Raw genomic sequence first — 288,358 nt, 5'->3', positions numbered from 1 at the left:
CTAGCTATGGGAAATCCTGAGAATTGCCACACCACAAGAACTATTAGTGCTAATGAATTCAGCAAATGTGCAGGATAGCAGCTTGACACAAGAACAGTCAGCAGCGTTTTCATATACTAGCTACAGGCAACCTGGAAACTCAATTAAGAAAACAATTCCATTTATAATAGCACCAAATTGAATAAAACACTTTGGAGCAAATTTAACCCGGGAGGTATAAGAATCAGTCACTAAAAACTATAATATGTTAGTGAAATAAATTAGATGAGACCGACATTAGTGAAACTGGAACGTTAATAGCGTTAACATGACAGGGCTACCAAAAGCAATTGACTTGATGTAATAGCTGTGAAAATGCCCAACAACCTTTTTCTCTATGTGTGTGTGTGTGTGTGTGGAGTGTGGTATGCTTTTTCACATGTGCAGAAGCATGTGTGTCTGTGGGTGCATGAACAAGTGGAGACCAGAGGTGTCTTCCTCAACCACTCCCCTGCTTATGTACCCAGGCAAGGTCTCTCCCTTGTCCCCAGACCTTGATGATGAAGTTAGCCTGGCCAGCCAGCTTGCTCTGGAGACTCCCCTGTCTCTGCCTCCCCAGTGCTGGCCTTATAAACCGCCCATCACACCTGCCCAGTATTGATGTGGGTGCTGGGGGGTCCCAGCTCCACTCGTCATGCTTGCAAAGCAAGAGGTACCCCACCGAGCCATCACCCAGCCCCTCACAGCCTTTTTAACAAACATGGAAAAGCTGATTCTGAAACTCACATGAAATAAGAAGAGCTCCCATTAACCAAACATATTCAAAAAGAAAAACCCTCAGGGCTGGAGAAATGGCTCAGCGGTTAAGAGCACTGGCTGCTCTTCCAGAGGTCCTGAGTTCAATTCCCAGCAACCACATGGTGGCTCACAACCATCTGTAATGAGATCTGGTGCCCTCTTCTGGCCTGCAGGCATACATGAAAGCAGAACATTATATACATAATAAATAAATAAATCTTTTAAAAAACAAAAGAAAAGAAAAACCCTCGGGCTGGAGAGATGGCTCAGAGGTTAAGAGCACTGACTGCTCATCCAGAGGTCCTGAGTTCAATTCCCAGCACCCACATGGTGGATCACAACCATCTGTAATGAGATCTCGAACCCTCTTCTATATACATAATAAATAAATAATAATTCAAAAAAAAAAGAAAGAAAGAAAAACCCTCAAGCAGAATATGGTGGCTCAAACCTGTAATCCTAGCACTCAGAAGTTGGAGGTAGGAGGGTCAAAAACTCAAGTGATCTGCATCTATATAGTGAGTATGAGGCCAGACTGAGCTATGTGAGACCCTGTCGAAAGAAAAACAGGAGGAAAGGAGGAGTTGAGTTTGAGGACTCCTAGTTTTTAGTTTTAAATTTTACTCAAGTGATACTGATATAAAGATATAGAATAAAAGATGATCAAAATTCAAGGTCTAGAAATTAACCCAGACATCTTGGTGAGGTAACTTCCTTTTTTTTAAATCATGTTTTCAGGTTTATTTATTTTTATTTTATGTGTATGGGTTTTTTGCCTGCATGTATGTTTACGTCCCCCATACAGGAAGTGCCTGTGGAGGCCAGAAGAGGGCGTCAGATTCCCTAGGACTGGAGTTACAGACGGTTGCGACCTGCCATGTAAGTGTGTCCTCTGGAAGAGCAGTCAGTGCTCTTACCGGATGAGCCATCTCTCCAGCCCCTTGTGAGGTGATTTTCACAAGTGTACTAAAACTACTCAAAGAGGGAAAGAAGAGCGTCTTCAATGAAACTGGGACAATTCAATATCCGCACGCTAATGAATGAAGTTGGAGGCCTGTTTCATACAACACAAAAATTAATTCAAAATGTTCCAAGTTATAAAGAGCTAAAACGATGAAACTCTTAGGGCGAAGCACAGGGGTAAAATTCCATGGCCTCGGGTCTGTTCATCGATTCTGTGTGTGTGTGTGTGTGCACATGCCCATGCCCCGGCATGTTCGTTTGCAGGTGTGAAGATCAAGAAATAACTTGGTGGCATCTGCTGTCTCCTTTGACTAACTTAGTCCCAGCTTAGCAGCAAGTGCCTTGACTTTCCCTGCTTGGGCCATCTCGAGAGCCATGTCCATTGATGCTCAGATAACTAAAAGATAACTAAAGCACAAAGAACAACAAAAGGAGACAAATTAGACTGTCCAGATTAAGAACCTCTTCGTATCAAACTGTCTTTAGCCCCAGCACTAGGGAAGCAGAGGCAGGCGGGACTCGCTGGTGGAAGGAGAAAACTAATTCCCACAGGTTTGTGCCCTGACCTCCACACATGTGCCAGGGCGCATGTCCGCCTGCGCATACGCACAGACATGAATAACGAATAATGGAAGTTTAGAAACTGCAAATCCACGGTGAGACAACCGTGCACACCGTGCCCCGTGTATAGATGCCTACCATAAAACGAAACAGAACGGAGAGGGGCAGGGGCTGTGGAGCTGACATCGGTACAGAGAACTGGTAAACCCCTGACGGGACTGTAACACGGCACAGCCACCATGGCACAGCCACCATGGCACAGCATTTGGTGATTTCTCAGAGCGGAACACAGGGCCAAACAAAGAGTCTCTGGCACAGTTCATTTTCTTGTTACCTGTATCAGCTCCCACCTGAAGAGGTGGGGCCTTGGGTTGAGGATAAGATTTCATCACTCCAAGCGATATGATGGTTGAATTTCTGTGATGTCCAATATGAGAACCATTAGCCACAGGAGGCTGTTCAATATTACTAATTTTTTTAAAAACAAGGTCTCACTGTATAGCCCTGGCTGATCTGAAACTCACTATGTAGATCAGGCTGGCCCCTAACCTGGAATCCCCCTGCCTTAGCATCGGTTGTGCTGGGATCACAGCCGTGCACAGCTTGCCCTAACGAAAGAGACGTGTACTTTAAGTAAAGAGCAAAATAAGGCACGGTAAGCTCCCCAGGAGGCCTCACTTCCACAGCTCCATGGAGTTCATCAAGATGCAGAGGTCAGCAAGGCCAGGCATGATGGCACCTGCCTTTAATCCCAGAGAATCTGTGACTTTCATACTAGCCATACATATCAAGTTCCAGGCCAGTCAGGATTATATAACGAGACAAATATTTAAAAAAAAAAAAAAGTGCAAATTTGGTGGCTGGGCATGGTGGCATATCCCTTTAATCCCAGCACTTGGGAGGCAGAAATGGGCAGAACCCTGTAGTTTCATAGCCAGCCTGGTGTACATAGTGAGTTCTAGGACAGCCAGAGCTACAAGCTACTCAGAGAGACTGTGTCACAACAGACAGACAGACAGACAGACAGGCAGACAGGCAGGCAGGGTTGGGGGGCTTGTTTAGTTTTGTTTGTTTGTTTGAGATAGGGTTTCTCTATGTAGCCCTGGGTGTCCTGGTACTCGTCTATTAGATCTGCCTCCCAAGTACTGGGATTAAAGGCGTGAGCCACCCTTGCCTGGCTAAAAGGGTTTGTTTTGTTGTTGTTTGTTTGTTTGTTTGTTTGTTTTTAAGATTCAGGGGTCAAAGCTGGGGATGATGGCACACACCTTTAATCCCAGCACTCGAGAGGCAGACAGTTAAGGCCAGTTTGGTCTACAGAGCGAGTTCCTGGCAGCCAGGGTTCACGAATGACCATAGTATTTTCATTTAAGGGGATGAGAATGGGAAGCGTCTCTTCAGGAAGGAAACTGTTAAATCAACCCTAACCCTAACTTGTAACCTTGTAACTAAAGAGTTAATTCTTCTGGGCTGAGATGGTCAGACACCACCCTGAATGTGGGCTTCAGGGTAGGGACAAGCCACCAGACAGAACCAAGGAAATGCTTTCCAGCAAGAAAGAAGAGACACCCAGGAGATCCAAGACCAAGGAGATCCAAAACCAATGGGAGCAATCTTAAGAGCGTCCACTAGGGGGCAACAACAGCACCCACTTGTAAAGGTTACTTAAAATCAAAAGGAAAGATGCCAGGAGCCCGGGTCTCCTGTCACCAGGTTACCCACATCCTAAAAGGAAATGGGGTTAAGAGACACAGGTTGCTTTAAATTTTCAGATTTTCCACTTACTCATGTTGCTCGTGAGCACGGCCACACACAATACAATAGCGCCCCCTGTTGCACGAATCTTAAAATGGTCTTTTAATTAAAACCTGGAGCCAGATATTGGGATAAATGATGAAAGATCAGAGAGACAAAGGAACAAGCTACTAGAGAAATGTATCACCACTATCGAATCCTCAGGCCAAAATGGAGGTGAGATCTTGTCTCCATGAATCCTCAGACTAAAAGCCTTTGAGTCCTGAGCCGAAAGGCTCCTGCTGAAAAAGCTTTAGTTCCTGACTCCTCATGCCTTATACATCTTTCTCCACCCAGCCATATCACTGCCTTCCTAGTGATGGGATTAAAGGCGTGTGTGCTTCTCCAATACAGGTAGCAAAGGCATGAGATCTCAAGTGCTGGGATTAAAGACGTGTGACTCCAAATACTGGGATTAATGATGTGTGCCACCATGGCCTGACCTCTATGTTTTTTGTTGTTGTTGTTGTTGTTTTGTTTTGTTTTTGTTTTTGTTTTGGGGGGGTTACAAGACAGGGTTTCTCTGTATAGCTTTGGAGCCTATTCTGGAACTTGCTTTGTAGACCAGGCTGGCCTCAAACTCACAGAAATTCATCTGTCTCTGCCTCCCAAGTGCTGGGATTAAAGGCGTGTGCCATCACCGCCTGACTCTGGCCTCTATGTTTAATCTAGTGGCTGGCTCTGTGCCCTGATCCTCAGGCAAGCTTTATTTGATATACAATATATCAACATACACACACACACACACACACACACACACACATATACACACACATACAGAGTATAGCAGTGTTATTTGTGAGTGACAGATAAAGAAGGAACCCAAATGTCTCCAGGAGACGGTTAAACAAACCAAGGTAAGCCCATGCCGTGGAGGCTTACATAGCAACAAAATACAACTAAGCTACATCTCCCCAGCCCAGTATCATTTATTAACAATACTATTTTTACATTATTATTATTATTGTTTCCAAGCAATTAATAATAGGGGCCTCTGAGCATTTGGAGATAGAGGGTGTTGTTTGGTGGTGTGTGTGTGTGTATGGTGTACTAACAAATGAAATACTTTTCCTGTGGCCTTAGGCATTGCCTTACCTCAGATCTCACATATAAATCTGAATGACGATGACACTTGCTTCTAGGGTGTCCTGAAGTTTAATGACGTGGCACCGGGGTGGCCCACATCAACGTGGCATGAGAGGCCTGTGAATAAGACCCATTGTTTCTCGTTCTGTTTGACAGAAAGGCAGTGAGTTTGTGTGGTTTGCTCAGTTGCCCTCGTGGAGTATGTGGAAGGGTTAATGACAGGCTGTGGCACGCGCGACCTGTACAGTGGTTATTTTGTGTGGTTTTGTTTGTTTAGTCGGTTGATTTGAGTTCTTTGAGACCGAGTCTTGCTATGGAGCCCATTGGTCTCAAACCTGTCATCTTCCTGCCTCCACCATCAAGTGTGGGGATTCAGGTGTGTGCCACAGTGCCCAGACATGGGATGGGGTTTTTAATCCTGGCTGGGTATCAGAATCCCATGAGCATCTCAGCATCTTGGGAGGACGGGCTCCCTGGGAGTCTCCCGCCTCTGTTTGGAAAAAGCGCCACGCCTTGGCATGGAGTCCATGCTGAAATACCAGCCTTCCTCTCCTTTCCTCTTAGTCAGCCTCTTCCTGACTCATGGGGGAAGACTGTGCGCTCTTTCTAAGCCCTCTGGGCCCAAGACCAAGTGTCAGGCTGAGCTTGCTAGGGTTGCCTATGACCCAGTCCTGACAAGTCTATGTCACCAGCCTGACTGACAGGTGGAACAGGCTGAGGCAGCTACAGGAAGCCAGCCACAGCTGTCCTTAATGTCACCCTCCTAGCTGTCTGAAGCCCTAACCCAGGTCATGTGTTACAGCCAACGATGCTATGAGCCATGGTGTTTGTGCCACCTCGCCTCTGCCTGCTAAATAACCACACCTTGCAATGTGACACTGCCCTTGGCCCCTGTGAGTTCCCGAAGCCTCCCGAGGGTCATTAGAGCTCACTGGCAAGCTGGACGTCTTGGGAACCCATGGTGCAATAACCAGCTTGGGCAGAGGGGAAATAGTCTACAGAGACACGTGTGCCCACCTTGACTCTCAGGCTCTTAAACAAAGGACTCTGAAGTCTCAAAATTTCCCCAAGCATTTCTGGGGAATACCACGAAAGCCTTCATGCCTACCAGAGGAGGAACTTGCCTCCTAGGAAGAGACTTCCTACAGTTCTGTTAACCTGTAAGACCACCTTGTAGGACAGACCAGAACCAAGACAGAGCTGAAGGGTCAATGATGGGCAGGACCACACCTCAACCAACACAGCTTAGAGCTGCAAGCCTCTTGCTTTTTATTTAAACCTAAACCTAATGTCAGTGCACAAAACTTAGACTTGTGGGCGTGACTGCTGGACATCTTTGTTTGTTCTTCTTCCTAACATGGCCACAATAAATGAATGGCCATTCTCTGCTTTTTTTAATTTTGTTTTATTTGTCTTAGAGCTTTTGGAATTGGGGGGGGGGATATTTGTTTGTTTGTTTTTCTTTTGTGGATGGGTATTTTCTCTGCATGTATGTTTGTGTACCCCTTGCATGACTGGTACCAGAGGAAGCCAGAAGAGAGTGTCAGATCACCCGAAACTGGAGTTACAATCAGTTGTGAGGTGCTGTGTGGATGCTGGGAACCAAATTAAGTCCTCTAGAAGAGTAGCCAATGCTCCTAACTATTGAACTATCCCTCCAGGCCCCGAGGTGATGATGGTGGTAGTGGTGGTGGTGGTAGTGACTGGTTGGATTTTTGTTCCTATTTGTAGTTTGGCTTTGTTTGAGAAGATCTCACTATGCAACCCTGACTATCCTGGAGCTCACTATGTAGACCAGGTTGGCCTCAAACTCACAAACTCCGCCTGCAAGTGCTAGGATTAAAAGTGTGTGCCTAACCGGGCGGTGGTGGCGCATGCCTTTAATCCCAGCACTCGGGAGGCAGAGGCAAGCGGATCTCTGTGAGTTTGAGGTCAGCCTGGTCTCCAAAGCGAGTTCCAGGAAAGGCGCAAAGCTACACAGAGAAACCCTGTCTCGAAAAACCAAAATAAATAAATAAATAAATAAAAGTGTGTGCCTGTCTCTTTAATTAGTGCGATGGAGACAGGTGGCCAAGCCTAGCTTATTGGGGATGCTAGGGTTGGGACTTAGCCTAAGCACAGGGGAGGCAGCTCCTAACAGGAGAGTGAGGACTGATTCAAACCCCCGGCTCCCAAACTACCAGCTGGGACCTTGGGCTCTTTTCTGGGGAGTATAATACGCAGTACTGCTTGTTAAGGCTCCGTGATCCTCCTCTGTGAAGCAAAGAGCGAGACCTCTCTCCAAGCACCATCGTGGGTATAAATGAGGTACACTCATCCCTCACTGTTGGGGGGTTGTTTCCAAGATTCCTCCTCCATACTCAGATCTGTAGATACCCAAGAGGCCCTTGGTTTGTGGATAGCCAATGTGTACCCCCTGCTCTCTAGGCAAGCATTGTACCCTCAGCCCTCTTTTCACTTTTAAGACAAGGTCCCCACTGAATGGCCCTGGCTGCTCTTAACATGTCCTCCTGCCCCAGCCTCCCAACTAGCCAGGATTACAGGCCTTCACCACCAGGTACGGCTCAAACACGGTCTGTTTCTTTTGATCCTATTTCCTGGGCTGAAGAGATGGACCAGCAGTTACAGTCGCTTGCTGCCCTTGCAGAGGCTCACAGTTTGGTCTCCACAACCCACATCCAGCAGCTCACCACCACCTGTAACAACAGCCCCAGGGAGTCTGACTCCTTATCCCGGCCTCCGAGGGCACCTGCACACATGTGCACATGACACACACACACACACACACACACACACACACAGTGTGTTTCGTTCCTGCACTTTGGAGATCAACCTGTATGCTAGGCAAGCACTTAGCAACCACTGAGCAGCATGCCCAGCTCCCACCCATATTCTGTAAATGAATTCCAGACAACTCAGAATCTCTCCTCCAAGGTAAGGTATCTAAACACATTTGTTATGCCATATTCCCTAGGGAATGATAGTAGAAGAAAAGTTCATACACGTTCCATACAGACACAGTTTTACTCCAAATATTTTCAGTCGGCTGTTGGCTGGACCATGAGTGCAGAACCGCAGTTGGGGAGGGTGGGCCTCAGCAGGCATCGAGCATGGATCTGCAACCCTGAAGACAGAGTCGGGGGTGGGGGCTGTGTGTAAAGGTGGATGTCACCAGGAGCATCACACCACACCCACAGCCTAAGCCACATTCCCTGTACGTGCAGCTTCCCACCTGCCAGGCCTTGAGGGAGGCTGGGGACGGAGGAGGGAGGGACTCAAGGCCACGGCTTTGCTTTCATCTACCCAGCTCCTCGCTGCTGGAGAAGCCAGGCAGAACCACTCATCAAGAGTTATTTCAGGGCTTCACAAACAATTACCAACAATTATACAACTCTTGCCAGGTGCCTCGGGGCAGACAGATGGCACACACAAGGTCGGTGCCCTCTGGGAAGTTCATCCAAAAGCAGAGACAAGATAAAAAATAAATAAATAAAAAATTAAAAAAAAAAAAAACAGTAAAAATAAAAACAAGCAAAGGATTTCTTGAGGCACATGGCCAGGCTTGCTGTTGACTCTCCTGCTCCTAAGGATGGGGTGTCCCTTCTCAGGGCTCCTCCATGGGACAACTCAAGCCTCCTGTGGGAGCCAGTAAAATGTAGTCCTTGGTTCAGGGGCTCTTCTTCACAGCCATGCACACTTCATGCTGTGTGGCATCAAGCATGTGACCTCACTCACCTCTTTGAACTTCACTGTTTATATAATGGGGATGATATTGAGACTGACTCACAGGGCTGATGATTTAAGGAGCAGATTCGAGAAAAGTATTTGGCATAGGTGTGGTGAGGAGAAAAGACCTGGCCAACACCCATTGCTGCCCTGATGTGTATCTGGGTTACAACTGTGTCCGAAAGATATCTTCCACTGATGGCCACTTGAATGCTACAAATATTACAGGGTTCTTGTGCACCCCAGTATTCAGTAACCTGTTTTAACAACTCTTTCGATGGGGTACTGCTTTGTTTGGGGGGAGGGTAGCTGCTTGACTTGAGTTTCTTAAATATCATTTTACTCGGAGCCAGTGAGATGGTTCCTTGGATAAAGGAGCTTGCCTCCAAGTCTAGTGACCTGACTTCCATCCCTGGAATCCAAATGGTGGAAGCAGAGAACTGACTCCCAAAAGTTGTCACCTCACTTCCACAGGTGAGTAGTGAAATATGAACAGTAACACAGAAAAAAAAATTTAAATGTAAAAAAAAATCATAAACATTACTATAATTTTAATCATAATTTGTCATTTTAACCATTTAAAGTGTACAGTTTAGTAATATCAAGTATATTTACATTGTTTTGCAATTGTGTGTGTGTGTGTGTGTTATACGATTGTATTCATGTGCTCACATGTACATGTGTGCACACTGTCAGAAACTGGGGACAAATGGCTAACTGTGGTGCCTATTAGCACACCAAAGTGCACGCTGGCTGCCAGGCTCACTCAGTACCTGTGGCTCCTCTCTGCTCTTCTCACCCTCCAACCCTCCCCACACCCGCCCTCTACATTAAACCTCTCCAGCCTAGGAGCTTCCCTTCCCTTCCCCTAGCCTCTGATTTCTACATAACCCTGCCATTCCGGCCACACGCTCCCTTGGGACTCCTTTGGTCCTCCTCTGCTCTGGGCTCCTGGTCCCCTCTCTTGCCCCCTCTCTTCTCTTCCTTTCTAGTTCCACTCACCCCATCCTATGACCTGGTCTATTCTGCTGGCCATGTTTAATCTGCTACTTTCTCTCTCTGCTCTGGACTCTTCCAGATCCCTGTGGCTGAACTCTCCCTCAGATCTATGATAGAAATCTGTTCAGCCACACCTTGGAGCAGTCATGTCCTCATTTTCTTCACACACATGTAAGAAGGCCAAAGAATGATGTTGGGTGTCTTACTTTCAGCCTTACTCTTCAAGATAGTTATCTCTTAATGAACCTGGACATCATTTATTCAGCTAAACTGATTGACCAATGAGCTCCAGGGATCTGCCTGTCTCTGTCTTTTCATCCCCCAGCACTAGGATTATAGGTATGTGCCTAAATTTTATCCTACCTGGGTGCTGGGATCAAACCCAGGCCCTCAGGCTTGTAAGGTGGGCACTTTATTGTCGGGCCATCTCCCCAGCCTGTTTGTCATCTTTTTAAAAACATCATTGCTTTTGAATATTATTTTGCTATCATTTTTATACATTACATAATCTGACATCTGAAGTGCAATCCTAATTAGTCTTAACAATAAAAACCCAGAGTCAGATATAGAGGGTGAAAGCCAAAAGATCAGAGAAGCAGAGCAGCAGCCACTAGAGACCTTACCTCTACGACATCTCAGACTGAATGGGGTGGGGGTGAGGTGAAATCCTGTCTCCTCCCACTTTACAATCCTGCCTTCTCCCTAGTGCTGGGATCAAAGACATGAGCCTCCCAAGGGCTGGGATCAAAGGTTTGAGCCTCCCACATGCTGGGATCAAAGGTGTGAGCCACTACTTCCTGGCCTCTATGGTTAACTAGTGCCTAGCTCTGCCCTCCAATCTCCAGACAAGCTTTATTGGTCAGAACACAAACAAAATACCACACAGCAGCCATCTTAACCATTTAAAATGTACTGCTCAACCAGGTATGGTGGTGCACATATTTAATCCCAGCACTCAGGTGGCAGGGACAGGCAGATCTCTCTGAGTTCAAGGACAGCCTGGTCTACATAACCAGTTCCAGACCAGCCAGGCCTAAGACCCTATCTCATAAAATAAGAAGAAAAAAGTGCAGTTCCATACTGTGAAGTATATTCACAGTGTGAAGATAGATGGCTAGAAAACTTTCATTTTGCACAAATGAAATTGAGCACCATTTCCTCGTTTCTCCTTTCCCAGCTCCCTGAGGCAGGATAGCAAGGGGAGCAGGTTAAGGAGACATAGAAGGGAAAGATGCCCCTTAGTAGAGGCTCTGGTCTGTGTTCCTGCTGGCAGAGAGCCAAGAAGCTTCTCATGAACGATAAAGTCAAAATGGCCTGCAGAGATAGCAGCTGGCCACCTAAAGACATCACAAACACGGATGGGAAAGCAACCCATGCTGACTCGGGGCCAGGGTGTTGGAGGCCTTGAGTTTAACTGTCTTAACCCCCTCTCACTCCTAAGCAGTGTGCTTACTTCATAAACCATTGTACTATTTCATTTACCAAAGGAAATCCTTCAAGAAAAACAAGTAGACCAGGCTGCGTGTTTTCTTTTCTTTCTTTTCTTTTTTTCTTCTTTTTGCTTAACTTTTTACATGTTACTTAAGTTTTAAATGTTAATCTCTAAACCGTGTTATAAGTTAACAACCTTTGAGCGATGCTACCTAGAAATCCACAGAATCATACATGTAGCCATTGCAGAGTCACTTCATGTGGTATTTTCTCCTGAGAAAACCAACAGCCTGGGTTTGATTCCCCAGGACACACGAGGTGGAAGGAGAGATCTGACTCCTCTAAGTTGCCCCCTGTTCTTTACACACACACACACACACACACACACACACACACACACACACACATGGTGTGTGCGCACCGTGGCACACATACACATGCACACAAAATAAAATGTTTTAAATGTTAAAAACTAAGCATTAGATGCCTATGCTCCACTTTGAGGCACGCCCTGTGCCTTATCTTTACTTAATAAACTCACTAACTTGGCCTTACTCTGGTTTGTTCTGGATTCTTCTTTTCTTTGAAGACAGAATTTCTTTGTGTAGCCCTGGGTGTCCTGTAGACCAGGCTGGCCTCATACTCAGAGATTTTGCCTGCCTCTGTCTCCTGAGTGCTGCGACTAGAGGCTTGCGCCATCACGCTGGGCTTGTCCTGGATTCTTTTCGGCAGTGTAGTCAGGGATCCAAGTTTACTTGCGTGAAGGTCCCTAAGAGGGAAGCAGCTCCTCAGGCTGTTGGTAGCAGTGCCGGGCTGCATCTTCCTATCACCACGGACAACCCCAGCCCTTGGGAACCACCACACTAGTCTCTGTTTCTAAGAAGAGACTATTTTAACCCACAGTACAAATCCAAAGATCAGGGTCCACAGCGGCTGTAACTGCCCAAACTACAGGGGCAGGAAATCAAGGCTGTCAAAATCCCAGCATGGGTGGAGGAGGGACTCAGGAAGCTCCACCCCCAGATGAGTTGCTATTGGCTGCTGCTGGGGAGGCGAGCATCAGTCTTCTTCAGGGAAGCCGCTCCCGCAGACTGTTCTACATCCACGCGCGTACAGGGAGCACTGAGTGGATGCAGTGGCTTAAAAAAATAAGAGCGTATGAGGTTGGGAAGGAAAAGGGTGCTTGGGGAGAGGCAAGAGAGGAGATAATGGGGGTGGACTTGATCAAAAACCATTACATGTATCTATGAAATTCTTAAGCAATAAAAAAAATTATCATAAAAGAAACCAGGACCCACAATATGGGGATGGAGAGATGGCTCAACGGTTAAGAGCATGGACTGCTCTTCCAGAGGACCTGGGTTCAATTGCCAGCACCCACATGGCAGCTTACAACTGTCTGTAACTCCAGTTCTAGGGAATCTGGCATCTTCATACAGATATCATGCAGCCCAAACCCCGAGGCACATAAATAAAAAGATAAATAAAAATAATAAATCTTTTTTAAAAAACAGGATCTAAAACATAAATTATGGAACTCAAAACAAAATAAAAATGTAAAGCTCTGTGTTGGGCTGGAGAGATGGCTCAGCAGTTCAGAGTACACACTGCTCTTGTAGAGGACCTGAGTTCAATTCCCAGCTCCCACACCAAGCAGCTCACAACCACTGTAACTCCAGCTCCAGAGGGTCTGATGCCTCTGGCCTCCTTGGGCACTTATACCTATTGGCATGCACACACAAAATTAAAATTCTGTGCTCAGAATGTACAGAAAATGTCAGGTAACATCAGAGACTTAAGCCACACTCTGGGCCCTTCTAAATACAGTCACAGAGTCACAGAAGCCTAAAGCCACAGAAGACAAGCGACTTCCCCAAGGTCACACAGCGACAGCTAGGGCTTAGATCTAAGCCAATAATGTTCTGTGACTCCTAGGAATGCAGCGCGGTTGGTAATATCCTCCAGGGTTTGGTCCTCATTATCACACATACCAGTTGTGGTAATGGAGCCACTAAACCTCAGGAGGATCAGAAATTCAAGATCATCCCCAGCTGCAGCGTGAGCTTGTGTCCAGCCTGGGCTACGCGACACCCTACTGGAAAAGAAGAAAAATCCTCTGACTTCTTTTTCTTCCTACATTGGCTAATACGAAGCTGCTGATGGCATCCTCATGCTCCAGGTCCCCAGGGTACTCCGAGCCTCATGTCCAGGTCCTCTTTCTGATTTCAATATGAGAAAATGAGAACCCTTTCTTTTTTAATTAATTGGTTTTAGTGTTTCCAGAAAATTAAACTGTTAGCTCACAGACGCAGTCTCAGCAGAAGGGATCAGCCATACTGCAGTCCTCTGTAACAACTCTGCTTAGGTCCTAGTGTGTCACAGACCCAAGGCAGGGGTGGACACCAGGATTACTTTCCAGGGTTATAACTTTCGATCCTATTTCATACTTTCATTAAACTGCTGAACTCAGAGACCCCCTCCCCTCGAAAGTCTTTAAAAGTAGGGCCATGGAGATGATTCAGTGGTTAAAGCCCACAAGTATGAAGGCTGTAGTTTGGTTCCCCAGAATCAACATAAATGCTGGACACCACACCAACCCACAATCCCAGCCTAAGCAAATACAGACAAGGGCTCCTGGAGCAAGCTGACTAGGAAGACCAGCCCCATCTTCCAGCTCTGGGTTTGATTGAGAGGATCTGCCTTGCCAGGCGGTGGTGGCGTACGCCTTTAATCCCAGCACTCGGGAGGCAGAGCCAGGTGGATCTCTGTGAATTCAAGGCCAACTTGGTCTACAGAGCGAGATCCAGGACAGGCACCAAAACTACACAGAGAAACACTGTCTCGAAAAGACAGAAAGATAGAGAGACTGCCTTAATGTGTAAGGTGGAAGAGCTAGGCAGGATGATTCCCAACACCAACCTCAGGCCTCTATATACAAACCCGTGCAGGGCACCCACTCATGTGTCTACACACATGCAAACTTGTATACACACACCCATACCATATGCATATGAAAGAAAAAGAAACAGAATAAAGTCTATAAAAGTAATGAGGGCCGGGCAGTGGTGGTGCACACCTTTAATCCCAGCACTTGGGATTAAAAAACAAAAAAACAAAACAAAACAAAACAAAACAAAAACAGAGTTTGGGGCTAGAGAGATGGCTCAGAGGTTAAGAGCACCAACTACTCTTCAAGAGGCTCACAACCATCTGTAATAAGATCTGGCAACCTCTTCTGTGTACATAACAAATAAATAAATCTTTTTTTAAAAAAAAAAGTAATGAGGTTTTCTTTGTTCTCAAAGTTGCTGGATCTCCAACCCAGCTTCTCTGAAGGCGAATGGCCTGCCTTACTAAAGGATGTTTCACTTGTAACTAATCTCAGCCCTTCTCTCTATGGAAGCGGGGTGGGGGAGGGATCTTTATTATTTAAAATAAGAACCGTATTTTAGGTCTGGAGAAATGGCTCAGCAGTTAAAGAGCACATGCTGCTCTTGCAGAGGAGACAAATTGGGTTCCAGCACCCACAGGGCAGCTCACAACTGCCTGTAACTCCAGCACTAGGGAAACTGAGGCCCTCTTCAGAGACACCTGCAGAGAGAGAGACAGAGAGAGAACTTAAAAGAAATACTTAAAAAAAAAAAAAAAAAAAAAAAACACTATCAGAGCTTTATTAGGAGGAGGGAGGGGACAGAAGAGAGAGACCAGGCATGTGCAGAGAGAGAGCGCGTGCGAAGCACATTTTTAAATGCAAGCAAAAATGACTTATAGTCATGGTTAAAGAGCCAGGCTTGGTGGCAAACACCTGTCATCCCAGGACTTGGGAACTAGAAGAGGATTCCAGGCTAAACTGCATGATTCATAATACTCTGCCTTTAAAAAAAAAAAAAAAAAAAAAAAAAAAAAAAAAAAAAAAAGCCTAACTAGATTAGTTAAAATTCGTCTAAACTAATTAGGCTAATCTAATCTAATCTTTTTTTTTTTTCTTTTGATTTTTTGAGATAGAGTTTCTGTGTGTAGCCTTGGCTGTCCTGGAACTCACTCTGTAGACCAGGCTGGCCTCAAGCTCAGAGATCCACCTGCCTCTGCCTCCCGAGTGTTGGAATTAAAGGTGTGTGTCTAATCTTAACTAGATTTGAGAAGCAAGCATACTCCTTTAGAAAGAGCTACATTTTTCTGTGTTAATGCTTGAGGGAGTCTTTGTTGGCAGTTGAGGAAAGAGACATGGGATCAAATAAATGGCTAGGTCATGTTTCTGATGGCTCTTTAAGTGGGCTTAACTCACCAAGCTTAACTCACCTAAAAACTCAACACCCACCAGAACTACCCAAAGCCATGGCTTCCAAGAATTCTCTATCTCACATCCAAGAAGAATAAAGAAACACGGACAAGGAATAGAGTCAACACAGATTTATTGAGAAAAAGAGAGGGCTGGAGAAACCACTCAGTGGTTATAAGCACTGGTTGCTCTTCCAGAGGACCCTGGTTCTGTTCCCAGCATCCCACTGTGGCTCACAATTGCCTGTAATGCCAGGGCCTCCCACACCCTCTTCTGGCTTCTTTGATCAGGATACACAGACATACATGTGGGGAAAAAAAAAAAAAAAAAACACCCATACACACAAAATAAAAATAAATAAATCTTTAAAAATATTTTATTAAAGCCGGGCGGTGGTGGCACACGCCTTTAATCCCAGCACTCCGGAGGCAGAGCCAGGTGAGTTCAAGGCCAGCCTGGACTACCAAGTGAGTTCCAGGAAAGGCGCAAAGCTACACAGAGAAACCCCGTCTCCAAAAACAAAAACAAAAACAAAAAAAATATTTTATTATATTTATTTTATGTGTATTAGTGTTTTGTCTACATGTACACTCTGTACCCCATGTGTGTGCCTGGTGCCCAAGGAGGTCTGAAGAGGGGGTGAGGGTAGATTAAATCCCCTGGAACTGGAATTATGCCTGTGAGCCACCAGGTGGGTGCTGGAAACTGAACCCAGGTCCTCTGCAAGAGCAACAAGTGCTCTTAACCACTAAGCCATCCTTCCAATACACAATACAAATCTCTCTCTCTCTCTCTCTCTCTCTCTCTCTCTCTCTCTCTCTCTCTCTCTCTCTCTCTGTTTAAAAAGAGTGAAAAAGAACCTCCGAGGGCGGGAGCTCCTCCAAGAGGGAAATACCAACAACATCTGTCCTGCTGGGTGGGCTGGGTGGGCTTCTATGAGTTCTATGACGGGAACCAGATGGAAAGTGAGGTGACCTCTGTTGATATTGGTCATTTTTGAGTAAATCATGGGTTGAGTCAGTAAAGAGTCCCTACATCTAGGCATGTTCTCTCAGCCCAACCAGACAGTCATTTGTGTATTCAGTGGAGGGATCCTGTGAGCTACGTGACTGCTCAAGATCCACTAATTGTGCCCCACCTTACTGCCTAAGGGAAGCTGGCTTTTGTCTCCTGATGGTATCTTATCATCCTTGTTCACTTCATGGCTTCCTGAGAGTTCATTGTTCTTTTTGTTTTGTTTTGTTTTTTGGTTTTTTCCAGACAGGGTTTCTCTGTGTATCCTGGCTGTCCTGAAACTCACTCTGTAGCCCAGGCTGTCCTCAAACTCACAGAGACCTGCCTGGCTCTGCCTACCGAGTGCTTGGATTAAAGGTGTGTGCCACCACCGCGCAGCCTTATTGATCATTCTTGATTTGCAGTTAAATAATGAGTACCTGTGACCCTACTCATCTGGCCAGGAGCAGAGTCTTTGGCATACCACAGCTCCTGGAGGTTCCCCCACATTGTTATCATGAAGCTCAAAGGTAATTGCTATCCCGAAGTGTTTTCAAAAGTTGTATTGAATGTGAACCCTAGAAAGTAATGCAGTGCTCAGTTTTGTATGTCTTTGGAATTTGTAAAAATGGTTATTTCATAACTTGTTTTCTAGGGGCTGGAGAGGTATGTCAGCAGTTAAGAGCACTTGCTGCTCTCTTGGAGGAGAGTTGGGTTCCTAGCACCAACGTGGTAACTCACAACTGTCTTTAACTCCAGTTCCAGGACATCCAAGGCCCTCGTCTGCCAGTGTCAACACATGCACACGAGGGGTGTAGCTTGAGTTTTTCTGCCTTGCCCACAGTCAGAGCAAATCTTTATCACCCGCCAGTCCCACAGCCGCTCAGACCCAACCAAGTAAACACAGAGACTTATATTGCTTACAAACTGTATGGCTGTGGCAGGCTTCTTGCTAACTCTTCTTATAGCTTAAATTAATCCATTTCTATAAATCTATACCTTGCCACGTGGCTGGTGGCTTACCAGTGTCTTCACATGCTGCTGGTCATGGCGGCAGCTGGCAGTGTCTCTCTGCCTCAGCCTTCTGCTTCCCAGAATTCTTCTCTCTCCTTGTCCCACCTACTTCCTGCCTGGCAACCTACTTCCTGCCTGGTCACTGGCCATCAGTGTTTTATTTATTGACCAATCAGAGCAACAGATTTGACATATAGGCCATCCCACAGCACTTCCCCTTTTCTTTTTTTTAAAAAGGAAGGTTTTAACTTTTACACATCTCCAAAGCCAGCTTGGTATATTTGGGAATTTGGGCGTAGCTTCTCTTACTACTTCCTGCTGGAGGGGGGCGCTGTATCTTATGGGAACACAAAGAAAATTTTAGGATCATGGAGTAGTCCGTGAGACTGTTTCGTCTGAGCCAGTTGCCTTGAAACGATTCTGGATGTTGGATCATCTGGGCCATGGTGTCATCGGAGACCTTTCAGGTGGTCTTGGCTGGTCAAACCTGATGTATCTTAATCTGGAACAAATCCATAGCCTCTGGCTTTCTGTAGAAACAAAAGCAGAACCTCTTTTCCAAAGCAACATATCCTTATAGCCAAATTTTGAAGTCAAGGTACCTTTAAAATATACATTTTGGCATAACTTAACAGCTTTTGCAATCAAATATTTTTCTTCAGTTACAAATATCAAAGAGAACATAATCCAGATTCTCTGTGTGGTAGCCATCTTTATGTGGCTTATGTTTTATATTACCTTGAGCCTATTGCTTTAAACTGCAGCCTTCTTAGCACTGTGGCTGCTGGCTCCGCCCACTTCAGCTTCCCAACATGGCGGTGGTACGTTTTCCGCCAGCTCTGGGAGCCATCGTGGGTCTGTGCTTTTATCCAAGCAGCGTGTAGCCCAGAAACCTCTTTTTGTTTTGTACTAGCAAAGGCTAAATCCACCACGCAGCTTAATGTGCCACTTGCAGAGGCCTCATTCCCGCCATACTGCAGATCGAGTGCACACGCTAGGAACCTGCCAGTAGCTCGAACTGGCAGCTGCCACTCATTTGAGAGAGACAATTAGGAAGCTGTTTTTAGCTCCATTTTAGAATCTTTTCTCAGGTTTTAGGTGGAAACTCTTGCCCACACGTTGGGCGCCATTTGTAGCTGGAGGGCTTCTCTCCAGGTTCCCCAAGCCCCGCAGTCCCACAATCCACTTATAAAATAATCACTCAGACGCTTATATCACTTATAAACTGTATGGCCGTGGCAGGCTTCTTGCTAACTCTTCTTATAGCTTAAATTAATCCATTTCTATAAATCTATACCTTGCCACGTGGCTGGTGGCTTACCAGTGTCTTCACATGCTGCTGGTCATGGCGGCAGCTGGCAGTGTCTCTCTGCCTCAGCCTTCTGCTTCCCAGAATTCTTCTCTCTCCTTGTCCCACCTACTTCCTGCCTGGCAACCTACTTCCTGCCTGGTCACTGGCCATCAGTGTTTTATTTATTGACCAATCAGAGCAACAGATTTGACATATAGGCCATCCCACAGCAGAGGGGCACACGTAAGATCACTGTGTGTGTGTGTGTGTGTGTGTGTGTGTACAAGTGTGCACATAATTTTTTTAAAAATTATCTATCGTCTTTCATGTATTTTTATTATTAGGCTTGTTTTGGTTTTGGTTCGCAGGTTCTGTTGTTAGTGTTTTTACTTTGTTTCAGCTGTTTTTTGTTAACTGTAGCCCAGGCTGGCTTCAGGTTTATAAGAACCTCCCAGCTCTATGCTGCTTGTTTTTGGAGACAGTGTTTCACTACATAGCCGGAGGCAGCCTCAAACTCAGCGTTCTCACCTCAGTTTCCTGATCAAAAGCATGTGCCACACCCCACAATATTCGGGCTTTTGTTACTTGTTTGCATTTTGTTTCTAACTTAAGAAGCTGATGCCAGGGATAGGGGCACACACCTTTAATCCCAGCACTTGGGAGGCAGAGGTAGCAGATGTCGGTGAGTTTGAGGCCCGCCTGGTCTACATGGTGAGTTCCAGGACAGCCAGAGCTACAGAGACCCTGTCACACAAAAAAGACGGAAAAAAAAAAAAAGCTGAAAAATTGCACCATGTTGTGACATAAAGCCGTATTTTGGTATTATCACAGCCATGTAATATCCCACCATCTGGACAGATCTCAATAAGCTCCTCCACTCTTCTGTTGATGGATCTTAGGTTGTTTCTGTCTTCTGTTATTACCAAGGGGAGGGTCCGAAAATTTCTTCAACGATAAATTTTCTTGTATGGACAACCAACAGTAGAATTACTGTCTTGTAGAATACAGAGATGTTCATATTTACTGGAGAGTGCCAATCAATTCAAAGTGATTGATTGTTCCAATGAACACCTACCTGCAATGTATAAAGAACCCTAATATCAATGTCTCACATATGACACTGTCAAACTTTAAAATTGTGTTTTAGATTATTTTTGCTCTCATGTATATAAGTGTCCAGTCTGCATGCATGCATGCATGCATGTGTGTATGTAGGTATGTACATCACACATGTATCTGGTGCCCAAGGCCAAAGGAGAGCATGAAGATCCCTTGGAACTGTAATTACAGATGCTTTGACCTGCCACGTGGGTGCTGGGAACCAAACCCAGGTCCTCTGCAAGAGCAGCAGATGTGCTTAACTGCTGAGCCATCTCTCCAGCCCCAGGCTATGAAACTTTGTAACGTCACCAGTGGAATGAGAGTTGGATTAATAGAGGATTGGTGAAGCAACAATGGCTCACTCACATCAACTTTTGAAAACTACCTCTTCACACTGTCACCGGCAGCTTGAAACACAGGCTCAGTAAGGAGGAGCTCCCATCAAGGCCAGCACAGAAGAGACACCAGAAGTAGAGGACAGCAAAGATATCGAGTTTGTCCAGTGAAGAAGAGAAAAGCGAGATGCACTGTGGGTGTGACTTCAGGAGAGGATTGTGCCTAAATGCCACAGCAGTAGCTGTGTGTGTGGTTGAGGATTGGGGGAATCTGAAGCTACTTAACAACAGAGGCTTAGATACTAACGAAAACATGTGATGGCATAGTTATTTTTCCTTTATTCAGAACTGTTTTTAGAAAGCCGGACGTTGGTGGAGCACGCCTTTGATCCCAGCACTCAGGAGGCAGAGGTAGGTGGGTCTTTGTGAGTTCCAGGCCAGCCTGGGCTACAGAGCGAGATCCAGGAAAGGCACAAAGCTACACAGAGAAACCCTGTCTCAAAACCAAAAAAAAAAAAAAAATTGTTTTAGAGTCGAGCATGTTGGCGCACGCCTTTAGTCCCAACACTGGAGAGGCAGAGGCAGGTAGATCTCTGTGAGTTCCAGGCTACCCTGGTCTACAAAGAGAGTCCCAGGATAGCCAGAGTTGTTACAAATTGAAACCCTGTCTTGAAAAGCAAAACAAACAAACAAAAAAAAGAGAGAGAGGATGAACTGTTTTATTATTGTTGTTGTTGTTGTTGTTGTTTATGTGTGTGCACGCGCATATGATTGCAAGTGCAAATAGAGGTCAGGTTCTCATGAGGCTGGAGGTTAAGGTGGTTGTGAGCCACCTGACCTGGTGCTGGAAACCAAAGTTGGGTCCTCTGGAAGAGCACTGAGCATTTTTAACCTCTAAGCCATCTCCAGACCCAAGTTTTTTTTTCTGCTTTTTTCAGTTTTAGATTTATTTAATTTATGTGTATGTTTTACCTGCATGTATGACTGTGAACTACATCTGTACCTGGTGTCTATGGAGGACGGAAGAGTGAATCAAGACCCCTGGAACTGGAGTCACTTAGGTTTGTAACCTGCCATGTGAATGCTGGAAATTGAACTCCAGTTCTCTGCAGGAATAGCAAGTGCTCTAACTGCTGAGCCATCTCTCCAACCTCAAGTTATTTTTCTTATCCACAGAATTCTGTCCTTGAACAGGAGAATGTATTGGTGTACTGTGCAAGTCTGCAGCTGGACAAGGGAATGATGGCAGAGATAAGGCAGACAAAGCAATACTTTCTTTTTTTTTCATTGGTTAATTTTTTTTTAAACAGGATGTCTAAAAGTCCAGGCTGAATTTGAAGTTCTGATCCTCCTGCCTCTACCTCCCGAATTCAGGGGTTACAGGTTTGTATGTTCACATCTTTCTTTTTTTAATTTTTTTCTATCATCAGCTTGATACAGTACAAATTCTTAGCCTAATAGTGAAATGTTTCACTGAAGCTTGCCCAGTGATTAAGTAAAACCAAAACTTATTATAAGCCACAGTCATCCTAGGGTCCCCCCTGCTAGGTAGCCTCCCTGGGTCTGTGGGTTGCAGTCTGCTTGTTCTTTGCTTTATATCTAGTATCCACTTATGAGTGAATACATACCATGTTTGTCCTTCTGAGTCTGGGTTACCTCACTCAGGATGATATTTTCTAGTTCCATCCATTTGCCTGCAAATTTCATGCTGTCATTGTTTTTCTCTGCTCAGTAGTACTCCATTGTGTATATGTACCACATTTTCTTAATCCATTCTTCAGTTGACAGGCATCTAGGTTGTTTCCAGGTTCTGGCTATTACGAATAATGCTGCTATGAACATAGTTGAGCATGTATCTTTGTGGTATGATTGAGCATTCCTTGGGTATATGCCCAAGAGTGGTATGGCTGAGTCTTGAGGTAGATCAATTCCCAACTTTCTGAGAAACTGCCATACTGATTTCCACAGTGGTTTTACAAGTTTGCATTCCCACCAACAGTGGAGGAGTGTTCCCTTTGCTCCGCATCCTCTCCAACATAGACTGTCATTAGTGTTTTTGATCATAGCCATTTGACAGGTGTAAGGTGGTATCTCAGAGTCATTTTGATTTTCATTTCTCTGATGACTAAGGATGTTGAGCATTTTCTGAAATGTCTTTCAGCCGTTTGAAATTCTTCTTTTGAGAATTCTCTGTTTAGCTCTTTAGCCCATTTTTTAATTGAATTGTTCAGTATTTTGATGTCTAGTTTCTTGAGTTCTTTATATACTTTGGAGATCAGTCCTCTGTCCAATGTGGGGTTGGTGAAGATCTTTTTCCATTCTGTAGGCTGTCTTTTTGTCTTGTTGACTGTGTCTTTTGCCCTGCAAAAGCTTCTCAGTTTCGAGAGGTCCCATTTATTAATTGTTGTGCTCAGTGTCTGTGCTACTGGTGTTATATTTAGGAAGTGGTCTCCTGTGCCAATGCGTTCAAGAGTACTTCCTACTTTCTCTTCTATCAAGTTCAGTGTAACTGGATTTATGTTGAGGTCTTTGATCCACTTGGAATTGAGTTTTGTGCATGGTGACAGATATGAATCTGTTTGTAATCTTTTACATGTTGACATCCAGTTATGCCAGCACCATTTGTTGAAGATACTTTCTTTTTATTGTATAGTTTTGGCTTCTTTGTCAAAAATCAGGTGTTCATATGTGTGTGTATTAATGTCAGGGTCTTCAGTTCAATTCCATTGGTCCGTATGTTGGTTTTTATGCCAGTACCAGGCTGTTTTTATTACTATAGCTCTACAGTAGAGCTTGAGGTCAGGGATGGTGATGCTTCCAGAGGTTGCTTTATTATACAGGATTCTTTTCGCTATCCTGGGTTTTTTTGTTTGTCCATATGAAGTTGAGTATTGTTCTAAGTCTGTGAAGAATTGTGTTGGGATTTTGATGGTGATTGCATTGAATCTGTAGATTGCTTTTGGTAAGATTTCATTTTTACTATGTTATCTGCCTATCCATGAGCATTGGAGATCTTTCCATTTTCTGATATCTTCTTCAATTTCTTTCTTTAGAGACTTGAAGTTCTTATCATACAGGTCCTTCACTTGTTTAGTTAGTGTTACCCAAGGTATTTTATATTATTTGTGGCTATTGTAAAGGGTGATGTTTCTCTGACTTCTTTCTCAGCCCTTTTATCATTTGTGTATAGGAGGGCTACTGACTTTTTTGAGTTGATCTTGTATCCTGCCCTTTACTTGAAGGAGTTTATCAGCTGTAGGAGTTCCCCGATAGAATTTTTGGGGTCACTTATGTATACTATCATATCATCTGCAAATAGTGAAAGTTTGACTTCTTCCTTTCCAATTTGTATCCCTTTGATCTCCTTTTGTTGTCTTATTGCTCTAGATAGAACTTGAAGTACTATATTGAATAAATATGGGAAGAATGGACAGCCTTGTCTTGTTCCCAATTTTAATGGAATCACTTTGAGTTTCTCTCTGTTTAATTTAATGTTGGCTGTCAGCTTGCTGTAAATTGCCTTTATTATGTTTAGGTATGTTCCTTGTATTTCTTATCTCTCTAAGACCTTTATCAGGAAAGGGTGTTGGATTTTGTCAAAGGCTTTTTCAGCATCTAATGATTTGATCATGTGGTTTTTTTCTTTCAGTTTGTTTATATGGTATATTACATTGACAGATTTTGTATGTTGAACCATGCTTGCATCCCTGGGATGAAACCTACTCGGTCATGGTGGATAATTTCTTTGATGTGTTCTTGGATTCAGTTTGCCAATATTTTGTTGAATATTTTTGTATCAATGTTCATGAGGGAGATTGGTCTGTAATTCTCTTTCTTTGTTGCATCTTTGTGTGGTTTGGGTATCAGGGTAACTGTAGCCCCATAAAAAGAGTTTAGTAATGTTCCTTCTGTTTCTATTGTGTGGAACAATTTGAAGAGTATTGGAATTAGCTCCTCTTTGAAATTCTGGTAGAATTCTTCACTGAAACCATCTGGGCCTGGACTTTTTTTGGTTGGGAGACTTTTAGTGACTGTTTCTATTTCTTTAGGGATTATTGGTCTATTTAAATAGTTTATCTGAGCCAGGCGGTGGTGGCGCATGCCTTTAATCCCAGCACTCGGGAGGCAGAAGCAGGCGAATCTTTGTGAGTTCAAGGCCAGCCTGGTCTCCAAAGCGAGTTCCAGGAAAAAGCACAAAGCTACACAGAGAAACCCTGTCTCGAAAAAATAAAAATAAAATAAAACAAAATAGTTTATCTGGTCTTGATTTAACTTTGGTATGTGGTTTCTATCCAGAAAATTGTCCATTTCTTTCAGATTTTCCAATTTTGTGGAATACAAGTTTTTGAAATACGACCTCATTGTCTGTTGTACTGTCTTCCTTTTCATTTCTGATTTTGTTAATTTGGGTGCTCTCTCTTTGCTTTTTGGTTAATTTGGCTAGGGGTTTGTCTATCTTGTTGATTTTTTTCAAAGAACAAACTCTTTGTTTCATTGATTCTTTGTATTGCTCTCTTGGTTTCTATTTCATTGATTTCAGCCCTCAATTTGATTATTTCCTGGCATTTATTCCTCCTGAGTGAGTTTGTTTCTTTTTGTTCTAGAGCTTTCAGTTGTGCTGTTAAGTCATCGGTATAAGATTTCTCCCACTTCTTTATGTGTGCATTTAGTGCTATGAAGTTCCCTCTTAGCACTGCTTTCATTGTGTCCCATAAGTTTGAGTGTAGATGAAATTCTAAATGGTCTTATTAAATAAGAAACATGGAGCCAAGCAGAGTTAAAAGCCTAAAAGATCAGAGCACTAGCGAAGCCTTTAGCTTACCAGTCGCTGCCGTCCTTCCCCTGAGAGAGAGAGAGACCTTCTCCTGTGTAACCCGTCTTTTTATTGCCTTTCTGTTCTACCTTCTCATTGGCTTTAAACTCAACCTCATGATTTCCTCGTCACTGCCTGTCTATACAGACCTCCAGGTCTCTATGGTTCGTACTGAGATTAAAGGTTCAGGTCACCGCTTGGCTGTGTCCTTGAACACACAGAGACTCTGCCTGCCAAGTGATTGAATTAAGGGTGTGTTCCACCACCTAGGGACTTCTGCTAAATAGCTTGCTTTTAGCTCTGACCCCCAGGCAACTTTATTTATTAACATACAAATAAAATCACATTTCAGCACAAATAAAATATCACCATATTTGGGTATATGCTGTACTTTTATTTTTGTTGAATTCTAGGAAATCTTTGATTTCTTTCTTTCTTTCTTCCTTGACCCATTGGTGCTTCAGGTGGGCATTATTCAGTTTCCATGAGATTTCTGGTGATCTGGTTTGGTGGCTGGGCATTCTCAGGTCTCGTTTTTGCTCGCTCATCAACTCCTCAGCTGAGCTTGTTTCCTCAGACTGCAAGCTGTAGGCTTCTAAAACCTCTCCCGAACGGATCTCAGCTGAGCAGGTTGATCAGTAGGGCAATCTCACCAGCACCTCCAAGTTGTTGGGTTTCGCAAGATCAGCAGCTGGGCCCTGGATTGGCCTTGGGAAGAATATTCAGGTCCATTCTCATTCACACCTTTCTTATAAACAGGTTGGACTTAGAAGATGGTTCACCAGCCATTTTTTAAAATCTCATTTTAATCCATTTAATCATTAAATCATTTAATCATTAAAATCACACCTTTAATCCAGCACTTGGGAGGCAGATCTCTGTGAGTTCAAGGCCAGCCTGATCTACAGTGTGAGTTCCAGAACAGCCAGAGCTACACAGAAAAATCCTGTCTAGAAAAAAACAAGGGGCTGGAGAGATGGCTCAGAGGTTAAGAGCAGTGGCTGTTCTTCCAGAGGTCCTGAGTTCAATTCCCAGCACCCACATGGTGGCTCACAACCATCTGTAATGAGATCTGGCTCCCTCTTCTGGCCTGCAGGCACACATGCAGGCAGAACCCTGTATACATAATAAATGAATAAATCTTTAAAAAAAGAAAGAAAGAAAGAAAGGAAGGAAGGAAGAAAGAGAGAGAGAGAGAGAGAGAGAGAGAGAGAGAGAGAGAGAGAGAGAGAGAGAGAAAGAAAGAAAGAAAATAGATGAAGATCTGCTTCTAATCCGGATCTTGAGGTTGGAAGACCCACCTTTAATCTGTGCCACACCTTCTGCTCGAAGCCTATATATATAAGGATGTGGAAGAAGGAAGCTTTTGCTCTTTGCCTGCTTGCTCTTTCCTTGCTAGCAAGTCCATTCCTTTGAAGACATTAAAGCCTACTTCAGTATTCCTGCATCTACTGAAGACTGGTTGAGACATTGAGCTTTGTGGACTGAGCAACTTCTGGATTCTTGGACTTACTTGGATTAGCTGGACCATAACCTGTAAGTCATTCTATAAATACTCTTTGCATATTTTATAATATATATATATATATACATATATAAAGAGAGAGTGATTCATTTTGTAAGTTCTGCTGCTCTAGAGAACCCTAACTAATACAATGAATGCCCTTGAACTGCTGATCTTCTTGGATTCCACATCCCCAGTGGGATTTACATGTATTTGATACCATGCCCAATTTCTTAGGTGCTGGATGGGAATCAAACCCAGGACTTTTGCATACTACCCAAGCAGTCCACCAATGGATTACACAGGAAGCCCCAAACTGAGTAGTCTTTCTAGAAATCTAAAAATGAACATCATCTTATCTGATATGAATCATCATAAAATATAAACACTTAGAAAACCCAAATCTAAGGCCAATGAGATGGCTCAGCATGTACAGGAACCTGTTGCTACCCCTGGCAATCTGGGTTTGATACCCAGGACCTACATGGTGGAAAGTGAGAACCAGGTCCTATTCATTGTCCTCTGACCTTCACATTAGCATGCAAACACCTCCCAACACACACACACACACACACACACACACACACACACACACACACACACTCAGTAAATAAACAAGTAAATGCAAAAAATATTTTAAAAAGAAAACAAAATTTTGGTGTCATAAATTCAGTTAGTCATCACAGATGTGATGGCATAGGTGTGATGGCACAGGCGTGATGGCACAGGTTGATAGCACAGGTGTGATTGGCACGGGTGTGATGGCACAGGTGTGATGGCACAAGTGTGATGCCGCAGGAGTGATGGTACAGATTGATAGCACAGGTGTGATGGCACAGGTGTGGTGGCACAGGTGTGATGGCACAGATGTGATGGCACAGATTGATAGCACAGGTGTGATGGCACAGATTGATAGCACAGGTGTGATGGCACAGGTGTGATGGTACAGATTGATAGCACAGGTGTGATGGCACAGATTGATAGCACAGATGTGATGGCACAGGTGTGGTGGCACAGGTGTGGTGGCACAGGTGTGATGGTACAGATTGATAGCACAGGTGTGATGGCACAGGTGTGGTGGCACAGGTGTGATGGCACAGATGTGATGGCACAGATTGATAGCACAGGTGTGATGGCACAGATTGATAGCACAGGTGTGATGGCACAGGTGTGATGGTACAGATTGATAGCACAGGTGTGATGGCACAGGTGTGATGGCACAGGTGTGATGGCACAGGTGTGATGGCACAGGTGTGATGGCACAGATTGATAGCACAGATGTGATGGCACAGGTGTGGTGGCACAGGTGTGATGGTACAGATGTGATGGCACAGGTGTGATGGCACAGGTGTGATGGTACAGATTGATAGCACAGGTGTGATGGCACAGGTGTGATGGCACAGGTGTGATGGCACAGGTGTGATGGTACAGATTGATAGCACAGGTGTGATGGCACAGGTGTGATGGCACAGGTGTGATGGCACAGATTGATAGCACAGATGTGATGGCACAGGTGTGGTGGCACAGGTGTGATGGTACAGATGTGATGGCACAGGTGTGATGGCACAGGTGTGATGGCACAGGTGTGATGGCACAGATTGATAGCACAGATGTGATGGCACAGGTGTGGTGGCACAGGTGTGATGGTACAGATGTGATGGCACAGGTGTGATGGCACAGGTGTGATGGCACAGATTGATAGCACAGATGTGATGGCACAGGTGTGGTGGCACAGGTGTGATGGTACAGATGTGATGGCACAGGTGTGATGGCACAGGTGTGGTGGCACAGATTGATAGCACAGATGTGATGGCACAGGTGTGGTGGCACAGGTGTGATAGCACAGGTGTGATGGCACAGGTGTGAGGGCACAGGTGTGAGGGCACAGGTCAGTAAGCCTAGCACTCAGGAGGCTGAAGCAGGAGCATAAAAGTTTGAGGCCTGTGTGAGTTATATGATGTGATCCTGTTTCATCAATTAATGAACAAAAAACCAAATCTGAAAGACAAACTAAAAAGTGTTAGGCTATATCACACTGGCATTAGGCCAGGGAAGAATATTTATTTATTATCTCAATATTTTTTCAAGATCATTGGGATACATTGTACTTTTCTATTCGATGTTTTGATTAGTTTGACATCTGTATACCCTCTGAAATCATAGTCACACCAATCTAACAAACCTTATTTTAGGGGGTTGGGGGCTTGAGACAGGGTTTCTCTGTTTAGTCCTAGAACTTGCTCTGTAGACCAGGCTGGCCTCGAACTCAGAGATCCACCTGCCTCCGTCTTGTTGACCGTGTCTTTTGCCCTACAAAAGCTTCTCAGTTCCTTGAGGTCCCATTTATTAATTGTTCAAACATTAATTTTTTTGTTCCTAATCCCAGCACTTGGGAGTCAGAGGCAGGTCTGAGCGGCTGTGGGACTGGCGGGTGATAGAGATTTATCCTGACTGTGGGCAAGGCAGGAAAATTCTAGCTACAGGACCCTGTCTCAAAAACAAAGTCTGAAAAAATTGTAACAAAACATGTTTTCTGTGTTGCTGGGAAGAGACCCAAAGGCCTTACATGTAAGCAATCTATGTGGTTCTCACTATGTGACATTTTAGAAAAGGCCAGACGATGAAACCAGTAAAAAGATCAGTAGCTGCAAGAGTTTGAGGGTGGTGGGAAGGACAGACGACAGAGGTAGAGTATGGGGGACTTTGGGGCTGTGAAGGTGGTCTATGTCAGCCATATACTTGTCAAGTCACAGAGTGGGGGCTGGTGATGAGGCTCAGTGGAACAGAGTCAAGTTGGCATTCAGGAGGCCCTGGGTGTGATCCTCTATGCAAAACAAACAAAACCATAGACTGCACAACACAGAGGAACGGGGATGTAAATTACTGACGTTCGCTAATAATAGTACATTGATGGCAGTTCCTCAATTGTAACAAATACATCACACTAAAGCAAAATGGTAAAAACAAAACAAGAAATGTATATAAAAAGAGGAAATGTATGTGGCAGCTCTATGCTTCCCACTCAGTGCATCCGTAAACCCAGGAAGCTAAGTCTCCGAGGGAGAGTAGATCAGCTGCAGCATATCCTACTGACGGCAAGCTTCCCAGAGACACAGACTCCTCCTGGGGGGGGGGGGACTGGAGAGAGGGCTCAGTGGTCAAAAGCACTGGCTGCTCTTCCAAAGGACCCGGGTTCAATTCCCAGTGCCCACATGGCGGCTCACAACTGTCTGTAACTCCAAGATCTGACACCCCCACACAGACATACATGCAGGCAAAACACCAATGCACATAAAATAAAAATAAATAAATTAAAAAATTCCTCCTCTGATTAGATTCCAACACCCAAAGTCATGGCTCGTGGGTCAGCTGCTGGATTTGGTAAAGGAATTAACTCTAGAGTAGAGATGGCTTGAGATGTGCCATCTAGGCTGAGTGACTATGGGGATGACTTACTGTCTTTCTTAGTTTTTCTTTCAAGAGTTGTAATTCTTGCTACAACCATACACACTTACTCCCCTCTCCCTTACCAAAGAAGAAACCCAGGCTCTTCCTTTTGGCCCTTTTTTTTTTTTTTTTTTTTTTTTTGAGACAAAGTCTCACTATGTAGCTCTGGTTAGCCTAGAAGACACTATGTAGACTAGTAGGCTGGAAGTCACAGAGAACTGCCTGCCTCTGCCTCTCAAGTACATGGGTACCACCATACCCGACATTCACCCAGGTTTTTAAGAAAAAGCCACCCTGAAGTGGACCGTATAGCAAGAAAGTTTGAATTATCAAAGAAAGGTAAAGGAGGGAGAAGCTTACTACTTATGAAAAATAATCTACAACTGACTTATTTAAGCTGTGCTTCTGTCTCTGGGGTTATCCTTGATGGTTCCCTAACATCGTATTGCCACAGTCTTCCTACAGAGAAATCAAAATGTATCTAATTATTTGAAAGTCTATTCACATTGTATGTACAGTATCCAGATATTCTTTCAAGACTGGGGAATGTGGCAAAAATGGGGCAAATTCCATTTTCTTATCTGAGAGAAGGGGAAAGACCAATGAACAAAAAAACTGTGCTGGGCGGCAGTGGCACATGCCTTTAATCTCAGCACTGGGAGGCAAAGCCAGCCAGGTGGATCTCTGAGTTCGAGGCCACCCTGGTCTACAGAGAGAGATCCAGGACAGGAACCAAAACTACACAGAGAAACCCTGTCTTGAAAAAAACAAAAATAAATAAATAAATGAATGAATAAACAAACAAATCGCAACCCTGGCATTCAGGGGACTGAGGCAAGAAAATTGTGAGTACAAGGCAGTCTTGGCTACAGTGAGACCAGAATAAACAAGTAAAAAAAATTAATAATAATAATAATAATAATAATAATCCCAAAAGAACAATCAGGTATAGAACTTGTCAGCTACTGATAACTGCTAAGAAGAAAATAAGTTAATGACTGAGACTAAACTGATGATTGCGATAAACGGAGACCAACACTGGTAACTATCTTAATTAAATTAGATGGCCTTAGGAGGGGTTCTCTTACAAGATGATTGATTTAAACCAAATTCTGCCAGAATTCAGGACATAGGTATTTAGGAAGTTTCTGGAAACTCTGCCACCTCTTTGGATGTATGATTTTGTTCTCAGTTGCGCAACTTCTCCGAACCTAGCCTGCAAAATTCAGAGAAGCTGGGCATCAGACAATGTAAATTATAGTAATTGTTACGGTTTTAGAGTAATTTTATTATTTATGAATTTATAGATGCAATGCGTCCTCATGCCACACGAGAAAAAGAATGCCAACCCTTCCAGGGGACTTTTAGCCAAAGTTCCTGGCGCCTGTTATTAAAAACGGGATTAGGGCCGGGCGGTGGTGGCGCACGCCTTTAATCCCAGCACTTGGGAGGCAGAGCCAGGCGGATCTCTGTGAGTTCGAGGCCAGCCTGGGCTACCAAGTGAGTTCCAGGAAAGGCGCAAAGCTACACAGAGAAACCCTGTCTCGAAAAACCAAAAAAAAAAAAAAAAAAAAAAAAAACGGGATTAGGACCCTGCACCGGGGCTATCACTCCCTTCTTTGAAAACTCAAAAAGTACACCGCTGTGGGCTTTAGGCAAATACACTGGAGATAATTTTTGCTGTTGTTAATTTGCCACCTCTATTGAGGCACAAATGTGCCAGGCGTGGTCTTAAATATGGAAATATATTCATGGATTTAATCCACGGCTACCCAGCAAATCCTTTATTCTCTCTCTGACAGCGTCTTGGAAGACAGGACTTACATCAAAGCCCCAGGGCTAACTTCAGACCCAGACAACTGGGACCCCCCGAACTGCAAACGTCAGCGGTCAGCGCGGTGCCTCGCCCACGGTAAGAGCCGGACACCTCTCTTAGATGCTTTTGGTGATGATGATGGTCTACCGTTCCCCCCCCCCCCCCGCGAACCGCGTTTGATTAGTTCAGGGTAGGCAGGCTGTTGGGAGGGGAGTTGGCATGCGCTGGCGCAGCAGCCATCACAGTGACAAGACTCGAGATCGGTGGAATCAGCTGCTCACCCCTGGGTACGCCCCCTCAGCAGTTTGCGCCGCGGCTGCCTTGAGCGCCCCTTCCAGGCTGGCCCAGTTAGGACCGTCCACCTCCCCCTCCCGCTCCCGACGCGCATAGTTTCTCCCGTTCTCCGCGTCGCTTCTGGTTCCACGCTCCGAGTCACAAAGCGCGAGGTCACGTGGGCGGGCCGGTGCGCTTTGTGACGCAACGGCCCCGCCCCCGGCCCGCCTATCGGCGCACGCCCAAGCCCCGCCTCGCGTGCGCCGCCCGTGCTGTCTCTGCTTAAGAGACCCCGGAGTGGGGGCGCTCGCCCGAAGCCAGGCCGCGTCCGCCATAGTTCCTGGCGCGGAGGTGTCGCCGGCGCTGGGTGCGGGCCGGAGAGCGGCCTGGGGGGGGCAAGAACAAAAAAAAAAAAAAAAAGGAAAGAGGCAATCCAGCGAAGCCCTCGCCGCCGCCCGACCGTTTCCGGGCTTCCCGACGCGGTCGTGGGCTCAGAGGCGACAGGAGCGGGAGCAGCGCGAGGAGCAGCAAGAGGAAGAGTCGGGCAGCCTCGGCAGTGTCCCCGGGGCCCACGAAGCCGTCGGCCGGGGCCCGGGGTGGTGAGGAAGGGGCCTCGCGGCCTAGCTGGGCCCCGCACCGGCTTTGTGTCAGGAGGCGGCGCGGCGGCGGGGGGGAGGCGGAGCCGAACCGGGCGGCCGCTGGAAGGCCTCTCCTCCGCCGATCGCGCGATCTCGGCCTAGGCCGCGGGCCGCTCGTGGCCTCCGGGGAGCAGGCGCCAGGGTGTGTGTGCGGTGGGGGCCTGGGCCTGGGGACGCCGACGCCGGTCGTCCGGAAGCCGGGAGGAGGCGAGAGGCCGCTCGTGGACTCCGGGCCTAGGCCCTCTCCCCGCAACCTTCTCCCGGGGCCTGGGTCACCCCCATCCACGGAGAGAGACCTGCCGGGAGGTGCGGCCGCTATGGACCCCTGACCCCGCGGGGTCATTCGGACTCTAACGTGTGGACTGACCGCTACTGACTGCACCGCCTGCCCTGTCTCCTGCCGGCCCTTAGCATGAGCGAGGGGGACCCAGCCGGGTGACATTGTGCCGGTTGGCGGATCCTCGATTGCCCCTTTTCCCGTCCTGCTCCTCCCACATGAAGCGATTCTGAGTACGGGGGGGTTCCGGATTATTGTTCTCACGAACCCCCGCTTGTGGTTGGGGGGTATTTAATTTGAGGCCTTAGGGTCCTTCGTTGTCTTTTGAGTGTTTTGTGTGTGTACATATTTTGCTCTTAAGTTTATAAATATACATATATTGAGAGTGTCCACGTCTCCTCGCTGAACCTTAGGAATCCTTTGCCACAATGTCCTGTGTGCACTATAAATTTTCCTCTAAACTCAACTATGACACCGTCACCTTTGATGGGCTCCATATCTCCCTCTGCGACTTAAAGAAGCAGATTATGGGGAGAGAAAAGCTGAAAGCTGCCGATAGCGATCTGCAGATCACCAACGCGCAGACGAAAGAAGGTAAGAGGCACATGGGCCGCAGATACTGGGTCGAGGTGGGCATTGTAAGTTGCTTGTTAAACCTTACTTCCGTTCCTGTTCGTTGTAATACACAGCATTTCATTGATAGATAAGGATTGCAGCACCCGACCTTGGAGTTTAACTGGCCTGTTTGCCTTCGGAATGCTGGGGTCATCTGTAGCAGGCTAATCCAAAAACGTGTTTAATCTGGTTTTTCTCAAATGTGCTCCCCTCCCTTTATTTACTATATTGAATTTTACCAGTGGGGAGAGATTGAGAAGAGAAAGGGTTGTTATCCAAGTCTGTTGGGTTTTTGCCTTGTGACATTCTCTAACTTTTTTTTTTTTTTTCTTCGTCAGGAGACGAAGTTTTTTTTCTCATTTGTTAAAGCAGCAGTAGATGTAACTTGTTTGCTAACCTAACACTGACTTGAAGTTAACAGCACATTGCATGCCCCCTTTTATTTATTTATAAGGGGTTGCTTGTAGAAAGGGGGTATTTTTGAGAATTTAATCAGTGTTGGAATCGTTTTTTGGAATATTAAATGTTCGATGTGACCACTCTGTGATGTAATGTCACAATTATTGATACTTACTCAAAAGTTGAATTCTGTAGCCCAGACTAAGTTCCAACCCCAACAATCCCTCTGCCTGAGTGTCCCAAGTGTGGAGAATGCAGGTGTTAGACCACACCCAGAAGTAGGTAAACTCTTAGTTCATCACATTAACTCTTAGCAATTCTGGAAAGCTTCAAAGTGCAAGGCCCTGGGTTGGTGTGGGTGTGTATATTATACACACACACACACACACACACACACACGTGTATATATGTAATTAGGTTTCTAAAAAATAGTGGAGTGCTACCATGTATGAATACAAGTATGCCACTGGTTATAATCCTTGAGTTCTTCATTTTAAAAATAGTATTAGGACTTGTTTTTATTTCTTTTTGAGACAGGGTTTCTCTGTGTAACAGCCTTGGCTGTCCTGGAACTGACTCTGTTTACCAGGCTGGTCTCAGCTCAGATCTGCCTGCCTCTGCCTCCCTAGTGCTGAGATCAAAGGTGTGTACCACCTTGAACTTACCTCTGCCTCCTTAGTGCTGGAATTAAAGGGGTATGACACCACCCCTGCAAAAAAAATAATATTGGGACTTGAATGGTGGATGTATCTTCTGACTCTGAACTTGTTTTGGTTTCTTTTTCTCAGAATAGTAATGCAGATGGGTGGTTTTAGTAGATCAGACTTCTGACATTTACTGATAAGAAAATGGGGTTGTTTGTGACATGGTCTTACTATGTAGCCCTCATTGGCCTGGACTTCTGCACATAGATCAAGCTTTCCTCTGGCTCACAGGAATCAACTTGCCTCTGCCTCCTGAGTGCTGGGATTAAAGGTGTGCTCCACCAAGCTAAATTTGATATAAGGTGTGGCATGGGTTTTTTAGTTAAAGGTTTGGGGGATGGTCTCATCTTATTAGCCTGTAGTTGTTAGGTAGACCAAATCTCGTCATGTAGAATATCAGTTTTTCATTTTAATGCAGACATGCATTATTATAATGCTAAAAGAATATTGTCTACTTCCTTCCCTTTGGGTAATTGTATTTTTCTGTAATTTCTCTCTACTTTGGAAGAGGAAAGGTGTTCATGGCAATAAACAGCTAAGAAGTCCACCAAAGTAGCCAAAGTATTGAAGTCTGCTTTACAAAACATGGCTTTTTAAGAATTATTAGCCGGGCTGTGGTGACGCCTTTAATCCCAGCACTGGGGAGGCAGAGCCAGGCGGATCTCTGTGAGTTCGAGGCCAGCCTGGGCTACCAAGTGAGCTCCAGGAAAGGCGCAAAGCTACGCAGAGAAACCCTGTCTCGAAAACTAAAAAAAAAAAAAAAAAAAAAAAAAATTACTGGCTGCATTGCTATAAATGCATCTTTATGAATGAGAGGAAAGATGAAATTACGGATATTAGCCACTTACAATTATCATCTATATAGGTTTTATTTTTATTACAGTATAGTATGGTTGAATCACTTAAAACTAGGCTTTATCCATCTTGCTACCAACCATCAGTTAAAGGCAGCTTTTAGACTGGAGTAAGTTGTGATTTAAGAATTCTTGTCCACAAATTGACATTTTGTGACTTTGTATTATTTTTTTCTAGTTTAGGACATATAATCCACAACCTAAAATGCAGGGAAGTTATTTGCCCCACAGCATGTTTTCTTCTTATTCTGCCTTTAACTGGGGAAAGTTTGATGTTAGGTTCGTTAAGAAAGAGTTGTGGGAGCTTTCTTTGTTTTATGCACTTAGATTGGGGGGGAGGGTTGATAGTGGAACAGAAACTTACAGAGCTGGAGAGATGGTTCTGGCTGTCAAGAGTGCTTACTGCCCTTGCAGAGGAACCCACTTCTGTTGCCAGGGCCCACATGGGAATTCAAAACTCAAAACTCGGAACTTCAGTTCTGAGATCTGAAGCCCTCTGGCTCCAAAGGCACCAGGCACCAGGCATGCTGATAGGGTACAGACATGGGCCCAGCTTTACAAGGCAGTTGAGTGAGAATTCTACTTGGTTTAGAACCATCTAGTGAATTAAAGGTTGCAAAATAAATGCTTACTAAGAGTTTCTTAGCGAGTACCCGGATTTTAGACCTTCTCAAGAAGAAAGATTAAAGTGGATGATTTTTAGTAAGTTTAAATTACTGATCTTCACTGTTTCTGTAAAACATTCCTTAGTTCTGGAAATCTGTCAGGTATCAAGGACCATAAACCTTTGGTAAAACTAAAATGTTTGTGTCAAAGTTTTGTTTAGGACTTAAGCCTGCTTGTTTCTAGACTTATTTTACAATGAATTCCAAATGATCTTTGGAGAAAACTTTTGTTTTTATACTGATCCTCCCATTCACCTGGTAACCTTCATACTAAATGAACTCGATTGATTTGGAAGATGAATATGAGGGATTTTCTTATTTGTTTTTATCCTTATTCTGGCTGTCCATTCCTTACATTCATCTTTTTCAATCCATCCATGACTTTTCTGTTTTTGGATAAAATTCATACTGGTAAGCCTTTTTTTCTCAGAGAGCTGAGGCAAATGCTCTACCACTGAGCTAAATCTCCATCCCCTGAGCCTTTTGAATCTAAGGGAACTGCTTTTTAAGGAGTTAGTTTCAGACTTTCTTGGGCTTAGGAAACCATCATAAATGCAAATCCTTAATTGGACAGCTAGAACCCTGTATTTGAGGGTATTGGAGCACCTGGCTTTAGTACTATAATACAGCACTGTGTTGATCAAATTCAGTTGTCTTTGTTTATGTATGAGATTTTGTATGGAAGATTAGCCTTGAACTCAGTGGCAATCCCTTTGCCTCAGACTCCTTAGTGCTGGAAATGTAGGCTTGTCACCACCCCACCTTACTAATAAGTTGTTTTTTTAAAAGGTTTTGTGAATACACTTAAGGTTTGTTAAGATGTAAAGAAGCAGCTAAATGTTTGACACTTAAGTTTGGGTTCTAGAATTGTTAAACTTATTAAAAATCCCCCAATTTCTTGCTTCTGATTTTTCTTACTCATCTTTCTTGGAATTTGGGGACTGTCCAAGATAATGATAGCCTTACATACATGCCTACATTTAGGAAATTGCATCACTCTTGATTGGATGCCTGTGAGACATAGTCAACAACTGAAAACACTAAAGAACTCTTGGTTGGGCAGTTTACTGTAGAAAAGGAATATTAAATTTGTGTTAGGTACCTTAAGTGAAGCAAGTGAACCCTGGCCCAGCCGTGGTAACACAAGTCTTTAATCCCAGCACTGAGGAGGCAGAAGCAAGTAGATCTCTGAGTTCCAGGCCAGCCTGTTCTATGAGTTTCAGAATAGCTAGGACACATAGTTACACAGAGAAACCCCGTCTCAAAAAACAAAACAAAGAAAAAGAAAAATGAACCCTGGTCTTGTTTTGTGGGATTGAGGGAGATTTTTGCATCTCCTAAATTGTGTATGTGTGTGTTTAACTTGATAATTTTACTCCTTACTACACTTAAACTCTTATTACACTTAAGGCCCCCTTAATTTCATTCTTACAGAACTATTGTAATTATAGAGTAGAAAAATGGCACTCATTTCTCCTCTCAGTCTTCTTAAAAATTGACGTCTGTTTGCTAAAAAGCAAGAAACCTAGAATTCATGCCCGTTCTTCCTCCATTTTTGCAATACTGGGTCCGTGAGTGTCTAATGCTGGCTATCACCAGAGAGGCAGTCTTCTTACGACGAACTGTTTCTGTTCAGTTTGTCTCCCATGTAGATGCTAGAACAAGTCTTTTTATGACGTAAATTGTCATCGCTTCTCAGAAAATGCACCAGTGATTTCTTTTTTTTTTTTTTTTTTTGGTTTTTCGAGACAGGGATTCTCTGTGTAGCTTTGCGCCTTTCCTGGGACTCACTTGGTAGTCCAGGCTGGCCTTGAACTCACAGAGATCCGCCTGGCTCTGCCTCCCGAGTGCTGGGATTAAAGGCGTGTGCCGCCACCACCGCCCAGCAATGATTTCTCTTTTTTACCTGGAAACAAAGTATAAATCAGTATATGGTTTATACTTTCCTACCTTATTTAATGTAATTCTTTAATTTTCTTCAACATTTCAGTCATCTCTGTGTCATTTATTTTTCCTCACATTGTTCCCCCGCTGAGTAAATACTATTCATTTAGGTTTTGAGTGTGTGGCTGGCTGGCTTTTCATTTGTAAACACAAGTTCTTCAGAAGGGCTTTAAAACAACATTCTATCAAAAATAATACCCACTCTCCAGTCTTTATTTTAAAAACCAATATGATCTGGCAGTGGTGGTACACGCCTTTAATCCCAGCACTCAGGAGGCAGAGGCAGGCGGATCTCTGAGTTCAAGGCCAGCCTGGGCTACAGAGTGAGATCCAGGACAGGCTCCAAAGCTACACAGAGAAACCCTGTCTCGAAAAACAAGCCTGTCTTTTCTAGTAATATGCTACATGAGAAGCTCGTGCTTATGGACTAGGGAGGTATACTCTCGTTTCAAATAACCTATAGTTGGCATGTTAAGCCTTTCTTGGTTAAATGAGCTGGGAGACTGTTTCCCAAAGTGGAGGTCCTAGCGCCTAGGACCTGACTAGCTATATTGTATCAATTGAAGGAGCCCACTTAGGACTGGGATGTTTCTTCTAACAATACTAGGAACCTAAATACAAAGAACATGGATTTTGGAGTTCTTGTACTGTAAGCTTACCGTAAAACTCATGTTTGAAGTTTTCTTAATCCTGAGTATTTAGTCAAATCCCTAAATAGAAATTTGGCTCTTTGTTTACAGAATATACTGACGATAATGCACTAATTCCTAAAAATTCATCTGTAATTGTCAGAAGAATACCTATTGGAGGTGTTAAGTCCACAAGCAAGACATATGTTATGTGAGTATTTATAAAAGCTCATGCATTTATCAAAATAGGCTTTTTTTTTAAGTTTTCAAAACATTTTACTAGCATTAAAATTTTATCGTGCTAATCATAAAAGCTGTAGTAAGAGTTTTTTGGTTGCGTTTTTTTTTTCTAATTTTCCCTCTGGCAGCATCATGAATATTAAGTAATGCCAATATAAACTTTTTATCAATAAGAGGCTTTAGTTTGAAGGCCATAGAAACTAGAGTCAGGCTCATTTGACTTCATTTACTGCCTCATTTTGGATAAATTATTGCCTCTGCCTCAGGATTTCCCTGCAGCAGGGTTATGAGTGCAGCTGGCTCACTTCTCAGGACTTTTATCCACCTCTTCTGTGTCTGCAGTGAGTGCAGAGTAACAGTCAGAAGTGCTTAAGTCACATTTTCTGGACATGATTTAAGGTACAGAGTATTTATTGCATCATTTATATGAAAGTGAATGCTGTTTTCTATAAATGATTTGCGCATCCTTTTGGTATCCACAGTGGGTGGGAGTAAGGATCCTATATCTAGTCCCCCATAACTACCTAGTGATAACTGTCCCTCTAACTTAAAGAGGTATATTAGGAATTAAATAGTTCTTGGCCTAGAATGAATACCTGTTATTAAAATAAAATTATGACAATCCTCAAAAATAATTTAGAGCTTCTATTTATTAAAGAGACAAAACTTTATCATTAACAATTTTTCTTTATTATTTATGCAGTGTTGAGGATTAAACCTAATCCTTTGCTCATGTTAGGCAAGAACTCGATCACTGATCCACATTCATAGACCTCTTCCTTTTAGTATTTTAAGACAGGATCCTATTAAGTTGTTCAGGCTGGTGGTGGAACTGACCCTGTAGACCTAATGGCCTTGAACTTGATACCCTGCTGTCAGCCCCTGAGAAGCTGAAATTACAGGTCTTCATTGGGCATGGTCATCTGAGAAGTTTTATATTGATAGCAGAACTGTAATACATGAGTAGGGTAGAATTATTTTTATGTTTTAGCATGAAATTACACTTACTGTGTGCTTTTTAAAGACTTGTATCAAGCAGGATGTGGTAGCACATGCCTTTAATCCCAGCACTTCGGAGGCAGAAACAAGTGGATCTACATAGGCCAATCTGGTATATATATATAGCAAGTACCAGGACACCCGGGGCTATGTAGCTATATGATAAAGAGACTTTGTCTCAAAAAAACAGACACACAAACAAAAAATAAATAAAATAAATATCATATTTCATCTCTGGAATTTTTTTTTGATATTCAGAAACTCTTGAGAAAAGGATATTTGAAGTTCATGAACATCTTAAGTTGCTTCATATAAATTGCTTATTAATTTATATGTAGGATTTTTGTTTATAATATTTGCCTCATAAAATGCTTCTCAGTTTGAGCAAATGCTAGAAAGTTCAAGTTATTTCTGTCAGTAGTTCAAAATTACATAAGAACTTAAAAATTCATTTTAGGTGCTGTTTAGTGTTCTCTACAGTAAACTTTAGGCATTTAAAAGCCTGTTACTTAGGACCTCAGTTCTGGTCCTCCTAGTCTGTCTAAACTAAAGAGATTTTGGGTTTGCTTATATGTTGTTCTAGCAACAATTTGTCCAATTATATAAAAGCATAAAATGGATTTTATAAAATATTTTCAGATTATGTTGTATCTCCAGAGACCTTAAATTTTGTTTAATAATTAATTGGCTATTGTTTTAAAATGTTTGTTTGGTTTTTGAAAACACAGTCTTTCTATAACTGGAACTCACTTGTAGACCAGGCTAGCCTGGAACTCACAGAGATCTGCCTGCCTCTGCCTCCTTAATGGTGGAATTAAAGGTGTGTACCACCACTGCTTGGCTTTTAAATACTTTCAAAATTATAATCATCACCTTGTCTATCTGGATTTGAAAGCTAATTTTTGAGCACAGCAGATAGAGGTCTGTCATAATATTACCAACAGTGGTCTGTTTAAGAAATTGGATATATCTAGATTTAGCAAAAAAGGAAGGAATACTTAGTCCATTATAAGTAAATCACAACGTTTATAAATATAGTACCTTTCAGAATGCCTCAATAAGAAATTTTTTTAGAAACATGAATGTATTTTAAACCTTTGGCAGTGGCAAATAGTAATCAAAGTTCTTGCTCATTATATCAGAAATTGATTTGTATCAAAAGAAAATTGTATTCCTAAAGATATGAGATTAGAGATAAGTATTAAAATTTATTAGCAGTCACATGTGGTGATGCACACATATTAATCTGGCACATGGGGAGGAAGAGGCAACAGGATCTGGCCTTGATGGTATAGTGGCCTAGGCTAAATGAGACTAAAAATACACATATAGGTATATACATGAAATTCATAAAAAGCTAATGTTAGTTTCTGTTTCTGTTTTTTTTTTTTTTTAGAAGTCGAACTGAACCAGTGATGGGAACTACAAAAGCAGTATGTAAAAACACAATCACCCTTTTTCTACACAATTGTTTTTACCTTTATAATGTTTCAGTGAAGTAAATCATTTAGAATACCCAACTGACCATAGCGCACACTGTAAATAAATTGTATTTTGATGACAGTTCAGTTGAATATGGATATATGTGGCATAATTTGTAGTTACTTTGTAGAAATGGGTAATTGGTGCCCTTTACACTGTTTCATATTAAATATGATAGCATTCTCCCTGTATGACACTGGTGTACAGTAATGTATGATCCTTTTTAGATGGTGTAGGTTTAACTCTGAAGAACATGATAACATGTTCTACATCTGTCTGTCTATAGTTAGTATTTTGTATGTATGTACAGGCTGTTTTGTGCTTTTTGTTTCTTGCAATAAAAAAAATTGTTTGGAGTGTATATTTTGCCCTTTTCACGTTGTTTCACTTAGTTTATTAGAGTTTTTTCCTGCCTGATTGATGGCTTTCAAAAATGGATTAGCAACATGCAGAAATTATATTATTGTTTGATCCTTTCTCCAAGTTCAAACACATCCTAGAAAAGAGCTTTTGAGAGGCTTTTGATGCAGCTTTATTAGTCAGTCTTGCTTTATTTGGCACCTGTGAGCTCCTGTCCTTTGTGTACCCTTGTTCCATACAGTGCAGACAGAAATTGCATCTCCACCACCAAGAGTGCAGAAACATGCCAGTGATTTTAATGGTTTTATACAGTGCATACACAAGCTAGTCTATTCAAATTGGAATGTTTCCCTTTTTCATAAGATATTAAAGTGCTGCATTAGTTACAGATTATTGGAAGCTGTATCTTATCAAAAGCAACTCTGATTAACTAGGGTAACATCTTTTTACATTATAGTTAACCCATAGTGTGACACTATTTTGGCTTTGAGCTTTTAAGTAAAAGATCACTTCTAAATTGTGGGACAGGTGCTTCAGAACACAGGGCTATCTTAATTTGGTTCTGTAACTTGATGGTTCTCTAAACATTTGACTGCTCAGGCTGAATACTTGTACACGAAAACACAGTATTGAAATTTTCGTTTAGAAATCAGGGGTATTGCTTGCTGTTTCATTTTATTCTTTTTAAGTACTACTGATATTTGTGTATGAGGCATTTCACTAACCTTGGATCGTTGGATCTTAACCATGATAAGTAGAATATATCAACTTTGAACTTGTTCTCTAAAGTGTATGGCCTTTAGTTGCTGTCTAAATACAGTGATTCAAAGATAAAAAGTCAGTGTTTGGGGGTTTTCTCCCACATTTGGATATATGGGTGGGTTTTTTGAGTTTTTTTTTTTATTTGTTTTTTGGGTTTTTTTGTTTTTGGGTTTTTTGTTTTTTAAAGCATAATGCTGTAAAACTGTCCAAGTTTCTGTTTTGCTGGTGATTGGTTTAAAACTGATTTTTGTGTATCCAAATGCTAGCACAAATTAGAAAAACTGTCCCGGTGACTGTAGTAGTAAATGTAACACATTTGTATAAACTTTTTATATAGTATTTAAATTAATTCAGATGAAGTTTTATTTCTTGAAGACAATTATTTCCTTTTTGTTTATTAGCATGTGTATAAACACAAATCACATGTTCATAAATAAAGTTAACATTCTTTTAGCCTTGTGTGTTCCCTGGCATGTCTGTATTACATTTATAAGAAATTTATTGTAAGCTTATTCAGATCTCTTTCTTTTAATGTTTTAAACAGTTTTAATTTTTAGGTAGAATTAAGTGAGATAGAGACATAACATAATCTGTTGTCTCTATCTTTTATTTGCTTGGATGCTTTGTTGACATTTAGAATCACGGAAACGTGTTCATTGACTAATTAGTATTCATAACTTAGGAATAAGGATGGTTTGGCTATACACATTAACAAGCAAAATAGAGACCCTGGGCAAAATTTAAAAATTCTGATTATGAAAAGTCTGTCCCTGTACATTTTGGTTTTGTATTTTGAGACAGGATCTCATAGCTCAGGCTACCCTCTGCGTGGGAGGTTGCCTGTGAGTGCTTGAGTTTTGCCTCACCTCTGTGCTAAGATTGCAGACTTATGACATCATAAGCAATTTGGTTTTTTTTCTTTTTGAAGACATCAAGTCTTGCTGTGTAACAACTCTAGCTGGTCTGGTATTTGCTATGTAGCCCAGGCCAGCCTTGAACTCATGGCAGTCCTCTTGCTTCAGCTTCTCAAGTGCTGGTATAACAAGTGGGGACCACCACATACCAGTGTATTTTTGGTAATTTAAGCCAAGTCTGGTCAAAGATGACTGTTTATTCCCCAAAGCCTTTAGTCATCCTTTCATGTTGATCTGGTACCCCAAAGCTAGATGTTCTGCTAACTAAACATCGGGATTACATTGTAGGTTCTTTCAGTTTCATTCAAGTGTAATTGACCTAAAACGATGTCCAGTACCTGCTCCAGAAGCAAGGCCCTAATACAAAGGAGGGCTAATCTTAGTGATATCTATAGTACACATCATTTTTAAATTTGGCACATTTAACAGAACTTTACCGAGAAGTCACTTTTTTTTTTCTTTTTTGATGGTTTAGGAAATATAAATTCCTCAATTTTTCAGCCGTTCTTTGTGGACATTTTTTCTCATCTCTTAATGCCCTGCTATAATGTAAAATTGGGTGCCTTTCTTTCTAAATTTTTGGTATCTTTGACCTCTTAGGTAGTATAGAGATATATTTGGGAAAAACCATAATTAAAATGTAATTTTTGGGAAACCACTTTGAACTCAAGAAGTCCATGATAAAAAGAAGTAGAAAGCAAAAGAGTGATAGCATTAGTTACAGAGTGGATTTGATCCGGGTTAGCAACAATTTAGTCAGACCTTTGTCACCTATGTTACAGTAATTTCTGGTGATTTAAAATGTAGCCCTTTTAAAAATAAACCTGAGTGGGCTAGGCTTTCTTCTGGATAAGAATATTTATATATTTTTCCTAATTTCTTTTTTCTGCTTCTTGAGATTAGTCCTTAAGTAAAATTCTTAAGAGCTAAGCAGGAGAGCTCTTGCTTATGCATTAGTGGTTATGCTTTAGAAATGTGGGGTTAGCACGTGATGAACTCTGCCGTGCTTACGTGTGGAACAAAGCCATTTGTCTAAGTAAACATCTCAGTAACAGTACCCATCAGACTAAACTGAAGGTATTTGTAAGATTTATTTTTATGCAACAGATTCTTGCCACAGAGGTCATGCTGTGTCAACCCACTGTGTAGCCCAACTCTGAAACTTGTGGTCCTCCTGCCTCAGCATCATAGGCAGGTGCCACCATGGCTAGCTAAAATATATCTTCAATTTAGCAAATATAATTCTTGTATTTATCAAATTTTTTCTATAGTGGACATTGGTGACTTCATATTGAAGCCTGTTACATTTCAGTTTTGTGTTTTCAATACTTTTAGAAGGATATTTGAAGACATTTTCTTTGAGCTAGATATCCTGCTTGAAGTCTGTCCATTCCAAAGAATCCTGACCAGTATCATACAAGAATTATAACACTGAATAGGAATCTAAGGAGTTTTAGGGAAATCTTGTTGAGAAGCTGATTACTAAAAAACACCTTTGTGTACATACAGATAAACATCTTTTTAAAACTATATCATTTAATGGGATCAAGTGAAAAAAACTTTAAAAAGGTTAATATTGTATAATACATTCTTGAAGCCTTCTTATATCCTTGCCCTTTTGGTTAAGTTGACTTTTCTCCAAATGCTAAAGTCCATCACTGTGTAGGACAGCTCTTGGACTCTTTCCCAGGTTAACTTTTGTGTTTATTTTCCCCCCCTTTTTCTCTTTTTTAATTTTTTTTATTTTTGAGGGGGGATTTGGGGTGTCATGGCTTAGAAACTGCTTTGATAAGGAAACCTGTGGTTTCTTGACGAGAGGAGCTAGGAATTGCCTGGGAGCTGTTATGTTTACAGCAATTATCTGAGGCCTAAAGAGCTGCTTGTTTTTATAATGTTGTTTAATGGCATTGGGGGAACTAGGTTTATTTATTTATTTATTTATTATTTTTTTAGTTCTCTCTTGCAGTGTACATTGTTGTGAGCATTATCAATTTTAGAGACCATTGAGAGACATGGACTCACACTGTAGTATTGAGTCACCACTCCTCAGTAGAGGAATTTTCTACCCTCTGATTTTTCACTGCAGGAAGTCCTCCCATACATCGTAGCCTTTAGAACTGGGTATGAAATGAAACAAAAGATAAAATAGCTTGAACATATTTTCAGGCTTCAAAGAAAACATTCTTTAGAAAAGTAAGAAAATGCCCAATATTTAACATTAAGTGACTTTAGGGGCTAATAATCACTTTCAGATGTTTTCAGTGTGGAACTTGAATGTGTGTTTAATTTTTTGTGAACAGATTGATGACTCTTCTGCATCTATTTCTCTGGCCCAGCTTACAAAGGTATATATATATTCTTGACACTATAAGTCTAACATTTTAAAACTATGAAGCAGTACTGTTTGAAGGTGGGTGGGGGAGGATGGATTTGTGAATGCGTTGTACATACTATTACTGCCCTGGAGAGAGTAGGTGCTGTCTGAGAAGATAGGGGAGTAACTTGGTCAGCGCCCCCGCATAATGTTCGTCTTCAAGACTGAAGAAACACAGGAAGCTACACTTAACTGTTTTTCCCCCTCACACAATTTTAATTAGACACTGGAAACTAACACAATTCTGGAGGAATTTCCTAGTTTTGGCTGTGAATTATGTGGACTTCTTTAAAATAGCCAAAACAGAAGATTTCCTTTACATGGACAATTGTGGTTAATTCTTGAAATTTTGAATTGATCCCACCAAGGTCATTATTTTAAATGTGATACAGTTGTTTCCTTATGCTTTAGACTTGTAGTCTGTCTGAATTAGAAAAATCTTAAACAACCTAATTTGTTTGAACACAGACTACATGAATTGTGTAAGTGTATACTTAAAAAGCTGTTTGTAGGAATATGAGTGTGTATGTTTTTGGCAGAGGGACAAATTGTTACCTCCTGAAATCACTGTGTATACCATGTTGTTTGACAAGGTTGCTTGCATTTATTCTCAACAATGTGTATCTTCTATTTGGAAAAGCACTAGTGATGGATTTTTTTTTTTTAGACAATATTTTAGATTGCAGATTGTGTCTTTAGAACAGAGCAGGTAGGCTTGAGGGCTCAGAAGGGCGCTGCTCAGCTTCCCAAAAGTCTTCTCCCTGCTCTCAGAAATGTAAAGTCTAATTTAACAGCTAACATAAGTGAAAATGAAAAGGCATATTTGATAGTGCTGTCCCTATTTTGTCCTTGGCTTCGTTGTGGGCTGTCTCCTTTTCCTAGGGTGTATCCTTCAAAGATGTCCTGTTAACGAATTGCTACTTAAGCTCTAGTCCTGAGAAAACAAAACACTAAAATTAATGATCCTAAGCAAAGTGGATGAACCATCCTATTATATCATTTTCTAATGCAAAGTGGTTTAGCATAGAGTTCACATCTTTGGCAGGTTATAGTATATACTGTTTATCTTATGTACTGTAAGAACCCGATTTGAGTTCTGGTCTATTTCTACCATTGTTACTTGGCTGGGAGGAATTGGAAAATTTTGGAGGTTTGGGGATTTTTTTTTTTTAATATATTTGTAAAATAATGTTTGGGTTCAAACAAATTAGTTGTTAAACATCTGTAATCAGTTTTCTGTAAATGTTACTGTTGTTTCAAGCTCTGTTAATGTTAAGCATTCTTTGTATATAAAATTACAATAAAGTGTTAAAACTGGTTGCTTGTTTTGTGGATGAATGTAAAGATAAAACTCTGAGTGATTGATGTGAGTGGTAGGTGCTTGAAGATCCAGGTTATTAGAAAGTCACTCCCTTAGACCCTGTTTATATCTAGACTGTTAGATTTGTTAAGTTCATAAAATTTATGTGGACTTTAAATTTTAAAAGCATACCTTTGAACTAATTAGAAACTGACACCACTAGCCAAAGAGCTTTGTGACTTGTAGTGTGTAGTAATGCTGTCTTTTACCCACCCCTGCCTTCCAAGTTCTAAATGTAAACTACAATCTCAATGCTGGGACACTTGAAATGTTTTAAAGATTTGACAACATCAAGTGTTTCTCTTTTAATTTTATCTCACCTGGCTTTGAGTTCCTCAAACAGTCCTGTGTAGATCCTAATGTAAGGTACAGACAAGGTCTAAGGTCTGAGTGCTCCCAGAAAGACTTCCTCAGCCTCCCAAGCTCCCCCTAGACATAGAGTACTGTAAGAGTTCCCAGTGCTTCTCCAGGTAGCCATGGAAAGCACAGCTCATTTGGATGTTGCTCTGTGTAGGACGAGTGTGTTGTCTTTGCTGTGTGGTCTTAATGTGTTTCTAATGTGTGTGTCAAATAATTACCTGTTAAACAGACTGCCAATCTGGCTGAAGCCAATGCTTCTGAGGAAGATAAAATTAAAGCAATGATGTCGCAATCTGGCCATGAATACGACCCAATCAAGTAAGTTCATAAATACTGTTATGCTAATAGGAATTTTGGGGTGTGTTTGCCCCTGCAATTAGAAGCATTGTTCTTCTTAAATTTCTGTGTACATATTAATTCTTTTTCTTTTTCAGTTACATGAAGAAACCTCTAGGTCCACCACCTCCATCTTATACCTGTTTTCGTTGTGGTAAACCTGGTCATTATATTAAGAATTGCCCAACAAATGGGGTAAGTTCATGTAGAAACTGGTAGATCTAGTTTTTCTTAGAATTATTTCTTAACCGTATTTGCCATGGTAAAAATCTCCATGTAAATGGCAGATGAACACAGCTTCTGGAGTCTAGGTTGCCAGGTCCCAGGTCTTGGCTGTCTTGTTGGGTAGAGCATGTTGCTTGTCTCTAAGTCTTGTTTTCTCTGAAGTAGTGGTGATTAGTTCACATAGCAAATTCTGAGAACTAAATTGAGTTCCTGTTTGTGAAGCATCACAAGTCAGTGATGAACACTGTATGAAGTGTGTAGGCATTTACTAAAGAAGACTGTTTTGTCTTTCTTTCCTCCCTTCCTCCAAATAGGATAAGAACTTTGAATCTGGCCCTAGAATCAAAAAGAGCACTGGAATTCCTAGAAGTTTTATGATGGAAGTGAAAGATCCTAACATGAAAGGTGCAATGCTTACGAACACTGGAAAATACGCAATACCAACTATAGATGCGTAAGTATGCAGGTTAGGTGTGGCCTGTGGGGACCAGGCAGTCCCAGGGTATAGTGTTTCAGTCTTGGGCTTGTAATTTGGCTACTTGGATTCCTTGGGAAGTTTCCATTCCAGAATTGTTCATTTCCACGTGTGACATTTCTGTGTTAATTCTGAGAGGCTGCAGTCTGCTCCATTTATGCAAATTTTAAATGAATTTGGGGATTTTTGTCATTAGTGAGTGCCACTTCCCTTGTAGTCTTCTAATTTTTTCTTTCTGTCATTCCTTTCTTCCTCATTCACATATATGCTCCCACATTATCTTACATATGCTATTTCCGTTCCCTAAGTGAGTAAAACAGATGTGATCATTTTGAGAAGCAAATGTTTAAGAATGAAAGTGCAGCGAGATGCCAAGGCAAACTTAAATGCTGGGCATAAGTGAAATACTGAGGATTCTTGGCTAACTTCAGATAGATGACATCATCTTCAGACTAAAGTAGGACTCGTTTTACCAACCATTATTATTAGTTCAGTTAAGCCCAGCCAGCTCTGTAAAATGTCTCAGTGTGTTTTGGTTTTTTTTGTTGTTGTTGGTGGTGGTGGGTTTTATTTTTGTTTGTTTTTTGGTTTGTTTGTTTGTTTGAGGCAAGACTTTGTAGTTCAAGCTCGTCTCATACTTGTGCTCACACTTCAAGCTTCCTCCTGTTGGTATTACAGATGTACACCTCCGTATGTGGCCGTGTGTGTGTGTGTGTGTGTGTGTGTGTGTGTGTGTGTGTGTGTGTGTGTGTGTGAGAGAGAGAGAGAGAGAGAGAGAGAGAGAGAGAGAGAGAGAGAGAGAGAGAGAGAGAGGAGAGAGAGAGATTGCGCACATGTGGAGGTCAGTACAACTTTGGAGTTGCTTCTCTCCTTGCAACTTACCGTGGAAGCCTGGCAAGCAGTACACCTGCTGACCCATTTTGTAGGCCCTTATAAGCTAGAACAAACACTGTCTAGTGGTCTGATTCAGCTTAGTCTAGATCTGATCTTATTGTGTACTTAGCTATCTTCTTTTGCTATGTCCTATAGTATAAACACACATAGGTATGTTGTAAGTAAGTGTTCCTCTAGACTGTGATTCCAGATTCTCTGCCCCGAACCTCTAGTTTTTATTTAGAAGCTATGGTAAGATCCTGATTCTATATGTTTAAGCTAGCCTTCCAAAAGATTTTGAAGTTGAGATCCTAGAACACCCTTTGATTAACACCAGTTTAGATGCCAGGTGTCTATGTTCTCAGGGACAGATGAGTTTCCCCAGCTTCCTACACGCATGTTGAAATAGTGTAGTGAGCAGGTGGGATTGGTACTGAAAGGATGTCCATTCAGGGATGTGCACATTAGTGGACAGATGGTTTGCTGCAGAGAACTGATGCTCCCTCCACTCCAGCCCTGCGCACATGCCCTGCTTCACCCCTCTGCTTTCATCAGCCACCATCCTGAGTTTGTGATCATCTTATGCAGTCTGTTGTTACGCTGTAGCTAATCCAGAGACATTTCATAAATGCTATGCAACAATTTTCAATTGGAATTGATTTTTTTGCAGTCAATTTAAGAGCAGACTGCTTCATCTGTATTATGTAAAAGTTGTTGAAAAAGTTAACATCACCTGTGAGCCCTAACTAATAATTCATTGCTTTTGAGTCCTGGGGGAGAAAAGCTCATTTATGTCAGATGCACAGCCCATAATGGGGAGAGATGGGAGCCCTAATATTTAAATAAAACATTCACCCTCTCCACTAACACCACTGATAAGCAACTCAGACTCTTCTTCTGTTTCTTTTTCTATCCTGTTCTCTTCCCCTCCCCCTTTTTTGTTTTTTCCCTTTTTTCTTTTCTCTTGGGCAGTGGGAGACTCCTCTTTCACAAATTGGGAACAATGGGGCATAAGCAAATTGATACTTATTTGTGGAATCGTGGTGATGTCTATGGAGCAGCTGCAACACAAATAACACACCTAAGGTACCCTCCTCCATCCAGCTGAGACTATTTCATTTCAGCATTGAGATGAGCACATCCTGTTCCTAAATGAAACAAAGGTTTTCTCTTAAGAATTCCTGTGGTTTACAACTTTGTCTGAGTATAGAGAAGTGGGGACTTGTGAAACAGTGAGGCAAGTCTGAGAATAACTTTGTATGTTTTTAGATGTAGTTAACTCCTACCATTCCTGAAAAATTCTTTTCTACAAAAAGCTACAAAAAATTTACAGTATGTTCTTTCATATTTGTGTAGTGCATTCTGATCATTAAGTCATGTTTAATCAGGTAGATTAATCTTTTCAAGTAGTTACAGGAGATCATTGGTTACCTAGTCTGGTTGATGGCCTGGTTATAGATAGCACAGTTCCCATCCTGTGGCATTCAGTTGATGTCTGCATGGATGTGACAGAATCCTGGAATGTGGGAGGGGATTTTTTTGTTACTTTTTTTTTTTTTAAAGAAACATCTGGTTAAAGGGAAATTGTGACTTAGGGGTATCTCTCAAGTTCAAATTCTGTTTTTGTCTGACACTTACATAGGACATTCTGGTATCTTAACATGTTTTACCTCTCTGGCCTTTAGTTCCAAGAGTTAAGGATTCTAAGATCCTTTTAGTTGCTTTTAAACTGTTTTTTTACTTTTATTTACTTATTTGGAGTTCTGATTTGTGTCTGTTGAGGATAGGCATAACTGCCCCTGTATGTTGGAAGATATGTTTGTCTAAACTCAGTGTCATTGTCCTGAAGTTTACATGTTCTGTTATAATACAGTATGCTGAGCATAGAGCATGACTACTCTGCCTTCTGACAAACCTAAAATGCAGAAACTGTCTTTTACAGAGAGGCCTATGCCATCGGGAAGAAAGAGAAACCACCCTTCTTACCAGAGGAACCCTCATCATCTTCAGAAGAAGACGATCCTATCCCAGATGAGCTCTTGTGCCTCATCTGCAAGGATATTATGACTGATGCTGTTGTCATTCCCTGCTGTGGAAACAGTTACTGTGATGAATGTAAGAGTGGGACCCTTTAGAGATACTTATTTCAGAATATTTGTATTTGCTGGTAAATTACAGGGTGGAGTGGTTTGGGTGGATGGGTGGTTGTTTTTAATAACAGTCGTTTGGGCCTTTGTTCGTTTACTTAGTTTTTTAACTTAAGCTGGCATTGAATCTAATATCCCCCCTGACCTTTATTCTTAGTTTAAATAAGAGTCTTGGGTTTTCCTTGTGTGTGTGATTGCTTTGCCGTCATGTGTGTTTGTGCCTGGTGACCAGAGAGGCTAGAAGAGGGTGTTAGATACCCTGGAACTCAAGTTCCAGACACAACCCCAGTCCTGTGTAAGAGTAGTAAGTGCTCTTAACCACTGAACCACTTTCCAGCCCCATTTAGTTTTGTTTTACTTTGTTTTGTTTTTTAATGCTAATTTTTGTTAAGCCATTTCAAAGACACTAAAAGCATGTAAAATGTTTGGTGTTCTTTTCTAGACTTAGCTCTGTTTTATTGCTAGCTACATAAGGATTGAGTATTTAATAATGCATTTTCTGTCTGTTTAAACATTTGTTTGAGGTCCAGGCATGGTGGCACATGCTTTTAATTCAAACACTTGGGAGGTAGAGGCAGGTGGATAACTTGTGAGTTCAAGGCCAGCCTGGATTACACAGTAAGATCTTGTCTCAATGAAACATATTTGGGACTGGAAAGGTGGCTGTTAAGAGCACTGCCTGCTGTTCCAGTGGACCCTGGCTTCAGTTCCCAGCACCCATGTGGCAGCTCACAGTCATCTGTAACTCAAGTTCCAGAGGATCAGACTCCTTCTGGCTTCCACTAAGTTGCTTTTCTTCTTCTTTTTTTGTTTTTTTGTTCTTTTGTTTTTTTGTATTTTAGACAAGAGTCTCATGATTTAGCCCTGTGAGGTATAGGCTGTCTTTAATTCATTATGTGAACACCAAGTTCCTACCACAGCACCTCATGCTTAACATCTTATCATACATAGGTATTAGGACAGCACTCCTGGAATCAGATGAACATACATGTCCAACATGTCATCAGAATGATGTTTCTCCTGATGCTTTAATTGCCAACAAGTTTTTACGACAGGCTGTTAATAACTTCAAAAATGAAACTGGCTATACAAAAAGACTACGAAAACAGTTACCTCCACCGCCACCCCCAATACCACCACCAAGACCACTAATTCAGCGGAACCTGCAGCCTCTGATGAGATCTCCAATATCAAGACAGCAGGATCCTCTGATGATTCCAGTGACTTCTTCTTCAGCTCACTCAACTCCCTCTATATCTTCATTAACTTCAAATCCGTCTTCCTTGGCCCCTTCTGTACCTGGAAATCCATCCTCTGCCCCAGCTCCAGTACCTGATATAACTGCAACAGTGTCTATATCAGTCCATTCAGAAAAGTCAGATGGCCCTTTTCGGTAAGTCTCTATCTTTTTATTATTGAGGACAGATAAGGGCAGTGGTGCAGTTTTTCCTTGCTATAGTTAACCATTTTTGAGATAGGTTTTACTATGTAGACCCACGGCTGGCCTTTAATTCACAGAGATTTGCCTCTGGTGCCTCCTGGTTGCTAGGATTAAGGGTGGGTTTGTTTGTTTTTTTTTTTTTCTAATTTTTAATTAGACTGACCTACCCATTTTATGTGTATGAGTGTTTTGCCTGTGTGTATATCTATTTCTACGGTGGCAAAAGAGGGTGTCTGATCTCCTAGAATGTAAAGATAATTGTGAATATGTTGTATGGGTGCTGGGAATCCAACCTGAGTCTCTAGAACAGCTGGTGCTCTTAACCACTGAGCCATCTTTCCATCCCCTAAAGTAGCAACTTCTTTTTTGGACCCCTGAGCATAGTGAAATAACTAACTTGCAGCCTGATAGTGATGATGCACACTTTCAGTCCCAGCACTCAGGAGGCAGCAGCAGTTAGATTCCTGAGTGAGGCCAGCTTAGTCTACAAAGTGAGTTCCAGGACAGCCAGGGCTCCACAGAAAAACTGTCTTGAATGACCAAAAACAAGAAAAAAAAGAGTAAGTTGTGATGACATGTAACCTTCTGAAGGCAACCTAGGACTCTGTGGTCTACCAACACATGCAACATGGATGTCAAGTCCTGTTTCATAACATACTGAAGGAAAATCTTAAGGGTGAAATCTTTACATATATAGGGTATCCCACTGTTCTGGGTTAGCCTTCATTTAATCAATAAAGGAAATAAGCTGGGTGGTGGTAATGCACGCCTTTAATCCCAGCACTGGTAGGCAGAGCCAGGCAGATCTCTGTAAGTTCAAGGCCACCCTGGTCTACACAGCAGGATCCAGGACAGGCACCAAAACTACACAGAGAACCCTGTCTCAAAAAACATAAAAAAAAAAAAATAAGGTAATATGGAGAATTCTCATAGAAAATTGTCCTCTCATAAAGTGCCCTCTTTGACTTTCTTTTTTTTTTTTTTTTTTTTTTGGTTTTTCGGGACAGGGTTTCTCTGTAGCTTTGGAGCCTGTACTGGACTAGCTCTGTAGACCAGGTTGGCCTCGAACTCACAGATCCACCTGCCTCTGCCTCCCGAGTGCTGGGATTAAAGGCGTGCACTACCACCACCCGGCTTGACTTTCTTATTTTGAAGTCTTAAATTTTTGCACTGATTTTCTATCATATATATCATTTCTTTAGGCAATTCCTTTTTTTTTTTTTTTTTTTTTTTTTAAGTGTATGTGTATCTGTGGGCATGCAGGCGTGTGGCTGCCCCAGCCATATGTAGAGATGGAAAACAGCTGTAAGGACTTGGTTCTCTAGTGCCAGCTTATAGGCTCTGAGGATCTAATTCCAGTTAGGCCTGCATGCAAGTACCTATACTACTAAAGCATCTCACTGGCCCAGACTTTTACATTATATATAAAGAGCACTTTACAACCTGTCCTTTAACTTTTTCAGAAATTGTCATTAACTCATTTTAATTCAGCAGGGAGATGAGCAGTATTAGTGATTGTTGTCATTTTATTCATTATCATCCACCCTGGTGACGCTTGGTTATGTTCTGTTGTTTTCTAGGGATTCGGATAATAAATTATTACCAGCTGCTGCCCTCGCATCAGAACATTCTAAGGGAGCCTCCTCAATTGCAATTACTGCTCTTATGGAGGAAAAGGTAGATATTGCTGGCTTTAGAATTTTTTACAGGGTTTTTTTTTTGTTGTTGTTGTTTTTTGATTTTTGCTTTGACTTGTAAAACTTAAATACTATTCCTGTTCTTTGATTATTCCTAAAGGGTTACCAAGTGCCTGTCCTTGGAACTCCATCTTTGTTGGGACAGTCATTATTACATGGACAGTTGATTCCCACAACTGGTAAGTAACATTATTTTGATTTGGACCCTTATCCCTTTAGGAAATAATTAACAGTGAATCTCAACATTCATTCTTTTTTGTTTATAAGGTCCAGTAAGAATAAATGCTGCTCGTCCAGGTGGTGGTCGACCAGGTTGGGAACAGTAAGTACATATCAAAATAACCTTCAGATCCTTGCCTTTGAACTAAAAAGTAGAGACTACAAATTAGACAGGAGATTATATGTCCAATTATTATCTGAATGAATAAATGTATTTGACACTTAAACCTGAAAACTTGAGACATTGACATTCATATGAGAGAGAGAGAGAGAGAGAGAGAGAGAGAGAGAGAGAGAGAGAGAGAGAGAGAGAGAGAGAGAGACTGGAAATTGGACCCAGGGCTTCAGCATGCTAGGGAAGTATTCTGCTATGGAACTTTGCCCACAGCCCATCACATTTGACTCCCCAAACTTTACTCATAGTCTCTTTTTTAAGATTTATTTTTTTATTATGTATACAGTGTTCTGTCTACATGCCAGAAGAGGGCACCAGCTCACATTACAGATGGTTGTGAGCCACCATGTGGTTGCTGGGAATTAAACTCAGGACCTCTGGAAGAGCAGCCAGGGCTCTTAACCTCCAAGCCATCTCTCCAGCCCCTATTCATAGTCTCTTGACTGACTGACCTTCCCCTAGTAACATATTGACTCCTTATATGTACTATATGTAGTGAAAAATGTATGATACACAATTTAGCAAGGGCAAACTGCACATGGAGATCATTAGCACTGCCCAACACTTTAAGTAAATGCTTACAGTGGAATCTCAGAGGCGCCGTGTGCACAGTAATTATCCAGTTTTGATCTATTATTGAGTCTTTGACTTCTCTTGGCTGGATTGTGCTGTGTACAGTCTCTATAAGTTTAGTAAATTTTAACTTCATAAGGTTACATGTTTTGTGGTTTAAAAAAAACAGTAAAATAGACTTTTAGCAACATTTAATGCATTCATAACACCCTTTTTTTTTTTAAGATTTATTTATTATATTTACAGTGTTCTGTCTGCATGTGTGCCTGCATGCCAAAAGAGGGCGCCAGATCTCATTACAGATGGTTGTGAGCCACCATGTGGTTGCTGGGAATTGAATTCAGGACCTGGAAGAACATTGTAGCTAGAGTTTTCCTGCCTTGCCCACAGTCAGGACAAATCTCTGTCACCCACCAGTCCCACAGCCACTCAGACCCATCCAAGTAAACACAGAGACTTATATTGCTTACAAACTGTATGGCCGTGGCAGGCTTTTTTTTTTTTTTTTTTTTTTTTTTTTTTTTTGTAAAGATTTATTTATTTATTATGTATACAGTGTTCTGCCTGCATGTGTCCCTACAGGCCAGAAGAGGGCACCAGATCTCATTATAGATGGTTGTAAGCCTCCATGTGGTTGCTGGGAATTGAACTCAGGACCTCTGGAAGACCAGTCAGTGCTCTTAACCACTGAGCCATCACTCCAGCCCCGTGGCAGGCTTCTTGCTAACTGTTCTTAATAGCTTAAATTAATCCATTTCCATAAATCTATACCTTACCACATGGCTCGTGGCTTACTGTCATCTTCACATGCTGCTTGTCATGGCAGCGGCTGGCAGTGACTCCTTCCACCTTCCTGTTCTCTCAATTCTCTTATCTGTTAGTCCTGCCTATACTTCCTGCCTAGCCACTGGCCAATCAGTGTTTTATTTATTGACCAATCAGAGCAATTTGACGTACAGACCATCCCACAGTAGAACAGCCAGTGCTCTTAACCTCTGAGCCATCTCTCCAGCCCTATAACACCCTTTTCTTAATTCTTTCGGTATTTTCAGGCTACCTGGTTTGTCTACAGATTTTTTTAATTGTCATAAGTCTCAAAAAAAAAAATTCACATTAAGTGTGCTCATGAAGTTAAAACCCATTTCAAAGTTCACCTTGTAATTCTTTTGCAAAATAGTAAAATACACACTGACAAATCCTTTTCTTCCTTAGAACATAGGGGTCTCGTCAGGACCTCACATTAGTAAGTTGATCCCATATTCAAGTTTTCTAGATTTTGATTTTTCTAAAAGGTTCAACTCTCTCCTGTTTATTTATATGATCAAAATTGAATGTAGTAAGTAAACATCGTAAGACTAATGTCTACCACACAAAGTTCCTATTTTGTTTCCTGACATGTTAATAGTTGTTGAAATCTACAAGATGTGATTTTCTGCCCTGACACGCAAAGAATATCGATGTCTGGAGGGTGCTTTATGGCATTAAAAATTAGTAGATTTGAGCTGGAGAGATGGCTCAGTGATTAAGAGTACTTGATCTTCCAGTGGACCTGGATTCAATTCCCAGCCATCTGTAACTCAGCCACAGGGGATCTAATGTCCTCTTCTCAAACTTCTAAAGCCACTAGGTGCAGAATATGCATGTAGGAAAAATACTCATACACATAAAATTAAATGTTTTTTTATGAGTTTATTTAATATTCTAATTTATGCAAATATTTCTATGGGACTTATATCCTAAAATCTTTGATCTTTTCATTTGATGGATAAGCCATATATATATGTATGTATGTATATATGTATATGTATATAGTAATATACATATATAGTAATATACATATACATATATATAATATTTGTTTTTGTTTTTTGAGACAGGGTTTCTCTGTGTAGCTTTGGAGCCTGTCCTGGAACTCACTCTGTAGACCAGGCTGGCCTCGAACTCACAGAAACTCACCTGCCTCTGCCTCCCGAGTGCTGAGATTAAAGGGGTGCACCACCACCTGACTAACCCATATTTCTCTTAGAGAAAATAGACTGATGAGAGATTAGCAGAATATATCAGTGTGTCTCTAGAACATGAAATCTAGAGACAGACACACCTGAATTGGCATCCGTTTACTGGGTACAGAACTGTGAGATGTAGGTTTCTCCTCAGCCTCCATTTTTTCGTTTGTAGCACTCAAAGTATTCTACTCAAGCATGTAAATTACCTACATAGAGCCTTGCAAATTAAAGGGCCCCTTTCTAAACAGTAAGTTTGTAGAGTGATGATGAAAATACAGAATATTATTTGTTTAGATCACTTCTGGAACAACTTTAAGAGTTCACATTAGGAAAACATTTTCAAAACAGTTAAAATAGATAATTTCAAGTATGTGTGCTGATAGGTTGTATATTATACCTAAGGAGAAATATTCAATTCTGTTTTTCTCTTTCTACACCTTGCACAGTTCCAACAAGCTTGGGTACCTGGTTTCTCCACCACAGCAAATTAGAAGAGGGGAAAGAAGTTGTTACAGGTAAGCATGCTAACAGTCTTGGAAAATAACCCCATGGCACACTGTGTAAAGAAGTAAAACGCAGAAGTGCTGAGGAGAAGGAGACATCATTTGTTCTCCTTCTTACTCTTAGTAAGTCTTCAGCAGTTGTCCTTAAGTAATCAGGGAACTAGGGGTTAGAGTTTAGTGCTGACTGCTTGCCTGACCTATGTAAGGCCCTAGGCCCAGTCCCCAGCAGATGCAAAATAAAATCTCATTTGAAGAAAACGTTTACAAAAACTGTTTATTGCTAAGTGTAGTGCACACCTATAATCCTAGCATTTGGGGGGCTGAGGCAGGCAGATCGCGAGTTGGAAGCCAGCCTGGATGACAGTACAAGACCTGTCTGGGGAGGAAGGAGGAAATATAGGACAGCATAATATAGAGAAGATGAATTAGCATGATGACTTAAGTCTCCATCTGTGGTATGTATGTGAGCATACATGCTTGCAGAAGCCCATGGAGGGTGTCAGGTACCCTGCTCTATTATTTCCTGCCTTCGTCTTTTGAGAAAAGGTAGCTCACTGAGATTGGAGCTAGACTGGTAGGGAGCAAGCCCCAGCAGTCCTCCTGTCTGCCTCTGCCAACACTGGGCTTAAACATAGGCATGCATGACCACACATGGCTTTTTAGGTGGGTGCTGGGTGTTCGGGCTCAGCTCCTTGCACTTGTCCAAACGCTCGTGCCCACTCACTGAGCCATCTCTGTGGCCTTCAGGCTCTGTCCTTTGTGTTTCTTCCAGTGATTACTTGGTCTGTTATCAGTACATGGAGAATACCACTTAGGAAAGTTACCCAGCTCAGCTCCCAGATGGGAAAAAGAATTGTGCTTCTTTCTGTCCCAGGCTTTCCTCACCTTCTCTTTTCCAAAGGAAAAGGCCAGGAGATTCGTTGAAGGTTCTTACCTCTACATTGTTAAGAAGCCATAGGTTTTACTATGGTGGTTATTATTTAAATCAGGGTCCAAAGACTTTCAGATCTGTTAAGACTGTTACTAATCTTCTAGTGCTCTGTTCAGAATTGCTAATCTTAGGATAGTTAGCTATGTTTTGACTAGGTTGCATTAAAAGAAGGTGATATGTATTAACTCATGGTTCTGAGCACACTTAGTCTAAACTCCTCCTGCTGCTGTTACATACCATTTCCTCATTGTGTCAAAAAGCAGTAGTTTAACAAAAGCACACTCAGATTCTTTGAGACAATTCAGAAACTTTAGCACTGTTACCTCTGTTTATAAATAAGAAAAAATGTTGACATTTTCAGTTTTGATTACAATTACTGGAATTAGTATGATTCTATTTTGTTTGGTCTTCACCCACTTCCTCCAAAAGGAAGTTACGGTGGTTTTTAATGTAAACTTTAGATCTAGAAAGGCATTTGGGGGAATACTAGGTCACAGCCACGTTAGCTTGTCACTTCCTTCAAAATATGTTTTGTGTCAGCTGCTAAGTGGCCTTAAAAATTAGAATCTTGGGGCTGGAGAGGTAGTTTAGTGGCTAAAACACTTGGCACTATTACAGAACGAACACTCAGGATTTTGAAAAACACTTGAGAGCTTTTTGTTCTGGGCAAGTTCTTGCTATGTTACCTAAGCTGGTCTCAGATTCAAGTGATTGTCTAGCCTCCCTAGTAGTTGGGACTGTAGACCCATATCACCATACCTGGCCTGTAGATTTAATGTATACAAATACATCTTAATTGCATTTGTGCTAGAGTAGTTGATTATATTTTTTGTACTCTAGAAAATAAGAACAGAAAAAGACAACCTCATTTGTCTCAGATGAATTTAATTTAAAGGTATAATACCTTGGAATTTATTTCTCCAGAAGTATAAACCGCGGGCGACACCACAGCGAAAGATCCCAGAGGACTCAAGGCCCGTCACTCCCAGCAACTCCAGTCTTTGTGCCTGTTCCTCCACCTCCTTTGTATCCGCCGCCTCCCCATACGCTTCCTCTTCCTCCAGGTGTCCCTCCCCCACAGTTCTCTCCTCAGTTTCCTCCTGGCCAGCCCCCACCTGCAGGATATAGTGTCCCTCCTCCAGGGTTTCCACCAGCTCCTGCCAATATATCAACACCTTGGGTATCATCAGGAGTGCAGACTGCTCATTCAAACACCATCCCTACAACGCAAGCACCACCTTTGTCCAGGGAAGAGTTCTATAGAGAGCAGCGGCGGCTGAAGGAAGAGTGAGTCTTTTCATTTGAAGTTACCATACACTTCATTTTCTGATACAACATTAAATAGGTATTTGGGAAACATTTTCAAGTGTTTCCAGTTAGTAAAGAAAATTCACCTAAAATTTAAACCAAAGCCATACAAGCAACTTCCTCAGGGATACCTAGTTATTTATAGTTTTAAAGTAGAAAACTAATGGCAATTTCATTCATTTCATTCATGATCTAATTACATTTGTCTTGTTAGTTTTCTTAAATGGTTTTTGTTAACTTTCACTCTTTAACTTTATTTTACTAGGGAAAAGAAAAAGTCCAAGCTAGATGAGTTTACAAATGATTTTGCTAAGGAATTGATGGAATACAAAAAGATTCAAAAGGAGCGTAGGCGCTCATTTTCCAGGTTAGTGTTTTGCAAGCCTTCACAACAGAATTACAAATGGGACTTTGAATATCCAGGGATTACCTATGGATATGAATAACACTGCACTTAGGAGATTTTTCTGATTCGGTCTAGTTTTACAGAATGGAGATGTAGCTTATTCCCCAATATGTCCATTAAAATAATGTCTCAGTGTAAATTCTATTGTGTAGAACTAGCATTTATGGGGACTAAATTGTCCTTGTCCCTTGAAGTTTATTTATAATATGAAATAAAGGGGAAATGTTTACGGAAGGAAAGACATAGGGAACTAGCCAGAGAGCATTCTGAGGACCTTTGCCATAAGGCTACAGCTCCTTGCTGGAACATTAACCTGTGTGATTAAAAAGCAGTGGTAGAGTACACGTCGTTGTATTGATAGAAAAAAACTGAATTATAGAAGTTCCCTGGAAGTTTGTTTTTTAGACTTACATTTAAAATGTGGTTCCTTTTAAAGCTAGACTATTGGCTAGTGTAAGATAAAAATAGACTCCTAACTTAAATAATCAGACAGGAATTTTAAATTTAATTGGCATTTGTTTAATGTTAAGAAGCTCATAAAACTCGCGGTACATTAATGCACTCCACTCTGATTGTCAAGACTTGCCTTTTGTTTTGTAACAAGTGATTTATGTACTTTATTCCATTCCAATAGAGGTTATTGTACCTCTTTAATCAAACTTTAATCTTTAATGAAACTTGATGCAAAGAAAGATAAAACCGCGAGAAAAGAATGCTAGAATCTGTCTGTTTTTACTTTATATATATTTCTCAACCATCAACTGTGTTTTTGTTTTTAGGTCTAAATCTCCCTATAGTGGTTCATCATATTCAAGAAGTTCATACACTTACTCAAAGTCAAGATCTGGCTCAACACGGTCACGCTCTTATTCTCGATCCTTCAGCCGCTCACACTCTCGCTCCTATTCACGATCACCCCCATATCCCAGGAGAGGCAGAGGCAAAAGCCGTAATTACCGTTCACGGTCCAGATCTCATGGATATCACCGATCTAGGTCAAGGTCACCTCCATATAGACGTTATCATTCACGGTCAAGGTCTCCTCAAGCATTTAGGGGACAGTCTCCCACTAAACGTAATGTACCTCAAGGAGAAACAGAGCGTGAGTATTTTAATAGATACAGAGAAGTTCCACCCCCTTATGACATCAAAGCCTATTACGGGCGGAGTGTCGACTTTAGAGACCCGTTTGAGAAGGAGCGCTACCGGGAGTGGGAAAGGAAGTACCGAGAGTGGTACGAGAAGTACTACAAAGGGTATGCTGTGGGGGCGCAGCCTAGACCCTCAGCCCCCAGAGACGACTTCTCTCCAGAGAGACTCTTACCTCTTAATATCAGAAATTCCCCCTTCACAAGAGGGCGCAGAGAAGACTATGCTGCTGGACAAAGTCATAGAAATAGAAATCTAGGTGGCAACTATCCAGAAAAGCTTTCAACAAGAGATAGTCACAATCAGAAAGATAATACAAAATCAAAAGAGAAGGAGAGTGAGAACATTCCGGGAGACAACAAAGGAAACAAGCATAAGAAACACAGAAAACGAAGAAAGGGGGAGGAGAGTGAGAGCTTCCTGAGCTCTGAGCTGTTAGAGACGTCCAGGAAATCCAGGGAGTCATCAGGTGTTGATGACACTAAGACAGAAGCACTGTTTGTCCTCCCAAGTAGAGATGATGCTACACCTGTTAGGGATGAACCGATGGATGCAGAATCTATCACTTTCAAATCAGTATCTGAGAAAGACAAGAGAGAAAAAGATAAGCCAAAAGTAAAAAGTGACAAGACCAAACGGAAAAGTGATGGGTCTGCTACAGCCAAGAAAGAAAATATTATAAAACCTTCTAAAGGACCCCAGGAAAAGGTAGATGGGGAGCGCGAAAAATCTCCTCGGTCTGAACCTCCACTTAAAAAAGCCAAAGAGGAGGCTGCCAAGACCGACTCTGTAAAACCTTCCTCACTGTCTCAGAAGGATGACAAGGTGGCTGGGACTCCCAGAAAAGCCCACTCTAAATCTGCAAAAGAACACCAGGAGACAAAGGCAACCAAGGAGGAGAAGGGGAAGAAGGACTGTTCCAAAGACAGCAAGTCAGAAAAGCCAGCCAGCAAGGATGAAAAGGCCAAGAAGCCGGAGAAGAATAAACTACTTGATAGCAAGGGAGAAAAAAGGAAGAGAAAAACTGAAGAAAAGAATGTAGATAAAGATTTTGAGTCTTCGTCCATGAAAATCTCCAAAGTAGAAGGAGCTGAAATAGTGAAACCATCACCAAAGCGCAAAATGGAAGGTGATGGTGAAAAGCTAGACAGGACCCCAGAAAAGGACAAGATTGTATCATCAACTGCCCCAGCCAAAAAAATCAAACTCAACAGAGAAACTGGGAAAAAAATTGGAAATGCAGAAAATCCATCTACTACAAAAGAACCCTCTGAAAAAATGGAGTCAACATCTAGCAAAATTAAACAGGAGAAAGTGAAGGGAAAGGCCAAGCGGAAAGTAGCTGGGACTGAAGGCTCCAGCTCCACGCTTGTGGATTACACCAGGTATGGGGGCGGGGGCAGGCGTCTGGGGAAATGTCCTTTGCTCTTACATAGGCTTAGGTTCTTGAGTCAGGATCGTAGGAACTCTGCAGACGAGCCTAGTTGCAGCATTGTGAAGGTGTGGGGAGAGGTGAACCACATTGGTTTTTATAGTTTGATCATGTGTATGTTTCTTAGAGCATAATTTCCTTTTTTAAGGTTAAAAAGATATCCTATTTTAAGCTAGCTTTTTAAAAATTTACTTATCAAAATTTTATCATTAGTAAATTTTTCATTAATTAAAATATATTTATTCATTTCAGTACAAGCTCAACTGGAGGCAGTCCTGTGCGGAAATCTGAAGAAAAGACAGATACAAAGAGAACAGTCATTAAAACTATGGAGGAATATAATAATGATAATACAGCTCCTGCTGAAGATGTTATAATTATGATCCAGGTTCCTCAGTCCAAATGGGATAAAGATGACTTCGAATCTGAAGAAGAAGATGTTAAATCCACACAACCTATACAGAGTGTAGGGAAACCATCCAGTATTATAAAAAATGTTACTACTAGGCCTTCAGCTCCAGTCAAGTACACCGAGAAAGAAAGTGAGCAGTCGGAGAAGATTCAGAAGCTCACCAAGGAGGTGAGCCATGAGATGCTGCAGCACGAGGTCAGAAGCTCCAAAGGTTCTGCGTCCAGTGAGAAGGGGAGAACCAAAGACAGGGACCACTCAGGGCTAGAGAAGGAACTCCTTGACAAGAGGAAGAGCAGCACCCAGCCAGAGAAGGAGAGCACCACGGACCGTCTGAGTGAACAGGGAATTTCTAAGAATCTGTCTCAATCTTCCAAAGAGACCAGGACTTCAGATAAGTATGAATCTGTTCGTGGTTCCTCAACTAAAGACTTTACTCCTGGTAGAGACAAGAAAATGGACTATGACAGCAGAGAGTATTCCAGTTCCAAGCGAAGAGATGAGAGAAGTGAGTTAGCAAGAAGAAAAGACTCTCCTCCTCGGAGTAAAGATTCTTCATCTGGACAGAAAAGTAAGCCAAGGGAGGAGAGAGATTTGCCTAAAAAGGGGACAGAGTCCAAAAAAAGCAATTCTAGCCCCCCAAGAGACAAAAAGCCTCATGATCATAAAGTCCCCTATGATACCAAACGCTCATGTGAAGAGACAAAATCTCTAGATAAAAACTCTGGGAAGGAACGGGAGAAGCATGCTGCTGAGGCTCGAAATGGGAAGGAGTCCAGTGGTGGCAAGTTGCCGTACGTACCTAACCTACCAGATCCTCCAGTTGAGAAAGAGCTGCTTGCTGGACAGATTGACAAGGGCACCATCAAGCCCAAACCCCAGCTGAGTCATTCCTCTCGGCTTTCCTCTGATCTAACTAGAGAGACTGACGAGGCTGCTTTTGAACCAGACTATAATGAGAGCGACAGTGAGAGTAATGTGTCTGTGAAGGAAGAGGAAGCTGTCGCCAGTGTCTCCAAGGACTTGAAAGAGAAAACAACAGAGAAAGCAAAGGAGAGCTTGAGTGTAGCCACAGCCAGCCAGCCAGGTGCAGACAGGAGCCAGAGTCAGAGCAGCCCCAGTGTTAGTCCAAGTAGAAGTCACAGCCCTTCCGGTAGCCAGACCCGAAGCCACAGCAGCAGTGCCAGCTCAGCAGGAAGCCAGGACAGCAAGAAGAAGAAGAAGAAGAAAGAGAAGAAGAAGCACAAGAAGCATAAAAAGCACAAGAAGCATAAGAAGCACGCGGGTGTGGACGGGGAGGCCGAGAAGAGCCAGAAACACAAACACAAGAAGAAGAAAGCCAAGAAGAGCAAGGACAAGGAGAAGGAGAAAGATGACCAAAAAGCGAAATCTGTCACTGTGTGAAGGACGGATGTGTTCATTGACTTAATTACTAAGTCATCTGTATTAAACTCTGTTATAATGTAAAGAGATTCCAGCCTTGTAAATAATGAATGGAAGACCTGTGCTGCACTTAAAGTATTTGCTGCTTGATTATTTCATTTTTACATCAGAGCTTTATAACGAACTTTTGTACAGAATTGTGAGTTGTGACCATGGAACATGAGAGCTTTTGCTAAGGCCTATTATTTTTAACCACCATTAATTAGTTGGGGTGGAGTTTACTGTACTGTGAAATTTTCACATTTGAATTTTTTTAATTGCCTGGCAAATGCTGGTATCAGTTCAAAAATATCAGCAGAATGATTTGCTGAACTCATTACAGCCCCGTTATGTCACTTTTTGATTACAATAAAAGTTTTCAGTCAACTTTTCACATGCTGAAGATGTACATTATTTAAAGACAGTAGTATCTCATTTCCTCTCTTTCCAACATCCTTCCAGCCTGTAAGTCCAACTGAATAGACAGAATTCTAAACATTGAAAATGTACTTCAGAGGGGCAGGGAGAAGATCTTCGTTTCCAGTCATTCTGTTAGAAGTAGGGTTTCTAGAAAGGGGGTGGGGTGCTTAAATCTTAGAGATGAGGAATTGGGCCTCTTTTCTAGCCATTGGTTTTTCTTGTAATTCTGCTAGGTTGATACTAACTTCCTTGAAGAAACAAATCATTTAAGCCGAGTGGTTGTGCCTGTCCTCTGCCCCACTCACAAAAGTAAGTGGTAGTGAGCCTGGCAGGGGTCTCTCCTTCACTGCTCTTCAGTAACCCAGTAATGACTTCATAATTCGTGGTTAAGAAACTGCTGGTCTGCTGTCCTAAGGAGCCAAGGACTTTGGTAGTAGAAGCAAAAGGAAGGTTTGTTTACTTGTACAGCAAGGTGCTTCCAGCTTGTGTTCCTTGATACGTTAGCCTGGAGTATGCCGTGTATATTGTACTCCTTATAATTGCTGGTCCTCAGCTTTGAGTCAACACACTCGAATGTGATGTAGAAGGCAACATGTACCAATTCAAATTCTAAGTGATACTCCTTTTTTTCTGTGTGTGTGTGTGTCCATGTGTCCGTCCATGGAGGCAGAAGAGGGCATTGGAGCCCTCCAACCAACCTGATGGGGATGCTGGCAGCAAATTCTGATCCTGCGCAAGAGCAGCAGGCACTTTCTACCACTGCACCATCTTCCAGCACCTGAGACTGGTTTAAAGAGAAGTAACACAAGTGCTGAGGGTGTGAACATCATCCAGGCCCAAGTTCATTTTGGAGATGCTCTCTTTGAGCCCAAATAGTTTTGCTGTGATGGCTCTGCCCTGCCATGATGCCAGTCGCACAGCTGTCTGTTCCTGCTTATGCTTGCTGTCAGGAGCAGGGTGTCCTGACCACTCCGGCCCACATGCAGCATACTGCCACTTCTGCTCTGAGACAATCCAATAGATTATAACTCTTAATTCCTACTGATCAGATCTATAGCTCTAGACCCCATTTCCCACATCCACTGAAGATTTGGTACACAGAACTATCCAGTCTTGCTCACATTGGGCTCATTCTTTAAGCTTAGCTGACCTTCTCTTTAGTTGCAGCTCACTCCTGTGACAGTTTCTTGGCTACTGATCACCTGAAGGAGGTGTTCCTCTGCAATAAAGAGCAGTGTCCCAGTGTCAACTGTTGGTGTTTGAACTCCTTAGTCTTTTCTGTTATTTTCTTGTGGCCTATACCTTTTCATATGCCAGCATCCACAGAACCTGTGCCTGCCCTCATGGCCATATAACCCCGAAACTGCTGGTACGCTCAATGTTTAACAGAATTAAAAGCCTTAAATGAACTTAGACAGAAACACTCAAAGGTGGAGACATGGCTAACATGGGTTAGATGTTTCCATAGCCTGAGGACTTGAGTTTGAATCCCTAGAACCCAAGTAAAGCCAGATGTCCCATGTGCATCTGTAATTCCAGTGCTCCTGCAATGAGATGGAAGGTAGAGGTCATGTCCGGAAGCTTGTGTCACTATGCAGCGGACAACAGACACTGACTCAAGGTGAAAGGGAGGGTCCAACCCCAGGGTTGGCCTTTGATCTCCACATCAGTGATGGAGTTTTTATTTTGTCTGTGAATGTAGAGGTGTAGAGATTGGAGGACAACTCGAAATATCAGCCAATAAAAAGGTTTTGATTTTTTTTTTTTAATTACTATTTTCTAGGCACTGCCAGATAGATACTTTAACTTAACCATTAAAAATACCTCTGGCTGTTCACAGTACATGTGATTCTACCCCCCCCCCCCCCCCCGCAACCTTTTTTATTCATGCTAGTACCTGACTGGTCCCAACTTGCACTTTGCTATGAGGAGGAATCAGACAACAGGAAAACTCCATTTTGTTTTGCTGGTCCCCAAAAATGACCATGTTACATCTTACATCATATAAACTTGCCTTTCCTTTTTTTTAAATATTGTTTGTGTGGCTTTATGCATGTGAGTGCAGTGCCCATAGAGGCCAGAAGAGGGTGTCAGATCCCTCTGGAGCTGGACTTAGGTGGTTTTGTGATCTGCCCCAAGTGGGTGCTGAGAACCAAATTCAGGACTCTATTGAGCCATCTCTCCTGCCCTTTGGGAATTTTTGTCTTTTCCAGTCTTACCATGTAACCTTGAACTCTCATTTTGTGGGTCTGTTTTGTTGGTGTTTGGTTTTGGTTTGTTTGTTTCATACTAAGGATTGAACCTAGGTAAGCAAATGTTCTGCCAGTGATCTATAGCTCCCGCCATCAGACTGCCCTTGAACTTGTAGTAATCCTTCTGCCTCTGTCTTTTGAGTACTGGGGTTAAAGGCACGTGCCTGTACCTGGTCCCAGTTTCCCAGCTGTCTTTGTGTGTGTGTGTGTGTGTGTGTGTGTGTAAGAACTCAAAATCCTAGCTTTATGAAATATATTGGACAATGTTGTTCAATGTAGTCACTATATTGTGTGACGGCACACCAGAACTACTTGCTCCTGCCAAACTATAACTTGATAGCCGCCACCATCATTGCCATAGCCACCTCAGCCTCTGCTGAACACCATCACACTACACTTTATCTGCAAAATCAACTTTTTATGTTATTTCTTGTTTTTTGGTTTGAGCCAAGGTCTTATACTCTAACCCGGGAAGGCCTGGCTGGCCTCAAACTCCTGCATGAGCTTCCCAAGTGCTGGAACTGCAGGTGTGAGCTGACAGATGGGATCAACCTTTATATCCACATATGCATGGGGCTGTGGGCAGAACCCACATGATAAAAAACCAGCTCAAGCAAGTTGTCCTCTCACCCCCACATGTCACCCTCTGCTCATGCGTGTTCACTCACGTGCACACAGAGAAGCTGTAGTCAAAATTGTAAAGAATGTTTAAGGACACCCATAAATTACAAATGCCAGGTTCTCATTCTTTTTAGGACTGAAAAGTAGTCTACTGTGTATAGTCCATCTTTATTTGATGATCAGTTGATGGACACTTAGACTTTTGTGGGGGGTAGGGGGGTGCCTTTTCGTTTTTTTGCTGTTGGTGAATAGTGTTGAAGAGGGAGTAGAGGGTATTTTTTTATTTTTATAAATTGATTTCATTTTCTTTGGATATATATACCAAATGGGTTTTGTTGGATCACAGGGGCAAGTTTGGTAAGAATAAGGTCTCATTATGTAGCCCAGGCTGGCTCTCATTCACTACTTCTGAAGAGCCTTCCACTTCTGCCTCCTGAGTGCTCATGTTCCTGGTGTGTGTCACTACATCTGGCTAATTTTGTGATGGAGTTGCCACACTGCCTGGCCTGGACCTGCACTCCTTGATTCAAGGTATCTTCCCACCTCCAACCCCCTGCCTCTGAGTAGTGAGTAATTCTAGGTGCAAAGCACTGGCCATTTCTAGTCTTTTGAGAAACCTCCATATTGTTTTCCATAATTGGCTGTGCAAACTTATTTCCTGCCAACAATGTATAAAGATTGTGTTGTTCACTGGTTCACATCCTTACCAGCAACTGACCCACTGGTTTTAAAATGTATAATGGTGCTTCTAGAGAGATGGCTTAAGTAAAATATGAGGCCCTGAGTTCAGATTCACAGAAAAAAAACTAGACGTAGGACCACATTTCTGCAACTGAAGCACTTGTATGGTGAGATGTGAGACAGAGACAAGAAGATCCCCAGCAGCTCCCAGGCTGGCTCTCCTGACTTGCAGAGAGAGGTGAACAGCAAGGGACCCTAGCATACTCAAGGTGGAAGTGGGGGTTCTGACAAGGTTGACATCTGAGCTCCATGTGTACATACCCACATTTACACATGAAAACGTCTACACCAAAAACATGGAGCTGCTGTGGAAATGATAACAACACGGAGCACTAAATACAGGAGAACTGAGATTAACAGGACTGCTAACGATTTCAAGTGAATTCCTGCAGTCATGCACAGTATAAGCAGTTTATCAAAGCTGTTGATTCTTTTTATTGAGACTCTGCCTCATGTATCCCAGGATTGCCTCTGGCTCAGTGTGGAGCCCAAGAATGACCTTGTACTTCCAATCCTCCTGGCTCAGCTTCCTAAGTCCTGCAGTTATGAACACACACCACCTGGACTGGTCTATATGGTGCTGGACATCAAACTTGAGGCTTCAGGCTAGGCAAGCAGTCTACCTTCCAAGCCACATTACCATTCTCCCAAACTGCCTCTTAGTTACCAGGCTTTGGGATCATTTTAGCAGCAAGTTAATGATTTTCTAAAAAGTAATTGTTAATTTCCCTTTTTGCAGGGAGTGTGGGGGTGATTTCAAGACAGGGTTTCTCTGTGTAGCCCTGGATGTCCTGGAATTCACTCTGTAGACCAGGCTGATCTCAAACTCACAGAGATCCTCCTGCCTCTGCCTCCTGAGTACTGGGATTAAAGGAGCGTTCCACCAGTGCCCAGCTCGTGGAACACTTTACCTTTTAAAAAACACTTTACCTTTTTAAAAAACAATGGAGCTACACAGATGCCACATGCTTGTCATCCCAGAATGCTATGGCAGTTGTAGGAGGAGTGCCACAAGTTCAAGGACAGCCAGGGCTACAAGAGGGAGACCCTGGGTTTTCCATAAAACATTAATGGAAGGTAAACAATCTCATTAAAAACAACATGAATCTTGCTTTTCCTTTGAAATGTGGCTTTTTCATAGTTTGCTTGAATTTTAGCTTTTCCCTTAAAATGTGATTTTTGTTTTAGTAATTTTCTTGAAGTTGCCATAGCCAAGGATGAATCTTTTTCAATTTAAGATTTTATTTTAAAGTTTTTAGTGACTTTTTTTAAATTCTAATATGAGACTAGGCATACAGTTAGGATTCAGAATAAAATACTCTTCTATAAACCTTAGTAAAATTTGTTAATTGTCTACATGTGTTATCTAAGGTTTAATAACATATAAAGCTAGTAGATTGTTTTTCATTTCTGAAAACAAATGTAAGAAAAGTTACCAGGGAAGGGGTGATGCAGTAGAGAACCAGGAAGGAGGCTGGGATGGGGAGGAGAGGGGAAGGGCACCTCGCGCTGGCAGCTCCTCAGGCAGCCCTCCACCCTTGGGAAGCATTGTGTACTGTGCACCCATAGCCTGGAGCAACAGAGGAAGGCATGGAGCAAGTGGGGGATGTTCTTTTCTGGCTTACTGAGACAGGGTCTTGCTTTGCAGTCTCACCAGGCCTTGAACCCACTCCAGGCAGGCTTCCTGCCTCAGCTTTGTGCAGCCTGGCAGGGCAGTTGTCTATCAACACCCCTGGCTGGAACAATCTCTTTAAAATCACTTTTAAGGGCTGGGGAGATTGTTCAGTGGTTAACGTGTTTGCCACACACTTGTAAAAGAACCCATGTAAATGCCAGGTAGATGAGGTGGCTAGCCTGTCATTCCAGGCCCAGAAGGCAGATTCCCCAGAGCAAACTGACTATCAAGATGAGGCATATCTTCAAGCTCTAGGTTTGCCTGAGAGACCCAGTCAAAAATCCCTGGCATTTCCTTAGGCCTCCATAGGCCATACACATATGTTGCAAACATAACCCCCACATATAAGCTCACACACAGCCAAAAAAAAAATGCATACTATATAGCACATGTGAGAATGAAAAAAAAAAGTTGTAAAATCACATTTAATATGATGAAAATTTCACAAGGAAAGCAGGAGGCATGGGCTATAGTGGTTGTGGCTCCAGGGAAGATTCAATTTGGGAAGGAAGCTGGGTCACAGGTTTCATCCCACGGCTAGACCCAGGCGGTATAGCTTTCCCAGCACTGTGGTACGGGCACATCAGAACTGACGGACAGGTTGTAGGAACTGGTAGAAAGCTGGACATTGGGCTAAATGTGAAACCACCAATGGTAACGCTCTATTGTGTTAGGCATCAGCATAAGCAAGTGTATAAAAAGCAGAGGTTTTTCTTTCAATGCACTTTGAAAAAAAATTTACATCTTCAAATTTCAAATATTTTTTATCCCGATTTTCATGACATGACCCTTGATGTTGGTCAGTGTTCCCATTTCCAGGATCATCTCATTTTTACTAATTCAAGTATCTTTTCAAACCTGCTAGTCAACTGGATACCTACCTAGGCTCTTCATATCTATCTAGATGTGATTTTTTTTTTTTTTTTAAACATAAGGGACTTCATTTCCCTCTGTCTTTTTCTGTCTCAGGTATCCCAGGCTGGCCTCAAACAGGTTAGGTAGTCCAGGATAACCACAAACTCCTGGTCTTCCTACCTGCAGCACCTTGATTATACAGTCCAGGGGGTGGGATCCAGGGCTTCCTGCATGCCAGGCAAGCAAACTGCATTATCCTGCCCCCCACCCCAACCCTAATAATATTTTGGATGCTTGTAGTGCAAGATGCAGTTTCTGTTGGTTTGCTCCTTTTTTTTTTCCTATTTTTTTTCTCCTTCCGGTCTTCGAATTATAGGAGCATCTCAAGTCTCACAAATGTTCTAGCAATTCTCCCTTCCTTCCCAGAGCACATATGATCTTTTCGTGTGTACACACCCACCCACCGCTGTGGCCCGAAGCCCTTCATCTTTTACACTGAAGTTGGTCGTTAAGGCACTTTCCTCAACAGAAAGACGTGTCTCCTGAGATGAAGTATGCCATTAGAGGGCAGAAGCAGCCGCGGACGGTGCTTCCAAACAGAACCGTTTCCTCGGTCTACAGCTTGTTAAAATTACAGTCTAAGCTATACAGAAGTACAAAAAGCCATTTGATTTGTAAATGTCACTGACAGCAAAACAAAAATGCCAGTAAAAGCTGCATTATCGCCGGGCGGTGGTGGCGCATGCCTTTAACCCCAGCACTTGGGAGGCAGAGAGGGCAGATCGCTGTGAGTTCAAGGTTGGCCTGGTTACATGGAGAAACTCTGTCTTGAAAAAACAAAGTTGCACTATCTTCATAATTCGAATTTGCAAAGGCCCAAACCAACACATTGGAGCACCTCTCCCCAATCCCATTCAAGTAAAATTTTACCACTAGCTTAAATCAGAATGGGCTTGTACAGTGTTTATGTGTAAAATGTATAAAGTTGAGAGCCAGTGAGATGGCTTAGCATCATCCAGCTTGCCTCAAAAGCCTAAAGACCTGAATTCAACCCCTGGAACTCACATAAAGGTAGGGGACAGAATAGACTCCACAGAATTGTCACCTGACCTTCCCATGTGACCTGGCATTCATGCAGTCCCGCCCCTCCCCCCACATACATTATAAACACTACAATAATCAAGACAATATAAAACACCTCAAGCCCGGTGGTCGGGAGGCAGAGCCAGCCAGATCTCTGTGAGTTCGAGGCCAGCCTGGTCTACAGAGTGAGATCCAGGACAGGCACCAAAACTACACAGAGAAACACTGTCTCGAAAAACCAAAAAAATAAAAATAAATAAATAAATTTAAAAAAAATTTAAAAAAACACCTCAAAACTGCATCATTTGCTATAATAAGGTTCCTCATAAAATTTTGTTTTTCCTGGAATTAATAAAATCTCTCATTTAGAAAATGGTTTGCAATAGATCCCAGAAATATGGCTTCCTCTCACCTTGGCCCCCTGAACCTTCTCATCAAAAATTTTTTTTTAGGTATTTTTGTTTTGCTTTTTTTTTTTTAATTGAAAATAGATTCCCCCCCGCCCCAAGACAGGGTTTCTCTGTGTAGCTTTGCACCTTTCCTGGGACTCACTTGGTATAGCCCAGGCTGGCCTCGAACTCACAGAGATCCGCCTGCCTCTGCCTCCCGAGTGCTGGGATTAAAGGCGTGCGCCACCACCGCCCGGCTGAACTAATCCATTTCTATACAGGAATGTTTGTGGCACTTCCTTTTATTCTAAGTTCATTTGTTTTTTACATTTTATTTGTGTGTGGTGTGTGCGTGCGTGAGTGCGTGCGTGCGTGCGTGGTGTGTACTGGCACATGTATGGGTCTAGGGTGGAGAGGGAAACCTTTGGCAGCTTCCATCACGTGGGTCTCAGGGATCGAACTCCCATCATTAGGCTTGGCGGCAAGCACTTTTTCCTGCCAGCCCGACTTTTTGTTTCTGAGTTGTATAAAGCATCTGATGTCTTGATCTCCAAGGGGAATTTCATCATCCTCATGATGCTAGAGCTGAGCCAGTGGAATGTCATCATTAATTTTCATGATGGTGCTCTTTCTGCAGAGGATGGAGAGCAGGGCCTTTGAGATGTGTGAACATCCTCTGTCCTTCTGTGTTAGTTCACTCTATTAATGTCTTCAATTCTTCATGACATTTACCTTCTAAGCACTAGGTCATTGGTTTTGCCACCCCCACCCCACTTTTTTTTTTTTTTTTTTTTTTTTAAGACAAGTTCTTACTGTGTAGTTCTGGCTGTCCTGGAACTCACCTTGTAAACTAGGCTGGCCTCGAACTCACACAGCTCTGCCTGCCTCTGCCTCCTGAGTGCTGGGTTAAGGCGTGGCCACCACACCCCACTGCTCTTGCTTTGTTTTTAGACTTGGAGTCTTTCTTTTGAATTTTGCTGTCTTGGCAGGTTTTTTTGTTTGTTTGGGGCTTGCTATGAGGAACACATTCCTGACTTCTGTCCTTAGTCTGTCCTTCGCACCTACCTTTGGGTGCGCTCATAGCTGCTCCCACTCCAGGTGAAGTCATCTTCTAAGTGGGTTTGTAAAGTGCAAGACGTGCCTTGCGGGTTTGCACGTGAGCCTTTTCTATCTGGAAAGCCACGTCTTTTGACTCTAAAAAAACAAACAAACAAACAAACAAACAAACAAAAAAAAACCCATGATTTGTGGATAATATTTTCCATTTGTTTTTGCATTTTTTTCTTGGACTAATTACTTAGATTTTTAATTTTCTGGACTGAACTTTTAATATTCTCATTCTTTTCTCATAATTTCATCTTTTTAAAAAATCTGGTGTGTGTGTGTGTGTGTGTGTGTGTGTGACAATGCATGTGTGGTCAAAGGACTATTTGCAGGAGTCAGTTCTCTCGTTCCACCCATGTAGGTCCCAGGGATCTAACTCAGGCATCAGGTTTGGTGGCAGGTATTGGTGAAATTATTAAGGCCACTCCACTTAGTTAAAAGGAAGATTTATTTAGTGAGTAACTTACAAAAAGGGAAAGGTAGGTCACAGGGTCTGGGGAAGGTGTATCGCAATCCAGCAATGTTCTCTGGAGCTCTGCTTGGTCCATCTCCACCGTTCAAGGTCCCCACGCAGAGAGAGCGCTGGCCCATCCAGATCTCGGGTCTCCAGGTGCCTCCCCTGGCCCCGCCTCGTAGGTGTGACAGTTGCCAGAGTCTCAATGGGGGTTGGAACTTCCAGATCCAAGCTGGAATGGCTACCCACTATAGGCAGGTGCTTTTACTTACTGAGCCCCCTCACCTGTTAGGAAGTTTCCTCAACGTTTTCCAACTTTTATTTCTGCCAACAGAGCATAATTTCGTAGGATCCTACTGCTTAGTTTTCTGCCCTGTTCTTTTTCATGGCTGTGATAGGACGTGTGGAGATATGGTATCTTTGTGTTGTTTTGTTTTGTTTTTCCGAGACAGGGTTTCTCTTTGTAGCTTTGTACCTTTCCTGGAACTCGCTTTGTAGACCAGGCTGGCCTGGAACTCACAGAGATCCACCTGCCTCTGCCTCCTGAGTGCTGGGATCAAAGGTGTGCGCCATCCCCGCCCAGCGATATGGTATGTTTTTAACAGGTTTTCTTAGCGCTCTTAGCATTAGAAGTATGTGAGTGTGGGTTGGTCAAGTGGGTTCTGTTGTAGGGCTGCCCAATGGATCATGTCATTGGGGGTTTTCCGGGCATTTTTCTTGCTCACAGCAGAGTCTGCTCCATCAGTTACAGAGCTACATACTGGGAATTTGGGGAGCCAAATGGGCTTTACTTGTGGACTTGGACTTCACTACAGGACCCCTGCTCTGCTGTGCAGAGTCCCCAAGTCCACAGTCCTTCTGTTCAGTGAGGCCCCAAAGGGGACCTCGTACTGAGATCGTTGGAGAAGTTTACAAAATACTGAAGACTGGGTGGGTGCTGCCTCCAGAGTTTTCAGTTTCATAATACGTCTGAGATATCTTCTACACATTGGGATTTTACAACCTTCCCCAACAGAGTCCATTGTGCAGCCAAGATCAAAGCCACAGCTCTGGTTGAACCTCCCCAGAGTTTGCCTCGGAGCTGGTGCCAGGCCAGCTCCTCTGTGTTCTGATCTTCTTTCTCACTTGCTGAGTTACCCCCTGCCAGTTAGTGGTCAGTGTCTGGACTGGATGTTCCCGGGTTCTGGGAAAGAGGGGCACACAGATTGCAAAGTCACCTGAAGGCCTTATTCCGCAGCAAAGCAATGGTATAGATGAGCTATGCTGTCAAGAGAACAACAGACCAGATCAATGATGGAGTATTCAAGGGCCCTAGGTTACTGCCTGGAATTTCTGTTATGGGGTTTTAGGAGAAGGAGGGCCTGGCTGCTAAGGGATGTAATCTGGGTGGTCCTCTATTTTGATTGACAAGTTTGGGTTATGTAAGCCTTTTCTCACTGTGCTGTCCCTTCCCATGATGCACATGATTTTGATCATATACATGCTAATTTTGCATAGCTATAAGATGGTCAAGGAATTCTCCCTTAGAGTTCCCTCAGAGGACACAGTTCTGCATTATTGGCACACAACCAAATCCAGTCTAGGCTCCATTGGTCCCTACCTTCCAGGCCTAGATGAGCTCTAGAATGAATGTGAATAGGAAGCAAACTGGAGAGACCGAAGGGCAGTTTAGAGGTCAGCTTGCAGCGGCTGGCCTCCAGGGCAGTAGGCAGCAGATGGAGGACCAGGGCGGGACAGGGGAGTTCTGGACCGCAGAGTCTGGTCCAGCACTCTTCCAGGTTATCAGTCATCTTTTCTCGTTTGGCTACCACTCTGTCAGCCAATTCCAAACTGGTCTCTGACTTCAAATCTTTATTTCTTCCTCATGTTTGTTGTCTTTTTTAAAAAACATATTTACCTTACATGTTTTACATATGTGTGCACCAAGTTCAAGGTGCCTGAAGCACCAGAAGAGGGCGTCAGATACCCTGGAACTGGAGCCACTGTGTGGGAACTGAGATTTGAACCCAGTCCTCTGCAAGAACAGCCAATGCTCTTTCTTAATGGCGGAGCCAGGTCTCCAGCCCCTTTGTCTCCTTTTAAAGACTTTTCCTCAGCAGTTCAGACATTTCAGGCTCAGCTCCATCAGTGTAGTAGTTTGAAAGAAAATGGTCCCCATTGGGAATGGCACTATTAGGAGGTGTGGCCTTGTTGGAAGAAGTGTGTTACTGTGGGTGAGGGGCAGGCTTTGGAATCTTCTATGCTCAAGCTATGCCCAGTGACACAGTTGCTTCTGCTGCCTGTGGATCAAGATGTAGAACTCTCAGCTCCGTCTCTAGCACCATGTCTGCCTGCACACCGCCATGTCTCTCTGTTATGATAATGGACTAAACCTCTGAAACTGTAAGCCAGCCCCACTTAAATGTTTTCTTTATAGAATTGCTGTGGTCATGGTGTCTCTTCACAGCAACAGGAACCCTAACTAAGACAATCAGTGTTGTTTGGGAGTTTTTGCTCTTCTGGGGGGGAGGGCAGGGTCCGCCACCTAGCTTCCACATAAATCATACACAGAGGCTTATTCTTAATTATCAATGCCCGGCCTTAGCTTGGTTAGTTTCTTGCCAGCTTTCCTTAACTTATTCCAACTACCTTTTGCTTCTGGGCTTTTCCCATCTTCTAAATTCTATAAATCTTACTCTTTCTCCATGGCTCACCGTGTAGCTAGGTGGCTGGCCCCTGGAGTCCTCCTCCTTCTCTGGCTCCTAGACCTTCATTCCCCCCACCAGATTTCTCCTTCTATATATTCTCTCTGCCTGCCAGCCCCACCTATCCTTTCTCCTGCTCTGCTATTGGCTAGTTCTTTATTAGACCATCAGGTGTTTTACACAGGCACAGTAACACAGCTTCACAGAGCTAAACAAAAGTAACACACCTTAAAATACTCTGCTACAAATCAGTCTGATGTGCTCATCTATCTCCCGACCATGGGTCTCTCTGCCAGCTCAGCTCACTTCTCTGGGCATTGCAAATCTCCCCCCATTAACACCAGCTTACAAGCCACCTCTTCACATGACCTCTCTACTTAGCTTCTTCCCAGCTTCCCTTCACCATTCAGATTCTGGCTGTCAATCACCTCTACTCATCTCACTCCCATCAGCACCTTGTTCTTCATCTTCTGGCTTCTTCAGCTGGCACCAGGCACCTAAAACACAGCCCTCCTAGTGGATGAAGTGGTATCTCCTAGTTTTGATTTGTGTCTTCCTAACGAATGAAGACCAAAACCATATTTCCCGTGCTTATTGCTTATTTGAAGGAAATGTTCTGTCATTTTTTGTTTGGTTTCTTGAGGGGGAGGCATTGTTTATTTGATTGGTATTTTTGGTTTTGTTTCTGAGACAGGATTTCTTCTTATACTCTATGTTGGTCTGAATTTGCCACGGAGCCTAGATTAGCCTTGATGTTATAGATGTTGTGGAATATTCCTTTACATTGTGTGAAGATATGCCACTGTGATTGGTTTAATAAAAATTTAAATGGCCAATAGGTAGGCATGATTTTGGGGACAGAGAGAATGCTGGGAAGAAGAAGGCAGAGTTGCCAGCCAGGCACAGAGGACACAGAGCAAGCAGCATGGGCATTACAAAATAAAGGTAACCGAGCAACATAAAAGAATGTAGATCAGAAGATATGAGTTAATTTAAGTTATAAGAGCTAGTTAGAAACAAGCCTAAGCTATCGGCCAAGCTTTCATAATTAAGTAAGAAGTCTCTGTGTTGTGATTTGGGAGCTGGCTGGTGGGACAGGGAAAGACTTCTACATGTGGCAATCCTCCTGCCTCAGCCATCATGCTCAGTTTTATTTGTTTGTTTTATTTTTCGGTGAAGTTTCACTGGGTTGTTTCAATTGGGTTTGAACTCTTGACCCAAAATCTCCTGCTTCAGCCTCTGAGTACCTGGAATCACAGGCACTTGGCATTGCGCTAAGCTTCTTCCCAGTTTTATTGGACTTTATGCTATTTGACCTGTATCCGCATAGTAAGGATGAAAGTCTCCTTTCACTTACTTGGTTTACAAAGATTTTCTCCATTCTCTGGCTCGCCTTCCCATGTGTCATCTTTCAACACATAAAAGTTTTTAATTTGGATAAACATATCTGTCCAATATGTTTATTGTCTCTCTGATCACTTATGCTTTGGGTGTCATACATTACACTCCATTGACTGAGCCAAGATCATGAAGTTCTACTCTACATTTTCTGACAAAAACTCCCAACACTTAGCTTGCCCATCCAAGTCCATAATGCATTTTGGATTAATTTTTTTACAGCTATGAAATGGGGGTCAAATTTAAAAGTTTAGTTTTAGATTTATTTATTATATCTGTATGGGTATTTCGCCTACATGTATGTGTAGGTGTCAGCAGAGGTCAGAAGAGGGTGTCTGATCCCCTGGGACTGGAGTTGCATAGAGTTGTGAGTTGTCATGTGGGTGATGGGAACTGAACTCAGGTCCTCTGGAAGAGAAGCAAGTGCTCTTAACTGCTGAGCCATCTCTCCAGCCCTGTTCAAATTTTTTTTGCTTGGGGGATGTTTCATGTCCCTGAACCACCTACTGAAGAATTAATATTTGCCCTGATGAAGCTTGGCACCTTATCCAAAATTGCCTAATAATTGAAGTAAAGATGTATGTCTGGATTCTCAATTTTATTCCATTGTTTCACATGGATAGACATAAATAATATGTATATATGCTCACATATATTTACCTATATACCAGTACCTCTGTATCTTTATGGGGTGTTTTGAAATTAGGAAGTTTGAATTCTCCAACCTTGTTCTTAAATTTTTAAAAGATTCATCTATTTTTAAAAATGTTTTATGTGTATGGGTGTTTTTTGCCTGCATGTATGCATATCACATGTATGCAGTGCCTGAGGAGGCCAGAAGAGGGTGACATGTCCTCTGGAATAGGAGTTACAGATGGTTGTGAGCCATTGTGTAGGAGCAAGGATCTAAATCTAGGTCCTCTGCAAGAGTAGCCAGTGTTCCTAGCACTAAGCCATCTCTCCAGCCAGTGTTCTAAAGAATGTTAAAGACTGTTTTCATTATTCTCAGTCCCTTCCATTTCCATTAAAATTATAGGCTCATCTTGTCTACTTCTAAAAAACTAATGGCTGAGATTTTCTTTTGATGCTGTTATAAATTGAGTGGCTTTTAAAGTTTCATTTTACTTAGTTTTAAAAAATTACATGTGTGTGTGTGTGTCTGTGTGTGTCTGTGTCTGTGTGTCTGTGTCTGTGTGTCTGTGTGTGTCCGTGTCTGTGTCTGTGTGTGCACGTGCATGTGTGCACCCATACCATGGTGAATCAAAGAACAATTTTCAGAAGTCAGTTCTCGCTTTCTACCTTGTGGGTCCCAGGGATCCAGCTCAGATAGTCACCCTTGGCGATAGATCCCTTTTCTGACTGGCCATCTCTCTGTCAACATCGCTGAACAGTGCAGGATTTTTACTTATAAAAATGCTTCTTGGGCTGGAGAAATGGCTCAGAGGTTAAGAGCAGTGACTGCTCTTCCAGAGGTCCTGAGTTCAATTCCCAGCACCCACATGGTGGCTCACAACCACCTGTAATGAGATCTGGTGCCCTCTTCTGGGCTGCAGGGACACATGCAGGCAGAATACTGTACACATAATAAATAAATCTTTAAAAAAAAAAATGCTTCTTTAAGGTTAAAGGGTTGTCTCAGCAGTTTTGGGGACCTGGGTTCAACTCCCAGCACACACATGGTGGCTCACACCCCTCCACGACTCCCATCATAAGGGATATGACAGCCTTTTCTGGCCCTGAAGGCACCAAGTGTGCACATGGCACACAGATATACATGCAGACAAAATGCTCATACACATAAAAATAACATCTTAGAAAAATAATGCTTCTTTCTACTCCTCACAAGGATTTGTATTATGGGAGGATGTTGGGTTCAATCAAATGCTTTTCCTGCAGCTTTTGACATGGTCATGAGGGTTTTATCCTTATTTTAAGAGAGTATTGTATTCATTTGCTTTCTTATGTTAAGCTAACTCTACATTTCTGGACTAAACCCCACTTGTGTATAATTCTTTTCTGTGTATTACTGAAATCAGTTTGCTGCTATTTTCCCATTTATAGAGATACTGGTTTCTGGTTTTCTGTACTGCTATCTGGTTTTGGTATCAGGCTCATGCTATTCTCATAAAATGCGCTTCAAACCGCCCGGCGGTGGTGGCCCACGCCTTTAATCCCAGCACTTGGGAGGCAGAGCCAGGTGGATCTCTGTGAGTTCGAGGCCAGCCTGGACTACCAAGTGAGTCCCAGGAAAGGTGCAAAGCTACACAGAGAAACCCTGTCTCGAAAAACCAAACCAAAATAAATAAATAAATAAATAAATAAATAAATAAATAAATAAATAAAAATGTGCTTCAAAGTATTTGATGATTCTTTTTGAGTTAATGTTTATGCATAATGCAATGTCCTGATCAGAGTTCTCCTTCGGCATAAGTAAATGAGTTGTGTTTAAAGGTCCTTACTGTATCCACTGGGGTACTTCTTCTGTTGTCGGCCATCGGGTCTCTCTGTGAACTATCTGGTCCCCTTATTTTTCATGTCTTTGCATTTGCACTGTGACATATTGATGCTTTTACCCTCCAAAGTTAGTTTTATTGAAAGTTTTATCCTTATTTTCCACATCCTTCACTTTCTATGACTTTTAGAATTGATGTCTCAATATTTTGACTGCAGTCATCTGTGTGACACAAGATTTCTCATATTAGTCATTTTTAGATTGCCTGTCACAGGGGTTTTATGAACATTCACACTGGAGGATGGAGATATGGCTCAGTGGTTAAGAGAGCTTGCAGTTCTTCCAGAGGACCTGAGTTCAGTTCCCACCACCCATGTCTGCCAACTCACAACCACCTGTAACTCCAGTTCCAGGACTCTCTCTTCTGGCCTCTGAGGGAACTGCACACACACACACACACACACACACACACACACACACACACACACACACACACACGGGAACATATACACAAATAAAAGTATATCTTGAAAAAACATTCACACTAACATACAAGCATAGACAAAATTGACCTTCAGAACTTCCTCATTCCAAGTGAAACTCCCCCGCCTCCCCAAGAACTGTTTCTCCCTCCTCTAAGCTCCTGGAAATCACCATTTAGTTACCTCATGTAAGTAGGAGCTTTTACAATGTTTGTCTCCTTGTAAGAAAGCAGGCTGAGCCAGCAGGTTTTTGCACCGACATCTGACTCTGGAGTCTTTGTTGGTAAACAGAACGATAGAGACTTAGTTAAAGACCACATTTGGTGGTGGCAGCAGAGCTGGTGCCGGCAGGACCGGGAATCCCACCAGGCCTTGGCCAGGTGCTGACTTTGTGGCAGCGGGGTCAGACAGTAGTTAAAATATTAGTAGATTCAGGTGTAGCCACCAAGATAACTGAAAAACAGTAGACTTTTTTTTGTTTTGGTTTGGTTTTTCTCTGTGTAGTTTTGGTGCCTCTCCTGGATCTCACTCTGTAGACCAGGCTGGCCTCGAACTCACAGAGATCCACCTGTGTCTGGCTCCCGAGTGCTGGGATTAAAGGTGTGTGCTACCACTGCCCAGCCTAACAGTAGACTTCTTAACAGATACCTTCTATCATGTGAGGACCCCTCCCTGTTGTTCTTCCAGAGGATGAGAGTTCAGTTTCCAGCACCCACGCGATGGCTTGTAACTGTAGTAGTTTCTCATCAGACCCAGGCTGCAAATAATGACACTGAGACTTATTATTAATTATGAAAGTTCAGCCTTAGCTTAGGCTTGTCCCACTAGCTCTTATAACTTAAATAACTCATTTATTTTAATCTACGTTCTGTGGTGCAGCTTGTTACCTCATCTTCCCGTATTGCCCTCATCTCTCCTTCCTCCACATCTGACTGGTGACTCCACCTTCTTCCCAGAGTTCTCTCTGCCTGGAAGTCCTGCCTATACCTCTTGCCTAGTTACTGCCCATTGAGTTTTTTGTCTCACCAATCCCAGCAATACATGTTCACACAGTGTACAAATAACACACAACATAACACACAACAATCCGTAACTCCAGTCCCAGGGGATGTCTCCTTTGGCTTCTTTGAGCACCAATACATGTCTGTAGTCACATCCATGGGTGAAAACATATGCACACTTAAAAAAAATAAGTCTTAAACAAAGAAATACTGTTGGTTCTTGTCAGATCATCTCTGTACTGTATACTAAGCTATCCACAATGTTTTTCTTTTCTGCATATTGTCTGAATTACACTGTTTGATTGCCAAGCCAACCCTCTTCGCTGGCACAAATCCCACATGGCTATTTTGTGTAGCCTGTCTGTCCATGTGTTGCTAGATTCAATTTGCTAAAATTTTATTAATTTTTTTTCCCCACTGAGTTCAACAGGGATTTTGATCTGTGTTTTGTCTCTGCTGGGTTTCTACCAGTGATGGTGCCCTCCTACAGGGACCCAGGGAATTCTTCCTCTAGCTCTCTGGGAGAGCCCATTTAGGAGTAGAAATAGTTCTTCCTTAGGAATTTCCTGGAATTCCTTAGTGAAGTCGTCTAGCTCTTGGGTTTTCTTGGCTGAAAAGATTTGAGCCAAAGTTTAAACTTCTTTAATACATGTAAATTGTGCAGGCTGTCCATTCTTTTGCTTACATCTATTTGCTTCTGTATCGTGGGTGTAGATATGAGTGTGTACACCATGACACACATGTGGAGATCAGAGGTAACTTGTGGAAGTCACTTCTCTCATTCTGTCCTATAAACCCCCAGAATTGAACTCAGAGCCTTAGGCTTGGCCACAAGCACCCTTACCTGCTAAGCTATCTTACTGGTCCCCGGCTTACCTGTCCTTAAGGGAGAGTTACTGTTTGTTTCTTTAGGAGCTTGTCTATTTCATCTAAATTATCAAATTTATTAGCATAAAATCAGCCATAATACTGTGTTCTCGCCAGGCAGTGGTGGCTCACGCCTTTAATCCCAGCACTTGGGAGGCAGAGCCAGGTGGATCTCTGTGAGTTTGAGGCCAGCCTGGGCTACCAAATGAGTTCCAGGAAAGGCACAAAGCTACAAAGAAACCCTGTCTCAAAAAACAAAACAAACAAACAAACAAAAATACTGTGTTCTCCGATTATCAATTCTACTACCATTATCTGGGGTAATGCCATCTGTCATTCCTAATATTGGTCAGTTCCCCCCCCACACACACACACACAACCTGGTTAAAGGCTTACAATATTTAATGATTGGAATATACAAGCTTGTGTCTACATTAATATTCTATACTAGTATTCAGCTTTCTATCTATTGATCTCCAAAGGAAATTCTCTCCCTCTAGTTTTCCGTACTCTTCATCCCACCCAGCGCATACCCTGGCCCTACACAACTCCTAAGACACTGCCTGTTCTGACAATGTCACACAAGGACATTTACACAACATGGATTTTTGGTGACTTAATATAGTTTTTGTCAAGGTTCATCTGCACTGACACACAGATGATTAGTTAATTGTTTTCTACACCTGTATGTATATTCCACATCCTGTTGATCCAATCATTAGATGACTGACTTTTGAGGTATTCATGCCTTTTCCTCTTGGGATAACACCACATATGAGCATTCCTACATGAATTTGGCATGAACATGTTTCCATTTCACCTAGGTAAACACTTGTGTTCAGGATTACCTGGGTCAGTTACACCTGTGTGTTTAACTTTCTCTAATTCCTACAACCGAAACTTGGTATTATCTGGGTTTTGCTTATTTCTTGTTATATTTTGAGATGGGGTCTTCTAGCCCTGACTGGCCTAGAACTCACTATGTAGTCTAGGCTAGCCTCGAATCACAGAGATCTGCCTGTCTCGACTCCCAAGTGCTGGGATCAAAGGCGTGCGCCACCAGGCAGCTTTGCCTTTTTGATTGTGACCACCCTGTGAAGACAACCTCTGTCTCCCCATGAGGCCCCACTCCCACCCCTTGGAGACAAGGTCTAATAGCTGTGGATACCTTGGGATTCTCTCATGTAGCCCAGGTTGGCCTTGCCCCAAGTTCACAGTCTTCCTGCTTTCCTTTCCCAAATGCTGGGGTGACAGGGCTGCACCCCCGTACCCAGCTGTTTTGGGTGCTGTTTGCTATCTTTTTCCTTTTGTTTCTTACGCTTGCTGTTTGTTTAGCCTTTCAAGCCTGTGTGTCTATGGTTTTCATCTGAGATCTGGAAGACTTTCAGGCACAGCTCATTACCACATTTTCTCCATTTCCCTCCTCCTTGAAGTCTCCAGTGACACCTGTGCTGGGCCGCTGAGTTTTCTCCTCGCTCAGAACGGCTTTTTTCACTTCTCTCTTCCTTTTTCTCCGCACATCTTCTGCCCGGTGATTTCCTTTGCTCTCTTTCGATTCTTTCTGCCCTTACTTCGACTTCTTTGTTGCTGTGCATTTTTTTTTTCATTTTTCTTTATTAAGAAATTTTCTACTCACTCCACATGCTATCCACAGACCTTCCTCTTCCCTCCTCCCACCCCCCAGCTCTCTTTCCCAAGCCACCCCACATCCCCACATCCCCCAAATCGAGGTCTCCCATGGGGAGTCAGTAAAGCCCAGCACACTGAGCCTAGGCAGGTCCAAGCCCCTTCCCACTGCACCAAGGCTGTGCAAGGTGTCACACCACAGGCACCGGATTCTAGAAGCCTGCGCATAGACCAGGGACAGATCCCGATCTCCCTGCCCTGCCCAAGTCCCCCCCACCACCACCACCACCCCACCCCACCCCGCCCGCCCGTGCATTTCTTTCTTTCTTTTTTCTTTTTCTTATTTTGTTGTTTGTTTTTTTGAGACAGGGTCTCATTTTGGGATCCGGGCTGGCCCAGAATTTACTATGTAACCCAGGCCAGCAGCCTGGAAAGTGCAGCAATTCCTCTGCCTGAACTGTCAGCATACCAAGATTACATTTTCTGCTTCCTTGCCTGCATTGGAGATTATATCGTAGGCATTTTCAATTTTGTTTTGATGAAACCATGGGTTCTGTGTTTTGTTATTGTGAAGCAAAAATCTCATGTAGGCCAAGGTGACCTTGAATTCACTAGGTTTAGAGGATAGCCTTAAACTTCTGATCCCCCTGCCTCCAATCCCAAACTGAGATTGTATGCATCACCACTACCACCAGCTTAGGCGGCGCTGAAGATGGAACCCAGGGCTTTGCACATCCTAGGTGAACAACGTACCAGGGGCCGAGCCCCAGCCCCAGCCCCAGCCCCAGCCCGTTTGTTTATTTTGTTTCGGGTTGTTATTTTTTTTTTTAACTTTTTTTTTTTTTTTTTTTGGTTTTTCGATACAGGGTTTCTCTGTGTAGCTTTGCGCCTTTCCTGGAACTCACTTGGTAGACCAGGCTGGCCTCGAACTCACAGAGATCCGCCTGCCTCTGCCTCCCGAGTGCTGGGATTAAAGGCGTGCGCCGCCGCCCGGCTTTTAACTTCTTCTTTTAGATTGACATATTTACTTTATGTGTATGGGTAAGCTGCCTGCACGTATGTATGTGCACTATGTGTGTGCCTAGTGCCCTTGGAGTTCAGATGAGGGCATCAGATACCCTGGAACTAGAGTTCTAGAGTAATGGGTGGTTGTGAGCCACCATGTGGGTGCTAGGAATCAATCCCAAGGCCTCTGCAAGAGCAACCAGAGCTTTTTTTTTTTTTTAATTGAAAATAGATTTTTTTTCTACAGTATATTCTGATCATGGTTCCACTCCCCCAGATCTTCCCCACCTCCCACCCACCCAGATCCATATCCTTTGTTGCTCTCTCTCATTAGAAAACAGACATCAAAAAAGTTAATAAAGTAAGTTAAAATAAAAACAAACAAATAAGCCAAGCAGTGGTGGTGCACGCCTGTAATCCCAGCACTTGGGAGGCAGAGGCAGGTGGATCTCTATGAGTTTGAGGACAGCCTGGTCTACAGAGTGAGTTCCAGGACAGGCACCAAAACTACACAGAGAAACCCTGTCTCAAAAACCAAAACCAAAACAAACAAGCAAGAATAGGACAAAACAAACAAATGTGGAAAAGGAGCCACAGAAAAAGCACAAGAAACACATACAGAGGCAGAGACACACACATTCACACACACAGAAAACTCCTATAATAAAATTGGAAACCATAACATATGAGCAAAAGACCTGTAAGGTTAAAAAGAAAACAAGTCCAGACAAAGCATTACTAAACAAACACAAAACAAACCACTGAGTTTGTTTTGTGTTCGATTATCTACTGCTGAGTGTGGAGCCTACCCTTAAGCGTGGTTTGCCTACCCAGTGCTGAGACTCTGTTGGAGAAAACTAGTATTTCCTTTGTAAGCAGTTATCAATTGGAGGTAGCTTCTTGGTTAGGGATGGGGCTTGTGTCCAGCCTCTCAGTTCTGGGATTCCACCTGGTTTAGCCCTGGGTAGGCCCTGTGCAGGCCGCCACAGTCTCTGTGAGTTCATGTGTGTCCGTCCTGTTGTGTCTAAACGGCCGTGTTTCCTTGGTGTTTTCCATCCTCACTGGCTCTTACAAGTTTTCTGCCTCTTCTGAAGAGTTCCCTGAGTCTGGAAGGGAGAGATTTGATGGAGACATCCTATTTAGGACTAGGTGTCCTAAAGTCCTTCTACACACTCCCTCTTTACACTCCCTTGTTGAATTGTGGGTCTCTGTGTTTGTTCCCATCTCCTGCAGAAGGATGCTTCTCTGATAATAGCTGAGCAAGCTGCTGATCTCTGAGCGTATAGCAGAATGTCATTAGTCGTCATTTAATTGCTACATGCCTTTAGCAGAACAGTAGTATCTGGTTTTCTCATGGCGTGCTTAGTCTCAGGTTCTTGGCCTCCTGAGCAGTGCCAGGCATGGGTTCCATATCATGGCATGGGCCTTCAATCCAATCAGACGGTGGGTAGTTACTTCTGCAACCTTTGTGCTACTATTAGTGTATCTTGAAGGCAGGTCGCCACTGTAGATCACGGAAAGGTTTATAGCCGAGCTGGTGTTTACCTGTTTCCTCTGGTAGTGTGCAGAGTACTTTCTAGTGCCACAAACATTATTCAGTAGGGGTAAAGTTTCTAGGTAGGGACCAGCTTGACTTCTCCATGGTCAGTGAGTTATGTTGCTACTATCTTCAGCCATAGGGCCTCACCACCAGTTTGTGGAGAGAAACCAATAGCCTCGGCAGTACCCTAGGTTGTTTGGGGGTTCCCGTGGGGCCCCTTTGGCCAACAACATGGTTAGATGTAACCCATTCCTGCCGCTAGAGGTTTATTTGATGGCAAGAGATGTCTGGTTGGGGCTTTGTCTCCCTCGTTATTTGGTGACTCCACTTAGATTTCTTTCATATATGTATATATTTTAAGAATCTTCTACTGTATTAGGTTGCCACATGACCCCTCAAATAGCCCTTAATTTTAGCTATCTCTCCCCATATTCCCTCTCTTCCTCCCCTTCCCTTCCCCCCTCCCATTTGATCCTCCCATTCTAGTCCTCCCACAACCATGCATAACTATTTCCCCTTCCTAAGAAGCATCTCTTCCCCTTACTCCCTTATTCTACACATAACCTCTGTGATTATATGGACTGTAGCTTGCTTTTCAAAGACTTCTTCCCAGCTAACATCCACATATAAACAAATACAGACCACCTTTGTAGTTTTGGATCTGGGTTACCTCACTCAGGATGATTTTTGTTTTCTAGCCTCACCCATTCATTTACTTGAGAATTTCAAGATCTTAGATTGTGTAAATGTACCACATTCTCTTTATCCATTTATACATTGATGGACATTTAGGCTGTTTCCAATTTCTATTATGAATAGAGCCACAATGAACATGATTGAGCAAGTGTCTCTGCAGAAGGATGTGGAGGCCTTTGTGTATGTGCTCAAGAGTGGTACAGCTGGATATTCAGCTAGAGCCATTCCCAGCCTTCCGAGGAACCACCATAATAATTTACACAGTGACTATACAAGTTTGTACTCCCACCAGCAAAAGTTAAGGATTTCCTCTACCCCGCACCCTCGCCAGCATGGGCTGTCATTTGTTTTGTTGATCTTGGCCATTCTGACTGGTATATTATGAAATCTCAAAGTTTTGGTTTCGATTTCACTGATGACTAAGGATGTTGAACATTTCTTTAAGTGTTTCTCGGCCATTTGTGTTTCGTCTTTTAAGAATTCTCTGTTTAGATCTGTACCCCATTTTTTAAATTGGGTTGTTTTCTTGATATCCAGGGATTTTTTTTTAGTTCTTTACATATTTTTAGTTCTTTATATATTTTAGATATTAACCATTTATTGGGTGTGTAATGGGTAAAGATTTCCCCATTCTGTAGGCTGCCACGTTGCATGAATGATAGTGTCTTTGCCATACAGAAGCTTTTCAGTTTCAAGAGGTCCCATTTCTTAGTTATTGTTCTTAGTGCCTGTACTAAGTGTTCTTCTGTACAGAGAGTCTTTTTCTGTGCCAATGAGTTTAAGGTTATTCCCCAACTTTCTCTTTAGATTCAGTGTATCTGGTCTTGTATTGAGTCCTTGATCCATTTAGAGTTAAGTTTTGTGCGGGGGGATAAGTATGGATCTATTTGCATTCTTCTACGTGCAGCCATCCGGTTTGACCAGCACCATTTGTTAAAGATCTGTCTTTTTTCCCCCAGTGTTATTTCTGGCTTCTTTATCTAAAAATCATGTGTTCATAGGTGTGCAGACTTATGTCTGGGTCTTCAATTCAATTCCATTGATCAACATGTCTGTTTTTATGCTAATGTTTTTATTACTATAGCTCTATAGTACCATTTGAGACTGGGGATGGCAGCCAGTACTCTTAATCACTAAGCTGCCTTTTAGCCCCTTTGGGCTTCTTCAGATGAAGTAAAATGGCTTGGAAACACTACAGTTCTTTCAAGTTTTGTTTCCAAGCCTTTTAGTTCCCTGGACCAGTTATTTAGTCCAGGACTGCTTTGGTCCCACAGCTGAGGGAACAGCTTCTGAGGAGTCTCCCTGATTCCACGCATGTGTTTTCTTCTCAGGTAATGGCTAAGGATGCTCCTGCGGCTGTGCTGCCCTCTGACCCCCGGAGGTGGGGCTTTCTGTTGTCTAGGGCAGTGTTCAGTCAAGGACGGAGGGTCTGCTGCAGATGTTTGGATGCCAGCCTGTGCCTCTCCCTCAGCACTCTCTACAAAGCCCATCTGCATTCATCAGCTTCCCTGGAACCACAGTCAGGTCACCGGCTTCTGTTTTCAGAGCTGCTGCTCCGTGTGTTTTCTCTAACATTTGTTGTTGTTTCGCCTCCTTTGAGCACAAGGGCACATTTTGTTGCAGTCATTCCGGGGGTTTTTTGTTTGTTTGTTTGTTTTTATGTTTTTAAATAATAAAAACCACACCATTTAAAAAAAGAGTCAATGCAGTTGTTTTATTATGTGAAATTTATGTGTCTATTCTTTTTTTTTTAATTCCTTTATTTATTTAATATGTATACAGTGTTCTGCCTGCATATTTGCTTGCACACCAGAAGAGGGCATCAGATCTCATTATAGACGACTGTAAGCCACCTTGTGGTTGCTGGGAATTGAACTCGGGACCTCCGGAAGAACAGTCAGTGCTCTTTAACCTCTAAGCCATCTCTCCAGCCCTTATGTGTCTATTCTTACTCTTCTGTATACTAGCGTTCTGCAATTTTTAAAATGTTTTATACCTTTGGATGATAAACTCATTTGCAACAGGCACTTAACCCAAAAGCAATTCTCAGATGCCTGGATTTAATGAATATGTCTCCAGATTATTCCTTATTAAAATATTTTTACATTTATTTGTTTATTTATTATTTGTTGTTTTGTTTTTCGAGACAGGGTTTCTCTGTGTAGTTTTGGTGCCTGTCCTGGATCTCCCTTTGTAGACCATGCTGGCCTCAAACTCACAGAGATCTGCCTGGCTCTGCCTCCTGAGTGCTGGAACTAAAGGTGTGCGCCAAAACCGCTCGGCTACATTTATTTATTTATTTTATTGTATGTGTATGAGTGTTTTGTCTGCATGGATGTCTGTGCAGCAGGTGTATACCTGATGCCTGTGGATTTCAGAAGAGGGCATTGGATCCCCTGGAACTAGAGTTACCCATGTTTTGTGAGCCATCACGTGGTGTGAGAACCGAACCTTGGTCATCTGGAAGAGCAGCCAGTGCTGCTAACCACTGAACTATCTCTCCAGCCCCGATTCCTTATTTTTGTTATCCCTGGGTCATAAAAGTAGTATATGTTCAAGCATCAAAGCTACTTAAGAACATGTCTTGACTATTAATTATCATGGAAATCCCGTGTCGTGTGTCCCGTTCCCTCCCACACCCCCCTATGGTTGGGGAAGCGGAGAATCCCACAGCCTGCTGCTTGTAAGCTGAAGATGCAGGTAAACCAGCTGCAGAGCTCAGCTGGAGTCTGAAGGTCTGAGAACCTGGTATATACTGGGAACCCTACTCTGCAGGCCTGAGATGAGATTAATTGTCTAAGTCCAGGCAGGGTACTAATTAGTATCTTTTGTCAACTTGACGCAAGCTAGGGTCATCAGGGAAGAGGGGGCCTCAACTGAGAAGATCCAGCCATTGGATTGGCCCAGAGGCAAGTCTGTGGGACATTTTATTGATTAATCATTGATGTAGGAGGGTCCAGCTCAACGTAGGTGGTGCCACCCCTGGGCAGGAAGCAGGCTAAGCAAGCCATGACATGTAGCTTTAAAAAAAAAAAAAAGTCTGTGTAAATGAACTCAATGGTCTTTTTGTAGGCAGCATTCCTCCATGGTCTCTGCTCCAGTTCTTGCCTCCTGGTTCCTGCCTTGAGTTCCTGCCCTGACTTCCTTCTATGATGGATTGTGATCAGGATGTAGAAGCCAAATAAATCCTTTTCTCCCCAAGTTGCTTTTGACCAGGGCCTTTATCACACCAATAGAAAGCAAATTAAGACAGATAGGCAGCCAACATAAGGGAGAAATTCCTCTTCTGCTATTTCTCCCCTGTTTGAGCCTTCACAGGATTGGATGGAGTCCATCCACATCAAGAAGGGCAAAATACACAGCTGAGTGGCTCAAAGTGTTAAGTTCTGTCGGCTGTGATAGTACATGTCCCAGCACTCAGGAGGCCAAGGCAGAAAGATCAAGAGTTCAAAGCCAGTCTGTGCTACATAGCAAGAGTCAATCTCAGGGGAAAAATATTAATCTCACCCATAAATATTCTTACAATTATACCTTGAAATTATGTCTACTCTGGAAACCCCATGTCTAGGCAGGCTCACACACAAAAAGTCATGTACCAAGTACCTTTCTTCTGAGGATACAGTACTGTACAAGGTTGCTGTGCTGGGGGTCAGTTAGTAAGGTACCTACCATAGGAGCATGAGGACCTGAGTTCAGATTCCTTAGCCAGGGGAAAAGCCAGTTAGGAGAGCACAAACCATGATTCCAGGGCTCAGGAGGCAGAGATAGGCAGATCTCTAAGGCATACTGTCGAGCTAGCCTTGTCATCTGTGAGTGGCGGCAGGTTCAACCTGAGACCCGGTCTCAAAAATAAGCTGGAGAGCAATTGAGAAAGACACCCAATGTAACGGCTCATCTCAGTATGCCCCTGCTGGCAAACAGGCACACGCACACAGACATGTACACACATACACAGGAAAAGGAATTAAGGGTCTCCAGTTGCTGTGCAAGTTGACCTGCACAAGACTTGATCTTCTTGTCCTGCTAATAACTACAATCCCTGTCCCCTAAGACAGCCACGTTCCCACCAAGAGCTAAGTCTCAAGATGGACACTGCTAATGGTCATGCTGAGCACCCTGGTTTTCTGCCCTTTCTTCCTCCTATCTTGAAGGCTCATTTAAAAGAATGTCAACTCTAGCCGGGCTGTGGTGGCACGCGCCTTTAATCCCAGCATCCGGGAGGTAGAGGCAGGCGGATCTCTGTGACTTCGAGGCCAGCCTGGGCTACAGAGTGAGTTCCAGGACAGGCACAAAGCTACACAGAGAAACCCTGTCTCAAAAACAAAACAAAACAAAACAAGAATGTCAACTCTATTTACCCAGAATTTCTCTAGGATGTCTTGGTCCTCCATGTTGAAGAGGACAGCCATACAAACTCTGGCAGAAAACTATATAGGTCTACACCCAGCCCCAACTCCTACCCAAAACAGCCTTTCTGGTCTGTGGGAAACAACCTATCTTGTCCTTATCGAGCCCAGCAAGGACAGGCAGTTAGCATTTCTCCACAGACCCCTCCCTCCTCTGCTCTCATTATCTAGGACAGTGTAGGCAAACACTTCTCCTCCGAAGCAAGCTCCTTCCTGGGGGGGGAACGGGGACGAGGGACGGGGGACGGGACACATTTGATGTTATTGCCCATCTAGTCTTCCACACAACCTCCTGAAATGCCCAGTGACGGTAGGTCACACTGCCCTCCCCCCAAGGAAAGTAGCCCACCACCTGTTTGCTTATTTGTTTCAACCCGGATGAGAGGTTAATGTTAACACCATGGAGGAGGGGGAAAATCTCCAACTGATGTGTAAATCGAAGCAGAGAAAAAAGAAATCAAGGAGATAACGGGGGGGGGGGGGGGTCAGTAGCAGAGGAAGTTTCCTCTGTTGAGTGGCTTGGGGGTGGGGATGGGATGGGGGTGTGTGTGCAGAAGTCGAGTTCAGGCTGGGCCAATAGAAAATTTTCACACTGCGTTTGTGTGGCTCTGGCATTGGGATCTGCCACATCTGTCTGAGTTTCCGGTGCCTCTAACAGACAAGATGCCTGTCAAGGATAGAGCTCCACACAGTAGCCTCTGTCCCAACTCCACCCGTGTGTGTGTGTGTGTGTGTGTGTGTGTGTGTGTGTGTGTGTGTGTGTAACCTGAGAAGGAGCCTGTATGAGGAAAAAGAGGATCTGAGTGTGTGAATAAAGGAGCACAAAGGGAGGAAACTGTGCGGCAGATTTTTAAACACAATTTGTGTCTTGATTCGGGAGTGGGAATGAGGAGAGAGCGACAGACAGACAGAACACGAAGGTTTCCACCCACAGAGGTCCCAGAACCAAGTATAAAAGGAGACATTGTAATCAGAGAGCCAGCCGGCCCCACCTGACTCAGACTGCGGCTGAGGGGTGGGAAGAGGGACTAGAAGGTTCCACTGCAGCCAGCTCCTTCTTCTACAGGTCCCCCCCAACCCTCCCCGCCGCTTCCACCTCCACAGTTGGTGACGAGGTTAGGAAGCTGTGGGTGGGTGGGGGGGCAGTCATCGGGCTCCCCAGAACGAGGCAGGATGGTGTGAGCTCAAGCTCCCTGCATTTGCTGGGGCAGCGGTGGTAACACTTGGTTCTTCAAGGCTGGAATTCAAATGAGGCTGGCACTGCTCCAAGTCTCAGGGCTTAGGAGAGAGAGGCGCATTAACAATTCATCAAGATCAGCCTTGCGTGGGCTCAGCCTCCCCTATCTGCGTCCCTCCCTCTGTCACTGATTTTGGGGGGGGGCGCTCTTCTAGAAGCACTTCGTCTGTCAGTCTGTGAGCAGAGGTGGGGGTGGGGGGGTCTGAAGTTAGGCAGATTTTTCTCATCACATGATGGGGGACCTGTATCATGTGATGGCTCCGGTGATGTTGGAGGCGGCATGTGACTCCCAGGGCTACGTGGGCTCAAAAACAATTTAAATACAAAAACACACGCAGGTTCCCCTCCTTTCCTTTGCCTTTTGGTCTGGCTCTCCCTACCTTTGCGTTGGTGCCTGACCGAATGGAAACCCCTTCTTCGTTTTGCAGCCTGTGAGCTCCGGGTACCTGGAGACCAGGCAGGCCCCTGTGCTGCCCCCAGCCCAGGAGCCGTGCCCCCCCATCATTCTGCAGTCCTCTGACTCTCAGCCTGGTAAGTTGCTGAACACTTTAACAATTATCCGGGAAGCTGTCCTCAACTGTCTCATTAGCATGCACAGGACACCCTCCCAAGGCAGGGTGGAAGGGAGCTGGGGGAGGGGGGGAGCACCCGCGCGCGGCTCTGGGGAGCTAAGCTCTGGGCCCTGCCCTGCTAAGCTAGGTCCTGCTGGGGTGGACCAAGCAACTGCGTGTCCCCTGCGGCCCCCGTCTGTCTCCTGCTACTCTTTTCTTCTGCTTCCTCTAAGCCTCCCCACCTCTTACCTTGTTCTTTTCTGCCCCCTTTTCGCGTCCCCCCCCCGCCCCCCGCGCCGCACCTCTTATCTTATCTTTACAAATCTTTTTGTTTTTGTTTTTGTTTTGGATACCTAGATTGTATGTCGTTTCTGTCCAGGGCTGAAAAGGCCAGGTCCTAAGGACTTGGAGACTGGAAATGTACTAAGGTCCCTTGTCATTTTTCCCCCTTCACTCAGATGATGTTGCCATTGGGATTGTTTGAAGGTTGTCTGTTAACCCCCCAGATGCCAGCCAAGCCAAGGCTCATCAGGTGACAGGAAGCAGGGTGACAGCCATCAGGAGGCAAATCTCTGGGACTCCAAACATTTGACTTTGAGGGAGACATCGAGGCTGCAAGCAGAGCCCAAATCCAGTGCCCAGGGGCATTCTCGGGTGCCACACACAGGAGAGCTTGCTCTGAATTTGAGGCCACACCTTTGCAGATGGAGGCAGAATTAGCTGAGAAACTAGCCTTGGGGAAAGCTGATGTGAATCCCATGGGAATCCCATGGTGGCAGCCTCTGTCGGCACAGAGCAAGTGGGTGGCTGCAGGCCTGCAGGTATCTGTTCAGCAAGAAACAACTGAGCACAGTCCACCCAGCAGCTCAGGAAGAGAATGTCACCTTTAACCCCTTGGGGAAACTGAGGCACAGAATGACATTAGCTTACTTCCTTAAAGTCACACAGCTGGTAAATGACTATGTGGGATCTGAGCACCAGCAGTTTCTCCCTAGGGACTACGGAGTTAACCATCATGGTAACCGGCCTCAAAAAGAAAAAAAAAAAAAAGCTAGCCAACGGTTACCATGCAACAGGTACCGTGCAGGTTTGGGGCCACGTTTGTGCACAAAACAAAAACACCCTGTTCTTACACAGATCACGCAAGTCACTGCACAAGGCCATCTATTGTTTCAAACCAGGGTATTTGCTAAGAAAGAAAAGAGCAAGGTACCAGGAAAACATAGAAGGCAGATTTCAGGCCGAAAAGCAGGGATAAAGGGAATGTGGTCAACGGAGGCTTCTGTGATGATGTGATCTGAGAAAGGAGTCAGAGCCAACAAGGTGAAGGGTCAAAAAGATCTCTGCAACCAGAGAGAGAGGCAGGGACAAAGGCCTGGCTAGGTGACCAGGAGCAGGCCCTTGAGGAGCAGTGAGAAGCCTGTGGGCTGAGCAGGGTGCGTGGATGTGACTGTGCCAGTTGGGGTGTTCTGGACTGTAAGGGGCTCTGTAGACCTTGCTTGGGGTCTTAGGTTTCATCCCAGGATTGATGAGCAACCATGGAAGCCTAAAGTAGGGAACTGGATTTGCAGCATGAAGAAAATCCCCAGGAAGTGAACCAGTGTGTGTGTTGGGTTGCAAACCACCTCCAAGGTAGTGACTTAAAACAGGGATGGTTTGAAGCTCTTTGTTCTGGGAGTCAGCCATTGTGGCTGGGAGGACGTGAGTGGCACTGTGCTTGGCAGCATTGGCTTGTCCAGGTAGGTGGCCAGGAGGCTGGCTGAGAGTAGAGGTCATGACCAGGGACTGCTGATGGGCATCGAAACTGATCAGGCCTTCTAACAGTGCACTTTGGTTAATGCAGAGACGGGTAACTGGTGGTCAGGTGATGGGAGCAGTAGCTGCTGAGTGCTTAGCCTGAAACAGGACATCTCTATCACTCCCCCCAAGGCCCAGGGGGTAGAAAGATTGTAAGAGCCGGAGGATGGAGGAGTGTTGTGATATGCTATCTTCTGCATATGGCGTGGCCATTGCAATTGTAAATACACAGCAGCTGTGATTGGATAAGCCCTGCGCATGCACATACATACACACAAAGGACCGGAAGTAGGAGGGGACTGTGTTGGGGGAAAAAGAAGGGATCAGAAGAAATGGGAGAGGGATAAGGAGTAAATAAGAACACAGTACATTGTATATGTGTATGAAATTGTCAAAAATAAAACAGAAACACAGTAAACAAATGGCCTGGGCTGTGTAGCTCCATCTCCAGCCTTTGTCGTGGGATGGCTGGGTCGGTCCCAGCAGCAGCCAGGAGGGGAGCCTCAGCCTGCAGCCATTCTCCAACCTCTCTTGCATTCCTGCTGCTTCAGCCCCATTGGCCTAAGCCAACTGCACGGTCAGGGCCAGGGTGGAGCTGTGAAGAGCTGGGGTGGGTGACATGTTCCTATAACCCCAGCACTGGGGGCTGGTGGGGGGGACACAGACAGGTAGATTTCTTAGTCTTATTGGCCAGTGAGGCTAGCTGAATGGATGAGCTTCGGGCTCAGGGAGAGCTTGTCCAAAAACCAAAGGTGGATGGAGTGTTGGGCGCCATTTGTTGCTGGAGAGTTTCTCTCCAGCTCCCGCCAAAGTGGAGAGTGACCAAGATGAGATACCCAACATGACCTACGTGCTCAACACCTGTAAGCACACACACACACACACACACACACACACACACACACACACACACGATGAAGTGGATAGTGCCTCTATAATATTGGGAGGAACTGAAGCCAAGAGGTAATAGGAAGCCAGTTTTGTGCCCAGTGATAAACCTATCTTGATCATACACCATTTTATGCTTCGGACAAACAAGGGTCTGAATGTGTGATTGGGAAAGATATTAAAGGTCTAGGATGAAATGGGTGTGGTGCAGCAAGGTCTCCCCACATTATTGAGAATGTCCAAGAAGATTCTTGAGATGTTGCCCTAAAATGAAATTTAATCCAGATGGAATTCGGTATGCTTCTATTTTTATACAATGACAGCGCATAGGAAGATCCAGGGGCAAAATGGACATGGCTCTGGGGGTTGTAGGGATGGGAAGGAGGTGGTTTAGTGTAGTAGTCATGCAGCTGGGCAGTGTGTAGCTGAGATACAGGTCATTTTGAAGAGGGGGATGGGAGTATCAAGGCAGGGAGTGGGGGTTGGAGAGCAGAGCAGAATGCTTATTTGTGAGTGGTATGTAACATGAATAAAAAATTTCTTAATAAAAAAAGAAAAAATCCAAGAACATTAAAAAAAAAAAAAAAAAAAAAAAAGCAGAGAGATGTGTTTAAAATCATGCACTGTCTCCAGTAACTTTGAACTGCTTGGGACCAGGTACCTGGAGATGGTGGTAGAGGGTAGTAGCCAGGTTGAATAATCAGAGAGAGAGAGAGAGAGAGAGAGAGAGGGGGAGAGAGAGAGAGAGAGAGAGAGAGAGAAAGGGGGAGGGACTGAGAAGGAGAGGAATGGAAGGTGAGCCACGGATTCTACCAAAGCAGAGTAAGACCGCGAGCAGTGGTGGAGAATGAGGGAACTCTCCAAGCAGTAGAAATCAGAGTGAGTGAAAGAGGTGCGTCCCAGGCTGGCCTGAGATGTGAGAGGCCCCTGCCTCAGCCTTCTGCGTGCTAGCATTACAGGCGTACTTCACATCACCCAACCCCAGGTGACCAAGTTCTGCCAGATAGCCTGCTGGGAGCATTAGTGTCCTCTGCATCACCTGCACACTTGGTAGGAAGGCTGGCTTCCAGGTCCCCACCCCCCACTCCCAGGCCTTCTGCACACTTGGTAGGAAGGCTGGCTTCCAGGTCCCCATCCCCCCAAGGCCTTCTGCATCCTCACCCACTGTTTAACAAGAACCTTGGGTGATTCATAAACACATTGAAGTTTGAGAAATGTGGGTCTGGGTTGTTGCTGGGAAAAACTGATGCTATTCTGAGCGAGATAAGAGAGGGAATCCCAAGCCCCACACTCCTTATTTTATTCTCCTTTCAGAGCAGGTCCTGATTTAGCCTTACTTGTGCCGGGTTTTTTATTTTATATATTATTACTCAAAATTGAAAACACATACATATAGAAAACATAGCAAAACCTACATAACCATTATTACCATCAATAATTCTCAGCTCATAGGCAATCCTCTTTACCCCGTATCATTCCTCCCAACCAGGACTATCTTAGATTAAATCTTTGGTATGACATAATTTTACATATAGAATTTTTGGTTGGGTTTTTTGGGGGGGGATTGTCTTGTTGTTTTCTCTTTTGTTTGTTTGTTTTATGAGACAGGGTTTCTCTGTGTAGTCCTGGCTGTCCTGGAACTTACTCTGTAGACCAGGCTGGCCTCAAACTCACAGAGATCTGCCTGCCTCTGTGTTGGGATTAAAAGCATGTGCCACCACTGCCTGGCATTGTTGTTTTGTTTTGAGACTAGGTCTCTCAATGTAGTCCTGCCTGTCCTAGAACTCACTGTATAAACAAGACTGGCCCCAGACTCACATTGATCCACCTGCCTCTGCCTCCAGAGTGCTGGGATTAAAGTTATGGGCTACCACACCTAGCCCTACATGTTCTTAACTACCTCTCTTTTAATTTAAAGAAAAAAAAAAAAAACCTCTTTAATTTTTTTTTCAGTGCTAGAATTGAGCCTAGGCCTTTCACAAGCTAGGCATTCACTCTGCTGTGGAACTGCACTTCCAGCTCCAAGGACTGCCCTGCCTGCTTTAAACATATTATGTCATCACTACATCCCCCCAAATCAAGAGTAAGTCCTTATCCTGAGCTATCCAGTTAGTTAGTGCATATTGGCAATTGTCATCTGCCATTTAATCTTTTATCAGTTTGAACATTTAAATAAGCCCACTTGTAGCAATTGATTGGTATATCACTTACCACCTTCTTTAATTGATTGATTCCTTCTCCCCCCCCCTTAGGATTTGTGATAATAAAATCACTTGGCCCAGTTTGGGCTTAGCCATTCACAATGTTATTTAATACAGTCCTCTGTCCTTTGTATTTTCTGTAAACTAGTAATGAGATACAAAGGGAAATGCTTTTGAGAAGATGTTTTAGGGCCTGGAGAGATGGCTCAGTGGTTAAGAACACAGGCTACTCTTCCAGAGAACCCAGCTCTGATCCCCAGCACCCATATGGTGGCTCACTTGCTAATGACTTCAGTTTCAGGAGATCCAGTGCCCTCTTCTGGATTCCTTGAATATTGCACACATTGGTGAAGATACGTACATGCAGGTGAACACTCCAACACATAAAATAAAAAATAGATAAACCTTTTTCTTAGAAAGAAGAATGAGAAGATGCTTAAATGAGGCATACCAGAGCACATACAAAGTGCATACACGCAGCCTGAAGCATCAGAAGGCTGTTACAGCCACTTGGTACCCAAGGAGCTTGCCCACAGTGTCTCCTCATCCTCCCTAGCAGCTATTTGGTCTTGACTTTATAGTTTTATCGCCCACATGTATTCCTAAGGAATGTCTTCTTTAACTCCTTTTGGCCTTTGTGAGTGTAGCTCTGATGCAGGTGTTCTTCTATCTCTTTACTTACTATTTTGTGAGGTTTGTCCATATTGATGAGAGTAGCTGTAGAATCCGTTCATTTCCACCAGTGACAGACTACAGCTGATCATCTGCTCTTAACTGGCATTTGGAATGTTTCCCTGGTTTTCTGCTCTCATGAATAATGCTACTATACACCATCTCCTGCGTGTTTGGTGCTGTGCCCGTGTAAAATGTCTCCAGGCTATGTGCACACAGGGAGAAGTCCAGGACCGTAGACCATGCATCAGTTCAACTCTGCAAGAGAGAACCAAACTGCTCTCTGCTAGTAACTGCCGTTCCTTTACAGTTCATACATCTTTTAATCTCTTTTTTTTCCCCTTGATTCCTTGCACCAGCTAAGGCCTCTAATAAAATGTAACAGAAACAAAAACAATTACCCTTGTCTCCTGACCTCAGAGGAATAGAGCACAGCATTATGCAGTTAGGTAACATGGTTGCCCAAGGGTTTCTTTGTTGGAGTTTTGTTTCTTGTCAGATTAAGAAAGTTCCTCTGTTGCTCTGAGTTTTCTTTTTGTCATTTTTTTTATTTTTTATTTTTTTTTAGTTTCATCAAGGGGTTTTTCTTTGTCTTTTGAGATTCTAACCTGGTTTCTCTGCTTTGCTCTTTTAGGGTAGTGAGTGATGTCTAACTCTCAGACTCTAGGCAGAAGTTCCCAAAGTGGTCTCAGCTTTACCATGACCATGTAGCATCATTTTGTGCAACCAGATTTACCTTGGCTATATTATATTTCTAGGTTTGAGTTGGTCTATGAGTATATATTAATTTACTCTGTGTTCAGGAGAGGAATATTCCTGTAATTTCTCTCCTAACAATCTTACCAGATTTGGATAAGAAGCCTGTGCCACACAGAGAAAATGAATTTGGGAAATTTCTGTGTTGTATTATGGTTTCTTGAAGGAGTTTGGATTAGGTTAGGAGACTTCTTCCCTGAATATTAAATAGACTTTCCTAGTCAAGGGGGCTAGAGAGATGGCTCACTGCTTAAGAGAAATGGCTGCTCTTGCAGAGGAGCAGACTTTGGTTCCCAGCACCCACATGGTATCTCACAACCACTTGCAACTCCAGTTCTTGGTGACCCGACACCCTTTCTGCCCTCTGTAGGATGCTGTTTGCACGTGGCTCTCATGCATGCACGTAAGTTTAAATAAATAAATCCTAAAGAAATTGCTGGTGAAGATATGAGAATTTAGAGTTTGCTTCATGAGAAAGTTACAAATATGGATTCATTGTTTTTAGTAGATGTGAAACTCAAGATTTCTCCATTTTGATAAATTGTTTTGTTTTGTTTTGTTTTTCTGGGCATTTGCTCATCATTTTGTGATTCTCAATTTTATTTTCACAAAGTTGTCATAATATTTTACTATTTTTCTGTATCTATAGGCCTTGGTGTCCTTTTTATATGCTCTGCATTTTTCTTCCACTTTTTTTTTTTTTTTAAACAAAGCATTTACCCATTCTGTCCTCAAGTTGCTCAAAGAACCAAATTTTAAAAAAATTAAATTGGGGCTGGAGAGATGGCTCAGAGGATAAGAGCACTGATTGCTCTTCCAGAGGTCCTGAGTTCAATTCCCAGCAACCACATGGTGGTTCACAACCATCTGTAATGAGATATGGTGCCCTCTTCTGGCGTGCAGGCATACATGCTGTATATATAATAAATAAATCTTTAAAAAAATTAAATTACAAAGAATTGTGTTTTGTAGGCCGGGCGTTGGTGGCGCACGCCTTTAATCCCAGCACTTGGGAGGCAGAGGCAGGCGGATCTTTGTGAGTTCGAGGCCAGCCTGGGCTACCAAGTGAGCTCCAGGAAAGGCGCAAAGCTACACAGAGAAACCCTGTCTCGAAAAACCAAAAAAAAAAAAAAAAGAAAGAAAGAATTGTGTTTTGTTATACTTTTTTTTTTTTTTAAACAAAATTTGTTTTTGTTTAAAGAACCTATTTTTGTACCGGCATGATGGCTCCATTGGTGAAGGTACATGCTGCCAAGGCTGACAACCTGAGTTTCATCCCTGAGACCTCAAGGTAGAAGGAGAAAACAGGCTCCTGCCAGCTTTCCTCAGCCTTCCGTGTGTGTCCATGACATGCACACACTCGCTCCCAAACTCACAGATCAAACACACATGATAACAGCCAACAAAAACGTGAAAAATAAAAATAAGAGGACCTGCTCCTGATTTTGTCCATCCTCTTTATTTTATGTTTGCTTTCTAATTTAGTAATTTCTTCGTGTTAATATTTCCTTCTAGTTTCTTTGAAGTTTTCTTTTCTTTCTTTTTTTTTTTTTTTTTTGTTTATTTTTGTTTTTGGGATGGGGTCTTACTGTAGAGACTAGGATACTCTTGAACTCACCGAGATCTGCCTGTCTCTGCCTCCCAAGTGTTGGGATTAAAGATATACACCACCATGCCTGGCTTCTGTGAGTCTAATTTACTATTTTCTTTGAAAACTTCTAGATGTGAGTGCTTGGATCTTTGAGTCTTCCAGCTTCACTTCTTTCTGGTGTAGGAACGACTTTAGCTGGTCCCCATACTTTGCTATGTAATGTTTTTATTATCATTAATTTAAGAATATCTTATCATTGCCACCCGGAAAATTATCTGCAATGTCTTCCTCCTAAAACATGAAGGGGATAGTTCTTCTCTTCTCATTTTTTACTGTTGACTCTTGTCAGAGAACACACCCTATGGTTTCTTTCTTGTTGAGATATTCTTTTTGACCCAGGACATTGATAATTTTGGGTAAATTTTCCATGTGCACTTTAAAAACAATGTATTTTGGAAATTGGGGCATTCAACTTTTTTTTTTTTAAATCGCTTATATTTTGTTATTTTGTGTGTTTTGCCTGCTTGTATGTGTGTACTAAATGGGTGTAATGCCCAAGAAGGCCAGAAGAGGGCATTAGATGCCCTGGAACTGACAAGATGGCTGGTTGCTGGGAATCCTACCGGGGTCGTCTGGAAGAGCAGCTGTCTCCCCAGTCCTGTGATTCAAAATTTTAAGTATGTGAATTGTATTGTGTAAGTCTAAAAGAATTTTTTGTGTGCTTGTTTTCTCTGGATGGAGAGAAATCTGATAACATCTTTCTACATAATTGCAAAAATAATATATGATTATAGAAAGATTCTTTATATCTTATGTTGTTTCTATGATTGTAGACAGTTGTATCTTTTAGTCCTTATGATATCTTAATCCAATGGGTTTTTTTTTCTAATTTTTACTTTAACGTGTTTTGCCTACATGTATGTCTATTCACCAATGTGTACATTAATGTTTTTTAAGTTAATTTAAGAGTTGTTTTTTTTCCCTCTACTACATGGGTCTTGGGAATAGAACTCAGATCATCAAGCTTGGTGACAGTAGTCTTTACCTGTTGAGCCACCTCATCATCCCGACTCACGGCTTCTTAAACCTTCTGTATGCCGTGGGCTCCTTTAGCAGTCTCATTAAATCTTTGAAGCCAGGTTGGATACCCACTTGTAATTCCAGGACTCAGGATACTGAGACAGGAGGATTGAGAGTTCCAGGTCAGCCTGGGCTACACAGTAAGATCCTATGATCATCAAGAACAGAAATAATAATAATAATGATGATAATAATAATAATAATAATAAAGTACATAAGAAGATAGTGGTACTTTATGGATTTCATCATTTGCAGATTTGGGGATCTGGGGCAAAGGGCTGAAGCAAATCCCTCACTGATAACAAGGAACAGTTTCATGAGTATGATAGATGTCTGCAGTGATTCCTATGAGCCAGTGTCCTGTAACAAAGGGTCATCTAGTTCCCATGCAGGCTGTGTGGCCCTGGAGTCTCTCTTCCCCTTGTTGTGCCGTTACTTCTCGGTTCTTCAGAGATGACGAGGCCATCTCCAACTCTCTCCTGCTGTCAGTTCAGAAGATGCCCTGTAGGCATTTGATTTTGTCTGTGTTTGTGCTGTATTAGGCTTCGGCCTGGGCTCATCTGCTAGAAATAATTTCCAAAAGCATTTGATGGGCACTTTGTAAGTGCCAGCCACCAATCTCAGTGTTTTCCCTAGTTGGCTATCCGGTTCTAACCAAGGGTGTTCAATTTGTGTCAAGGTGGAATGGGTGCACATGGGTATGAAGGCCAAAAGTCAATGCTGGTGTCCTCATTCTCCACCTTGTTTTTTAAGATATGGTCTCTCATTGGACCCAGATCTTACTGATCACCTAGACTTCTGGGTCAGCAAGCCTTTGGGGTCCTCCTGTCTCCACTTTCTAGTACTGGGGTTACTACCGTGATCCTGACTTTTTATGTGGGCATTGGGGACCCTAACTTAGGATCCTAACTTATGCTTGCTCAACAAGTACTTTACACTCTGAGAAATCCCCCCTAATCCAGAGTTTTTTGACACTGAGACATGGCATTGTCATCTACGAATGTGTTGAACCTCATTTTTAGCTGTCCCAGAACACATACAGTGGTATGGGCCACAGGCTAAATATCCCTCAATAGTCCTTGATAGCAATTTTTGTTTGTTTGTTTGGTTGGTTGGTTGTTGCTATTTTCTGTGTTACTCATGGTAGATCACAATAGGATTTTCCCATTCCCAGTCCTAGTTATTTGTTGAATACATGACTTCAACCCCCACAATACTGCGACACACAGTCAGAATTCCCATCTGATTGGGGCAGCAGCTGAAGCGTCAAGTGGTTAAATGACCTGCCCTGTGAGCGAGGCAGACTACTATGGATGTTGGATACAATGTTCAATGGATAAAAGATGCAAATATACTCAGCAGTTGCCAGAGAAGATCCACAGTGGTAAGGGAGGAAGACGATGGAGCTGCTCTAGAGGTATATAATCATGTGTGTGATCCTCATTGACTTTAGTTAATATTCTAATTCTTTGAGAATCTCCTATGATGTATTTTGATCAGCCTCACCCCTGACTCCTTCTCTAACTCCTCCCAGATCCACCCCCTCATCTTGATACCCTCCCAATTTTGTGTCCTCTTTTGTTCTTTGTAATAGTCCACTGGATTTACCTGGTGCTGCCCAACTCAGCAGTGTGGGTCTATTCCTGGAGCATGGTTGCCCTAACCAGGGGCCACACTCTTAAAGAAAACTTACTTTTCTTCCCGCAGAAGCGTCGACTGTCCATAGCTCCTCCATTAGGGGTGGGGGCTCCTGAGCCCCTCCCTTCTGTGCTGGAAGCTGACTGGCTTGCTCTTCAGCAGGTCATGTGCCAACAGCCATAGCTTCTGTGTGTGAGCTCTTGAGCGCGGTGGTTCTGCCATGAAGATGCAATTTCACCGCAGCCCTCCCCAACCTATGGCTCTTAATACAGCCCCCGCCCCCTTCTGCGATGGTCTCTGAGCCTTGATTTACTTTATATTTCATGATGACTTGTGATATACTGAAGGTTGCTGAGTGGCACCAAAGGATGACCTCTAAATAAACACATTTGTCCCGGTTCAAAATGTAGATTGCTGAAGTGGGTTTTTAAACAAGTTTGGAGACTGCTATGCTAAATCACTACTTTCTCTTCAGAGAGAATATAATTGATGGATTGATAGGTTTGTTTTTGTTTCTCAGCACTGAAGACAGAACCAAGAGCCCATGCATGCTAGGCAAGAACTCTGCCACTGAACAACAGCCCCATCACTAAAGCCTTTTTTTTTTTTTTAATGATTTATCTGTTTTCATATTATGGGTAGCAGTGTTTTGCCTGCATGTATGTGTGTGTACCACATGGATGCAATACCACTGGAGTCCTGACAAGGGTGTCAGGTCCCCTGGAACTGGAGTTTCAGACGGTCATGAGCCATCATGTGGGTACTGGGAATTGAACCAGGTCCTCTGAAAGAGCACCAAGTGGACCTAACTGCGGAGCCATCTCCCCAGCCCCACCCCCAAAGGCATCTTAATTATCATCAGAGCTAAAGAAGCAGTCTTGTTGCTGTGATAAGGCTGTATCTGTTATGTCTTTCTAAGCATGTTCTATGTCTTAGAGTTAGGGAACTTAGAGGCGCCCCTATTGTTGTGGGGGGTCTCACTCTCAGTAAGTAAATCGGAGAGGGTAAAGCAGAATGTATTCTTCTTGTCTCATGAAGTTAACTAGTAACTATCATAGAATTAATTCTGTCTCCCTACTGCCTGAGAATCACATTAGAAGGTAAGGAATTGCCTATTCATTGAGGCATAAGTCAATAAGCAGAGCCGAGTAATGAGAGACCGGGGAGCAGTGGGGTAGATTCAGTTCTGCTGGGTTGGGATTCTTAATAACTCAGCTGTCACTCCAGACATTTTCACACTTTTGTGTGGGGAATGGAAGGAAATGAAATCTAGGCTGATAATTGCAGCCAAGGTAACAACCACAAATGTGAGCAGGAGAAAAGACCTTGACAGAGATAGCTCTCAAATTGGATGATAAAAGGTATGTTGCAGTCCATAGAATGATAAGGAGAGAAACAGTTAAGGAAATGTTCCATATGTAGGGGACAAGGTAGGCACAGAGGTGGAAGGTCAGTTTTTTTGGGCAGAGGAGGTCATGTGCCTCCACATCTGTATGAATCAAGAGAAAACATGGATGACAGGAAAGGAGGGAGGGAGGTCTGGGAGGAGGAATGAAGGAGACATGAAAGAAAACAGGAAAGAGGCCAGCTCACCCAGCTTGAAGACTTCAAGAGGGGGTCGACCAGATGGCTCGGCACATGATTGTGTCTACCACCAAGAGTAAGAGTTTGTCTGAGGGTCCACCCGCATGGTGGAAGGAAAGAACAACTCTAGGAACTTGATCTCTGACCTCTGCACATGTCCTCTCTGCCTCCAGATGTGTGCCACCATGCCAACTTCTTAACTGGGTTCTGGGGGTTGAACTGAGTTCTTCTTGCTCATGTAACAAGGTCTTTACTAACTGAGCTGTCGCCTCAGTCCCAGCCTTTATCATTTACATCCATGTTCCTAAAGTGAAACCAACGCATCAATAAAACAGTCCTGTAGTTTTGGGGTTTCTGTGGCAAAAGCAGTGAGGGGAAAAAATGTCACCCACTTAAGCATTTCATAAGTTTGAAATGGCCAAGAAAATAAAAACTGACTACATACTGCTGTTAACAGTGGTTCAAAGGTACTGGGCTCAAGATGGTCAGTCTTTAACAGGATATAGCTGGAATTCAGTTGGTAGGACATAGTCTTTCTTAGCTCTATCATTTGCATATCATTGTTTACTAGTGTAAAATTTGCCTTTTGTTACTACTATGTTGTGTTGTGGCTCTGATTAACAAAAATAGATTAATGACTAAAATGTGGTTCACTGAAGTGTAAAAGCAATGATAAAAATAGTTCCAACCATTGCCGCAGAAGCTTAATGAGAGAACAGGGCTTCCAGATCATCTGTGATGTGACGATTTCACCAGAGCGGCTGGCAGGGAAAGTGTGAATGAGAAATGCGGCTGCGGAGATCTGGAAATTGGATTTCACTGAACAAGAGATTGTCTGCCCCGGATCTTCCATTAGCAGCTTTGTCAGGTAGCTGTGTGACTCAGGCAGAGGTCTCACATCATTTCCAAAGTGGAATTACCGGTGTGACTAACCAGTGTTCTTCAGCCACATGCAAAATAAGCTGGGGCTGGAGCTGAGTGGGCCAGAGCTTCCCTGGTGTGATCAAAGCTTTGGGGTTTGTTCCTGTACTTAAGAGAAAAGTATTAGGTTTCTAGTTTAGTAATCACTCAAAATGCAGAGTGAGCTCGAGGCAAGTCTGGTAGCATAGTGAGATTCTATCTCAAAATAAAAAATACAAACAATAGTTGAGCATACAGCTCAGTAGAGCACTTTCCCAGCCTGGGGAGACTCAAGATTCAATCCTCAGTGCTAGGGGAAGAGGGAAAAAACTTGGATAATTCTGAGGTGTAGCAATCACTAGAAGTAAAACCCAGAGGCTGTTGGCTGTTTTTCATGTAATCTATTGTTTTGTGAGACATGACACAGATTAGGAATGTATTCTAGGACTGAGGGATGGCATAGTGGTCAAGAGCATTGGCTCTTCCTCCAGAGGAGTTGGGTTTGATTCCCAGCATCCGTATGGTGGCTCACAACTCCCTGTAATTCCAGTTCCAGGGGGATCTAACACCTTCATAACACCTTCATCTGGCCTCTGCGGGTACTACATGCACATGGTGCACCACATGGACATGCATTCTCTCTCTCTCTCTCTCTCTCTCTCTCTCTCTCTCTCTCTCTCTCACACACACACACACACACACACACACACACACACACACACTAAAAACAAAAAAGAAGCGTATTGAGATTGTGCTGAAGGAGGACAGACTGTCTCCAAAGCCGTCTAAGAAGGTTTGGTCTACATATTGCTACAGTGCTACTAAGTAACACAACCCACTTAAGGAACAAGGATGTGCTTACTGGTGTCTGTAGAGTGACAGGGGGGTCCTTTGCATCTCAGACAGGCTCGCTCAGGAGTCAGAGCTCAGATATACGGGGACCAACTACGTACTTTACAGTACCGAATGCACAAGGGGAAATGGAGTTCCTCTATTCAAAAAGTATGAAGACTTTCAAGATGATGGCCAGAGAGCATTAAGCCAAGCACAGGGACCTTCCTTAACACAAGGCTCTCTGCAGCCCCCAAGGTCACATGGTCATGGAGTCTGCCCACAGCTGTGGGTCATGCCTGTACCTCACCTGGCTTTGGCTGAGTTCTCTTTGGGGGCAGAGTTGGTTTGGATAGCTATGGCAGTTCAGCTCCAACCCATGGGTTAGCCTTGTACAGTTTAGGCCAAAACATGTTCATACAGTAAAGACACAGCGGCACCGACATGCAAGCACTTTTCAAATCTCTGTCTGGGGCTTGGGGAGATGCCTTGCGGGGTTGGGGGAGGTGTGGGCAAGACCACTTACTCTGAAAGTATGAGGACATGAGTTTGAATCACAGCACCCATGTTAGAAAAGCTCGGCATGGCTGCATGTGTCTGCAACCCCTGCACTGGGAGGCAGAGACAGGGGCTCCCCAGAGCTTGCTGACAAGCCAGTGTGGCCTAATAGGCAATCTGGCTCAGCAAGATTCCATTTCAAGGCAACAACACAGAGAACTATAGAAGAAGACATCCAGCATCCTGTTTTGGTCTCTGCATGCAGACACATGGACATGCACACTCATGGGCATGAACCATAAATGTACAACATACATGATCTCTGGATGGCTGAATTTGCTACCATCTCATTGGGCCTCAGCAAGCCACGTGGCCAGCATCTCAGAGAGTGGAAGGGTGCTACAACAAAGGACATGAATGTAAGGATGCCCTTGACCTCACGTGACTCCTCAAAAACAGACATGTCTGAGCGCTAAGCTGCCTAGTGCGTCACTCGCTGGGGATGGTTCCCATTTACAGTCTGCAGTCTGATTTTAAGCAGGCATTGAGGATGACGGTTAGCATCGCTCTCCTTCCCGTAGCGTGTGCCTCTTCTGTGTGTTCTGTGAAGCACTGAGTGGTGTGACTCATGCTTTTTCACACTAATGCACATTAGCTCTCCAGTGGGGACAATGCTCATGAGAATAATTGAAAGAGAAAGAGGTGTTACAATTTCTGTATAGCATTAACAATGGCAGAAAAATCACAGGCCCGGTCCTCGTCATTGTTGGAGACGGGAGGAAACGTTATCTCTGATTTCAAGCGTTGTGTCGACATGCTGTGGTCAGCGGCTTGGGAAGACAAACCAGCATAAGAGGACATTCAGTGCTGAGAATAAGACACCAGGAAATTGAACGCAATGCAGGAGGCTTTGGCTGTGGCTGTGGACACTTCCTTAACACTCAGCTTCTTTGTCCTTCAGAAAAGAAAAGACACGTTATTCGACATATTAGGGGATGTATTTAATAACTATACAAAGTGCCCGGAAATGTGAAGAAGTTCTTTCTAGGGATGAAGCCAAAGTACACTAGAAACTTATTTGCAACTAGATACCTGCCTAGCTAAAAACTGTAACCCTTCAGGCTGTGTCCTTAGCTGCTAATGAAAAGTGGTCTTTCGTGGGACCCCACCACTATTTCTAGGTCAATATTGAACCAACTGCCAGGGCCACCAAACATTTGCTACATCATTTAAAAGCAGAGTTGAGCTGGGCGGTGGTGGCGCACGCCTTTAATCCCAGCACTCGGGAGGCAGAGCCAGGCGGATCTCTGGGAGTTCGAGGCCAGCCTGGGCTACCAAGTGAGTTCCAGGAAAGGCACAAAGCTACACAGAGAAACCGTGTCTCGAAAAACCAAAAAAAAAAAAAAAAAAAAAAAAAAAAAAAAAAAAGCAAAGAGTTGTTAATACGTTCTAATTTAATAGGAAAAAATAAATGGGATCTTTCGTTAACCGAGACATAGACACAGAGGAAAAGACAAAGATAGGCATAAACAGATGTACACACGCGCACACACACATACACACACACTTTTGTGTATGTGTTCACATGCATGTAGGTGCACTTGTCGGGGCGGGGGGGGGGGGGAGTGTGCATGCGCATGTGTGGGCATGTGTGCAGAAGCCAGAGATTAGCATCAGGTGTCTTCTTTCTTCAGTTACCAACTTATACATCGAGATAAGATCTCTTAATCCCAAAGCTCACTGATTTGGCTGGTCTAGCTAGCCAGCTGGCTCTGGGAGAGCGCTGCCTCTGCCTGCAGGTGCTGGGACTATGGGGAGGCTACCGTACCCACCTGGCATTGCGTGGGTGCTGTGGATCCAAACTCCAGTCCCCATATTTGCACAACGGGCACTTTACCCACCGGGCCACCTTCCCAGGCCTAAATATCAGTTTTAGAAAGATGTTAAAATGTGTTTTATTTTTAGTTTGTGTGTGTATGCCTTAAGAGTGTGTGTGTATGTGTGTGTGTGTGTGCGTGTGCGCGTGCCACATGTATACAACTCCTGTGGAACCCAGAAGAGGGCATCAGATTCCCGGGAATGAGAGTGACAGGTATTGGTAAGCTGTCTGAAGTGGGCTAGGAACGAAACCTGGGCCCTCTGAAAGAGCAGTGATCACTCTCAGCCCCTGAGCTATCCCCACAGCCCTGTAGATATTTTTAATATTTGTTTTTATTGTTTTTAAGTATATGTAGGTGTGTATCTGCCTGTGGGTATGTGCACATGGGTGCAGGTGCCCTCAGAGGCTGGAGATTAGAGATGTTGGATCTTGGAGCTGGAGTTACAGTTATGGGTGGTGGAAATCGAACATTCTGGAAAAGCAGTAAGTCCACCTGACCACTGAGCTGTCGCTCCAGCCCCCAGCTTTTAGACATTTTTTTCATGTTCTTAAATTATCTTTTTTTTGAGATTATAATATGATCATATCATTTCCCCTTCCCTTTCCTCCCTCTAAACCCTCCCACATACCCTTCCTGGCTCTTTTGAATTCATAGCCTCTTTTTCCATAATGGTTATTACATATATATGTAATAACATATTATTATGTATGTATATTCCTAAATATACAAATACAATCTGTTCTGTGTCATAACACTTGTGTTTGTTTAGCTTTTAGATTTTAACCACTACCTTCATCTAACTCAGTTTGATTTAGTTTCGTTTCATTTATGATGCCATAAACCTATGCAGTTGGCCCAGCTACACATTCCTCTTCCATAACTTCAACCATCTAGATTGAAAATATTTGAAAAAGAATTTTCTTGACCCTGAATATGTACACATTTGTTCTTATCATTTTCTAGACAATGCAGTGTAGCAACTATTTTTTACAACACGGCTATTACCTTAGATGGTATGAGTAATGTAGAGGTGATTTAAGGTGGATAGGAGGGGAGCTGGAGAGACCGTGCAGTGGTTAGGTGCGTTTGCTGCTCTTCCAGAGGACCCGAGTTCAGTCCTGAACCCCCACAGAGTGACTCACAACCTTCTTTAACTCCAGTTCCAGGGGATCTGGTGCCCTCTGCTGGGGTCTCTACAAGCATCAGGCGCGCACATAGTGCACATATACACATACAGGCGCTCACACATACTAACTCCAACATAAAAGTCTGATGAAATTCTCAGATATGCATGCACACACACATGCACATCACACGAGGCATAGATTTTACCAGCCTTTGTGGAGGCTGTGCTTCACATGTCCATCACTTCCCTTTCTCTGGATTTTATGGTCTTAGAAGTTGGAGTAGTAATCCAAATGAGGATCCTGTTCCTTCCTTCAGGAGCAGGAGACAACCCATGGGATTATAAAGGACAGAGGTGAATGTGTTCCAAGTAGCCTGTGTTCCAGAGGAAGGGCTCTGCATCCTTCTTGTAGTTCAGTGTCACCCAGAGCAGTGATGGCCTTTTGCAGCCTCACTGCTACTCCTGCCTTAGAGAGAAGCATGAAGCTGAGATCGGGGGCAGACATTGCTCCAATCACAGTCTCCATTGCTTTTAAAAAAAAAAAAAAGAGGGCTGGAGGGCTGGGTAGAGGGCTCATTTGGAAAAGAGGGCCTGAGTTTGCCTCTCTAGCACCCATATAAAAGGCTAGACACAGCGACATGAGCCTGTAATCCTGGCTCTGGGGAGGTAGGAGCAGGAAGACCCTTGGAGCTTGTTAGCCAGCTAGTCTTGTTGGATTAGTAAGCTCTAGTTTCAGTGAGAGACCCTGACTCAATAATAATAATAATAATAATAATAATAATAATAATAAATAACAATAACAATGTGGAGGGCTAGTGAGATGGCTCTTTAATGGGACACTCACTGTAAGCCTGAAGATATAAAGTAGATCCCTAGACCCTCATGGGGGAAGGAGAGAAAGGTGAGAAGTTACTCCCGCAGGTGTCCTCTGACTTCCCTACATGACACACACACACACACACACACACACACACACACACACACACACACTCAGGGGGCAAAAAGACAGAGTCTGCTTCTCAATCCTGGCCAATCTTCAAGTTCAGAGCCTTTCCCCAAGTAAATTATATATTCCTTTGTTCAAAAATTAGCCTTGGGATGCTTAATTCTCCTGGCTTTAGCAGGCAGAAGGACAGTGTCTGGCCCAGCTGGGACACAGGCGGCCCTGTAATTGATTAGCTTAATGGAGGCCTGAGGAGAAAGATCTCACTCTCATATTGGTGTACATCTCCCCTTGGCTTTCCCAGAGGCCTCCTTGGGAAGAAGAGCCAGGACTGTTGAGCACCATGTTTCCCACGGTGCTTTTGTGGGAATCTCTGACCTGTTCACAGTTCTCTGTCCTGTTTGGGGCTAATGATGGACTTGTATGTAAGATGCATATGAATATAAGTATGTTTCATCTGTTATTTTGGTGAAATGTGAGGGGATTGTGAGGCGCAGACATCAAAATGCAGAAGGTGAGAGATTGGGACTGGCATAGAGTCTAACAGGCAGCGGACATGGCTGCGCATACTTGACACCGAGCCTCAGGCCACCGACAAATACGCTCACAGACACACGTATTCTAGCCAGTGCTCAAATTATTAAGACCGTGGCTCTAAAACCACAGCCTCTTCTAGACCTTTGATATCATTCCCAGACTCCATGGCTGTATTTATAAATCTGGTGCATCGTGTCTGAAGCTAACAATGGACTTTTTATTTGTTCTCGTGTGTAGCTGAGTTAGCTTGTAAATTGGACACAGTGAGTTCTCCTAAATATTAATACCATTTACAAATTTGGTTAATAGATATCTCCCTGGCATTGGCATTTTAGCTACAATTACAAATTGAAGACTCTGAAGCGTTTTTCAGATAGCTGACAAAGCCAACTTATAATTCAACAGATAACAGCCAAACGCTTAAACACGAACAGCCAAACGCTTAAACACGATCTACAAACAAGGCGTCTATAATTACTAACCAGGAAGCTTCAAAACATTCCGTTTCACGCTATAGTTTTGGTTGTGAGCCTAGCCTTTCACGGCTGAGCCATCTCTCCAGCCCTCAGTTTCACTCTAAATCAATCAAATTCTTCCAAATACTTTTAATTAAATCACAAATTTGTATGTCTTTGTTTTCTTGAAACAAGGTCTTGCCATGGAGCCCAAGTTGGCCTCAACTCGGTAGGCATCCCAGGCTGGCTTCAAGCTCGAGATTCCCCCATCATAGCCTTCCTTGATGACAAGTGTGTGTCACCATGCTGGACCACAGATCTGTCAATCACTCTTACTCTAACCCCTGCTCCATACCCTTCTCTGGAGCTAGTTAGCTAACAGCTGTAAGAGGGAGACCGCTCCCCTTGTGTCCACTGCTCTTGCATGTGAAGGTCAGAGGGCAACTTTCCAAAGCTGTTTCCCTCCTTCCACCGTGTGGGTTCTGGGAATCAAACTCAGGTCCTCAGATTTGGTGGTAGGGTGCCTTGACCCACTAAGACATCTCACTGGCCCAAAAGTGCTATTTTTAATTGTGATAAAATATATGTCACATGAAATGCTTAACCTTGCCGGGCAGTGGTGGCGCATGCCTTTAATCCCAGCACTCGGGAGGCAGAGGCAGGTGGATCTCTGTGAGTTCGAGGCCAGCCTGGTTCACAGAGTGAGTTCCAGAAAAGGCACCAAAGCTACACAGAGAAACCCTGTCTCAAAAAACCAAAAAAAAAAAAAAAAAAAAAAAAAGTTTAACCTTAACTATTAAGTGTCTCCAATACATTTCATCACTGATCTCTTGCCCACTTCTCACTTACCATCTAATTGTGGATGTTAGAAGCCATCTTAACTGGGGTTTCTATTGCTGTGATAACCCATGATAGGTCACATTCCTCTTCCAAAATGACTCTAGCCTGTGTCAAATCGACATAAAACTAGCCAACACGGAAACAATTTGGAAATGATGTAGTGCTTTGTTGTGTTTTGTTTTTCTCCCTCCGGCCTTAGTCGCCTACATCAGGACCCATAGCATTTGCTCTCCCTCGTCTCAAGTAGAATTGACCATGGACTTCTACAGGCCAGTTTCTTCACTTTCACGTTGGGTTGCTCCTTCTCCTTCTTCTTGCTCAAGTACCTTGCTCCTAATAGCATCCCTTTCTCTTCTTTTCATAAGCTGTTCTCTCCACAGGATGATTTCCATCAGCATCTAGAAGTTCTGTCTTTAAAAATATGCACGCCTTTAGTCCCAGCATTCAGGAGGCAGAGGCAGGCAGATTCCTGGTGTTCAAGGCCAGTCTGGTCTACTACAAACTGAGTTCCAGGGCAGCCAGGACTACACAGAGAAACCTTGTCTCAAACAAACAAACAAAAGCAAAAAAAGGAAAAAAAAAAAGAAAAAGAAAAAGAAAAAGAAAAGAAACCCTATCCAGGTGTGGTGTGCAGGCCTGTCCCACCTCTTGAAAGGAGGAGGCAAGAGAGCTAGGAGTTCAAGTCCATCCTCCTCAATATAACAAGTATAAAGCCATTCAGTCTCAACAAACAAACAAACAAACAAAAAGCACAACAAACAAATAACAATAACTCAAAGCAAAGCATCCTCTGGATCTTCTCCTGCTACTAGCCATGACAGTTTCCTCCAGAAAGCTGTCTACACTTACTCTCCCCACCCCGTTACCTCCGATTCTCCCATTCTTTAGCCCACTCTAACACTTACTGTTGAGACCCTCCTGCTGCCCTGCCTCCAGCCACACTCCTCTCCGTGAGGCCGAGGGTACACTGTGCCGGCATACAAGGGCATCTGCAGACCTCACTCAGGCTGACTAGAATTCTGAATTCTCTGTCTAAATGGTTCCAGGTCTCTCAGGGCCCGTGGAACGATGTTCCCATACGCATGGCTGTGGTATATGTATTTTCGTGCCTAAAAGATGTCTGTCTGCTGAGCTGGTAGTTGGAGAAGTGTAGGTGGATGGATTTTGAATGAAATAAGAGAAAATAAGGAAGAAACAGTCAGGGGCCAGCTTTTGCTATGTCAATCCGTACTCGCGAGGACCTTGTGGAACTGAGAAAGTGCACATTTGAAGCTTGTCTTTTAATATCTATGATAAATATTCATTTGTCAGAGTAGGACAACAGCTATGTGGGAGGGCTACCCAGAAAACACTAGGGAGCTGCCTGTCTCTGCCCCGACGGGCTCCAGGTTACAGGTGCGCACCACCACACCTATCTTTTACATGGGAAAGGGAATCTGGAAATCTGGACTCCGGTCCTCATGTCTGCAGCGAGCACTTCACCCACTGAAGCGTCTTCCCAGCTCTGCCCCTCCCCCTCCACACAGCAGCTTGGTAACACTGACACTTAGACATATGGAAACCTACAACTGTACGTGTGTCCTGGGGCCCACAACTGTCACCCACACTGATCACATTTACACAATCCTGTGAAATCCTTCTAGCAAAGGTGGCCAAGTGCCTTCCATGTGTTTGTCTATAGCTAAGTCTTAGGTGCCACTCAGGGGCTTTTGACCCGGTTAGTCACAGTCTTCTCAGGCCCCTCTGCTCTGGATTTGCCTCCTATTTCTTCCTAGTCCTCTGTTCCACTCCTCTCACACTTACCATAAATATCAGAACATCCTGGGGCCCGCACTCAGACCTCAATTTCTTAGCACTTAAATCCTTTGTTTGGATGTGTAAAAGGTTTCTGTCTGTTCATATCAGCCATAGACTCGGGACACGTCTAGGTCCCTGTTCATCATCTCCCCCTGCCTGTCTAATAGGCATCCCAGATTTTCCAGGTCCAACCTAGAATTCTTGACATCCCCTCAACAAACCTTTCCTTTCTCTATGCATTTATTCCCATTGTATCGGGGACTATGGGGGTCCAGCCCCTCGATAGTCCCCTCCCAGGGTCCAGGAAGAATCTACAACCAGCTGATAATTAATCTTTGATGAAAAGAAATGAATCTATGTACACAAAACTCCTTAGTCCATATACTTTATTATTCTGTGTCAGTTACAAGCTTCTATTCTGCTCTCATAATTAGCTCATTTCTTACCTGATTTCTCTCTACACTTATCTGCGGTTCCCTCTAGGTTCTATCTTAATTCCTTCATCTAGTTCTGCCCCTTCTAGGTTCTCATCCATCTTGTTCTTTCTCATATCATCTCCTCTCCCATCTCCTTCTCTCTCTCCGTATCTTGTTCTTTCTCATCTTGTTCTTCACCATCTGGCTCTTTCCCATCTTCCATCTCATCCCTCTAGTACTCTTTTTTAGCCCTTCAGTCTAGTTCTTCCCCATCTCAGTTTGTTCCTCTTAAGTTCTTACCCATCTAGTTCTTCCATTCTCTTTTCTCTTCTCTGTCCTCCATGTGCCCTGGAAGTCCTGGTGTATATGTACTTACAGGCAGTATTCCCTTAGCAGTGCAAAGCCAGGCTTCCAGGGTCAAATGGAGGGGTGATAAGAATCACTTAGGGAGGCAATAATCATTAATTATCATTTGCAACCCCAAAGGGAAGTGACCAATGGGGAAATAAATGAACTAAAGGTTCAATTCAGGTAATATCTAAGAAGAGGGCTCCTATGTGCTCAACTATAGTCTTAAACGTGATTGGTAGAAAATGTTAAGAATCTATAAGTTGCTAGGTCAATGGGAGAAAATAAAACTGTCTTCTTTTTTCCTGTGGCTCCTATCTGTCCAAGCTATCTGCCGTTTTTCTGCAGGATGGGGGAAAGTGTGCTCGGTTGCTAGGCAACCTGTGTACAGGAGATCTGGAATTAGAGTTAAGGTTTGGGAAAGGAGGAAGTAAAGCTTAATTGGCACATCCGCCAGGCCTTCTCAAACAGGTAGCCTGGATGCTTAAGTCTGTTCTTAGAGAATACAGAGGTATCTCTGATAAAGTACTTTCCTCCATCTGGGGAAGGACCTGGCCGGATGCTGCCAATGATGATAATTACAGGGAGGCTTGAACTGGGGTTCTGGCCGAGCATAGCTGTTAGCACAGAAAGTTATCTAAATATTCCTAGAAGTGGTTAGGTAAGGAGTTAGAGGTCTATAAAGTTAGTAAGGCTGTAAGAAAGGAGGGTCCGAGCTAAATTGTGTAAAGCTATTACTTTAGGTCCACCTGACCTAGATGATGTCTCCTTGTGGAATTTGCCTTAAACCAGGAGACCTGCATGTGGACTGTTATTACTGCTAGTCCTTGAAAGTGGATAAGGGAGATATCTGATTCCAGAGAAAGCCTTTCCTGAGGCTGTTCTCCAAATACCTGGAATGTGTATGTCCAGAGAGTGATCAGTCCACACTGCTAGCCCTTCTTAGAGAAAAGTCAATTGGGAAAACTATGAAGGCACACATGATTTTCATAACAGAAGACAGCTGATATATAACAAGCCAAGTAACACCAAAAGCTCCTTGGAATTCGGCTTCCTCTGGAGGAATTCCCTGATCCCACCAGGTAGTGGCTTTGCCATAACCAGCTGAGTTCTTATGATATTCCTGCGGCCCGCAGCACCGTTGTCCTTCCTCACTCAGGAAATTCCATTACCGTCTGCCCGAGTATTCAGCTCAGGTGGCTGCAAGTTCTGGACTCCCCACACTGCCTTACCTGCTGCTGTGCATGTTTGTGTCACTGTGACTCAACGGTGACTCAAAAGAGCAACATGTAGGGGGCAAGTTTAGTTTGCCTCATGGTTGTAGGGGGTTCTGGCCAAGGCTTTTACCCCCCTGTGCTGCGGAGAACATCATGGTAACAGGAGTATGTTGCACAGTAATGTTTACCTCGCAGTGGACCAGAAGCAGAGAGAGAGATGGAGAGAGGAAGAAGGGAGGGAGAAGCTACCCTCTAGGACTGCACCAACCCCCATCACCTACTTCTTCCAGATAGCTTCTACGTTCTAAATGTTCCAGAAATTTCTAAAGCAGTAAAACACAACTTACAGTCGCAATACTAGAGAGGCTATATATAGCAGGAGGTTGGGAGTTTGTAGCCTTGGCTACGCAGAAGTCGTTGTCTCAAAAAACCAAGCCTGTCTCCTAGGCATTCCCCGATCTCTATTTATACTGCCGCCATCTTCTTCTGAGTTAATGTTGATTTCATGTGCCCTGTTTGCGTCTCCTTCTGTCTGCCTCTGCTCACTCACCTCCTCGGTGTTCATCTCACAGCAGCCCCACAGTCATTTAAAATCGTAAGTCAAACCATGTGAGCAGCCTACTTAAAAAATCTTCCGTTGACTTCACATTGAAAATGAAATCCAGACTCCTCAGGGTGGCGACAAGTCGTGGAAAGACTTGACCCCAGACGGGGTCACTAACTTGCTGCATTCCTCCGTGGGGGTTCCAACCGCAGTGGCTCCCTGGCTAGTCTTTATTGTCCGTGCTGGGGACTGAATTGAGTGCTTTGTGCATGCAGACCAATGTTCTACCACTGGACTACACTCAGTCCTAGCTGATTTTTGAAGGCACAACGCTTGTTCTGGCCTTAAAGTCCTCGCCATCTCTTCTTTCCCGTGTCTGGATTTCGTTGTGGTTTTGTTCCTTTAGGCATTTTAGAAGTAGGTTCCAGTAGCATCTCTTTGAAGAAGTCCTCAATCTAAACTTACCCCCCCAAACACACACATACACACATACACACACATACACACCCTTGTGTCTTATCACCATAACCAGGTTAATTTTCTTTACAGTACTAACTTCCTTATGAATTTTTTTGAAATTGTTTGTGTTTGTATGTGTGTGTGTGTGTGTGTGTGTGTGTGTGTGTGTGTGTGTGTGCATGGAGGCTGCAGGTTGATACTAGGTGTCTTCCTCTGTTGCTCTCTCTATTTTTTTTTTTTTTTTCTAGACAGGCTCTCTCACTAATTCTGGAGTTCACCAATTCAGCTAGACTGGCTAACCAGCAAACACTAGGGATCTGCCTGTCTCTGCCCTGACCAGTGCCAGGTGCAGGTGCACACAACACCTGTCTTTTACATGGGTTCTGGAAATCTGGACTCCGGTGCTCATGCTTGTATATCGAGCACTTCACCGACTGAATCGTCTTCCTAGCTCTGCCCCTCCCCCTCCACACAGCTGCTTCTTTTAAGAAAAAAAAATGTTTTTTTTTTTCACTATATTAAGACCTGAGCTGGATGGTTTTGGCGCACGCCTTTAATCCTAGCACTTGGGAGGCAGAGGCAGGTGAATCTTTGTGATTTCGAGGCTAGTCTAGTCTACAAAACGAGTTCCAGGACAGCTAAAACTGTTACTCAGAAAAACCCTGTCTCAATTAAAAAAAAAAAATGGGGGTTTTAGTTGAACACATGTTTAGCACACAGAGATCCTGTATTCCATCCCAGAATAGCAAAAATAAAAGGTCAGCCGGGCAGTGGTGGTGTACGCCTTTAATCCCAGCACTCGGGAGGCAGAGCCAGGTGGATCTTTGTGAGTTTGAGGCCAGCCTGGGCTACAGAGTGAGATACAGGAAAGGCACAAAGCTACACAGAGAAACCCTGTCTCGAAAAAAAAAAAAAAATGTAATAAAAGGTCATTCTGGTTGTGCATCTGTGTACTGTTTGGATTCTGTGTTACTCTATCACCCACGGCCAAGAGACTTTAAGCCTCATTAAAGCATAGACTTCATCTCTCCTATGGCCTATGACCTCCCCAGCCATGAGCTTTTGATCATTTTTACAGGACCAGTCATGAATTCCTTCCCACGGAGCAGACCTCCAAGCCAGTCAGAAAGTGGTCGGTTACCCCCGTTCCCTTCAAGTCACTATTCCATCACTGCAAACACATCTCCTGGAAGTATGTTGGTATTACTGTATACAGCATCCAGTGCTGGGCAAGGGCATGAATGTCTTTTCTCCCCCTGGTAGAATTCAGAGCACTCTCCACCACTATGAAAGCTAGCCAGCCGGGAGCAAGTTTCCTGGTTAGTTTCAGACTGAGTTCTTTATGTCCTACAACCAAAGTATATGATGGGGAATAAGGTAGAGAGAGGTATCCTCCTCCGGCTTTCCCATGTGTGCTTAGAGGCACACACATCCCACATGCATGCAATGCACACTAAATAAATAAGTAAACAAACAAACAAACAAACATTTCTTTTAAAAAGAGCAAAGAAAAGGGGGACAGTGTTCCAGAAAGGGAGAATGTAATTACTGTGGAAAGTTCCCAAGTAGAGAGGCAGAGAGAATCCGCAATAACAAGAATGTATAGTCTGCAGCTGTGTACCACAGTCCACAAATCTCACCAATCACACTGAACAAAGGCAGGGATTCACTTGGAATAGATTCTGAATTATTTCAACTATACAGAATTCAAGCACTTGCTGTTGAGAGGAACAAGGGTCTGCAAGGGGCCCCAGAGGAGAGTCTAGGAGGCTGCTCAGATGGTGCCTCTATTCAGGTGCTACTAATAATCAGTTTGTGAAAACTCACCAGACTGAAACAGATTGCATGTGTGTTTTCTGTATGCGTGTTACATGCCAAGAGGGTCCTTAATTCAGAATCTGCTGTCTTACTCCTAGGTGGGATGTGCTCTAAAAATCTGTTAGCTTGCTTTGCCCTTTGCATCCCCAACATCTTATAATAATGCCTGACACATTGTAGATATTTAGTGTGTGTGTGTGTGTGTGTGTGTGTGTGTGTGTGTGTGTGTGTGCGTGTGCATTACATGCCTGTGTGAATGAACAGGTAAATGATTAAATGAATTAGTCTCTGGGGAAATGACTCAGTGGTTAAGCACACTTGCTGCCCTTCCAGAAGATCTGAGTTTGGCTCCCAGCATCCACTTCAGGTGGCTCACAAGCCCCCATAGCTCCAGCTCTAGGAAATCCAATCCCTCTTTTAGCCTCCAGGGCCACACATAGCAAGCATATGCACTCAGACACTTAAAATAAATCTTGTTTTAAGATTTTAAAACAAATGAATTTCTGGACTCTCCCTTCCTCCCTCGTTCCCTCCTTCTCTCCCCATGCACTGCAGGGAATGAATGGAACCCAGGAGCTTGCTCATGTCGGGTAAGCACTCTGAGCTACATGCCGGCCCTTCTGTAGCTCAGGCTGACCTCAAACTGGTGATCCTCCTGCCTGAACCTCCAAAGCGCTGGGATGACAGGTGTGTGCCACCATGACTGGCTGAGTCTCTGTAATCTTCAATGCTGTGTGTCATATTTGGTCTCTTTTGAGATGGTCCTCTTGGAAAAACTGAAGCACTGGCTATTTTTAGCATTATTCCCCTGTTTTCAAGATTCCTTTGTCTTTTTGCTTATATAAGAATAATAAATTCAAACTCCGCCAGCAGACATTTCAGATGGTTTTAGGATTTAGCATCAGGAAAGCAAGTAAAATGAGGATAGAAACTGTCTGCCAAATTTGGCAGCCTACAGGATCTTGATGGTGTTACTGGAAGCCACATTACTGGGGCGGAGGCAGCAGATGCCAGACTGCAGAGGTTTGAAAGGAAAGGAGCTGTGAAGATCTGCAATCGGCATGCTGGCCCAGAGTGCAGCCTGGCAGAGCAGCCTTGCACAGCCAGAAGGAGCTGCTGGCTTCTGTCCCCTGCCACAATAAAATAAAGAGAATACTGACAAATAGTTTAAATAGTTCCACTTCAAATTTCAGTTTTGTTTTGTTTTTTTAGTGTTTTTATTTCTTAGGGCAGGGTCTGGGATAGCCAAAGCTGGCCTTGAACTCACTATGCAGTCAAGAATGACCTTGAACTTCTGATCCTCCTGCCTCCTCCCAAGTGCTGGGATTACTAGCATGAGCTAGTTTATTCGGGGCTAGGGATTGAACCCAGGACTTCATGTGTGGTAGGTAAACACTCTACCAACTAGCTACATCCCAGCCCTTTGTTTTCAGTGTTTGTGTGAGCCTTTATCACGTGAGACAAGAAAGACCAGAGTGTTCATGCTTAAAGGGAGTCAGCAGACAGGACTAGCTTCACTCAATCTTTTAGTCATTCATGGAAGTACCTGTTACACCAGCCCCTGAATCTGTGTGTTGTCTAGTTTTGCTGGTGGTCTTTTTGAGATAAGTCAGCACTTGTTGGCCTAGAACACGATCCTCCTGCCTCTTCAGTGCCACAGTTACAGCCGTGTCCCCGACGTGAGCACTGTGGTTTGTTTTAAATTTTAAAGGTGTGATGTGAGGGAGTGTTTTGCCTATGCACCATGTATGACTGCGCACCATGAAGAGGGGCTTGGAACCTACAGAGTTGGAGTAACAGGTGGCTGTGTGAGCCTACTTGTGGGTGCTGGGAATTGAACCGAGGCACCCTAGAAGAGTTATCAGCACTCTCAACTGCTGAGTCATCCCTCCAGCACCTTCCTTTTTTAAAGTGATACCCTTTCTTCAAGAAGGTAGCAGCTAAAAGATTTAAATTCTGACAGCTCGATTAGTGGATGTAGCTAAGTGGCATTTCTCTTAGATCTTAATGTAGAAAAGAGAACCAGGCCAGGTGTTGGTGGTGCACGCCTTTAATCCCAGCACTCGGGAGGCAGAGAGAGCCAGGCAGATCTCTGTGAGTTCGAGGCCAGCCTGGGCTACCAAGTGAGCTCCAGGAAAGGCGCAAAGCTACACAGAGGAACCCTGTCTTAAAAAAAAATCAACCAAAAAAAAAAAAAAAAAAAAGAAAAAAGAAAAGAAAAGAAAAGAGAACCAGGTACGGGTGACATCAGGCAATGTCCTAGCAGCCTGATGCCAGGCAGGACCCTAGAAATCACCTGGTTCTGCAGCTGCCAGCGGCCGTTGTTCACAAAAGGAGCAATTGCATACGGTGACTCATGAAACCGATGAACCAGATGAGCTGGGTTCTGCAGTGGAGTCTCGAATGAGCCCACATAAGCCATGAAAATGGCTGTACCGGAGACAGCGTACGATTTCATCATCTTCCTACAGCTTGGGTACAGACTTGTGTTTCTTCACTGCGCATGAGCGGATATCATTGGTTTGCATTTAGGGGCTTCGGTGGTTAGTGGATTTTGTTGTTGTTGTATTGTTTTGTTTGAGACAAGGTCTTATTAATAGATTTAAATGTCCTGGAACTCATTGCGTAGACCAAGCTGGTCTTAGAGATGCACCTGCCTCTGCCTCTACAGTGCTGGTGTTAAAGGTATGTGTCCTCACACTGAGCCATCTCTCCACTGAACTATAGATGCAGCCCGACCCGTGCCCTCAGGCTTCTGTGGCTCCATCACAGTGTTCAAGTACTTTATCAACAACAGGAAAAGAAATGAAGACAGGGCCTTGTATAAAATTGGTCTTTAAGCCAGGCGGTGGTGGCGCACGCCTTTAATCCCAGCACTCGGGAGGCAGAGCCAGGCGGATCTCTGGGAGTTCGAAGCCAGCCTGGGCTACCAAGTGAGTCCCAGGAAAGGCGCAAAGCTACACAGAGAAACCCTGTCTCGAAAAACCAAAAAAATAAATAAATAAAATAAAATAAAATTAGTCTTTAATATTAGTACTTAATTATCACTCACCTGGCAGCTAAGATCATAAACTGGGTAGTCTGATTCCAACAGCCACTCTCTTATCCACGGCACTCAGCTGCCTGCCCTGGGATCCTCAAAACCAGCTGTCATGTTCTGCAGTCCAGTGACCTTAAAGCTTCCATGCCTGGCAGCATCTCCTTCTTCCCCAACTGTGTTCTCTCTTTGTCTGTCTGTCTGTCTGTCTGTCTGTCTGTCTCTCTCTCTCTCCCCCTCCCTCCCTCCTCTGCCCTAAAACTATACATTTAAATACTCAGTAAGTGTAACTCTATAAGTGTAACTCTATTGTAGTCAAAATACTAAGTTTGAGTTGTTGTTTTTTTTCTTTTCTGGTGTTGAGGACTAACTTGGGTCTTGCATGCACTGGGAAAGCGCTCTTATTACTGAGCTAGAGTCCCAGACCAAACATGGCTTATTTTTAAAGTATTATCTGTCCCTTTGTTATAGTAGGCTTTCTTGAAGGAAAAGGATACAGGCCGTGGTTGCACCAGGAGTTATATGTGGTGCGTGTATTTCACAGGGAAACACACTTGGGCTGTGTTTGGGGCGGGGGATGGGTAATCGGTGGCAAATGGCTAATCTGCAATCCCTTCATTTCTCAGGTGTGGAAACTGAGGCCCAGAGAGGTAATGTGATTTGCCTAAAGTCATGCAACTCGTGGCAGAGCCCGGCCTAGAAGCCAGGTGTCCTGGATCTCAAGACACCCCCCTGCCCGAGGAATGGAACCGGTAATGTATCTCACAGTGGGGGGTGGGATCAGTCCTGGCAGCCCTGATGTGCTCTGAGAAAACAAAGGAAGCAGCCACCCCCAATCCTGACGTGTTGAATGGGGTACAAATCAAAGATTTGAAATTCCACCCCTGAGACCCAGAGACAGCAGCAGCTGACACCCACACCCCCGTGCAGACATCCATCCCTTCCTGAAGGTGGTTCTTCTCTGGTCATACACTCGTCCGTCTCCAAACAGCTTGGCAGTGACTCAATCTGGCCATTCTGCTATCACCAGTGCAATTCCAATGTCACAGAGGGCAGTGGCTGCTTGCAGTGGATGCATGAGGAGGTGGGGGTGGGGTGGGGGTAGGGGATGGGGGTGGGGGGAGGAATCAGGGAGACCCATTAGGAGGCTTCTCTGGAGATCCAGGAGGAAACTAGAGAAAAGGCTGGCTGGAGAGGAGGGGTCTGCTGGTAAGCATGATATGCCCTGGTTATTGGCTGCAAAAACTGGTCAGTAGGAATGCTGCAAGACAGACAGGAAGTAAAACCCACCAAAATGGGAAGGGAAGGGGACCCTGGTTTCATATATTTCCACTTGCTTCTATGAAGGAATTTCTTCAGCCAAGTATTGGCAAGGTCGTGTCTCACCTATAGTAAGCTATAGTAACCACCTAGGGTACTATAAGTGAGATAGAGTCTGAGTGTTAAATGTAAACCTGGAGGATACCAGCCGTTGATAATATGTATCCATGTCTCTTAAGAGGCAGAATTATCATTTTTTTTTCTATTCATTCAGTGGTTATTTGTTGAGAACCCACTATGTGCCAGGAATACATGGTCTATACAAACATCCTTGTCCCCCTTAAATTCAGTCAGAACACAGTAGCCAAATAAGCTAGTCTCTTGGACAACTTAATGGGAGAGAAAGCCTAGGAGAAAATGACCCAATTCAATACTATTGATTAAAAGGTAGAAGCTTCAAGAGACTGTATTTGTAGACTGAGTTTGACTAGGTCTGTTTGAGATTTTTTCAGGCTTGGTAAACACCACAGAGGACCTATCTGAGCTGATATCTGTGACTCTGGCTTTCCTGAGAGAGCAGACACCTGGGCACATAGGGAAAAGGCTGGCAGAACAGAATGTTACAAGGGGACATCTTAAACAGGGAGTAGTCACCACGGGATCAAGGCATTGTGTGACAGGTGTGTGGTTACTCCCGGAGGCAGTCTAGAAGCTTCCACCCTTGGTGTGATTGTCAGGCAGGGTGTGAGCAGCAGACAGTGGGCAGGAAGCGGTCACGGGGCTAGGTTCATGAATCACTTCCAACCTCTGTGAGAAGAACATTCTATCCTGTACGAGGTGTTGGATTCAGGTAGAGGAGAGATGGGGAGTGACCTTGGAACTAGGGCAGAAGGCAGGAAGGATTACAGGAGACCCAGTCAGAAGCCTGAGTCCTTACTCAAACCTGAATAGAAAGTCGGGACTGAGCATCCAAAGCTCTAAGCCTCTCTTGGGTAAGGACAGAATCCATCCCATTCACAAGCGTTTGGCCTGGGCTACAGAGGAGGCCGGATGAGGGAACACCCATCTCATGCGTCCAGGCAGGAGGGGGAAGCGGGGAGGGAGCACTTGTTGCTCCTTTCCTTTTGTCTGTCTGTACAAATCCCCGTGGTCCTTTCAGGGTTGCCATGACAACAATGGCTCCTGAGAGTCCTTTTCATTAATTAACCCAGGTACTCACTCCCAAACTCAAGAGGATGTTTTCTGGGCACTGAGGATCAGGGCGGGCAGGCTTGCAGCCCTAACCTGTGCCTGGGTCTGTCTGGCCGCTTTGGGCACCCTGCTGTGTCCCTTCATCCCCGGCTGTAGCTTCCCTGTCCGTGGAGTTCATCCTCCCATGACGCCGTCTTTCCCTTTCCCACACCCCTGCCTTCCAGCCTCCATCCTTCTGTTCCCTGTGGAGACTGACCTATCTCACTGGGCTTTGGGACTTGGCACATCTTCTTAGCCACAGTGCCGAACCAGCAATGCATGCGGCTTGAGTCTCTGCTAGCCACTTCCACCGGAGGCAGTACGGCTCAGTTAGACTCCAGATAGTACTGTCCTGGCTCTACTTGCTGCAGAGTCCAGGTCCCAGGAGTCTGTATCTAACGGCTCAGGTCCACCGCCAGATGCTCAGATCCCCGCAGATGCTTCAGTGTGGGGACAGAAGTCAGGTGTCTTACAATGTCCTCTTGTCAGATGTAATCTTGGGAGCTGATTCTCCCAGGAAAGGAAGCATTAATAACAAGGGAAGTGATTCTAGCTTTACACTGTGGAATAAAATGAAAACCCCTCTCATTCATTCATTCATTCTTTTTGCAATGCTAGGGATCAAACCCAGGGCCTTCAGCCTGCCAGATAAATGTTGTACCACTGAGTCACAACCCTGGCCCAGCACATGTAATTTTTAAGTGTTTAGTAGCTGTGTGTTTTCTAATGATAGAAACACATGAAACTGATAAGATTTTTATTGAATCCAGCACTTCTAAAATACCATCGCAACGTGTGCTCAATATAAAAATTATCCAGTGGTATGTTGTTCTCTGTTGCTCTTTAAGTCTTTGAAACCCAGGGTGATTTTTTTAACTCTTAAAAGCACAGTTAAGTTCCCACTAGTGACATATTACCTAGTGGGCTTTTGCTCTCTAGTCTTCTTTTCCTCTGTAGGGATCTTTGTAGCTCATCTTTGTCATAATTGTATGACCTTGAAGCAAAAGATTGTCTGTTTCAGCAATTTTAAAACTGCTTTTGTCCAAACCATGTCAACCTGCTGTATCTGGCACCAACTCAGTGTTGAGAGCATGGGGTGCAAAGGAGGTTATAGACACCAAAAAGGGACTCAAAGCTTGTTTGTTTGTTGTTTGTTTTTCTGGTTGTTTTCAAGAAAGGGTTTCTCTGTATAGCGCTAGCTGTCCTGGAACTCACTCTGTCAATCATGCTGGCCTCGAACTCACAGATATCTGCCTGCTTCTGCCTCCTATCAAAACTTGTTAATACCACCAATGTGTTCTTCAAATTTTTCTTGTTGATTCTGCAGAAAATTTGCATACTGTTGGCCATCACCACTGAAAATGTTATGCATATAGCTTCATGGGTTTTTAAAAGAGATTTATTTAATTACTAATGTGTGTGTATATATGTATGTATGTGTGTATGTATGTATGTATATGTGTGTATGTGTATATGTATGTATGTATGTGTGTGTGTATGTATGTATGTATCTGGGTGTTTTGAACTCATGTCTGTCTGTGTACCACATGTGTGCAGTGCCTGTGGAGGACAGAAGAGGCTGTGGGATTCCCTAGGCCTCTTACAGACCATTGTGAGCTGCCACATGAGTGCTGGGAATCTGGTTACTCAGGACGGGCACCAGTGCTCTTAACCACATAGCCATCTCTCCAGCCCTGGATTTGTGTTTGGAAGTGCAGAAAAGCATACTGACTGATTCGCATCATGAAAAGTTAGGTTTTAATATAAGTTCCAATCCCTTTCTAGATCCGGCAAAAGTCCGTTTTTCTTTCCCTTTGTGCTTCATGTGAGGCTTCTTCACATGCACTCTAATATTGACGGAAATCCAGAAACCACTGTCATGTTCTGTCTTTGATTATTAAGTACCTGGCAAAACATGTCTTTCTGTCTCAAGAAAATCTTGAACTGGAACTGACAGTCCCATGAGTCTTGGTGAAATCCGTGCACAATTCAAGCAACAAATGTTGGCATAGCCCCAACATCCCTATTCTCGCTGCCTTGTATTCCTTTCACAGGTTCCATACATTGGTGGTGAGTCATAGCATTGTACATACACACTGAACAGTTTTAGCAACTGTATCCATGACACTTTCTAGTCTGCTCCTGAAAGCTGCACAGATATTTTGAGTATACATCATACGGTGGGATGAAGCCATAAAGGGAAACATCAGTCTCCCTCCTGTTTGGAGATCCCGATGAGTCTGCATTTCTGGAGCACCATCTGGCACGGCAGGAACAAATTTCCCATAGCTAACTGAAAACTCTGCCACACCAAATGTAAAAGATTACAACAATCCACTCCACAATTGTGAATTGGCAATGCTTCTTGGTACATTTGGAAGACATTTAAGAGTGAATATACCCAACTTCAATAGGGCAGTGTCTTGGTTTCTTTTCTGTTGCTATGATTTCAAAACAAAACAAACTTGAAAAACAGCAATTCAAGGGAGAAAGGATTTCTTTCAGCTCACAGTTCATCATAGTGGGGAACTCACAGCTGTGGGAGCTTGAAGCAGCTGGTTACATTATGTCCTCAGTCAGAAGAGAGTGATGAAGGCCATTCCAATGGTCAACAATGAACACATGGTCTCCATTGCAGCAAAGGATCCCTAGCCTAGGGAATGGTCCCACCCACAGTTAAGATGAGTCTTCGCACATCTGTAGTCAAGGTGATCCCCACATGACCAGTGGTCCATCCCCCCATGATTCTAGATTCTGTCAGGTTGTGGAGAATTAACACTAACAGCCATTGGCGGTATCTTAAAGACATGATTCTGTTAAAATGTGCTGGTTTTCATGTCCTTAATGAATTTATCTCTGATACATTCTTTTATTCTATGGGAAACTATTTGTTGACCTTTTAAACATTGTTCACTTTGCTCTGCAGGGATGATCATAGTGCCTGGACTAATTTTTGCCCCTACAAGCAATGTCTAAACACCTTATACACACACACACACACACACCACTTGAAATTTTAAAAATTAAGTAAAACTAAAATTAGAGTTCCATATTCACAGCAGCCACACTTGGGTTTTTGAAGGTTGTAACATGTGGGGGCTGGGAATGGACCCCAGCAACTGAGGAGCAACATGTGGCTGCTCTGGGGACGGTGATGCTCTAGTCATCCAAGATAACAATACAGGGACCGGTCCTCTGCTCAGTGTCTTCCATGAAGGACTCTGACTATGTGCACAGGGAGGTAGGTGGGAGGAGATACCCTGTAATACCATTGACAGCAGCCACTGACTAGAGCAATTCACATATTGGTCACCTCATCGGGCTATGTAAAAGCAATCCAACCACAATAAAATCTGTGATATATCTATTCTAAGAAACCTTATACCAGATTTTAAAATAGACATATAGCCAGGTCTAAGACAAATTTCTAGAGGGAGAGGAGAAAAATCAAGTTGTACCATGTAACAATTTTTTAATATTGTATTTTTAAAATGGATGATAGATGGGCTCTGAAGAAATGGCTCAGTAGTTTAGAGCCCTGGCTGCTCTTCCAAGTTCCTGGGTTCCATTCCCAACACCCACATGTTGGCTTATAACCTTTAGTAACTCCAGTTAAAGGGACTCTGATGCCCTCTGTCTCAAAGAATAAAGTGGTACCCAATTGAGGAAAGAAGATGTCTGATGTTAATATCCTGGTTCTGTTTTATTTTTTTTTTTTATTTGTTCATTTGTTTGTTTTTGTCTATTTGACACAGCTAGAGCTATCTGGGAAGAGGGAACCTCAATTGAGAACACGAGAAAACATCTCTATCAGACTGGCCTGTAGGCAACTCAGTGGGACAGTTTCTTGATTAATGGTTGATGGGAGAAGGCCCCTGGATAGGTCGTCCTGAGTGGTGTGAGGAAGCAGCCTGAGCAAGCTGTGAGGGCCAAGCCAGTAAGAAGGTTCTTCCATAGTCTCTGCTTCAGTTCCTGCCTTCAGGTTCCTGCTGGAGTTTGGTGTTCCTCCAATAATGTACTGCTATAGGGACATGTAAGCCGAACACGCCTTGTCCTTTTCAAGTTGCTTTTGGTCATGATCTTTAGCACAGCAATAAAAAGCCAAGTAGGGGACTCAACTTCTGGCCTCTACACTCGACACATGTAAGGTGTGTAAATGCACCCACACTTCATGCACACACACACACACACACACACACACACAGAGGAGTGGCTACCTCTGAACTTCCGTGGAGGGAGAAAGACAACCCAGATTGACTTGGGTTTGATAAGGAGTTGAGCTTTCAGGTATTACTCACATAATTAAAATTAACTTAGAAGAAAAAACTTAAGAAAGGGGAAGTCGTGACAGAAATGGAAAGATGAACAAAGAACCCAATTAAATAGAACTAATTGCAGCACACATTAGGAGGCGGCTAAATAAGTTATCACATGGCACAATATTTAATATGAATGTCAAAAGTAAGTCTTCAAAGAGAAGATATACAAATTACAGGGTGGCCTCTCTGGAAGCTGAAAATGGGAAATGCCAGGCAGTGATCAAAACTAATCTACAAAGCTTTGTGCCACCAGTGCCTGGCTACCAGCCAGGGAACACATCCTAAGCTGCTGTTGTTTCAGAAACTCCGACCACAGGAGCGTTGGCATCCATTCCTTCGGCTCAACGTTTCCCAGCCTGCACGGTGGTTGTTCCTAGCCCTTCTTTCAGGTCCAGCCCCACTGTTCCTTTTTTCCTTCAGCTTTCTCTCTTTTTATTGCTTAAATGTATGTGTTGATAAATGGTAATTGGGTAACAGAACCCAAACAGCACAGCCTTCCTCTGGAGTGGGACAGAGGCAGGGAAATGGTGGATAAAGCCTATAGGACATGCATGGATGCATTTAATTCTTAGCTCAAACTCAAAATTACCCTAACCCCTCCTGGCATTGACTAAATAAGTTAGTCAAGAAGAATACTTGGATGAGAAGAGGCCAGGGAATCATCATGAACTCTGTTGAAAAGCACCCTGAACTCAGAGCTTCTCAGCAGGGTTTACTGAGTTGAAATGGCGGTTTTTTTTTTTTGTTTGTTTTTTTTTTTTAAATCAGGATTGCGGTCGCTCTGAACTCAAGATGTGTGTCTGAGAGTAAGGCACAAATGGACAGATTATAAAAAATAGAACACTGAAAGCACAAGACAGTGTGATTCATGCTGGAAATGACAGGCAGAGGCCGTCGACCTCAGGCAGGACAAAACTCGAGGCCACCCAGCGGAAGAGCACAGACAAAGCCGAGCAGCCTGGATCCTTTCCTGCCTAGCTCTGTCATACTTCCAGGCCTGCCTAATGCACAGTGAACCAGAGGTGCTCAGAGACGAGACAAAGGATGTCTAAAATAACCAGAATACCGAGTAAAAGGGACAGGACATCAGCGTTAGCTGAGGAGGGGGAGAGGACACACACACAAAGCATTCTAGACTGCGTATTACTTCATTTTAGAGAATCCCATCCCCCCAGCGTAGTAACACTCACAGATGTCTATTAGCGAAAAAGCATAGCATTGAGAGAGCTAAAGAAAAAGAAATCAGATATTGGGTAGGTGAATTGGCACAGTGGGTCAAAGAGCTTGCTGCCAAGCCTGACGGCCTGAGTTCAGTTCCGGGAGCCGTGTGGTGGAAGGAAAGAACCACTCCCATAAGTTGTTCCCTGCCCTCCACACGTGTGTCATGGTATGTGAGCCCACATACATACACACAGGAACACACAAAAACAAATGGATGAAATATCTTAGTCATAGATATTGTCCAAGAAAGTCCAATTCTGTTTTTAAACATCTCTACCATAATCGCTACCTGTTTCTGCTGCAGGAGCAATCCTGGGACTGCTCCACCTCTTTCCATGGCAGGCACTGAGCTTTCTACAGCCTGAGAAACATTTTCCTTGCTCTAGAGTATGTGAAGACACCTGGTCCATACTGGAGACCAGACTGCTGACAAAGCGATATCCACAGCAAGGGACTTAAAAGGAGACAGCTCAGCAGGTAAAGCACTTGCTGAGTAAGCCTGAGAACCAGAGTTTGGATGCCAGGAATCCACATAGAAGCCAGAAAGATGTGGTGGCCCACCTGTAATCCCAGCAGAAACACAGAAACCCTGGAGCAGGCTGGCTCTGGGTTCATGAGAGACTCTGCCTCAATATATAACATGGAGAGCAACTGAGAAAGATACCATGGATCAGCCTTGAATCTCCACGTGCATGTGCACACACATGACGATGCACCCACCCACATACACCTTAACACACATACATACCACACACACAAAAAGCCAAAATATACAGTGAATGATGCTTATTGACACACTTCCTAATTCGGAGTATTTCCTGCCTTCCTACATTCCTAGACCATGCTAGGTCCCCTTGATGATGCTGTGTTTAGCCAGTATCGTTTCTAAGTGACCACAGAGCAATGAGATATCTTTGGCTTCTCTGTGCTCTGGTACCTTGGTAAGAAAGTTGAATGGCGGGCTGGCTAGATGGCTGAGTGGGTAAAGGCAGCTGCTTCCAAGCCTGAAGACCTGAGTTCTATCCCTGAGACCTCCATGGCCTGAAGGACTAACACCTGTAAGCTGTCCTCTGACCAGCACACACTTGACACAGCGTGTGTTCATAGTAAAAACAAACAAACAAAAAAAAAAAAAAAAAAAAGAAAGAAAGAAAGAAAAAAACCCCACAAAATCAATAAAAATGTAATAATTTAAAAAAAAGAAAGAAAGTTGAATGGCTAGTTTCCGGAAGCCATTTCAGAAGCCAACTCATTGGAAGTACTTCCCCCAATAAAGCATGTAGGGCTGTTGGATTTTAGGTGGCAAGCTGGGAATGCAGCTCGGTGATGGAGCACTTACCTAGCACATGCAAGGCTTTGGGTTCCACCAAATGATTAGTAATGGTAGTATTTATAAAAATAGACCAATAGTAGTCCTAGTTGTAGTATAAAAGTAAAAGTTAAGGGCATCGCATTTTCAAGCCCCCCTCGTGTCTACAGCGAGCAATTTCTTTGCTTCTCAATAAATCACTTCCTTACTCTTCAAAGAAAATGTTTCAGTGGTTAAGAGCACTGACTGCTCTTACAGAGGACCCAGATTCAATTCTCAGCACGCACATGGTGGCTCAAAAGTCTGTAACTCCAGTTCCAGGGAACTCAGTCAGAACTCCCTCTTCTGGCCATCATAGGCACTGCATGCATGTGGTACACAGATATGTGTGCAGGCAAAACACACATACACACATTAAAAAAAAAAAGATCAAATACAGGTCAAAACTTGTGTTTATTCTTGTAATTATTTGTGTTTTTTCCCAAAAGATATCAATTTAGTTGTGCAAGTTTTGCAAAATATCATCTTCCCATTTGCTCTGTAATAGTACTTACATTTCATATTCCTAGTGATATGTTTTTGAACTGTCTCTCTTTTTTTCTGATCATTCAAATCAAGATTTATCTTTTTTTCAGATATTTATCTATCTAAATATATTTATTATGTATACAGTGTTCTGCCTGCATGTATACCTGTGCTCCAGAAGAGGGCACCAGATCTCATTAGAGATGGTTGTGAGCCACCATGTGGTTGCTGGGAATTGAACTCAGAACCTCAGTTCTCTTAACCTGGAGCCATCTCTACAGTTCCCTTCTTCTTTCATTTTATTACTTCTTTCTTCCTTGAATCGTGCTTAGAAAGAGAATGAATACATTTCTTTTGGGGATCTTGTTAAGATTTTCTTTGCAGACTGTTAATATCCTTCATTATTATAAAAATTCCACAGGACTATTAAAGATGTTGTTCTCTGTTATATATTATAGCACTTGACACTAAACTACAAAGATGACCTTTAAAAATATCGCCAGGCGGTGGTGGTGCACACCTTTAGTCCCAGCACTCGGGAGGCAGAGCCAGGCAGATCTTTGTGAGTTCGAAGCCAGCCTGGTCTACAGAGTGAGATCCAGGAAAGGCACCATAACTTCACAGAGAAACCCTGTCTCAAAAAAAAAAAAAAAAAAAAAAAAAAAAAAAACAAACCAAAACAACAACAAAAAAATCCACATTCATTCAGAATGGCTCAACCCACAATGGTAATGTATCTCAGTCCATGGAGAGCTAGCTTAGCATACAGGAAGCCCTGGGTCCCATCCTCAGTACCACATAAACTGGGTGTGGTAGTGCACATCTGTCATCTCAACGCTGGAGGGGTGGAGGCAGGGGGATCAAGAGTTCAAAGGTCACCCTTGGCTACATAGCAATTTTGAAGACAGCCTGGATATACACCACCTGCTACAAAGTAACTAAGTAAGCCAGGCAAACCCTTAGGCCTCCGAATGTTTCTTTTTAACTTCCTTGGTCCTTAGAGTCTGCTGGACATAGCCCTTGCTGTGGTGCTTCCGCTTCGCTGGAGTTCCACCCTCTTTGTCCTGACTCAGTGTCACTGTGTGTCTTGGTTGCCTTCATTAGTCTTGGATCCAAATTCATCTGATGTTTACATTGGGAACCTAGCTCTATATTACCTTTTTTATCCGCTGTATCCTTGTTCAGACTTTCAATCCCAGTCTTATAAAAACAAACAAACAAACAAACAAACAAAAAACTTTATATATTCTTTTGTTTTCAACCCAAAGCTAAGTTTTGCTTTAAAAATTTTATTATATTTTGTATTTATTTTAGGTATGGAGTGGGAAGTAAATGTGCCGAGAACAACTTGTGGGAATTGGTCCTTTCCTTGTGCTGTGTGGGTCCAGTCTGAGGGGTTGAACTCAAATTGTCAGGCTTGGCATTGAGTGCCTCCATCTGGTCAGCCCAAGAGCTTTTATTGTTTCTTCGATTGTTGCTTTTGAAATAATTACTCTTCCAACTACTCTTTTGTTTTGTTTTCAAATGGGTATGTCTATCTTCCATGTGTGTGCCTGGCACCAAATGGAGACCAAAAGGGTGTGCCATGTTCTTTGGAACTGGAGTTACAGATGATTGTCACCCATTATGTGGACCTCTGGGAATCAAACCCAGGTCCTCTACAAGAACAGAATGCTCTCAATCACTTAACCTTCTCTCTAGTCCCCAACCCTGGGTTTTATTGTTATTGCTGGTTTTAGAGATTTTATTTTGTTATTATGTTTATATGTATGTGTCTGTGTGTGCATGTGTGTGCGGGTGCTATCCGAGGTGAGAACAAATCTCTTAAGGCTGGAACTACAGGCAGCTGTGAGCCCCTGCTGTGGCTGCTGGAAACTGAACCCAGATCCTCTGCAACAGTGAAGAAGTGCTGTTTATGCCTGTCCCATTTCTCTAGCACTACCAGCCCAGGTTTTTACTTTTTTGAGCAATCTGGATTTTTTCTCTTTATCAAATCTGAACTTGATTCTTTTGGGGTTTTGAATTCCAAGTTCATTGATGAAAATTTCAAGTATGTCTTGTCATAATTTGGTCATCTTGTAATTTCTGACATGTCCTTATCAGGGACTAAAAGGGTCCAGCCCCTCGATAGTCCCCTCCCAGGGTCTGGGAAGAATCTACAACCAACTGATAATTAAATTTTGATGAAAAGAAATAAATCTATGTACATGAAACTCCTTAGTTCATACACTTTATTATTCTGTGATAGTTCTCTCTCTACACAGCTTCTATTCTGCTCTCATGTCTAGCTCCTTTCTTGCCTGATTTCTCTATATTTGTCTACTGTTCCCTCTTGGTTCTATCTTAATTCCTTCATCTAGTTCTGTCCCTTCTAGGTTCTCATCTATCTAGTTCTTTCCCCTATCTGCTCCTCTCCTGTCTCCTTCTCTCTCATCTGGCTCTTCCTCATCTTCCATCTGGTTCCTCTAGTCCTCTCTTTTAGCCCTTCAACCTAGTTCTTCCCCATCTCAGTTCGTTCCTCTCAAGTTCTTACACATCTAGTTCTTCCATTCTCTTTTCTCTTCTCCCACCTGTGCCCTGGAAGTCCAGGTATGTAAAGGGAAGGTCCGAGCTAATTTGTGTAAAGCTATTACTTAACATCCACCTCTCCTAGGCGATGTCTCCTTGTGGAATTTACCCTAAGTCAGGAGACTTGCAGGTGGGCTGTTATCATTGTTAGTCCTCGGAAGTTGGGCGGCCACCTGGGTGGTGTTTCCTGTAGCCCTTGAAAGTGGCTAAGGGAGATAATCTGATTCCAGAGAAAGCCTTTCCTGAGGCTGTTCTTCAAATACCTGGAATGTGTATGTCCAGAGAGTGATCTGTCTACACTGTTAGTCCTTCTTAGGGGAAAGTCAATTGGAAAAACTACGAAGGCACACATGATTTTCATAACAGAATACAGCTGATATATAACAAGCCAAGTAACACCAAAAACTCCTTGGGATTTGGCTTCCTCTGGAGGAATTTCCTGATCCCTCCAGGTAGTGACTTTGCCATAACCAGCTGAGTTTTTATGATATATTCCTGCGGCCTGCAGCATGTCCTATGCTTTTTATAATTTGATACAAGCGCTGTTTGCTTTGCTATGTTATATATTTATGTATGTATGTTGTTTTAATCTTTGTTTTAAATGACTTTTATCCTTTTAGAAAATTTAAATCTGTCCAGGCAGTGGTGGCGCATGCCTGTAATCCCAGCACTTGGGAGGCAGAGGCAGGTGGATTTCTGTGAGTTTGAGGCCAGCCTGATCTACAGAATGAGTTCCATGACAGCCAAGGCTATACAGAGAAACCCTGTCTTGAAAAACCAATAATAATAATAATAATTGAATGAAAATTTTAAATCTGTTTCCAGAATTGTCAATTTCTGGAATTATCTATCGACCTACGAAAGCAGAAGGGAAATGGCTGTGCTTGCCGGAACACTGTTATTTTGTTCATTTTTACATCGGGGACAGGCGGTGCAGGCAGCAAAGAGGAAGAGGTGAAGAGGCCCCTGGCCTCTGCTTCTGCAGCTTCGTTAAACCCCTTCTCTGGTAGGCTTGGCCCTGGGTGTTCCCTTCCCAGCCTTACTTGGGGGACTTGCTAGGTGTGGGGTGAGGAAGTAGTCAGCGGGGAGTCTCTGCCCGCCACACAGGCCACATTCCCCCAAAGCTGGTTGGTTGCTTTTCTGTGGGTTCCTCTTCTGTCTGGTCTTGTGTGAAAGGCCATGGTAATAGCAAGCACCCTCTCAACTAAACAGTGTCATTCCTCGGTGCTAGTCTTCCCACCCTCCGGCTCCTCTCCTCACCTGCTTCTCTCCAAATTGCGGGAGGCTGTTGATACTTCCAGGGTTGTCATCCTTTACCTTCTGTGTTAGTTACATTCCTATTGCTGTGACGTCATACCTGAGACACCCGCCTGAAGGGAGGAGGCATTATTTGAGGTCACGCTATGACAGCAAACAGTCCCTTACGGAAGCAAAGGCATGGTGGCTAGAATAGCTTATAGATGAGGAGGCTGGTTCCGTTCAGTCAGCAGTGAGGAAGCAGAGAAGCTAAAGCCTGCACAGGACTAGAACCCATGAGGCTAGGCCCCACCTCCTCAAGTCTCCATCACCTCCCCAGTTGCATGAACATCTGGGGACCAAATTTCTCTTTAATTGAGAAATTTGTGTGTAGAAAAATCTGTCTCAAGATAATAATGACAGAAGTACCTAATGACTCCTGTGCAGGAATCAGTGTTGGGGTTTGGTTTATAAGAACAAGGTCAAACCATCTAAGTAGCCAAGAACAGAGAACTGCTGGAGAAAGTTCTAAGAACGTCCACGCAGTAGAATCTATGTGGCCACTAGTGGTGCGAGTGTGGGTTAAGAAGCCTTCCCCTTATTTGCATAAAACCGAACATAGGGCTGCTGCATTCACACAAACATGTTCACATAGCAAAGTTTTGCAAAAGTACAGACTATGCTGGAGCAAATCATCACCAGCATCGTGCCCACGGACAAAAGAAATTTACATGGGCCACTTAGAGGATAGTGTGGGATCATGGATGGTCCCAGAATGGTCAGAACCTTTTGACCAGAAACAAGTAGAACAGTTTGTTTCACTTACTCCAGGGGAGAAAGTGAGAAGAGAGAGGAGAGGGTGAGAAGGTAGGTCAGAGATGTCTTCCAGCTTGGTGGGTAGCTGTAAGAACTCGCAGAGCTCAGAAAAGCCACTGTAGGCAGAGTGACAGTCTATGACAATGAAGGATGCATACTAAAATCAGCATGGGAAAGAGATGCCCAGGGTGTAGGCAACTGCACTTCATTCCCCAGTGTGGATGATGGCTGACTCCGGACACTTAAATTAATGTGGCCAGGGCTGCCAAGCCAAGCCTCAGCATCCCTGGTTTCTATCTGGGATCAGTTATCCAGTCTTTAGTTCCTGGGTCAGTGATGAACCATATATATATATATATATATATATATCCCAGGGCCCCCATCATCAACCACACAACACGAGCTGCTAGACATAGCCCCCCCGCCCAGCTGATTAAGACTCTTATCAGGCAAGACATCCCAAGGGCTAAGAGGTTACCTCCCAGGAACAGACCAAGGAGAAAGTCCTTCCTTTGCACTGTTGATGGGTTTGGCCATCTCAGGCCTGCTGAATTACCTCTTTCTTGAAGGAAGTAGAAATGGAAGCAGGGAGCTGTCGGAAGATGGGCGTGGTGCCCAGCCAACAACTCTCCCAGAAGACTAGGCTGTGAGAATTTCTGAAAAGGATTATTCACCAAGGTCTGATGGCGATTTGTGAGCAGGAAGAGTCTTGTATCAGGAAAAAGAGTGTTTGACTGGGAAAGGATGGTAAACAAAAGTACCAACAAAGCCAAGGGAAGCAGGCACATGCCAGGTGGACTTGTGCATGAACTTAGATTGTAATAGTTATTAGTGGACAAGACTTGGAGATGGGGAGGGCATTCTGATGGGAATGAGAAGCCAACATAATATGTGTGTGTGTGTGTGTGTGTGTGTGTGTGTGTGTGTGTGCGCGTGCTTATGTGTGGTGGTGTGCTCACGTGTATGTGTATATGTCGTGTTTTGTGTGGATTTGTGTTCATCTGTTTAAGTGCCATGTGTGCATGCACATAAACACCAAAAGTCAACCTGCAGTATTCCTGCTCAGCTGCTGCCACCTTGTTTTCTGAGACAGTGTCTCTTCTCTCACTGGGACCTGGGGCTTGTTGATTAGGTAAGATGGCTGATCAGTGTGCTCCAGGAATCTACCTGTCTCCGCCTCTCCAGTGCTGGGATTACAAGCATACAACACCATGTTGGCTTTTAATACACACACTAAACCATCTCCCCACCCCCCACCCCCAGCATACATTTTAAAACATTATTTTGTTCAATTCAGGTTGGGTGGAAAGCTATGAGCGTGGTTGTAGATAAATAGGAAACTTCGTGAGTGTTCCTGAGAAGCACTGAGTTAAAAGAGCAGTGTGGAAGGAAGGGCACCCCTGGACTCTAGCATCTGCTCACTGACTTATCTTGATCTTTTAATTCACTTTTACTAACCAAAGCCAGTCCAAAACTTAATGGCTTGAACCTTCACGAGTCCTAATTGCTTGTGAGTCTGTGGGTCAGCAAGGTGCTTCCCCTGGGCTGGGCTGGACTTCTTCGTGTATCTGTGGTCAGCTGCAGGTTGGAGACAGAAAGTCTGCCGATATAGGCTGGGCTCTGCCAGTGCCCAGGCCTCAGCTGGAACTGGACTTCACTCTAACAGGCATTTCTACCTGAGAAGCTGGCCTGGCCTTGGATATGTGGCAGTGGTCAGGTTCCTAAGGAGCAGATGAAAGCATGTATGGTCTCTTGCAGTCCAGACTTAGAACCTGCCTACCAACTCTCGACTGCATTCCCAGTCCACGTAGACAGCGAGGCTCGTAAGAGAGAAAATAGATTTCCTTATCAGTGAGAGTGGCTGCTGTCACTTTGCAGAATGACAGCAATGTGGCAGGTAAGGAGGGATGGAGAACTCTGGTCATCCTTCCACTGTTGGTGTGTGAATGAAAATGGCCCATTTAGGCTCATTGGGACTGGCACTATTGGGAGCTGTGGCCTTATTGGTATAGGAGTGGTGTTATTGGAGAAAGAGTGTCACTGGGGGTGGGCTTTGAGGTCTCAGAAGCTCAAGACAGGCCTAGTGTGTTTCGTCTCTTCCTGCTGCCTGCAGATATAGGTGTAAAACTCTCAGATACCTCTCCAGCACCGTGTCTACCTGCCTGCCATCACACTTCCCACCATGCTGACAATGGACTAAACATCTGAACTGTAATCCAGCTCCAGTTAAATGTTTTCCTTTGCAAGAGTTACCATGGTCATGGTGTCTCTTCACAGCAATAGAAACCCTAACTAAGACATCCACCACAGGTGGGTAAGCTCTTGGGACCTCTGAAGTCCTCAATGGCTTCGTCTATAGGACAGAGACAGTATTTCCCATCTCAGAATCGTGACAATTCAATGGCTGGCACGTGGGAAGGTCCTGCTTCTTGCATAATGGTTGTTATTCTATGTGCTCCTTCTACTTGTTCATATATTTCTTCTTTTGCTTTTAAGTCAACTTTTTATTCTTAAAACCAGACTCATTATCAATACCATCGTCGCTCTGAACTGTCTTGAGTACCGCACTCTCCTTACATGTATCAACCCTCACACTTAACAAGTTCTGGACTGTAAAGGAGGACTTCTTTGTGTGCCTGTCTTTCTGTTTTCATCCACAGGCTCAACAACAACCTTGTGTATTTCAGAGGCTGCACTTAGGGGAGGAAATTGTACTTGCTCCATGCAATTAATGAGGCCTCTGTGACTCATCTTCCTCCCTGGGTGCTGTGACTCCAAACTGGGTGCCATGGTCCGAAGGGAACCTCACGAGGCCTCTACTGCCGTCACTAATTCTGTGTCCTCCCCTTGGAGCTCTCCCTCATCTGTCTCCATGGCCACAGTGAGATGCTCTGAGGTGCAGTGGACTCTGGCTCCTGCTTCACATCCCCTGAGGAGAGGTCATCCTTGGTTCTTCCTTCAGGTCAGTGGTGGCTCTCGGTAGAGGCAGCCCTAGAGACCTGACAGCACTAAATGCCTCGGTAAGCAGCATTCCCTTGCCGTGGGTGCGTTTCAGTCCTGCTTAGTGGAGAAAACTGCAGTTTGCTTTCACACCGTCTACAACTTGCTAGCTTCCCTTTTTAGCAGTCTCCGAAGTTTCTCTATGAAGAGAGCATCAGCCAGACTTAATGATCCTGCAGGCTTTCATTATTTCTACGTTCATGTTTTCTCTCACGGCCCCTGATACGAGCATCACATTTTTTTTTCATGGTACTTACTATGTGTTTCCTGCAGAACCATGCTTAACCAATATAAAGGGGGAGCGATTTAAAGGAAAAACAGCCTTACATAAATAATCACACAGGTGAACCCACAGGACAAAATAAAGAGGGGACACGTCAAAGATCAGCTATGCAAGCTCATCTAAGAAGAGAATCTTATAGCTACTAGCTAAAAAGTAAGCCTTCTTTCACTGGAAAAAAATATTCAGAGAAGGAGATCTGGCTTGTCGAATGCTTGAGCAGCATGCACCTAGGTCCAGCCCCCAGTACCACATAAGCCAGGTGAGGTGCACGCATCTGTAATCCCAGCACAGGAAGTAGACAGTAGGATCAGAAGTCCAAGTTTGGCTATGTAATGAGTTCAAGGCCTGCCCTAAGACCCTGTTTCAGAAACAATAGGCAGCTGGGCTTGGTGCCTCCTGCCTGTAACTCAGCACTTCTTGAGTTTAGTGGCTTCTGTCTGTAAGTAAATCAGCACTTGGGAGGCTCAGGACCATAAGTTTGAGGCTAGCCTGGACTACGCAGAGAGAGCTTGTCTTTAAATAAATAATAAATTAGTACTAATCTTCCTCCCGTTAGATTCCCAAGCAGTTTGATGAGTCAGCCACTGTCTGCCGCCGGAAGCATCATCTGTGTGCGCGCGCAATGTCTATGTCTCCCCAGGCTTGGACCCCTAGCTTCTCACTGAAGTGCCGCTAGGTCTGGACACTCTGTTATCCTCCGTGGGGAAGGACTGGCTACCGGTGACTCATCGGCATGCCTCGGCAGATCGTGTTATTACCACAGCGGCAGCAAAGGAGGTGGAGGAGTGCTGGCTGTAGGTGTGGGGTGATCGTAGCCGCCCCAGCCTTAGGAGCAGCTCGGGGGAGAGAGCCGAAGCCAGAGTGTCAACCACACTGAGCACCTAAGGGAGGCCCAGCGCTGGGCTTCACACCACCCTCATCCCTGAGTGCATTTAGTTCTTCTCGCCATGACCCTGAAGCAGCCGATGTTTTTGAGTGTCCACATGAGGACGTTGAGCCTTAAGGAGGGAACAATAAGAAAGCCACGGCACCGCACAGGTGGGAGTCTGCAACACTTAGGGTTCGCCTTGACTTCCAGGCTCATGGTCTCCTGGGCAGCCCCTCCCGTAGGGGTCCCCTGAGTGCAGTGCTTGGCACCTTTTGGAAGGCGATCGGAATGCTGCTTCAGCAGTCAGTGTGCAACGGAAGGGAATTCTGAGGCCACTTGAATATTTAAATGATGCCTCAGCCACGTACAAATCTGCTTCTCTTCCATCTGCATCCCCCAGAAATTCAATGAAACAGTAGAGAGTGATCCCATCTCTACTGCACTCCCCCCAGTATCCCCCCCTCCAGTCCCATCTGAAGCCTTGAGCTGGCACAAGGTTGAGCAGGGTTCTCTAATAAAGACACTGCGCATCACACATCAGCGGCTGTTGTTGCTATGGAGACAGCCACAATTTCTCCCAGACAGCTTGGGTCTGCAGGGAGGGTGGACCCTGGGGGAACAAGTGTGTTTCTCCAACCTGTCAGACCCTGTCACCTGCCCTGCTTCTCACCTCTCCCACTCCCACCAGCCCCCCACACTTCCTTCCACGGGCTGACAGGGGCGCTGGCACCCCCAGGCCATCATAATTAGCATCTGGCTGGGAGCCCAGAGTTCTGGCAGCACATTCCTCACTTTCCTTGCCAGCCAATCTCCGTTCCCCAGCATCCCTTCAACGGCACTGCAGCAGCTGTGCGCAGACAGCCCAGCACCAAGGTCACCACAGCACCAGCAATGACAAAGCGTGCCCTTCCTCTCTGGGTGGGCATGGCACCAGCCGATCCTTCACTGGTGCCTGCCTGAGCCATTTGGAGGCTCTGACCTTATGGTTATGGAAAAAGAAGCTAGCCTCAGGAAGATGGAGAAGGTGAAACTCTTGAGATTCATCTGGCTGAGATTCACCAATTAGGTTCAGCGTGTGTGTGTGTGTGTGTGTGTGTGTGTGTGTGTGTGTGAGAGAGAGAGAGAGAGAGAGAGAGAGAGAGAGAGAGAGAGAGACAGACAGACAGACAGACAGACAGACAGAGACACAGACAGAGACAGAGAAGACAAGTGCAAGATATCCCAGAAGGTCAAGGAAGTAATCAAAAAGTCTGTGTGCCAATATGCCTTGGAGTTTAAGGGACTAAAGATGGCGGCGGTAACAACAGCCAAAGAGAGCTAGTTGTTATGGTGACGACAGCGACGCTGATGGAAGCCGTGTTCCAGCACTGTACCGAGCACTTCATGAGCACTAGTTTGTGGAGTTCTGACACTGACTGCATGTGTGGAAAACTACGGGGAGCTACTGTGGTCACTCCCCAGAAGGAAATACAAGGCCAGGAAAAGCTGACTCCCGTTCCCAATCAGACGAGCCCAAGAAGTGGTATGCTCTGTAAGACAATTCCCCTAGATCCTTCCAAATCTAGTGTCATGTACAAATGGGTAGGCAAAATTTGCAGGAAGAAAAAAAATGTTAAGAGACATAAGAAGTGTGGTTTATGCCACCAGATTGGAGCCTGCCTGGAAGAAATAAAACAGCCATAGAAGAAACTCGAGGGATATTTGGTGAAATTAGAATATGAACTCTACAGTGAGATAGCATCAGGAAGTCACTGTTAAGGTTCCTTGAGTGTGATTCTGGTGTTGTGCTTATATAGGAGAACACTATTTTTAGGTGATACAGGTAAAAGTATCTAGGAAGATGTACAAAGTCTTTAGATGACTGGTACATATGACTGTGTATTACAGAGCAATACAGGCACACACATATTGTATAGCAAGTAGAGCAAAATATTGACAGTGGTTGAATTCAGGCAGGTTGAAATGATGGACCATGGGCCATATGTGTCCCGGGATAACTAGCCTGTGTCCCGGGTGATACTGTATTGCAATGTTAAAAGCTTGATATGGAGCCAGTGAGATGGCTCAGTGTTGCTCAAGTCAGGTGCCTTCGGTCTGATCCTGGAACCTATGTAAAGATGAAAGGAGAAAGCTAGCATTGTCCACAGCATTGTCTGCCAGTCTGTCTGTCTGCCTGCATGTCTGTCTGCTGCCTGCCTGCTTCTCTCTCTCTCTCTCTCTCTCTCTCTCTCTCTCTCTCTCTCTCTCTCTCTCTCTCTCACACACACACACACACACACACACACACATTAAAAGGCGGGATACCCCTGAATGGTTCATCACCAGGTTATCTATAACATATCATCACATAGGCTCTCACAGCACTTCCAGGTTCCTGCAGGTATGAAAAAGAGCAAAAAAGGAAGCTAGAAAAGATGGGTTTAGAAGCAGGCCAGAGCTCAAGGTCACACCGCTGCTATTTCAGCTCACACCTCAGTCATCTGGCTTCAAAGCTCTTCTCAGAGGGAGGCCTGCACTCACCCAGGGGTTCCTCTTCTGTCGGGAGAGGAGCTACAGGTTGTAGATAGTAAAGGGGAGATGGCGGTGGGAGAGTGAACAGCAAATTCATCCAAAGCTTCCAAAGCCCTGATACGTCTTTCCAACGTGAGGCTATTTCAGGTCTGACGTTTGTAAATGTCCACTTTTTATTTCCAACATATGATTGAAACTTAGTAGGGCTGAACATGGTGTCATTCAATGACAGAGCCCGTGTGCTTAATGCTCTGGGTGTAATTCCTTGGCACTGACGAATAAAATAAATGAATAAATAAATACAGTATTAAATGATTCCAATGAACCTTAGTCTGGACCTCCTTAGAAAGAGACTTGGAGAGTGACAGCCTGGGTTTGAGATGGAGGCGGGATATCCCTCCCTCACTACTGCAATAGAATTACACAGAAAAGCAGATCAATTCCTTAAAGTGTTGATTGCATTGGATGGTGAGACTTCATAAACCAATCCGTGCAGGCGTTACTTATTCTCTTAATAAGTAATTAACCCCACCCTGCACACACACTCACCATGGTCCTAATCTGCACAAGCATGTAAAAACAGTTTTCTTATGTAGAGTCACAGCAAACGTTATGTAAAGGAAGCTAACATAACCCAATTTCTTCAATCAATGCTACTGACTCCATGCAGTTTTCTGAGTCCCCAGGAGAAAATGGGAAACAAAGAAACAGAAAGTCTTAAGATGGACAGAGATGGCATACTGGAATGGGCAGAAATGTACAGAAAGATGTTTTTGCATGAAAAATAAAATCAAAGCCATGATTCTCAGTGTGTATTACTAAAATGCGAACGGGAGCTAGAGAGAGATCATTACTAAGAACAGTTGTTTTGATATGATTATTTGGAAAACAGGTAAAAATGAAAATACTGTTGCTGGGGGGAGCTAGCACAGGCCTGTCACCCCAGGGCTCACAAAGCTACTTCCATGGTTGCCTGAAGTTCCCAGGATTTCAGGTTGCTCTAGGTCCTAGAGTCTAGGACATGGGTGCATTTTAACTAAAAGATGTGTTCCTGGGGCTGGAAAGACGGGCAGGGGTAGCATGCTTACTTTGCACACATGAAGAAGACCCAAGTCAGCGTCCTCAGCACCCACATAAAAAGCCGGGCACAATGCTACCCACCAGTGCTGACAGGAAAAAGAGTGGAGCCAGGAGAGTCTCAGGGCTAGCTGGCCAGTCTGTCTAGCCTAATCTATGAGCCTCAGTGAAAGATCTGTCTCAAAAGATAAGCATGGAGGCCATCTCCACACTCACAGGCCTGGTTCCAGAGCCTCTCGGGGACCAAATTTGTGAGCTGTCTTTGCATGGTAAGGTGAGCCTTTACCCTCCCACCCACCCCTGTCATCATCTCCACACCTACAGGCCTAACTCAGACCCACCCACCCCCAGACTCAAACTGCCTTTATTCAAGAGCCCTCTTTGCTTGATAAATGTAGCTCTCACTTCTCATCCAAGAAACCTCGCTTGTCAGCAGACAGAGACCATCCCAGACAGAAAGCCACAAATGTTCAAGATACAGAGAGCCAGCCCCAGTGGATACATCTGCAACGCAATCCCTTCCTCTAAGGCTCAGGGAACATCTCAGAAAAGGAGGCAGAAACATGGGAAGAGTCAAGGACCGTGAAGTTTGCTGTGGGATCATGTCTCTTAGAAATGACCGGGAAGCTGTACCCACTCATGGTACCACAACAGTATGGCTGCCTAAACAAGACCTGAGCAAGGACAAAAACAGAAATGCTGAAGTGGATGGGGGGGAATCTCATGGGGCCCGCCCCTCGACGAAGAATTATAGGAGCTAATGACTGCGGAGAGAAGGAGAATTGGTTCTCAGGAATGAATCCCCTAATTAATTATCCAGTATCATGTGGTCAGCCCCCAAATCATATACATCCCAGTAATACTGAACAGACTCTTCAACAGCTTGTATTTATATACTTATGCATATGTAACAACAGTAAAGAAAAAGAGAACATGAGTTTGAGACGGAGTCAGAGGGGACAAAGGAGGGGTAGGAGGGAGGAAAGAGAAGGGGCATATGATGCAATTATGTTTTAATTAAAAATTGTAAATTACTTAGAAAAAAAACAAGGTGGACAGCAATCAAGAAAGCCATTGTCAACCTGTGCTTTATACATACACATTACAGAAAGGAAAGAGGAGGAGGAGGAGGAGGAGGAGGGCCGTTTCTGATTCTGAGCATTAGGTCTGGGAACTCACACCATCTGCTGTTTGTGCTCTGAGAGCCTCTGCTTCCCTGTCCACTGGACATTATGCTACTTCCTGTCACGGAACCCAGGACAGGTTCTTTCTCCTTTCTCTTTCTCCTCTCCTCATGAGCAGTTCTGTTCACCTGGCCTAATGGAACTGCATTAGGAGCAAAGCAAAGAGGAAAGGCTGGCAGCCTCCCAGACACTAGATGCTTCCGGGAAAGACATTTCATTTAGATAATGGCTCCCATCCCGGGCATGTGTCCACAGGATGTAAACACTCAACAGTGCTCTGCACTCACCCTCTCCATCCTTCCTCTCAATCAGTCCTTTCTTCTTCCCACTCCCCATCTCTGAAGCGCCTCTCTGCAGGCAATGACCTCCTTTTTGTACCAATGGAGACACACACACGTTTCCTGATGGTGTTCCTTACTCAGTCTTCACTGTCTCCACCAAGTCCCTTCACAGAATCCATGACACCCTTACAGCCTCTTCTTTCTTTCTCTCCTCCTTTCTCTTTCCCGTCCCTCACAAATCCCCAGTCTCTAGGCTCTGCCAGCCGTGCCTCTCTGCATTCACTGGGACCGCTTTAAATGTGACCACCGCACCACCCACTTCTTATTGTGAGGCTCTCACTTCCGAGATCCTCCATCGCTGCCCACCCCACTCCTGAATATCACCTGGTAGCCCACTGAATCTTGAAATTCTTTTTATTTCCATATTGAGAATTGAACCCAGGACCTTGCACATGCCAGGCAAGCACTCTGCCACTGAGCTACATCTCCAGACCTTTAAAGAAATTGTTTGTATTTTGTTTATTTGTTTGTTTGTTTATTGAGACAAGGTCTTACTGTATAATCTGGCTGGCCTAGAACTCACTCTGTAGACCTGGCCGGATTTGAACTCACAGAGATCTGCCTGTTGCTACCTTCTGATCTGAGTGCTGGGGTTAAAGGTGTGTGATACTATGCCCAGCCTTGGGGTTTGTTTGGTTTTTGTTTCGTTGTTTTTCAGGGGGTTTTGTTTTTTTTCTTTTCTTTCTTTCTTTCTTTCTTTCTTTCTTTCTTTCTTTCTTTCTTTCTTTCTTTCTTTCTTTCTTTCTTCCTCTCTCTCTCTCTCTCTCTCTCTCTCTCTCTCTCTCTCTCTCTTTCTCTTTCTTTTTTCTTTTCTCAGTTAGGGTTTCACTGAGTTGTCCAGGCTGGTCTTGAACTCTCTCTGTAGGTCAGGCAGGTCTTACACTTGTGATCCTTTTCCCTCTACCTCCTAAGTAGCTGGGTTGCTGGGCCTGAGCCCATGTGGATTCCTTAAATTCAACACAGCAGACTGCAGGACTTGTTACCCTTCACTAGATCTAGTCTCATTCCAGCTTGCTTTCTGAGAAGAAGAGCACCAGAAATCACAGCTGCCCACGCCTGAGCTTCGGAGCCTGACCCTCAACCCCTCCCTTCCCCCCACTCAACAGCACCCAGCAGTCACAGACTGCAGTGATCTGCCTGTAAACCACCTGGGAACCGGGAGGCCACTGCCTTGTTTTTTCTGCTTTTAGTTCTTGGGTGGCCTCAGCTCCTCTCTGCCGTACTGCCAATGTCAGGGGAGCTTGGGACTTTGCTGCTTAGCTGACCATGTTATTGCTAATACACAGACATGGTGGCAGGATAACATGGTGGCAGGATAGCAAGCAGGTACTGCACACACATTTGTTGGATTAATGAAAACCTTGTCTATCAGCTCCTGCTTTGGACTGCTGCTGCCTCTTCCACTGTCCCCTTCATACCCAGTTTGTGATTAGCTTTCTGTGGCAGGAACATCGAGTGATATTTTTTTTTTTTTGGACAGGGTCTCTCTCTATATAGCCTTGATTGTCCTGAAAATCGCTATGTAAACCAGGCTGACCTTGAACTCAAATAGATCCACCTGCCTCTGCCTCCTGAGTGCTGGGGATTAAAGGCGGACTCCACTATATCCAGGTTTTTTTGTTTATCCATTTTTTGACTCAGAGTCTCACTATGTAGCCTTGGTTGGCCTGGAACTCACCATGTAGACCGGGCTGGTTTTGAACTCATAGAGACTTGCCTACCTGCTGGGTATTGGGATTAAGGTGTATACCACCACACCCAGCATGTCTCCCCTAGTGGTTACACTCTGCTATCCATGCCCCTATAGAATCTCTCCCCCTTGAATGTGGGAGACAGTGAGACACTTCTCATAAATAGAACCTGCCAAAATGATGAGATTCCATGTGCCTGTTTGGTGATAAGAAGACTCTTATCTGGCTTCCACCCTGAGTGGGCCCTCTTACTGGCTCTCTGAGTCAACCCCTCTGTTTCTCTGTAGCCCATGGAGAGGCCCATGTGTCAAGGAACAGAGGAAGAACCTACAAGCGGCAGCCTGAAAGCAGGTCTGCCAAAGGTCATGGGCGAGGCTGGAGGAGGACCTTCCCTGACCTGAGCTAGATGAGACCATAGGCCTGACCAATACCCTGGCTGTAACCTTGGGAGAAAGTGGAATGATACATGTTTGAGGCCTTGAGCTACTGAATCCTGGGGTAATTTGTTATATTGCAGTGGTTCATTAATATTTTACCCAAAGCTCAATTTATCACTGTAAAATCTAAGCTTTCCAATACTCCATGGCAAACTGTGGTACACACACCTGATGGAATACAGGAAGATACTTAGGGGACACCATTGCTGTGAAGAGGTCTTCAGGACCCTGGAGTTTTGTTTTGCGTTTGGTGTTAGGGAGTGAGTGAATCCTGAACTTTACACACACTAAGCTCATACTGTGCCACTGTCTTTGTGTAGCTCTCTGGGTTTGATCCCTAGGGCCTGGGAAGATAAATGGATTTTTAACTTCTGGTTCTGGAACCTGCAATTTTCTTCTATTAATGAGACAGGGCATCTTCTATTGGTATACATATGGAGATATTTAATTTACCCCCCACCTTCCTTTTTTGAGACAGAATCTGACTAGTTCAGACTAGTCTGGAATTTCTTATAGACAAGAACGACCTTAAACTTATGATTCTCCTGTCTAGCCCCCACTAAGTGTGGAATTTTAGGCATGCACACTGTACATGTCCTTCCATTATCTAGTTGTTAAAATGGAAGCCGGGAGCTGGGAGAGAAGGAGCCTTGTCCCCAACCCTAAGGACTTCAGTTCTATCCTCAGGACCTACATGGTAGAAGGAGAGAACAGATTCCCACAAGTTGTCCTCTGACCTTTACACTCCTGCCATGGCATGTACACACACACACACACACACACACACTGGATGTTGTTTAGTGGTAGAGCATTTCCCTAGCGAGGCTTAGAACTTGGTTTTGTTTGCCAGTCAGCCCTTAAAACAGTTGAATTCATTTTTTTTTATATTTATTAATTTTATTGTATGTGTTGGGTATTTTGTTTGTATGTACATATAGGCAACATATGAATGCTTGGTGGTCAAAAGAGGGTGTTGGATCTCCTGGAACTGGAGTCACAGATGGTTGTGAACCTTGGGTGCTGGGAACTGATCCTGGGTCCTCTTCAAGAGTAGCATGTGCTATTATGCTCTGATCCATCTCTCCAGGCCCGTGGCTGAATTCATTGAACTGGGCAGTTACTGCCAGATAGCTGTTTGCATCCCAGCGTCCACTGGTAGGATTATTTTCCTTAAAATGAATTCCTAAAGACTAAGTAGGGCCAAAGGCGCCCAGCTTTTAAAATGATGAAATACATTGCCAATCCCTTTGTGTTTAACTGGACTGTGCTTTTACCCACTGACGTGTGAAAGCACCTCTGTCTATCTCTTGGGAGTTGGATGGTGGCATGTTCTGATGGGACACTCAACTATAGATGCTATGGAAAGGCACAGAATTGTAGTCTGGCAAAGCTGGGCAGAACACATGGAGTCGCCCAGATGTGCCTGGGTAATTAATTTCAATGAAAAGTGCTTCAGTCGGACCCTGGCGGGACAGAGGAGGCATGTTCTAATTTGGTCACGTAAGGAAGACTCTATGGAAGGAGTTTTTCCAAAGAGAGGACGAATTGACAGGAAGCCAAAAGGACCTGAGACTAAGAACACAAGGCTCTTGTAGCCTCACTGGGCTGTAGGAGCCAAGAGTGCGAGCAGTGGCTCCTGTAAGAGACTGAGGTGCAGAAGGCCGTGAAGGGAGCAGAGGCATCTTTTTTATTCTTCTTCTTCCTCCCCCCCCCCCCCCGAGACAGGGTTTCTCTGTGTAGACCTGGCCATCCTGGAACTCATTTTGTAGACCAGGCTGACCTCGAACTCACATAGATATGCTTGCCTCTGGCCCCCCAAGTGCTGGAATTAAAGGCATGTGTCACCACCACCTGGCAAGCAGAGGCATCTTTAAAGTAGGTAGTACTTACAGTGATGAGGGTGCAGAATATATGTCAAACCTGCTCCCCTCCCTCCTTCCCGCCAGTCCCCTCTGGGGCTCCTATTTGTCAAAACCAATAGGAAGCCATAGAGCCCTTTAAACAGGCCTCTCAGATCCCCAAGGCACAGGGTTTACAATATCCACTAAGAGTTTCATATATGTATCATTGAGTTTAATCCTTCCTGATAATCCTTACATGCCAGGGGAAACTGAGGCACAGCAATATTGATGAGTTTGATTGAAGTCATGCTGTGACTTTTGGAGGCTCCAAAGCTCTATGCTCTTGCTGTGGGGCACTGGATCTGAGGTTGCTGTATGATACTGTTCCTGGGGAGAGACAGGTAGGGAAGATTTAACAGACTGAATCATCAATACCACCAAAACGCTTGGTGACCAATGCGTTTTACTGACATTATTTACAGCAGTATAGGTGAGCAGTTACTTAAGGGAGCAGAAGTGACTCAAAGACAGCTGCATCACCAAAGCCCACCCCAGCGTGGATAACAGCTTACAAAAGCTGGAGACCTGAACTGCACTGCACAACCTGCAGGTAGCTCAGCAGTTGTTGAGCGTCTTAGTGCTCTATTGCTGTGAAGAGACACCATGACCAAGGCAACTCTTAGAAAAGAAAGCGTGGAATGGGTGCTGGCTTACAGTTTCAGAGGTTTAGTCCATTATCATGGCAGGCAGCATGGCAGCACACAGGCAGACATGGTGCTGGAGAAGCAGTTGGAAGTTCTACATCTGGATCTGCAGGCAGAAGGAAGAGAGAGCCACCAGGACTGGCTTTGGCTTTTGAAACCCCAGAACTCACTGCCAATGGTATATTTCCTCCGACAAGGCCACACCTCCTAATCCTTCTCAAGTAGTGCCACTCCCGGATGACTAAGCATTCAAATATATGAGCCTATGGGGGCCATTCTTGTTCAAACCACCACAGAGAGCATCCTTTTCAGATAGCTCAGTTACTCCTGACCCTCTTCCAGGAACATGGCTGTTCTTAGAGTGTCTCTCAGCAGCCCTTACAGCTTATGTAAGCTTGAGGAGGAAGGGCCTTAGCGAACCTGGTCTGTTTCAGGGACTTCCTGAAGCTATTTTGATTTGTATACTCTTAAGTCTTAAGAAGCTCCCCTGAAGGAAGGAGAGTTCCATATCCACTCTGTCTTAATGAACTTCCCCCTTGGATGGAAAGTTTTAATCTCAGAGGAGACTGCTGCACAGCAGAGCTCAAGGAGTCTATGTGTCTAGCTCAAACATTATAAATTAGTGGACTTTCCAAGCCCTACCTGCAGCTCTTATCCAGAGTGAAGCAGCAGCTCGGGGAACGTTCAGTGTTGAGAGAGTCACTTTCCACCTCTCCAACATACACCCTCTCCCTGAGAATTAAGATTCTGGGGGTTCCAGTTCATAGCCTGTCTCTGCCACCTCCTATATTAATTGCTTTTCTATGACTATGATAAAACACCATGACTGAGGCAACTTTTAGTAGGAAGGGTTTATTTGGACTTACAGTTCCAGAGGGAGAAGAGTCCATCATGATGGAGAAGTGCGGCAGCAGGCGGGTGGTGAGTGGCGGGCAGCAGGTAGCAGGCAGCAGGCAGCGGGCAGCCTGGCAGCGGGCGGGTGGTGGCGGGCAGCATGGCAGCAGGCGGGTGGTGGCGGGAGGCAGGCGGGTGGTGAGTGGCGGGCAGCCTGGCAGCAGGCGGGTGGTGAGTGGCGGGCAGCAGGTAGCAGGCAGTGGGCAGCGAGCAGCATGGCAGCAGGCGGGTGGTGGCGGGCAGCATGGCAGCAGGCAGGTGGTGGCGGGCGGCAGGCAACCGGGATGGTGGTATACACAGCATGCTGAGAGTTCACATCTTGAACCACAAGCACAAAACCGAATGACCAGGGACTGGTGCTAGTCTTTACACTCTCAAAGCCCATGCATGCCCAGTGACATCTTTCCTCCGGCAAGGCTACAGTCTTCACAAATTGCACCACCAGCTGGGGTTCCCCAGTGTTCAAATACCTGAGGGTATGGGGACACTCACGTCCAAACCACCACACCTCTGTGGGGGCAGGGAAGGCATGATGGAAGAACTCAGCTCACAGCCGCAGGACCTTGTAGCGGAAGCTGTTCAGGCGCGGGCTGACCAGGAAACAGGAAGTGAGACCGGAAGGGGCCGGAGAGGATATTGCCAAGGACTTGCTCCCAGAGAACTGCTTCCACCAGCCATGAGGAAACCCATTGTTTTATATGTTAACCTAGAAGGTGGTAATTTTAAAAAGACGAATAGCATTTCGGCACTCAGCCTGAAGGGGCTAGCCCTTGATCCATGATGGGCACCCTGGCAGTGCACGCATCTTTCTTCAGTGCTTACCGAGCCAGATGTGGAACAAACCCCACCCCTGCCGATTAGAAATAAATCTCCCTTGGTCCCTATGTGATCAAGCCTTTGTTTCTTCGGCTCCTCTGGCTTTTCTTCACTTCTCCCAAGGGGCCAACTTGTTCCTACCTGGGGATTTCCAGGAGGGTCCCCCTCTTTCTGTACTGAAAGCTGTGTGTCTCTGGTATCTTCTTCGTCTCTTTCCTGTTACACTTTCCATGCTCAATATAGCGCCTGTTACACAGTAGGTGCTCAATACATGCACACTGAATTTAACCCCATAACAATCTTTCAATGTAGCGAATCATGGGATGGGGGTCATAGTAGACAGTGAATCTGTGGTTTGAACACTGTCATGGTCCCTTAGATTTTGGTGCCACTATCAACTGTCTTATGGCCTTGGGGGGGGGGGGAGCACTCAGTCTCTGGGTGTCTGTTTCCTTACTGGTAACAGTGTCATAATAGTGACTGCTATGAGGCCTGAATGAGTTAACAAATCCACAGTAGGTAGAATCTGGCATACAGCAGACAGAATATAAATGTTTAGTCATCGTCAGAATTCAGTGGTCAGCCGTGAGAGTCTGAGGAGGTCTGAAGCTGGCGTGTAAAATGGCTTCTTCCTCCATCCTCAAACCCGTGTTGCCCCCGGGACGCTGCTCGGGCCAAGTAAACACTCAGCCCTTGATGTCGAGGGTGCTTGGAGGAGAGGCCACTAGAAGTTTCTAGAGAAAACCACGGCCTCACTGGCTAGGAGATGAGGCCACTGTGGCTCGGTGGGGGTTAAGTCCAACCAGAGTGTGTTTATTCTCCCCTCTGTCTGGAAAGGCCTCTCTGGTCTCCATGGCAACATGATTTCCTGTCCTGGTTTTCCCTTGGAGGAGATACCTGCTAAATACAGAGGCTGAATACAGGGTGGAGGCCAACATGGGGCTGCTTTCCTTCAGCCGCCTCCCCCATGTAAGCTGAGTGGCTAGCCTGGCCAGGGGCCATGTCACAAGAGCCTTTGTTTACGAGTGCAGACATTCAACTTCGGGTGACGTCATGGAATCCAGTCTGGAATCCTTGCTACGCCCCATTTTCTTTCTTCCTTTTGGAGGGCTTTGTTGCTGAGGCTGAGGACAGGCTCAGGCACAATCTCCAGTTTGCTAAGAATATTTTCAAATCCTCCTAGCTGGAGGCCATACCCTGGATCTGGAAGCTTCCCTAGCAGTCATCCATTCATTCGTCTGGTTATGGGTTCTTTAGTTCATTCAGCAAGCATTGGCCTCGTGGGTTAAATGCCAAAACTGTTTTAGAAACAGAGCTGAACAGACCTGGTCTTTTCTCTTAAGCAGCTGTAGCCTTAGTGAATGGAGGCAGGAGTAAAGGGCTAGATGCTGCAGTATGGCTGAGACCCCTGTACAGGCCCCGGCAGACGCGGTATGGGGCTGTAGTGAACAGCAACATCTCTTAGATCTACCTACATTCTGATTTGGCTCCTACACTCAGCAGCCTTAATCAGATTCTGCCCTGAGCCTCCATCTTCTCATCTGTAAAATGGGTGCAGCAAATGGAGTAACCATGTGGAAGCAGCACACAGCATGGTGATTAACAGTCTTCGTTTTGCCACGAGTAGGCTCAGCTCTTAGCTCTCCCTGGGCCAGCTCTGGGTCTTGTGGCAAGCTGCTTATCCTGTCTGCCAGAAGTTGCCTTCTAAACTTAGCATCCTGTCCTAGTGTGGAGTTTTCAGCCCTGCTCTATGCTCCCACTGCCTCAGGATCTCCTGCTAACCTCGAGGAGGCATCTCCTGGCTCTACCCCCAAAGTACTGGAGAAGGGTGGCAGGGAGCAGATCCTGGGCAAAAACTGGAGCATTTGTGTTATTAGCTTTTTCATTTGTATTTTAATGTGTGCATGCATGTGCATGTGGTATGTGTATGTGTTGGGGGGTGTACTCACACATGCATGTGTGTGTGTAGGCCAGAGGGCGACCTTGAGTGTCTCCTTTGTCTGGAGCTCACCAATTAGGCCTGACTGGAATCTGCCTGTCTCCACTTCTGCAGCCTGAGGTTATAGGTGTGGGCCACCACAACTGCTTTTTCTGGGAGTCAAACTCAGGTCCTCACGCTTGTGCAGCAGGCTCCTTATACCCAGTCCCCACAACGACCTTTTCCTGTCGTTATCTGGGTTTTTGTTGTTAGTGCTGCTGAGGAGGGGGTTATGTTGTGTTTTGTTTTGCTGGAGATCCAGCTTGAGTCCCATGCAGGCTAAGCCAGCTCTCTACCACTGAGATATACTCCAGCTCTAACTATTTAATGCCTTCACCTCCTCCCTGCTTGTTGTAAGATAAGAGGTCACATGTGCCTCAGTTTACCATCTAATCTCTACCTCCAGGAATGTGGGTGGAGCTAGAGATCAAGGAAGTGTGAATGATGGAATAACCAGAGGGTGAAGTCAGCCCCGTGTGCCGGCTCATGCCCGTTAGCTCAACATTTTGGGGGCTGAAGCAGGAGGATTGCTGAGAGTTTGAGGTCATGCTGGGCTACATACAGAGTCCCAGGCCAGTTTAGGCTACAGTGTGAGACCCTGTCACAAAAACAAAAACAAAAATGAGGAAGTCAAACTTTTTCTTTTACCATTTGACTATGATCTTTTTAGTATAATTTCAGTTAAGACTCACTAGCTTATTGCTCTGGCACAGCAATCTAAGAAGCCATGCCACTACAGACTATTCACCTTTTTGAACAGATCTTTTTCCTCCTCTGTCTGGTAGCACCTTCCTCATACATTAGTTTACATACATTCCAAATAACTGGTTGAAGGAGAAAGTGTGAGGGGCATGCATGCTACTGTTTCTTCAATACCCTTCCTATCTCCTCTCCATCACTGGAGGGCCACTTGAGGCATTGAATAATCCTCAGCTCCAGGGAAGCAGGAACACTGTGAAGCCTGACACTAACCCAGTGAACATTTCATTGTTTGTGTCAGAGACAGATTAGGAAATCCCGACCTCAGACAGTCAGAGTATGCTAGTCTTAAGACAAAAGGTTGGGTTAAGGCCCTTGTGATAGTGATTCGACTAGTCTCCTAAAAGATGAGCCTCTGGGCATGTCTGTCTGTGAAGGGGTTTCTTGATTAGGTAACTGAGATGGGAAGGCCTGTCCATTGTGGCAGTACCATCCCATTCATTCAGGTTCCAGACTTTCTCCAGAAGAGGAGAAAACAAGCTGAGTACCAGCATCCGTTTCCTTCAGCTTCCTGACTTGGAGTGCCACGCGACCGACTGCCTCAAGTTCCTGTCACCATGACTTCACCAAACATGACGTGCTCTGCCCTGGAATTGTGAGTTGCTTTTATCAACTTACATGAGTAACAAATACAGATGTGCAATGAAGAAACTAAGACCAACAAGGTCCAGAGGGAAGTCAGACAAGGACTTATGACAAACCTTGACGAGAGCTCCATGATGCATTGGCCTTGAGACTGGGTATGCAGCTCAGTGGTAGGACATTTTCCTAGCATTCCCAAGGCCTTGAGTTCAGTCGTCAGTAAGGAAAGAAGATGCATTATTCCCATATCCTTGGACACTGTTGAATGAAGAAGGGAAGCTACCAATCTCTTATGGCTGCTTTCTCTCTGTCAACCTCAGAAGGCAATCTATGGAGAGCTGAGCCACTGGAGCAAGTGAGGACTTGTTGTCAATGCTCTATCAGGGTTCCTTATAGCATCTAAGCCAGTTGGAAGTATGTTTTCTAGCCTTAGAAATGCCCAGCAACATCTTAAGTGGTATAAACACGTAACATGGGAGTAGGACCTGCATAGGGAGCTGGCATCCAAGCAAGCTTGAAGAGATGATTAATGTTATTCCTAAGTGACAGGGTGGGATCGAGGTCTTCAAAAAGCCCTCTGGTGGCCGTGAAGAAGTGGACAGTCTTTAGGATGAGAGGCAGGACAACACTGTGAGTGGATGCATGATACAGATGTGGTCAGGGCAGATGCTGAGAGGAGGCATCTGCATCAGGAAGACAAAATATACACATAGCCCTGACCAGCGAGGTGGTATGCATCTGAGGCAGAAGGATCACTTGAGCCAAGGAGTTCAAGACTAACTTGACCACCAAAGCAATTTCTCCCATTAAAAATATGTAAAATAGGAGCTGGAAGATGGATCCATGGGTGAAGTATTTGCTGCACATATGTAAGGACTTGAGTCTGGATCTCCAGAACTCACATAAAGCCAGACATGATAGCATACATCTATACCAAGTGCTTCTACAAGATGAGAGGTGGAGACGGGCGCATCCCCGGGAGCTCACTGGTCAGCTAGCCTGGCCTCCGCGGTAGCGAACAATGAGAGACCTATCTCAAAGACAGTAGAAGACGAGCCCCAACACCTGAGGTTGCCCTTGTGGTACACATACATAATTAATTAACTAATTAAAATAAGAGATGTATAGTGACACAGATGCTCCTTCTCACTCCAGATGTTCTTTGTGGGCCTAGAGAAAATCAGTATTATCTGTTCGTTCATTCACTCAGGGCTTTTCTGTTGAATCCTCTGCCGGTTGCTGGGTATACAGCAATGAACAAGACAGAAAAAACAGCTGCCTTTCCCAAGCTCGCAGATCAGTGAAGGAGCAGACAGCGAACAGGATGAACAAGTACACTTACCGTGGTGGCCGGATGTAGATGCAGCCATGAAGAAGAAGCTGTGAGGGGAGAATGAAGAGATGATCAAGTATAGGAAATGGTTTAGCCAGAAAGTTCCCCATCTGTGGCTTCAAAAAGAGACTTTTTTTCCTCAGACAAAAATCTTTTAAGAATGGTCACTTCCCACATCCTAACAAACACACAAACACTTTCTCTTTAAAATGAAGCATTTCCTCCTTTTAGAGTCCTAGGCTGACCTTGAACTCCCAATCTTCCTCCATCTACTTCCCCAGTGCTGGCATCCTGGGCATGTACCATCACGTTCCACTTTTTAAAAAATTACCATTATGATTAAAATAACCTTTCTACATAAAAGCCAAAACATTGGCCTTTTGGGAGGCAGAGGCAGCTCTGTGAGTTCCAGGCCAGTCTGGTCTCTAGAGTGAGTTCCAAGGCAGCCAGAGCTACACAGAGAAATCCTGTTTCAAAAATCCAACAAAACAAAAGCCAAAGCATTGGTCCAATCCAGATCTCTGTGAGTTCAAAGCCAGCCTGGTCTACGTAGTGAGTTCCAGAACATCCAGAACTACATAGTGAGACCCTGTCTTTAAAAAAAAGAAAATGCCACAGTGGCTGCAGCTCAGAACGTCCGAACTTCCACCTAGTCAACACACCAAAACCTTGGGGAGTTGTTGGCTGAGACAGGACGTCATGCAGCCTGGAACTCACCGTGTAGCCAAGGATGACCTTGAACTTCTGTCCTCTTTCCATCTCCTGAGTCTTGGGATCAGAAATGTGTGGGACACCACACCTGGTTTTATGCTGTGTTGGAGATCAAACCCAGGGCTTTATACATGCTAGGTAAGCATTCTACCAACTAAGCTATATCGCCAGTCTCCTTGCTGTTTTGACCATACAAAGCCCCAAACCGAATGAACGTCTTTGGAAGCTGTGTTTGAATAGCTAAGTGAAATCTTCGCGATGTGTTCCAAGAGAGAAAAGGTCTTAGGAGGGTGACATGAGCTAAACCTTCCTACAAGACCCAGCTAGTCTTGTTATCATTCTTCCTGATTAGCATCCATTCTGGGGCCTCTATTGCTCCCGTATTTTTAATTCCAAAGTTACAGTCTCCGAGGAAGGTCTGCCTGGAACTCGCCGGAGAACTGGCTGGTGTTTTAGTTTGGTTTCCTAGTGCTATGACAAAACTAACCAGAAACAACTTGAGGAGAAAAAGGTTTGTTTGGCTTCCATACTCTGCTTACAGTCCGTCATGAAGGGTAGTCAGGGCAGGAAGACGGAGGCAGAAAACCGTGGAAGAATGCTGCTTCCTGGCTTGCTCTGCATGGCTTGCTCTGCCTGTTATACACCCAGGACCACCTGGCCCGTGAGTGGCACTGCCCACAGTGGCCTGGACCCTCCCACATCCATCGTGAATTAAGAAAGTGCGCCGCAGATGCGCCTGGTGGCCAATCTGAGGTTCTCTCTTTCCGGATGACCCCAGCTCGTATCAAGTTGACAAAAAACTGACTAACGCCCCTGGGGTAGACCTAGAAAGAGGAAGACATGGGCCACTTCAAGCTGTTAGTCAGTCGGATTGAAGAAGGAGGGCTTTTGCCTCTTTCTCATGCAAAAGAATCCATGTAGCTATGGAAACCCCTGGTAGAGTCCCAAGAGTCAAAACGTAAAGAAGGCTGAAGAATGTGAAGCAGTGGAGGAGTCCATGCTGAGGCCCGGGTTCCAGTCCCAGCACCGCCTTCCCCGAAAGCAGCAAAGCAGACAGACAGGTCCCTTCCCTGGCCACCTTCTTTCTTTTTTAAACCATACAACAACTCGTTAAAAGTTTTTAAAATGCTAAATAAAATAATTTTTAATTACTTTAGGGTTGGCACCCATGTGCTCGTGTATACATATAATGGTATATATAATATATACATTATTTTCCTTTAAAAACTGAAGACATAACAGTTAAGCTAAAGTCCTTTTTTTTTTTTTTTTTGAGGCAGGGTCTCTCTGTGTAGCCCTGACTGTAAGAGAACTCATTATGTAGACCAGGCTGTCCTTGAACTTACAGAAATCCGCCTGCCTCTGCCTCCCAAGTACTGGGATTAAAGGTATATGCCACCATGCCCAGACGAAAGTCTCTTTTAATTGCCACCGTCATCTCTGGCCTTCTCTTCCTGGCCCCTGGTCAGTGAATTTAGCATTTATCCTTTAATGTATTCTTCTAAACATTTCCTTCTGCTTTAGGATCTATGCTGAATTGCAGTCTATGCATCTGATGCACTTAAAAAAAAACATAAATGTTATCTAACGATACTTAAATTGATACCCTTTATTTAAGATGCTGTTAGCTCTAGACAATTCACAGCTAACCAGGAGCTGGTCTGAGGAAGAACACAGAGAAAACTGATATGCACCATGGTTGTTGTAGGTGGCAGACGTTGCATTAAACTACTTGTCGGGCTGGAGAGATGGCTCAGAGGTTAAGAGCACTGACTGTTCTTCCAGAGGTCCTGAGTTCAATTCCCAGCAACCACATGGTTTCTCACAACCATCTGTAATGAGATCTGGCGCCCTCTTCTGGCCTGCTGGGACACATGCAGGCAGAACATTGTATGCATAATAAATAAACAAATCTTAAAAAAAAAAAACAAAAAAACTAAACTACTTGTCAAGAATCTTAGATTTGGTCTCAGACTTGAGCCAAATCTTTACTTACCCTATGGCAAACCCGTAATGTTGCCAACTGTAGCTTGCGTAAAATAATGATAATCTGAAAAGATAATCACAGAAGCAGTCACCGCCTAGCACCATCATTTCTTGGGATATTAATTCTAAGTTTGTTCCTGGTAGATACGCTCCTCCCTTCACCTCACTAGAAGAGGTTCTGTTGACAAGACAGGAAGTGGGAAGTGAGTGAACAGCCAAACATGGCGCCACCTGTCCTGAACCCAGCCGATGGGAGGCAGAGGCAGGAGGGTCGCTAGAAGTTCAAATCCAGCCTGTGCTACAAGCAAGTTCCAGGATAATCAGCGCTACACATGGAGACCCTGTCTCAAAATAGGAAGCAAAGAAGGGCGTGGGTGGGGACAGGAAGGCAGGGGAGGGAAGAGAAAGCTGGAATCTTCCTTTCCAGTTTCGTTTTCAAAACAGTTTGCGGTAGGCCATAGGTCCGGCCCTCTCCGAGTACATGGAAAGGCGAATGTCTCCGGTGGAGGGAAAGCCAGGGGAGAAGAGCTTCAAGGTTAGAAACGGGCAGATCCAGGGAGAACAAGTGACCCACCCCACCTTTTACACCTGTTGGGAAGCAGGCAGCTTCTCAGAGAAATGAGCTCATGTTGGGCGTTTGGACTGGGGCCTGAGGCTCACAGCTTAGCCTTGGCTTCTTGCCCAGGTGGGCATAACAGCAGCCAAGCCACTTATCTTCCAAACACCAACACATGGATCAGATAGTGATCTGAAATGTAGTGATCAAGCGTAAGACCTGAGAGCCCTCCCGGGCCTGCCCCTGTGACCATGGTCAAGGACATTTAGTTCATTCAGTTCCCTGATGGCTGACTAGACATATCCAACACACACACACACACACACACACACACACACACACACACACACACACGGAACCCAACCCCCCAGCCCACACTACCCCTGGCCCCTGACTGCACTGGCTCCTGTGCTGAGCCTTCACAGACATCTTGTTCAGTCTCATCCTCAGGGCAACTAACGTTTTTCCACTTTTGTAGATAAGGAAACTGGGGCTCTTGGATGTGAACTCAGCAATAAGAGCCCTGGGGTGGGGGTAGGTTCCACACCAGGGATTCTCACCCCTGAAGCTGCAATTCACAGAAGCCCTGTGTAACTGAATCCGTTGGATTGAGGAAATTGGAATACCAAACCGATGGCTTGCGCATGGGTTACGGGCGTGGGCAACTTTTCATTCTTTTTCTCCATTCCATTTTTTTTTTTTTTTTTGTAGTATGGCTGTGTTTTCCGTTATGTTTGTGGTATTCACGAAGGTTGCCAGAAGCTTCTGCAGCTGCAGCTATCCTTGTGGATATGCAAGTCTGCTTCTCTGGTGTCTCAAGCAAAAGCACTTGTTGAGAACTCCTCTTTTTAAAAATAAATAAATAAAACGAAAACAAAAACCAGAGTCTCCTATGTTGCCCAGCCTGGCCTGCAACAAACAGATCTGCCTACCTCTGCCTCTGCCTCTGCCTCTGGTGACTGGGCTGACGGCTGATCAGGTCTTGTCTCAAACCTCCACCCCTTGATTTTTTAATTCAGCAGCTTTGTCCAAGAGTGCCTTCCCCATCAGGGAGGTAGCTGACGGGTGAAGGAAGGAAAAACTGCACTCCTCACCTGAACCCAGGTCTAAGAGGCTTCCTTCAGGAGAATTTGTGACAATCTGCTTATTTAGTGTGAGGATGATGGGCCAGAAATGAAGCTTGATTCTGGGAGCAGCATTCAAAAAGTCCTCTACCACTCCAGATCAGGGCCTGAGCATCAGGGGTGGGGAGATGCAGTCTTCGTGACCTTTTCATCCTGAGGGTGACAGGTGGTATGTGTCTGATTTTAATGGTTGCTTGCCTAATGTCCATTTTTCTTATTCTTTGTCATTGTGTTTGGGGCACACTGAGCCAAGTTAAACCTTCTCTTGACCTTTGAGCATTGGGATGTGTGAGAAGGCTTTGTTTCAGGTATCCGGGCATAAAATGCACTGTTGTATTAAATGGGTCACACACTCAGAACTTGTTCTTGCTTTTACCCATCTCTTCTTTCTGCCCTAGCCATGGGCTTGATGGCTGGAGTTTAAGCAGTCATTCTGAGGCCATGAGAATCACAGACACCGAGGCCCTGATAACATGTAAAATGTTGAAACAATGGAGGGAAATGACTTATGTCTGGGCAACTTTATGTATCTTTTTTTTTAATTTTTTATTTTTAATATATATTTTATTTTACAATACCATTCAGTTCTACATATCAGCCATGGGTTCCCCTATTCTCCCCCCTCCCACGCCCTCCCCTTACCCCCAGCCCACCCTCCATTCCCACCTCCTCCAGGACAAGTCCTCCCCCGAGGACTGTGATCAACCTGGTAGACTCAGTCCAGGCAGGTCCAGTCTCTTCCTCTCAGACTGAGCCAAGTGTCCCTGAATAAGCTCCAGGTTTCAAACAGCCAACTCATGCAATGAGCACAGGACTTGGTCCCACTGCCTAGTTGCCTCCTAAACTGATCAAGCCAATCAACTGTCTCACCTATTCAGAGGGCCTGATCCAGCTGGGGGCCCCTCAACCTTTGGTTCATAGTTCATGTGTTTCCATTCATTTGGCTATTTTTTTTCAATAATTGAGTAAAACTGAAATTTATTATAAGCCACAGTCGTCCTAGGGACTTCCATGCTATATATATATAGCCTCTATGGTTCTATGGGTTGTGGTCTGATTGTTCTTTATTTTATATCTAGAATCCACCTATGAGTGAGTACATACTTTATGTATCTTTTTTAAAAAGTGTTTTAGAATTTATTATTCCATATGTGTGTTCACATATGATATTTGTGTGTGAATGTAAGTGTGCGCATGCCACTGTGTGTGTAAAAGTCAGAGGGCAACTTTTAGGAATCAGTCCTCTCCTTCCAACATCTTTCCGTGGATAGAACCCAGGTTATCGGGCTTGGGTGGCAGGTGCTTTATCCCTGGGAGCCATCTTGCCAGCCCCTACATTTTTCTTTCTTGCTTTGGATTTTTTATTGGCATTCTTGTTTCTTTCTTTGCATCATTGCGAAGGTTTGTGAGACAGAGAGATCCTCATTATTTGGGGTCTCATAAAGGGAAGTGTGGTCCATGGGCCCACAACAGCAGCCCCTGGGATGTAGACTAAGGTGCAGCTTTGGGTCGGTCCCCAGGTCCCAAACAGAACCCGCAAGCTCCTCAATGACCTCACGGTTGCATTGAAGTGCAAAGGGTGGGCGGTTCAGGGGGAAGCTCTACAGCCAACAGTTCTAACTGCTCAAGCATGAGGTGTAGCAGGAATCTTCACAGTTCTTATTAATAAAATCAAACCTGAGCCAGGTATTGGGGTGAACTGGAAGATCAGAGAGCCAGAACAAGCCACAGCTAACCTCACCTTGCCAGATTCTCAGCTGGTCTTGTTTCCTCAGACTGGAGGCCTCTGAGTCCTCATCCAGAATGGGTTTCAGCTCAACTGCTGCTAGAGCCTGAAAGCTTAACCAGCCAAATGCTTAACCGGGCCAAATGCTTCTAGTTTCTGGTCCTCACGCCTCATATACCTTTCTGCTTTCTACCATCACTCCCTGGGATTAAAGGCTTGCTTTCTGGGATTAAAGGCGTGAGTCACCATGCTTGGCTGTATCCTTGAACTGATGGATCTCTGCCTCTGGAATGCTAGGATTAAAGGTGTGAGTGCCAACATTTTCTAGCCTAAGTATCTAGTGGCTTGTCTGTTCTCTGACCCTAGATAAGTTTATTAGTGTACACAATATTTTGGGGAACACAACACCACCACAATGAGGCCCTGAGTTTGGACCCCAGTACTCATGTAAAAACTCTGGGGGTACCTGTAATTTCAGCACTGTTGTGTCTCTGGGGCTGGCTAGCCAGCCACAGTAACCGAATTGCCATCCTCAGGTCCCACTGAGAGACGCTGACTCAAAAAACAGGGTGGAGCATGATTGAGGACATTCATTGTTAATCTCTGGCCTGCACACATATGTGCACCTGTACACACACACACATACAGCTCATTATGTATCGTTTCTATAATAAACTTTTACTTTAAAACAAAATAAAATGATTTTAAAGCATGAAGCCCCGTGGTTTTAGTAGTTGCAAACTGTGACTGATGGCCACCTAACTGATACAAAAAGGTTGTCTGGACTCCACCAAATTGGATTAAGTGACATTTGTGAGACCATCAGCTTTGAAGTTTGAGTCTGAAAGGTGCCCAGGCTTAGGTTTGAACACTTGCTCTGCTCTGGTGGAGCTCTTTGGGGGAGGTCATGGAAACTTTGGGAGCAGGAGATATGTCTGGCAGAGATGTGTCACTTCTGGCCTGGGCTCTCTGCTTCCTGTCTGCCACCACAATGTGACCAGCTACAAGCCCCCTTGACTCTCCAGTCACCTCATTTTCCCCAACATCCTGGACTGATATCTCCTGAAATGTGAGACAAAATAAAACCTTTCTCCTTTGAGTTGCTTGTCTGTAACTAATATGATTGGGTTAGCTCACCATAGCCAGCTACAATGAAAGAGAAGGAACTCATGGGGCAGCCAGGAAGAACAGTGTGCAGGGAGTAAGTCCCTATACAGTGTTTACTATGTTCCAGGAGCTGTTAGAAGCACCGTGCCAGCTGCTTAGTTAATCTCCATGGCAACCGTATGACTCATTCCATAGATGAGTAAGCCGAGGCACAGAAAGGGCAAGTTACAGAGCTGATAAGTTACAGAGCAAAGACTATAGAAGCCATGTATAGAAGTCTGCAGAGTCTGTGCTGTCTTCCTTGAACTTCCCCAGTCTCTAGGGAGAGTTTAAGGGAACCCGAGAGCTGGCAGGGAGAGCATGGGCCAGATAAGAGAGCGTGTTTCTGTTTGCAAGTCAGTGAGGCTTGGGGAGTGAGCGTTAGACATCACCCGATTTTAAACCTCATCCCATCAACGTGTGTTCGTTGAGCACCCGATGGGAAGGTGCTGTGAACTGGGGACTACCCAAGCAGGAGCTTTCTTCTGCCTTCACAGCCAAGGGGGCAGGTGGGCAGGTGAAGAGTTCGTTCCTGACAAATGAGTCCTAGGAGGAAGCATGTAGAGTCAAGAAAATCCACAGATGAGGGACACTAATCTTGGGTGTTTCCAAGAAGAAGAAAGATGCAGGAAGAGACCAGAAGGGTGGCCGTTACACATCCCACTGTACCCAGTGTGCCACTGTGCAGGGGGTTGGCAGAGGGGTTGCTAACAAATACAGATGCTCAGAGGTGGGCTGGAAAGCCCTGTTTCTTACAACCAGTCCTGAGGGGTGGATTTTATGATCTTGCATTTCTCAGATAAGGAAACAGAAGAGGCTTAGGAACAAGTTGGAGGCCAGTGCGGCCCAGGAAGTTCAGAAGCTGAAGCAGGTTTGACATCCAGATCTGAGGCAAAGGCTATGTTGCTCCTTCCCCATGCCACCCCGCCCCTGGCTGCCAGGCACCCTGTGCTGTGTGCGCCTAGATTCTTAGCCCAGCAGCAATGCCAGTGTTGGGTGGCAGCTATAGCCCCGAGGATCTCTTTGCATTCGCCTCTTTCTCTTGATGTTGGAGCTCCAATTGGACTGGATCACCATAGTGAGGGTGCTTTGTGGCTGGGCTCGGTGAGTAGGTCCAGGATGAGTGGTTGCTCCCTTGTCTAGCTGGCTGGCTTAACCAATAAGAAGCCAGCAAATACCATATCTAAGGGTGCCAACCCCAGGTCCCTGGCCGTATTCCTCTGTATGTTGTCCACCAGCTGTTGTGCTAAACATCTCCATGTGGTTTCTTAACAAACCACTATCTGCTACCACCTTTGGGCTATCAGATCTCTCTGGTTGGTTCGTTTGTTTGATCTTTCACAGTACAATGCAAGGGGACCATGTGATGTGCTGCAGCCATCTCAGGTTGAATTAATGAGTGCATATGGTATAGAACCAGAGAAGTGGACTTGAGTCAGTCCTCGCTAGGCAGGAACATTCAGTTCTGGGAGGAAGGATGCCAAAAGGCAGCTAGTCCAGAGGAGGGTGTCCAGGGAGTGAAAGGCTCAAAGCCAAAACGAATGAGTAACATTGAAAGCATTTGGGGTTGTCTGGCCTGCCTTGGATGACTCAGGAGGAGATCGCTCCGGAACAGCTCTTGCCCCCTGCCCCCTCCCACCCCACCCCCACCCCCACCCCCACCCCTGCGCAATCCATTTCCTTACTTGCCGCTGAAGCTTCAGTGTGCCTCTCTCAACCCTGACCAGCTCTCCTAACTTTCCTCTTTCAAACCCAGGGCCCTGCTCTCTCCTCCCTCATTTGCCTCTTTCTTTCCTTGTTGAGACAAACAAGAAGCAGCAAACTGCCGCGCACTGAGGTATCGAAACAGATCCTCCTGTCCTTCGTCTGTCCATCTGTCTAAGCTTACACAAGATGGCACAGCTTCTGCCTGCATCATCACCATCCAACACCCGTCTACCCGCGCCTGCTCGGCTAGTCTTCTCCCTTCCTTCTATAAGAAGTTCCAATCTTCAGCTGATGTGAAGGTTTAGTCAGGGTACCTGACTTTAGTCATAGTCCCGATGACCAGAGATGGAGCCTAGGAATCCACGTGGTAGAAAGAGAGAAGCCATCTCTCACAAATGTCCTCTGACCTCTACACATGCACCATGGCATGTGCATGCCCACACACATGCATACACAATAAAAGAATAAGTGTAAACAATAGGTAAGAAGCTTCAATCTTTTCTGTCGTCTGGTAAACAACCCCACTCACACTCCTCTGCTTCATAGTTTCCTATGGTCCAGATAAGTTTATTAAGGTACACAGTATTTTGGGGAACACAATACTACCACATTTCCTCTCTTTTTGTCTAAAATTAAAGAAAGCTTATAACTAATATAAGAAAAACTATCCAATAAGTATATACAATATATACAGCCAAAAATTACATTAATGATGTCTAGTCCATTAATATTTGACAGATTCAGATAAAAATTCCATTGTATATATTAACAACATTATGTATATATTTGTTTGTTTGTTTTGAGACAGGTCTTATGTATAACTCAGGCTGGCCTGAAACTCGAAGTCCTCCTGCTTTAGGCCCCTGGGTGCAGAGACTAAGGTGCCATCATGCTTGGCTCCAATCAAGCAATTTTTTTTGCCTTCTTTCCTACATAGCTCTGTTAAATCCTTCAGATCATACCACAGTAACCCAACATCCCACTAAACAATGGCACAACGTTTGGTTGCCATTTCTGGCAATAGCTTTATTGAAGTGCGATCCACAGACCCTAAGAACTCACACATTTAAATGTATGCAGTGCAATGGGCACAGGGTTTTTCGTAGAGCCATGAGGACAATTTGAGAACATTGTCACCTCCATCACCCTGTCTCTATGGCTTTGCCTGTTCAGAACAATTCATGTAAGTGCAATCAAATAATAGCATGTGCTCTTTCCTGTTTGGCTTTCTTTCACTTAGCAAAATGTTCCCAAGTTTTATCCTCATGATGGCATGGGCCAGTTGTCCACTGGTTTTTATGACAAATAACCTTATTGAGCAGATATGCTGCACATTTGTCTCTGCATTGCTCAGGTGATGGACGTCTGAATTATCTGTACTCCTTTCTGACTGCTAGGAAGAAAAGTGCGATGCACATTTATGTGGATATTTTTGAGCTGGCACATGTTTTCCTTTCTCTTGGCACACATCTAGCGTTGGTAGGTCCAGTGAAAATTCTGTTTTGGCTTTTTGTAGACCTGCCATTCCCATTGGTAGGGCAGGAGGATTCTGATTTCCCCACCTTCTTGTCTCCACAGTCTTGCTGTTAACTGTCTCTTTTCATTACAGCCTTCCTGGTGATGTATAATGAAATTCTACTGTGGCTTTGGTCTGTATTTCTATGACTCATGCCTCCCATCTTTGCCCAAGATATTGAACATCTTTTGATGTTCGTTAGACTGTGGCACATCTTCCTTGCAGAAACACCATACAGCTCCTTTGCATATTTAAAACCCTGGAGCTGTGTGTCTTTTTGTTACTGTGTTGTATGAATTCCGAATTTATTTTCCACATGCTAGCCCCTTACTAAAAATGTGATTTGCAAATATTTTCTCCTATACTAAGGTGCTGTGTTTTCACTCTATTAGGATTCCCTTTGATACATCCACTGTCTACTTTGGATGATGTCCAATCTACCTTTTCATCGTTGTTGCTTGTGCTTTTTAGAGGCACAGCTAAGGAATTATGGCCGAGCCTGGGCTCATAAAGATGTATGAGCCCAAGATCGTAAAGATCTATGTTTTCTTCTAGGAGTTTTGTAGTTTTTAGTTTTCATCTCTGATCCAGCTTTAGTTAATGTTTATACATAATAGATGATAGGAACAACAACAAAATAAAACAAAAGGCACAGTTTGTCAGAGCGATCGCCTTCGTTCTTCGGTTTGTCGGAGGGATTGCCTTCATTCGTTTGCTTTTGGATCTTTAGTTGCTCCATTGCCACTTGTTTAAAAAATACTCCTTCCCCTTTGAATTGTTTTGACTTTCTTATTGCAACCAAATTGAGCACAACTGCAAGATTGATTTGGGGACCATTGCCTCCATTTCTTGGATCAATGTAACCATCCTTATAGCAGCCTCCAACTGTTCAGTTATTGTTCCCTCTTGGTAACCAGGAGTACAAGTTCTCCAACTTTGTTCCTGTGTGTTTGGGAGGGGAGAGAGGAGATCCAGAGGGGGTAGAAGAGGAGGGTGGGGGGGAAGAGAGCCTGGAGATGGAACTCTGAGTCTTGTCACACTAATCAAGTTTTCTACTGTGAAGCTACATCCTCTGTCCCAACTTTGTTAATAACAAGATTATTTTGTCAATTCTGGATCCATTGAATTTCTCTATCTGCTTAAGATGGGCTTGTTAATTTTCACAAAGAATCTAGCTGTGATTCCAATATAGATGGAACCAAATAAATAAATTTGGTAAGTAAATCCAAGTGCTGGGATTAAAGGCATGTGTCACCACCACCCAGCTGAGTTATATCATCTTAACAACATACATGCACATATATATATATATATATATATATATATATATATATATATATATATATTCTTGTATACTCACATGAACACACACACATGATCACACATGTATACATAAATTTTTTTAAGAGAAAGAAAAAAGGACAAGGATCCCATAATCTCCTTCGAGAACACACACCAGTGACCAGCCGACCTCCCATGAAGCCCCACTTCTTAAAGCTTCCGCATCTAGGACTAGAAAGATGGCTCAGCAGTTAAGAGTGCAATTCTCCTACAGTAGACAGCGCTCAGCTCCAAGCACCGGTGGCCAGTGGCTCATAACCACCTGTAATTCCAGCTCTAGGGGATCTGATGGCCTTTTCTGGCCTCCATAGGCATTTTTACTCATATGCACATACTCACACACAGCCACATACAGACACATATAATTAAAAATAAAGTTTAAAAATAAAATTTCCACAGCTTGGTGGTACCAGCCTGGGGAGTAATCTTTGAGGAAACACTAAAGGTATAACCTATAGGATTGACAGAAAATAAGGCGAAATGCAAGTAATGGCCATGGGAACAAAAAATAAAAAATAAATAAATAAATAAAAAGAAAAAAAGAAAAGAAAACATGAAGGGACAGCCTCCCTACCATCTTGAATTGGGGGATAACTTTAAAAGTAAGATCTTGCCAGGCGGTGGTGACGCAAGCCTATAATCCCAGCACTTGGGAAACAGTAGAAGTAGAAGCAGGTGGATCTCTGTGAGTTCGAGGCCAGCCTGGTCTACAGAATGAGTTCCAGGACAGCCAAGGATACACAGAGAAACCCTGTCTCAAAAACAAAACAAAACAAAAAAATCTTAAGACACACACTAACAACAAAAAAAAAAAAAATCAACGCATAAACTTAAAATAGCTACAGCATATTAAAGTACTTGAGACCAAGTTAAAAGGCAGACAACACAAAGGTTAAAAACACTAGCTGTATGTGTTTGCTTAGTAATGCCTAACATCTAGGGTTCAGTCCCCAGCACAATCATTTAAGAAGTTGAAAATGTTTATAAAGTTTATTAAAAATAAAGTTTCCAGTCCATACCATAGACAAAGAGGCAACTGCTTCAATATACAAAGAGCTCTCATAATTATAAAGAAGAAACGGGAGCTGCTCATAGAGAAATTTAGATTATTTATAAATTCACACACACACACACACACACACACACACACACACACACACATACTATAAGTGGAGTAAAGAGCTTGCTGTGAAGGCCTGAAGACCTGAGTTTGGATACCCAGCACCCATGTAAAGTCTGGTTGTGGCAAAGTGTAACCCTAGCATCAGGGCATAGAAACAGGTAGATCACAAGGGGCACTGCCCAACCAGGCTACTCCAAACAGCAAGCATCAGGTTTAGTGAGAGACCTTGCCTCAAAAACTAAGGTAGAGAAGCAACTGAGGAAGACATCCTGATATCAACCTGTACACACACACACACACACACACACACACACACACACACACACACACACACACACACACACATGAAGGAAGGAAGAAAAGGGAGAAGGAGAGACTGGCAACCAAGCCAAAGTAAGGAACGGATTGACAAGCACTCGCCCTGTGGGAAAGAAGACAGATGTGTTTCTAGTGACCGGCAAGGATCTGAGCTGGTACAATCCCCTCAAAACATTGATAACATTCACTATGTTTGACCAAATACTCTATTTTTATGAGTCTCTGTCAACAATGTTCCAAATATGTCAACAAATGTATAAGCAAAAGGAATTTTAGGATAATTGCAAATGAACAGAAAAGTTTGAAATATCCCAAAGAGCTCTTTCTCCCTAAATCAAAGGAAAATAAATCACTAACCATCTAGAAATATATCCAAATGCGCACGTGACTGCTTTGGGATAGAGTCACATCTTATTTCCTGAAAGCTGGGAAGTTCTAGTTAGTCTCACAACCACCAAAGTCAAGAAATCAACATGGAAACTATCCAGTCCTCACACCTCTTTTAGCCTCACGATTACATTCATACAGAGGAGCCAGTATACAGTCAAACATTGCTTCTTAGTGTTTCCTTTCTCCTCTCCTCCTCTTACTCCCTTGTACTGGGGGTAGAAACCAAGGGCTTTACTCATGTTAGGCAAATGGTCTATCACTGAGTTACACCCCCAACATTTAAAAAAAAAAATCCCCTACGTTGTCCATGCTGGCTTTGAATATTCTATCCTCCTCTGTAGCAATCTTCCAAGTAGTTAGGATTTCAGACCTGCTTCACCAGACCTGGCTTTGGTCTTCTTCAGTTAGCAACAGTTCCTTCATCTTCCCTTACTATTTAAAATCTTGGCACCCTAAAAACCACCAGCTCACTCTTGGAAAGGTTAATTTGTGTGAGTTCTTCATGACCAGATTCAAGTTGTATATCTTGAAAGGCACAGGAATAATGCTACATTTTTCTCTTTGTATCCTCCCAAGGATGCTAGATTCATGTATGCTGGCCCAGTGATGCTAACTTTGATCAGTTCATTGAGATGGTATCTTTTTCCCCCCTTTTAGTTTATAAGCAATTTGTGGGAGGTATTTTAAAATTATGTAAACACCCTGTTTCTCATCAGAGCCTTTTTGAAACAGCTTTATTGATTCACATATTTAAAGTGCATGATTTGATGAGTTTTGACATATGTCTACAGCTGTGAAATCGTCACCACAATCACGATAGCAAATCTATCTGTCATCTCCCAAAGTTTCCCCTTTTCCTTTCCTGTCATCCTTCCTTCTCATCCTTTCCCACACTCTTGGTATCTGCAGGCAACCACTGATGGCTTTTGTGTCACCACAGAGTGACTTACGTTTTCTGAAACTTTATACATTGAATCATCCGGTCTTTGTTGCCCCTTCCCCTCACTGTGGCCTGGATTCTGTCACCATGATGACCCTGAAATTCCTCCGTGTTGTGCATGTCAGCAGGCCACTTCTTTGCCGATGCACACCACCCTTTTTATGTAGAATTCACAGTTTCTATGCCTTGGTTGGGTTTAATTGATTTGTTTTCCCCCCCTTTCTTTGTAAAAGGCACAATTTTATTTCTCATAGATCTGGAGCTTAGGAAGTTCAAGACCAAGATGACTGAATGTTTGGCGAGGGTGGCTTCCTGCTTTCCCAGGTGCCATCTTGTTGCTATTTCCTGGAAGCAGGAAAACGGAGCATTCTCCGTCCTCATTCATCAGCTAAAAACAGAGCAATTCCAGGTTACTGCCTGCCAGTGCAGGGAACTCAAGGAAGCAGGAACTATGGCTATGTTTTTCCTCAAATGAAGGAAAAAATGCTAGTGCATCTTCAGATATTTCGTCTATTCCTTTGTCCTTTAATCTCCCGAAAACCATGCATGTGAAATTATTCCACAGTGCACTGGGGATCTGCTCGATTACATATTTAAAAAATTCTCATTACACACATGTGTTTATTTACTTACATATTATGAACGTGGCTGTGAGCTCCCCCTACCCCCACCATCTCGTGTGCCATAGCGCACATATAGAAGTCTGAAGACAGCTCAGCCAGATCAAACTCAGGACATCAGACTTAACCTGCTGAGGCATCTGGCCAGCCCATTAAATTATTTTTATCTATTTGTTTACTTATTTGGGGAGGGGGGACACACATGTCTCAGCATTCCTGTGGAGGTCAGAGCACCATTTGGGAGAGTCCAGCACATTTATCTGCAGAGCCATCTTGCTGATTCTCCATTACAGTTTTCCCTGGGCCAGTTAGTATATTCTTCCTTGATTATTCCACGCTCTCCGTGTGCCCACATCTTTTTTTTTTTCTTTCTGGCCCTTGAGTGGTTTTTACCCGCTATGTTTCGAGAAGTTTCCTGACACGCATGTGCTGCTTGGTTCTTAGCACGACCCTTGTCACATCTGTGGAGCATCTGTCAAGTTCTCTCTTACCTGATACTCTAGCCCAGGGGTTCTCAACATGTGGGTTGTGACCCCCTCTGGAGAGCAAATGACGCTTTCACAGGCATCCCCTGAGGCCGTCGGAAAACACAGATATTTACATTATGATTCATAAGAGCAGCAAGATTACCGTTATGAAGTAGCAATGAACGTAATGTTATGGTTGGGGGTCCCCGCAATGCGAGGAGCTGTATTAAAGGGGATGCAGCATTAGGAAGGTTGAGAGCCACCGCTCTAACCAGTGAGCACTAGTCGTGCTGGCTTCCACAGCCTCTGGACTCTGGACTCAGAGGCCATGCTGGTCGGGTACCCTTCTTGCACCTCCGGCACCGGGTGGCTGGTCCTCCGGTGCTACTCTAAGTGGCTGTAGAATTCGTGTCACTTGTCTTCCAGCTCTCACGGCTCACTTTCTCCACTGCTTGATGTCTCCTGTTTTTAAAACCATTATCTCCTAATTTTGTCTGTTTTTTTTTTTTTTTTAATTTGTTGTGGAGGTGGGGTGGGGATATCATTCTAGTTAGTCCACTTGTTTGGAATCATCAAACTTTGAATGAGTGAATAGGATTTTGTGAATCTATCTATCTATTTAAAGACATATAATTTCCCGTTATGTTCCTATAATTCTTTACTATCATAATGCATTTTAACATGTAAATTATCTTCAACTTGGTCAGGAGGCATAAGCATCACAAACGTAAAATACCTAACGCAGCATTTCTCTGCTGAAGTCTGCAGAGAGGGAGCAGAGGAGGGCAGCCTGGATGACCAGACAAGGGGCGTTATCAGAGAAAGGCGGGAGCCGTGCTATTGCTTTGGCTGTGACTGTCTGAGGGACCTAGTCCAGAGAGGAGGTTCCCATTTGGTCCTCACTGAAGCCACGAAGATGCCTGGTGGTTCTGGGGGCAAGCTATAGAGTTACTGAAAGAACGCTGGTGGCATTTGTGACATAAAGCAAAATGGCAGTTGAAGAGACCAAGGGGGGATCTAGAGGAGCCCTATTCCTGCCAGGAGTCCTGATGGTGACAGACGGCTGCCTAGCAGAGGATCATGTGACTTGACACACTTTAAGGAAATAGTAGGAAGGGAAGGTGACATTTGTTCTTCTTTATTCTACAAATACCTTCAGTTAAATGTTTGGGCCTCCCAAGCACGAAGCTAGGTACTGGCAGTACAGCGAACACCATGGACATGCTCTACTCTCTGGGGCCTGACATGTCAGCAGTGGCTCCATAAAATAAGTTGTCTCATGAAAACATGTGAGATTCCAACCCTGAATGCTCCAATTCTTTACAGAGGGCTGGGCTCCCACTTCAATAGCAGGGAACTAGAAGGATGCCAATTTACTATTCACACTTGACTCATATCTGTTATTCTGATGAGAATCAGAGAATCTCAGGGAAGGTTTGCAAAGGAGACAGCATCTGAACTCGGCTTTAAAGTGGAATTTGTAAGGTAGACACAATGAGGAGGAAAGGTCTCCCATTCACACGGAACAGCATGTTCAAGTCACAGAGCTACTGAAAGACACAATAAACTGGCTGTAGTTCAATGTCACTGGATCATGAAATAGGGAATCTGAGAAACGGGGCAGGGTAGGCTCTTGAAGGCCTTTTATGTTATGTGAGGGGTTTCAGATGGCGTTCTATAGAATGCAGCTATTCAAGAATTCTTAGCCTTCAAGCCATTCAAGAGCACCCAGCGGCAGCAGGAGCTCATCAGATTTACTTGCTAGGGACACCACTTTGGCAGCGATATGGATGTTGAGATGGAGGAGATAAGCAGAGGCTAGGCAGATTCATTAGCAAGCATTATGAAGAGCCTAATATGTACTAGGCATTCTGCTATGTGTGGAGATCCAAGGAACGAGGCAGACATGTGCCTCGTTCTCCCAAACTTCCCAGAGAGTCAGCAAACTCAAAGAACAAACAGATGGCAGCGAAGTTTCATTACAACTGTGATTAACACTATGGAAAGTCCGGAATAGCTTCAGAGTATATGATTGGGAGCACTGAAGTGAGAGAAGAAATGTGGAGAGAGAGAGAGGGAGAAGGCAAGGCTTCCTTGACCAAGGAGACAGGAATCTTTTTGAAAATGAAAGACTGAAGCAAAGTGAGCAAGGGAGGGGACGAAAGGTCACAACTACAGGAAGTGTTGGAGGACGATAAAGATACTAGATATGGAGCCAGAGCCCTCAACGCCTTTGCATTATTTTAAGATGGCTGGTAAGATGATGGTGGCGTTTTTATTTAAAGTTAGAGAGCATCCAGGCTGTTGCGTGGGAATTATCCCAACACACTGCCAAGAGAGCAAGCATGTGCACTGCCGGAGACAGAGAAATCATGACCCTTCACCCACTTGGGAACGCAAGTGGGCACAGATTATTTTAGTAACACTCTGTTGTTTCTCAGACAGTTCAATATGCATATATTCTGGGATGCAGCAATTCTATTCTAGAGGTATGCTAGTCAGCTTTCTTCTTACTGTAACAAATAACTGAGACAATCTACTTAGACTAAGAAAAGGGTTTTGTTGTTAGTATTATTCGTTTGCTTGTTCCCAGCTCACCATTTTGGAGGGTTCAGTCCATGATCAGTTGATCCCATTGCTTATTAGCTTGTGGTTCAGAGTATACTACTGCAGAAGTATAAGGCAGAGCAGAAATATCCTGTGTCTGAGAAGGCCCAGGAAAAAGGAACAGGGGCTCCCACTACCCTTGTCAAGGACACACCCACAAAGACTTGAGGGGCTCTCACTAGGTACCTAAATGTTGTTTGAATCTTGAACAGTCTTTTAATAAAAACCCAGAGCCAGATATCAGGGTGAAAGCTGAAAGATCAGAGAAGCAGAACAGCCAGCCACTAGTTCTTAACCTCTACGAAATCCTCACCCTAAAGAGAGTGAGTTCCTGTTTCCTTACGCCTTATAGACCTTTTTCTGCCCTGCTATATTACTTCCTGGGACTAAAGGGGCATGTGCTTCCCAAGCAAAGGCGTGAGATCTCAAGTGCAGGGATTAAAGGTGTGGGTCACCACTGCCTAGCTCTGTGTCTAATCTAATGGCTGGCTCTGTCCTCTGATCCTCAGGTAAGTTTATTAGGGTACATAATATATCACCACACCTAAAAACTCTACCACCTCCCAGTAGCGCCATGTTGGGGAAAAGCCTATACCACGTGGCCTTTCGAGGGCATTTAAAACTCCAACTATAGCTCTAGGTATTTACCTAAGAGAAATGAAAACATGCCCATTATTGGGCTAACTTTTCCTCGGGAGATGCACATAAATGTCTACTCATCCCAGATGGGGCATTTATGACAAACCAGAGTCATAATGCCACTGAAGGCCAACTTAATGAACCAAGGAGTTCACTGGGTTACTTACAGGAATATGGGTGAGGAGTTTCAGGAGCAGGGGTCACTCAAAGGCAGCTCACCCCAGCCTGGACAATCACTCAGGAGAGCTGCACCCAGAAGCTCCCAGAATGACCACACGAAACTCCTTTGGATAGTCTTTTCTCCCCGGCAATTGTGTATTGCTGACAGAACCTTGGAGAGGAATCTTGTGAACTTTATAGACTTCAGCTTTTTCTGCAAACTTGTGAGGAGTTTCCTTCCTCCCTCCAGGAGGGAATGCTTCAGTTCAGATCAAATTGCCCCACAAATGTCCACCGAATAACAATAATAGCTCCCCCCCCGCCCCCCCGCACTGAAAACAATAATTGATCAATAGGAGGATGGGCAAACAAGTTGTGATATATCTAGTCAATGGAATATTATTCACAAAAAGAAACAAATTTGATACATACAACAATATAAATGAATCTTAGATTTATTCAGCTAGAGAAGCCAGACAGAAAAGGGTGTATACTGTGGGACTCCATTTGTATGTGCTAGAATGAGTGTGCTGACTTCTGGGGATGTAAACCGTAGAGGTAGTTTTGGGTGCCCGCTGTATGGGAGAGGGCTGTGGGGTGGGACCGAGAAGAGGCCCAAGGGAATTTTCTTGAGTGATAGAACTCTTTTATATTGATTGTGGTTGTGGTTACATGGATATATTTGTCATGATGCATGAGGCTTTTCACTTTAAATGGGTGAATCATGTTTTGTGTAAAGCACAGCACCATAGAGAAAAAGAAGGGGGAAGGGGGGCTGCGAAAGGGACCCTGGAGTTTTCAGGGTGTGCTGGAGAGTGTCAGTGAGAAAAGAGAGGAAGAAAAAACTAAGAAGATATTTCCAAAGCAAAACATCCTGCAGTTGCATTGAAAGATGATTTTGATGGTGGTGATGGTGATGATGGTGGTGGTGGTGGGGTGGTGGTGGTGGTGTTAAAACTAATTTTTAGGTCTCTAGTTGGAAGAGCTCAGGGACTGGTCCTCTTTCGATTGGCCTGTTACGCGGCTCCATTACAACATGCTTACCCTGTTTCCCCCTCCCATCTTGATGATTTCATCACTCGAGTATCAGGGTTCCTCAGGGTGCACTCCTTGGCTCTTTTATGATATCAGAGAAACATTCATTAATGAAGTGTATAGTTGGGGTCTACATCTTCAGCTTCAATCAGCTGCACACAGAAAATATTTATGACAGCATTGCATCAGTGCTGGGTGCCCACAGACTTTTGTCATGATTTCCTTAGTAATACAATTTAGTAACCCTTTGAGGACATTTACTTTGTACTGGGTATTGCAACTACTTTGAAGGTGATTCAAAGTTCATAAGGAAGCACACGCCTTTAATCTCAACCCTCAGGAAGCAGAGGCAGAAGGATCTTGGTGAGTTGGAGGCCAATCTTGTCTGCATAGTGAATTCACATACATAAATCCTGTCTAAACACAAAAGCAAAACCGAACTATATGAGAGAATTTATTTTCTGTTTGCTCACGACTTGTCTTTTCTAGAGCAACGGGGTGTTCGGTGTAATTTCCGTTTTTGAGGTGTCACTGGAGAGACCCTGCTATGTCAGTAACTGTGTGGGACATAGTTCCTCCATGGAGTCTTCAGAGCACTTACACACCGAGTGACATTAGATTTCCTTTCCGTTCCTCTGCGTCTCCTTTACAGCATATGTATGTATGTATACATATATGTATGTATTTAAAATGATTATATTTGGTAGATTAATCATATATAGTAGATTATGTTATCTATGATCACCATCTTGGGATCGCAAGGGGTTGTATTTATAAAGTATTTATCATCAAAAAAGGATATAAGGTCTAATGCAGTTGAGATCTGCAATATAGTGGTTAGGGGAGGGCTTCAGAGCCAAACTGTATATATAAAATCTTAATCATTTAATACGTGATTTTGGGAAAATTAATCATGGCTGTTAGCAAAGGGGGCATAATACTGCTACCTCATTGGGCTGTATGAAGAAAAACAATTAGTGGCTAATTAGTATTTATAAAGTACTTAGGACAGTTTGGGATAGCACACACTAAGTGCTGAAGAAATTGTAATTAAATAATGTAAATAGACTCTTTCCAGGAAAGCTTATCCATGATCATGTGTCCAAGTTCTTTCTATTTATTACTGTAGAGACTTTTTAAATTTAAAAATATTGGTTGGGGATGTAGCTCAGTGGTATAGTGCTACTTAGGATACATTTTTGCTATGTTCAGCATCACCAAAAAATAATTTATGTGCATGAGTGTTTTGCCTGTGTACATGTTTGTGTACCATGTGTTTGCCTGGTACCTGAGGAGGCCAGAAGAGGACATTGGGTATCCTGGAACTGGAATTACAGTTATGAACCATTGTGTGGGTGCTGGGAGCTGAACTCGGGCCCTCTGTAAAGGCACCATGTGCTCTTAACTACTGAGCTGTTTCTGCAGCCCCCATTGTGGTTTTTTGATAAAGAGGAAAAATTAATCCTTACCTTCCAAAAACATAATTTGTGAATGATTAGACTAATCATTTAGACTTCTCAATAGGGAAGGAAGAGAGACTGGAGAAAAGTTGTGTTGAAGCAACCACAGGCACTGAACGGAAACAAGAGCAAATAAACGGGGGGGAAGTCCCCGTCTTAGTTCGCCTGCTATTACTGGGATGAGCACCGTCATGGCAAGAAACCTGGGGCGGACAGCGTTTATTTCAGGTTACAGTTTATAGTACATCACAGAGGGAAGTCAGAGCAGGAACTCAAGGCTGGAACCTGGAGGCAGGAACTGAAGGAGAGACCCTGGAGGAGTGCTGCTTACTGGCTTGCTCCTCATAGCTTGTAACCTTTCTTTTTCTTTCTTTCTTTCTTTCTTTCTTTCTTTCTTTCTTTCTTTCTTTCTTTCTTTCTTTCTTTCTTTCTTTCTTTCTTTCTTTCTTTCTTTCTCTCTCTGTCTCTGTCCTCTGTCTTTCTTTCCTTTCTTTTTCTTTCTTTCTTTCTTTCTTTCTTTCTTTCTTTCTTTCTTTCTTTCTTTCTTTCTTTCTCTCTCTCTCTCTCTCTCTCTCTCTCTCTCTCTCTCTCTCTCTCTCTCTCTCTCTCTGTCTCTCTCTGTCTCTCTGTCTTTCTTTCCTACCTTCTTTTCCTAAGAGAGGTTTTCTCTGTGTAATAGCCCTGACTGTCCTGGAACTTGCTTTGTAGAAAAGGCTGGCCTTGAACTCACAGAGATCCACCTGCCTCTGCCTCCCAAGTGCTGGGATTAAAAGCATATGCCACCACCCCTGGCTATAGCCTACTTTCTTATACAACCTGGGATAGCCTGCCCAGGGGTGATACTACCCTCAGTGAACCGAGCCCCTCCACATCAATCATTAATCACGAAAATGCCTATAGACTGGCCTATATGCAATTTGATGGGGGACATTTTCTCTGTTGGGGTTCCTCTTCCAAGAAGACTCCAGCTTGTGTCAATTTAACAAAGAAACTAACCAGGATAGGTCCTACTGAAATTTGAAGCCAGGGAATATGGTAGAACACCAGCATGCAGGAGACAGAGGCAGACAGATCTCTGTGAGTTTGAGGCCAATCTGGCCTACATAGAGAGTTCTATGCTAGCCAGGCTACATAGTAAGACCCCATCTCAAAAATAAAATGTAAAAATTACTGGCATTTATTTGATACTCATTTTATGTTTTGTAATTTTTTTTTCAAAAAATGTTTATAGACTTATAAAATTAAAAACACTAAAAGAAGTAAAATGTATAACAGTAGTTAACATTTTGGCTCACCTTTTAATTCCTTTCTGGGCATTCATTCATTCATTAGCTTATTTATTACAATACACATTTCTCCCAGAGCAGAATCTAACAGTCACATAGCTTGTTTCATGGGAGAGACTGGAGCAGGTCAAAGCCAGTTGAAGGATTTAGGATTTAAAAGAGTAAAAGGAAGTAATCTGCAGGATGAGTTTTCTGAGAAAAAAAAAAAGGGAACAGGTTTTAAGTAGAGGAGAAAGTTGCAGATTACAAGAAGCAATGTATGCACTGAACATACAAGACTATATGTACCTATGTGCATTATTATTGTGTCTTAATGCATTATATTGCTTCATCTACCTGTAGGTATGTGTCTTATTGTATTTACATTCAGATATGTCTACATTGTAATTTTTTTACAATTATTGTAAATAATTGTATCTTCATGTATTATATTGCTGTACCTTATTGTATTTATATATAGATTTATATACCTTACAGGTATTTATCTTATAGTATTCATAGTTGGGTGTTCACATGTTTTTCTGAGAACTAGTCTGGATCCTGCCTTTTCATTCTTTTATTGTAATCAAGTCTCCAGGCCTGTATTTCCCACTCCATATTTTCATGCACCGCAAGTGGCTGCTTTTAATGCCATCTCATATCGTTGGACTTTGTAGCCGGTTACAGTTTTCAACCTTCTCAGTGCCGTGAGTTATTATCTTGATGGTGAAGTACTTAAAAGTGAAACCCAAAATGATTATTTCTTGAGCAGAAATTAGTGAAAGTGGAATTGCTGAGTCAAGGGTGTGTAAAATTTTGAGGCACAGAATCGTATTGAAACCTCACAGCCGGCCTCAGGTATGCATTCTTCAGCCGAGGAGGAGAGGCACAGGCAGCGAGGTTAAATAATCTGGCTCAAGGTCAAAAGTAATTAGATGTGGGTGAATTTAAAAACGGCGCGGGCTCCTCGGCAGCGGCAAGGGTGGAATTTGCGGTTTGGTGGAATTTTTTTTTTTTTTTTTAAGGCGTTTCTGTGAGGGAGGGGCCGGGCAGAGGGGAAGGAAACTTGTGTCGCAGTAAAGAAGGGGGGGGGGGGGGGAGATCGGAGTCAAACCCGAGCCGGCCTCGGCAAGAAAGGCTGCGGTCGGCGCTCGCCAGACCCCGACGACGCTCGCGGGGAGCATCGGCGCTCCCCGACAGCTCCGGCGAGGTCCCGGCCGCGTCGGGCGGTTGCCAAGCGTCTGCCCTGTCCAGCAGGCCTAGTTGCTAGGGCCTCCATTTTGGGGCCCCGGGGCCAGCGCGCCCCCGGAAGGGGTTGCGCGTGGGGCATTTCACTTCCGGTCTGGGGCCTGCGGCGGCAGCGGTGGCGGCGGCGGCGGCGGCGGCAGCGGGTCGGTGTAGAAAATGGCGCTGGTGCAGCGGCTCGGGCCTGTCCCCGCGGCGCTGCGGAGGGCTTGAGGCTCGCGAGCCTCGTTCCCCGCGCCCCACGCGCTCGTGCACTTTACACACATGAGGTGAGCGAACCGGAGGGGAGTCTCGCTCGGGGCCGGGAGCCCGCCTACGGCGCTGCCGCAGGATTCCCTCGAGCTGCGGGGCGGCGGCGGCGGCGGCACGGGGCAGTCCCCGGGGGCGCGGGCCAGGGTGGGAGGCCGCGGGCGGCCCGGGAAGCTTCGGCCCCGCGCGGGCTGCGGCTCTGGGCTCGGAGGCCCGCAGCGCTGCAGCCCGCAGCCCCGCCCCTCCCCCACCGCGCGGGCGCTCTGCCGCAGAAGCTCCGTTTTCACGCGCATCCCCTCCCCCCCCCGTTTTTTTTTTTTTTTTTTTTTTTGTTTTTGTTTCCTATTTCAGAGAATTGGAAGCTAAAGCTACCAAAGACGTAGAGAGAAATCTTAGCAGGTAAGATGGGCGAGCCTTCAGTCTCCCGCCCCCTTTATAATCGTATGTTTCCACTCTGCTTCGCCCTTCCTGGGTTTACGGACACCCCCCCCCTCCCTCCCGGGTCCCCCTCAACCCGTGTCATTTGCTTTCGCAGGCAGGGAAACAGACATTCGGGAGAAACGGCCTCAGGGAATATTGCATTGGTGTGGGGGGGCATTGCAGGGAGACGCGTAATTACGAGTGTGTTCGTTCTTAAAAAGAAAAGCAAAAGGCAGTTCTTGTAAACTTAGTTAAAGCATTCTCACCCTTTTAGAATTTAATTAGGGGACTTGTGCATTAATTACTATTGTAAATGGTTGCAGGCATTGTGTGACTCATGATTGAGGCGGCCCTTATGGCGGGCTGTCAAACTGTTTTGGCTTCCCCGTTATTACTTTGTAGCTAAATTGTTGCCTTTATAAAAAGATACTATGTGTTCGCATTTTTTCCTCTCTGTCTCTGCACATTGTAGTCAGGCGGATTCTGTTGCATTGGAAACAGTTTTGTCCTTGAACTTCATCAAGCATAAACTGCGTTTTGTTTTTCTTTGAAACTACATTTTAGTCTGTGTTCAGTGTGTGCTCTTTTTATCAGCTGGGAAAGTAATTAAAAATTGTTCTCAGTAAGTGATTATCACTTCTGTTGGGCCTGAGTGCTTTTGCACTGGTAACTTACACATCAAATACTGCCTTAAAGAGAAGGGTTGCTTCTTGTCCCCCACCCCCAAGTGATGCCTTTCTGGAAAACGTTTAGTTTTATTGAGCTGTAATTGCTTCAACATCAGGGAATTGCACTATACTTAACCCTTTTTCAGATCCATTTTAAAACATGCTTTTCCTTTCCTATTCCTTTTTTTCTTTTGCATCATATTTGAACTCACAGAAACTTCAAGATTAATACAAGCTAAACAGCTTCATTTGTTTTAGGTCTTAATATGGTTTGCACTTGTTTATTGGAAGTTCTAGGCTTATGTTGGGGTTATTAACACACTTGTAATTGCACAAATACTTTTCACCATGTAGAATTGTTCCAAATTTCTGGCTCTTTGAATTTATGTTAATCTGTTGGGGTGACTGTTAAAGAATCTGTTCTCTTGGCACAGGAACAGTGTTGGCTTACCCAGTGAGAGGTTTTATGGAACTCTAAATAATTATGGAATCACTTAAAGGGACATTATAAGAGGCTAAATAACCGTCAACTGTATACTTAAACAAGTTATGTCGTCAGAAACCAGGAAAGAAATAATAAGATACAGAGCCAAACAAAATAGATTGAATTATTACGGTGTCATTATAGTGACAGTGTAGATTTGGGGTCTTTTTGTCCTTCCGTTTTTGTTTTGTAGGGCAGCCACAGAGGTCTTGTTTCTGTGAGGGGACCTAGAACTTAAGTACACATACAAACATGATTTTCATTTCTTATGACTAGGCAGAACTTGGAATCTCTTCTATTGGCCTTGTGAGTTTGAATTCCAACTCTGCCACTTAAAATAACCTTGACTCTTGGCAAGTCACTGGGCCTTTCTGTGTCTAATCTATGAAATGAGAGGCTTGGTCCATCCAGTTACTAAGGTGTGTTGGGCCCTTGGGTTACATAAAAAGGAATCAAATACTGTCAGTATCCATAGAGAGCATGTACAGTCTGGTAAGGAAACTATATAATATGTACATAAATAACGGTAATGCAAGGTAGTTGATGGTAGGGGTCAAAAGGGGATGGCATTCCACTTATGTGCTTGAGGCACTTCAGGTGATCATAAGATAATATGAAAAAGAAAAATACTGAGATTTTAAAACAGTGTCCAATGAAAAGGACCAGTTAAGGTGCTTTGAGTGGGGGGAGAGGTGGTTAGATTAGATGGGCACATGTTTCATTTTTCCCAAGTAAAAAGTATCAATCTTTACCCATTAGTACCCTGCTCAGGAAGTCATAGCAGGTAATATTCACTCTAGTAAACTGAGCATTTTCTAGAAACCAGCGAGGGGAAAAATGTTGGTAAATTTAACAACTGTTCATCGTATGCCTGCTGTACCCATCCAAAGACTTTGCATGCCTCTTTACCCTTGAGAGGCTGGGTGAATTAGGTAGGTGTTCCTAGCCTTGCTTTACTAAAAGATGTCTGAGGTATAAAGAGTTAAGTAACTGCAGGAGGTCTGACCACTAGTAACTGCAGGAATACTCAGCCTTCATGCTGTGTTTAAACTGTTTTACTGAAGGGAAGGTGCTTCACCTTGAAAAACTGGGAAATTTCTTCTAAAAAGTAGAACTCACAACTGCATGCTACATGTTTATCTTGGAGTTTCTCACCATGGACACTGCTTATATTTTGCACCAGCTAATTAATTATTTGAAGATTGTTCTTTGCAGTGTGTAGGATGTCCAGCATCTACCAGGAGTACTCCCTACTCAGTGTTTGTAATCATCAGAGTGTTTTCAGATTCTGACAAAGGTCCAGGGGATGGGGGAAAGCATTGTTGGAGATCTTGGTTTAGGGTTTTGAACATGAAAAGTCCTAAGTATATAAATGATGAATTCATATAAACATCTTTTTTTGTATAATGGAAGCCCAGCAAACCCCAGTATGTGTGTCTCCAGCTTCAAAGTTCTGTTCTCTGTGTGTGTCAGAGTTGTGTTGCCATTCTCCTCCTTTCCTGGGATAAGTGGCAAATTCTTACCAAGACAGTGCCAGGTGTCCAGTTGCAGTTAAGCAAAATGGCACAAGGGATAAATTCAGCTCATTAGGTTAGCTAGCTTCTAAAATACATTTTTGGCCTTTAGAATTGTCTCACTTTGTTAGTACCATGTACATTCAAAGGAGGGAGCTGTAATGTCTAGGTGAGGGTGACCATCGGAATGGAACTTAGGAACCAAATCCATTTTGGTTTGCAGAGAAGATATCAGAACAGTAGAAGTAAAGACTCAAAATCCAGGAAGGACACAGGAATTTGATCTATCAGAAATAGCAAGCAGTTAATCAAACTGTATTAAGGCATGTGATATGGAGGGCTTTGAATGTCAGGCTGAGAACTTATATAAATCTTTAGATGGTCTGTCTAAGGGGCCACTGCCTGCCTTTTGGTAGGGTACCAATATGATAGGAAACTCTTGTAGCCCAGGAATTGTGAGCAGGTGAGAACTATTATGGGCAATAGTTCTCTAGGTAAGAGTTGATGAAGATTTGCATGTAAATGGTGATGGAGAGAGGTGAAAGGGAGAGATACTGAGGAAGTGGAACCTGGAATTTCAAAGCAAGTGGAAATGGGAGCTCCATTTAGGTTCAATGAGAGATTGACCCAGCATCCAAGTGAAATAGAAATTTATGTGAGAGAAACAATGGTAAGTTACAATCACCAGTTTAGAAAGGAAACAGAAACCCTCCATTAACTAGTACAACTCAGTTGATGTAAAACATTAATTTTTTTTTTTTTTTTAAAAAAAACATGCATGGATGTTATCCCTGCATGGATGTCTGCACACATTGGTTCCCAGTACCCATGGAAGCCAGAAGAGGGAATCGGATCTCCTGGAAGTGGTGTTACAGATGGTTGTGAGCTGCTGTGTGGGTGCTGGGAATCAAACCTAGGTCTTCTAGAAAAGCAGCAGGTGCTCTTAATTGCTGAGCCATCCCTCCAGCCCCCAACTGTTGTAATTTTTTAAAGTATATTTGGAGGCTAAAGTTGCATAGTTAGTGAATATTCAGAGCTGGATCTTAAAGTGTCAGCTCGTGCCTTACTTTTCAAGTGAGAAAATTCTGATTGAGAGACAGTCTCCAAATAACAGAGCTGGGACTCCAACAGACCTTCTTACTCCAATTCTAGTGTTTTCACTGCACATTAGATAAAATATAATGTACATTTATGCTTTTTGGACAGAAAAAAGAAACAAAACAAGGATCTCAATATATATCTCATGCCCATTCTAGTGATTTCTTTAATATAGATGTGTTATATAAGTAGAAGTTAACATAATTTGTGATAGTGATCCCTGGTCCCAAACCAACCATTAAATGCCATTATACAACAAATATTAAAGGTTCTGTAAACCATATAGCACCTAACCTGGGACACTTTGCATTGAATCATAATTGTCTGGAACAGGTGCTATGTCCCAGAGACCCAAGACCCAAGACAGGAGTGAGCCAGGGTGTACCTCTCTCAAGGTTAAGTTATTTGTTGTTGCCACTCGTCTTCCATTATTTAGGTGAAAAATCATCCTGATTTTGTTAGGCTTTTCTGTTGCTTGCTCTGATGTGGCTTGCAGGCTAGGCTTTCTAGCTTAATTTGGAGATTATGTGGTAAATTAGCTGCTAAGATAAATGAATACAGACTGTAGGCTTAGCTTTAAACTGACAATACTCTGGAAAATTTGAACATGAACATCATAAAAAAGAATAGTTTATAATGTCTTGAATTTTGGCATGCCAAATATGTCTGAAAGTATAATTTGAAAGGTGTAAAGTCTTTTACAGATTCATTTTATGACAACCCCAGAATTATTGTCCATGATTGGAAATACTAAAACGGCATGTGTTACATGTGTTCCATTTAGACTGGACTAATCTTACTCCAAATCGAGATGAAGTCCACTTAATTTTCATTTTTTAAAAAATCATTTGAGGGCTGGAGAAATGGCTAGGTAATTAAGAGCTCTTGTTGCTCTTACAGAGGACCCAAGTTCCATTTAGGTTCAGTTCTTCTTCTTCTTCTTCTTCTTCTTCTTTTTTTTTTTGGTTTTTTTTCGAGACAGGGTTTCTCTGTGTAGCTTTGCGCCTTTCCTGGAACTCACTTGGTATCCCAGGCTGGCCTCGAACTCACAGAGATCCGCCTGCCTCTGCCTCCCGAGTGCTGGGATTAAAGGCATGCGCCACCACCGCCCAGCTCAGGTTCAGTTCTTAGCACCTGAGTTGGCTGGCTCATAACCACTTGGAACTCGAGCTCTGGGGAATCTGCTAGCCTCTTCTAGACTCCACAGATGCTTGTATGCACACATGCTCATACACACATAATTAAAAATACAATTACTCTTAACAAAAAGTCATTTGTAATCTTAAGCAAAGTATCAAAACTAGGGTAGCAAATACCCCTTCTTTTCATGATTATTTCTGTCATTACACTGTATCTCCAGAATACAACATCATGTCTTGTACAGTAAAGAGGATCTTGTACATAACAGTCAAATGACCAAACATGGAATGTTTAACTTTACACTACAGTTTGGTTCATACTTTCAGTTGTCGTGCTGGGTTTTCTTTTCACCATTTCTTGATCCAGAGTTGCATTAGCTATCTTGTCTCTGAAGCGTCCTAGCAACCCCCTTCATGACAGTGCAAATTTTTGACTAGTTGTTTTGCATAATTCAGTTTGGGTTTGTCTAATCACTTCTGGATGACCAGATTGAGGTTAAATCTTCTTGGCTGAAGTGTCCCACCAGTGGTGATGTATGTGCTCTCAGGACATCCCTGCAGGTGTTCTTGATCATTTCAAAGGAATTTTCTCGAGCATTATTCGGCACTTGCACCTTTATGCTGGCCTAGTTAGTGTTTCTTTCATTATAGGAAATGCTATTTAGTTTAAACTGAAACCTAAGTATTAAAATTGCAGAAATTACAAGTCTACTTTAAATTGACTAATGGTTGTGATTGCTAACTTTTAAAAGAGTTTTTGAAGATAGCTTCCTTGTTGGTGGACATAAGAGTTGTTTTCGACTTTGATCAGTGGTGGTTGGTTAAACTTGGTAAGAAAATGAAACATTGGTTAGCTTTGTAATGTGTAGTCTATTTTTGTTTATTTTCTTTTTGAGACAAATTCTCACTTAAGAAGACCAGCTTGACTTGAAATTTGAGATCCTCTGTCTTATGCTTATACTTCTCAGCTGAGAGATTATGATCTGCACCATCATGCCTGGTATTTAGGTTAGCTTGGCATTGTGGCCACAGACAAGGTATTCATGCTGAGTAGACAAGGTATTCATGCTGAGTGTACAAGGTATGGCAGGTGAAGAGAAGTACTCTGGAAAACTGAATATGTATTTGAACAATATATGTATTTGAACAAAGCAACAAAACACACACACACCCCCAGAACCAGAGACTCGGTATGCATTAGAATGCTGTCAGAAGAGTTGAGGTGAGATTGAAGAGAAAGAGGAAAATGTAACTGAGGCAGGCTTTCAGTCTTAAGAGGAGTTCTGTGAACATAAATAGAGTTAAAAGTTCTATTTAAGATTTCTTACTTTGAACATCGTTTGCATACTCTGTTGAGTTGGCTAGGCAGCAGAGATCCTAGCGTTTCCTTTCTTGTAAGCAGGGAGAAACGTTTGAATTTTCGGCAGTAACGCAGTCGTGTTCTGTGACAATGACTCAGCTTCCCATTTTAAGTGGAATGTTCAAAACAGATTGGAACCTAGTTGAAGAATTTTATACTTTGAACCTTAAAAGCTATTTTCTGCAAACAGCAATTGATTGGCTTTTGTATAACAACAAACAAGCCTGAGCCAGTTCACTTGTTTTGCTGCCCTTCTTAGTGAATTGCAGTCTGATGGCATTTATTGGGCAGTTTGCTGCAGTGATCCTGGGTGTTTTTAAGTGATGGCATCTGTGTTTTGTTGATTGTAGTTCCTTCTTTCTCCTGTGTCTCTGTCCCCCGAATATTGCGTATGTGAGCTAGCAGGAGGAAATGGTGCAGGTACCTAAATATACTCTGATCTTAAGAGCATTCTAGCATCACTTTACCTGTTGTTAGCTGCTGCAAAGGGTGCAAGAAAAATGCATTCTTGTGAATCCTCAAGCAAGTGTGCTTGCTTATATGAATAAGGCCCTCTGGGTCCTGTTCCCAGTGGGGTGCATCAGTAATTCAAGCTCTTCTGAGGTAGAGGCAGGGGGACCCAAGTTCAAGGCCATCTGGGCTACACGAGACCTTGTCACAAACAAAGTATAAAAATGGAAAGGAACGTTAGTGAACTTTCTCTGCATTACTGCAGGTTAGCATTTCAGGCCACTGTTGTAAGCCAACTGTTGGAAACTTCTGGTTTCTCAATGGCTGTGGAGTCAGAGCCAACTCCTGTTCAGTGCTAAGATTGTTTAGTGCTGCCCTGCTTTGATGTGTCCTCAAATTCTTCTGAAGGTACCACTCTGTTCCTCCCCGAATCATGTAGTCCCCACTGTCCTTGAACTCACTGTCCCTGCCTAAGTGCTGAGACTATGGGCACAGACCCTCAGCTTTTTAATTGTAGCACTATTGCGATCAAATTTTCCATGCATCTGAAGTGTGTGGCTTATACACTCATCACCTCTGTGATTCTAGAACATGTTTGCACTCACACTTCCTCTCCCCAAATCCCAAATATTTAGCAGTCACTCCTCATCATTTAGTATGCCTTCTAGCTCTAGTGGATGTTCCTATTCTGGGCATTTCATAAATATGGAATCATACACTAGAATTCTTTAGTATTTGTGTGTGTGTCTTATTTAGTGCATTGTCAAGCTTTACCTATGATTTATCATTGTCAGCACTTCATTCCTTTTAATGGGTGAAAAATATCATCATCTCATTGTGCAGATCCCATTTGTCATCTTTTACTTATATAAATATGTGAGCTTTTTTTTCTTGGTCTGTGTTGGTAGGAATGGAACTCAGGGCCTCATAAATGCCAAGCATGTGCTACACTGCTAAGTCCTCAGCACTGTGTCACATTTTATTTATGTCTGCCTCAGTTATTTTAGTTGTTTTCACTTAAGGATTGAATAATGCTGCCATTAACGTTTGTGTTCTAATATTTGTATGGATGTTTTACTTGTGTGGAATATCTACCAAGGAGTGGAATTGCTGAACTGCCAGGCTGTGTACAGTGCAGTCAAGCCATTCTCCGCTTCACCAGCAGCTGCACTTCCACACGTCCGTCCTTGTGGACACTTGTCTTTTTAATTGGAATGCAGACATCTTTGTGGACGGAGGCATCTCTTTGTGGTTTTGATTTGCATTTCCCTAATGACTAATGAAGTTGAGCATCTTTTCATGGACTTTATTGGCTGTTTGACTTGGAGAAATGTCTATTTATAGTCTGTCTGTCCAGCTTTGATCCCTCCCCCTTGAGACAGTGTCTCACTGCTACTCTGACTGGCCTGGACCAGGTTTGCCTAGAACAGAGATTCACCTGCTGTGCTTCCGAAGTGCTGAGCTTAAAGGTGTACACCACTATGCCTGGCTTGTTTTTAAGTTTTGAAATGGATTTTTTTTTTTTTAAACAGGGTTTCATGTAGTGCAGGCTAGCCTTAAACTTGATATGTAGCTGAGCATGACTTTGAACTCTGTGACCTTCTTGCTTCCTCTCCTTCAAATACTAGGTGTATAAACATGCATCACCACATCATTTTTGGGGTTGTATTTTGTATTGTTGAGTTTTGAGAGTTCTTAATATAGGTTTGTATTATATTTATTTCTCTATATATACTATTTATGATTTACAAGTATTTTCTATGTTATTTTCACCTTCTTGCTGGTCCCTTGAACACAGATATTTAGGTCTGCTTACCTATAATAGTTCTGTTGCTTGTGCTCTTGGTACTCATTCTAAGGTTGCAAAAATTCTTTTGGTTTTCCAGTAGTTGTATGGTTTTTACATTTAGGTCTGTCATTGCGTTTAGAGTTATTTTTTGTGCATGATATGAGGGCTCCAATTTCATTCTTAAAATTCTCCAGTTGTTTGGCACCAATTGTTGAAAGATGGTTTCTCTGGTGAGGAGTGAGTTGCTCATTATGAAGGGCGTTGTCTCAGGATTCTGTACCATTTGGTCTGTAGCTGTTCTTAGGCCAGTGTCCACTGCCTTCCTTCCTGTAGCTTTGTAGTTAGTAAGCTTGAAATCAGGCACGGGAGTCCTCCATCCTCCCCTCGGAATCCCATTGGTTCCTCTTGTATTTCTGTGTGAGTTTTAGGATCAGTTTGTCATTTTTAATGAAAAAGTTGAGTTTTTGTTAAGAGCAGTTTGTAGATCAGCTTAGATAACATCACCATTTTAATGACACTAAGTCATCTAGTTGTTCATAAATACAGAATCTTTCCAGTTATTTAGGCCTTTATTTTTAAAGATACACTGTGTTTTAAGTATATAATTTGTACTTCTTTTATAAAATTTATTCCTAAATATATTTTTTGATGCTTATCAGAAATGGAATTATCTACTTCATTAATTGGTACTAGGGATCAACACTAGGACCTTAACTATGCATGCTACTCATGTTCTCCATCATAGGCACACCCACAGCCCGTGCTGTCTGAATAGAGCTAGATGTACATCTTTCTTTACGATCTTGCTGTGTGTTTGCCTGAGTGGGCCCTCCTTCCCTTTCACTTGGGCTTTATTTATTTATTATTACTATTATTATCATCTATTGTTATTTTATGTGTATGGGTGTTTTGCCTGGTGTATGTCTGTGCCTGTGAAGGCCAGAAGAGGGTGTTGGATCCCTTACAACTGGAATTACAGATGACGTGAGCTGCCGCCAAACCAGAGTTCTCTGAAAGAACAGCTAGTGTTCTTAACAAGTGTGCCATGTCTCCAGCCCCTGTCGTTTTGTCTGTCTGTTTCACCTAGTGTTGAAAGATGAGTGTCAAGATGGTTATGTTAGTCAGTTGTTACCTCTGACATAAGCTGTGGGCTTTTCTGTAACTGCCCTCTGTCAGTTTAGTGATGTTCTCTTCTAAACCCAGTCGGGTTGCTTTTCTTGGTGGAAGCGTTTGAAATTTTTGTGATTGCTACTCTTGTATACTGATACCATCATGTAACTAACTCTTCATTCTGTTAACGTTGTATTATATTGATCTTTGTATGTTAAACCAATCTTGCCTTCTTGGGATGAATCCCTTGTGTTGGAATTTTTTGTGTTTGTCTCTTTTCTTTTTTTTTTAAAAAAAGATTTATTTCTTATGTATAGTGTTCTGTCTGCATGTATGCCTGCAGGCCAGAAGAGGGCACCAGATCTCATTACAGATGGTTGTGAGCTGTCATGTGGTTGCTGGGAATTGAACTCAGAACCCCTGGAAGAGCAGTCAGTGCTCTTAACCTCTGAGCCATCTCTCCAGCCCCCTTTTCTTTTCTTTTTTCTTTTCTTTTCCTCTCTTTCCTTCTGGTGCACTCTCCCCCCCTCTCCCCCCTTCTTCCTTCCCTCCCTTTCTTCCTTCTTTTCTTTTTCAGAGACTAGGTTTCTCTGTGTAGCCCCAGCTGTCCTGGAACTTGCTCTGTAGACCAGGCTGGCCTTGAACTCAGAGATCTGCCTGCCTCTGCCTCTGGGATTAAAGATGTGAGGCACCACATCCAGTGTGTTTGTGTTTCTAATGGCTGTAAATCTATGCTCTTCCTGTAATATTGTTATGTGGTTTTGGTATGTGGTATCTGACGTGGAACCTGGGTGTTAGCTGTTGCTTTGGGGTGTATCACATGCCGCATTGTGCTTTAAGAGTTGTTTTTATGTATTCAATCCCATTTTCTCTCTATTCTTGCTCTGCCTTCTTTCTGTCGTAGCCTGTCATTCCCAGTGTCTTGCAGTGAGTTTCATGTAGCTAATGATTAGTGTATACTTACTATGTGCCTTCAGTTAGTACTTTCTCTGTAGTCTTCATAACAGCCTTTTCAGGGAGGTACAGTTGGACCTCAGTCATTAGGGTAGAGGTTTGTGAGATGCTAAACACCTTTGTAAGGCCACACAAGCTGCTGCTGGAGGTTTAAGTTCTCCTCCTCTTGACATGGGCCCCACAACTCTGCACTGCAAGCTGTGCTTAGAAAGGGCTGCTTTGATCTGGTCTTTGAAGAATTAGTGTGTGGGTGGGAAGAAGTGAAAGGAGTACAGTTACGGAGTTTTAGTAAAGGAAGGAAGTAGGAATTGTTGTCTAATGAAGAGCCCTCTGCCAGGGAGTACAGTTCAAGTAGAACTGGTTTTGTCCCTGGACCAGTAATTAGTCCTTTTTGGAACAGTGAGATTAACATCTAAAATAATTAGACCATGTATATTGTTTAATTGAAGGTCAAGGGTGAGGTTTGTACTGGTTGGAAAGAAATGTGAAGGAAGTAGTAATTGAGCTAAGCTTCAAAAGGGGAGTGGGATTTAGGGATTTAGGTAGGCAGAACAGAGTTTGAGTAAGCTTTACCATAGCCTTGTACCTGACAAGCTATGGAAGAATGTCTTTAAAGTCGATGGGAATGATCCTAGTGCTGTATTTCAGAGTTGTAGGTCCAAAATAAATATTTCCTGCACTGTAGATTACAGAGTGCTGCTTTCCTGATGGTGAGATATCCATTTTGATGAACTTTCTTCAACCTAAACTTTCACTGTTCTTCTCCCTTTTTATATGCATACTATTTTTACTACCTGAGAGCAACTTGCATGTAACAAGATACTCTTCTACCCCTAAAAACTTGTGTTTTCTAAAATCAAAGGTATTTTTCCTTAGTAATTACAATGCCATTCTCATAGTTGGGGAAATAGCGCTGACATTCATAATTGCTAATGAGAAGACCTTATTAACATTTTATGTATTGTCTCAGTAATGTTTGTCACAGCAAGGCAAAAAGAAAAGTTTGTTTTTTTTTTTTCTGGTTGGAGAGTCAATGGAAGGTCACAGGTTATATTTGGTTTAGCTGCCTGTACTCTGGAACTGGGTGGCAGTCTTTGTTGTGCGGGTTTTTTGGTGTGTAAAGAGGAGGCTGTTTTGTAGGTTGCCTCTCTTTCTGTTTGCCTGGAGTTCCTCATTAAGTCCAGAGCTGTGTTTTGGACAAGAGCAGCATAGAGGACTGAGGTGCTTTTCTCTGTGTGGGGAAATGCATGAAGTCACTTCGTCTCGTTGCCACGCATGTTAACTGTACGTCAGCTTTCATCATACTTTGAGAACATGTATGTATTTTTTTCATCAGTGTATATTTTACAGTGAAGATCTGTCTTTATTCTTTATTTACTTGTTTGTCCATCCACATCAGTGTGAAATCATGGATTCCTATTTTTCAAAGACTTATAATCCTTTATAAATGTTACTTATTTTATTGCTCAAATTCTGGGAGTAATGGGAGCTTCCTGTAAGATTGGGATTTTGTTTCACCTGGAGCCTTATTGCTGCTGTCGGTTTGCCTATTGTCTCCTTGTCTTTCCTTAGGAGTTTGAAAGAGGGTATCCTGTACCTCAAGCTGGTGTCTTGAAATCTCAGTGTAGCTGAGGCTGACCTTGAATTCTTGATCCCCCTGTTTATACCTCCAAACTGCTGGGATTACAGGCAGGTGTTACCATGTTTGACTTTTTCACAGTTAATATTTCAAAGTTTGCATGAAAATACTTTGTTTGGTTATGGCGTTTTCATGCATGTATGTCAGTCTGCTGTTTTCATCTTTCTCCCTCACTGTCTTCCCCATTCTCTGTTCTTCCTTCTTGCTGGTCTCCTTCCACCTCTGAATACTAGAGTCCCTCCTCCTTTCACATCGCTTTCCCCTTAACTACTTCTGTCCTTTTTACTATTGTGATGAAAATCATCTGCCACATTCCCTTGTTCATAATTGTTTTTATTGCTACCTTTGTTCCTTTTTTTCCACATTAGTTTTCTTCTGTTCCTGTCATTTTTACCGCAGGAGATAATGGGTAAACCAACCCAGCTGTCTCATTCCCTTACCAGTTTTTGCTGTGATTGGGTTTCTGTCCTACCATCTGCCGGTGTTAGTTAGGTTACCAGTGACTTACTGAGTAGTACAGACTAGCTATTGATTATCAGAAATCAAGACTGAGGAAAATGTGGAGAAGGAAACAGGAAAGTCAAGAGGAATGGGTGGGATATGTAAGGGAAAAGGAGGGCAGATGATTTTCTGGCGGATGTGATAGGGATTTTATAACGAGCTGAGCATGCAGTTGATTTGTGTGTGAAGGTGATCTGCTGACTGGGCCATCAGAAAGGTTACCTCCTGTTTCTGTTCCTAAAGCAACTAGAACCACCTGTCCTTGTCTCCTTGTTTCTCCGACATCTCAGCCACATGTTCAGACTTGGGCTTTCAAGTCTGGTCACCAGAAGTGTGTGTTCTTATGTGTGCTGTATGCTGTGTCAGTACTGTCCGCTCTCCCGAGGACAGTTGACTGGCTTGCAGCTCCTCTTTGCTCTTCTTTGCAGTGTGGTTTGGGCATTCAGTTGGATTACCTCGCACTGTACAGTGTGCTGCCTATTTTTACCCCATACTTTTCTTTCTTTTCTAAGATTCCAGTCTGTGTCAGTCCTGTTAACCTGTCAGTCTTTATGCTGCTCCCTAGGATCCATGTCATTCTGTGCTTTCTTAACTGGAAAAGCTTTTTTTGTCTGTAGAAATCCTGCCTCTTTGGGCTGGTGAGATGGCTCAGCAGTTAAGAGTGCTGGTGTTCTTTCAGAGGTCCTGAGTTCAATTTCCAGCAACCACATGATGGCTCACAACCATCTACAACGGCATCTGATGCCCACCTCTGTCATGCAGGCGTACATGGCAGACAGAACGCTGTATACATAATAAATAAAAAAGAGAAACCCTGCCTCTTGAGGTTTTACAGTTCACGAGGAAGACCTGCAGGACTCAGCATGTAGTTGTGTGGAATGTTCGTGATTTTGTCGGTCATTGCTGTCCAGGGGTCTTGATCAGGTTCACTTTCTCTGTCAGGTAAATAATTAAAAGGCAGGGAAAAAAATCTTGAGCATGACAAATAGAAGTGGGGAAATTCTCAAACACAGTAGACAGACTCATCCAATAAAGGCTTTTGTTAGGAGGGAGGAAACACACACACACACACACACACACACACACACACACACACACACACACACACACGCAAGCAAGCACACACAGCAAGCACACACAAATGACTCTGCAAAGCAAAGTAGGGACTTTGGAAGCTGAAGCCCAGCCTCTCCTTGAGTGGTGAGGATTTTTAAAATTTTTGAAGTGTTTTCTTCCGCTAATTTAGGGTTGATCAGTTTGAAGAAAGATAGGATGGCTAATTAGCCCTCAGCAGGGATACTAATGGAGGGAGAAAAATGCCCACAAGGCCTTTGCTTTAAACTTGGGCTAGGAGAGTGAGGAAGAAGTCGTCCATCTTGGAAATTCATGTCTTCAGCCCCTCTCTCTGTCTTCCTACCTGTCAGGGAGTATGTCTCACTCCAGGTTCCTTGTAAGGAAAGGAAATTGAAAAAAATCAACCGAGGAATGTAGGTTAAATCACTGAGGAAACTCGGTGTCAGCTTCCAGAGTCCCACTCCATGCAGTTACAGAAGATAGGCTTAATTTTCCCAGCATCAAAGGGAAACATGTTTAAGACATTTGCCAGAGGAGGGCTTGCTAGAAATTTATTGTCCTCAGGCTGGAGTGATGGCTCGGCATTTAAGAGCACTTGTTGCTCTTGTTGAGGAGGTGGGTTCGATTCCCACCACCTTCATGGTGGCTCACAACCACCTATAACTCAAGTTCCAGAGGATATGAAGCCAGCCCTCTTCTGACTTCCCCGGGCACCATGCACACACGTGGTGCACAGACACACATGCATAAATCCATACACATAAAATAAATGCAAATAGATTCTTTTAAAAAAAGGATTGTTTATTTATTGTTCAAGGCTTCTCTTGGAGTCTGGTCCTGTATCATATTTTGAGGAGGCGTAAGGTGAACTGTAGTGCTTGTGCATTTCAGGCACTGAGTACTTAGTCCCCAATTAGGGAATGAAAGCTATTGAAATCCAACTTTCTGACACAGGCCAAGCATCAGCTTGTAGTTAACATCTGCTGTGTTGATTTTATTAACCGTTTCAGCACACCATGCAGGCCTACCCCACCCACATTTAGCTGTCTGGCATGCCATGCTGGGGTTTAATATTTCCCCTGGATTGACCTGCTGCTACTATTTTGTAGTGTTCACCCGTGTATCATTCCCTTTCCATAGGCTTGGGATTAATGAATCACCTGAGTGACATTTGCACATTCATCTTGAATGTGTAACAACACTTTTGACACACTACTTAAAAGATAGGGAATAGTGTTGTTTGTGAATCTACAACTTGCGGTTTTCCCTTTGCTCTGTTTGGGGCATTCCTTCCAGTGAGTAAGCAGATAGGCTCCTTTTCATTATGCTTTTCATGCAGCAGCCATTTCTTTATCGATGGGCCTTCCAGTGTTTGCTCTCAGCCTCCTTAAGAGACTTGCAGTGAACTTTGATGTGCCTTATGCTCTAGTGCTTTACTGCTCTCAGATACATCCTCAAGGATGGGGTGGCAAGGCAGAAGGACTATCCACCTGTCTCTCTGTCTGTCTGTAGTATAACTTGCCGCATTGCTGTCATACTTCCTAAAAAGTTCTGTATTTTTGTGGTTTTTTAAAAATTTTTATTTTGTTATTGTGTTTATTTACTGTGAGCATGTGTGTCTGTCATATGTACATGCAAGTCAGAGGAGAACTAGAAGGAACCATTTCTCTCCTTTCACATAGGAATTGTGGGGCTCAAACTCAGATTGTCAGTCAGGTTTGGTGGTAGGTACCTTTATCTGAGGAGCTGTCTCACTAATCATTTCTCTTAAAACGATCCAACTGCTCAGGATTTTACAGTATTTATTTGTTATGGTGTAGTTTTTCCCTTATCATCTCATATACATTCACAGGAGAAAAAATGAAATTTCTTAAAAGTTTTAACATTTACTTATTTATTGTCTGGTGGGGGTGGGGTGAGTGGGAAGGTGACGTAGCACAAGGGTGGAGGTGAAAGGACCACCTGCAGAAATCACTTCTCCCTTCCACTGTGCGGGCCTGTGTTATCAAGCTTGGTGACACCCACTGACTCATCTTGCTGGGTCCTGAAAGTTTATTTAATGTCCCCAGTGCTGCTCTGCAGCATAAAGTAAAGTATATTTTACATAAAGTAAAAATATATATTGTAAAAAATCACATGGAGGATCCAGTTAATATACAACATTTACATTTTGATTATAGGTAATAGATGTAGCAAATGTATACAACTATATAACTCCATTCCAGTCAGAGCATTTCTGTCTCCTAGAAAATTCCCCCATGGCACTTAAAGTCTTTATATAGTGCGCTATAAGTAAAAATACTAAGTTCTCATAAAAGGAGAGCTCTGGAGGGGGACCTCAGTTCCTGTTTAGCAGCATGTAAATCCATAGAATGATAACTTTGAAATATCTTGCCACTAGCCTTGAAGAGAGTATGGTTAAAATACTGAAACTGTGGGACATGTGAAAATCTAGAAAAAGATAGATAGATAGATAGATAGATAGATAGATAGATAGATAGATAGATAGAGTCTATGTGTTTCTCTGTGGGGAAAGCATGGGTGGTTGACTGTAATGACAGTGTTGAATAGCTTTTTTCCTATCCTTTGAATGTCAGCCCCTGTTACATTTTGAGGAGATCTGCAGCATGTGTCTTAAGTACTAAGGAGAAGACACTTACTAACTTTATAAAACATGCGCTAAATAAAGTTTGAGAAAGGAGAAAAATCTGAAAAGGATGAGCCTGTAGTTGACAGGAGACCATGAAGAACAAATGCTAATAAGGGTGATATCTTGACCCAAGTAGGGTAGACAGTCTTTGGAATGCCACTGGGGACCATGGTGTTAAATGAGCACTCCTTATCTCAGCCTTGGGAAATACTGTGACGCAAACACTTTTCTTCCTTCCTTCTTTCCTTCTTTCCTTCCTTCATTCCTTCCTTCCTCTCTCTCATTTTTCTTTTTTTTTTTTTTTTTTTTTTTTTTTTTTTGGTTTTTCGAGACAGGGTTTCTCTGTGTAGCTTTGCGCCTTTCCTGGGACTCACTTGGTAGCCCAGGCTGGCCTCGAACTCACAGAGATCTGCCTGGCTCTGCCTCCCGAGTGCTGGGATTAAAGGCGTGCGCCACCACCGCCCGGCTTTTTTTTTTTTTTTTTTTTTGGTGGGGGGGCGTTCATTTTTCAAGACAGGATTTCTCTGTGTAGTTTTTGGCACCTGTCCTAGATCTCACTCTATAGACCAGGCTGGCCTGGAACTCACGGAGATCCACCTGCCTCTGCCTCCCGAGTGCTGGGATTAAAGGCGTGCGCCGCCGCCGCCGCCGCCGCCGCCGCCGCCGCCGCCGCCACCACCTGGCTCACGTTTTTGTTTTTTTCTGATACATGATCTCACTATGTAGTATAGCCTAGCCTCAAACTTGGGATCTTCTTGCCTCTGCATGCTGTTATTTACAGGCATGTACCACCACAGCTGACTATATCTCAGTTCTAACATGGTGACATGGAGGCTGACGATAGTCAAGTAATTAGAGCTTTTGCTTTTGAGTTTTCCCTATGTGCCTGTGGACATGCCCTTATCATCTTTTTATGTACCATTCAATCCGCCACTCTTGTATACTGTGGTCACCTTGGCCTTTGACTTTGTTAGGATGGTCCTTACATAGAATATAAAGGAGTCTAATCATGCATTTGGCATGAATTTGTTATTTCAATTGTGCATGATGCCACTCATTTCTGTTTTCTCAGTCTACTTACATTCCTACACTTCTTCCATCAGAAAGGCCAGATTTAAGCTCTCTGTAGTACATTATAGCCTCTTCCAGTTTCCTACATACTTGCCCATCTTTCTGGCCTTGTTTGTCAGATCCCTACTGCCATTTAGCCTTAACAAATGGTTATGCTTCCCACTGAACCTCTTCATGGCTGCCTGTTGTTTATAGTGTGTCCTCCAGAAAGCTTATTTAGGGCAAAGTTAGATACAATTTTTTTGTATTGTGGTTTTCTTCAATATGCAGAACATTTACAAATTGGTATTATGAAACTTAGGTTCTAGGCTGACTAATGGGAGTAGCTAGAGAGTTTCCTCCATATTTTCATAGATTTCTTTTCTCAGTAGACTCCTTGAATGACAGGACTAATCCAGAGCACCATGTGCGTGGACAGGCCCACTTGAGTGATGGATGGAGAACCAGTAGCCTCCAGTAAGGAGAGCTGTGCACTCTGGGAAGAGACTTGTGAGCTTCCTTTGGAAGTTTTAGTTTCCTTAGAGAGCAGCATTCTTTCGGTTTTAAGTTTGTTTTTAAAGCACATGCTTCCTGTAACCCTGTAGGCAGGAAGGACTCAGGGATTAGGATTGGGGTGGTTGTGGCTAGAATGGATCTGGCTTTTCTATTCCTTATGTTAATCCCCCTCCCAATGTCTTTCTGTTCTCGTCTTAAATGTTTTCTAGAGCTCTACTAGAGGGGTGGCAGGTGTATCGACCTAAGACTTGTATGCTTATTATTGGATATGATTCCCTTTGTTGTAGTTCACTGTTAATTTTAAGTAGTTGTTGCTTTCTCCCTGAATTTCAGTGAGGTGGAGGGAGAAAGAGGAAACAGTTTCTCTAGTCATGATATCTGAACAAGAGGATCTTTCTGTTGGCAACTTTGAAATTTTGAGTTTCCAAAAATTTAAACAAACTTAAACGAATGTGTTATTGTTTCCAAAGAAAGAATAGTTTGAGATTATTATAATGCTAAAATACATGTTACCTATTTATGAATAATTTGTACCCAAAAAATGTTTATGACTGGGTTTGTAGCTCAGTAATGAGCTCTTGCCTAACATGTGCAGGGCTCTAGGTTTGATCCATCATCACAGAGTGTGTACGTGCTCACGCGCGCACACACATAGAGTGTAAGAGAACAGAGAAAGCCAGAAGTACCATCCCAATCCATCATCATTAGATACTGCTTGATAATTGGGACCCTTAGCAGGATAACTGCAACTTACCTAGTGTTTACCTTCTAGAATTGGAAGGAACTTGCAGTTTCTTAGTGTAAAACTTGTCCATTTTTGTTGCCTTCCTTGATATGACATTAGGATGCTCTCATACTTGTGAAGGAAAGCTATGTCAATTAATAAAAGTAAATTGTACTACATGGTAGCTATGTGGCTAGGTGGTTGTAAGTTGTGTTGAATAAAGACAAGTTTGCTTTATTTCTTATAAGTGAAAATGAACCTTTGTGCAACATTATTTTTATTTCTAAATCCACTTTGGGAAAGTTAATTGCAACTGTGTGGTTCAGGGATTTAGTGCAAGAAGAAGAACAGTTGATGGAAGAAAAGAAAAAGAAAAAAGACGACAAGAAAAAGAAGGAAGCTGCTCAAAAGAAGGTAGTATATGATAAACTTTGTTAAGCAGTTTGAACATAGACTAAAGGAAATTACTCATGGCTTTGTTAAAGCATCTGCTTAAGTTTATTCATTAAAGATTCGTTTTTAATATTTAATGTCTTTGAATGTACATATATAGTACTTTGCTGAATGTGTAATTCAATGCATAGATAATTTTGCCAGTATTGAGTTTTCAAAGGTAAGTGCATATCATAGGTCTTTTTCTTTCAATTAGTGATTCCTATGTATTTCATTATAGTTTTATAAGTGGAAAGAGCACAGAATTTGTAGCTGTACAACTATACATATCTTAATGGCTATGAAGATAGACAGGGTTTTGAAGCCTTGCTTGCTCATATAATTTTGAATGATGTGTTCATCAATTTTATTTAGCCTTCTTGGGCCTCAGTTTCTTTATATTTTGTAAAACGAATGTTGAGTTAAATGAAGTAATAAGATATATGTGCAAAATAGGAAATAAAGTAAACTATATTTAAGTAAGTTTTGAAATGATAAAGAATAAAAGGCCCTTTTTATTTGATACCCGTCCTGACTTTATAAGTTTTCAGTTTGAATTAAGATACTTTAAAACAAGCCCTAAGGCATTTACTGGAGAACTCTAGGCACAATACAAGATAAGAAGCTGGACCCAAAGCAGAGCATGCTAAGTTAGCAAATCTAACCTTTAGTCTTCTCTATCAAATTTTCAAGGATCTTAAAATGTTCTAAAAGACCCAGCAAATGACTGTTCCATCCTACTGTGCTTTTAAATATATATCTCTCTTAGGTAAAGCATTGTGCTAGGAAGTGGGTTAAGTACAGCAAAGCACTTACCTTATCATCATTCACTAAGAAACAGGATACATAAGGCACACATACATGAAGCATGTCTTTATGGGAAACTGTTGAAGCACAGAGGAAAGATACCTTAGCTTGAGATGGAGCAAAGGGACAGGCCATTTTCTTAGGCTAGAAATGAGTCAGGTGATTAAGGAGCAGAAAAGTACCCAAAGCACAGAAAACTCAAACCAGGAATTTGTAGTCTGTACATCTTAAAATGTGGAAGCTGGGGGACAGGGGTAGGAATATCCAGAGATGGCCCAGAGGCAGTTAGTGGTAGGTAAATTCTCTTCTTGAGGCTTTGAGTGTTGGGGAAATTATTGAAAATATTTTAGTAAGAGTGACAGAAAGTTTGTATTTTACCTTAGGAAAGTGTTGAATTGGATCGGAAGGGATTGACTGGCTTAAGGGACTGTTGATGTAATCCATAGAGTTTGCTTAGTGGCTATGAAGATAGAACATCCTAGCTTGACTTTAGGTTCCATATTGAGTGGTCAAGTACATTTGGGATAGTTGACCTGCTTAGAGAGTACAGAAAAAGGAGAAGTGTTAAATAAATCAGTTCTAGGTGTGCTAACTTTGGGCACCATCAGCAGGTGTTATGAGGAGGGGTGGAGTACACAGCCTTTTGGAGGGCTGTGTGAAGAGAAATGGTAGGTGACACTAGTCACCTGTCAGTCAAGTCTGGTTGCTCTCAGTGGAAGCTGTAAAGAATACATAGTATGTGCATCGTATGAGTTTGGATAGGGCTCTAGTGTAGAGTCTGGTGTTGGCTGACGACTTGGCCCTCCAACAGAGGCTTTTTGATATAGTATGATCTCTGCAGTTTGGTCCCTCGTTGTTTGATATTTATTAAAGAGTTGTGTCCTCTCTAAGATTGGGAAAAGCTTACTATAATCTTGGACCATGGTGTCATTTGCCCATAAAAGAACTCCTGAGATAAACTAGAGGTTGGTGAGGAGGCTGCTTGATGTGCTTAATGTAGAATCTTGTTTGGCTAGTGTCTGAGTATTGTTTCCTTAGGCATTGTTGGTCCTAAGTAGTTGAAGGTTTAGCTGGTAAGTTACAGTGCAGTTTGTCTGAGAAAGAGCCTAAAGTAATATTTACACATATGTGTTTGGAATTTGTCCTGTTCGCTGAGGAAATTCTGCAAAAGGAAGACGTTAGTAGAATAATTTCTCTAAACATTTTGTAGTGTAATTTTTAAGTCATAGCATATAGAAACATTGAATCAATTGTGAAAGTTCATTTTTTAGCTTCCCTCACAATCAACTTTCTAAATCACCAAGTCAGTAAAGCATAAATTTACATGTAGCACTTGAATGGGGTTTATCCTCTTACTTGGCATCTCATCAGATCCGCAGTGACAGCTTCTTACTCTTCTCCCACTTCTCCCTGCCTCAGCTAGTGCTCCCACCCTCACACATTCCTCCTGTCTCTTTAGAACCACCCACCAGAGGCTGAGAGATAAGAATGGCTTGCTTTTACCAGGTCTTCCACATGAGGAGGTTTGCTGTATATCCTACCTATCCACTAAACATCGAAAGGAAAGGTTAAAGCCCTCAGTTATTGTTACGTTTCATTGTCTAGACTGCTACTGTAAATACAGCTTCTCTAAGTTGCAGAAAACCAGCTTATAACTGAATTTGAATGCAACCTGTTGGCAAAATAAGGACAGCTGGTATTTCCATACACTGCTACCAAATAGCTCCTTAAAAAAAGGAAACTCCCAGATTGCCCCATATGAAAGACTGTGAGTCACAAACTGTTAAGACAAGCTTTGTAGAGCTTTCTTTTTGTTTCCTGTAGGATCCAGCAAGTAAATCCTAGTAGGTGGTAGGAGATAAACATGAGTCAGGTGGGCAGGACCATTTACATGAATGTTTGAACATCAGCTCATCATAATCTGCCTGCTCTGTGTATGAACTATGCACTTTTTCTTCTAAAGAAGACTTCAGCTGTTACCTCTTCTAATCTGTGTTCAGTATAAGGTGACTTCAGTAGCTAATCTTGGTTTCATCATGGCAACAGAAACAGAAGTAAAATTGAAACCTTGTTTTCCCATTAGGTGTTCAAAATTATCACAATGTTCTGCTTTCCGTGCAGTGTTATCTTTATTTTCACCATATACAGGTGAACTTTTAAATTGAAATATAATATATTTAAAAAATTTTATAATAGGACATAAAGTGTAGGTTCTCATGCTACAAATACAGAAAACATTTAGATTTAACTCCCTAACAGCCCCTGGGCGCCTTTGAAATATAAGTTTATATCATGAGCTATTTTCAGCTTCAAATAAAGAACCAAGTAACACACTTTCTTTGTTTGAGTGCTGGATATTAAACACAGAGCTTTTTTTTGTTTTGTTTTGTTTTTTTTTTGAGACAGAGTTTCTCTGTGTAGCTTTGGAGCTTGTCCTGGAACTCACTCTGTAGACCAGGCTGACCTTGAAGTCACAGAGATTCACCTGCCAATCCCAAGTGCTGGGATTGAAGGCATGCGCCACCACTGCCCAGCCTAAACACAGAGCTTTGAGGATGCTAAGCAAGCTCTCTACACTCAACCAGATTCCTATGCCCCTCCCCCTTGATAGCTTATTAGAAACCTCAAAATTCACTGTAGTATTTTAACTATAACAATTTTTCTTATTTTGTTATTTAAGTATATATTTAAATATTTAGTCTTTATCTAAAGAAATTCTATATAAAAATTGGGTACTTTTTAAAAAGGATATTTCCCACCCTAGTAAATGAACATGGAGCTCAGTGACTTGAATTCATTTTTAACATTTTTTTCTGTTCTAAAACTCTGGCTATATATGTACAATACTTTTTATATAATGAAGAATCTTCTGGTTTTAGACCTAGAAAATAATTGAGTATAGGCATAGTTCCAGCCATGAAGATGGGCCAGGGCAACAGCAGCAGTGCAGAGTTAGCACGAATTTCTCCCCAGGCTCATTTTTAGAAGAAAATTTCAAAAGGGATCTTCAGGGAACTGCAGTGAAGAAAAGGGCGGTTGAGAAATAGGTTAATTATAGAGGGGTAGTTTAGAATATCCTTCACTTAAACATGTAATTGTAGTTCCTAGAAAGCATGTAATAGTGAAGGGGTGGAGAAAACAATAATACAAGCTGGAATTTCCTGATAGAAAGAATATTTCAACGTTCATGCTATTTTAGTTGCTGTTACTGTTTGAATTGAAGGGACTTTTATAGGTTTTATAGATGTGAATTACTAAAGCCTAAAGGAGATTTAGGTTGTAGAAACATCTGACTTGTTTTCCTCCCTTTGGGAAATGATGCTCAGAGTCTCATCAGTACATTTCTCTGTAACCTTGGTGACCAGATTGAGGAGGCACTCATTGAGAGCAGTGAGATGCTCTCTTTGTACAACTCTTTCCTTTCATACATCTTACTCTTCCTCAGTTCTAAGATTGTTATTCAACAGACCAGGTACCATTTGCTAACTCATAAGAAAGACTGTTGAGTAGTAAGTAGTTAGCTCATTTTTTAAAAGTTAAGTTGAGTGGGTGTGACTCATTCCTTAGGAGGCAGAGGCAGATGAAGCCAGCCTGGTCTACAGAGCTAGTTCCAGGAAAGCCAGGGCTACACAGAAAAACACCATCTTGAAAAATCAAAAACCAAAAAAATGTGAGTTGAACTAGATTAATTCTTAGTTACCTTTTTTTTAAAACATCCTTACTGCAGTTTCCCTTTCCTCCTCTCTTCCCACTCCCTCCCCCACCCCACCCCATCTACCCCATCTATCTCATGGATATCTTAGTTACTTTTCTATGTGAAGAGGCGCCATGATCAAGGCGACTCAAAGAAGAGTTTGTTGGGGCTCACAGTTCCAGGGGATAAGAGTCCATGACCATCATGGTGGGGAGTATGGGCAGCATGCAGGCAGGCCTGGCATTGGGGCAGTAGCTGAGAGCTTACATTTTGATCCACAAGCAAGAGGCAGAGAGCACCACTGTTAGATTATAATATTGGGAAGGTGTTGTAGATGATCAGAAAGGAGAAAGACAAAGAACTGGGGATGAGTGTCAGCACATTTCCAAATGTGAGCGTTAGAACTGAGCTAAAGCTCAGGTAGGCGGCACTGCTGACAGTATAGGAACATATATACCTACTGACTGCTCCCCACTGTCCTGTGCCTTCACTTGAGCCAACTTGGGGTCCTGAGCCTCATGACGGTGCTGAGAGAAATGCATTTGCCCCCATTTTGCAGATGAAGTAGAAAGTTAGCTCATTTAGAAAAGTTACCCAATTTGGTCAAGTCACACATTGTCAGCAGTAAAGCCAGGGTTCAGAACCCGAGCTCCTATAGCTTGCTTAGACACTTGGAGAGTTAGGACAGGTACTGCAGAGCTGCTGGGAATGAAGCACCCATTGTCCTGTCTACTCCTAGCTGATATCTCCATTTGTAGTAGAATCACAACTAAAGATTGTTTAAAAGTAAAAAAATGTTGATTATTTCAAACACCAACTATTTGCTTCCATGTTTGATTTGCTAGAACCCTGTAATAGTGTTGTAGAGTAACTATATCTATAATGACATATATTTTCTTCATACCCCAATCGGTCATGTTTTATTGCTTAATCTTCAAAATAGCTCTGAAATATGAACAGGTAACTTCCCCCATTTGAAGGACTAGGGAAGTGAGACTCAGAGAGTTGTAAAGGCAAGAAGATCATTTAAAAGTAAAAGAAACAATTTTTAGTCCCAGCACTTGGGAGGCAGACACAGAAGCATTTCTATTAGTTCTATGCCAGCCAGGGCTACTTTGTGAGACCCTATTTAAAAAACAACGCAAGAAAACATTGAGGACAATTCTAATGTATTTATGTAATTTAATAGAGCCCAAATATTGCTGTTTTAACACACAGTCCATACAAAATATTGTTACTGAAGTAGTTTTTATTATTTAAAAAATGCTCACTAGTAGAAATCTGGTATATATTTTGCAGATTTCCATTTAAACTGGCCTCATTTCAGTGGCCAATAATCATATGTATGACTAATAACTATGGGTTGGGGCAATAGAGACAATTACTATTAAAATACTGGGCTCACTTGGAAAGTCTCATTATAATAATTTGATGATCACACTGGGTTCTTGGACTAGCCTCCAGAAACCTGCTTTAAAGAAGCAAAATTCTTCATTTCCTTCTCATCAGTTGTAAGGGCCTCTTGATTTCTATTGCCTTTGTTCCTTCACCCTGTTAGGTCAGTTTCCCAGGGTCAGATACCTTGGATGACCCTCTCAGAGCCATTCTCTGTAGGTGACAGAATACTGGTGAGGTTGTCCATTGTTCTAGAACAGCTGTTCTTAACCTGTGGGTTGGTTAAGACCATCAGAAAACACAGATATTTACATTACGATTTATAACAGAAGCAAAATTACAGCAACAGATCTAATGTTATGGTTGGGAGTCACCACAACATGAGGAACTGTATGAAAGGGTTGCAGTGTTAGGAAAGTTGAGAACCATTATTCTAGAACAACATAAACTGCTTTCCCACACAAGCACAGTCTTTTAAAGCCTGGAAAAGTATCACTGCATGCCTTTGGTTTTAATAATGTTATAATTTCTGTGTCTTGCAATTTATCTTTTTTTGAAAAAAAATATAGAGTTTTTGTTTTTTAAAGAAAGGCTTTGGGCTCACAAAGTAATTCTTATGCTGATTCTTTGGCTTCTTAAGATTACTTAACATATACAACATGGTACTTCTCACACTTCATGGAATTCTTACTGAGTTCTCTGTAAGGATTATTTTTTTTCTATAATCTAATTTTCAAAATTACTTCATCCTGAAATAAATAACTAGTGTCAAGCTATTTGACAGGCCTTTTAGCATTCCCTTCCATCACTGTTTTCCTTTTCATTTTGATCCATAAAATAGAAGATGGGCCTCCATTATTTTGTATATCTCTAGAGCTCTAAAACTGGACAAGGCACCATAGTGAAAGATGAACATTTGGTGTGGCTTCAAAAGTAGAGTAACTGTTGTAGTTTTTAGTATATATATATATATATATGTATATATATATATATATATAATGGTAAAATTAAAAATGGAATTTTTGGTAGCTTAGTAATTTTATTCGGCTAAGCAAAATGAATTATGCCTTGAGGCAGTTGAGAAAAACTTGTCTTAATTTCAAAAGAATTCTTTGTTATTCAGTTACTAATAGCCTTTTTAATCAGCCTGAGTGTTCTTGACTCTTACTTTCAGGTCTCCGTAATTTACTTGGGGACCTCTCCTGCAGATTTTGCAGTTCTTGTCCAGGCCCTTGCAGTGTGAGCTGGCTGCCTAAGTCAGCCCCACTGCCCTCCTGCCTTCTCAGTGCAGGTGTCAGAGAGCAGCTAGTAAACATGGGCCCAGGCCATCAGTCATATCATGTGATGTTAACGTATCAGAAGCTTAAAAATGCTTTCCCACTTAACAAATACTGAAAAGTTGACTATATTAGCTATGTTAATATATAATAAACTTTATATATTATATAGCTATATGATTTATATGAATATACATTATATTATATAGATATTATATAGTATAATATATTATAAATAATTAATAATATATTAACTTGATCTCCAGAAGTTAAATTTATTACAAATTTGGTCAGTGTGATTATTTGTAATGTTTGCAGAAAGTATAATTCATCTTTGATTATTTGAAGCCTTTCAGACATGGAAAATTTGTGATAAACCTGTTTATACAAAGGTGATAATTATAAAATAATTTTAAACATAACATGAGAAAACTGCAGTTCACATTTGAAAAATTATAAGCCACCATAAAATGTCTTCTATGCTTTATGTCTAATGAACCATTGCAGAAATTTTATATCAAGAACAATGGGGCACATCTGTGGGAAAAGAATGCTTTGCATGTCTTTTCCTGTACAGTTCATCTAAACGATAATTTCTTTAATAAAAATGTATATCTTATATAATAGTAATATATGAGCATTTTATCATAACAATTCATTTCTTTCAGTTTCATATTTACATTGTTTTTTGTTTGTTTGTTTTCATTTTAGGCCACTGAACAAAAAATCAAAGGTACGTTATTTAAAGCTATTTCTTCTTTTTTCATTAAAAGAAAATTGTTTATGTGCGTTTTTTATTCACTTTGGGATGGGAGAGAGAAATTTATGGAGAAAATTGGGGTGGGACAGACTACTGCAGTGAGGTCACCATGGTGTCCTTTGGGGCTTTTTTTTTTTTTTTGGCATCACCACATGGAGAAGATACTGCCCTAAAGCTGCTTTCTGAGTAGACCCCATTTTCTAATGCTGTTTGATGAGCATCTCCGGCACATGTCTTTTCTAAAGTCTTTCATTCTAAAGTCTTTTTTTTTTTTTTTTTTTTTTTTAAGATTTATTTATTTATTATGTACACAGTGTTCTGTCTGCATATATGCCTGCAGGCCAGAAGAGGGCACCAGATCTCATTACAGATGAGCCACCATGTGGGTCCTGGGAATTGAACCCAGGTCCTCTGGAATAGCAGCCAGTGCTCTTAACCTCTGAGCCATCTCTCCAGCCCCATTCTAAAGTCTTATGTGCAGAGGTGGAGCTGGGGTGGGGTGGGGTGAAATTTCCACCTACTTTGCTCCTTGTTCTCTATCCTTTATAAAGGTGACACCTGTTCCTGTATTGCCATTTAAGTAACATATTGCTAGCTCTGTGGTCATTGAGCCAGGTTACCTAGTGCACCCTGGACTGAAGACTTAGAGCTTAATCCCTCCCCAATCCTGAGCCAGGAGTCCTTCAGCTTCCCAGTCCTTGAATACGTAGTAGTGACAGTTGCACAGCTCAGAGGCTCTAGTATACCAAATTGGGGTTTTAGCTGTGTCAGAAGTATACTCTCTGCATCTCATTAGTCTGCACTCAATACAACCTATGGATGTGGTATTGACACTAGTTAAGGTGGCATCTATTAGATGCTCTTGTATAAGAGTAAATAACAGATCAAGCCTGTATTTTACTGAAGAAAGTGTTTACATGAACCTAAGAAAAAACTGAGAGACAGGAATTTGAGGGTATAGGTAGATTTATTTACAGTCTTGACCAAAGCTGGAGAGAAATTCTCAGTGTCTCTCCACTTTGACAATACCAGTGTTGATTTATGGAAAAGATTCAACAGAAACCAAGAAATATGCATATGTAGATTCAGCTGTGAGTTCAGGTTTCACACCTCCTGGAAAAGGAGAATGTCTTTCATCTGTTCGGCTTCAGGGCTCCCATGAGTGGCCTGTCCTCACCCCACCTGGTAGTTAGTTTCTGGAGACCTTTTTTTTTTTTTTTTTTTTTTTGGTTTTTGAGACAGGGTTTCTCTATGTAGCTTTGCACCTTTCCTGGAACTCACTCTGTAGCCCAGGCTGGCCTGAACTCACAGAGATCCGCTCGGTGTTTCTGGAGAACTTCTAATCTCTGACGGGGGAGCTAAGTCAGACAGGACTTTAACCTCAGGGACCCATGGGAAGTGCTGATGACAGCTTGCTATCACAGTTCCAGTGCTGGGAAGAACACAGGAGAATACCTGCAGCTCAGTAGCCAGCCAGCCAAGCAACTTGTGAACTCCAGGCCAATGAGAGACTATGTCTTGAAGGAGGTGATGGCACACAGGCTGCATGCATAAAAAAGAAATGTTAATCCTTAGAGCCCCTATTACATAGTGGGCATTGGAAGAACTGTTAAACAGAACATAATACAATGTAGCTTGAGTGATTAAGTTTTTTAAGTTGTCGTTAAGCAAGGGGAAGTGCTATTTCATCTAACAGAAATGAAGGAAAGTCTTGAAATTAGGAGTCTTTATGGATTCAATGGCCAAAGAATGAAATGCAGAAAGGATGAGCTAGTTCAGATCACGAAGAAAAACAGTGTGATATTATGAGCAGTGGTAGTAGTCCTTAAACACAGAGTCTTGAGTGGAAAGAGTTGAGGCTAAAGAAATAGGTGACAGTCAGGCCAAAGTGAGCTTTATGAATTTATGTAAATGTTATGCATTCACATATGAACATATCAAGGAGCTTGGACTTTTATAGGCAGCTAGGAGTCATTAATAAAGAGCTTAAGCAAAAGAGTGGCATGGTTTATTTATTTTGTGTTGAGACAGGGTTGTTTCTGTATCCCAGGCTAGACTGGAACTAGGAGCTCTGAGTGGTAGACATGCACCACCTTGTCCAGCTCTTTTCGTATTTTAAAGCTGTTAGTCTCTGTACATGGAAAACAGGCTGAAACAGGAGTGGAAATTTAAGACAGAGGAGGTGGGTAGACAGAACAGGTAATAAGGATGGAACATTTGTCTCTGCATAGAGGTGTTAAGGGGATTGGCAATTTACAGGCCTGGAGACTTCGTGATCACGGAGAAGCAAGACCAGAGAGGGAAGAGAAAGAATACAGGGTAGAGAGATGAGAGGCCACATATAATAGACAAGACTAGTAGCTGCTGAGCTGCTCTGTGGTGGCACACACCTTTAATCCCAGAGACAGAGGCAGGAGGATCTCTGAGATCAAGGCCAGTCTGGTCTAAATAGTGAGTTTGAGGCCAGCCAGAGCTACATTGTGAGATCCTATGGTCAGAAGATGAGCTGAAAAGGAGATGATGACTGAGTCAGAGTTCTGAGAAAGTCACCATTAATCTTCCTAAAACTACACTTGCCCTCACCCCCTGCCTGTATCGGAATATAAAGTTGTCCCTAGTTGGCTTTTGTTTTCTCTTTTCATAGCCAAACTCCTCTGCTCCTTCCAGGGTTCTTTTAGTCTGACCTCTTATGCTCTAGCCAATCCATTTGTCCCTACCCATTTTTTTTTTTTTTTTTTTTTTTTAAGAGCCTTTGTCTTTTTCGTGTTATTTCCTGTTTACTTTTTGGTCCAGGTTCTTAAGCAAGGCTGCCTTCATTGTGCCCTTTAGCCTTGCTTCCAGTGGGTTGCTCCAGCTGTTTTTGGTCTCTACCTTTCTCATTTTTCAGAATTTTCTTATACCTGTAATTTTGGACACTTGATTATATCCTGTTTTAGATTGTTGATTGATCCGTAGATATTTATTTCTTCAGTGTGATCTTTGAGTACCTACTGTTTAATATCTTTTCCAAACGTAAATCATCCTTTTACTTTCTTGCTTAAACTACCTTCTGGTTCTTAGATCTTCCACAAGTCTAAGAATGTTAAACTGACTATAAGAAAGTCACTTAGGATGCTGTGTGTTGTTTTCTATTATTTCACTTCATAACGTCACAGTTATTTTATTCATAAACAGTTATTTTATTTTTATGCTGTATATATGTCTGTGATGTTTGTAGCTTGAACTTTATAGTAGGTAGAAATTATGAATTAAAACATTGGATAGTCAGATTTGGACTATGTTGAATTGTTCTGATACACAATGTGAAGAAGCACTATTGTTCGAATAAACTGACACATTCGTCACCCTATATGGTTTATCTTGTTTTAATTTGTTCTGATTTTTGATAGCAAGATAACTTAAATCCACCTTTATTCTGTTTGAGGGCAAGGGCCTTGACCCAGTGAGCTGTCTTTCCAGCCCCCAACTTTGCACCCTTTAATCCATTCAGGCTCATCTCTGTCCTGAGAGATAACTACTCAGTTCTGAGGTATTTGGGGTTTCCTTGTTTTGACAGCATTGAGGATTGTGCCAGGGGCCTTACAAATGGCAAGCAAGCACTTTAGCATCTGGCTAGAGCTAAAATCTATTATTATTTTAATTCCACATTTAAGTGAGAGTATGTAGTATTTTGGCTTATTTCACTTAGCATAGTCTTCAGGTTACCTCTGTCATTCTGAATGTCAAGAAACCCTTTTTTGATGCTGAAGAACATTCCCTGGTGTGTGTGTGTGTGTGTGTGTGTGTGTGTGTGTGTGTGTGTGTGTCTCCATCCGTTTGTGTGCTCATACACAGGTGCGTGCTACAGTTTATCTACTGACATATTCATGTTTTGCCACATCTTTGCTATTGTAATAAGTCTGCAATGGGCCTGGAGTCAGGGTGCTGCCTTTATCTCTTTGGGGTACATACTTGAAGCGGTATGGCTGTGTCATATGATGCAATTACAGTTTTCATTTCTGAAATCCCATTAGTTCTTATTTTTCAATGATCAAATCTCATGCTGAGCAAAGTTTAGGAATTTAAGTGGCTTCACAGAGCTTTAGAGTAGACAACTGAGACATCAGAAAGCTGTGGCTTCAAGCATGTAATATGGTGTAGATGATTGAGGCTGTTGGGTCTACGGAAGAAGTTGTTCACAGCTAATGTCATACCCCAGAGAATCGGTACCCATGCTCTGAGGTGCATAGCCATAGCTCATTCTGTCCCTCAGGTGGGAGATTAATTCCTAGGAGAATTAGGGTGGTAGTGAGATTATACTCTGGCTTATTATTCAGTGGACCAATCTGGTTCTTCTACTTTGTGAGATGATTTGGAGGCCAATATCTGGTGATATTTGAAACGGAACAGAGATGGTTGCCGATTAAGAACTTCTTAATGGCAGATTCTTTTCTTCCTGTGAGAGATGCTTTAAGCTGTGTAACAAATAATGTTTGTAACTCTGTACTAACAAGATGGGACAAAAATAGCTGCCTACTGTCATGGAAAATAGTTCAGAAAACAATTTTGTTTGGTTATTAGAATCACCATTTTCCCTTTCCTCTTTAAGGAGGGAAGGTGATTTACCCATGTAAACTTGGATTAATGTACATGGTAAGTTCACAGAAAATGCCGAGAACCTCATTTTGTTTTAGAAATGGACAGCCACTAGTAAATGGTTTAAATTGATGAAAATGAAAGTGTGTTTCGGTTGTGTGTGGTGATTCTGAAAAGGACCAAGGAAACAGGAGATAGGAGAAAGCAGTTTATCTGGGAGCTATAACCAATAACTAGGTTCAGAATTAAGGAAAAGAGCCCATAGTTTTCGGGAGTATGTGGGAGTATCCCAGAGTTGTGTCCCCTGAACTGAGAGTCTGAGATTCTACTAAAGCAAAAATTAGGGCTTCCGTTTCAAAATAAACAATCTAGGGACTTTCTCTTTTAAGCTTTTGGAATTAAGATGAGTTAGTAGGAGTAGCTGTATCATTAACACCCACTAACAGGTCCTCCAGAAAGACAGCACATACCAAAGCATTTCACCTGTATTAATGTACACTTACAGTATTCTGATAAATGTAGCATCAGTTCTCAGAATGCATTCTGAACGAGAGCCTTTGTTCTGCTGTATCCTAAGGGAAGTGTTGCTGGGATGGCGAGAGGCTGAGAGCTTTGAGTCACTGCTGAAGACACTAAGTGGGAATGATTGTCACCTTTGCAGTCTTTACTTCTGTGGTTCTAGACAGGTTCTTTAACTTCTACACTCAAAGGGGGGGGGGGAGATAATCCAGCCCATGTCTGTGTTGTAGAATGAAAAGGTAGTGGATTGGAAGCTGTGGGGCCTGGAGGCAGAGTGTTGGAGAGATATTGTACACTCAATTATGTGGGTAGAAAATTTGAGTCTTTAGGGAGCAGCACTTTGAGCTAAAACCTACAACTATGGCTCATCCCTGTCAGAAGTAAATACAGATCTTGGTTTGTTTTCCTTTGTTTTTCCATTAACGTCTTATAACTGAAATGAAATCATTTTTAATATTTTAATAATAATCCATTATTAGCCATTCTCCTATTGTTAGAGAGTTCGAGTTACTCTGAATTTTAAATTAAGATGAAAGTTAATATACACTAAAAAAGGACGATTGTTTGGGGATCACACTGATTTAGTCTTTTATCTCTGCTTCCTATTTACTAGACACTTTTGCATGAGCAGCTTTCTTCTGTGTCTCTGTCACTATCTGTAAAATAGGAATACTATCTCAACAGTATGGAATCCTGATGAAAAAATTATAGACACACATTGTCTGGCATCCAGGTGAAATAGAGGAAATTTAAGTTTCCACCACTGTGGTTTTACAATATCCTAACCATCTTTCAGCTTTTTGAAATGATGTGCTAGGAGTTTCTGCAGCAGCTCCAGGGCCTCCCCACCTAGGTAGTAATTTGCTTTTTCCTTCCATTAAAGCAGAGCCCAATCCAGTCAAGGTGAATCATAACTCTACAGGAGCGTGTACACACACACACACACACACACACACACACACACACACACGAGTAAATCTTTAAGATTGGTAGGTTAAAATTGGGATTTTCACCGGGCGGTGGTGGTGCACACCTTTAATCCCAGCGCTTGGGAGGCAGAGCCATGTGGATCTCTGTGAGTTCAAGGCCAGCCTGGGCTACTAAGTGAGTTCCAAGAAAGGTGCAAAGCTACACAGAGAAACCCTGTCTCGAAAAACAAACAAAAAAAAATGGGATTTTCTTGCTTTTTTTTAAAAAAAATTTTGTTTTATGTGCATTGGTATTTTGCCTGCATGTATATCTGTGTGAGGGTGTCAGATCTTTGAGTTACAGAAAGTTATGAGCTGTCATGTGTGTGCTGGGAATTGAACCCAGGTCCTCTGGAAGTACAGTCATATTTACTGTACTAATTTTTAATGATTTGCCTGTCTTTGCTTACCTTGAAATTTTGTTAGCAATTCACATGAGCTAACTGTACATACTTAATAGTTATTGTCAGATTAGTGCTTGTTGTATTTCTCATGTTATATAGATTTCTAGTCTGAGATGTGGGGTTGTGGCCATGAGGGGAAAACTCTAAGCTAAGTGGTTATATTGAATGTTTTCTTAAATTAGACCTCATTAAACTAAAGCAGTTCATTCATCTTTTCCTTATGTTAGGGAAGTGGGGTAAAGGACAGAGGAGGAGAAAGAACAGATCCTTTTCATTTGAAATATGTGTGTATTTTAAAACCAGAATAATTTTATTTGGTTAAATTACAATTTTTAAACCTTATGTGACTTATTTTTATGTTTAGATAACCCACCATTGGTCCCTATCTAGTAAATTGAATTTGTAAGATAAATTAAAACTAAGTGAACTCAATTTACTATTTTTTATTTGCTGTTTAACTTTGAACTGATAGTTTATAGTGTCTTGCTGTTTGATATTTTTCTTTAAGGACTTTTCTTTTTGTTTTTATTCCTTTAGTTTTTGAGACAGGGTTTCTCTATGTAGCACTGGTTTTTCTGGAACTTGCTCTGTAGACCAGGCTGGCCTCAAACTCAGAGATCTACCTGTTTTCCTCTCTAGTGCTAGAATTAAAGGCCTGCGCCAACACCGCCAGAGGTCCCTATGGACCCTCAACAGAAATATTAAGATTTGCTCATGCTTGCATAAAATATACTATTTTAAATATTTTTGAACAGTCATTCAAGTCATACCACTTAGTAAGAATTAGCAGGAGTTAGTGGATTAATGAGCAACTATTCCCTAGACTCATTCCTAGCACCTTAAAACTCTACTTACCAGTAAAAATTTTGGCATTTTATCTTAAGGCTTTCCAGTTTAAAGACAGGCTGTATCTTTTGCATTTCGCATTTCAGCCCTGACTGATTACTGCAGAACACAGACTTTTTATGCTGATGGGGAGGTATCTGCAGGACAGCGGTGTTTGCGCCAGTCCAGTGTTTTTCTCTTTTTTATTCTTATTGTTCAACTAGTTGGCTTCTTTCCCTGCTATCTCAGAAATGCCAGGAGATAGAAGTTAAGATACCATGGTACTTCTGAGGCACTAAGCTGATCAAATGCTTTTCCTCTGTATCCTACTGAAAGCTACGAAGTGGAAAGGCAACACAAGTTGGAAACCCATTTTACTGAAATGTTCTGATAAGTGTTGACATTCTCATTGGGTATGTGTCTTTGAAAGTCTGTGCAGAGATAGTGGCTCTCGTGAGGTTGGGGAGATGAGAGGAAGAGCAGCTTCTCCTTGTGAAGAATATATTGCTAGCATAGTTGACTCTGAGGGTTTAGGAGTTTAAGGTGATGATACTATTTTGTATTGGAAGACCCCATGTAGTATTGTTCCACAGCTAAGTTTCAGATGTGCTGTTTTAACTTTTTTTAAAAATCTATAATGATACTATTTTGTGATTCTTTTTCCCCCTGAAACAGAGTTTCCCATAGCCTAGGATGGCCTTAAATTATGTAGTTGAGAAGAGCTTGAACTTTTGATTCTCTTGACTCTACTTCTTCAGTGTTAGGATTACAGATGTAGCTACCTACCTACATCCAGTTTATACTGTGCTGGGAATCAAACTAGACAATCACTCTGCCAAGTGAGCCACGTCCCCAGCCCCTATTCTGTATAAAACTTTTGAAGAATACTTACAAATGGTACATGAGGAAAAAAATCATTTGGGGGCTGGAGAGATGGCTCAGCGGTTAAGAGCACTAGCTGTTCTTGCTAGAGGACCTGAGTTCAATTCCCAGCAACCACACGATGGCTCCCAATCATCTGTAATGAGATCTGGCGCCCTCTTCTGGCATACAGGCAGAACACTGTATACATAACAAATAAATCTTAAAAAAAGAAAAAAATTATTTGAACAATTGTATTTTAAGATTTTTAAAGTTTCCAATAATTTTATACATGTATACAATAAAATAATCATGTCAACTCACCCTCATTTCCCTCTACTGTAACTCCTTTCATGTCCATCCCCAACATACATCCTAACTGTGTCTTTTTTGTTTTGTTTTGTTTTGTTTGTTTGTTTGTTTGATAACTCATTCAGTCCACTTAATACTGCTCGGGTACAAAGGTCACATCCTCCAAGAAGAATAATTCTTCCTCTCCCAGCAGCTATCCATGCCAGTAGCTCCTGTTAGGGGTGGAGCCTGGAGCTCCATCATCTAGTTCCTTGTATGCTGGAAGGCTTGATTTTTTTTTTTTTTTTTTTTTTTTTTTTTTTTAAATGAAGGTCTTGTTCAGGTAGTCACAGTTGCTATGAGTTCATGATTGTAACAGCCGTGCCCTGTCAAGAGGACAGCATTTCACAGCACCCTATCCTCTGGTTCCTAAATTCTCTCCATCTCCTCTTCTGTAATGTTTGCTGAGCCTTGATGATGTTGGCATTGATACAGATGTCTCATGTTGGGCTTAGCACTCAGTCTTTTGGTTTTTCGAGACAGGGTTTCTCTGTGTAGCTTTGCGCCTTTTCCTGGAACTCACTTGGTAGCGCAGGCTGGCCTCGAACTCACAGAGATCCGCCTGCCTCTGCCTCCCGAGTGCTGGGATTAAAGGCGTGCGCCACCACCGCCCGGCTCGTCTCTGATTCTTAAACCTACTTTTTGTCATTTTATAACTCTTTAAGACTTCTTTTTCTCTATATATGTTGAATCTTAATTTTATATTTTTAGTTCAAGTTGTTGATATTCAATTACATTGCATGCATGGATTTTCTATAATGATGGCATTCAAAATTGTATTGACTATAGGAACCCTCAGAGGTGCCTAAAAATTATTTCTTGAGATCTGTAAAATCAAAATTCTTTATAAGATAAAAACTTTTTTGCTCTTTTCACTCATTTTCTCTCATGACTATATAGTAGAGTTACCCAGAGACTACGTAAGGTAGACTATCACAACAGATTTGCAGAAGCATATGTGAAAATCCTCCTTATATTAGCCAAACATCCTTAGAAAGATGAACAAAATATTTAAGAAAAAAAAAGAAAAGCCAACACTTCACATTGATTTTGTTTGAAAAAGTAGTTATTTTTTCACCAAAAGTTTATTAATGTTTAGATGTAATACTTATAGATGTAGCCAATATAAACACAACTTTTTGAAGTTCTCAATTTTTAATGGTATAAAGGAGTGATTGTGTGTGGATTTTTTTTGTTGTTGTTGTAGTAAATTTTATGTGTATGAGTGTTTAGCCTGCATGTATATCTGTGTACCACATTCATACAGTGCTGGAGGAGACCGGAAAATGGTTTCGGATCCTTTAGAACTAGAGTTACTGACGTTGTGAGCCACTGTGTGGGAAATGAACCTAGGTCTTCTGCAAGCCATTGATCTTAATGGCTGAGTCACACCTTTGTAGCCCCCCCCCCCATTCTTGTGCCACATGCACTAGTATGAATGAGTATGTGTGGGGCCTTCATCTGTTTAACTTTGAAGTCATCTTGGCCTGATGTGGGCCTAGTTGGAAGGTCTTTTTGCTGTTCTGTAGGACCTTCAAACTACATTTTGTAGGTCAGGGACTGGAAAACTACAGTTTCTCACCCAAATACACTTAACTACCTAATTCTGCATGGGAAATTTTATTGGAGGTTGTTGCTTGGCCTGTTATCTATGGCTGCCTTTATGTTGCAGTGGCAGAGTTGAAGAGTGGTGACAGGTTGTATGGTTCACAAAACCTAAAACGTGTGTTTACTGTCTTCCCCTTTACAAATGAAGTGTTGCCACTGCAGGTATGGGCTATCTGGCTGTGACCATTAATGTCCTGACTTATGGTAGTGTTATATTGGTGTTCTGTCTTATACTGTGCTCTGGAACCATAAAAAGGTAGAGAGCTACACGTTTCTTAAAATGGTATAAGGCATAAAAAAAATGCAATAGTATAGATAAATGACCCAGTCCTAATGGGTGTGTTTATAAGTTTCTATTTCTTCTACACTAATTAGCTCACCTATTTACATTTCCCATTTCTTTGTCAGTATTAAACATTCCCTTCTCTAGATTTTCAACTAGCTATAGGGTTGAGTATTTGTTTTTTAATTTTATTTTTAAACTTAATGTTATTTTTGAAATAGGGTCTTGCTTATCGCCAAGGATGAGCTTGAATTTCTGAACCTCCTGCTGAGAATCAAGCCCAGGGTAGCTCTATGCATGCCAAGCAAGTGCTCTGCCAGTTGAACCAAATTCCCTCCCCCTGAGAGTAATTTTTAGAAAAGTATTTCTCTTGTTTTTCATTTCAAATGTGTTAGCTCTGGAGTATGTTGTTTGTTTTGTTTTAATATGATCAAGCCTGTCAGTTCACTTTATAATCATTGGTTTCTGGGCCTAGGAAGATGGCTCAGTAGATGAAGGTGCTTGCTGCTAAGCCCAGCAACCTGAGTTTGATCCCTGAAACCCACATGATGGAAGGAGAGAACTGATTGCCACAAGTTGTCCTCTGACTGCTGTGACAAATCAGCAACCTCACACATACAAATAAATGTAACTTTTAAATTCTTTTAAATTGGTTTTTGTTAGTATTTTTATTGATTTATTCTTTCTGTCACCTTTAGTTTATTTGCCCTTTCTGAGTTCTATATTTTATATCTTGATTATTGGAAATAATTAGGGTATGAATTTGTCTTTGGGCATTGACTTAGCTGAATCTCAATATGTTCTATTTAGTGCTTTATTATTTTCCTAATCTTGGCGATTTTGTTATTTAAGGCAGTTTTATTTACTAGTTTGTCATTTATAATGACATTGTTTTATGACACAGAAAATTTGTTCGTTATTTATACTGTTTGTAATTTATCAATACTTCCTTTAGTGCATGTATTAAGTTTTAATGACTATTTCATGGGTGTTACCTTAAAGCTATTACCACTGTCAACTTTTTTGTTGTTGTTGTTGTTTTGAGACAGCGTTTCTCTGTGTAGCTTTGCACCTTTCCTGGAACTCACCTCGAACTCACAGAGATTCGCCTGCCTCTCTGCCTCTGCCCGAGTGCTGGGATTAAAGGAATGCACCACCACCAGCCCGGCTGTCAACTTTTTTTTTCTTTTTTTAAAAATAATTTATTAAGAGTTACTTTATCGGCCGGGTGGTGGTGGTGCACGCCTTTAATCCCAGCACTCAGGAGGTAGAGGCAGGTGGATCTTTGTGAGTTCGAGGCCAGCCTGGGCTACCAAGTGAGTTCCAGGAAAGGCACAAAGCTACACAGAGAAACCCTGTCTTGGAAAAAAAAAAAAAAAAAGTTACTTTATGTATATGGTGCTATATCTGCATATACACTTGCATGCCAGAAGAGGGCATCAGATCCCATAATAGGTGGCTATGAGCCACCATGTGGTTGCTGGGAATTGAACCTGGGTCCTCTACAGGAGCTGCCAGTGTTCATAACCACTAAGCCATCTCTTCAGCCCCTGGTGTTTTTGTTTTGTTTTTACATTTGGGGTATGTTTTGATACTGTGAGGTTTGATTTCTGAAAAATTTTATCTTTGCATAATTTTTATTTTTTTATTAACATGAAATATCTTTCATCCATTATGTCTTTGTCCCTGTTTTTTTTTTTTAATTTCATGTGATACTACTACTGCTTTATTTACAATTTCTTAGGATTTCTTGGCAGTATATATTTTTATACCCTTTTTCCTTCCGTTTTTCTCCATTGGTTTGTTTTAGGAGTAGTTTTCACAGCAGTATTTAAAGTATACTTTAAATCTTATTTCAACAAATGTAAGAGGCTTTACCTTTAAACGAGTGAATTTTAACTTTCATACATATGGTGATTACATATTTTTGGGACTTGTTCTTCCTATCTTATACATTTTATGTTAATCACAATTTTGAGATTTTTTTTATTCCATTTTTGTGTCTTTTGAGTAGATGAAATTTTCAGTTTTCTTTTTTCCCTTCTGTCTAATGGTTTGGGTGCTTACTGACATAATTAAGTATTTAAGTACATGTGTACAACAGCCAGAATTATCCAGTTTTGATTATCTGTAAACCCAGATAGTCTGTACCCCTTCAAATGTATTTAGTAGCTTTAATTTTTTTTTTTGAGTTTTAAATTTTTTAAATTTAATGTGTATGGCATATCTGTACACCATGTGCATGTCTAATGCCTACGGAGGCCAGAAGAGGGCATCCTGTTTTCTGGGTGTTAGAGACAGTTGTGAACTGTCGTGTGTGCTGGGAATTGAACCTGGTCCTCTGGAAGAGCAGTCAGTGCTCCTAACCACTGAGCCATCTCCCCAGCCTGATGTCTTTACTTGTTTTTAGTGATGTTTTGAAGTATAAAAAGTAGAATATACCCTCTCAGGCCTTTTTTTTCAGCCAGTCTTTCTTATTGATCCAAATTATGGCATTTATTTGAATGAGGTAGTGTATATAGTACAAATACTGCTCTGAATGCCTGGTCACATTTTACTTTGAGTTCTCACACATGTCTTTAGTGGTTACTAAGAATATTTGTAAGTTAAATTACTCTCTGCTTCCTTGTTGCTTTTTACATAAATCACACCTTGGTTAGGTTATTGTCACAGTGTATTTATGTATTATTGTGAGTGTGCACCTGTGTAAGAGGTATGTGGGGCACACAGGCCACCGAACACATCTGGAGGTCAGAGGACTTTTCTTCCACCTTCATGTGGATTCTGAGGGTGGAACTCAGGTTGCCCTCAAACGCTTTCACCAGCTGAGCCACCTCACTGGCCCTCCCAGGGTTTTGCTTTTCAATAATATTCTGAGTATTAGTAAACTCTGTATTCTTGGAGCAGAAGCTGACTTGACAGTCACAGTTGGTTGTCAGATAGCATGCGGAGTGCAGCACTAAGTCATAAAAACCAAATGACAGGATCTGTTTAATGTTGCCTGTAATTTCTAGTTAAATTTACTGTATCTTCCTTTTCTTCTGGAGGCACTTTAGAACACTCTCATACTTTGGACTCCTAATTTTTTATTTGTGTTTATGTGCATGTGCGGAGGTCAGATGGCATCTTGTGGGGGTCCGTCTTTTTTCCCACCATGGGAGTTCTACTTGTTGAGCGTAGGTTGTCACACTTAGTATCAAGCTTTTTTACTTGCTGGGCCAGCTTGACAGCCATAAATGTGCTTTAAATCACTAACCTTTCCTTATTACTGTGGGATACACAAAAGAATATACATCATTATTACCTATTGGGATCATTATGTTAGGAGAGAAAAATTAATACATAAATTAGACCAAGAAAATACTTTGCCCAAATTATTTAAAGGCTTGTCAGTAAGCATCAAAAATGAAAAGGATGGGCCTGGAGAGATGGCTCAGTAGTTAAGAGCATGTGAAGGTGCTCATACAAACGTGCAGGCAAACACCAAACATACACAACAAAATACTCTTTGTAAAGGGTGAAAACCATGGGGCCAGTGAGACGGTTTGTGGCCAGACCTGACAACACATGTTTGGTCTCCATGATACACACACACACACACACACACACATCCACACACACACATACACACACACACACACACACAGTCTTAGTCAGGGTTTCTAGTGCTGTGATGAAACACTATGATCAAAAGCAACTTGGGGAGGAAAGGGTTTATTTCACTCAGTTTCATATCCTTGAAAGCAGTGGGGGCCTGGAGGCAGGAGCTGATGCAGAAGCCATGGAGGAGTGCTGCTTACTGGCTTGCTCCTCAAGGCTTGCTCAGCATGCTTTCTTATAGCACCCAGGACCACCAGCCCAGGGATGGCACCACCCACCGTGAGCTAGGCCCTCCCCCATTGATCACTAATTAAGAAAATGCCCCAAAGGCTTGCCTATGGCCTGATCTTATTGAAGAGGCATTTATGTCAATGAGGCCCCCTCTGCTTTGATGAATAGCTTGTGCCAAGTTGATACACACTAAATAAATATAATTATTAATAAAAAGGATGAAAGCATTACAAACAATAGAGTATTTGTTAGTTTTTCACTGTAATTTCTCTTAGTCTGCTTGAGTACTGTAAAAAATAAAATCACCTTGGAAAAAAAGGGAGGCCATGGTTATGTATTAGAAAGTAATAGTGTGAGAGATAATCAGTTAAACTCAGGAAGTCTGTACAGAAGGAAGATTAGTTTCGATTGTTGAGTGGAAGGCAGCTCTGGAGCTGATAGTGCAGGAGGAAGCTTGGTTGAATACTCTAACAGCACAGTGACCAGTCACCAGCTTCAGTCACAGCATCATTATAGCAGAAGCACCTGATAATAGCTCTTTTGTGTAGACCACAACAATAGCATCTGTTTATTGAGTGGTTACAGTTTGCTGGGTGATTGACTAAGGCCACCTCTGCCTCTTAGAAGAGAAACAAACGAGATTTCTCAGTCAGACTAAGGATGACTGCTGCCCTAGAGTGCTTAAGCCTTTACCAGAATTTCTTCAAGTGTCCTCACCAGTATCAGAGTTTTCTTTTGTTCTGTAGTGGGGTTGAACTATTGTAGGTATATAGAATGGTGTGCCAGCTGTCTTAGTTAAGGTTTCCATTGCTGTGAAGAGACCATGACCATGACCACAGCAACTCTTATAAAGGAAAACGTTTCATTTTGGTGGCCCACTTACAGTTTCAGAGGTTTAGTCCATTGTCATCATGTTGGGACACAACAGCGTGCAGGCAGACATGTGCTGAAGAGGTAACTGAGTGTTCTGCATCTTGACCAGAAGACACCAAGAAGTGGTCTGTCTTACTAGGCATGGCTTTAGCATATATGAAACCTCAAAGCCCTCCTTCACAGTGACACATTCCCTCTAACATACTTCCATATATACTCCCAACAAGGCCACACCTCTTAAGAGTGCCACTCCCTTTGGGGGCCATTGTCTTTCAAACCACCATTCCAGCCATTACAAAACAGCCAGTACTTAAACCAGCATATGTCCTGTGCTTTGTAATGACTAAAGCCTTTGATACTAGGATGTCTTACAGAGGAGGCAGCAGGTTCATTGGGGCTGGAGTTAAAGTCCAGACACAGTGCCCATTGGTCTATTTTTGCAGTTTCAAGGCATTTCCATTGGTTCATTTACAGATATTCCTGCTGATGGGAGTCACCTATCAGTTTCCAGTCACTCATGTACTAGACAAGTATTTTCTTAGATTTGTCTAAGGTACTGTCCAGATGATTCCTCACAGGAAATCACCTGCATTGGGTCCATCCTGTCACCTGCATTGCTTCCTATTCTGAGCTTGTCCTTTACTTAAATATATTCACCAGTGGAAAATTGTTAACTTAACCCTTTTATGCAGAAATGAAGGCTTTTCCACCTGTATCTTGTAAGTACTTAAGTAGAGACCAAGCCCAACATGGTTGTATTCCCTTATAACCCCATCACTTAGGAGGATGGCACCAGAGGATTGCAAGTTTCAGGCCAGCCTGAGTTATATAATGAATTTTTGGAGCACCCAGGTTATACAGTGAACTCAGGTCTCAAATGATAAAGTAGAAACCAAGCAGAGGTACTGGAGAGATGGCTCAGTGGCTAAGAGGCTGACTGCTCATCTGGAGGACCTGGGTTAGATTCTCTGCACCCAGGTGGTGGCTCACAACTGTTTGTAACTACAGTCCTCAGGGACCTGAAGCCTATGGCCTCTACTGGCTCTGTACACATGTTGTGCACAGATACATATGCAGGCAGAACACCAATAAATACTGATTTTTTTAAAAAAAATTAAGAATATAAAAACAGAGTAGAGCAAGAACAGTTAGTAGAGAATTGAAGATTCCTTTAGGACAGTGGTCCTCAACCTTCCTAATGCTGCGACCCTTTCACTACTGTTAAGGTCATAATGTAAATATCTAATGTGACGCACAGGTTGAGAACCACTGTTTTAGGACATCAGTCAATTTGACCCACTTGTTCTTTTGGTCCATAGTTAAATAACATGTGTTTACTCTTTGGCCAGAGTGTAATATGATAAAGAGACAATGAGCGCCGGGCTATGGTAGCACACACCTTTAATCCCAGTAGTCAGGAGGCAGAGGAAGGCGGATCTCTGTGAGTTCTAGGCAGCTGGTCTACAGAGTGACCAGGAAAGGCTCCAAAACAGGTTTTGAGAAACCCTGTCTCAAAAAACCAAAAGTGAAAGAGAAGAAGCATGAGTGTCATCCTGGTCAAGAATGTCCACCTTTGTAGACATTTGAGTAGCTTGTCAGGAGAAGTAAAGTTCGACTCCAGGCAGTACCCTCTCTTTAGAAACTTGAGCCTCTGAGTGAGGATGTTCTGACACTTAAAGCTTCTGTTGAGGTCGTTTTCATAGTGCCTTTGAGTTTGAAGGTAAGTTATACCTCACTGGCTAATCTTTTTCACCTCTGTTCTTTTGTTGGAATTAGTGCCAGAACAGATAAAGCCCAGTGTAAGCCAGCCTCAGCCTGCCAACTCTGATAACGGCACTTCCACAGCAACCAGCACTAATAATAATGCCAAGCGAGCTACAGCCAGCAATCAGCAGCCGCCGCCGCAGCAGCAACAGCAGCAGCAAGAGCAGCAGCAGCAGCAGCAGCAGCAGCAGCAGCAGCCACAGGCCTTGCCTCGGTATCCTCGTGAAGTACCTCCACGATTTCGCCACCAGGAACACAAACAGCTTCTAAAGAGGGGTCAGCATTTTCCTGTCATAGCAGCAAACCTGGGATCTGCTGTTAAGGTGTTAAACAGCCAATCAGAAAGCAGTGCTGTAACAAATCAGCAGCCACAAAATAACGGAGAGGTGCAGAACAGCAAAAACCAGTCAGGTGAGAAAAGCCATTTCTTACAGGACTCATTGGCAGTGTAGTAACATTTGTAACCTATAGTTTTCCAGTGGTATGTTTTGTGTGGCAAGAGCTCTAGAGCTGGATTCTAAGAATCCTGAATAGGGAGCTAAAGGGGAGAATCCTTTACTGTCAGTTACATACTTATCTTACTTAGAAGTGAATGTTGTACTTGCTTTCATCTTCTGTCGGGTCCCATATTTAATAAGAAGTTTGTGGTTAAAACCAAGCCCTCCCCCTCCTTGTGTTCTGCATTATGTACATTTCCTATTTCAGCACTCTCCACAGGGTAGCTATTGTCTGTATCCCTGACCATCCCTGGTAACTACTCACTTGCTGCCTAGATGCTCTTTTATGTATATGTACCAAACACTACTCTGTGTGTTAAGATATATTGCGTTACTTCACAGCTAGCAAATCAAGTTCTGTCTGACTCCAGAGCTGTGCTCAGAACCACCATGGTGCTCTCTGACAATACATTGGATGTGACAGGAAAGGAGAAGGAAGACATTTCTAATCCAGGTCTCTAGAGCAGCACATTATTAGAAGGATACATATTGTCATCCTGACTAAGACTTATTTCATGTGCCCCCAAACCACTTATTACCTGTGTCAGATTGGTCAAGAATAATTCATGAGATCTTCTCATGGGTTGTTTTATTTTGAGACAGAGTCTCACCTTGGAACTCTAGCTGGCCTTGGACTCTGAGAAATTCACTGCCTCTGCCTCCCAAGTGCTAAGAATAAAGGTGTATAACTCCATACCTGTCAGGGACTTTATTTCTTAATCTATAGTATAGACACTAGTACCCAACCTTATAAGGGTGCTTTAAAGTCTAAATTGTATATGAGATATTAAAGCAGTCAACGCAGTGCCTCATATTTAAGTGCTGAATAAATCGTCTTATCCCTATGTTTTAGGGTTTCTGTTACTGCAATGAAACACCATGACCAAAAAGCAAGCTTGGGAGTGAAGAGTTTCTTTGGCTTACACTTCCATATCACTGTTCATCATTGAAGGAAGTCAGAACAGGAACTCAAACAGGGCAGGAACCTGGAGGCAGGAGCTGATGCAGAGGCCATGAAGGAGTGCTGCTTACTGACTTGCTCTCCATGGTTTACTCAGCCTGCTTTCTTATAGAACCCAGGACCACTAACTAGCCCAGGGATGGCACCACCCACAATAGGCTGGGCCCTCCCGCATCAATCATTAATTAAGAAAATGCCTAGCCACCGTGGTGGTACACACCTTTAATCCCAGAACTTGGGAGACAGATCTGAGTTCAAGGCCAGCCTGGTCTACAAAGCAAGTTCTAGGCCAACCAGAGCTGCTACATAGAGAAGTCCTGTCTCAAAAACAGGAAGAAAAAAAAAAGGAAGAAAGAAAGAAATTGCTTTACAGCTGGATCTTATGGAGGCATTTTCTCAGTTGTTCCTTCCTTTCAGATAATTCTAGCTTATTTCAAGTTGAAATAAGACTAGCTAGCCACCCTAATATTTATAGAAAGACTTACACTTTCAAAAACAGTTTAACATTGTATATAGGTCAGGTTGTAGGTAATTAAGTTGAATTTCATTTGGGAAGCCAGGTTAGAAGAAAAGGTGTTGGTCATTGGCATAAGCAATCTGTTACTAAAGTCTTAGAGTATTCCTTATCCAACAAATGCCTGAGTATCTATTATGAGCCAGGTAAGGTGGTGTACGATAAATAGACAGTAAAGTGACATAGTGTATTTAGAAAAGTTTAAGTCTGCCTCTCCCATTTGGGAAAAGAAAGAACAAAGCTATTTTTAAAATGGAGGCAGCAGAAATGTAAGAGCTGTGTATCTCAGAAATGAGTGGGGAACTGGGAAGACGCCTTACTCAGTAAAGTGCGTACTGTGCAAGCATGAGACCAAGTTCGGACTTGCAGCATCCCTGTTAATAAAGCCACATTTCTCATCCTAGCACAGGAAGGCAGAGCAGGGGAGGGTCCTTGGGACTTGCTGGCAAGCCAGTCTAGCCAAATTGGCCAAGTCCAGGTTTTTTGACAAACCTTATCTGAAAAAATAAGATTGGAGATACCCAGCATCAGCCTCTGTGTTCCACATGCACATATACCCACACATGCCCCATCATGTACACATGCACAAATGAGTATGGGTCAAGATAGTCAAGTTTTGTAGGTGCTCATTCTGATGAGAAGTTATCATGTGTGAGCATAGGAAAGAGCCTCGAAAGAAAGTGATGAAGAAGAGCCCCCCTGCCTGTTTTTCAAAGAGATTGGCAAGCAGGGCACTACATTTATTTGGAGGCATTAAATCCTGAAGCCGTTAGGAAATACAGACTGTGAAACTGAAACACTCCGAAGAACAAGATTGACACTTTGGTCTTTAAAGATTTATTTAAAAATTTTTTTTAAATACATGTGTACGTGTGCTCCTGCATGAGTATATATGTACCGTGTGTGTGCAGGAGCCCACAGAGGCCAGAAGAAGGTATTATATCTCCTGAAACTGGAGATCCAGGTAGCTGTGAGCCCCATATAGGTGCTAGGAACTGAGCCAGGATCCCCTGCAAAAGCAATAAGTTCTCTTGACCTCTGTGCCAGCTTTCTAGCCCTGATACTTTTCGTCTTTAAAAAATAATTGTGAATCTCCTCTTGCAAGTGTATTTCATATACTTACATTAATGTTTCTCTGTGTGTTCTGTTTAAGTGGTAGCTGAAACTTTAGCTATAAAACAGACCATGGGAAGTCAGTGAGCCAGAAAAGGCTCCTTATAAGAATCAGATCCTGCAGAGCTGATGACAGTGGGTGTGACGATCGTAGGACTGCTCTTGACAGGGTGTGTGTCATTACTGTACACTAGTGAGGGTGCTTATTCTCATTTCACACATCAGGTAGTACCATACTTGTTTTACACATTAGGAAGCAGCAAACACATCAGTGATGACAGTGTATTGGACAGAATAAGTAGCATCGTCACTCACTCAGAGACACTCTAATTATGTAGATGACTACTACCAGAGGTTCAGAATTGTCTCTGTTTAGCCTTTTTAGGTTAGGGAGTAGATTGGGCATGAGGCAATACATGGAAATCCAAATATAATTTTCATAGTCAGGAGGAAAAGGATGCCTCTCTTATTCTGGTATATTCTGTGCAAGAGTAAAAAGAAGCAACTCTGCACTTCCATTTTTGTTAGGACCTTGTGCAGGCTAAGCCCGGGCCTGTTATTATCTGATCTGGCCTCCAACAGTCCGATGGATGGGGGCTGGCAAGGTGACTCATAAGGTGGTAAAAACACTTGCTCTGCAAATCCTAATGACCCAAATTGTCAATCTCGAGAACCCATGTAAAGTTGATAGGAGAAAACTGATACTACAAAGTTGTCTGTCTTCTGACCTGTGGCACATGGGTGTGCACACTCACAGAATGTACACAGTAGGAATAGTAAATACACAAGGTTTCAGACTGCTTCTTTGCTCTTGACTCCTGTAGCCGGGCAGGTCCTGCTCTTGCTCAGAGAGCTGGGTTGGAAGACTCGAGTGGTGGTGATAACACTCAGCAGCCCTGGCAGACTACTGTTTCTAGGGTCAAAATGTGCTGATCTCCTTCTTCCACATGACCTAATCTATGCGGCGCAAAGACCAGAACAGTGGGTGTCCATCCTTTCAAGGCCAAGGGCTGACACCTTCTTAGTTGACTCACATTTTGTTTGGATTTTTCTGTCACACAAATATGCACATGTTCATTATGGTCGAACCACTTGAAGGTGAAATGGTGAACCTCATGGCACTTCATGTTTAGTCCCCTGAGACTGAGAGTAGTCTCTTCTCCAGCTTTGATCCTGTCATTTATCACCCCTGTCCATAGGCCTATTAACAATTCAGCACTGTCTTCTAATAGTTGATGATCACATTTCTGCTAGGCATTTCAAGGTAGCTTTGTTTGTTTACTCATGGTATAAAATATTTAAAAAAGCATGTAAGACAGTACTATATTGTTCAGGAATGAATTCAGATATAAATTTAAAGGTTTTATTTGTCTATTGGCAAAAGAGACTTGTAAAGTAGTGAAAGAATACAAGGCATCTTCCTCTAGCACTCTAGTGTATTTATTAAGGTGGTGGTACAGAACATTCTTACATTCTTCTTTATCAACTTTCCTGTTGATATTTGAAACATCCTCTCCCTCCATCCCTCCCGCCCCCATTCTTTTTTTTTTTTTCTCTTTTTCTTTTTTCTAGGAAGCTCAAATACATTTAAGCCTTAATGATGAAATGAACAAGAATTGGGAGGACGTTAGGATTCTGAAAGTGTTTGCAGATTGAAATGCATCCTGCCCCTTCATTGGTCTCTTCCAAGATAGCGTGTGTAACTCGTGCTTCTAGCACTCGCTTGTCCTTCCTTTTGCCTGTCAGCACACTGGAGTCTTTACTTGCTCTGAATTCCCCTAAGCCTCTCTACCCCTGAGACTCTGAGGGAACTCTTGTCCTCCTATTTTTAGAGATCGTAAAGGAATGGCTGTGTTTACTGTCTTGTCATACACTGCTGTAGTTCTCTGTAACCTGCCTCTTGCTCACTAACTAGAGCCATTGTTACCAGGATGTTGGATGCAGACTATTAAAAAATCTTAAAATGGGGGTTCTGTTTTGTTTTTGTTTTCAAAAGTCTCTTGTACGTAGAGGTTGTTTTTACTTTTTTCTAATCATGTCTTTCTTAAAAACTTCTTTGCCCCTTGGCCTCTGTGTCATTGTCTAGCTCTTCTTTTCTTGTACCCTCTGCTCCTCTTGTGTATGTAGCAGTTTCTCTGACCAGCTCTCAAGTTTCACTCTTTTCCTTCGCTTTGTTTCATATTTCTCCATGTTTCTGGGGTCATGTCTTCTGGAATCTTCAGCTAATATTAGGTTCCTTTAAACTCAGTGTGGCCGGGCAGTGGTGGCGCACGCCTTTAATCCCAGCACTTGGGAGGCAGAGCCAGGCGGATCTCTGTGAGTTCGAGGCCAGCCTGGGCTACCAAGTGAGCTCCAGGAATGGCGCAAAGCTATGCAGAGAAACCCTGTCTCGAAAAACCAAAAAAAAAAAATAAATAAACTCAGTGTGTCGAAACTTGAACACATCCCTCTGCCTTCTGGATGCCTCTATGCTCCAAAAGTTGGCCCACCATTCATTCAGGAACTTATCTAGAGTCATGGAAATCCTCTTGAATTCTCCCCTTTGTAACTCCTGACTCACTGGTTTACCATGCTGTGCTCAGTTTGAACTTCTGGATTCCTGTTTCTTTTCTCCCCTTTTGACTGTCTAGTGGAAGTTGCCTGGTGGAAGTATTCAACATCTGGTCAAGAGCAGTATGCTTGCAAATGCATTCAGCAGCCTTTTCTGTCTCTTCTGATTGACATGTTGTCTGTGACTGATTTCCAGCTGCCTCAGCAGAATTGAATAGTTGTCATAGACCACCTTGCCCATGAAAATACTGCTTCTAGACCAACGGCCCAGAAGTAGGTACTCTGACCGTTACTTACTGAACCATGAGCAGCCCTGAGTACTAGTTCTTTTTGAGGCTTCCTTCTGGTGAGACTTAAAGTGTTTGAGGTAAAAAGAAATATTGAAGTATTTGAAAGGAAAAAAAATGATTGACTTTCCTTCAGCTTCAGTTCTTCTTGAGAGTATTGACATTTAACTGATGTCACCAGTTGTGGCTGTGCCCTACAGACCCTGTTTGCATAGGTATCCCCAGTGCACTGTTCACTCTTCTAGGTGTGGGTCAGCTAGCCCACTCTCCTAGAACAGTTTCTAAATGGGATGCTGATGGCATTGTTTGTTTTATGGTTTCAAGACAGAGTTTCTCTGTGTAGCCTTGGCTGTCTTGGATCTCACTCTGTAGGCCAGTCTGGCCTCAAACTCACAGAGATCCACCTGCCTCTGCCTCCCAAGTGCTGGGATTAAAGGTGTGCGCCACCATGCTCAGCTGGTGGTAATTGGATTTCACGTCTTAGTAACGTACAGCACCATGTTGTGAAAACTTGTATTTTACATTTACTCAGTAATGCCCCTTTTCTCCCTATAATACAGGGATTTACCATTCAATGTTCTTCACTATGTCTTGGGGGAAGGTCATGGTCATGTACTTAGAAGCCTGAATGTTTCTCCTCCACATTGCTTAGAGTAATGGGCTTTGGCTTCCCTGTTCTACTGGACTTTCAAGTCTGATCAGCCTCTGACTCCGATTCCTGAGTTGCTATTTCCTTTCCCACCATTTCCCTCTCTACACTGTAGCATTTTCATAATCAAAAATACCTTGAGAGTCATCTGAAATAACCTACTTTAAAAACAATTTCTCATTTAGGATTTATTGAAAGTGTCAAGTATGTTACAGTTTTAAAATGGAGTTTTAGGTCATATCACTGAAGGTACTTCTCCCTATTTTCCTAACGTAAATAAGAAGACATAAAACAACAGCGCACCATTAGATCACCACAGACATCTCCAGGTGAGGTCAAGGCTAGAATTGAAAAACACTTCTGTAGCATTAAAGGTGATGGGACCCCTTTGCAGGCATCAGATGGCTGCTACTACTTTGCATGCTCTGTAAGAGATCAAATTAGTTATTTTATGGTTTCTTTCTTTTTTGGTGTGGGGTGGGAGTAGGAGGTTTAGACAAAGGGTCACTTCTGTGACCCAGTGTGTCCTGGACCTCTCCATGCTCCTACACCAGCCTCCTGAGTGCTGGCATCACAGCTGTAGCATTACTTCTACTGTTGGCTTCTTTTCTTTTGAGACCAGGTAGCTCCAGTTGTTCTGGAACTCACTGTATAGAACAAGTTAGCCTCAAACTCACAGAGGTTCACCATGGCCAGCATGCTTCCTTTTCTTTTATGAATAAGAAAATCCTCTTTACCAGTAACTTGTTTTCCTCCTTATTCTTAAAACTTTATTTGGTGGTTTTGATTTATTGTCTCATTAAAAACAAGCATTTTCCAAGTACTGAATATTCCTTTTCTCCTACAAATGTAAAACGTTAACCTTTGCTCTGTCTTTGGCATCTCCTTGGTTCTGTTCTAAATTGACTTGAGTTTTAGCTGTAGTACTTATTGATTCTTCGGGACGCTGCTGTTGTCTGTCCTGGGACCCTGCGTACTCCCTCTGTGTGATACTGGGGGGCAGCTCTTGTACCTGCTACACGTGATATCTGAGTCACTTTAATCCTGTCTGACACTCTGGTTAAGCCAAGACACTCTGTGTCGTGCCGGGAGGCAGTGGTGCACACCTTTAATTCCAGCACTCTGAAGGCAGAGCCAGGTGGATCTCTGAGTTCGAGGCTAGCCTGGTCTACAGAGCGAGATCCAGGACATGCACCAAAACTACACAGAGAAACCCTGGGGGTTGGGGGGAAGAGGGGGAAGCCCTGTGTCTTGCTACTTCATTTCATCTGAGGTTGAGGTTCTGTAGCAAGTTCTCTTCTATGGGCTACAATAAAAGCTAATATAGGACTTTCAAGTATTTTTGTCACTAATTTTGTAAGTGATTATATGATTTTGAAGATGAAGATCTCTTTTCCCCATTGATATATATGAAAATAATTTTCTTGGTAATTTTTGACAGGATCTGTTGTATAGCTCAGGCTGGCCTCTGTCTAGCTCATTGCACAACTGAGGATGACCTTGAACTTCTGATCCACCTTCCTCCACCACCACATCCCTCCACTGCTGGGATCATAGACTTGTATTACCATACTATCCTAGTTTCTGCAGTGCTGGGGACTGAACCAGGGCTTTGTGTATGCTAGACAAGCATTCCACCAACTAAGCCGTGTTCATACGGTTCATTTTTTTTTGTTGGTCTTTTTGTGTCCTTGTTTATTTATCTTTGAGTTATAATTTATCAGAGTTGAATGGTAGAGTTGTTGACATGTATTCTTTTTTCCTGTTGCAGTGGGAACACTTTGTGTATTTTCATGGTTAAACTCCAAGTCTGTTCTCTTGTTTTCAGCATGGGTAGTTTTGTTGTAGATGCTCAGTGTTTGTTTGTTTGTTGTTTTTTTCTTATTCCTGCCTGTGGAAGTGTCAATACATTCATTCCGGTTAATGGTAGCAGGGGCATATGCAGTGGTCCAAGTTGGGGAATAGTAATGAAAACTGAGCTGCTCTAGATTTGGAGGGAAGGTTTGTATTTAAGAATGCGTGATGGTTTTGGTTTATTGTGCACAGGGAAGAATAAAGGCTAAGGCTTAGGTCTTAGCTAGTTAAGAGGTCTTGCTGCTCTTCTCAAAGAACAAGTGTCTTCCCAACCCCCAGGCTGCCTGGGACTCCAACTCCAGAGGACCCAGTGCCTTCCTCTGGCCTCCAGGAGTGTGTGCGTACACACACAGAGGGGATGACAGTCACACAAATACATAGACATGTAAATAAAATAATTTTTTTAAAAATAGGAACAATAGTGAGTTAAGGAAAATTAGTAAAGAAGTTTTGTGCTTTACCCCACATGTTTTCTAGAAGTAGGTATTGTAGGGTGTGAATATAGTAGTTTACATTGTGTTTAAAATAGTAAAGCAGAGACCTTACACTATCTGTGATGTGTGCTGTCCTTTTGTTCTTAATGAAAGTGATAGGAGAAATGAAAACATGTTTGGGAGATAAAATGGAAGAATGATAATTGTGAGTGTGCATCATTAATAATGGTGGTGCCCTTTATTTAGTGCCTTACGTGGACCAGATACAATTCAAAGCACCTTTAATTGTTACTCATTTAATCCTTACAGCAATCATTTAAGATTAGCCTCTATTGTCTAGATGAGGAAACTAAGGCATACAGAGAGAAGGTCCTACCTGTGGTCTCACAGGCTGGATAAGTAGCACAATGTCTCTTGGTTTGTTTTTGTTTGTTTGGTGGGTTTTTTGTTTGCTTGTTTTGTTTTGGAGAAAGGGTCCCTCTACATAGCATTGGTTATTCTGGAACTAGGGCAGTGGTGGCGCACGCCTTTAATCCCAGCACTTGGGAGGCAGAGGCAAGCAGATCTCTGTGAGTTTGAGGCCATCCTGGTCTACAGAGCAAGATCCAGGAAAGGCTCAAAGCTACGCAGAGAAACCCTGTCTTGGAAAAACCAAAAAGAAGAAGAGGAAGAAGGAAGAAGGAGGAGGAGGAGGACAACGACGACTCATGCCATTTCTAGTGGCTTAGTAGTTATGGATCAAAATATGAGCTCTCAAGTCTCCCTTTTTCTGCAGCTGTCCATCCGTGCTGTGGCTGGGAACCTTCTGTTTGACAAGATACTGTTGACATAGAAAAAGCTTAGAGAAAAAAGAATCATTATTATTTTATTTTTGGAGTTGGCATTTATCTGAGGTGGATCTGGCCTGCCCAGATGGAGACATGTGACATTTATCTGAGATAGATCTGGCCTTAGTATTCTGCTTAATTTTTATCTGAGACAAACCTTATTAGAGGTAGTTTATTTAAGGCACCCGTTTCCTTTATTAGTTTAGCATTTAGGAAAGTAGGCTGGCCTCAAACTCACACACATCCTTCTGCCTCTGCCTCCTAAGTGCTAGGGTTAAAGTCATGGTCCACCATGCCCAACCTTTAATGGAGTTCTCAACTGCTGACAGCAGTAGCTAAATGCTTTGTGTAAGGTAGTTATGGTTAATCAAACAACCAAATTTATTAAAAAGTACCCTTTTTTGCTGGGTCTGGTAGCACATGCCTATAATCTCAATATTCTTATGGCTAATGCTGAAAGACTGTTCACAAATTGAGACCAGCCTGGACTACACAGAGAGACCTCATCTCAACAAAGGACCAGGAATGAAGTTGGTGATAAAATGCTTACCCAACATGAAAAGGGTTCGGCTCCTAGTGCTCCCTACCCTCAAATGAAAATAACATAACCTCATTTCACAGGTGGTTGTCCTCTAGCCACTATGAAGAATCCAAGTTTGAGTCCTGGTGGTGGTGGTGTGCCGGTCACAGATTTCTAGCTACTTTGATTTATGGAAGGACTCTAACTTATCCTGTGTCTTAGGATTTCTGTTGCTGTGATGAAGCACCATGACCAAAAAGCAAGGTGGGGAGGAAAGGGTTTATTTGACTTACACTTCCATAATCAAATTCATAATCAAAGGAATTCAGGAAAAGAACTCAAACGGGCAGGAACCTGTAGGCAAGAGCTGATGCAGAGACATGGAGGGGTGCTGCTTACTGACTTGCTCTCCATGGCTTGCTCAGCCTGCTTTCTTACAGAACCCAGGACCACCAGCCCAGGGATGACACCATCCACAGTAGGCTAGGCCCTCTCCCATCAATCATGAAGAAAATGCTCTACAGGTTTGCCTACAGCCTCATCTTATGGAGGCATTTTGTTGTTGTTATTTGTTTGGTTTTGTTTTTCAAGAAAGGGGTTATATGTAGACCAGCTGGCCTGAGTGTTGAGATTAAACTTGCACCACAATGCCTGGCCTAGAGGCATTTTCTCAATTGAGGATGTCTCCTTTCATGACTTAGTTTGTGTCAAGTTGACATAAAACTGTCTAGCACATCTTCCTTTTCTCATTCAGTTTCTGTAAGTTTTCTAACTTCTGTCCTTTGGTTTCTCTACTGCAAAGTGAGGGCAATACTTATGCTCTAGAATTGTCCCAAAGATTTGGTGCAGATGTTTGCAGAACTGCTGCTATGTGATACAGTATAGAATTATTTCTTCTCAGGGAGACTAGAAGACAAACTAAATGGACTGCCTTTGGGGGCGGCAGAAGGACAGGCTTCTACTGCATAGTCTAGACTTCCTCTGCGTCATAGAAATCTGCCTCTTGTGGGTTTGCAACAAACGTGTGACCACACCCAGTTTCTGATGCTTTTTGAGAAAGTAATTCTAAAAGGGAACAGTAGTCTGCACTTCGCAGTACTTCCTTGAATATGCTCACTGGTTATTTTACAGATCAATCATTAGTTGCTTTTCTTGCCATTCTTAACAACTCACCATTTACTTCTTAGCCTTTATACCTTGAGAGAAAGTAATAGAAGCAGACTCATTTTTCCATAGTAGCAAATCATACTATTAATGTGACTGATTTCTTTCTAGACTTGTAAGCTACCCCTCATGCAGATATCTTAAGCCATTGTCACAGATGCACTTCTACCCACCAGACCCTTAAACCAAATGAGATAGACTGAGAAACTAGCAAAAACACACATCCACCCTGTCTGTAGAAAAAATAAATAAAAATAGATGATAGTTACATGGCAGTGTGTCTAATTCTTGGATTATATGATTGGTTTCTTATGGCCTTCAGTATTAGCTGCTGAATTACTGATCATAATTTGGTGATTTTTCAGCATACCAATTTTTCCCCTGTTGTCCCTTAGTAAACATAGTTATGAAAGTAGATTAGGAAATTTTTCTAAATTACTATTCTTGCTTGTGTGTAACACTGTATTTGAAAGTATATACTAGTAAAATAGAAATACAGTGCAAAGGCTTTGGGATTTTTACAAAATTGTTACAACACCCAAAGGAGTTTCATAGAAAGCTATTTTAGGAAACTGAATCATTTTGGGCTCCTTACTCCCTAGTCCATTTTCTCCCAAGTCAAGTCTCTGAGCCTGGATTGCCCTAATTCATCACTGCCACCCAGTCTTTCCTACTCCAAAATTCTTGATTTGTTGGGATTTTACCAGTTTGTACATTTAGCAGGTATTCCTATGGGGCTTTCTGTTCTATGCAATACTGTAGGGTGTGGAATGAAGCAGCATAATTCTGCCTGTGAAATTACTGACCATGGAGAATTGGTGGCTGGAAGACAACCAGTGCCTCAGCCATACTGCGGAGCATCTTGCTAATGCTAAGGAGCGACATGTATCTAATGGATCATCATTCTTCTCAGCCTACTAAAATCATTTTGGAAATGGTTAACACTTTATAAATAGTTGTACTTCTCCTTTATTCTAGATATAAATCATAATACTTCAGGATCCCATTATGAAAATTGCCAGCGGGGACCTGTGTCTTCTACAAGTGACTGTAGCACAAGCTCTAAGAATGCTGTAAAGGACTTGTTGGAAAAAGAAGCATGGCCCTCGGCCCCTGGCAGTGATCCCGAGTTGGCTTCAGAATGTATGGATGCTGATTCTGCCTCCAGTTCTGAGTCAGAGAGAAACATCACTGTCATGGCTTCAGGGAACACAGGTGGTGAAAAAGATGGCCTTCGCAACAGCACTGGACTCGGTTCTCAAAGCAAGTTTGTGGTTGGTAGCAGCAGCAATAATGTGGGTCATGGAAGTAGTACTGGGCCATGGGGCTTCCCTCATGGAGCCATAATAAGCACATGTCAGGTCTCTGTGGATGCTCCTGAAAGCAAATCAGAAAGTAGTAACAATAGAATGAATGCTTGGGGCACTGTAAGTTCTTCATCAAATGGAGGGTTAAATCCAAGCACTTTGAATTCAGCTAGCAACCATGGTGCCTGGCCAGTATTAGAAAACAATGGACTTGCCCTAAAAGGGCCTGTAGGGAGTGGGAGTTCTGGCATCAATATTCAGTGTAGTACCATAGGCCAGATGCCTAACAATCAGAGTATCAACTCTAAAGTCAGTGGCTCTTCTACCCATGGTACCTGGGGCAGCCTTCAGGAAACGTGTGAGCCTGAAGTAAGTGGTACACAGAAGGTTTCGTTCAGTGGTCAACCTCAGAATATCACCACTGAAACAACTGGACCAAATAACACTACTAACTTTATGACCTCTAGTTTACCAAACTCCGGTTCAGTACAGAATAATGAACTGCCTACTAGTAATCCAGGGGCCTGGCGTGTGAGCACAATGAATCATCCTCAGATACAGGCTCCGTCAGTTATGAATGGCACTTCCCTTTCTCACCTTAGCAATGGAGAGTCAAAAACTGGAGGCTCCTACGGTACTACATGGGGTGCCTATGGTTCTAATTACTCTGGAGACAAATGTGCAGGCCCTAACGGCCAAGCCAATGGTGACACTGTGAATGCAACTCTAATGCAGCCTGGCATGAATGGGCCAATAGGCACTAACTTTCAAGTTCACACAAACAAAGGGGGAGGTGTTTGGGAGCCTGGGACAACGAATTCCCAGAGTTCACCATGGGGAAGTGGAAATGGGGCGAACTCTGGAGGAAGTCGAAGAGGATGGGGAAGTCCTGCACAGAACACTGGCACTAGTCTACCCAGTGTTGAGTGGAACAAACTGCCTAGCAATCAGCATTCCAATGACAGTGCAAATGGCAATGGTAAGAAGTTTACAAATGGATGGAAATCTACTGAGGAAGAGGATCAGGGTTCTGCCACATCCCAGACAAGTGAGCAAAGCAGTGTGTGGGCCAAAACAGGAGGCGCAGTGGAGAGTGATGGCAGTGCAGAGAGCACTGGACGCCTGGAAGAGAAAGTAACCGGGGAAGGGCAGAGTAGAGACAGACGGAAAATCGATCAGCACACATTACTCCAAAGCATTGTAAACAGAACTGACTTAGATCCACGTGTCCTGTCCAACTCCGGTTGGGGACAGACTCCTATTAAGCAGAATACTGCCTGGGATACAGAAACATCACCAAGAGGGGAAAGAAAGACTGACAATGGGACAGAGGCCTGGGGAAGCTCTGCAACACAGACTTTTAACTCAGGGGCATGTGTAGATAAGACTAGCCCTAATAGTAATGATACCTCATCTGTATCAGGGTGGGGCGATCCCAAACCTACTCTGAGGTGGGGAGATTCCAAAGGCTCAAACTGCCAGGGGGGGTGGGAAGATGATTCTGCTGCTACAGGAATGATCAAGAGCAATCAGTGGGGGAATTGCAAAGAAGAGAAGTCTGCATGGAATGATTCGCAAAAGAACAAACAGGGGTGGGGTGATGGACAAAAGTCAAGCCAAGGTTGGTCCATTTCTGCCAGTGATAATTGGGGAGAAACTTCCAGGAGTAACCATTGGGGTGAGGCTAATAAGAAATCCAGCTCAGGAGGTAGTGACAGTGACAGGTCCGTTTCTGGTTGGAATGAACTTGGTAAAACTAGTTCTTTTACTTGGGGAAATAATATAAATCCAAATAATTCATCAGGATGGGATGAATCTTCTAAACCTAATTCTTCCCAGGGATGGGGAGACCCTCCAAAGTGTAATCAGTCTCTAGGTTGGGGAGATTCATCAAAACCAGTTAGTTCTCCAGATTGGAACAAGCAACAAGACATTGTTGGATCGTGGGGAATTCCACCAGCCACCGGCAAGCCTTCTGGTACAGGCTGGCTGGGAGGACCTATTCCAGCTCCAACAAAGGAGGAAGAACCCACAGGCTGGGAGGAGCCATCCCCAGAATCTATACGACGAAAAATGGAGATTGACGATGGAACTTCAGCTTGGGGCGATCCGAGCAAATACAACTACAAAAATGTGAACATGTGGAATAAAAACATCCCGGATGGCAGCGGCCGCCCCGACCAGCAAGCGCAGATGCATCGGCTGCTGCCGTCTGCAAATGCTGTCTCAAGCAAGGAGGCAAGCGGTGGCTCTGGTAAGCGTCCTCTTTGGAGTCCAGTGTTGTTCTGGAAGCAAGCTTGTGCTGACACACTGTCATAGATTTATTCAGCAGAGCACTTGAGCACATCGAGGCCTCGAGCTGTGCTCCAGGGGTCGTGTTCACCAGGCAACAGCTCTGTCTTACATACTCTATTCTCTGTTAGGAGTGTAGAATGGGTTAAGTGGCATTGTTACATACCTCTCTCAGTTATTCTGAGGCAAGGCTGAACTGTTTGGTTTTATTATTGAAATACAATAAAGCCAAATGACTGAGTACAGTACTGTAGATAATTGGTATTTAATGTTAGAGGAATTTTCTAAATTAGGCATCTAAATTAGAAGTCTACATCTACTCAAATGATAATGGATATAGTGTGTGTGTCTAAAACATTGCACTGTATCTTTCTAGTATATTCCTACTTATCCTCCCCTGTACTGAGTGAATTTTTTTCCGTATAAATTTTTTCCAAATGTGACAGGCCTGTATTTCCTTTGAGGTTTTGTTGAGTGATGTTTTGTTGGATAGGGAAATGGCAATGTTTTCATGAATTCTCTTGGTACTTAATTGTGGTTTGCTTTGTTTGTTTGTTTGTAAATATGAGTCTAGTTTGTTGATTTATGTTTAACTCTTAGGGCAAGCATCTTTGTTTTTGTTCTTTTTTTTTTTTTTTTTTTTTTTTTTTTTGGTTTTTCGAGACAGGGTTTCTCTGTGTAGCTTTCCTGGAGCTCACTTGGTAGCCCAGGCTGGCCTCGAACTCACAGAGATCCGCCTGGCTCTGCCTCCCGAGTGCTGGGATTAAAGGCGTGCGCCACCAACGCCCGGCTGTTTTTGTTCTTTAAACAAAATTTTTGTGGCTTTTTTTTTTTTTCTTGGTTTTAGACAACTTTAACATAATAGTGTAGACCTTTTTTTCCTGTATGCTTTTAAGTGAACATTACCCAGTGTGTATAACGTAGGTTGCTTACCTATTGGTAGTCATATAGTCCATTGTTCTCCACAACAGTGCTGTGGGAAGGGTGTCCTTTCAGTCAAGTGTGACTCGTAGAACCCTTCACACCACGCCTGCCTTAGTTCACAAGCTTCCATTCAGAAGAACCTGGCATTTCTAGGAACTAACTTCATCCGCAAAGGAAGATGATTTGCTATAATTAAATTATTCAAGAGAATCTGCCCTAGCACCAGAAGGCAGTTTTGAAAGAAAAGGTTACAACATTGTACAGTTAAATTATATTAGTGCAGAATAATTTTTGTTCTTCACATAAAAATGTGCCTCATGCTTGTCACAGCATCGTTATTCAGTATGTGACTGTGAAGTTCTGCGTGTGGTTTACAGTACTTCCTTGTCCTTTATTTGCTGTACTTCCTTCTGTCTATGCTGATGACTTCTTTTCTCACATTTTCTAAAGGCTGGGGTGAGCCCTGGGGGGAGCCTTCTACTCCAGCCACGACTGTGGATAATGGTACTTCAGCCTGGGGTAAGCCCATAGACAGTGGTCCCAGCTGGGGAGAACCCATTACTGCAGCATCCAGTGCATCCACGTGGGGCTCCAGCTCTGTTGGTCCACAATCATTAAGCAAATCTGGTGAGTCATTTTTGATCTTTAGTAACTGTTTTGTAGTGGTGCTGATGATGAACTCATAAACTACATTTAAATAATAGGCAAGTGCTCCTAAATTGTCACTGGTGTAGCAGGATGATATGGTTTATTCTATATGATGTTCAATATATTTTTCTCAAAACTGTAACCACTAATGACTTACATATCCTCCACCAAATCTAATTTCTTTCTCACCTTATTGGATTATTTAAAACTGACAGCTTTTATGCCATTCAACCAGAGAGACTAAATAGTATAACATGGGACAAATGTCCAAACCATCAAATCTTGAATTGGAAAGACCCTGAGATTCAGGTGAATGTTGTTCTTTTACCATGTTGGGCTTAGGACACCTTGTAGGAACTCCAAGGGCTGTCTGTGGAGCATAATTGCTTGCTACCTGTGGTTTCAGTACTCCTTGACCAGTCTTGTAGAAACATACAAAACTGATTCTTTTGTGCCTCATCCATCCTCACTGTCCTTTATGTCATTTTAAAGATCAAATGGGTACATGCAAGAAGCTGCCATTGCCTCTGTTTAGTAACACTCTGATTGGCTGGGTAGTGCTGACACACACCTTTAGTCCCAGCATTCAGGAGGCAGAGGTAGGCACATCTGTGTGAGTTTGAGGCCAACCTGGTCTACAGAGCAAGTTCCAGGAAAGGCTCCAAAGCTACACAGAGAAACTCTGTCTTGAAAAAGAAAAGTCTTTGATTTGTGAAAACATGGAAAGTTTCATTTGATGTTTTAATTCTTTGCAGTGAACTTTCAATGCAGTATAAATACACCTTTTCTATTGCATATATTTGAGAAGTAAAGGTGTGTTTTGTTTAGCTCCAGTGTCTCTGCACTTTGGTATATGCTTGACTTCTTGGATGCATTGTTTCATTAAAGTCTATTTGTCTTTGTATCACAAATCTACAAATCAGGGCCCAAATCTATGCAAGATGGCTGGTGTGGTGATGATATGCCATTACCTGGAAGTCGCCCCACTGGCTGGGAAGAGGAGGAGGATGTAGAGATTGGAATGTGGAACAGTAACTCGTCTCAAGAGCTTAACTCATCCTTAAATTGGCCACCATATACCAAGAAAATGTCATCAAAGGTAAACATTTCATGAGCTTTGCTCTTGAAACTTTAAATCTCAAAGGTAGTTTACCCATAGAAAATTAATCTCTTCTGCCCATTTATGGCAGTCAGTACAGTCCAGGCAGCCCCCAACTTAGGTGTAGCCTCTTGAATGGGCAGCTACCTAGAAAAACGTAAGACCACGGGAACTTCCTTTCTCCCCACTGCTACAGCTCGGGATTTCTCTCCTCCTCAGCTCCACCAGTACTGCTTGGGGCAACCCCAGCCCCAGGTGGTACCAGCAGTGGTGAGGATGAAGAGAAGGGCAAATCTCCATGTTGACTCCATTTCACTGCCAGTTCATCTCCATCTTGCATTTTTACCTCCTCACTCAGAGTCCCAGTTTTCCCCTTACCGAGAGTCACCATTCTCTTTATTCACTGATCATCAATGTCCCTTCCTCATCCCTCAGGTCCTGGTATGAAAATCCCCAGGAAGGGGCCGAGTTGCAGATTGTGTTCCCATACCTGGCTTTACATGAGAAATGGATTGTACTTGTTTAACACATAGTCTACTGTATCCCAAGGTTTTCTGTATCCCAAGTTTTGGAAATTGCACCCAGCTTACCAAATAATGTCTAATGTAGAGCCAGGTTTAGGAACCACTGCATCCTGGGAAGTAGTATAGGGGGTTGGGGGCTGGAGGCATATTCTCCTGGGACATCTTTCAAAATAGGTTACCAGTCTCACAAGTGACTCAGTCTAAAATGTCCTCATCGCCCTATTTGAGAATGATTATCTTTTGATTTATTATTGATAAGTCATGTATTTAGTGGGCACCTGGCCTAGTTCAAGGCCAAGGTTATTCCCTTTTAATCCTGGGATTCAATTCTAGGACCTGCCATTTTCATTTTGTAATTTTTTCATTTGGCTGGATTTGCCTATGGATGCCTGGCCATGTAGCTTATGATGTGCTTTTACATGTTTTACATAAATCATTTGGTCCTCCTAACCTTCTGAGATAGGCCACTGAGGAGGAAGTTGAGACTGGAAAATGTGGTGACTTGCCCAAAATTGCCTAACTAGTAAGTGACATAGCGAGCGAGGACTTAAGTTTAGGTCTGGAGATTCAAAACCTTGTGCTTCCCACTGGACCATGCTGTTTTGTGACTTTGTCTTTCCTTACAGGGTCTGAGTGGCAAAAAAAGGAGAAGGGAAAGGGTGTGTAGCCTTTTTACTCTTTCTCCTTTGTCTCTACTAGTAAAAATCTTTAGAAAGCAACTGCAAACTCTTATTTAGCTTCTGCTGTGTGCCAGGTACTGTGCTTGGTGCTGGGGTTCCAATACACTAAAGAGCGGCCCTTCAGGGGCTCCTAGTCTCTGGTGGGGCATCAGGCAAGCTTCATCGGCTATTGAGCTCCACACAAGTGTGTGCTGGGATGTGGAAGATGCCTGGGGTGGCCTGATAGAACTGAAAGGTAGATTTCTAAAAAGAAGTGACAAAGAAAGCTGGCTCTGCAGTTAGAGGAAGGATAGATAATGAAAGTGTTGTCATCTTTCTAAAAAACTTGACCTTCCATTCTTCACTGTGAAGTACAGAGCCAGTGAAATTGAGTAGAAAGCAACTTCAGTGGCCTTTGAAAACCTTACTTAAAGAGAGCCACCTAATGTTTGTGTGTAATACCAGTTGGAGTAGAAGAAGGACCAGAGGTAGGGATCTCAGGAGGCTACTACAACATTCCAGGTGGAAAGGAGAAACAGTCAGAAGCACATTTAAGAATGGAAGGGGCAGAGGTTGACAATTGTTCAGACCATGGGGGGCAATGGAAGGGGAGCAGGAACCAGAGATGCCTTCAGAACCTTTGGAGAGGGTTAGGTGCTTGCTTTAGAAATCTGCCTTTGTGGGGAGTTAAGAAGCTGTGCTCTGTTTCACAGTCAGAAGGAACAGGTAGTAGCATTGGGAAAGGGACATTAATACACAGAGGAGGTCCTTTGGTCATCACATCACTGTGAGGCCTCTGTCTCTGTGGCTTCCAGCTTTCCCCTGGGACTGCTGCCAGTCATGGCCCCTTGGTTCTCAATGTACTGCCCAGCCCACCCAAGCAGCTCAGCTGCTGCTCACAACATTGTGTTCTTAGCAACACAAGTTGAAACTTTTTAAAAAGACATTATCATGTATAAATACTTAGTAGGTTTTTGGGGGGATTTGGTTTTTCAGTAAAGTGCTTCTATCATGATTAAATTATGGATTAAATTGTTTTGTTAAGACTAACTTGAGAACCTACTTACTGTTTTTTTACTTTGGTATAAGAATTCCAAAACTCCCAATGATGATACATGTCAGAGAGCATGGTCTATTTGTGAAGTGGGAGCAGCCCATAGTGAGACTTCCATTACACAGAGGCCCGGTTTTCTCCACGGGTCAGTGAGGCCCTTTGCTTTTGTCTTTTCCTTCTGACTGCCTGCCTTTAGAGATTTCTCTATACATTACAGCTATACCAGAGGACTGGAGCAAAGGAAGTTGAAAATCAAATGAGTTTATTTATTTAATTGCTAACAACTCTGGTAAGAGTTGATTGAAGGAGAAAATATTGGCTAAAAATGGGAGTTGGGAATTGTCTTGAAGTTTTATTAGTCCATCACTATGTCCAGATAATTAGAGATGGCCATGGCATCTTTTCTACTCTTTTATTTTACAAAGGGAATGATGAAAGGTGGAAACAAACAAGAAGATGCGTGGATAAATCCATTTGTTAAACAGTTTTCAAATATCAGTTTTTCAGTAAGTATATGTTTTCTTAGCAACCTCTACCCTCTTTAGTGGTGGTTCATAATTTATCCCAGTTTTATTATTTTATTTTGTTAAAAATTATTCCTCATCTTTAAGTCTTTAAAATATGAATAGAGTAAAATTTGCCAAACCTTAATTCTTAAGTTTTATAATTTTCTGCAGATTAAAAATATACTAAAACATAATACATTTTAAAAAAGAACTGGAGAGACAATTCCACAGTTCCTAGCACTTTTTCCTCTTTAGAGGACCAGGGTTCCCATTACCTATTGGGGGGTGGTTTACAACTACTTTACTCTAGCTCCAGGGCATCTGAAACTCTGTTTTGACTTCTGCAGGCACTTGCACACATACGCCAAACACATAAATACAGTTTAAAAAAGAAAAAAATGTATGATGTGCTTGCATTTTAGATGATAAAATACAAGAAAGTAGTTCATTTTTTGTTTTCCTTGGTAAAGTCTGCTAACATGTTGCTTTTTCCTCCTTCAGAGAGACTCACCAGAAGAAAATGTACAGAGCAATAAGATGGATCTTTCTGGAGGTGAGAGAAAATTCAATCCTTCTGAGTTGGTGTTTCTCACTGGTAAACAAGCCTAGCTAAGTTAAGGTCTTGCTGAAAGAGCCCTTACCCAGTGCAGGAGAGCAGCCCTGGCTCCTAACTGCAGACTGCTTGATGCTGCTGCACTGTGTGAGCACACTTCAGTGAGTGAGTTTTGATGTTCCCTTAAAGGACACATCACTGCACATCTCAGGGAGTGTAGTGTCTGCCAGTCTGTGTTGTCGCAGAGTCCCATCAAGAGGAGGTTGTTTGAGTGGAAGACTTAGTAGTCTGGATCAGAGGACTATGCATAATAAAGACTTAGATAAATGATGGATACATCCCAAACCATAGTCTGAAATGCCAAGCAGTCCATGACTGAGACAAGACATCTATCTAAGGTGGTGGCTGAAGGAAGGCAGGGTTGGGGTAGCTGGTGCAGCCTGACTCAGGTGAAGGTGCTAGATAACTAGGTGGGGGCTAATCAAGAGTTTGCCGGTTAAAGAGATTCTTTTGTAATTGTGTATTATTAGAGTATTTTCATAAATATCTGTGATTTCCTCTTTCCCCTCCCTACTGGTCCTTTCCCCAAACAGTCCCCCTCTGTGTTACCCCACCCAACACACACACACACACACACACACACACACACACACACACACACAGTGGGATGACTAGATTAATTCACTGGAGAGTAGGATTAATTGATGATTATTATAAATGGTTGGCTCTGGAAGGCACAGGAGATTTTGTGTTGAAATTTGAGTCCACTTTGCCCTTACAGCTTATTAGATGGTAGTACAGTCAGAGAGAAAGAGAGAGAGAATACAGTAAAATGGGTAAGGAAAGATGTGTATGAATTACAAATTATTAACTAACAATGACTTAGAGTAGTAGTAGATTGCCTGTAAAAGGCAAAGAGGCTGAGATGGTGCCCAGCAGAGCACCCACACCTTGTATAGAGATCTTGGCCATGTACCAGCCAGGTGTGTTATTGTGGTGCCGCCCCATTGTGATTGCATGAGTTCCGCACTCAGAGAAAGGGGAAGGGCCATTCATAGAAAAACGTTGTGCTGGAAGCACAGTGCACTGCTCTGCTGTGCCTGGTGGCGGCTGCTAGCTTCTGATGAGGGGAGCCCTGGAGCCTGGGCAACAGAAGGAAGCGAAAGCATCCTGGAACTGGGGGTTAGCCCTTTTTTCTTGCTGTGTCTCTGCTGCACTCTTTACTCACACAGCTTCGGTGCCAACTAGCAACGAGAACAATGATATCAAGGACAAAAATGCATTTCTCCTCTTATAGAAAGAACTAGCCCAAAATGTTAATTGTAAGGAGTGGGTGCTGAGAGGCAGTAAATAAAACAGTAGTTGGTCCCATTCACCCCAGCCCTTTGACACCTCACCTTCCATAGGCATTGTGCACACTTGAACTTGAGCATCTTATACTCATCTCCCAACAGCTTGCTTTCTTGTGAGGAAGACAGGGAGTGCAATCCCCAAGAGCCATTGTGTCACTGAGGAAGTGACCCTCAAGCCAATTTCTTGCCTAAAGACTAAATTAGAGTTAACTTTCAATAACTTGAATAAAGCAGAATGGGAAAGAGAAAGGAAATGACTGGCCCATACAAATGAGCACACATTTAGTAACCAGTTGAAAACATGAGACACGCTGCAGGTGAGATGAGAAGCATTTCAAATATTGAAATTTTGGATTTGAGAATATTTGCACAGACCACCAGTTGCACATCTATAATCTGAAACCTATACTTTGAGCAACATACACACAGAAAGTTTCAGGTTTTCAAGCTGGGGTTGCTAAGCCTATACCTCATTTTTCTCTAGTTGGTCACAGTTCATCATTTGTATTGGTGGTTCTGTCTTGCATTTCTTATTCCTTCCTTACCCATTCTTAACTGGAGCCATAGTTCTGGGTTAACTAGCCTGATTCAAATCTTTATCTCAAAGATTTCCATCCTCAATAGTACTGCCTGTTTTTACTGTTTAAGTTTTTTGTGACCCTTACCAAGCAGAGAAGTACTAAGAAGCAACTCATAAAATTCCCCGAGTTCCAGAATATCTCAGCTGCCTTCACTAAGTGTCAGAACACTGTTTTCCACTCTGTGTTCAAAGCTATTTGCTTCAGCCCACAGACTGGTTCTGTGCCTGTCTGCTTGCTCATTGTTATTTAGGGCACAGATTCTCCAGGTGGCTGGCTTTATTGTGCATTTCATTAGAACCAGATTTGTCTTGTTGGAAGCCTTGTCCAGAACCAGGTTCTAAACGGCAGAGTTCCTGGAACAGAAGCAGGAGCTCTGGAAGTGGCCTGGACATCACTGAGAGAGCCACTACCTCAGACCTGTGGTTTCTGGTATATTGAGCCCCACAGACTCTGTCCTGGAGAACAGAATTTATACTCGGAGGATGTTGTCTGCCAGCTGGCGTTATTGTTCAAATCTTCAAAAAGCTTTTCTACCCAGTTGGCTAACAACATTCGGGTGATGGCCTGTGTAGTAAAAACAGGTAATTCTACATCCTAAGGCTGTCACCACACTTCTTTTGCTATGAAGGAACTGATGGCCTGACACAGTACAGGGAGGTATTCCAGGACAGTGAAGAACGCATTCATAGCTTTGTAGACAAGAACAGCTCATATGCAGAATGTGTCTATCCCCACGAAGGCAAATCTGCTATTACCATGGCTTGCTGAAAGGCAGAAAAGTTAGGATGTGTCATAGTTGTAGAACTTGCTGGGTAATGTACAGAATCACAGGTAGTTCACCAAACACTGTTACAGTGCTCTTTAGAGGTATGTGAGGAGCTGACCAAACAGGCATGAGGAAGCTAACAGTGCTCTGGACCCCCTTAAGCCGTGCTTTTCACTCCTCGTTGACCCAGGAGCAGCTTCTGGTAAAGCCCCAGTGCTGGCTGACAAAAGAAAATGGAGCCGGGCGGTGGTGGCGCACGCCTGTAATCCCAGCACTCGGGAGGCAGAGGCAGGTGGATCTCTGTGAGTTCGAGGCCAGCCTGGTCTACAAAGCTAGTCCAGGACAGACTCCAGAGAAACCCTGTCTTGAAAAACCAAAAAAAAAAAAAAGGAAATGGATAAATAGATCTAGATATGTTTTCATAGAACAGTCAAAAAATGACTTTGGAATAAAAGGACATGCCAGTAGCCAGCCATTATTAGCAGTGCTGTAGCAATAGAGGTTTGTTACCAAGACAGAGTCCAAGGTGTCTGCCTTGAGTGAGAGTAGGTACTGGTGTGTGTTGCTTGGGATTATTGATGATTGGGGGATGGTTTTTCAGGTACTAAAAGGTAGATTTCAGATACCTGATGTATCTCAAGAAATTAATAGCATTTTAAAAGGTGTTCCTGTTTAAAGAAATTTTTCCTTTTGTTGAAAACTTTTTCACTTTCTTGGAATGAGAGTATTTTGATGGTGATAGACCTCTCAGAACATTTGCAGAGAATCATCAGGTGAGATTCTAGGATTGAGAAAATGTGTAGAATTAAGAGATGAAATTTTTGTTAAGAGATGGTAGGCCACTGAAGTAGATATGCTAAGTCAGAATTCAGAATATGAAGTTTTTTTATTGGGTGGGTCACTTGATTGGGGGGTGGTAACAATGAAACCGTGGTAGTGAGTGAATGTTAGAGGCATAATCAAGTGCTCTCCACAATGATATATATACCCACTGGGTATATACCCAATGTAAAAGAGGTGGTGGTCTTACTTGTGGAGAGGAGAAGAAATGCCAGCCCAGCCAGTGCAGTGATTAGGATAAAGCACTGTTGGGTTCTCCAGAGTTTGTTTTTTGTTTTGAGACAAAGTCTCACTATGTAGCTCTGACTGTACTGGAACTTACTCTTTTGACCAGGCTGGCCTCGAACTCAGAGGTCCACCTGCCTCTGTTTCCAGAGTGCTGGGATTAAAGGTGTGTACCACCATGCCTAGCCAGACAATAGCTGATATCTTATAGAGGGGAAGACATTGCCCTTTCTGGTCTCTAGCTTCCATTGTAACTGGAACATTTAAAGTGACATTTGACACATAGTAAGCATTTAATAGATGGTGGTTTATCAAAGTGGGTGGGTTTTTTGTTGTTATCTTGTTACTTGCTAGTAGAAATTATTTTTATTATAAAATTAAGCAGATTAGGGGTGGGAAAATGCTCAGTTGGTTAAAGTTCTTGCTTCACAAACAAGGATTTGTGGTTCATTCCTCAGTACCCACAAAAATACCATGCATACTGGCATGCACCTATATTCCCACAGCTGGAGAGGCAGACACAGGAGGATTCCTGGAGCTGCCTGGCTAGCCAGTCTATCCTAACTGGTGAGGCCAAAGAAAGACCCTATCTTGGGGAAGGGACATATCTCCAAGAGTAACCATATATACATAAAATGTTAAGTAGATAAGAGATGATGTAAGATGTCGTAAGTTGCTTAAGAAGTCTTTAAAATGAGATTGTTAGCTGCTTTCTGCTTACCAGTCCCCTTTCAAGTTAATTGGTTCATTAAGATATTACTGTCTGTTTAAAATATGTAAGGTACAGAATTTATGAAATAGAAATGTAGTTTTTACATGTGTTTGTTGAAGCAGAAATTGTTTCATTTTGGAAAGTGGGCATTTTGCTTTCTACTTTTCTAAATGAAATAAATTGAATCTCTTCCTACTAATAATAGTTACTTACATTTATTAGGAATGTTACAAGACAAACGAATGGAGATAGATAAACATAGCCTAAATATTGGTGATTACAATCGAACGGTCGGGAAAGGTCCTGGTTCTCGGCCTCAGATTTCCAAAGAGTCTTCCATGGAGCGCAATCCTTATTTTGATAAGGTACAATCTTTCTTTCTTTTTTTCTTTTTCTTTTTTTAATCTCTGAGACTAATCAACCATACCCTTAATAGCATAATATTTAGGGAAAATGTATGTAATAAAAAAATATAATCAAGTGCCTTTCCTATTAATGGGTTTTTAGTTTATTGTTTCATTTATATCTCAGTTTAGTGTAGAGGTTATGTGTATATTTTCTTCTTAATCCCATGAAATATGTGTTTGGCTCTTTTTTTATGTGCTCTAGAATTAACACTAATCTGATCTCTTCTGTTTTCTACCTGTTTCCTGTTGGTGCTGGAATGTCATGTGACTTCTCCTCTGTTCCTGCAATGATTTCTCCCTTCTACTTGTTTGCTTGGCTGGTGTTACACATCTTTCTGTCTGTCCAATCAGGATGGCATTGTAGCAGATGAATCCCAAAACATGCAGTTTATGTCCAGTCAAAGCATGAAGCTTCCCCCTTCAAATAGTGCACTACCTAACCAGGCCCTTGGCTCCATAGCAGGGCTGGGTACGCAAAACTTGAATTCTGTTAGACAGGTAAGTCCAGATGTGCATTGTAGGCTTTCTCTTGAATGATCTGTCTTAGTAGTAACGTCTCTTGTATGTGGTTACTGTGTTTAAATGGTAGTATCAAATGATAATGAGCATCTTTCCCTGAAGAATCACTTGGGAATTTTGTTGGTTGTTTCTAGAATGGCAATCCCAGTATGTTTGGTGTTGGAAACACAGCAGCACAACCCCGGGGCCTGCAGCAGCCTCCAGCACAACCTCTCAGTTCATCTCAGCCTAATCTCCGTGCTCAAGTGCCTCCTCCATTACTCTCCCCTCAGGTAGACAGGCCCCTGCTCCTCTCCTCCATTTTCCTAGGGAAACACCTTGAATAAGTTTATGTTTGGGGGCTGGAGTGATGGCTACTCTTCTAGAGGACTTAGTTTGATTGCCACCCACATGACAGCTCCCAGCTGTCTGGAACTCTATTCCTGGGGAATCTGATGGCCTCTTTGGGCATCAGGCATGCATATGATTAACTGAATACATGTAACATTTATACAAGTAAATATTAAAATATATGTTTGAGATGACTAGTGGGCATCATAATAACTATTGATATCTTGAGATACTACAAGTGCTGATTAGCTGTTGTTGCAGACTTGTAAGAGAAGGATAAAGAATGGTTATTTAAATCTAAAATGTACCCTTTTTTCTGTAAAACATCTTGAGGAGGGCAACAGTAAAGTCAAATAGGATGGTTAAAAAGTAGAGTGTGTGAACTGTTTTTTAGTAAGGAAAACACTTTGAATGGCTGTAACGTTTCATGGAACAGCCCACTACTTTTAACTGCCCAATTGATAATTAATTTGACAATATACTTAGCTAGTCTGGGATATTGCAGCAACATTATTAACTTACCATTGTGATCCTAAGGTTCCAGTTTCATTGCTGAAGTATGCACCAAACAACGGTGGCCTGAACCCGCTCTTTGGCCCTCAACAGGTAGCCATGCTGAACCAGCTATCCCAACTAAACCAGCTTTCTCAGATCTCCCAGTTACAGGTAAGTATTTCTTGTCTGTTTGGTTTGCAGGCACTGCAGTAAACAGAGACATTGTATTCATAGCCTGCACAGAGCTGATAGCCTGTCAGAAAAGATGAAGCGTGAACATACATGAAGTTCAAGATGTTTTCAGGGGAGATCCAGGAAGGGAACCCTGATTGGGGGATGGGGAGAGTTCCTGTTAAAGTGAAAGCTGGGTGTTGGGGGTGTTTTATTGGTAGAGTTTAGCATATGCAAAGCCCTTCGTTCTAGCCATAGCATTGCAAACGTTAGATTGGACTAAAGACAGGGTTTTTGCAGAATTTCTGGAAACAAGCTAACTGTTGTAAGGAAGAGGTTTTCTCTGTGACTTGGTTGTATAGTTCTGTAGGTCTACTGACCACAGTCATCCTTGGCATTTGGTCTGTAACAGTACCGTGACAACCCTTTTCATCTTTCAGCGATTGCTAGCGCAGCAGCAGAGGGTGCAGAATCCGAGAAGCGTGCCTTCTGCTAACCGACAGCAGCAAGACCAGCAGGTAGAAAAGCCTTCTCCACTGGTTAATAAAGAATTTGTGTCAAATTTAATGAAATAGGCTTTTTAGTCTGCTGTTTGTCCAGAAGTCATAGTAGCTATAGAACTTTGATTGGTGTTCTTCCTCCTGAGAAGGAGGTGAGTTCAAAAATAAAGAATGTGCACCTGTAAAGATACACCCTCACAATTTTCCTGAATCATTTTGTTTGAAGGGTCGACCTCTTAGTGTACAGCAGCAGATGATGCAACAGTCTCGTCAACTTGATCCAAGCCTGCTGGTGAAGCAGCAGACTCCGCCTTCTCAGCAGCCGCTTCATCAGCCAGCCATGAAGTCCTTCCTTGACAATGTCATGCCCCACACTACACCTGAGCTGCAGAAAGGGCCATCGCCAGTAAATGCTTTCAGCAACTTTCCTATAGGTGAGTTCCTGCTTGGCCACTACACATGCACCTCCACTGCCTTTGCAGCTCTGCTCTCCAGCACAGCGCTGGCCTTAGAGATGCTACATAGTGGAGAGGAACTGTACTTTCTCCTAGGTTAAGCTCACCTTCATGCTTCAGGGATGGTGTCTATCTGTTCATGAAAACTACAGTATTTCAGAAAGTTGTATATCTGTTGAGAGGGATAGACTAAAGGACACACTTGTTTTCAAATTCAGACTGTAGGTGTGCAGAGCAGAAGGGCAGAGTACAGTGTTCTCCAGACTAGGTGTGCAGGACAGAAAGGCAGATGACAGTGTTCTCCAGACTAGGTGTGCAGGGCAGAAGGGCAGACGACAGTGTTCTCCAGGCTGTAGGTGTGCAGGACAGAAAGGCAGATGACAGTGTTCTCCAGACTAGGTGTGCAGGGCAGAAGGGCAGACGACAGTGTTCTCCAGACTGTAGGTGTGCAGGACAGAAAGGCAGACGACAGTGTTCTCCAGACTGTAGGTGTGCAGGACAGAAAGGCAGACGACAGTGTTACTGGGAAGAGAAGTGAGGAGCAGGTGCTGCTGGTGGAACATACTGAGGATAGGCCCCATTAGGTTTGCACTTGGCTTAAGAAAATGGGTATGAGAAAGAATTGTCTCCTATTTTCTCCTCTATATCACCAGGCTTTTGTTCACTGAGGAAATTCAAGGCTTGTATGTTTTCTCTTTCCCAGGTTCCTGATTATGTTTTGATTCTTGGCTAAGCCTACCTCATTCATTTTTTATGCCTCCTCCCATTTGAACAGTGGTTTCATGAAAATGAACCATGTGGTTGTTACTCCAGCTCTGTTGAAGGAAGACCTTAGTTCTCATAGCATATTCTGGGCTGTAGACAGCAATTGGAGTATGTGTTGGTCCTGCTAATAATTCTCTCTGACTGGGAGGTTTCTAATTTGGTTCTTCTGATGTTACATAGTAAACTCTGTGCTAGGGCAAGATCCTTGGGCTTGTTGGCAGCAACAGTTTCTGTGTCAGTTAGCACCGTGGCTGACACTACAGAAGGCACCGATGATGAAGGGAAGTGACTCCACTCGACAGATTCGGGGCTGTGGAGAGCAAGTGCAGGGCAGGGTTTCCTTCCGGGTGGCCTTTCCGTTCTGCATCATCTCCAGAGACACTCCACTGTAGCCTCGGAGCAAAGTGTGGCTCACTGTCCAGTTTCACCAAGTTTTATGGGAACAGAGCCATGGTATTTTTTGAACATACTATCTGTGGCTGCTTTTGCATAGTGACATACAGAAAGCTATGTAGCCCATATATTCTCTAAGCTACCTTTTGAAACTTTATGCAGAATATTTATAAATTCTTGGTCTAATTGATAGGTCTACGAGCAAAAATTTGGTTATTTTCTGCAAAAGTGGAACTGGGAATGGTTTAAAGAATTTATTACAGGCCTAATACCAGAATTTAAGACCATTGAATTTCAAACTTGAGAATAAGAACTATTTGGGACTGTGTTTAGACTTCTGTTTCATGACAAAACATTTGAGGGGATTCTAGAGCTGATAGTCCCTGGATCACACATTAAAAACACTGACTTGCTATCAGTTTTCTGACAGCAGTGTATAAGACAGAATCATCTGTCCTTTGTCCAAGAGACTATCTGAGGACATAACCTCTGTCAGCAAAGACTCAAATAAATTGTGCCGTCAGCTCTGGGAGTCTTTCTCTTAGGTGTCCTTGCTGAAGTAGGAACTGTTATTGTTAAATAGCATCTTTTGGCTAGCCAGCCATCTGGAAATTAATCAACTTGAAATCAAATGACAGTTGAGAGTGATCATATATTAGACATGGCACTCTGGGAAAATGGCCAAACTTGGGGTATAATTACAAACTTTATATGGTCCCCTTAAAACTTTTCTCTCCTATCTGGGAAGTTTTTAAATGATCGAGCTTGTATGGAAGAATAGTTTCCCACCTGTAACAGCACTAGCCTTTGTGGTTTGAAAACAGTACTGTGGAGCATTAGAGTACCTACTGAACCAGGCACCTGTGGTTGACTGTGTATTTGTGTTTGTTGAGGGACATTAGGCAGCATTGGAAACAGTAGCTGCATATGCTTTTTAGAAAGTAGAAATTTGGTAGTGAAAGGAAAAATGTCCTGTTTTGTAAGATTTAATTTTTTTTTCAAGGCTTGAACTCAAACTTGAATGTAAATATGGATATGAACAGTATTAAAGAGCCACAGTCAAGACTAAGGAAGTGGACTACAGTGGACAGCATTTCTGTGAACACATCTTTGGATCAAAACTCCAGCAAACATGGTATCAATTATATAGTCTTTGACTTCTGTTGAAAAAAGAATGTGGGGCAGTATGGAGGTCAGATTGCTTAGTGGATGAGTGTGTTTGTCACCAAGTTGGACAACCAGAATTCAGATCTAAGACCACATGGTAGGAAGAGAGAGCCAACTCCACCAACTTGTCCATGCACACTACATGAACATGATGGTGTACACACACAACACATGCACATAAACTAAATAAATAATAAACCTACCAGGCGGTGGTGGTACATGCCTTTAATCCCAGCACGCAGGAGGCAGAGCCAGGCAGATCTTTGTGAGTTCAAGGCCAGCCTGATCTACAGAGAGAGAGATCCAGGACAGGCACCAAAACTACACAGAGAAACCCTGTCTCAAAAAACAAAACAAAACAACAACAACAACAACAAAAAATAAATAAACTAATTAATTAATTAAAAAATAGACCCGAGTAACACTGAATCATCATCTTTTGTGTATATATTCCAAAGCCAAGTTCATCTTAGACCTTTCCCTTATTGCAAAAGTGTGCTTTGGGTAAGCCAAAGCAAACCTTTTAGTCTTAATTTTTGTAAAAATAGCCAGGCATTGTGGCACACACGTGTAGTCCCCACACTTGAGGTGAAGACAGAAGGCTCGTTTCAAGGCCATCCTGAGCTATATAATGAGCTTAATGTGACCAGCCTCCTCTACATAAGAGCCCTTGTCTGAAAAAACCACAAAACCAAGCACAGCCTTAAAAATGGAACTGTCTTAAGTCTTATTTAAGAGACTTTCAAGTAGAAAGCAAACTTACTTCAGTTGTGCTGTGTTACAGATGATACAGAAGAGCAATCTGAGGATGTAGGACATAGATGCATATTTTTTAAACATTCAAGTTTCTTTAAATAATGTTTTTATCTATTCTTTGAGAATATCCTATGATGTATTTTGATGATATTCATCCTTCTCCCCAACTCTTCCCAAGCATTGTGTGTGTGTGTGTGTGTGTGTGTGTGTGTGTGTGTGTGTGTGTGTGTGTGTTTAAATAAACAACAACCCAACCATGGAGGCCAGTTTGTGTTGACAGAGTATTCCTGGGACTGCCCTGGAGTGGTTGATGTACCACATGCCACTTCTTTGAAAGAAAATGACTTTCCCCTGTCCCCCCAGTAGTCAATGCCAATAGATCCTCGGCTAGGAGTGAGACTTTGTATCCTTGTTCCTTCCTTCAATGCTGGGATTTTATCTGACCTGAACTTGCACAGGTCTTATGCATGCTCTCACAGCCTCTGAATTCATATGTGCCTCTGCCCTGTTGTGTCTAGAAAATAGCATTTCCTTGAAGTCATCCACCGCCTCTGGCTCTTCCAGTCTTTCCACCCCTTCTTCTGTGTAGACCCTTGCGCCTTGAGGGGAAGGCTATGATAAAGACATCCATTTAGGGCTAGCTGGTCATTCAGGTGTGTCTTAATCTCAGCGCATTGACCAGTTAAGGGTTCAGTGTTAACCACCAGCTACTGTAAGAAGCTTCTGTAATGAAGATTGAGCAATACACTGATCTATGGGTATATTTGTGCTTTATCCGCATGTACAACTTTATGCCATCAGATCACACTAGAGATGGTTGTGAGCCACCATGTGGTTGCTGGGAGTTGAACTTAGGACCTCTGGAAGAGCTGGCCGCGCTCTTAACCACTGAGCCATCTCTCCAGCCTCCCACCCCCACCCCCACCCCCATACACATTTAAAGACAGACATCTTGCTGTGTAAAACAGCTGGCCTGGAATGCATAGAAATTACCTGCCTCTGTTTGCCAAGTGCCAGGATTAAAGGATTACACTACCACAACATGGCATTAATTCCCTTCTTGATGATCATTTAGGAGATATTTCCCCCAAGTGATTATATTGTCCTTACATTTTATTTTTGAACATTCACTGAGTTTAACTTGGTTTGTTCATAGTATGGCATTAAACTCTTAATACTGCAATTTTCAATTGGATCTTAATATGTGGTGCAGGATGGCTTGGAATTCACAATCTCCATACCTTAGCCTCCAGTGATAGGATTATAGGTATATACTGGCATACACACACACACACACACACACACACACACACACACAAAATATGTGTGTATGTGTATAAATATATAAATCTTAGGTTTGATAATTATCTTTTCAGCAGCTACTTGAAGTTCTTTTAGAAATAATCACATTTAGCTTAGGATTATTACCCATTTGTCTTCAAAAGTTAATGGAATTTCTTGTGCCTTCCTAGGACCTTCCTGGGTACCTAGAACATATAGATGAATAAGTACTTGTGGACACACAGTTGAACCTGTGTATTACAGAGGTTTCTGCACACACTTGCCCTAGGAAGCTCATTTCTTAGCCCAAGTAAACATGTGGACCCCCGTGAGTACAGTATAATAGGCATTGGGAGCACATGGAGCTATTTCAGAAGTTCGAGACAGTGCTCCATAGGAATGCCTGGGAATGCTGAGTCTAAAGAGGCAGAATGAAGAGACTCACCTCAAAGTCTTCAACTGACAACTGCTGAGCTGGAGGAAGACCAGCTGAGAACAGTCTGATGAGGTCTGGATTAAGCCAGAAAGGAGGCAGAGGCAGAGGAATAGATATGGAGTAAAACTTGTAGGCCATAATGAGGTGGGGCTGGAGAGACCGTGCAGTTTCCCTATGGTGAAGAGGACCTCAGTCTAGTTTACAGTACCGTTCCGTGCTGGACAACTCCTAGCCCCAGGAAGTCAGACACACTCTTCTGGCCTCCATAAACACACACACACACACACACACACACACACACACATCACAGAACAAAAACTTTAAATCAGTAGAGATAGACGTCTAGCACTCAGGAGAAAGAGTTTGTCTTTATCAGAATGAAGTCATAAGCAGAGGGGCACACAGAAAGAAAGGAAACACTAGGAACCCTGGAGCCACTGTGGTTCTTTCCACCCACTCTTCATGTGATGTGTCTAAATCCCACTGTGCTGTCTGTCATGGAGCACAGAGTGCTCCTCTTTTCTTGCATCTTCACATAATAAACTGGACAGTTTGGCACCTGCATTCCTAATGAGAAGCTTTCCTACATTGGAGAAACTAAAAGTGACTGATGCTATAGCTTGCTTACATTTCACCATCGTGTTCTTCTTTGTAGGTGCTATTTCAAGTGGTTTTAGGCTGGAAGAATCTCCATTTGTTCCCTATGACTTTATGAATAGCAGTACTTCACCAGCCAGTCCTCCAGGTTCAATAGGAGATGGCTGGCCACGTGCCAAATCGCCTAACGGCTCTAGCAGTGTTAACTGGCCACCAGGTAAGATGCTCATAGCCATCATTTCCATGATGTCTGGCCTCCCCAGTGGTTTAGCCTGGTCATGTGATCGGACTGAAAGGCAAGCATGAAGTCGGGTCATCGTCTGCATGTTCCACTTCCTCTTCTCCAAGTAGTGAGAGTCTCATACAAACCCCTAGTCAGTGGTTGCTGTCTGGCAGTGTCAAAGGAGTCACTGGACACTGAGGCTCACTGGAAATGCATCTCTGGCCTGCCTGAGTTGCTGTAATGCTGTAAAGATAGAAATTTAGAGAAATGATTTCTCTTGTCTAAATAGGCAAGTTTATATAGGGGTATATAATCCTGTTACCAGCCTAGCCTTTTAGAAGGTGTCACATAGGATTTCGGAATGAATGTTTTGATATTTAGTTTGGATTTTAAAGCCATGCACTAATTTTGAATTTCCATTTGCAGAATTTCGCCCTGGTGAACCATGGAAAGGTTATCCAAACATTGACCCTGAAACTGACCCTTATGTCACTCCTGGCAGTGTGATTAACAGTCTTTCGATTAATACTGTGCGGGAAGTTGATCACCTCAGGGACAGGAACAGTGGTACGTAGGGGCATGAGTCGGGGTCAGCATATTGTGCGACAGCATGGGCTAAGAACATCTCAAGGTGGCTGGTGAGACTTTAACTGGGGTTCCTTCCATTCCTCACATCCATGGGAATTGGGACATAAAAACACAGTTAACTGTGGCCACTTGTAAGGAGGAGTTCTGGCTTGAGTAAGTGAACACCAAGGACCTGCAAACATTTATTTTCTGATAATGCTGTCAGCAACTGCCAAGTGTACAGTTAATTTATACTCAACAGTGTTGACATGCTTTCCTCAGGAGAAAGAGCCTGGGCTTTCAAGGCTTCAAAGAGTGAAACTCGTGTGTATTGTCTAAAGGGCTATTAGGTGAAATTACCCTGTAACTACCACGGGGCTGTTTTTCACCGTAGGCATATGTGAATATTTTGTCCATTATTTTGCACTAGAAGAAAAATTAATGAAATGAATTACTGAAACACTAAAATAATTGAAAACTTGTAATGTATTCTCCTTTCTGTCCCTTTTAGTAATTTACAAAGAAAATGTAAAAGAGCCAACAGTTTATACAAATATTTATAGTTGTTTATTAAGTAGTTTATTAAGGTAGCAAGTGTTTACCACATCATAGTGGTAAGTGAAGAATCCTGTTATTCTGAAATAGCAGAATCTCCCAAACAGCTGTGGAGAGGTAGTGAGAGCCAGTTCAGCAAATGGTAGTGAGGCACAAAGCTAGGCTTAAAGGGAGTTACAGAAGAATTCGTTGTTTACAGAAACTGCTGCTTTGTGGATAGAATGTTCTGAAAGTTGAGAGGAAAGATTAAATTGAATATTAAAGGAAGAGCCACCACTAAATGTTTAGAGTTGAAGGGTCTGTGTATCGAAATGGGGTGTGGAATGAATGCTGTGGGAGGTTAGTCTGGGGACTGTCCTGCTGACCAGGTGATGGTCAGGTCTAGAGCTAAACTGGAGAAAGAGGACGTGTTGGCCATGGGAAGGAAGACTACAGAGCCCAGGTGTGGAGAAGGCTGAAGGCCTGGCTTTTAGGTCATGTGGTACAGGGTGCTTTGGTGGCCTGCCTTGCCAGTAGAAAGTCCTTGCTGTTCAGAGTTAAGAGCTAGGAGCAGCAAGAGCAGCTCTTGAGTGCCCATTGCTGAAAGGAGAGCTTGGTTCTCCTGGCTCTTGTTCATTCCTGGGGAGCAAGAAGGAAATCCTGTTTTGAGCCAGGACAGAAACCGTCATCAGGAAGGAAGCTGCTTTCTTGGGCCCCATCCTTGATCCAAGTCTTCTTGGCTACTATCTTGGGACATGCTGTGACCCTGCAACTTCCCAGACTCCATGTCCTGCTCTGGTAACTAACTGGACTCTCTTCTGCAGGGTCATCCTCATCCTTGAACACCACGCTGCCTTCAACTAGTGCCTGGTCATCCATTCGTGCCTCCAACTACAATGTTCCCCTCAGCAGTACAGCACAAAGCACTTCAGGTGGGCCTCTCAGGAGCAGCCTGGTTGTCGCTTTTCCTCTGTTGTCTTTTCAGGGGGCTGGCGGTTGTTTGTGATGCAAGGGAAGTGTTGCAAACATCATTTTTCCCCTTTTAAATTTGCTGTTCCGGCAGTCACATAAAACACTTTACATCTGCCATACATCTCTGTGATAAAGTACAGCTTAATCCAAAGCATCTGCTTTCATTTATTTAATTTTTAATCCTTCACAGACTGATAATTGTGCAAAATGCAGAAAATAGGAATTTATAAACTGCCAGAATGAGTGTGCCCTGGACAGTTAGACCTCTGCAGTGAGCTAGGTGGCTGTGGCCCTGGGTTTTCAGTATGCATCTGTTGCTTCTCAAGTAAACTGTGCTGTGGTCAGGTTTTCTGCAGCCATGCTTGGAGGAGCCTTGGCCTAATGGCCATGCACTTCATAATAACTCAGGGTGAATGCTCAACAGTTGAAGAGTTTCCCACTCCTTTCTCTCCCCGTCTTTTAGTGTTGTTTTGGCACAGTTATCTCTCCTCCGTCGCTGCACCCCACCCCCTTAGCGCTGCTCTGAGCCAGCAAGAGTGGGCAAGAGTCCATTGCCCCTTCTCATTCCGCTGTTTTTAAGCTAGAAAAGGCCAACATTTGCATCCTAGCTATGCAGATCATTTACCTTTCTGATCTTGGCTCTGTTGTCAGGGTAGGACATTAACAACCTAGCACCCCACAAGCAGCCAGTGAGCGTTGCCAGTTCACCTTCCTGAATTGGGGTAACTGCTATAGCTTTTCTCATGAGGAAATGATGAATGTAAAATATATCTCTCTTGAGTAGCCCAGTTGGCCTAGGAGTCCACAGGTATGGACTCTTACAGTCTGTGTTGTGGTCTCAGAGAGCAGTTCTTTGCTTGCACAGTCTCGAGACAGTAACAGAGGAGGGCATATAAGTCCTGAGGGAGGAGTCGCTGCCTTTGGGCTTTTGATTTTTTTCCTTTAGGCCTTTAGTTGCATTTAGGTCGGTTTTTTTGTTTTGTTTTGTTTTTGATAGTTTTCATTTGTTTGACTCACCTTTCATGGGACAGTGGATGTTATTGTATAAATTTTCTTTTTCTGACATTATTCCACTTTCTTATTTTCTTTTTTCTCCTTTCTCCTCTGAATAGCCAGAAATAGTGATTCCAAATTGACGTGGTCTCCTGGTTCAGTTACAAACACCTCTCTGGCTCATGAGCTGTGGAAAGTCCCTTTGCCACCTAAAAACATCACTGCTCCATCCCGCCCACCTCCGGGGCTGACTGGTCAGAAGCCACCCTTGTCTACGTGGGATAATTCTCCCCTTCGTGTAGGTGGAGGATGGGGAAATTCTGATGCCAGATACACCCCAGGTAGGACACAGTAGCTGTGTGCTTGATTACGGGCCATTTGCTGAGTGCTGGCTGACTGGTGCCAGTTTAACATGGCCAACACTGTCAGCTGGAAGGTCACACTCTGCAAAGGTGGGGTGAGCTTGATCAGGATTCCTAGTTCATTGCCACATTTTACAATTTGCTTGTCTTGAGGAGTCTTGACTGGTTTCCTTAAGGATATTTACCCAAACTTGTGTGGTGGTGCATGCCTGAAATCTTAGCACAAGGGGAGGAGAGTAGGAACAGTAAGTATGAGGAAGTTGATATCATCTGTACATGAGATCCTGTCTAAATAAATCAGAATGCTTACCCAAAGATACTTCAGTCAACAGTCGTGTTAATAGGGTCGTTATCTTCTTTCCAAAGTTCTTGGGAAGGCATCTTATTAAAAGTCTGTTGCTTTCCTGCTCACGGCAGGCTGCAAGCCTGTTGGAGAGACCATATAGAGGGCAACCCAGCTGAGCCTTGGAGAGAGGGTTTGTTTGGGTAGTGCTTGGCCTATCCCAAGAATGACCGTGAAGTTTGCTGTTTAAGCAGACATTTGAGAGTGGAAGGGGGTGCTATTGATCCTTAAGCTCAAGCAGACACAGGTCAGATTATCCCAGGAAGACTACAGTGACACAGTTGTGAAATGCCTGTAAGTAGTCGCAGGGGCAGGTGGTTCTTGAGAGAAGAGAAGTGATTGCCAGGGGGCCATGCAGGAAGGCTAGATGGGGGCGCACATGGTAGCCCAGACAAAATCCAAGGATGTCTGGATGATGCAAGCAGTTTGGTCCCCCTAAAGCTTCACTTCACATCTTAGGGTACATGCAGGGATGCTTCCCTGAGGCCTGCCCCTAGGAGCAACATTTAGAAGAAATGATGCCGGAAAGGTGGAGCGTTGTGGCTTCTCTGCCTCCCAAAGAGAGGCACCTGCAGCAGGGGTCGGTGCCCGGTCCAGGCTGGAGTGAACTCATGTCCCACGCCTATTTGTTACACTAGGGGAAAGTTGGCAAAAGAGATGGGAGTCTTGATTCCTGAGGACTGGAATTCACTGTCATTTGACGGGGCGGGGCTTGTCCTAAACAGTCCCTCAGGTCACAATGATAGAAAGCTGACTGTCCTTTTTCTTGGTTTAGGTTCCAGCTGGGGTGAGAGCAGCTCAGGGAGAATAACGAATTGGCTTGTTTTGAAAAACCTCACACCTCAGGTAAGGAGGTGCCTACTTCATGTTCACGGTGGGCAAGGGAGCATGGGAACACTTTGCTGTTCCAAGACAGGCCTGCCAGTGGTCCTCGAGGCTGCGCAGAGGCGGATGATACTCAGTTGCCTTGGGTCTGATCCAGTGTCCTCGTGCTGTTATATTGAGGGAGCCACAAAACGCAGACGCCTCCATCTCAGCCAGTGCGGACTGTAGTGCTGGCCTGGGGTTTGCAGGCGTGTGTCTGGGATTGTGCTGCACCTCCAAAAACCTTGGCCTGCCCTTTTATGTCTGAGCGTTTTCTTAGCCCCTGGGCTACCTCCCACTCCCCTAGAGAGCAGTGCCTTCAGGTCCTGTTCTGGAGGGGGGGGGGAACGGGACACAAAACCACACCACGTGTGGTGGCTCATCACATAGCTCTAGGCCCAGTGGACATAAGAAAGGGATACTGACCCTGGCATGAGAAGGACCAGGGATACCTCCTGATGGCCCTTATGATGGAGTCCCTAACCTCAGCCTGCTCTGTCTAGATTGATGGCTCAACTCTGCGCACCCTGTGCATGCAGCATGGCCCACTGATTACATTCCATCTGAACCTCCCACATGGAAATGCTCTGGTCCGTTACAGTTCAAAAGAAGAGGTAGTGAAGGCACAAAAGTCTCTGCACATGTAAGTTGCCCAAGACTCCTGTTGGGGAAGGTCTGGGGAGCCGTGAGGAGAAGCCCAGCCCAGGACTCCTGGAGAGACCTGGTGGCCCTGGAGAGCCTTAGGAGGAGGGATCATCTAAGTCCAGGAGTTGGAGGCCAGTCCAGGAAGTACAAGACCCCCAGATAAATGAAAACAAAATCTCTTTAAGTGGAGAACTGCTTGTGTTGCCTGCAGGAAACAGACCTGGTCTAGACACCCCATGACTCTTTCTGGGATGCTCACTGTGGGTGTGAGGCAGTCCAGGCTCCTGTCCCTCGTTGGTTTTTCCTCAGAGCAGGCCCCGCTGCTAATTGAGCTTGTGAAACCGTGCAGCAGCCAGACGACCTTCTCATGCTGTGCCCTCTCCTCTAGGTGTGTGCTGGGGAACACTACTATTCTCGCTGAGTTTGCCAGTGAAGAGGAGATCAGTCGCTTCTTTGCACAAAGTCAGTCTCTGACCCCTTCTCCTGGCTGGCAGTCTCTCGGGTCCAGCCAGAGCCGGCTGGGCTCCCTCGACTGTTCCCACTCATTCTCCAGCCGGACCGATCTCAATCACTGGAATGGTGCTGGGCTGTCGGGAACTAACTGTGGAGACCTTCACGGCACTTCCCTCTGGGGGACCCCACATTATTCCACAAGCCTGTGGGGTCCCCCAAGCAGCAGCGACCCCCGGGGAATTAGCAGCCCATCCCCCATTAATGCTTTTCTTTCTGTTGACCACCTGGGTGGGGGTGGAGAGTCCATGTAACCGCATAGGTATAGACGCAAACTGTGACCTCAAGATAAGAAGGAAAGGAGCACTAAGTTGGGCTCGCCGCCTGCAGCCAGGGCCACCTGTGGGGACAGCTATTTTTCTGCACATTTTCCACTTTGTTTTCCCCAGAACATATCAGTTTGAATACTTGAATCATGCAGGCCAATATTATAATGTGAAAGGGTATCTATCTATTTACACTCCCAAATAGCGCCATACAGCTAACCGTGTGGAATGAGCTCACTGGTGTATTCATCATGTTTAGCCTTCGGATTCCTTCTTTCCTTCATTTCCACCCCCAACCCCACCTTTTATTTTTATTTGTTTTTTTTTGTTTTTGTTTTTGTTTTTTTTTTTTTTTGCAAAACCGTTTTTTGGGCTGATGTATGAGCTTTTACCTTTGCACTGAGTGATGTTCTCTCCGTCTGATCGGCAATATGGGGGGGCAGCTGTTCCAGTGTAAATGTTTACTCAAGGATGTTCTTAAGGCGAGCGCTCTCCACTCCGCCTCATGTCGCCTACCTTACTGTGGTGTCGTGGAGTCTAGAAGATCAAGTTAAGATACTGACGTAGGATTCTTAATGAAAGTATTGCACCAGTTTTTTCATGTTGTAAAACTAAAGAATTTTCGCTCTACAGTTTGAGAAACTGTGGCCACCGCTGTGACCTGCAGCCCGCCTGCTGCCCAGGACGGGCCCTGCACTTTGAACAGGCTTTCCATGTTGTTTTGAAGGTTCCCACGGTGAACCTTCTTGTTTACAGATTTTTTGTTTGTTTTTTGAGAAAAAAAAATGTTTACTCTTCCATCATTTAAAAAAAAATTAAAAGACAAAAAAAAAAAAAAAGAGGAGGGTGGTTTAAAGACGCTTTCTATCTCTGGGAAAAAGAGCAGCATTTGGCCATGTTCTTCTGTTTTCTATCCCTGTCCTAAATCAAAGAGCATGGTTCTCAGGAAACCAGTTCCCCGTCAAAAATCTTGTAGTTTCTTATAGGAAAAAAGAAAACCCCGACTTTTAGCACTGATATTACGTATTGCTCTGTTCAAGAATTTTCTCTGCCAAAAAAAGAAAAAGAAAAAAAAAAAAAAAAGAAAACAAACCGCTTTGAGCTGGAGTTGCCGTCTGCTTTCAGATGCTGTCCCTTATTAGTGAGTGATGATGGTTTGCTGATAATCGCTAGGTGACTTTTTGTAACCCCATCAGTGGCTCTCATGTCTCTGCTCTCTTGTGACCGTGTTCATGTTTAACTGTTGTACCTTAAAGCCGAGATCAGTAACTATGCATACTGTAACCAAGACATTGGGCTTACAGAGTTGTTTGTTGTATAAAAATTTTAAATGTTGTTGCAAACTAACGAGTTACACCATTTTAAAATTTCTTTCCTCCCCAGCTCCTGTTTCTTTGCCCACAAATGGTATTATAATGCTTGCTTAGTCAAAGAAGAGAGACTAAACAAGGGTAAACTTTTAACAGTACAGAATATGCCATCATTTCATTGCCTTGATTCTAACTGTTTGTGTCCTAAGATGCAAAAGAGGTCAGTGGCTTTTAACTGTTTACAAATAGGATGTGATTGTAAATGTACAGTTTGGTTGTGTTTGAATTATGAAATCTTCAGATAATAAACCATGACTTTTTTGGCTGCTCAACATTAATTGTCTTTTTTGTGAATTTATTTGTAGGCTCTTTTTTATAATGAAAGTTACAGAGTTGCTGCACATGAGGGTTCTCTCATAGAGCAGCAGATTAAAAATCTAAGCAAATATTTGAACGTTTCACCTGAACTTCTCCACAATCACCCTGAGATAATGTGAGAACAGTGGAAGCTGTAGCTTGCTCCCTCCTCCCCGAGCATCTTTGGGATCTTGTTGCTCAAAGCTCTTCTGTGGCTTCACCTCTGCCCCACCACCTGTGCCCATCTCAAGCCTCAGCGGGACCATTCGGAACATGAAGCTTAGTGACTTGACAGCCTCCTAGTGTTAACCTCTCATACCTCTCACACAGTGGGGATGCCACCGACGTGCCCCTGCTCCTCACGGCGGGAGCGCTAGGGCAGAACTGTGTCTGTATTCCAGTGTATGACTTCAGATCACGCTCCAGCTTGCCAGCTGTAAGCTAATGGCGGACACCGCAACCTAAGCAAATGTTCAGTGCGTTCGGTGTGTATTGACGTCCATACTGGTTTTTCCAAAAACCAAAGGTAGCTTTGAAAAACCATGTGTGGAGATATTTGGAACGTTAAGCTGAGTGACCTTTTGGGGCTTTGAGTAGTATATAACTGACTTCATAACTTCGTTAATTGTATTGTTAAAAGTGTTTGGGAGTTTTTTGCGCTTGTTATGTGGAAATAAAGTGTTTGATTTAAAAAAAAAAATCAGTGGTTTTGATATTTACCTCTTTCTTAATAACTGCTCTATTCTTTTGTCATTCTTGAGCCGTTCTGAATCCCTTCCAGTTACCTGTACCTCATTCTTGGCCATCACTGCCCACAGACCTGTCTGATAGACCTCAAGCTCCTTGTGGTCTTCGGGAGTCAGCCTAAACTTAGATGGTGCTCAGGCCTGGCAGAGGTGCTCCCACTCATCTGGCTGTGCTCTCAGCTCCACCCGCCCAGAGCTGCCATGCAGGCTCTCTTCCCAACACGAGAGATCTTCCTTCCTCACACAAGGCCACTTCCCCTTGCTTATTTGTCCCCAGCAAAGCCGCCCCCTCCCACCTCTGCTTGCTGCAGAACCAGAATTCATTGCTGATCATTGCACAGATACCACGGGCCCCCAAGCATCCACTGAGCTCACCTGTAACCTCCCTTGTCATGTCGTAGTGCTTGTTGACATTGGAAGGCAACAGAAGCAGAGTGAGACCATGGCAGGTCGGACCACGTGGAGGCATGTGATGTGAAGATGGGGTTGTGCCTCTGATAACTAGTGGAGCTGGTGCTGATCCTCAGCAGAGTTCCACGGTGTTCTTGCTGATTTCTAGATTTGGGACATTATGGTTCTAGCTTCTTAGAGCTAGAACCCAAAGAAACCAGAGAGGCCCTACCATGACTAGAATTTTGATCCCAGTGGGATTCTAGGTAGCATCTAGGAGGGTCAGTGGGAGGGAGAGTTGCTGTGTATGAGGGATTCTGTCCATGTAAGGCACTGTATATACATGCTCTCACTCCTGAGTGCAGCTGCTCAGCCTCGAAACTGCTCTAGAGAGCCGTGTTTCTCAGATTGTCCCCCAGCATCTCTCCACGTGTTCCTCCATCACTCCTTATCCTCACAAGACATGTCTCTTTTACATGGGCCCTAGGCAACTGGCCTCAAGTCCTTGTGGGTGCACAGCATGCGCTTTACCTACCCCAGCCCCAGTTACGCTTAAATTTTAAGTTTAGCTGCATACAGATGTTAGATTCTGCTGATGTTTTCATCTGAAAACACTGCTTTGAATAGGCAGTTACACTGCCTTCTTTCAAAAAGCTCCCGAGGACACTGGAGTGGGGTACTGTTGGGACCTACGTGCTTCACCTTACGAGGTTGACTGTAGCTGGGAATGGTGGCGTACACCTTTAATCCCATCTGGGAGGCAGAGACAGGTAGATTTCTGTGAGTGAGGGCAGCCTGGTCTACATAGAGAGTTCCAGGGTGACTAGGGCTACATAGACCCTCTCAAAAAACAAAACAAAACAAAAACCTGACATGCAAGGTTGCAGGGCAGCGGACTCAGGCTAACAGCCCTGAGCTTACAGCCCTACCCAAGCCCAGGATACCTTGTTCTGGCTGGTAGCGCCAGTCCGCAGGTAGGAAGGGCCATGTGAAGGGGCGCTCAGGGTAGTAAAGGAGAACTTTACTTAGAAACCCCATCCAGATGGCCCTGGATGGAGCAGCCTGTAGCCAGGCATGCAGTCCGTGGGCCTCGGGGTGGTTCCCCAAAGTCATCTGGGTTTGGGGTTTGGTTTGAATTTTTAAACTTAGTATTTTGTGTATGGGTATTTTGCCCATGTGTGTATTTGTTCGCCTTGTGCAGACATGTCTGGTGCCTGTGGAGGCTGAGTTGTTGGATCCCCTGGAACTGGAGTTAAGCATGGTTGTGAGACACTGTGGGGTGCTAGAAGTTGAACCCAGGTCATCTGCAAGAATAGCCAGTGCTCTTAACTGTTGAGTCATGGCTCCAGTCCCAGGTGCCTAGGTTTTAATGAATTTGGTTGTTTTAAAAAACTAACTTCTTGGGTTGGAGAGATGGCTCAGCAGTTAAGAGCACTGGCTGTTCTTCCAGAGGTCCTGAGTTCAATTCCCAGCAACCACATGGTGGCTCACAACCATCTGTAACAAGAACTGGCACCTTCTTCTGGCCTGCAGGCATGCATGCAGACAGAGCACTATATACATAATAAATAAATAAATAAAATATTTTAAAAAAACAAAAAACTAACTTCTTTTAAAAGGAAAGCTGATGATAGCTGACATAAAAGAGAAGAAAGAAAACAACAACAAAACCAAACTGTACACTCCCCTTTAAGGGTTGGCCTCCGAGCAGGTACCCAGATGGCATGATGCAGCAGCCACGCATGGCCAAAGAGCATCTGAGAGCAAGGTGAGCCTGGAGGGCCACCAGGGCCAATGAAAGGAAGCTGGCTTGGAGAAAGACTGGGCCAGGCCTCTTGGGCAGGAGCCATGCTTCTCAGTCCTGCTTGCCTGTGAGGAGTGCCTGTGTGCTGGTTCCATGTCTCATTTCACAGGGCGCAGGGTTTCAAAGCTTTATTAGTTCTATGATCCATCACCTAGGTTCCAGCTTTTTGTCTGCCGCTCCCTGCCAGGTGTATCCCCAGGCCCATAGTACATTGCCATAGTACTGGCATGCAGCTAGCTGCCCGACTGTTGGCTCCATGACAGATCCTGGTGGTGGTGGGATGTTTGGTGTCCTGAGTGCTTGAGCTGATACTGCAGTGTACACAAATGATGAGAACAGCTGTGGGACATACACACACACCTGTGAACATCTGGATGAGGTCAGCGGACCAGCTGGGTGGCAACTTCTAGTTGTGACATTGTACAGTGATAGATGTAACCATCGAGTAAAACTTGAAAGCTGTTGAGATTCTGTTTCTTCCAGCTGCATATGGATCTACAGATAGAAATAAAGATTTCAATTAAAAAGTTTGTGGGGTCTGGAGAGATGGCTCAGAGGTTAAGAGCACTGACTGCTCTTCCGGAGGTCCTGAGTTCAATTCCCAGCAACCACATGGGGGCTCACAACCATCTGCAATGAGATCTGGCGCCCTCTTCTGGCCGGCAGGGATATGTGCAGACAGAACACTGTACACATAATAAATAATAAATCTTTAAAAAAAAAAAAGTTTGTAAGCTGGGGGGAATGAGAAGATGGCTTACTGGGTAAATTGATTGCTGTGTGAGCATGAAGAGCCGAGTTCGGTTCCCCAGTACTCATCTAAAAAACGTGGGGTGGGGCACTGAGTGCCAGAGACGGGATCCTAGGGACTTGCCCAGTCAGCCAGTCTAGCAGAATTAGTGAGCTCCAGGCTCAGTAAGAGACTCTGTCTCTGGAAAAAGAGACTCTGTCTCTGGAAATAAGGAGGAGGCTGACAAAATGACTCATTAGGTTAAAACAAAACAAAACAAAAACAACAAAAAACAAAAAACAAAACTTGCTGCAAAACCTGCTGACCAGAATTGTTCAGTTTTGGAGATCACATAAAGGTGTAAGGAAGCAACCAAGACCACCATGCAGTCTTCTGACCTCCACACAAGTGCCCCTCCCCACCTCATCCACATACAAAAAATACTAGATAAAAGAAGGAAACTAGATAGTGACAGAGGGCAACAGGGAGACACCAAAAAATTGACCTCTGAGCTTCACAGCCCTCCCACACACCTGAATGCACACATTCATACACCACACACACACACTCATGCACCACACCCCAGCTGGAATGCCGTTGAGAAGCAGATAGGTCACTTGCCTAGCATGCTCAAGGCACGGGGAGAAAATAAAAATAAATGTTTTCCTTTTATGTTAATTTTATATGTATGGCTGGTTTGCCTGCGTGTGTACATTTACACCACATACAAGCAGTACCCAAGGAGGCCAGAAGAGGGAGTCAGGGCCCAGGGGACTAGAATTACAGGCGGTTGTGAGCTGCCATGTGGGTGCTGGGACCTCTGGAAGAGCAGCCAGTGTTCTTAACCACTGAGCCATCTCTTCTGCCCCCAAATAAATATTCTTAAATTGAGTCTTGCTTTTGAGGTAAATCAAAATTTAGAAACCTCTTAAGTAGGGCTGGAGCAATGCTTAGTAGTTAAGAGCATTGGCTGCTCTTTCAGAGGACCCAGGTTAAGTGTCCAACACCCACATGACAGCTCACAATCATCTGTAACTACAGTCCCAGGGGAATGGACACTCATTTCTGGCCTCTAAGGGCACCAGGCAAGCACACGGTGCACATATATACATGCAAGCATTCACATGCACCCATGAATAAGAGTAAATCTTGAAAAGCAACTAAAAGCTCGTAAGTGCAACCCTGTGTGTCCAGAGTGATGGAGCAGACCAGGGAAGAGCTCTTGCCATAGCCGTTCCTGGCCTTCCTGGTTCTTGGCTAATGAGGCTTTGGAGTTGGAACTACCTGGGATGACACTCTCAGCACGCCACTTGCACAGCCCAGCCCTGGCCCTTATACAGCACTGTCAGTCCCAACTGTTTGCCTCTCAGGGTCTCTGACAGGGCCACGTCAGCATCCCACCACCCATCACCCTCTCTGCCCCTCTCCCGCCAATCCTCTGCTGACACAGCCCTGATTCTGCGTAACATTCAGCTTCTTGCATTGTTTTGTTTTGTTTTTGTTTTTTGAGACAGGGTTTCTCCGTTTAATTTTGGTGCCTGACCTGGATCTTGCTCTGTAACCCAGGCTGGCCTGGAACTCAGATCCACCTGGCTCTGCCTCCAGAGTGCTGGGATTAAAGTCGTGTGCCACCGCCGCCCAGCTAGCTTCTTGCATTTTTATAAACAACTGTCGTACAGTCTCCAAAGCTAAGAACACAGATTCAGATACAGAATCTGTGCCCACAGAGCCACCACCACAGTCAAGATGGCGTCTGACCCTCTTCCTTCAGCTCAATCTCACCACTACCACGATTACAACCCTCCAATGACTTCCTTCAGCAACTGGGGAGAACCAGTCCTTCACCCTAGCTCGAAAGCCAGGACTCCCAAGGTTGTCTCCTGGCATCTGCGGCAACCTGTCCTTCCTGCCTCGGGACATTTGCTCTCCCAAATGCACAGCTGGCTGCCTCCTGACCCACCACAGGCCCGGGTGCTACCGTGGGGAAGCCTTCGTGGGAGGCCAGTGCAATCAATGTTCCTCTCAACTGGAGTGATTTTGTCCTTCTCCATCCTGGGACGTTTGGCCACATCTGTAGACCCTGTTAATGGAGAGAGGCGTGAGCCCCTTCCCCCAGCAACAATAAATGCTGCTAAACTTGGTATGCACCAGGCAGCCTCCAAGACAGCAGCAGCGGTCCAGCCATGACCAGCTGTCTGCATCCTCAGTGCCATGCTGTCTCAAACAAACCCAGTGCATCTCTGCCTGGGCCAATACACCATCCATCAGCTCCAAATGCAACGAGAATAACTCACAGAGGGACGCCCAGCTGCCAAGCCTTCCACACGTGCCCCAGTCTTACCATGGCATGGAGGTCCTGTGTGATCTGCTCCTACAGTGGACCACTGACTGCTGGGCCACCTCTTCATGCCCTCAGGGCCTCTAGTCCTTTCTTCTCCTCTATTTGGCTTCAGGTTTCCTGGCAACTTTCCTGGCCCCAACACAGCTCCCTGTGTGAGTGAAGGGAAGGAGCTACAGCCAGCAAGATCTAAGAGGCACCCACTCACACAGTAGCCTGCACATTCCGGAAAGGACCTCCACCCTGGAGACAGGAGCCAGGAAATTAAAGGGAGAAGGTCAGGGGGGTTTGTTTGTTTGTCTTCCTTTTTGTGCTTTTGAGATGGGTTCTTACTGTGTAGCCCAGGCTAACCTCAAACACAATCCTCTGGCTGCAGCTTCTTGAGCGCTGAGGTTACAGCTTGCACCATTGCTCTGGTTAGAGACCACTCTTAATGCACTGGGTGTAAAAGGTAGGCATCTGCTGGGGTGCCCTGGCCCTCTGTCCTCTGACCTCCCATTCCTTGCAATTCACATGTTAGAAACTTGATCCTCATTCTCATATGTTAATGGTACTTGGAGAAAGAGCCTTTGGAGGGTGAAAAAAATCGACCCATCCATTGGACTAATGGATTAATGGACTATGGAGGGTGGTTATGTTATAAGTGCAAGCTCTCTCCAGAAAGCTTGCTCTGGCTCCACCGAGTTACGACACAGCAAGAAGACCCTTGCCAGATGCCAAATACAAGTCAGCACCATGTTCTTGGAATTCTCAGCCTCCAGAACCATGAGCTAAATAAACTTCTAATTTTTTTTTTTATAAGTTACACAGCTTCAGATATTTTGTGACGGCAACAGAAAACAGACCAAGGCAGCAGGCAAGCAGGGAGAGAGAGAGGATGAGAAGAGCTGGGAGGCTGAGCAATGCCACAGGAGGGCAGGAAGCCTTCCCTTCTGTTCTGAGCTTTGGGGTGGAGTTACAGGAGGAAGCTAGGTGGGAAGGCAATGGGCTATGTGAGTGAAGGAAGCCGGGAGAGAGGCGGGGCCAGAAACTGCACGTGTGGCCCTGCTGCCCTTGAAAGAAGCAGAACACGCCCTCCAAGAGGAGCAGAGGGGCTGGGCTGGCCAGAGCAGAGTTCGGAAAGGTTGAAGTCAGGGGGAGGAGGTGGAGGCGGGAAGCCTCCGGTCAAGGAAGAGGAGTTTCAAAGTCAGCACGAGAATCTTCCAAGGCTAATTTTGTGTGTCAAATGGGTGAAACTATGGTATGCAAATATATGATCATCATTATTCTGGATGTTTCTGTGAGGCTATGCTTGGGTCTCATGAACATTTAAAACTGGAGATTGTGCTCCACAATGTGGGTGGGCCTCACAAAATCAGTAGAAAGATTCAATAGAACAAAATAATAACACCTCCGGCAAGAAAATGGCCAATGACTGAACAGCAAACAGCTGTTTCAGGATCACCAGCCTGCCCATAGTCTACCTGCAAGTTTTACACTTACCAACCTCTATAAACACATCTGCGTTTTCCTCAAGGTCAACAGGAAGCCAGAGAGAGAGAGAGAGAGAGAGAGAGATTTAACAAAAGAAATCAATCAATAAAAATACACATTTATAAAAAGATTGAGATATTTAAAAAAGAAGCCTAGGGGTTGGGGATTTAGCTCAGTGGTGGAGCGCTTGCCTAGCTCTGGGTTCGGTCCTCAGCTCCAAAAAAGGAAAAAAAAAAAAAAAAAAGAAGCCTAACTGGGTGGTAGCACACACCTTTAATCCCAGCACTTAGGAGGCAGAGGCAGGCATATTTCTATGAGTTTGAGGCTAGCCTGGTCTATAGAGCTAGTTCTAGGATAGCCAAGGCTACACAAAGAAACCCTGTCTCAAAAAACAAAACAAAACATGTGGTAATATATTGTGTACCCTGAAATTTGCCTGAAAATCAGAGAACAGAACAAGCCACTAGATTAAACATAGATGCCAGGCAGTGGTGGCACACACATTTAATCCTAGCACTCGGGAGGCAGAGATCCATCTGGATCTCGATGAATTCAAAGCCACCCTGAACTACATGAGATTGACTCAGTCTAGGAGAGAAACAGAGCCAGGCAGTGGTGACATACACCTTTAATCCCAAAACTTGAGATCTCACACCTTTAATCCCATTATTTGGGAAGCACACACCCCATTAATCCCAGCACTAGGAAAGAAGTGATGGCTGGGCGGAGGAAGGTATATAAGGCGTGAGCAGATGGGAACTAAAGGTTTTTTGGCTGGAGAGCTTTGGGCTGAGGACTCAGAGACATTCAGTCAGAGGATTCATGGAGTTGTTGAGGTGAGACTCAGCTGCGGCTTGTTCTTTTTGTCTCTGATCTTTCAGCATTTACCCCAATATCTGGCTCCAGATTTTTTATTAAAAGACCAATTTAGAATTTGAGTTACAAAACAAAAAACCAAACAAACAAACAAACAAACAAACAAAAACAAAACAACAAAAGCCCAGTGCCCTACTCCAAGAACGTTTATTTATTAGAAAGAACTTATCCATCCCATTGACAGAATTCACATCTCATAATTTATCCACTTACAATGCACACGTCAGAAGCAGCTGACTGTGCTCAGTGGTGCCAGTTTCCAGGTTAGACTGCCAGCACCATAAAAACAAAGTTGAGTGTGCTCAGAATCCAGCTGGCACCCCTGACGACAAGCTTACGGCTGGCTCACCACCCCGTTTGCCACGTCTCCCCCATTTCCTCCACAAACTGGCAACCACCAGTTGGCTAGGTGTCGAGCTGGAGCAGAACCCCGAGTCATGAGCAGGTCAGTAAGTGCTCTAGCACTGAGCCACCCCAACACCCTCCCTCTTCAGACAAAGGTGCCACTGTGCGGCCTGGGCTGGTTTACGATTCTTGATTCTCCTGCCTCCTGAGTGCTGTCGGGAGTGGGTCACTCTGCCTGCCTATTCTGGATGTTTCTATAACTGGAATTTTCCAGTATGTAGGCTGCTCTGTCTGGCTTCTTTCGAGAAGTTCATCCGGGTTGCAGCACTGGTACCCCATTCTTCTTCATGCACTGCCAGCCCAATGCAGTCATCATTCATCTGTGTTGGCACTTCGGGTCCTTACCCTCTGTGACTGTTAAGGACAGATATTCCTGTGTAGTTTTGTGCAAAACATCAGCTTTCCAAGAGAAAGGTGGGGATCTACTCTTCTCCCCACCTACCAGGACCTGCGATTGCAGATGGAGACAGAGCACGCGTGTGACATTGTGAGGGACACGCCGTTGTTCCAAGTCTCTGCATCCTCCACAGTAGATAGGTGATGTGAGACCATGTGTGTACCATTCTGAAGCTCTGAACACCAAAGAATTTTTGGTAAACTTGTGTTAAACCCATGTGGTACAAAGCTGGCTGTGTGGAGTCTGTGTAAAGGTTTTATTGTTATTTTTTTAGGTGCTGAGGATGGAGCTCGGAGATTTACACATGTTGGGCTCTATCACCAAGTCACGCCTCAACCTTATTCACAGGCTTTATTTTTTTCTTGTAAAAAGTTCTTTCTGGGGAGGGTGAGATGGCACAGTGAGGAAGAGAGCTTGCTGTGCGAGCACAAGGACCCAAGTTCAAATCCCCAGCAAGTGTTTAGACAAAACCAGGCATAACTACATGCAAATTGTAAGCCCAGTGCTGAGGGCATGGGGTTAGGAGGCTCACTGGACTCAGTGGCCTCCAGTCTGACTGAAAACATCAAACTTCAGGTTCAGTGAGAAACCCTGTGGAGGAGGACACTTGCATGGGTCCAAGCATACATACCTGCACATGTTAGACACACAACATAAAAATTCTTTAATGAATAAATAAGATAAAAATAAAAAGTTCTGTTCTCAGGTGGAAACACAGTTGTGCTTGCTTCTGGAGAATTGCCCCAGATGCCACCAGTGTTCGTTAGCAAGAAGAACAATGCGTCCCCCATGACAATGCCTCTTGGGCCAGGCTAATTTTGCCTGCTGTGCAGTATTCTAGTAACTGAAACAGGTTTTGCAAGATTTTGTTGGCCAGGCAGCCAAGCATGGAAGCAGAAGACCCAACTTTCCAATCCTTCCCCCAGAATAAGCCCTCGGGTGTGTGTTAATAGAATTGAGAAACTGGGAATTGAAGGTGTGGGCAAAGGTGACTGGGGGTACCCTGTGCTCTGTGCATGCATCCTCCACAGTTCTTCACAGGACCCCCCCCCCCCCGTTTAGAAAATAGCGTCAGCATATCCCAAGGGTAGAGTTTGGGGCCCTGTAAAGTTAAAATGTCACCCCTCGGACACCTGTGAATGCCCAAGTCAAGGGTCAGTGGACTTGACAAGAGTGATCTTCAGGTCCCTGAGGAGTAACCTGGGGTAACTGTTATTGTCACAGCCCCTATGAGAGATGCTATTTATAGCAGAGCTGGCAGGAGACTGACTGTCACACAGTGCACGTGGGCACATGAACACACATACATATACATGTAGATGGATTTTTATTTGGGCTGCCAGCTCATAAAAACAACACAGAAGCCAGGTGGTGGTGGCGCATGCCTTTAGTTCCAGCAATTGGGAGGCAGAGCCAGGCAGATCTCTGTGAGTTCGAGGCCAGCCTGGACTACAGAGTGAGATCCAGGACATCCACCAAAGATACACAGAGAAACCCTGTCTCAAAAAACAAAAACAAACAAAAAAACCAATAGCAACAACAACAACAAAAACCACAGAAACTTATTAATTATGAAAGCTCAGCCTATAACTTAGGCTTGTCCCACTAGCTCTTATAACTTAAATTAACCCATTTATATTAATCTACATTTTGCCTTGTGGGTTTTTACCTTTCTTTCATCTTGTACCCCCTGTTTCCTCTTCCTGTCCTCTGGCAGCCCCATCTTTCTTCCAGAGCTCTCTGTCCCCAGAAATCCTACCTAACTTCCTTCTGCCTAGCTGCTAATAACCATTCAGCTCTTTATTAAACCAATGACAGTGACACATTTTCACACAGAGCAAAGGAATATTCCACAACTTTCCCCCTTTTTGTCTAAATAAAAAGGAAAGGTTTAAACACTAACATTATAAAACTATAAACAATAAGAAAATTATCAGATGAGAATTATATCCACAGTGTCCAGTCGGTTTGTACTTGGCAAATTCAGAAAAAATACTGTTATCTAGTCTATCTTGATGAGTACATAGTTTTGTACCTAATTTTCTATCATGACTAAGGAAAACCATAACTATATCTATCTAGTCTTCAACCCCATCAAAGACCTGAGAAGGATATAATATTATCTGAGTAAACAGGAAGTGCAGGACAATGAGAAATGACAGAAACAGCTGGCTGCCTGGACAGTCACCCAAGGTTCCTCTGCAATGTTGGGGCATCTATTTATTTTTGGCCCACATGTCTAGAATATTAGACAGACTTTTCTATGAAGCCGTAATTTTGAAGAACTGTCCTACCTGTCTTGGCAAAACAGTTGCCTTCTTTTGTGTCCTGCTTGTCCAATTTGGACAGCATATTACCAGCAGTTGAGGAAAGGGCAGTTTCTTTCCAGTGACTAGCTTTTGCCACAAAGAAAGCAAACTCCGTATGGAGGTTCTTTGATACCTATCATCCTTTTTTGAAGTAAATTGGAAGCAAACATGTCTCACTGTTATGAAAAGTCTTATGTTATGAAAACATTTTAAATGCCATATTCTGTAGGTCTTTGAAGTGTTTGAAGATTACCTATCTATCTAAAATATATTTTTGTATGACCTTAAAAACATGCTTAACATGACTATAAGTTTGGTTGTTATAGATGACTATTCACCTGTATTTCTTTATTATCCTAAATAGCTTTCAAGGACTAAAACTTTATGTTACATTTTTAAATGAGCTACATAGGTACAATATCTTAAATAAGAATAGAAACATATGCAGTATAACAAAAATAACCTTAAATTTGTATCAATATACAAAAATCCATACCAATGTAAAATATTTGAGACTAGTGGTTGTTTAAAAGTAGACTCAACAGTTCACTCTTTTATCCCATCATTTCTATACTATATCCTCCCTTTTTCCCTTCAGAAAGAGATCCCTGAATCTAATCTCCTTTGTTTAGCCTTTTCCCTGTAATCAACCCCTCTAAATGATGACAAAATGCATAACCCAATGAACAACCAAAAATTATCCACCTCTTGGGAATGTGGGCATCATGTTCTCTCTATCCTGCTTCATGTTGTCTGGGGATGATGACATCTTTGGAGGACCCTGAGAAAATCAGGATAATGGTCAAGTCTTGGAAGAGCTAGCCATGATATTTGCTGTTCGGTCTCTGTGCAATGGGAAAGCATAAGGCTTATCTGCAGTACTGGCTAGAATAGTCTGTGAGGCTGGACCATCTCAGCCAGCAGCCTTGAAAGTTGTTCTGGACTCAGAACTCTGAGGAAACTACAGCAGAGGCATCTGAGAGTCTGGGTCACCTGGGCCACCTGTTTTCACTGGTGTCTGATTCCCTTGCTCTGAAAACATGTAAGCTTCCAAAGGTAACATACATGTCTGCATCAACACAAGTATGGAATGTGCGGCATGCACAAGTCAGCTAAAGAAGTTTTTTTTTTTTTATTCTGTGTGAACAGGTAAAAGGCATCTGTCAACTTTATAAGTCCATTTGAACTGCATAACCAAACTGTAATATCCATCTCTATCCATGCCATATGAAAGGATGACATGTAATAATGCATCATGAGGACTTGTAGCCAATAAGTTTTATCATTTCTCATCTCCTCTCCAACCCGTTCCCATGGAGAGGGATCAGCTTACAATCACCTGTCCTGTAGTCTTTTTTTTTTTTTTTTGGTTTTTTGAGACAGGGTTTCTCTGCGTAGTTTTGCGCCTTTCCTGGAGCTCACTTGGTAGCCCAGGCTGGCCTCGAACTCACAGAGATCCGCCTGCCTCTGCCTCCCGAGTGCTGGGATTAAAGGCGTGCGCCACCACCGCCCGGCTGTCCTGTAGTCTTTCTTGGCTTCCTCTCTCATGTCTATAGCCAAGATCCTCAGGAGGTCTCACCTGATCAAATCTGATCTCTATCAATTTTGAAGGAATCCACAGCTTTTCAGTTTCTGGGGAAACAAAAGCACAACCTCTCCCCCAATGCAGCACATTTTTTCATCCTGAACTTCCATTCTGAAGCCAAGACATCCATAAAGTATCTAGGCTGGTTTAGTTCAGTAGTCCCTTCCACAATTCAATGTCTCTCAGCAGCTGTTGATCTCTGTTTATTAGCATTTAAAAAATTCAAGGGACTGGGGATTTAACTCAGTGGTAGAGTGCTTGCCCAGCAAGCACAAGGCCCTGAGTTCGGTCCTCAGCTCCAGGAAAAAAAATTCAAAATTAACAAAGCACCATATAAGATCCAAACTCCCTGTGATGTGATATTTTCCATCCTTATGTGGCTTATTTTTTTCTATATTACTTTACTCTTTCTTTAAAGACTTTATTATTTTTAAACTATTTTTAATGACTGTCTGTACTTTTTTTTTTTCCTTTTCATGTCTGGACCTTGATATACTGGGCACCTGCAGAATTCTCTGACTGCATGAGTCAAACCTTAACCCCATGGGGCAGCTCACCTCACTGTGCACTGGCAGTTCAAGCCCACAGGCAGTGGCCAGGAGACCCATCTCTTTACAGCATGGCCTGCCTGAGAGACTGCAGAACTCAGAAGCTGCATCTGGGGCTATGTTTGTGTCTTTGGAACCTTTCTTTTTAAGCTTTTTCAGGTCCTATGTGGAAATATGTGCCCCTGCAGTGGAAGCCATATGTACATGAATTTTTATTTGGACCACCAGCTCACAAAATGACAGAGACTTATTATTAATTATGAAAGCTCAGCCTATAGCTTAGGCTTGTCCCACTAGCTCTTATAACTTAAATTAACTCATTTATGTTAATCTACATTTTTCCTCGTGGGTTTTTACCTCGCATCCATCTTGCACCTTCTGTTTCCTCTCCCTGTCCTCTGGTGACCCCATCTTTCTTCTCCCCAGAGCTCTCTATGTCCCACCTAACCTCTTCCTGCCTAGCTAATGGCCATTCAGCTCCTCCTTAAACCAATCACAGTGACACATTTTCACACAGAGTAAAGGAATATTCTATAACACACACACACACACACAGACACACAGACACACAGACACACAGACACACACACACACACACACACACACACACACACACACACTTTCCCACCTTTTGATTCAGAGGACCTCCTGCTTATAAGGCAAACGCTACACTACTGACTGGCTATATCCCCAGGCCCAAATCAGTGATTTTTAAAGTCAACTGAGAGCAACTGAATCCAGGAAGTTCATTCAAATTTCTCCTCTATTTGAGTAAGAAAGACATGAAATCCTGAGTTTTCCATATCTGGTTCAGAGAATGTGTGATCAAAGTCAAGGCCAGGTGGGATGTGAAAGCATGCTGGTGAGGAGTTGTCTTTGACTTATGCTCACAGTTTATAAGGTTTGAAGATGCATTGTCCTGAAAGATCCATGGTAGGCATGGTGTGGTGGTGTGAGAGAAAATAGCTCCATGGGCTCATATATTTGAAGACTTGGTCCCCAGTTGGTGGAACTGTTTAGAAGGATTGGGAGGTGTGGCCTTATTGGGAGAGGTGTGTCACTGAGGCAGGCTTTGAAGTTTCCAAAGTCTACACTATCCTCTCCAGTTATCTCTCTCCCCTTTGTGCTTGTGGAACAGCTGTGAGCTCTCAGCTACCATGTGCCCAAATCACACCCAGTGCCATGTCTTCCTGCCTGTTACCATGCTCCCTTCCATGATGGTCATGGACTATGTGATAGTTTGAATATAATTGGCCCCCATAAGCTCATAGGGAGTGGCACTATTGGGAGGTGTGGCCTTGTTGAAGGAAGTGAGTCTTTTTCTGTCCTGCCAGCAAGCTCCCAAATAACAACACAGAGACTTATTAATTATAAAAGAATGGCCTATAGCTTAGGCTTGTTCCTAAATAGCTCTTATCACTTAAATTAACCCATTTATATTCATCTACGTTCTATCATGTGGCATTACCTCTCTTCCATATTAGACTTCCTGTTTCCTCTGTGTGTCTCCTGGCTTCTTCTATGCACCTTGATTCCTTTTCTACCTTTCTTTCTCGGGAAATCCCACCTATACCTCCTGCCTAGCTATTGGCCATTTAGCTTTTTATTATACCAGTCACAGCAATACATTTTCACATGGTATACCAATATTCCACAACAGAAGCATGTCACTGTGGGGGCAGGCTTTGAGGTCTTTTTTGCTTAAGTTTCACTCAGTGTCACAGACCATTTCCTGTTGCCTTTTGATCAAGATGTAGCCAGCACCATGTCTGCCTGCATGCCTCCAGGATCCCCACCATGATGATAATGGACTGAACCTCTGAAACTGTAACCCTCCACCTCAATTAAATGTTTTCCTTTATAAGAGTTGCCATGGTCATGGTGTCTCTTTACAGCAATAGATACCCTAAGACAGACGGTAGCCCTCTGGAACTATGAGCTATGAGCGCAACAAAACAAAACAAAACCAAACCAAACCTCTTTTATAAGTTGTGCTGGTCACCGTGCCTGATCACAGCAGTAGAGCAGTAACTGAGGCACATAGCAAGTCCGTGGCAGGATTTCAAATGGGACAGTCAAAATGCCAAGCCACCCAAAAGCTGCACAAACCAGGGCCTTTGGAGGTTTCTTGCCTGTTCCAAAGCCACCTGGCTGGTGACATGGGAAGCCACAGCACAGGACTTCTGTATGACTTCAGCCCCTGTGTGCACCTCATGCCCCACTGGACATCTAGACAGAGGCACAACCACCTGAGGACAGCCTGGCTGTTTCTGAAACACACACACTGCCCACAGGTCCCCACTGCTTCCCTCCCCAGTGAGTACTGAGAGAAAAGATGTGTCGACTTAAAGACGTCTACTGTCGCTCACGGCACTCTGACCACAGAGAAGCCACTCCAGGCATCCATTATTAGAGTAGCCGATGAACAACCCGTAGCGCATCCAACTGCTGATCCAAGCAACAGGAACAAGTGCCGAAATAATTACGCCAGGTGAAGCAAGCAAACTCCAAAGTGTGCCGAGCCTATGATGGACACACTGACACATCTGTAAAGACGTCAGACAGAATCAGGGGTCGTCTGGGGGGGAGGCTTGGGGAGGGTGACGGCATTCAGACACTAGAAGGGTCAGGGACTGTTATCTTGTAGTGAGGGTTTTGTAAGGACGTGAATCCTCCAGGCTTTGTATTTTCAGTGTGTGGGGGCTGTCAGCCTCCGTAGAACCACTCATTTATCGTTTCGTTTGACCCTTTTAATTAACTAGTTAATTAATTTATCTATTTATTTATTGCATCTGTATGACTTGGTACAACTTGAGGAAATCAGTCTTCTTCTACACAACGGTGGAGGATCGAATTCAGGTCATCACGCTTAGTGGCTGGAGCCTTTACTGAGTGAGGCATCTTGCTGGTCGTGTTTTTTATTTTTATTGTTTTGCCTTGAAAAGGGGATTTAATTGGTGTGTGTGTGTTTGTGTGTGTGTGTGTGTGTGTGTGTGTTGTGTATGTGAATGTGGGTGGCTTGTGCTGTTGTGCTCTCCTGTGACTAAGGAGCCAGTTGCAAGATTTTTCCCTCCAGGAACCAGTTGCAAAATTTTTCTTTTCTGGGCCCACTTTGCCTGCAAGAGGAGGAAGTAGCCACAGGGGGGCGCACTGAGATGCTGTCTTCTGGGGGAAAAAAAAGACCTTGTTTAGAAGAGGCATCTGCGGGCTTTCCCATGTGATCCGACTTGAGGACACTCATAGATCTCCACTCTGGAGAGCACAACAATCTCACATCTCTGACCCGGCTGACACACACTGTAGCTCAGGAATCAGCAGCAGATCACCTCACTTTTTTAATGTCCATTGACTCACTTGGGGATTTTGCTCAAATGCAGAGCTTGATTTGCACAGTCAGGGAGGATGCTCCTGCTATAGGCTGGAGGACCACAAGCTTAAGGTGTAGGTCACCATCGGAATCTTCAAGAGGAGTGGATTCAACCACAGAGACCTGGACTGCTGCAATCACTCTGTCTCCGGTTGCCTGCTCTAAGTGGTCCACAGATGCCTTGGGAACTCACTCTCCACCCTCGAGGGTTTGCTCCATCCACCAGGACCAAGGTATCACTGTGTCACTCTCCCAGAACAGCCAGGGGTTGGGAGGGAGTCACTGGGGTGCTGTACAGCATTGGCTCCAAGGTCCACACCAAGTGTGAATGCATTCCACAAAAGCCAAAGTGTCACACAAAAACAGTGAGGCTATGACTACTGTTCTGTGACTGCGACATCTCCAGCTCTGTTACTGGAGAAGAGGGCACTGCCCAAAGAGGCGTGCCAGCAGTCCCCCAGAGGGGACCAGTTAAATAAACTATAGTGCACCCGGAAACTGGAATGCCCAGCCACCAGACAATGACGTACATCTATGGAGATGATAGTAGGGTGCCATTTTTTTTTTTAATTTTGGGGAAAATAATATCAATGAGCCACACTTCCCCTCCAAAGACAATGCCGAATCTTAGAAAGCCTGGGGTGGTGGTGTTAGGGTTAGGTGCAGTTTGGTCTTGGGACAGGGTTATGTAATTGGAAAGGGGTCCTTAATGCTTATCCAAACCAGCTCGGAGAGGCGGTGGGTCTGTTGCCTTGTCTGTACAGCATACCCTCCCATTTCTAGAAACTTCAAACTGGTTTCCTTCTAGGAACAACAAAGTACATTCAGTCCCTCCTCTGTGACTGGTGCATAGTTGAGCACATGACCCAGTGGGAACCAATGAGAGTCTGGCCAAGGGCGTTAGGCCTGTTGTCAAATCTTTTAAGGAATCTCTGCTTCCTACTGGCCTTGAACGTTTGAAGAAGTTGCCCAGGCTTTTCAGGATCCTGATGGAGAAAACGTTTGCTAGAGAGTGAAGATAAGATGAAGCTCAGCCTGAGAAGCGACACTGAGGCCACCATCTGAGTGGCTGGAGTCTGCAGGGACCTGAAGCTTTGGATTCCGAGCCAACCTTCTTGCTCAAACTAGTTTGAACTGAGTAGCTCACTCTCCTGTGCCAACTAATAAAGATACTTGGTGGCACACGCCTTTAATCCCAGCACTCGGGAGGCAAGCCAGGTGGATCTCTGTGAGTTCGAGGCCAGCCTGGGCTACCAAGTGAGCTCCAGGAAAGGCGCAAAGCTACACAGAGAACCCCCCCCAAAAAAAAAAAAAAAAAAACTTGGGACTCCAATGCAATGCCCATTACCTGTGCACAAAACAATGTTGTTGTTGTTTTTTTTTTC

General features: G+C 43.4%; 2 protein-coding genes across 9 annotated transcripts; both read left to right on the top strand.

Annotated features, from left to right (window-relative positions):
- The first annotated feature begins 32,500 nt into the window (after positions 1 to 32,500).
- On the top strand, positions 32,501 to 65,897 carry Rbbp6 (RB binding protein 6, ubiquitin ligase). 4 transcript variants are annotated; one of them, XM_028867870.2, is made up of 18 exons: positions 33,520 to 33,709; positions 39,037 to 39,136; positions 41,561 to 41,597; positions 45,983 to 46,027; positions 48,006 to 48,094; positions 48,211 to 48,307; positions 48,652 to 48,791; positions 50,658 to 50,771; positions 51,628 to 51,800; positions 52,784 to 53,225; positions 54,854 to 54,950; positions 55,071 to 55,149; positions 55,238 to 55,292; positions 58,390 to 58,458; positions 60,302 to 60,664; positions 60,951 to 61,052; positions 61,871 to 63,625; positions 63,925 to 65,897. In XM_028867870.2, exons 1-18 carry the CDS (start codon positions 33,544 to 33,546, stop codon positions 65,483 to 65,485), a joined length of 5,484 nt encoding a protein of 1,827 aa, XP_028723703.1. In that variant the 5' UTR covers positions 33,520 to 33,543; the 3' UTR covers positions 65,486 to 65,897. The 4 variants fall into 4 exon arrangements, with proteins under 4 accessions (XP_028723705.1, XP_028723706.1, XP_028723703.1 ...); XM_028867872.2 differs by lacking the exon at positions 50,658 to 50,771 and having other exon boundaries at positions 32,501 to 33,709; XM_028867871.2 differs by lacking the exon at positions 60,951 to 61,052.
- Positions 65,898 to 94,787: 28,890 nt separating this feature from the next.
- On the top strand, positions 94,788 to 270,693 carry Tnrc6a (trinucleotide repeat containing adaptor 6A). Of its 5 annotated transcripts, XR_003734367.2 has the most exons (26): positions 94,788 to 95,022; positions 125,522 to 125,647; positions 203,475 to 203,562; positions 211,465 to 211,486; positions 228,388 to 228,786; positions 240,724 to 243,306; positions 244,719 to 244,895; positions 245,840 to 246,015; positions 247,166 to 247,198; positions 248,678 to 248,758; positions 249,260 to 249,311; positions 254,010 to 254,152; positions 254,546 to 254,692; positions 254,848 to 254,985; positions 255,581 to 255,709; positions 256,150 to 256,227; positions 256,436 to 256,643; positions 258,826 to 258,957; positions 262,118 to 262,276; positions 262,709 to 262,849; positions 264,208 to 264,315; positions 265,468 to 265,689; positions 266,829 to 266,899; positions 267,421 to 267,560; positions 267,951 to 269,868; positions 270,014 to 270,693. XR_003734367.2 is itself a non-coding variant. In XM_028867874.2 (25 exons), the coding sequence occupies exons 2-25, from the start codon at positions 125,568 to 125,570 to the stop codon at positions 268,324 to 268,326; spliced, it is 5,883 nt and encodes a 1,960-aa protein (XP_028723707.1). In that variant the 5' UTR covers positions 94,788 to 95,022; positions 125,522 to 125,567; the 3' UTR covers positions 268,327 to 269,982. The 5 variants fall into 5 exon arrangements, 4 of the variants coding, with proteins under 4 accessions (XP_028723707.1, XP_028723709.1, XP_028723710.1 ...); XM_028867874.2 differs by lacking the exon at positions 270,014 to 270,693 and having other exon boundaries at positions 267,951 to 269,982; XM_028867875.2 differs by lacking the exons at positions 94,788 to 95,022; positions 125,522 to 125,647; positions 270,014 to 270,693 and adding exons at positions 183,637 to 184,028; positions 184,360 to 184,407 and having other exon boundaries at positions 267,951 to 269,982.
- Positions 270,694 to 288,358: the final 17,665 nt, after the last annotated feature.

The sequence above is a fragment of the Peromyscus leucopus genome, chromosome 1 (genome assembly GCF_004664715.2).
Source record: "Peromyscus leucopus breed LL Stock chromosome 1, UCI_PerLeu_2.1, whole genome shotgun sequence".
Taxonomy (NCBI): Eukaryota; Metazoa; Chordata; class Mammalia; order Rodentia; family Cricetidae; genus Peromyscus; species Peromyscus leucopus.
The sequence above is the reverse complement of the archived record's forward strand: the minus strand, read 5'-3'. Positions and strand labels throughout refer to the sequence as shown.

Excerpts from the sequence above, each read along its gene's own strand:
- Tnrc6a (XM_028867874.2), top strand. The coding sequence starts at position 125,568 with ATGCAACTCGTGGCAGAGCCCGGCCTAGAAGCCAGGTGTCCTGGATCT. Across the intron at positions 203,563-211,464 it reads AGGAAGCTGCTCAAAAGAAG|GCCACTGAACAAAAAATCAA; the intron begins GTAGTATATGAT and ends TTTTCATTTTAG. Across the intron at positions 244,896-245,839 it reads ACAATCATTAAGCAAATCTG|GGCCCAAATCTATGCAAGAT; the intron begins GTGAGTCATTTT and ends TCTACAAATCAG.
- Rbbp6 (XM_028867870.2), top strand. The coding sequence starts at position 33,544 with ATGTCCTGTGTGCACTATAAATTTTCCTCTAAACTCAACTATGACACC. Across the intron at positions 33,710-39,036 it reads CAACGCGCAGACGAAAGAAG|AATATACTGACGATAATGCA; the intron begins GTAAGAGGCACA and ends CTTTGTTTACAG. Across the intron at positions 55,150-55,237 it reads ACAGTTGATTCCCACAACTG|GTCCAGTAAGAATAAATGCT; the intron begins GTAAGTAACATT and ends TTTGTTTATAAG.